The sequence below is a fragment of the Cinclus cinclus genome, chromosome 5 (assembly GCF_963662255.1).
Source record: "Cinclus cinclus chromosome 5, bCinCin1.1, whole genome shotgun sequence".
In the NCBI taxonomy this organism is placed as follows: domain Eukaryota; kingdom Metazoa; phylum Chordata; class Aves; order Passeriformes; family Cinclidae; genus Cinclus; species Cinclus cinclus.
In genome coordinates, this window is record NC_085050.1 from 27,876,552 (window position 1) to 28,164,909 (window position 288,358).

The 288,358-nt window shown below is 37.4% G+C and overlaps 2 protein-coding genes across 3 annotated transcripts in view; one reads left to right on the forward strand and one right to left on the reverse strand.

Moving 5' to 3' along the window:
* The window catches only part of TRMT9B (tRNA methyltransferase 9B (putative)), a 7,115-nt gene extending 4,890 nt beyond the window's left edge, over nucleotides 1–2,225 (forward strand). Inside the window, exon 3 of the mRNA XM_062493525.1 lies at nucleotides 1,186–2,225. Within this exon, the coding sequence (XP_062349509.1) occupies nucleotides 1,186–2,225 (1,040 nt within the window). The remainder of the gene's footprint in view (nucleotides 1–1,185) is intronic.
* A 24,885-nt stretch (nucleotides 2,226–27,110) lies between these two features.
* On the reverse strand, nucleotides 27,111–227,609 carry DLC1 (DLC1 Rho GTPase activating protein). 2 transcript variants are annotated; one of them, XM_062492811.1, is made up of 17 exons: nucleotides 226,560–227,609; nucleotides 190,445–190,594; nucleotides 187,798–187,938; nucleotides 154,304–154,337; nucleotides 50,893–50,964; nucleotides 47,753–47,834; nucleotides 40,852–40,915; nucleotides 36,666–38,092; nucleotides 35,393–35,569; nucleotides 33,323–33,482; nucleotides 32,882–33,080; nucleotides 30,753–30,966; nucleotides 30,238–30,352; nucleotides 29,127–29,348; nucleotides 28,472–28,689; nucleotides 28,121–28,294; nucleotides 27,111–27,582 (listed from the first exon to the last, which is right to left on the reverse strand). In XM_062492811.1, exons 1-17 carry the CDS (start codon nucleotides 227,607–227,609, stop codon nucleotides 27,462–27,464), a joined length of 4,620 nt encoding a protein of 1,539 aa, XP_062348795.1. In that variant the 3' UTR covers nucleotides 27,111–27,461. The 2 variants fall into 2 exon arrangements, with proteins under 2 accessions (XP_062348795.1, XP_062348796.1); XM_062492812.1 differs by lacking the exons at nucleotides 29,127–29,348; nucleotides 47,753–47,834; nucleotides 50,893–50,964; ... (2 more) ...; nucleotides 190,445–190,594; nucleotides 226,560–227,609 and having other exon boundaries at nucleotides 40,852–40,899.
* Nucleotides 227,610–288,358: the final 60,749 nt, after the last annotated feature.

The window sequence follows — 288,358 nt, forward strand, 5'->3', positions numbered from 1 at the left end:
ATAAAGACAGGACTAGTTGGATGCACTTTTCATAACTGCAGTGTTGGACTAACACTGTTTCTACAAATAAAATTGGCTACTATCAAGCAGCACATATAATCACATTTTTCTGAATTTACAAAGAAATGTCTTCAGCTAAGAGTGTACTTTGTTATCTGTTGTTTTGTAGGTAGATTGAATGTTTTTCATGTAGAAATGGCTGGCTCCAAGTCCACTTGAAACAAATTATAGAATCAGTCCTCTTTACATCACTGAATCAAATCTGGTACTAATGACACATAGAACAGCATGGTCAATGTGTCCAAGCTCAGTACAAGTTAATGCCTCTGAGAATTTAGAGAGAAAATACTTCTCTTAGCTATTCTCTGACTGTTAATATTGGCTCATTCATACTCCGGGTGATTAGAAAGATAGGAATAATGTAGAAATTTTGAAATGTAGTATCCTTGCACACTGGAAGCAAATTTGAAAACATCCTGGAGAGAAAATCCAAATATAGTGATCAAAAGTTTTATTTTAAATTTGACATTATTTTTTGATAGCCTAACATAATGTAAAAAAAAAAAAAAGAGGTTGAGACAATGCAATGTAGACATCCTTTTTTACAAAAATGAAATTTAATTTGACAATATTAAATCAATGGTGAATATTTGTCTAAATTTTCTCACTAGATCTTTTCCAAGCATGCTGATGTAAAAGGTCAGAGTATCTTTTAGCTGATATTACATCTTGCTGTATTTATTATATGGTGAAAAGATTCTATTTTCAGTGTGATAAGTCTGAAAATTGTGCCAAAAACTGAAGTCGGCTTGATACTACCTAACTTGCCTAAACGCCAGGCATTTAAGTGAAAGCTTGCCATGTTATAATGTGTTATGGGTTATGCAGAGAAACAGAAATATTCAGCTTATATGCCCGACTTTTCTTGAATCCCTCTTTTGGGATGAGATTAATTTCCTTCTTCCAGATTTTCCTATTTTTATCCATTGAGCATAATCATAAAAGAGAGCATTCTGAGGTAGACTTCCATTGTGGTACATATAAATTCAGCACTGTTGCTGACTTGCAGCAAGTGATAATTTGGAATGAGGCAACTATAATGATTGAACATGTAGAACAGGTTGAAGATGGAAATGCTTTCTCCTTACTAATATTCAATGCATAATACCTTCCTTTTTTTCACAGTGATACATCATTTCTCAACTAAACAAAGAAGAATCAAAGCAATAAAGGAAATGGCAAGGATATTGACACCTGGAGGCCAAATAATGATTTATGTTTGGGCTATGGAACAAAAGAACCGTCGCTTTGAGAAGCAAGATGTATTTGTTCCATGGAACAAGGCCTTGTGCTCACGCCATTTTTCAGAATCAAATCAATCTGGAGATAAAGGTGAATTTGTCCACACTGCAAAAGGCCAAGACATACACCCTGCACAGCTTGTCATCTCTGAGTGCAGCTACCAAAGCAATCTGCAGCCAGAAACTGATTCAAAACATTCCCGTAATAAGGACCATTGCTTGTCCAGAGCCTGCTGCATGAAAATTTCTGAGGACGAAAACAGATTTTACAGTGCTCTAGGAAGATCTTTCCGCTCATGGTTTTTCTCCAGATCCCTTGATGAATCAGCCCTGAGAAAGCAAAGTGACAAAATGAAGCAGCTGAAACATGAAGGAGCATGGGCAAACACAATGGTACCCATTCAACACTCACGGCACTGCAGTTTGGATTTAGGTCACCATGGGGCACTGTTAAACAACCAAGGTTTAGAGGATTATGATGATGTGTTTGTGGAAAGCCTGTCTCTCAAAAAACCACAGTGGTCACCAGCCACATGTGCACTGAAGGATTTAAGTTTAAATGGAGGACACCAAAGTGTAGTTCAGAGTAAGGGGGACAAACCTTCTTTTGTAAATGGCCCAGTTGAAGACAGGGACTGCATCTGTGGCTGTAATAAAGAGGGTTCTGGTAAGTCTGATGCCAGCAAGTTTTTCAAAAGAACTTCAACAACTGACTCCACTGACTCAGCTTTGGATTCAGCAGTGTCTGTTGGGGACCAAACTGATGCCACGTTGGATCCGAAGGCCTTCATGCGTTATTACCATGTTTTTCGGGAAGGGGAACTCTGTTCTCTGGTAGAAGAGAATGTGCCTGAGCTTCAGATACTTTCTTCCTGCTATGACCATGGAAACTGGTGCATTATTGCAGAGAGAAGAGGAACATAGCTATAAAGAGAACAAAGCAGAATCCAGTGACTGAGGATTTTAAGCCCTTCCTGGTGTTACTGTGGTTGTGCGGTGTGACATGGAGTTTGAATCTTGTAGTTGTCTGTCATTAATTTTTGAGTTATTATCTCTCAACTATTTAACTAGATAATGCAAGGTCTGTATATAGGACTGTAAGTGGTAGACCATATTTATGTTTTGTTAAAATTTTATGAAGTTAAAACTGTAGAGTTTTATATTGCTGTTAGCAAATCAGTGTGTTTTAAAATATAATTTTCTATTGAGAAATAAACCTTTTTATAAAACAAGGATCAGGGCATCTTTTATGAGAAATATCCTCTCAGTAGAAAGTCTAGTCTTTGTTCTTCAGATGCCAGAAGTTTGTCATATTGCTTCCTATTCTTGAAATCCTATAAATGAGACTTAAATACTATGTCTGAAACTGTACTTGACTGTACACTGGTAGAGTGCATGCTGCAGAACTGGGAGCAAGCATGGTCCCAATGCTCCTTAGTTGGCAGCAGAGTTATTAATGGGCAAAAAACTGTACCAAATGAGCTCTGCATATTCTGTCATTTGATGTTTGTATTTGGGAGCAAATGACAGCACAGAGTTTGGACAGTATTTTTTACTTTTGTTTTAAAAATAATTTAATTTGTTTCTCAGGTGCTGGTGAAGTTTTATGTGTTAGCTCTCACAAATACTTTATCTTCATTTCCTTTGCTGTAGTTTTTCATTGGCTATGTGTATATAAAAGTCAGAGGGATTTGTGAGAGTGTGAGTATCATGTGAAGTTGGAAAATATCAAATCCTTGAAATACATATATCTTTTTTATAAGCTTGGGAAGCTAAGATTAAATTAATAAAAATCCAGTGCATATCTGGTCAGCTGCCATATTTTTCTTGTTCACAGACATGAGAATATATATTAATGGTGTGTTAAATAATGTAGACAGGAAGAGGATAAGCCTAGTTTGCACATGAAATACAAGTTCTTGTCTTGTGAAGTTTAAATGAATCTTTTGAGAACTAAGTGATAATAGATTGTTTACACAACTTTCCTTTTCCCTCTAAGACATACCATCACTATCCATCTGTAGTAGGTTGTAGCAGTTTATAGTGCTGGGGATAGGAATCACCTGCTTCAGGTCAGTAGTGGAACTGCCAACAGAAGCAGGGCTAAAAGAGGTTAATTGCCTCCTTAGCACAGAGTTACTCCATTCCTAGGCTTAAGTCATAGTCAGTGGTGGCAGTGCAGGGTACATCTTCAACTGGTGTGATTCTGTGACCTTTAATGGAGCTGCACAGATTCCCCCCCACTCCCCCCAAAAAAAACCAAACAAAAACGCCCCCAAGCCCCTTTTGTTACAGCAGTTTTAAAGAGCTATGTAATTAGGATGTCTGCCCTATTACTGAGCAAGTAGCTTTGAATACCTGGCAATAGGAGTGAAATGCCAAGCTTTCCCAGTCTATGCTGCATGAATACCTGGGTTTGGGATTGTTCAGTAGAAAACCTTGATGGTGCAAAGTATTTTTTGATGTAGCTTCCCAGCTGTTAATTGCCACATGGAATTGTATTATAGATTTATTTACTGGAGCAATTTCCTCAAGCAATCATTTTTGCCTTTGTCAATAGCTCGGGATCCCTACACTTTATCCTTCCTGGGTTGGTACCACTTGCTCTTCCCCCAGGGTTTTGAAAAAACAAGCATGGCTAAAGAATCATACATTTGAGACTTCTGAAATACCATTCCACTATTATCTGAATACAGCCTGGGGCTGTGGCTTTCAGTTGCTGTGTATAAGCCATACTTCAGAAAATGGGCAATATTCCCTGCCTCTCTGGGTCCAGCTGCATATGGCTGAGGGGGCTGCACCTGCTGCATCCTCAGGCTCCAAATTTAGACACTTAGTGCCAAAGTGTCCATATTGTAGAGCCAGCATGGATTGTGCTGAGCTTCCCATCTCTTTGCAACATGGTTGTGTCAGACAGGGGAGGCCTGCCTTTTTTACTTGGAATTTCTGGATGAGCTTGAGAATTTTAGAAGAGAAGTGAATTGCTTTCAGATAAAGTATACCAGTGGATATTCAGCAATCCTGGAATTTGGGCCACATTCAAGAAGCAGGTAGATTATCATCATCCTATATCCAATCCTGAAACTTCATCCCTAAATGCCAACATGCAGAAACTTTATTAGACACATATAAAAATATTTATTAAGTATTATTAATCTTAACTGACAGCTGAATTTAGTTATTTGGGAGGAAGAACATCACAATTTTGTTATATGAACTTCTACAGTCTGGCTGTGGTGTGTTTGGTGTATAATTAAGTGGACTGATGAAATTCGGGGTAAATTGAGAAAGGAAAGGTGTCCATTCTCTTTAGAATATAGACTTATTATCCTTGGAAGAGACTGAGTCTGTGTCAGGCTCCAGTTAAAACTTCTTACTCTGTATGTTTTAATAACAGTTGTCCTCTCAAAGCTGCTGAAGTACATTGAACCACTTTTGTGTTTGTAGACTTTCCATGCATTATTTGGTTTGAGGTTCTTGCCTGGGGATGCTTTTCACAAATACTTATTTCTGCATTGAATTTTCTCATATTTTGAATTGATGCTGAAGTTGGATTGTATTCTTATAAATTGCTGGGAAAAGGAGAGGGGAGGTTTGATAAGCGGCTTTTTTTTTTTCCTTCCCTAAATATTCAGTTGTCCTCTGAGGTTGTGTCATCGTCATGTAATATAATTTTTATGGAAAGGGGTCAGTCAGCTGAGGTCGTGACTGTGAAGTCTTCACAGCAAACCTTTATTCTTGTGGGCAGTCTCCCATCTGTTAATGGAGGCTGCCTGGATCTGTAACAGCCTTATCATCTCATAAACCAGATTACCTCACTCAGAGGTATGGTGAAGGTCTCTCGAGTGGTTTTTCTTTTGAGGAGGCCCACCTTAAGCAAAAGGTAATTTCCAGCAGAATCTATGTGATCCCAGACTTTAATAGCTTACAGACAAAGTTAATGTGCTCAGAGAAGTGGGTATACCATTAAAATTAATAAATACCATAGTAAATGAATGAATAAGTAAATAAAACCCAACTGTCCTTAAATCCTTAAACTTTTGGCAATGTCAAGACTGAAAAGATCTGACTGTTACAAGGCAGAAAAGCGAATGTCTTTTTACATTTCTTGTCTGACAGTCGGGCAATAATCTCATCTCGATTCTGCTGATATAAAACCTGCTTCTGGCTTTAGTGGGCTTGGATTGTTCCTAAGGTGCTTATGTAGCACTAAGTGGCATGTGAAGTTTTGATGACACAAGAAAGATGCCCTGGTTTCTTACAAAATTAATTCAGGTGGAACTTCTGTGTTTCAGTTTCTGCTCATTCCCTCTTGTCCTATTGCTTGGCACCACAACTGCAATAAAAAATACACTGAACAGGCTTATTTTTGCAGGACCAATACAGTTGATAAATGTTTCTATTAGAAGTGAACGTGTGTCATTTTTTTGGTACTAACAGTGACTAATTTACTTTCTTCCAAGCTCATCATGTAGGAATTTTAAAATAACAGTCGAGAAATGAAAGCTAAAAACATTTTAGCTGACTTTTCTGATACTTATTTTTATTCAGGTTACTTATGAGCACAGTTCAAAATGCTGAGTGAAGAGTTGTGTATGTTCCACCAGCAAAATATTGCTAGTGAACCACTTGGGTACTGATCCTGCATCCTCTCAGCTGTGTCATGTGTCAGACTGCATTCATATCCCTGTTGGGCTGTATTAGTATTGACAGTGTGTTAAATCTGCTGCACTACCTGCTTTCTTGCTCAGCACTTTTACAGGATTTGGGACTGCTCCAGTACTCCAGGAAAATGAAGTGTTGTCAGTGCTAAATATATAAGGACTTTACATAATATATATAAGCACTTATATAAATACATAAATATATAAGTGCTTCTCTCTTTCGTGAGTTCAGCATTTCTTACTCAGTATATGAATTCTGGCAGTTAGCCATGATTTTATCTTCCAATCTGCTGGTGAAAACCATGCTTAGGTATTGCTCTGTAGTCAGTTCTGTGTCCATACATGGAATCTATTCTTCAGTATTCAACAGAAATAAATCCTCCTTGGTTAAAATATTACTTTCTCAAAAATTTGTGTGTTTTCACATTAGCTAAGAAATATATTAGCCCCTGAAAATCTGTGTCTTGGAAAGCTCTTAATGAATGTTAATTTGAGAAGACTGTGTTCGTGCTGTTTTCTCATTAAGTTAGACCACATGGACACAATGCAGAACAGGAAAGCAGAGTGATTTGCTGTGGACTGGGGAATCTCTGCCTTGGTACTGTTCAAACTACCTCTACATCTTCCAAGAGCTTGGGGTACTTGAGGACAGCAGATGCCTCTGCTACTCTTTTGGCAATTCAGTATCTGCACCTGCTTTTTCTTCCAGTGCTCAACAGAGATAAGTTGTCTTTAAAAGAATACAAATTGTCCTATTTTAAAAAAAAGCAAGCAACCAACCCCCTACCAAGCTCCCACTACCACTACCAAAAAAAAGCCTAGTAAGGATACTTCAGCAATTGTGAACATATCTAAGAAATAAAAATGTGGAAGGGGGAAAGAGAAAAGGATGATATTATGTGTGGCACTCGTAGCTTTGAAAAGATTTCTGGATATAAATTCTCCATCCCCTTTTAGCCTTGTTGACAGGGTGCTATGCTCTGCTTTGATGAGGGGGTTATGGTTAGGACAATGGACTCAGGAACAGTGAGATGGTATTAGGTTGCCCTCTTCAGTTGTGACAAAGTAGGTTGACTTTGCAAAATTTTCAGTTTGTTGTTGCTTTTTGTACAGCATCTCAGATTCTTTTTTCTTAATGAAGAAAGTATTTCTTGTCATTTTGAAACTGTCACAAGTAAAACAGACAAAATTATGTAGCTGAAGATACCTCCTCTTACATGTGATAACAAAGAAGTCTCTGTGTGTGCAAAATGAGATTGAAAGCTGATGCTCCTCTTGCACAGGATAAAAATAAGTCATTTGTGAGAGGCATTTTGGTGAAGCAGTATCACCTTCTTCTCTGTGTCTCTCTTCTGTATCTTTGCAGAAGACACTATGCTACCTGTCAGAATTACTGGAATAAATTGACCCTTCACATCTCTGCTTCCTTATCATAGAGCTGACAGGATAGTCAGGTTTAATTCTGAACAAAGTGCTTCTTGTGAAAGGAGAAATTGGCCATTTGGGCAGAACAAATGCTGTAGTGCAGAGAAAGGACGGATACTACAGACAAGGTTAAACCTCTCTACTTAAAAAGGGAAAAGCAGAATGTTTTGTGACTAACTGGCTGAAGCTGTATTCCAGTGTGTCTGAGAATGCAAGAGATGAGACAGATTAAAAAATTAATAAAGAGAAAGTTGCACACAGCATTTCCAGGCTAGTTTAAATTAATATTTTATTCCATGGTGTAGCCTGATGAAGGTCATTGCCTGTACTGAGCACTGACAACAACTATCAACATCAATAAACATCAAAAGTGCTTGCTGCTCCTTGGGATCTGACCCTCTCCTCTTTACAAGGACTGGCATTCTAACATTGACCACTGGACCATTAAAAATGTTTGTCTACCTCCTGAGTAATAGGTTTAAATATTGAGCAGATACAAATATATCTCGGTATACATATATTATATACAAAATTGTTTTTTAATGCAACCTTTAAATTCTTCCCCCTGTGCATGTTAAATGCTTTAGTTACATTACAATACAATGGTAAGTAGCCCTTGGTGCAATTTCAGAAAGGGAAGCAAACAATTTGACAGTAAGGAAGAAAGGACTAAGCCATGAGTGCAACTGAGATGCCAGCCAGAGCATGTTTGTTTGGGTGGAGGTAGTAGGAAAGAAAGGGAAGGTGCTAGGAGAATCACAGTAAAGAGAATGACAGAAAGTTGCTCAAGCTTGTGAAATCTGATCTCATTCAGGAAAAAATTACCTCCAAATCTGATTCAAAGTATTGCACTTACTTTCCTGGTCTTTGTATTGGTTGTTCTCCAACAGGAGAAATGCCTGTTTACCCTAGGATTTTCCTTTCTGTGGCTCGGAGGAGAAACAAAGATCCCTGGGAGGTTTAATTCATGTTTAAATATAAAGTAGAGGAGTCAGTTTAATAATGGAACAAATGTTGGGCCACGGTTTCATAGTAGTGTTTCCATAGTTCCTAGAAGAGTGAGCCACAGCCACACCCAGCTAATTTTCTCTCTACCTGGTATTCACAAGGAAATAAAAGTGAAAAAAGAAAACATTTTAAAAATTTGTGCATGAAGGGCAAATTGGGGCTGTGACATGTTTTCACCTGCTCCTTGAGCTGCGTATTCAACGCATCAAGACTTTGCATATTTATTTTTATTTGCTGTGAAAAATACCTAGGGCTTCTCTGGAGAGACCAAATTCTGAAGTGAAAGGAAACTTTTAAAACTTACCTGTGAAAAGCCAGTGATTCTGTAGCTGAATTTGCTCTGAGCTACAGCCACTGATTTTGCCAGTGTTTGGGTCAACCTCCTAAATCGGAATTTTGCCACGTAGAGTGCATACCTGCTGTATGCACCCCAATGTGTCCTCAGGTGCAGCTTTGCCTTTCAGTTCTCCTAAAGACCTTACAGGAGATGTGATGTAGTGCTGTGCAAAGCAGCCTTTCAACTATGAACTGAATTTTTAATTGACATACCTATGAAATATTAAACAAACCATTAGTGTCTCTGAACAGATTAACCACATGAGCTCCTCAGTCTGCACTGAATTGTGTCTCTGAGCTAACATATTAGGCTCTGGCTCACTGGCAGTAAAGAAGCCTAAAGGAGAGCTATCTAGAGAAAGAGTATCAAAAAACTAATGCTTAAGTGGGTAAATACAAAAAAACAGATTCAATACAGCAACTACATAAACAGTTTCAACATTCTTACACTGAACTTTGAAATAAACGAAAAGTCATGAGCAGTGATAGCCATTTGGTGATAATAAGTATGGAGAGTTCAGGAATGGTGACTTGAAAATGGAATGCAGGCAATGAAACTGAAGTAAGGGAAAATTATATTTTCATGTACATAGTCAGAAGGGTTGCTCCCTATATGCAACGGGCTATAAGATGCCTATGTGAAACCATGGCATAGGAGGAGAATCAATAACAGGGAAAGATGAGTGCACATTCCCAAAATTCTATACTCCCTGGACATTGCTGTGGAAATGTCACTCTTGGGTGACACTTAGAGTCCCTTCCTCACTTTCTGAGGAGGACTGTGCATGACAGGATGTCCACCCACCACTGTGGTCCATATCTGAGCTGCATCTTTGTCTGGATTTTTGGCAGGGTGACTTCTCTGAGGTGTTAGTTCACTGAAGGCCATGTTGGTTACACTGAGCTGGCAGTATGAAAATCATCACTGCAGCCTCTGAGATACAGACCTGTGCTCTTTCTTAAATACAAGGGGAGTAACATAATCAAGGAAATACCAGGGCATGATCGAGGGCTGCTTTTTTTGATCCCTACAGCTGGTGTGTGCCAAAGCTGGATTATTCCTGGGTTGGTTGGTTGTGTGCAGAGGATAATACAAAATGACTTTTCTTCTGCCAAGGCTGAAATAATTGCTATCAGTGTCATAGTGATCTCCTGCATTTGTGTGTTCCTCCTTACCCTCAGAACAGGTGCAAGTGTTTGAACAGGTAAGTCAGAGGGATTCAGAAATGGAAGAAGGAGAGAGACAATAGGTAGGAATACTCATAACAAAGCTGGATAATACCACAGTTAAGAAAAAAATGTTAAATGAAGAAGTAAAAAAAATAAAATACTAAAGAAAGGAATTAAAAATGTGAATGTGAAATATAAGGCAGTGCTTTTCTCATGTAAACCAGCCAAGAGTCTATTCAAAGGATCACAGGAAATTTTTAAACATATTTTTAATTGAGAAATAGAAACATTTAGAAGTAAGACCTGATCACCATATGGTTGGACTGCAGGAGCTTTTATGGGATCATTAGTCTGGGATCTTTGTAAGAAAATTAGCTTTTGGGTAACAGTGCCTTAAACAGACTCGGCTTATAAATAGCTTCTCAGGACCTAGACATATATTAAGGTCACTTCAAATCAAGTTGTGTAATCATTATCAAACCTAAAATTCAGTTCTGTGGGATTTGGGTGTGAATGGCACTGCTGGTAGTACCAAATTTTATTCTAAGCTACTTATTACATAATTTCTCATTAAAAAAACCCAACCTGAATATATCAGATTATCTTTCAGGACCTACATACCACTCATTTGAGATAGAAGAGCAAGGCAGAAGAATATGGAATATGGGTCTGACCATTTAGATGGCATACTTTGGAAAAGTACAGAGAGAGGCACTGGGGGAACAGAAGTGCTGTCCTAAGGAAGTGAATGTAAAAGCCTCTTGCTACCAGGAAACTATATTTGGAGATTTTTTGCCTGCAAGAGAACCCCCCCTCCCTGTTTAATTCTTCACTTCTTGTGGAGTGATTTCTCAGCAAGGCTGGCAAAGCACAGCATTGCACCAATCACATTTATCAGTCACAGCACATGTGGGATGGTACCTACCTCAGTCTGCAGGCAGCTCAGATGGGTTTGGCATTTGTCTGGCATTGCAAAATCCCTTCACAGATGCTGAACGTTCCGTGACCACTGACACAAGAGTCTAAAACATCTATGAATCTTAATGAGAAAGCAAAAGTGTCTTCGTATTTTTGTTGTTATTCAGATTAATGATACCATATTATGAACTTCTCTAAGGTCATTGGAAACAAAAATTTAGGAATAAATGTACTTTTAACTTTCTAAATTGCACAGAAATTATTATTAAGAGAATTGATGATTCTGTTGTGGTAGAAATTATAACTCCAGAAGACTGTTAGTTTTGAGGATAAATTTATGTTTATGGGCTTCTAGAACTGTGTGTTACTGATATTCTCAATGTTAGGAAGGGATGTACTTGACCTGGTTTAATAACAGGTTCCTTCATTAACCAACAAACCTGTATATATTTAAAATTAATTCCTGTTGATTGTCCTGTCTGTGCTTCTGTTGAATATTTGCATACACGAATGAAATAGAGATAAAATACAGGTGATCCAGTAATAATATTGTTTTCTACAGCAAGGGTAATATGTACAAAGTTTATTTGAATACTGTCTAAACTGTTTCACTGAACTAAATAAGATGAAGATAATCTTCAATTTTCCACTAGGTGTCAGTCAATCTATTACTTTGGTTAAATAGACTCTGCAGAAGAAATCTGAGAGCAAAAAGCTGATGCCAAGTTGCTATAAAAAGTTACATTTTTTTTTTTTTGTAAATACCAAACAGAGGTATTTTTAAAGAATGAGACCAAATGGATGACTTTTTAATTTTCATTTTGCCTCTACTTCTTTTCGTTGGCTTTGCATTTTCCATGTAACAACAGTCAAAAAAACTCCTACAAACTCCAATCCTGGTACTGCTTCAGGGAAATAGGAGAAGGAATGAAGAAAAGGAGCAGTCTGGCCTTGACTATGGAGACTCTGCTTGGTTATTTCATGTTGGTCCTGAGCCAGCAGCAGCAGGATTTGAACCTTTTAAGGGGACAGTCCCCAAGACAGCAGAGTCCAACAACTTTCAAAAAAGCTCCAAAGCACCAGGCCCTTGAACTGCCACTGCACTAAAAGGAGATGGCATCTTTCCCAGTGTAAGGCATGATAAGGCCCTTGGGAAAGGTCTTGAGTGCAGAAAAAGCTGTGCAGAAACAACTGTGCAAGAAGAGGGAAGACAAGATAGGCTCAGGGAGAGGGATGTGCCAATATAGACTTGAAAAGGGAAACCAGACATAAATTTGCTAGTAGTAGCCTTGGCCCCATGTGGCTGGTCATAATGGCAATTGAAGTTTGCCAACCCCTTCTTTTGCCAGGCCTGACTGGACTGGAGCTCCAGTGGAAAGGCAGCATCCAAAGAACATACTGGAAAGGAAAGGTCAGAAAAGTGATTCTACAGAGCAAGACATTTGTCAACCAGACAAAGCGAGCCAGATGCTGCTACTTAAAGTACATGAAGAAAGAAAGGAAGCATCTTCAACCCGGCTTCACAAAAACGAAGAGCCCATCTCTTGTGCGTCACCACCTGTGTCCCAGCTACAGCTTTCAGTGTAGTGCTTCACATACACACCTGCTCCGGACAGGCTGCACTCACATGGGCTTTAGTGGCTTAGGCTTCTACTGGGTCCTTGGTAGTCCTGTAAAGCAGGACTGTTAATCCCTGAGGCTTTGTAAAACCATCCCTCAGAGCTGCAAGGGTCCTTCTGTACCCCAGCCAGATAAAGACTGGCAGGATACCTACAGGAACAGTGATCTGACATTGGACCAAAGGGGCCATGATATAGATGTCTGAGGTATCTGTTACAAGAGAGCAGCACTTTTCTGACAACAATTCAATTTATATCCCTTGTCCACCAGGGAAAGAGTTAAAGACTAATTGTGCTTATGTAAGATGAAGCCCTCACTGGAGGGATTGGTAAGCAATGTCCATAGGGACAGAAGGGGAGCAGGGCTGTCTCTCCAGTCTGCCCAGAGAGCTGGTTGGTTTTGCTTTGGGTCTGTGTCTGCTGGGATGTGTGATCTGGGAGTTCAGAAACAACCAGTGTTGAATTTTATTGCCCAGCCTGTATTTTCTGCACTGACACCAGAATGTCCTGTCATCTGTGAGGTATTTTGCAAGTTACTGCTCTGTGTGCTGGACTGCCTCATTTCACTGCAGTGCAGCTATCCCATGCACCCGACCATTAGCCCATTAATGTCATGTTAATGTTACTGAAATAATCTGATCGAGGAATTATGATGTATTTTAACACAGTTACACCTCAAAATCTAAAAGCTAGTTTCTTGTGTTTGTTATTGCATTGCTCTTCTTTGTGGCTTAAGTATTGGTTATGGTGAAACAGAGAGAACTGAATCTTTTAGTGGGTCTGTTTGTGCAATTTTACAAGACACACAGAATGGGCAGACTCAGTGACAGCTACAAAAGTCCTTCAGGCTTCCTGGTTTGCTCTTGTTCCCTCTGAAATACCCAGAGCTGCATCCTACTTTGCATAACAAAACATTAAGTGAATCCATTGTACCTGAGGTGATTAGAAGAAAACTAACACCAGTCCGTGTTCCTCCTGTCAGCGTGGGAGCTGGCAGAGCAGCGAGGACCAGCATGGCCTGGGAGCCCTGGAGGTACTTGGGTCACCACCAGGAAGAAGCAGCAGCAAGGCATTGCAGGGTGAACTGGGAGCCAGCTGTCCACAGCTGCCTCTGTGCTGTCCTTCAGCAACCCTCCTCAGCCATCCTCCTTCAGCTCAGCTTCCCTGCTTGGAGGATGAAAACAAAATCAGCCCATATCTTCACAACGTGCTTTCAAGCTCCAACACCAGCAACCTCATAGTGTAACTGCAGGGACTTGAAAAACTTCAGGACCTGAATGTCCCCTGTGTCTTAGGGAAGGCACTTCCAGATGAACTGGAGGCTGTAGCTTAGTTCTACCTCTCCTTCCATCCCCCAGATATTTAACTAAGTTGTTTAGCTCTTGCATAGTTCTAATTTAAGTCTCATACTTTTCTTCCTTTAGTCTGATGTGTTTCAAATCTAACTCATACAAATCTTCCAGCCAAAAGGTTCTTAGAACTTATGTGTGCAGGGGTGTTGGTTTGTGACAGTGCAGGGCTGGGGAAAGGAGCCAACAGACTCAGGATGAGCCAGGAGCGCCCATGGGAGATTGCAAAACTGCCTTGCCATGTGTGCCTTGGCCTATAACAAACCTACAAGAACCAAAACCCAACAACATGAGCTGATCCTGTTAAAATTGCATGTCTACTCAAGACTGATGTCTTTGGTGCTGGAATTGGTGCTGCTATTACACCATGTTCTCTCCCTGCTATTCACAAACATCCATGATTTCTAGCTCAGCTGTGTTTCCCTCCCATTTGGCAGAAACTTTGGCTGTGAAGTGTGGGAATAAAACTTGGTATCTGCTGCAGCCAATTTTTATTTTGCTGTTGAAATTCTCACCTCTGTGAAATCACTGCAGAAAAATGTTTTTATTTATGACGCTTTATTTATTTTCTATTTCTATGACACGTACTTCAGAAATGTAAGAACCCTCCTTTGTTTTCCTGTGTGTATCCAGCTCGTTCCCAAGGAACGGGGGTGACTGCGTACTTGTTTGAGGTGGAGGCATGAGGGAAGTGTTGGCTCCCAGTGCCTGCCCTCAGTTAAACACGTGGGAGCTCTGGCTTTCCATGTGTGACTCTGTAGTGTGTACCTGTGTAAAATGGTTTCCTACAGGGGTCTTCAGGACAGTGCTTTCTCCTGCTCAGATGCTGGAATGGTAATACTTGCTGGCTGTTTTCCTTTGAGGCTGGTGCTCTGTCCTTGTACAGCACAGCTTTCTAATAGCTGACTTCCAGTGAAACTCTGAAATGCTGAGCAGCTGAAAACCCATCCTGTGCCTCTCACTGTAGGGACTATTGGCCCCTGGACAGAATTACTGATCCTTAATTACAGTGTCTGTACAGATAATGATCGGCCTGGAGCCATAATCAGATATAAAAAGGCCCTGAAACAAATCTATAGGCCAAGTTCTATATTTATGTAAAATCCTGACAATTGGGAAGGCATGCCAACACAAGTTATTAATGCCACCATATTTTTACTATGCAAATGTGGCTGTGTAGTTAGTGATGATCAGGGTTTCTGGATATGGCATTGCAGTCACACACAGAAGTTATTTCAGCCAGTTGGTTGCATTTGAGAGTGAATTTCATACTGCAAATACTGTAGTGAAAGGAACTTACTATACTTGAGGAGACCAAGAAAGAAGCAGCTTTTCTAGGATTTTTTTTTGGAACAACTGCACTGACTTGGAAACTGCAATTCCCTGAGGAAGCTATGTTCAGCTATAAATATCCCCTGAGCTAGCTCAGTGGGTTTATCTGGACTGGGGCTAATTTATAGGTATTGCATTGGACTCTTAGAGGGGGCATATTTCTTATGCTCTGTAGAGTAATGATAGGTAATAATGGCCAAGGGAAAGCCTGAGATACCTCTTAATAAAAAGTTTCCTCCACCAGTATTCTGAATGTGAACCTCCCAGGTGTCTCAGAGTGAATAGCTAGGGGACAATTGGCATCTTGAGGCAGAGTTTGTCTGCAGGGAAAGCAGAAGATGCAACAAGAGTTATGCTTCTTTGTCACAGTATTTGTCTGGTGTGAAATAATAAATCTTTTCAGATGTTAAAACTTAAGTAAAGCTGCCCACGATAACCACTCCCACTGCCTGTGCTGCTGGATAGCAGGAGGAGAGACCTGGTAGTAGTAGATGTGCTTTTAGCTGGAGCCAGGCATCTGCCCCACCTGCAGGTAAGTTTCCTACACCAGAAGGGAGCAGGGCAGAGAAGCAAATTGTGGAATTGGGATGTGCAGATATCAGTCTGAATAAAGAAAGTTGAAAATATTGCAGTGAGTGAGGTTTTGGAAGGCAACAATTTAAAAGTACTTGATGTTGGCTCTTGGAGAGTCTTTGCCCAGAGGAAAGCTGTTGGCATGGAATGTTCTTTCCTGTGTTTGTTCCCTCATTTTGAAGGCAATAGAAGAAGAATGTTGAATGGACCTGTTTAAAAAGCCTTATGAGGAGATCAGTATTGTCACTGTTCTTCTGAGGTCAATGCATGACCTTGAGGGAATTGATATGCGACTACCCAACGCACAGGATGAGGCAATTTGGAAAGAGTTGACACAAAAGAGAGTGCCATCCATGGAGAAGTAGGCTAGGCTTATTAATTTTTACCAAGAATGAAACTAGGTGCTTTTCCATCCATCAAGGCTGCACCTTGGGAAAAATGACAGCCAAAGACATGAATGAAAGCCAAATTAATTTTGACTAGGCCTAGAAATACCGTATTGAATAGTGGCTGGTCCCTCCTTGGGAAGCGTCCATGTGTGAATTTCAAGCACTTGGACAAAAGGTCTCGGTAGGCAGCAGCTCCAGAGAGAGACTCTGCTCTCACAGTTTGGTCTGTGTCCTGATGAAAAGTGACTGGGTGCAATACTTGCCACTAGAAACAATGCAGAACAAGGCAGCTGACTTCCCTGAAGACACCAGCTTTAGCCACAATTTGTAGTGGCTGCTGTTCCAGGCTGGCAGAAGAGTATGGTCAGCCAGTTCAATGCCAGAGTGGGTCTCAGTTCACCAGGAGCAGGTGGGTTGTGGTATAGGACACATGAGAAGCTAAAGATTTCTTGCTCTTGGACAAAAAATAGTCAAATATCCTAGAACAGATCGAGGTCTTATCAAGTTCTCCTCTTAGCCCATCCAGGGAAGCTTCTAGACAGCCCCTCCTCTTATGTAAACACATGCAGTTTAGGGGAAAGTCTGGTTGTTCAGAACTTGAGCTCCCCAAGAGGGTGGTGACAGGCCCCTTACCTTGGAGCATTGCTAAACACGATGCAATCTATAAGCACCTAGTCTGAGCTTTGCATACTCCTGTGAGCGGTTTTGGATCAGATCAGGGTGGGCAAAGGGAGAAGGAAATGAAATACCAGAATCTGAGCCTGACCTGACTGCAGTGCTGGAACTGGCAGGATGAAGAAAATGTCGCAGGCAGACAAAACACACAAGCAGTGTAGAACTGATTGTAAAAGAGATCTTGCAGGGTTTGAGAGGAGGTTTGCAGAACAGAAAACATCCGTGGAGAAAAGAGAAGGTCTGCAACAGCAGTGAATGATCTCAGAAGCTGTTCAGCCTCAACTTCTCCTGCAGGGTTCAACAGAGAGAAACCAGAATATTTTATCTGATTGGGAAGCATTTGGGGGTTGTTGGTGCTTTTGTGAAGTGTGCACCTTTAAATCACATACAGTACGCTTGATTAATAATCAAGGTAGAGAAAGAAATTAGTATTTTTCAGCAGCTCCCTAGGAAATGTATCCTTGTAAAAGACACCTCCTAGGCTAATCTCTGTTTTATGGCTTGAAACAATTGCAAACTATATATATATATTTTCTTATCCCAGTTTATGATCTCCTGGAGCATGATAATGTGTACACAACATTAATCGGATTTGTTTAAAAATATGAACCCCGTTTTTTGTTTAATGGTACAAATCTGGGCACAACTGATAACAAAAACTTACAGCATCTTATCTCTTTAAGGAGAGAGCTAAATGCAGTGCCATTCATCACAGTGATAAGTAGCTCCTCAGGCACAAATACTCACATATCGCAGTCTGTGCGTGATGTCGACCAGATACAGCTCTGTTTTCTGTCTGCTCTGTGTGGCGCTATCCACAAAGAGCTCTGAGCAAGGGCAAAGCAACACTCTTTGCAAATCCTTCACAAATGTTGGGGTTTGCTGTCCTATGAACTTCTCTGGCAAATTTTAAACAGAATCTAGGAGTCTGTTTTAGCAGGAGAGTAGACTGCAACTAAGACTTCAATCTTGCAATCAGCCCAGCATTTTGTTTGAAATTGGATTTGTTGTCTTTCAGTCAGGCTGAAGTCTGGGCAAAAGCAGCCTCAAGGTTTGCCGTGTTGGGAAGAGCCCTGCAGAGCAGAGATCACCTGCAGCAGCCCAGGGGGCTGTGGGGATGATGCAGTGTTTGTTCTGTGTCATGATCCTGCAGCAAGACGTTGTCTTTGTTACCCAGTGCTGGCTTCAGATTCTGTAACCACCTTAGGGATACTACTACAAAGGTGTGTTACCAGGGAAATATGGAAATACTTAAAAAGTCATACTTGTAATTTTTTAAATGACGGAATTATCTTTTTCTTCTTTTATCCTTGAGTTTATCTAAGCATTCCTTTAATGAGGTCTATCAGCTCTGATACGTCAAAACTTGTTCCTGTGTTTAGCATGCAGCATCAAGGTTCAAAAATTCTATTTGCATCTCTAGTTCTAAATCCTTTATACTCTAGCTCCCCATCACAAAAGGTAGTTGATAGCACTTAAGTTTCATCTCTTGTCTACCAAAAGTAATTTTATTTAGAAATCCTTTGGAGTCGTGTGCTCAAAGGAAAGTTTGTTCTCAGCTTGGCCTTTACATATTTTTGTTTCAGTTTCTCACAAAACTTGCACTTTCAATTTGTAATTACAGAAACAAAATACTATTTTTTTTTCTTCTTGGTGCTATCTAGTCTATCTAGGGAAGGCAAGGCACAGAGGGCGTGAAGTTTGTGTAGGAAAGCCTACTGAGGGACAGGCTTAAGCCATTCAAAGAGCCTGGGCTGAGTTCCTATTTATACCAAAGATTTTTGGGTTATTCATTCATCTCTGAGGCTGGGAAAAACCTGGCAGGGCAGTGGAACGTGGTGGGTGGGTAACCAAGTTCCTACACAACATGGAAAATGCTCATGCCCCAAATACTACTTCTGGAACCAGTTTCTGTAAAAATTAGGCAGAAGAGAGGTGCAGAGCAGAGCGAGCTTGTTTGTTTAGACACACAATGTTTGCCTTTATTTCTCTCTATCTTTTCTAAGGACTGTGACGGCACTTCCTTCCTCATTCATTTGTGTGGCTGCCTGAAAGGGATATGTCTAAATAGGGGTCAGAGCAACTGCAGGGCAGTTTGCTTGTTTGTTAAACAATATGGGAAGAAAACAGAGGCCATGAAGAATACCTCCCTCCCCTCCGTGCCCCAGGGAACATTCTTTATAAAATTTGGCAGCAACTCTGTCGTTGCAAACCAGCAAACCACTACATGGAGAGGCTGGCTCTGGAAACTGTTTTAGTCATTTAACAGGATAGGAAGAGGAGGCAAAGGAAAGAAGAAAATAAAAGGAAAAGAAAAGAAAAGAAAAGAAAAGAAAAGAAAAGAAAAGAAAAGAAAAGAAAAGAAAAGAAAAGAAAAGAAAAGAAAAGAAAAGAAAAGAAAAGAAAAGAAAAGAAAAGAAAAGAAAAGAAAAGAAAAGAAAAGAAAAGAAAAGAAAAATCACATAAAGCCTCAGAGAAAATCTCTACATCAGTAAGACAATGTTTAAACAGTAAAAGGTTTGTGGTGGTGTTCAAGAGTATGGTAAGTTTGACTTATTACATGGTGCATTATAAAAAAAGAGCATAGTGACTATCATGTCATTGTCCAGACTGTGCTGCTGATCAATTTAAACAAATGCTCTCTCTGACAGTGAACATTGCAAGGCTGTTTGCACACCAGCACAAGAAACTTCCTGCAGGCTCTTGTGAAAAATACATTGAGAAGTAAATCTAAGTGCGTAGCACAGAAATAGAAAATAATGGGAACTTCAGTGCATACATTTTTCTCAAAGCTCTGCAAAATACTAATAGTGAATTCCAATTGTAGATTTTCAAATTTAAAAATTCCCAGTTATGAAATTAATTACTTACTTTTGTTATAGAGTGGATGGTGCCAGAAAACAACTTGTTTTGCCTTCTTTTGTCAGACCACTTGGTGAGATTTTCAATCAGCATCTCTAACCTCTTTTCCAGCAGCAAACTGGGGATATGATTCTATGCAAGCCTAAAACTTTAGATACTTAGACATTCCAAGGGTCTGCTAGTTGCTTAGGTTTTTATCAAATGCATGCCTAAGGTGTGTTAGTGTGTTAACCATGACTGACCTTCTTAAACCTCTGTGCTCCTCAGCAGCAGGGCTCTGAGTTCTACCACTGTTCTTGATCTGCCATTCATTCCCTCCTCCATCTTGCTGGTAGAATGCTTGGGACATAGCTTCCCCTCCCTCCCTCCCCAGTCCCATATGTCTGTTGAATTGAACCTAGTTCAGTAACTACTCTGCCTGATCTTGTTCACAACTAATGTGACAAGGCCAGTGATTTGCCTAGAAAGTTATGTGATAATTTTACACATAATAATTTATTCTTGTCTTAGGTTGGAAGGGCGGAGACAGTGAATGTGAATGTAATTTCTTTTGGACTGTGGTTCAGACACCAGCTAGAAAATCTTGACTTTTCTATTTGCTCAAGGTCATTCTTAAAAGGCCTCAAATGCAATTTAATGTATTTTTAGAGGTCTCCAAAGCCAAGTAAGGGAGCTTGCAGACTAATCACTGTGTAGTCTGTAGTGCTGCTGTGGGTACACTTCTGGAATTACAGTTCTGGAATTCATGAGCAGTTGTGACCCCATCTAAATGTTTCTACTTTACCGAATACTTGCCTAGCATTATGAGGAGTATGTGTTTCTATGCCACACACCCCTGTATTTGGCACTGGTGAAGCTGCACCTCACATCCTGTTTTCAGTTTTGGGCCTGTCACTGCAAGAAAGTTATTGAGGTGCTGGAGCACGTCCAGAGAAGTGCAGTCCAGAGCTGGTGAAGGGTCTGGAGCGCAGACCTTCTGTGGAGTGGTGAGGGAACTGTGGTGGGTAACCTGGACAAGTGGAGGCTCAGAAGGGACCTTATTGCTTTCTGCAACTGCCTGAAAGGAGGCTGTAGTGAGGTGAGGTCAGTTTTTCTCCTAGGGAAAAAGTGAGAGGACAAGAGGAAATGCCCTCAACTTGCTCCAGGGGACGGTTGGATTGGATATTAGGAAAAATCTTTGTGTGGAAATGGTTGTCAAGCATTGAAACAGGCTGGCCAGGGAAGTGGTGGAGTCACCACCCCCAGAGTTACTTAAAAGATGTGTAGATGAGGCACTGTTTAATAGAGGGCTTGGCAGTGCTGAATTAATGGTTGGACTCAACCATCTTAGAGGTCTTTTCTGCCCAAGTGGATTCTGTGTTTCTATGCATACTTTGAATTGATGAGGTGTGTAGCACAGAGATGGGATGCCCTTAGGGGAAGAGAATTACCATCAGTTCTCACCATGGAAGACATGAATCATCCTGACCTGCTTTTCCCCTCACTGGGAGGTAGGTGCTTCACCATTGCTGAGGATTACAGGAGGCACCACCAGAGTTTTTCAGTTCCAGTAATTTGTATGTGTGTACTTCTCCTAGTCCTAGATAATGTAATAAAAGCACCTAAGTAGAGGGAGGGCAGGTGCCATTCTCCAGACATATTACCTTAATGAATCTCCCTCTGTTTTTACAAAAGTCCAGAAGGCCTTCAAAGCTATTTTGCTATGTATCCTAAAGAAGTTTTTATCAGTAGCTACTGAATGAAATTGCTTGTAGGCAGCAAAGTTTTACCATTTTCTTCCTTCTGTTTAGGTACTGACTTTAATGTTGTTCTAGCTTTGTAAGCTAGAGGTGAGGTATCAGTGAGGTGTGATATTAAAATTCAGTTTGGATTATTGCTTGTATTATTGTATGATTTATTACTAGTTTTATGCTTTGGAAGCTTTAGTTGATAAAATATGTAGGTGACAAAGGCTTCAATAAGAAGCAAAGAAGCCCATGTATATTCTTCAGACATTCTGTTGAGAGAGACAAATGACAAGAGTACAGACTGCTAGAGATTATATGATTGAGTTAAAGCAAATATTTTAGCATCTTTGCATTCCTTTCCATATGTTTAAATGGACTACTTAGAATACACTCTATTGTACAACTTTCCCCAGAGATTTGGGTAAAAAAGTAGCCTATTAAAAACTTCACTAACCATACTGTCAATGTTTCTATGGACTTGAATTATAGTCTAGCTGAAGATGACATGTTCAAGCAGCTCATTAGAGTGCCTTGACTGAAATTTATTTTCTTTTAGTTGTTTTTGAAAAAAAGGCAAATACTGACCAGATGACCTGCTTGTTTTGAGTAGACCTAAAACTAAACATATTGGAAGTGTTTGGCCAAAACTTTAGAAGAACCATTCCTCTATTACGTACATCTTGAACACCATCTTATTCTGGGCTGCTTTATGAATATAATCTACTTATGCTGCTAGCTGCCATATTTTTAAAAATGATACTCAAGTGTTTTAATTGATGCCACCCTTTCCTAAAATTTCCTTTTCATTTGCTAATGTAATCTTCCATCTTCCTATGTCTCTAATAAATGAAGGTATAAGCTCCCTCAAATCAGAGCCATCTTGGCTATTATTCACCCTATCTACCAGCTTATAACAGGCTTATATCATCATATCATGGAAAAAGCTGTTTAATTTCCTTCCCTGGAAAGCATACATAACTGCACTGGCCCTTTCAACACTCTGCCTTTTAAATATTTGATTTTTTTGAATAGTAGTATTCTTTCATTCACTGAGAATTCTGTTCCTAGGAGGCTTTTCCATTTTTAGTATTATAAAGCCTTAAGAAATGTCTGTGTGGGTTAGGAGCAACTGTGATATTCAGACCACCACACCACCCTTTTATTAATTGAGCTAATGAAGTGACTAGTAGAACACTGGTACCTGGAAAAGCATACACAACACACTTGCTGTAGGTCTTTTTCTTCCTGTAGTAAGGAAAAACCCCTGAGCCTGTGGAATAATGGATTTGATTCTCTCTATGATGGGGAAATCATGTTACTCAGTTACAGACCTTTCTGGATGTTGAATAAAACTTAGGAAAGCAAAGAGGTCTCCCAGTTGTGTGGTAACCTCCCCATGCTGATTTTCATGCTCTTGGCCCATGGTGGGAAGGCACTGCATCTTCTTACTTAAGTAATGTCCACTTAATTAAATGCAAGCAAATTGCACTCCACAGCCTGCAAAGTAATTCTTAGAGAAAGACTTATTAGTAAGTTTCAAAATAATTGAGATATTTTATTTTTGACACTAGATTTTTTTCCTGCTCAGCAAGCCAGTTCTATCTGACAGTGCTTAAAGGTCAAAACTGGTAGCCTGTAAGTCCTGTAATCATGGCAAATTATGAAGAGAGACCTTTGCTATGTCTTTGTGATGCTTTATGGAAGCTAGGAAGCAATAATTCCAGGGTTTGAGCATGCACAGTTTTAAATTACTTATGCTCTTATGGCTTCTCGGGGAGAGATTGTCCCACAGCCTCTAAGACTTCTTGCTGTGTGGAAAATGCCTTTTCCTTTCCTTCTGCCTCACATTTTCCATTAACAAATTTTTATCCCATCTTGTACACCCACTCAGCTAATTTGAACTCTTCTTCTGGGTTTTTATGACCTTCCAGTGCTAGTAGACATTTACTACATCCCTCTTGTCTAGTGGCCAGACTGTGTCTTGAATCTCTCTCTATAAATGCGCCCCTTCAGTGCCTTAATCTCTTTTGATGGAATTTTTTCTACTTAGAATTCTTTCCCATACTTCACTGCATTTTACTGTCCCTGGATTCAGCTTGCAAGTTCGTTTCTTGGAAGCAATCTGGACACCTCAGAATATACAGGAAAATACAGTAGGATGCTGCATAGGAGAGGAGAAATTTAGCAAGTCTCAAGACCTTAGGAGGGTACTCGGTGCAAAAGGCGCATGGGTGAAAGCATTGCCTGTTAGCATCAGATCTTCACCCTAATCTCTGGTGCTATGAAATAATTATTTTATAATTTGATACATTTTCTTGGGAGAGAAATAAAACATTCTGGGTTGACAGATGAGAAATAGATGAAAATAATTTTTCAGAGATGCAGTGAAGGGTTGTACTGAGAAGTTATGGTATAAGAGAGATGAAGGAATTAGTATTCTTAATGCATTGCTCTGTTAAAACAGTATCACATTCTCTTTCCTTATGATCGTAGGACACTGCTTCCAGCACCTAGCAGATTTGTGTATAACAATTAATTTTCATATGCCTGAAGTGAAAATATCCACCTTTTATAATGGAGCCCAAGTCATGGATACTGTTTTCATATTAACTTTCTCCTGGCACAACCTACTGTGGATAACAGGTTCTGCTTTTTTCAAGGTCTTGTACCAGACTGCTTTAAATCACTTCAGTCTCCCTTTCCCAGACTGTCCATGTGTGTTAGTGACATCTCTGGCCTTTATGGTGAAGACTACTGGTTATTTACAGCTTCATAAATATATAATTGTGGAGTGCATTACTTGAGGAATGACAGTGAAACATGACATCTCCTGTTTGAATCCATCAGAAAGAAGTACTGAAATTCAGCACTACTGAAGCACAGGGCAGACTGGACCTGTGTTACACCAGGGATGTGATGTACACAGTTATTCACACCTGCACCTGGACAGAACGGAACAGGGGCTCAGCCTGCACTTCCTCTGTGGCAACTACTGCTTAAAGCAGAACGTCCCAAGAGGAGCCTGAGTGACAGCTGACAGAAAACCCACAGACACGGAAGATTGAATCCTGCTGTTCTGCAACAACATGGACATCTGCAAATGAAAGTGCCAAGAACACAAGTGTTGAGGAGACTGAGGCTACTTAAAAGATTCAAAATTAACTCATATTGTAGAAAAAAATAAGAAAATGCTAATCTGAAAGTAACTTAAATGCATTTTAAACAAAATGCAATGTAAATCCTTAAGTTCTCAGAGGAGTGTCAGTGTGCTTAAAGATCCAAACAAAACCATCATTACAGAAAAAAAAAAAATAGCTCTAACTGCTTGTTCCAAGGGCCCCAAAACTGTGTATAAATGTTTATTTTTTTCTTTTTGACTTGGGGAAAAAACCGGTTCTGTAACAGCCAAAACAAATGACAGTCCCTTATCAGAAAGGTTCTCTAAAACTCTTTGGTGTGTGAGAACTAATACCATGGCAACAAGAGGTTTGCTTTTGCCAGACTCTGAAGCAGCATCCCTCAGTGCTCCCTGGGGAATGAAGTGGGAAATGATATTGATCATGACTTTGGGATACTCAGGTAGAGAAAGAATAGGATGATGTTGGTAACTGAATGGCAGCAGGCCTTCTCACGGCTGCTGTATCAGACAAGCCTCACAAATCATCCTTCAGATGCCCAAATTATATTTCTGTTGGCCAAGACTTTAAAAACTTGGAAAAGTTGCCTGAATTAACAGCTGCCTTTGGCTTGGTTTTTCACCTTAGTCAGTTGTTTGTTTATCTTCCTGGCCTCCTCTTTGGCTTCATTTAATTGCTGTGTGTGCTTTAACTTTCTCCAATTACTTTTACACTTGTGTTTTCTGAAGTAAACCTATGATTCCACAACTCATCATGCCCTCATTCTCTCTTTGGAAAGTAGGAAAGCAATGAATTATTTCCAGCATTGCACAGTGCTGCTTTCTACCCTATTAAATTCAAGCATACCTTTTTACAAGACCACAGCAAACCAGAGGTTTCTTCTCACTATTATAAAAGCATGAAGCAATTGACTGTATAATGTTTCTCTCCAGCTATCTGCCATTGCAATGTCCTGTCTTCCAAAAAACTTTGAAGTGGCTTTGCTACCTGCCTTCAACAATACTATAAATATCAGCCTAGGAGAGGGCAGGCGTGGCTCCACTGTTGCCTGTGGTATGTAAAGAACCAGAAATAAGAAATACATCTCCCCCTCTTGGCATGAGAGTGGAAGGAAGAATGCAGAATGAAATAAAACTCATTATGAATATCCAATTTTAAACATTTAATAGTGCACTTATTGAGTATATTCTGTACAGACATCTATAGCAAGTTAAACATTTCCTTTCTCTCGCGTAGATCATACTCATGTAAAGCACATTTACAATAGAAAACAAACTTGAGGTACAAAAACCAAGAAAGAATATCTGAGGTATAAATACAAGTATATTTTAAATAATTTTTATCATGCTTAATCTATGTTTGACAGTACACTGTGGGCAAGTATACATGTTTACAATAGAATGGTATGTACAACATACAATTTTACAAATTCAAAAGTGTTTGATGTAGAAGACTATACAAGATTTTCCTACTCATGAGGAATATTGTTACAGGAAGTACTACATTATTTGCCATTATAAAAAAAAATCTTCATCAAAAAGCTTATAATAATACTGACAATGGTAAAAAAAGTCTCAGTCAAGATTCCATCTTGCAACTCATTCATACCCTAGCCACAAAATACATTTATCACTTAATACTGCACCTTGAAAGCAAATCTTTACCTTTACAGTAAAACCTACAGAAAGACATCTTTCCAGAGGACCTCAGGACTTCCTACAGCTCATACAAGATGATCTCAAGAAGGGGAAAATATCCCAAAATTTTAAAACACAACAAAACTGTACCCTCCTTTCTGCCCCCAAATATAACCCTCCAAACTGCTCACATGCAGATTCTATTCATGTTAACATGCAGCTTTTAGGAAAAACAGGCAAAGAGGGGTGAGTAAGGGAAAGAGTTTGTGTGACTCTCCCTAGCCAAGTCACCCCAGCTGCTACTGCAGGAGTCCTGCCACCTCCTGGCACCACAACTCCAGTGTTGACTTTTTTCCTCTTGAGCCATTAGAATACAATAAAATATATAAAAGCTCATTAAAACACCTATAGATAACGCAGGTAGGAGTAAAAGCAATGGACATTCTTGTTTTTTAACAACTGATGTTATTGGCTCTCTTGACCATTGCAGGCATTTCATTTCTAAGCTGCTACATTGCTCAAAAGTACATTTACTTAAATTTGCTATAGAATTGCTCATCACTCCTAAAAGATCATCTGGATAAGGAGTGGACAGTGGCTGAAGCAAGCCCCTTGTAACATCTGCTTGGGGTTTTCAACAAGTTTAGAGCTGAGCAAAAGGCAGAACTAGCACATTCGAAGGATGGCTACTCCTGGTCTACAGGGGAGTCCCATTCTAGGTTGAACTGTATCCAGCATACTAAAATCCATTCTGGTTGCCTATCAGTGTACCAGACACATTTCAAATTCAACTTCTTCTATCCTTTCAACCATTAACACACTCATTCACACTTTAATCTCTGTGCAAACCTTTCTCTGCTTATCTCAGTGAGAACACATTGAAGAGTACCAACTATTCCAGTGGATACACCAGTCCCTCAATGCACTACAAATAAAACGACATGAGTATGTACATAAAGCTAAGTATTTCACATGGGAATGATGAGCCTTCACCATATATCATAATATATTTTGCATTTAAAGAAATTTGCTTCTCAGAAGCAATTCAAACCATCTAGTAGTAGTAATTTTTTTTTTAATTTTTATTTTTTGCACAGTTCTCCTATGTATTCCAGTCGAGGCCTACACTATAGACCTTACACAGACAGGAAGCAGCTTTAAAGTGTATGGTATGGCTACAGTCCTATAGTAATGCTCACAGTCAAGTTCTCACGCTGTCATCCCTTCATGACATGACTTGCAGGTGGAACAGAGGTCTGGTCTGCAGCACGCAAGTCTCAGGTTTGGGTAATGTCCATATTGCTGAGGTGGGGAGCACATGGCTGTTCCTCTTCAGTAGTCACCTGGATTTTACTTCCTTGCTCTCGGGACTCTGCTGACTGAACGAGTCTCGTATCTTAACAACCTCTGATGCACATAAGTGTCCAAAAGACTTGGTGTACCAGTCTGGCATGTGACCCCTGTTGTGTGGAGGAAAAAGGAACGGTGAGGAAGGTACCAGTGATGTTGTACATATTTTCTTAGTCACAATCAAATCTATATCTAGCTGGTTAAATGCCTGACTAGGAAATCTCTTTAGTGCTGTTTACTGTGCAGCTCAACCCTACTAATATATAGATTTGCTCAAAAACAAGTTTGCCATGGTAAGGAAAAGTTATGGAAAGTTTTGTGACAACCTGGTCCTCGTTACTAGCTTAGTATTAAAATTAACATGTCCTTGCATCCAATATGGCTGTTAAAGGAAAGGGTGAGGTTGTGCACCAATAGTGATGGTGGACCACGTACTGGAGGCTTCTAATGCAACAAACTACACCTGCTGCCAGATGTGCACTGAAGCCAACTTTCTGTGACATCTCAGAGACCAGTGTGCTTGCCTTTGGGAAGGATGTGCTACTGGCCAAGCTAAAGTCTGTTGAACTGTCTAAGTTATCCTCTGACCACACTGAAACTACACAAGAGAAATTACCACCTCCAAAGGACAAAAATGGAATTTCCTACCTTAAATCAATTCTGCACATGTAGGTAAGTTTTGATTTTCCTGACCCACAGGGCTCAATCAGATACCTCGACAGGAGCACATTGACTCTAACACCTGCCACAGGAGCCCGGTCGTGGTCCACTGAGGTTGCTAGAAGCACACAGGCTCCTTTGGGGAAGTTTGTCCTCCATGTCCTAAGAAAAAAAGAAGAAAACTGAAAACCTTTTATCTGACAAACAGTAATTCAGACATCTACAAAGAATTCAAATTAGGCACAAATAGATATTTACCAATATAGCTGATATTATAAAGAAATAAGCAAGGTTGCCATATGTGTGGGATATAAACATTATTGCACATGAATGTCTTACCTTAAGACTACGAAGTCCCTTGCTGGGTGAGGTGCCATGCTGTTCTGGACATACTGGTATATATCTGTCTGGCTGTCCAAAGGCTCAATTACTTTTGACTCTATAAGATCTTCATCCCAAAGATGCTGCTCTTTAAGTAAACGATTTAAAACATCCTCTGGTGTAGCTGAGATTTCAACGGTAGTTTTCCATAATCGGAGTGGGGGACCTTCACACACCTGGGGAAAATTAGCAGAGTCCTTAACTTCCCCTTCCTTACACTTTCTTTTTCAAGTTTACTTTTTAAGAATCTTATTGAAACATTTTTCCATCTGCTAGTTCTGAACTGTAAAATATGAGAGATGAGAAATTTCTTTCCTACTGCCTGCATAGTGACTCAGCTTGTTGAGGCTTTGCATGTGTGAGTGAAGGTGTGTAAATTCAATACATTCCCAGGCTGGGTAAACAAAAGAACACAAATCAGTGTGTGTTGGCAAACTACTGCTGAAGGACATGGTATTTTCATATGGTGTGCAACTGCATCAAAAGATCAAGATTTTTTTTCTAGTATCTATCTGCAAAGTAAAGATGTGTATTGAACCTTCTGAAATATCCTATGTCAATGTCACAAGTGAGCTAAAACCCAGAGCTGTGGTGTGAGTGACAGGGTGCATACCTTCTTGTATGCCAGCTCTGCTTGCTCTGATGTGGAGCAGCTGACCCAGCCTTTAAACTTCTCCTTCATCTCCTTGAGCAAGTCATCCACACAGTCCTGGAGGTAGCAGTGGTAGTCGGAGGGCTCTGTGTTGCTGCTGCTGCCCCGGAGCTCCTCCAGGCTAAGGGGACGCAGATCCTGCTCCGTGTATGAGTTCCGACCCCTGCTCATTTCTTCTGGTATCTGAGGGGTGACAAGGGTGAAATCGCCCTCTTGCAGCTCTCTCCCCAGATCACTGTGTTAGTCTAGCAGCTCAATACCCACAGGCACATGTGTGCGTTAGTTTTGTAAGTGATTAGGTAAAGCACTCAATATGAAGAAATGCCAGAATTAAGTTTGTGACTTTGATTTAACTCAAATTAGTCTCTCTTTCACGGGGCATCTTATTTTATTCTCTGGAGTATCCCCCTTTACTACACAACTAGATTCATTCCCACAGCACAGTTTATCCTGCAAACTGAAGGAAGAAGGCAGCATTGTCAGCTGCAGGAAAAGAGACAGGGACATCTTCAGTTGAGGGCTCTGAAAAGATTTGATGACAGTGAGGAAAACCAGAACTCGACTTGTCTGGTTCTCCATTGCAGGCCCTAGAGGGAGCATGCTTTAGTTCCTACAGATCCTTCAACCTATGTTTTGACAGTGTTATGTTCCAGGATGCTTTTGTGGCCTGTCTTGCTACCTCTCGGGAATTTAACTATAAAATGAGCACTGCAATTCCTGGAAATAGCTTCTTGCTTTGTAATTAGAGCTGAGGTTCAAAGACCCTCATGGCTGCACAATAAAAATTTAAAAATATATTCCAAATGCAGCTTGGATGCATCAAAAAATGTGCCAACCCCCACAACTGCCTCCTGTCTTCAGAGCACCAGAGCCAAAAGAACAACTCTCTCATTTGGCACCACTTCTAATTCATGCATGCACAAAGATCAGGATGCAAAGGTTTTTAGAGAGCTATTTATCATGTGTTAAATTTCATTAAAATAAAGAGACATCCCTAGCTTTTCATTATACAGCAGATCTAAGACATCTTAATCAATATTCCACCCATCAGTTTTGCAAACAGGTGTTTTACCTGAAAGAGTTTCTTGCATTCAGCAATCATATGAGCCAGCCCTTGGGTTGCAGCCAGATTTTCATTTAGGTCCTTTTGATCGGGTTTGCCCAGGCTTGGTTTCCTTTGCATCACCCTTCACAGGGGAAAAGAGCACACACATACACAAATCCAGTTACTTGTTGCAGAGCAAGAGACATGTTTGAGAAGAAAACAGGAGGATTCCCAAATCTGCTGGCGATTTAGAGCAGCGCTGCCTGGTACCGAATATTGGCATGGTGTTGCCAACTTCTCTTGCTACTCTAGCCTTTTCTTTGGAAACCTCTCCCCACACCCACATTTTTGTCCCCTTCATATGAGCTTCTTTATATTTTAACAAATCTCCAGCAGAAGGTAAGATCCCATAACTGTTCCACGGTTGGTGCTCTCTGAGGTGTGTGAGGTGATCACATAAATCCCAGACTGTGCCTGTTGCACATTGCTGCCAGCTGTGCTATGGGACCAGCAGCAGGGAGCCCTGCTCCCAAAAAACATACCTTGGGGAAGAATTCTCTCTTTTGAGAGTGTTCAAGTGAAAGAGGGAAGGTGCTAAGCAGACAGCCAGGTTTGTTGGTGTCATCTGGTTTTCCTTCACTGCAGCTGTGACGTCACTCAGGAAATAGAGAAGAATCTGGAGGACCTCCCTGTTCTCATCAGGTAAAAGCATAATGGCAGCCTTGATAGCCTGGAGACGCTGATCCTTTGGCACATCTGCATAATATTAGTAATTCTCTCATCAGCCCATTGATTTTCCACACACACAGCATGAACACATCCCAAAGCAAACTCCAGGTTCAAATATTTGACTCGAGTTTGAAGTGATTTCCTTCAGGATGCATACCATTTGTAGGAAACATGAAGGAATTTTTTTTTAACCCACTAGTTTAACTACCCTCAGCTATTTCCTGCCTCACAAGAAATGCAAGCAAGAAGCTGTGCCTAGGCCAGAGTTAATTTTAGATTTAGCTTCAACAGCTACATGCTCCTGCAGATGCACTAAAAGGACAGAAGCCTGGATTCAGGCAGGGAACAAGCAAACATAGTCCAGCCAATTTAGAAGTTCTTTGGCTTGCAAAGAAATTTAAAACATGAATGCATTTTAGAATAGGTAAACTAATTAAGTAAATTAGCTACCAAACCCTTTCAACAGGGATGTCACAAAACATCCAGAAAGTGCTTTACCAGAGAGGGTTACTTTATTGAGCAGATCATTCAAAGTCATGCAGTGGAAAAAGAAAGTCAATGCTGTGGAGCCCCATACCATTAAACAGCTCCTTGGTTACGAACAACAAACAGCCATTGGAAAAATTTGATGTGTCTTTATATAAAGCTTTCTCTTCCAAACTTGAAAGGAACAAAAAATGAAATAACCCAGACCAGATCTGTTTCTTATAAAGGGATTTCCAACAAGCCACCTCTGAAGACAACATCAGAGTCTGAGTCCTGGAGCATTTATATCATCATTAGCAGCTACCACCCTCACTGCATGTCTGATAATACACACGGTGCAACCCAGATACTTAATTAGTATTTGCTTTGGGCTTCAGCAACTTTGTAAGGGTAGCAGGTGAGTTTAGAAAGCAGTTCTAAGCAAAAATCCACTGTTTTCCATGCTCTCCTCTCAATCAGCTCAAAGCACATTTAAGCCACGTGCATTCCAGTGTGCAGCCTGGTGCATAGCACCAAAGCAAAGGGAAATTTTGCCCTTTGCAGGGAAGCAAAATTTACAGCTGTTTTAAGGCTCTTTGCTTTACACAGAGATAATACTTCCCGACCACCTCTGGGAATTCCTCAGACCTACCGCCTGCAAGAGGAAAGGAAGAGAAACTCCTGCAATGCTCTGTCAAACTTTTTTGGCTCTAAACCCTCAGAGCTGCTGTTTAATATGCATGGAAGTGGAGAGTCTGATTAGTTTTCTCCACAAACCTGCTTGAGAATCCAAACACGCACAAAAAAAATGCTTGCACTGAAAAAATGGTCTGCATGATATTTTAAAACATTATCTCCACCTATGGAGCTCTGAAGGAAATTCCCGCAACCTTTTTGTAATTATTTCTTTTCACAAGCATTGATAAACTCAATTTTTTATGTGATTTACTCTGAACACTTTATGGCACTTATCTGTAAAGTAGCTACAAGTCAGCAACAGAAAAGCTTACCACTTAGAGGTTGTTTTTAAACAGTTGAGGTGAATGATAGCAGAAAATGAATTATAAGGAAATACAAAATTTTGGCAGTCTTGCCAATCCCCTCAAAAGCCCCAAACTCTGTTCATATAGTGTTTGCTTGTCTACTTAGCCACATTAGATGTGGCTTATTTTCAAACCATAATATCAAGTATGCGCAAAGAAGAGAAGAAAATTTAGAACAAGTGATGAAGGATTTATATTTGCTCCTGAACTAGAGAGAAAGGTGAAATTAAAAGAAATTGTACCATAAATTGTTATAAAACTACAATACAAAAAAGAAAAAAGAATTCCTTAGAGGCAGCCTGAACTGTAACACTAACTGGGGAAAGGCAAAGACCGACATAAGAAACACACGTAGCACCCAGAGCAGCAATTTTACAGAGTTCCACCCTTGCTATACAAATGACCATTTGTAACCTGCTGCAGAACCTACTTACACTGGTATATCTGTAAGAAGGTCTCGGAGAGTTTGTTGGTCATGAGAGGCTCAGGGAGATCACGGAAGAATTGCTTTAGCATGTCTGCTACATCATAGGCAGACTGGCCTTCGTAGTTGACGCTCTCTGTGGAACTCTCATTCATTTGACGCAAAGCCTGAATTCTTGATTTGACTCCGGATTTCCTAAACAGTCCAACCTACATACATGTATAAAAGTAAATACATTTGTAATGAATCTAGAAAATCTCAAATGTAAGCATGCTCTTTAGCTTCTTAAGTTTGGGCTCCAATTTTGTGGAAAGCTTTCCATGCATTTATTATCTGCTTTGTCCTGTTTTGAGTCCACTTTTTTCAGTCTGACGCAGGAACAATAAAAACTAATGGAGAGGTGGTCTATGGGTGATGCATGCATGTGGAACAAGAGAATAACAAAACACACCTGATCCAGACAGTGGTTGCGGAGGTACCTCATGGCTTGCTGAATGCTCTGGGGAAGAGGCTGCCCCGTGCGCTGCACATTCACTTGCAGTGGTACTCCAAAGACATTTCGGTCTTTATAATCTGGCACCTTTATTCTTTTCATAAATTTTGGTACGGCCCTATGTAAGCAAAGAGAATGACACATTATATTAAACTTCTGTCGATAACTCATCTTCTGTATTTCCAGTAATCTGGGAAGCAAGTGAAAATAAGTGGAACACTTTTAGTAACATGAACAATAGTGACAGTATAAATTAGTTAATCCACTCAGGGCTGGAAAGGGTGACAGGAAAGAAAACAAGAGCTCCTCTAAGAGAAAGGCTTGACATTTGGGGCAGTATGCTGCCTCTAAGTATTAATGTGGTGCTATTCCATCAATATTAGGAGGACGAAAGCTACAGGGTAAAACTGCAGGGGCCAGATTGAATTGCAAAAGAGTCAAAATAAATCTTGTGGTCAGTGACCCCTTATAACACCGCTTCTTTAAGTTTCAGAAAAGATGGGCATTTGAACAATGAGCTTTTGTATGTCAACTACTTGTTCTGTAAAGTCCTCAAACTGGGTCCACCACCCACCAGTGTGCAGAACAGCAGGAAACTGATGTAATACATTTGAGTTTGTCAGCTAAAAACTTCAGCTCTATAAACAACCCCTTTGAAGGACCCCCCTCCTTGCCAGCCAGTGACTTTTTGTTACCCCCACCTCCCACTCCAGTTTCATTGAGAGGCCTTTCCATCTGCTTATGACTCCAAGGAAAAAGTTACTAAACACAAAGGAATGATTTACCCCGTGTCTCCAAGAATATTGGTTTTATAAAGGGGAAAAAAGGCACTTAAATGTGAAAATATTTAGATCATTTTCTTAAGCCAGGAGGAAAGCTAATGTCCAGTGTAAGAACTAATAGGACACAGTAACACTGAAAACAGGGAGACATTTAACATTTCAACATACAGTACAGCTATACAAACAGGGCATTGGATTTACAGCTGACTAAGCTGTTACACAGTAAAACAGAACCAATTTGTATTGCCATATAGTTAAGTTTAGGGTATTATTGATACATGTATGAATAATACTTGCTTTGTCAAAAAACATGCCAATGGAATGTGAAAAAACACATTGCGATCTCCACTGAGAATCTGAAGCATGCAGGGATAACTGGTCAATACTTATTTCTGTCTTTCAGAACAAACAACTTCTGTATTTAGAAAGACTGACATAATAACAGCCTTTGAACAGGAGGTACTTTGATGCTGAAGCTAAATACTCTCTGTGACTCCTGGGGAAGGGAGGAGGCTGGCCTGTGGTATGGACAAGGAAAATTTTATTTGCGTCCTTTGTATCCTGAAGGTTACAGGCTGTACTGCAGATACAGTAATAAAAGAGCTTTATATTTCATTCTTCTGACAAAAAATATTCAACTGGGTTACAAACACCTGGCCACAGAAGAAACTGCTGCCTACAAAAAACTCCATGGTTCTCCCAACCTTTCTTCTTCTCTCTATCTCTTCTGAAAGCTAACTGATTTATAGTGCCTTAAAAAGGGAAAACAAAACTTTGGTTAGTGAGCTACTAGAATGAAGAGAAATTTACATTATTTAACTATATAATTATGTAAAGGAAATAATGCAAATATTTAAGAATAACTGAAGAGAGTCCATTAAGATTGACTGCAATTTGTTCCACTGCTTGATAATTGCCTCAATAAACAAGTGGTCCTTCTTTTGCTATAGATACTGAACATTTTCCTCTTCAGAAAGCTGGTCTGTACTTCATTGCTTTGGTTCCCTCACATGTCCCCATAAACACATCTCTGAAGCCTAATAGGATTCCACTTATGTAAAGGGTTAGTGATTTTAGCCCCGTCTAAAATCACAAATCACTGTCAGCACAGGCTGGAGGAAGAAATGCAAATATGGAAAAAGAGGGACTGGACGGATGCATTATATCTTTCCAAACGTTGCCTGGGACAAGCAGAACTGTCACGCTCGCATAGTCAGGCTCTCTATACACAGTGCTGTGTCCTTACCAGCTGAAACCATGCTTGTTGGAAGGTGTGTACTTTTCCAGGAGAGCAGTCAGCTTCAAGAGAGAGTACTTCTGCAGCAGGTTCATCTGTGCCACAGACTGGCAGTTGATCTGCAGTGATGCTGAGCTGAGGCTGGGGCGGTGGGAACTCTGGAAGCTGTGCCACCTTAGCTTGTGCCTGTGGAGAAGATGGGAGACAGAGAAAGAGCAGGTTACTGAAATGCCTCTGCAAAACACGAACAGGAATTGCCGCAAACGTACTTCTGAGATCCCTGCCCTTGGCGTCCGCATTCCTCTGAGATTTCACGGGTATCAGCCAGCAGCATCTCTTCCTCACCTGGTGTGATGCAGTTTGGGCAGGTGCTTCACATGGGAATGTGCACTCGGAGCTGACCCACAGCTCAGTGCTAGCTACAAAACCTTGCCCTATCAGATATCCTCCAAGGGCTCCAACGCCCTTTTCCTGAAGTCCTTTTAGTATTATGGCAGTGGGAATAAAAAAAAACTCCATTAAGAAAAAATGGCATGAATTTTTAAGACATACCAAGTAGGAACTCTGCACTTCTAAAAGTACCATTACGTTTTAAAATGCAGCTGTAGATGACTAAATGATTTGCACCACTTTTAAAGGAAAACTGGCAACAAAGCTAGAAAGAATTAAAATCCTTGCTTTATTCACAATACAGAACACAGCCATGGTAAAACTCCCAGCAGAATCTGGAGGCCACCAGAACTCCCCCAGTCTCCCACTGTGCTACAGTGATCAAGAGAAAGCAATCAAGCCTCATTTTCCCCACAGATTTAGTGCCCTAGCATGCTATTAGAAACAGCTTGCTACTAAAAAATGCAATTTTTTGAAACAGTCTAAAAGTCAAGGCTTTTACTACACACTGACACAAACCAGAACATACTTATTCTTGGTTCTCCTAGCCAGCTTAAAAAGTGATTAATCCTACTTGATGGCCCTCCCCTCCCATGCACCACTTCAGTTTGAAGAATTATTGTGCTCCAAAACTGCATTAACATTGCTTTTTCAGTGACGACTGAGGCTGAACATACAAACATACAGCTATGGATTCTAGGAACCGCTAAGTCCTGCCCAAATACTTCTCTTGCCCATAATGGTTTTGGGAAGCAATAGAGCAGTACACATGTGCTTGAACAGCCACAGCTTCTACTGCACCTTAACTAAGTGTGGTGCAGCTACTATAGAGCTGCTCAGGCTGGAAGGGACATCCCCAGGACACCCCAAGTCCTAACACTCGTGATCTCACCTGCTGGAACGTGTCAGTGATGCACCAACCCCAGAGTCTCTCCTGTCCTGGATCCCTGTGGGCTCTTCCATTTCATTCAGTGAATTCCCTGTACTGTCAAGGTCACTTGGTGTTCTTCGATCATTATCTACATCAAGGTGAATCTGCTTTGGAGAGGAAGGGCATGGGGAGATGGAATCAAGTGCTGAGTCAGAGTCCCCTTCATCTGAGAACTTCTCTGACCACTGGTTCACTATTCTCTGCATCCCTTTGACATGGTATAGGATGTCGTCTAGTTCTGGGAATATGTCTTCATTTTCGAGGTCGGCCAGGTCACTTGTACTGGAATACAGGATCGAACCTGGCACATTGTCGTAAATACTCAGGCGGCTGCTCATTGAACTGGAGGAGTTGCGCCTTTTCCCCATGCCTAGCTCTTTGGAACTGTCGCCACTGTTCTCCCTCTGGAGGGTGAGGTGGCCATGTCCATGGAAACTCCCTGTCCTCCAGTTCACAGAGGTGTTGCCTTCTGTAGGGGAGAAGTTGCCATTGGAGAGTGCTTTGGGAAAAGTGCCGGGCTTATGGTCCTCGGGGATAAAAAACACAGTGTCTTCTGCAAAACTGCCCCGGTTCTTGAAGTTCTGCTCCATCACATCACTGAATGTTGACTGATTGAAGGGGTCAAAGCCTTCCAGGTACATGCCCACCCTTTTATTGTAGGCACTGAGGCTGCGTGTTCGTGTGACAGGACTGGGTGTGCTGACAGCACTGCTCGTCTCAGACTGACTGCTGCTGCTGCTGGTCTGGGTGGAATTGGAGACGCTCCTCTTTCGTACCATAGGGAAGTTGATGTGATTGCCATTGAGGGTGGAAATCTCCACGCAGTTAAGTTGTTTCAGTTTATCTTCATCCATGCCCTCCTGCAGGATTGGCCCGCTAATAATCAGGCCAAGCTTTGAAGGAGCTTTGCTCTTGCCATGGTGAGAACTCTTGATTTTAAGACTCTCCATTCTCTTGAGCAGGCTCTTTGTTTTGGACTTGGCGCTCTTCTCGTTGGCTTTTGTGTTGAAGCTGAAGCTATTCAGCTCCCTGGGCGAGGGCAGGCTGCTGAATGAGTCATCGTTGGCTACAAAATTGCTCGATGAACAAACGCTCACCACCGAGTTTGTCCTGGTGGCGGACGCCTCACTCTGCAGGGTTGGTTGGTGGCTGCTGGTGCTGCTGATGCTCAGAATAGAAGCCACCTCCTGGCGTTCGCTGAGATCTGTGAGTACACTCTCCCGGCTTGCTGCGTTCGTCAGGTGAGGGGCTTCTGGGGATGGGATAGTCGAGTCCGGTTTTGGAGGGAAGACATCAAACTCTTCAAGCCTCGACCACCTCTTGCTGTCCCTCTGAAAAGTCCATTTGCCACTTATTGCACAAGGTTCATCTTCATCTGAATCTTCACTCTGCAAAGAAGAGCCCTGAAAGTATTGCTTGCAAACTGCTCAAACAGCAAAGGAGGTTGCATTTAAATACAATGTCCACTAAACTGCTTTAAGCATGACCTTGTTCTCACTGAATTTAAAGTGAAAACAGTCTTTTACTTCAGGGAGAGGAAGATTAGGCCATAAAGCCTGTCACAGGAATAGATAACATGGTACAGGTAATATATTTTAATTGTTTTTAAATACAAAAGATATACTGTTCATAAAAAGAATCAAACAATACAATCTACTTTAAATTGTTCTATTTAAAAAACCCTAGTATCCATAGACTTTTAATTAATTGGTCACAGTGGATAGCCCTCACATCAATGGAAATTCCTGGCATGCATAACATTTTAAACTGGAGTCAGTCAGGGGTTGGGGTCCCTCTGGACTCTCTCCAAAGCTACACTTTGTTGATAGTGGCTATATGTTTATACTCCTCTCTGCAATTACGAGATGTTTCTCATACATTCTGAATTTTAGTGGCTTAATTCTTTACCCATTTGGGAACTCTGAACAGCCGCCTCACTGTGACTAATGAGACAGCAAAAGAAGCTCTTGCACTGCTAGAGTGTGATGGCTCCAGGCTCTTACCTGGTCCACTCTTCCTCCCACAGTCTAGCAGCTAACATTTTAAGAATGTTCTGTGAATTCTCTACTTCAGTCTAGCTTCAGGCAAACTTTAACACTTGTAGATAGTGAGCAGCAAGAGCTCACTGAGAGTGTAGCACGTAAGTAAATTGTAAATAACATGTTTGATGTATGAGTAATGCTTAGAGTACAATTACACATGCATCCATTATGCCTACAATCTTTTCATCTAAATACTGAAAGGGAATGACCCTGACATATTTGGTCTTCCAATATATGGAAAGTTTCACATTGGAAGAATAAAAACAATGAAGATATTTTAATATGACACCATGAAACCACAAAATAATCTTTGGTGTTTAGAGTAAGAAACACTAATTGTCAACCAGCACCATGAATTTCACTTCTTTTGTTTAATTTGCTTTAATTTAAAAACAAGTAAGTATGCCCCAAACTGTAACTATCTGTGTGCCAAGAATACAAACATTTATTATTTGAGAAACAAGTATTCATATTTCAAGTAGTTTATGTATGCATACTGATCATGTCCTAATTTTTCTTCTTTCTTTTTATAGGACATTTCATCAGCTCAACAAAATAAGTGAAATACTGTATTAATTTCTTCTGACCAAATACACACACGACACAGCACAAGCATCATTCTCTTTGTCTCCCAACCACTGCAAACTACTTTTGTCCATAACTCAGACGAAAACCCAAGAATTCTGGCTTGCTTTTTAAACTTTTCAGCAGGAAAAAGATAATCTGAAACTGCCAGTGGATAATATAGATGGTTTGGGGGTGAATGAGATTGATTAAAAAAAAAAAAAAAGGAGCATAAAGCGATTTTAATTTGCAAAGAAGTCAGTGGAAACATAAAGAAATGTGTTTCTGTCAGCAGAATTTTCCCCTAGTGCTAAAAAGGTCTAAAAGCTAAGCACTGATTTTACTGCCATCAGTAACGAAAGGGAATAGGCTCCAAGTCCATCTGCCAGAACATGGGCAGTGAATGAAATTCAGGAAGGACTGAAACCAAAGGTAACATCCAGACTCTGGAAGATCTGAGATTTGGACCTGAAGTCAGGTCTGGTCTGACTTCTAATATCAACACTGATCATTCCACTGTTAATAAGGTTCAGGAAAAAGGATGAGAAATCTTCTGGTGGTCATAAATGGCAATCCAGCTGTCTACCCCTACTTTTAAGGAGTTCCTACATATGCTGCCTCAGAGTGTTATCTTCTGGAGCTTGGATGCTCTTTCCAACATACTTCAAACAGATAGGGAAAGAGGGGATTAATTCCTGGTAAACAACCTCAGAGAATTTGTATGCATTCTTGTTAGGGGTAGGGCAGCATTGTATTGCCTTGACTCAGCCATCTTTATCTGCAGTTGTCATATCCCAGGGGACAGTATCAATTACTGATCCCTCCTAGGACACACACATAGTTTTAAGACAGCTATTGAGTGGCACCCTATTAGCAAGTCGGTACTACCTTACTGAAATTACAGTAGATGCTCTCTTATTTCTCACCCTGCTCCACAGCAATCCTGAAGATTCAGGAAACACTTTTAATTCCTGCTGAGCTCCCTGGAAACATTCTAACTTTCTGAAAAGGTAGCTGTTGTATTATGAAAATATATTGGAAAGGAAGCAATGTGCCTAATCCTTACCTTTGCAGGCCAAGCACGGTCTAACTGATCCTGTCTACATCAAAGTAAAATAAAATAAAATAAAACTCTAACATGATGGCAGAGAACCAAAACTGAAGATGACGTCAAAGCTGGTGGTCTAACATTAAGGTCATCTCACTGTGGCCATCAAGCCTACTCTATAAAATCCTGTCTGAGTGCAGGAAATAGGCTACTACACCAACAACCTCACTGGCAGAGAAGTGCCTTTCACACTGGAAGCAGCATCCTAGGGAAAAGTTTGCTAGACAACTTTTACCCACTGCCAAGCCTCGCACTTTTCAATAAGTCAGAACACAAAAAGAAATGTAAGCAGATTTTTTACTTTTTTACTGTGTCCTTGCCAGGTTCTACTCAGGTGTAATCTTAAACCGAAGCTAAACAATCTGCGAGATGGATATTTTTTTTCAGTTTTATAAACACATAATGCTGTAAAAGAAGAATTAAATTAACTTACCCTTTTCCTGTGGGGACTAATTTCTAGCTTCATCACTGCACATTTGTTTAAAGTATTTAAGCGCCTGCAAAGAGCAAAGGAAACCGTTTTAAGAGAATACTCCAGTGTTTTGACATAGGCTATTCCAGTTCAAAGCTTTTGTGAAGACTGTCCCCAAAATGCTCTGCATACAAATAGCCACAAGCAGAGTTTCAATTAGAGCCCTAATTTACTTAACTATTAACCCATTACATTTGGCTGTACTCTAACTTCAGAGGGAGCAGTGGATGACTATTTGTCACAATTACCTGAACTAAAGTAAAGAGAAGTTAATGGAAACTTCGACTAAATTGAGAACTACATCACATCCTACAAATTGTAATAATTACATTTGTTCTAAACAGCAGACATCCAAACCCTGAAACACTCAACCTTGACAGACTAAAAATAACAGAAAAGCCTTCCAATTTGACACTGTAGACATGTTACTATATTAGAAAAAGCATGCTGCTTTAAAATCGTACTTTAGAAGCTGAAACTTCCCAGAGGAAAACTCATTTTCCACTCACTAGATGCGTATTTTGATTTTGAACAATGATTATTTTCCATACAGTCCTGGGACAAGACCACTCATCAGTTTAAAAAAAAACCCAACCAGAACACACACCAAATTTCTGCTTCCTAAGCTGAAAGTTTCTTCCATATATAAAAAATATTTTTCTGAAGGACTAAAATTTAGACAAAAATAAATTGCTGCAGCAGCAATAGCTAACCAGCCTCTTCTTTTGTGAAATGTGACAGCAGTCTGGATACATATCTTGAAGTACTGTATGAATACATATGAGCATTCCTCTGTTCCTCAGTGAGCTATCTGGTCATCTGGTAGGTATCCCTAAAAGAACAAGAAAATATCTTTCTTCTCCTCTCTTCCCCAGTCACTCTGTGGGCATGGCTGAACACAAGCAACTTAAAACGCAGTGAAAAGTCAGTTATCAGTCAGTTGTGTGTGACACAGCTGCAAGGAAGGTTAGGCTCAACTAAGGGCATGCTGCCATGGTCTCCTGCCCTTCTTCATGTCCTTGCCTTCCCAGGAGCTGCTCCAAGGATATGGTTCAACTAAAATCTGTACTGGTAAAGTGTGGTTAGGGAACTGCCAGTGCAATGGCAAGGCAAAAGGAAGAAAAAGGCTGGGCATGATGCAGAAGGCAGAAAAACTGAAACAGCAACTTCATGGAAGTGACAGTTTAGTCCTGTGTCAATACTTCTGCTCATGAGACTGTACTGTAAGTTGGATGAGGCAACTAACTGAGCTGAAAACCAATCTTTCAATATTTTTTGGAGCTGAATTTCCCCTGGGTCAGTAGCCTGAGCTGTGTGAAGAGTTGTGTGCGCAGGGAGGAGGCACAGCAGTAGGGCTACCCTTTCCCTTCAACTGGACCACAGCCCAAATTCAACAGAAGCAAAGCTGGGCTTTAAAAAGCCTAATTCATTCCAAAGGAAGTTATGTAATTTTCACATAAAAATTCATTTGAGCGAAGTGAAGAGCCTGTATCTGCAGTTTTGAAAAACTAAAAAAGAAACGAAATGCTGACATGCCCTATTGCTTCATATGAATTTTCTCAGACTCATGAAAGTTGTACTTGAATGTAGAAAATGTGTGCACAGGGAGAACTACTAGTTTCTCCTCTTTTCCCTTGCCTTTTATGCACAGGATTGGCTGCAGATGGTATTTACATAGGGCTTGATCCTGAAGCCATCAAAGAAAATCAGAAAGCTGCTACTGATGCTTTTGCTGCAAGTCATGAAGTAAAAAAGAAAAGGCAGTTTGATCTATAATTAGACCCAGCCACAACACAGCAGAGAAGAAGAGAGACAGGAAGAATTGCCATGGGTCAAATAGCAGGGCAGTGGAAGTTTAGAAAAGTTATCCAGATCTCTCTTTTTTAATCCAGATTTCATCTTTGCTCTGAATTTAGAAGGTAAAAGGCTCAGTCCTGCTGGCTGCAGCTGGTGGGTACATGCACAATTCCATTTAACTCAGAGGAATTGAATTTATGGTGCGGGTGAGGGGTGAATGTCCCATCTACATGCTACACACAGAACTGTTTGGCTTTTTTCAAGAGGCCACACAAGCATCAGAAAGCTCTGCTATAAACACATTCTCCTCTCGAAGTCCTGGACCTCAAGACCAGGAAATATTAAACTGGTTTCAGTTCTATATTGTGTAATAATTTACAAATTTCACAGTGTTGCAACCTTTGACTTATGCAGAGAGAAATTACCACAATCCCTGGATCAGGCTTTATCTAGCTCCAGCCTGTCTGACCACTAATAAAGACAATCTCTGATTTCACAAAGATTACATCCCCAGACTTCTCTCCTACTCAACTAAAACCCCTGAAATAGGTGGAAAAGGACAGAGCAAAGACCTTTATTTCTACAGAGGGTATTAAAAAAAATCTCCTGACACACACCTCACACAAATTAGTACAAAGGCAAGATAAGATAACCCAATGACTGAGGTTAAATTCAATAGCAGTGAGGCAAATAAAGTCTCTGTTACATGTTTGACATGGATGCATCTCAAAAGCAGTTCCCCTCTTAAATTCTAAATGCTCTGCAGCAATTGCATCAGGTTTGCAACTTCCATTTACATACATCACACATCTTGCTTCAACTTCTGCTCAAATTCAGGAGTGCCAAGGTCCTTGAACTACACACCACTGAAAATACAGTATAATATGCAAAATTGCTTTCCAAACACATTAGTGTGTCTTCAAATCTAAACTTACAGTTTGGTTTGTCAGGATGAGATTTACCTATACAACTGTCATTAACCTTCACATATGCTTTGCAATACTTTTAAAGCCTATAAGTACATATTCATTTTCTACAGATCTTCTCATCAAATTGATGCTAGTTAACAAACTACGATTTTCTCTTCTGTGTCTGGACCTTCTCCTTTTTTAACTCCAGTCACAGGTATAAATTCACTTATCATTTCCTTACTGACAGTCAGCAGACCTGCCTCATTCTTCCCAAACCTGTCTCAGTGACACCTTCCTGAAGACAAGATGGGAGATGGAGGGATGGAGCAGGATTGCTGCAGACTCAGTCTCAATTTTGACTGTGCCTCCTACCCTGGCCACTCTCTAGATGACTGTCTGGATGACAAGATAATAATCTTTCACATCATTTAGAGAAATGTCTTTGAGTCAGCCCTCTCTATACATCTTCACATCCAGAGGTTATCTTACTCCCATGGAGCATTCTGTATCCAAGACATCACTTCTCCTCACTCTCCATGGACTTCTGCCTTGGCTCTCATTATCCTTCACCCCAGCTCTGCAAACCCCTTCCTCCTGCGAGTGACCAAGGCAGCAGGACCTCCCTCTCCATCCTAGACTTCAAGTCACCCCATATCAGCCCTATTTGGTCATTACACAGCCTGACCCTGCTGCACCCAAAACATGAGGCACTGAATCCCCTCTCAGAAATGAGCAAGTGATGCATTTTTATTAGTCTTATCAGAAATGGCCAAACTAGTTTAGCCTGAACTTTGTTTAAGAGAGACAGCCCGAACAAGACATTCACCACAAAAACTGCAGTGTGAACAGCTAACTTCTAAATTAAAATGTAGGTTTTTGACATGAAGTCTTTTTTAAACTAGGTACTAGTCAATTCTATGTTGGGTATAACACCAGGTAATTAATTTGGTTCTCATTAACAGAAGTTCTCATCCCATGCACCCAAATAAAGTAGTAGCAATGCAGAATACTAGATTTATGCATTTTAAATTACAATTTTGAATTTGAAGAGCTGCGTGTTCTAGCTATAAAGTTTAAAACATTTTCTTGATGGAATTAAATTCATAATTCTGCTTTTAGAGCAAAGTCCAGGTTCATTATACATGTAACTAACTGTCATACAAGGGCCTTCTTGTCTCAGTGGACAGCTTCTGCTTTGGCTCCTGGGGTTCATCTGCATGTTCTTCTGCAAAGGAGGTCAGCTCTCCACAGACCAAATTATACAAACAATGAGTACATTACAACCAACTTCTTGGATGAGAAGTCCTGATGATAAAAGATTTAAGAAACCTCTTGCATATACAGTGTAACAGATTCCTAGCCATGCATAAGGAGATTTAAAAGGATTTCCGTCATGGCCTGCTATGTATTTTGTACCTAGCAACAACCTCTAGGATAAGCATGTTTGAGTACTTAGTTTCAGCAGCACATGATGCATCCAGTTATCCACTGGAGATAAATTCCCGGTCATTAATCTACATAAAGTTTTATGAAACCAAGGCCAGCACTGGTTTGCACAGTCACTAAAGAAAACATGCCAGAAAATTAGAATACGGTCATCACTCTTACATTTTTAACCCTACATTTCACAGTGAGATCACTAAATAACATTTCTTAACCATCTCTTACTGACTGCTATATGCTATATCTGTAGTTCAAGTCTCAACCCACTTTTCACTTGAAAATTTTCCTTAAAAAACATCATGGGATGGGTTAAAGTTAACTTCATTTTCCTGCTTACATCAATAAGGTTATTAAATAATAAAAATACTGTTCAGATGTAAGCTATAACTTAAAATGCTTCAAACATAAAAAATAAATCCCCGTCACTGTGATTTCTACGGTCTTTTAAATACAATTCTTTCACATACAGTTATCAGAACATGGAAATTATAACTTCTGGGCAACACTGGCTGTTACACAGAAAAGCAAATTCTTAGCACAGACCCCCTTACTATTTTGTTACCATCCACTGTGTACAATGTTCACTTAGCTCTGTGCTGAAAGTACAAATAACTCCAAAAGTATTCTGATTTTCAGTCAAGAAACAGTGATAGACTTATAGCTGTGAAACTGTTGAAAGCCTTTACTAAGTAAACTCCTTTACTATTTACACACTGACCATGGCATGAGTCAAAATAAACCTGGGCTGCAGGCAGAAAGGCAGCATTCCAAACTATGTGCTTCTCCACGGTTTTTAATCAGCATTGCAAAATGCGCGGAAAAAAGAAATCTAGAGGTGGAAATGTCGTGATAATGTACTGCTGTTATCTAACACACATGGTAAAAGGCCAAATTCAGATGTCTCAGATGGTTAACTGAATTACTTCAATTTTATTTTGAGGTGGGATCTGAATGTTTCTGGAGATGCTTCAGTGTTAATTTTTAAAGTTATTTTGTAAAAGATAACTCTGATGTATAAGCCACAGGCTTCAGAATGACACAGTTCAACCTTTAAAATCTTTGTCTCCTAGAGATACAGAGCACACATGGTTATTTTAATCAGTGAGAAACAATTTGCTACCTTTTTTCTCCCTGAATAATTAATTAATCCCAGGTTTAAAAAGGTATTCTTGGAGGAGAGCACCAAAAGCAAGATATGCTGGCCTGACTGTATTTTGTTTTGCTGGCAAGGGAAAACCATGCTTCTAGGAATCAGCATTTATTTGCATTGCTGTGCTTTCTGTTCAATGACTTTACAAGTTCCAGAGCACACAAATAATTAGACCAGTGCATCATATTTAAATATCAATGGAATAGGTGTTTTACACTTGAGTAAGGCACATCTTGCATGAATTTAACATTAATGAGATTTTTGCCCTTCTAATGACTGGACAACAAATCTGTTTTCTTAGTTTGAAAATCCTGTAAATATTTCTGAAGAACTTTAAATTCCAGTCCCTCTCTTTCCCTTCCAAGTATGGCAGTGATGGCATGAGAACACTATAAACTTAAAGCTGATCTTAAAAGGGTTTTGTAATTCATTAGAATTACTGACATTTAGAGTTGCAGACACCACGCATGCAGTATCCAAAAGCATTCATTTTGCAGGCAGTTTGGAAAGCTGCCATACTGAAGGACAGAGCCATAAAACTGCACTTATTTCTAGGTAAGAGGAGATACAAGAAGTTAAAGCTTTTTTTTTTTTTTTTTTGCCATTTAAGATTGTGGACTCACACTAGAGGAAGTAACTGATAGATGGATTAAGGTTAGATGATGTCAGATGGGGCCATTGTGATTGCTTTTATGAGCAAACTAGTAATGCTGAGGCTGTAGCTCTGTAAAAAACATCCTGTCACACACCAGCAAGTCTTGCTCCCTCTTTTTCTCTACCTATCCCTTTTCCTGCTTCTGCATCTGGCTGTGGGCTTTTGTCCCATTCTTCACACTTACTGTGAACTTCAATATGGTTTTCCACCAATTTAATTTACTAACCCAGAAAAAGGACTATCAAGACCCTTTTTTGTGGGGGGAGGCAGTTGAACTGGTTTGTGGAAAGAGCCCATAAACAAGAAAGATGAGTTAATGTGAGCATGTGGCTGAGGGCAGACCCGTCTTTGGAGTAGTGATAAAATTTAGATTCCCTTACATTATCCCTTTCAGCCATATCTATGTTACACAGGGCAATGCACTGAGGCCAGCATGAGGGCTTGCACAGAGAGCACTTTGTTTATACACACAGCATATTGTTTGTATACACAGCTGTCCACTAAGGTAAGAAAGGAGAGTGATGGAGTGCACCAGCATTGCTTTGCTGATACTGCTTCCAATACCCAATTCCTGTGTGGGAATTGGTGCTGCAGTTGTACGTGCAGATTGCTATAGCCAGCACAGTTCTGCTTTCAGATGCCTAACTAATTTGGGAATTAGGAAAGAGAGCAAACAAAGAAGAAGAATAAAAAATATGCCTATGAAATCCCTTTCACAAAGATTCCTGCCACTCTCCTCCGATCTTTCTTTTAAATAACATCCCCAAACATTACTTAGCCCAGTAAAGTATTTTAATGAAAACCACATACTTTTGAGTGCTTTTCTTTGTTGCTCTTTCTCCAGGTACTTTCTATTGCATAGGAAGGGTTTTGTTTCAAAATGCAGTATGATTTTTATTCACTTACCTGCATAATGCCTCAATAGCATCTCTGTCCAGAAAGTCATGCTCTCTCTTGACTAGAGAAATGTCAATTGGAAAAAGGAGATCTGCAGGAAAAGAAACAGATGGAATCAAAGTGATGCTTATTCCCAGTGATGCATTATTTCAAACCAGCTGCCTGCAGTTGAGCTCATCAGGATGCCAGTGATTGGTACTTAGGTAAACACATGCTATCACCTCAAATGCCAGAGGTGATTCCTTTGAATCTACAGATTTTTGACATGCAGCCTTGATAACTGAAAGTTCATACACAGAACAGAGGAAAAATGATTAAAGTAGTGATGAAAAAATGGGAGACAGAAAAAGGCAAAGGCAAGCTTCCCCATCAGACATCAGAAGTGTAAACTAATTCAGGCTAGCTTTATTTAAAATAAATATGCAATCTCCATCAATGTACTAATATCTCACATTAAAGAAAAAAAGGCCAGTAAATACCAAAACTCTGAAAGAATGAAACGAGCATTGAATCTCCTTAGCTGTTAATTAAGCTTTTTAAAAGTTTGACACTTTCATTAATGAGATATGGCTTGAAACAAAAACAAGCCAAGCTGCGTGGAGACCCTACTGCCTCATTTCTTTAGGAGATTATTTAGGTAAACAACAGGGAGAGTGAGGGGGAGGAAACAATGTTGGCAGAGAGCTGAAAATTTACTACAGCTCTGAAGCAGCAAACACATATATATATTATTTACTGTACTCCACAGATTCCTGACTCTCATACAGGTCCTGATCTGGCATTCCTTGCACAGCTAAAACTCCCACCCAAAGCTGCTGGTTCTTCAGGGCACACAGCATTACAAGGTCAATCTGTGAACCGACTGCTGCAGTTGCAAACAGTTTTCCTGATCCAAGTAATGGTCTATGATTTTTAAAGTCTCTATAGACTGGGAAGAATGAGCTGAAATGAGGAAAAGAAATAAGGCTGATATTAATTTCTAGAAAGGTATTTTCTTTACTAACAGAAAATGAACTCTATGAATTCTATGAAATTAATTCAATTTCTATGCATTTTGAAATCTATGAATGAATGAATTCTATGTCCTCAGTTTCATGGCATCATAGAATGGTTTGCGTTGGAAGAACCTTAAATTCTATCTAGTTCCAAACCCCCTGCTATGGACAGGGACACCTTCTGCCAGATCAGGCTTTTCTAAGACCTATCCAACTTGGCCTTGAACACTTCCAGGGACGGAGTATTCATGGCTTATACAATTGCCTTAGGAATACAAATTATGACATATTCTGCAAAATGCTAGGAACACTGTACTTTCTAGAGAAAACTGCAGTTTAACCAAAGCAACTGGCAAAGGTTCACTGAATAATCTCCCATATTAAATGTGCACTGCATGGGAACACTCCATAGATGCATCTGCTCAGAACTCTTGTATTATACCCAATTGATTCACAGGTCTCTCCTTCACTATTTTAAGCAGAAGGTGCAAGTAAAGTGCATGGGTGAGCACATTCAACATGTATTTTTCAGCAGCGCTGATGTAATTTTTTCCACTGGGAAAGTCGTATCTTGGAATGACTACAAAAGAACGCACAAGAACTTAAGTGAGAGAGGTGATTTGAAAGAAGTTGATAGTCTGCACAAGGTAATTTTTTTATTGCTTAATCTATGCTATTGCTAGCTTTGTTGTTGCTGCTGCCAGGGGGGCTTGCAAAGGACAATGGCAGAGTGTTTTTTCAGACAGGACACCTGTCCATTCAATAGGTATGGCCTTGCTCTCCCTGCTTCTCTCTCACCTCTGTGGTCCTTTTGATGTTAGACAGGACCTGCTATTGCAACAGAAACTTCATGTAAATTTAGAATCTCTAGGTAGGGCAATGGTAACACAAGTAGGACATGTTTTCTGAATGTAAGTAATTTATTAGGAGATTTATGACTCAGCATTATAAGAAACCCACAAACCCTTTCAGCTGAGAGTTTTGTCTCAGTTGTAAAAAAGACTGGAAGTACAGTTCCAGCTCCATATCCCAAGAAAATCTTGGCATCTCCATTAGCACAGAAAAAAAAGAAGGAAAGAAAAAGAAAAAAAAAATAAAAGGAAATTTGATTTCTGAACAGGCAAAGAAAAGTTTTGCCAAGTGCAGCTTTTGAAAGTGCTATTATCATCTCATATTGCCAATGCAGCTGCAAATCAAAGCTAAACAAGATAATTTTCCAAGAAGGTCAGCTCAGCATTTGCTGTAATTTTCAGCAGTTATTCACTGTAAATAATGAACTTTCTATGGTCCTTCTTATAAGCAGCAGCTGGAGTTTTCTTCATGAAAATGAAGATACAGTTGAGAGTGTATAATAATTTCGCTACAATGAAAGTAATTTTAAGTGGTGTGGGGGCAAATTATGAACAATAATATAGATATATAAAAAGGATGTCCCACTTTAAAGCAGACTGCTATATGCCACCTTGCATCAGAGTGTAAGAGCTGTATGCCAAACCCACAGGTCTCTAGTAGGTTAGAGAGGCAATGGAGAAAACAGTTCTAATTGAGCAAAACCTTGTAAAAGCAGACACACAAAATGAATTAATCCCAGAGAAGGACAAGTGACTGCAGGAGGCATCTGCACAACAACAGGCTGTATGTTCTTTTTCCCTTCATAGTACGCCTGTGTCTAACTCCAACACAAACAATTCTGAAAAGACACGGGGACATGGGAATCAGGAGGCATACAGATGTACCCGTGAATATTCAGAATTTCCTACTACTGCTCCATTAGAAGAACATTGGCCAGTGGAGCTGTACACTGCTTTTGTACTTCTCCAAGACTGGGCTTGCAGCAGTGGCTGACTACGTTCCTTTCTGTTTTAACCAGAGGGAATGTACAACAGTACTAACCTTTACATTTGTTCTATGATGACATTTGGGAGATGCACACTAGAACAGAAACCTGAAACAAATTCAGAACCCCTGCATGCTTCAGAGTCTCATTGGGTTTGGTACATCTTTGTGTGTGGTACGTAGCATAGAGCAGCCCAGTCCCTAAAAGTCATCTTATATACTGGAACTTCAGTGGTGCAGCTGAATCTCATTTATTGGTGAATACTACATCTTATTGTCCAAAAATTTGCTGGGGGAGGATTGAGTCCGGGTGCCTACCTTCGTAAAGCTGCGCATACTGCGGGAACCCAGCAGCCCGCAGCCAGTCACAAGCTTCCTTGGCCTCGATTTCTGAAAGAGGACAGAAACAAATCACCTTCTGATTAGTGATCTGCAGAGAAGAAACTTCCTCTCCAGCACTTCTACTATCTCCACTGAAAAATAAGCACAAAGGTTTCCAGAAACTTTGAATGGAGACACATGTTTGCTCATCCCAGTTTGCTTTGTTTCTCACTATCAAACATCTTAGATTCTGGAAAGTTGCTAACACTCAGCTGCTATTTATCCACAGCTCATCATTTTAATAATAAGAGAAACAGGCACAAACCAAAACTGCAGCAGGTATGGATTATCCTGTACAGTATTTGTTAACACTAGAAAAAAAAATCTGCAATCAACATGAGCAGCGTTTGTTCAGCAAATCTTACGGTCCTCTTGGCACAACTACATTGTCTTGACAGAAATTCCTTGCAGAGCTCGCATTGCTGTGCACTTTTAACACCTTGTAGATAGTACTGACAGACTCAAGCCCAAGAACTACTGACACACTGTACTGCAGCTCACTCAAGCACATATTTACTACCCATCAAGAACCTAGTTTCATTGGAAGTCTACAAGGTATTTATGAGTTACTTGGTGTTTTACAGGAAGGTTTCCCTCACACTGCCCAAAACAGCATGCCACAGAATGAAATTATTCACACACATATGTTACACTGAAAGAAAGTAAAATTAATCTGCAAATAAGTCACATATAAATTCATTTGTTACTTAATACAAGTAGAGATAAAGAATATGTCATCTTATTAGCCCAAACTAGGAAAATATAAAAAGTACTTAGGGTATTCTCCAAGTGTTGAAGAAATGGATTGGGCTAATTATGTTCTTCAGAAAATTCAATGAAGTGCTACTGGGAATTTAACTCCCTGCTTAGAACTGATCAAACAAACAATGAGAAATCAGAAACTATTAAAGTTTCTCTGGCTTTGATTATATTCACTGCTCCTGACAGACCAGGAAACAAAAGCTTCATTATGCACAACTCAGTACACAGTTTTGCCACCTACTTGGAGAGGATACTATGGCTACCTACTGCAGAAACCATGCACAAAGGGGCCTGCTCAGAATTGATCCAAATACAGGTTACTGCATACAGGGCAGCAAAAAGCCAAACACAATGTTAAGTAAAATATCACAAGATATAAGTACTTTGTCACACTATGAAATATTCCCAGTGAGATACAGGTACACAAAATGGGATGAAATGGCAGGCACATTCTAGCGCCTCCAAAATGATGGCAACTCCCCCTCTCATTTTCCAAATTGCTACAATAGCATTAAAGTATTTGTGCTTTGCCAGACTACTTTGCTAAGACACATCCAAACCAAGGTGTTAAGCTGAGCCAAAACACAACATTCCAGATAAATAAACATCTAAAAATACACTCCTGCTGAAGTCAAGACAAGCAGGCATTTGTGCAACTTGTGTTTGCTTCACCTTTGGGTTATGGGACCACATGAGAACAAGCACGTACAGACTTATTGACTTAGCTACTGATTAAGAAAAGGCATTCTTCAATTCCAATTACAAACGACTACCAAGTTTTGCTTAAAGTAGTATTTCAGTTTTGGTATGCTAAGGAAATACATGGAAAATTTAATAAAGAAGAAAAAATCTAAAATTTATTTGAAACTTGCATGGCTAAAGCAAGAACAAACAGGCCAATAGATTAATAATTCAGAAGCAATTAAAGTAGTAAAGCAAAAAATCTCCAATTAATTTTTAAGAGTACTTAAAATAAAATACAGTATCTTATAGGTCACATTCTGCAGAAGTGTCTGGATTGAATAAGAATGTTATTTGATTTAAAATCAGGGGAAAAAATTATTCTTGATAACAAGCATTTGCCAAAAAATGCAGGGAGATGCTTGCAGTGCAATTCCTTACTACTACAGGCACTCTTCAATGTGTTTAAATATTTGTTCACAGGTCTTTTACTGAGCACTCCAGGTGTATGACCTGTAAATTATTTCAAGAGCTAGAAAATTATGAATATGCATTCACTGGACTTTTTTCACCATTCTCTATTGAGGCTTTGTGTATCTTTTCTGCAAATGTATATGCCAGTTACATGGAAGCTATATTTTATGGGCACCCAGCTGTCACGTGCCTTTGGGATTTTTAGAGCATATTTGCTTTCAAAATACCTTTGTGAATCCCCCAAGAAGTTTAGGCAATGAAACACCTGAGTTTTTCCTATTTGTCCACAAGAATTGGAGAGAACAATAAAACACAAGTGCACCTCTCCATTGATTAGGCTATGTAAATGCCTAGGGTTGGGTACAAGACAGTGCTAAGTGTTTAAAAGCCATACTTGCCCCATTTTCACACGGCAAGTTGCAAGTCCTGTTGCAAGTCCTGAAAGGGCAAAGGGCTGCAAGTGCTGTTGCAAGCCCTTGAAAGGGTGAAGGGTTTAGAGTACTATCCTGAACAAGGGGCCAGGGAGTGCCCCGAGGCCAGGCTCTCTCCATGTCATCTCCATCCACACAAAGCAGGGCTAAGAGAGGGACACGATGGGTACTGGCGACAGAGTGGACGTGGGACCTAAAAGAATAGCTCCTTCTGTCAACTCCAGTTGACCAAACTCAGGATTCCTCCTAGACTGTACTCCTATGTGGTGTGACCAGACAAAGGGAAAGGTAACTTTTTAACCCATCTTCCTTATCTCAACCTTGTTGGCTACTGATGAGCCAGAGTGTGAACAAAACTGTGTATGTGTGTGAAATTCAGGCAGATCAAAATATAGGCAGAGGGAGAATCCAGCCCAAGGTACACTGAATAAACTGCACATAAAGCTGTGTACACAGAACAGGATTCCCCACAAGAAGAGATACAAATTTTAACAGCTGAGAGCTTGTCCATGTAAAAAGTTCTGTACTGCAGCTTAACTGGAATCTGGGATTGAGAATGAAACACTGGTTATACCTGAGGTTCTGGCCAAATCATTTAAACTACCCTAGAGGTAGAAGCTCATTCCCACAATTTCCAAATTCCAGCTTCCAGCTCAGCAGCATTAGCCCTGGGACACTTGGTTTGCTAGCTGCCAGTTTGACATCCAAGTGGACACGAGAATATTTATGTGCAAATCCTTGTCATCCTGATCAATGGCCATGAGGATAATAAGAAACAAAAGAAAGAACAGGTCTTCCAAAATCAGACTTTCAGCTACTTCTAAAAACATTTAGAAGGGACAGAGCATTCAATAGCCTTTGTTCAGTATCCCAGGGGACGTATGTTACAGATAATTATCTGAGCTAGGAACTCACTGTCAAGCACAGCATTTTCTTGGTTGGGGCCAGCTGATAGCCACAGGGAGGAGAGGAAACTCGCAGAGGAACTCTACACTGCTTTCCAACCTATTTTAGGAAAGTCCTACTTCAGCCACAATTTGCAAAGCAATTTCTGATGAACCCCTGGCAGCTGAACTGATAAGCTGTTGCAGGCAAAGGACTGGTCTCACTCCCTCCTTCCCACTCCATCCCTGCCGTGCTGCTTCCTTTCTGAATCAAACATCCTTGCCAGCTGAAACCTTTACAATAAACTACCATTCAGTATACATTCCAAGCAAGAAATATATGTGCATCTTACATGCATCCTGTGCCCTCCCCCAGAAGCAGGAGGTTCTTGTATAAAAAAACAACCTCTGGCAAGAAATTGTGCTATTATTTCTAAATGTCCTGATGCAAAAACAAAAAAACCCAAAAACAACAACAAAAACCAACCAACCAAACAAACAAACAAAAAACAAAAAACAAAAAAAAAACCCCAAAACCCCCAAAAGCCTCTTAGAAAGTAAAACAAAAAAATTTAAAGGCCCCCACCCAAATCCTCAAAAAACCCAAAAAGAAGTACAATGAAGTCTTTATTCTTGGTCTCGTGTAAGCAAACAAGAGGAAAATGTGTTAAAGAGGAAACAGGAAATTTTTATTGGAAACAGCTTTATTTGTTAGTCTGCTTTACAAAGCAGTTCTCCATGCTCAAATCAAGGGTAGGAGTTTCTTTTGTGTATGGTTGGGAACCATTAGTCCTTATTTACCCTCTTCCAGAGGGATTAGGAGAAATCAGTTCTTCCCCAGAGCAGTAAATGAAAATGGGAAAGTCTAACTTCCTTTTTTGTTAAACTTTGGTTAATACTGGTTCCTGGCCTTGTAAGTTTGCAAGTTTAGACTTTCAGAGTAAAAATATCCAAATTGACACCTTGTTTGAAACTGCAGTTGCATAAGGGAGAACTGTAAGAGGTCTATAGTCTTTTGTTTAATGATACTTTCTCTCCCATAGAAAAAAAACACAGTGATGCTGCAATAACATTCTTCAGGAAAAAAAACCATCATGACAGTCCATTAAGACAGTAACAACATTTGCTTTCATTCTTCTTTTTTTGCTTCCATGAAATAGCAGGTAATTTAAACACTAGGTCTTTCAGGGTCTTCAGAACAAGGTGCAAAGCAGATGTATCTTTGTACAGTCATGCATTGACTCAATTTTCACCTAAGTGCTAAACATCTTATGAACAGTTTTTCCAAGCAGATGGTTTCCTCTTGCCTCAGCTCAGACACCTTTACAATCATATTAGCACCTCCACACCTCAGTTCTCATCTCACCTTTTGGCTCTGTTAAGAGAGCAGCTCATAAAAATCTGTAGTGAGACTGGTAAAATCAGCACTGCCAAAATCAAATTTCAGAAAAAAAAAATGGGCTTCACTTCTTAAGGTTCACTTCAATGTCATACATAACTGGGTTGGTTTTTTTTTAGCTTCTTAATTCCATCTTAGTCTTAATTTTTAAGTAAATTCTAGTTGAAATTCATCATTTTACTTTTTTTCACAAGATAAAAAAACCTGTAGAAATTGAATACAAAATCATCTTCCTGAATGAGCCTGTGGGAAGACTATCCCACACAGTGCAGAGAATGGTTTCAGATTTTCATGAAAGCTGGAGATGAACACATCTCCTTACTTTAATGCCTACAACTCCATAAATTATCTGCATGTTTGCTAAGGCACAGGGGGAGCACATGGAGCACTCAGAGCACAAAGGATTCTTCCCCATCCAGGAGTGATGGTCCATTTTAATGGCTGCAAAAGGCTGGCACACTCTTTTTCTGTCTGTATCAGAAATTAGCTCTCCCTACATGTCATGTCTCTCTGAAACTTTAGGTGCTTTTCAAAATTTTTGTTCAACTCAAAAACACTGTTCTGAACTATGAAGAAACTTGAGATCATTCAGGATCATATTTTTTTAAGACCAGCTGTGGTATATGTGAGAAATATTCTTCTTTGGATAGAATTCCACTGCCCAAGTACAAGCAATCATTTTTCCCAGTGCTTGAATTGCATCCCTGACATGTGAACTGTGGTCCCAACGTTAGACTTGATCACACTATCCAACCACTCAGTCTATAGACACATGAACACAGATGTGAAATCTGAGACAAACCCGGGAAATAATTGCACTGTGGCAGCTGTCTACAAATGAGCAGTCTAGGCATTAAAAATGATAAATCAGCTCTGTGTAATGTCATACGCCTGCAGCCCTTTAAAGTTGGGACAGTATGACTGACTTCCTAAGAGTAAGCCTGTTATGTGTCCATGGCCTCAGATAGTTTTCACTTTGAAGATATGCGACTGTTGCTTGAAAATAATTAAATTCCTTCTCATAAGTCTGTTTTTTATCAAGCTCATATTGTTAAATGTTCCTTAGGCAGTATCATTAACTTAGTACTCCACACCTTTCAAGAAAGCAGCACAGAGCAAAGACTAAAGAAAGCAAAAATATAATTAGTGAAGAACAGCATTTTCTAAGGATAATGCTCTCAAACAAAAATTTGAGAAGTTTGTCAATAAATGTTTGACCACTAAAAACTACAGCATTCTGAAAATCCCATTAAAAGCTCTTGCCAAATTTCTAACACATTTCGAATTTCTTCTACTTCTGAGAGAGCAATCTAATCTTATACAACTGTTCTAGAATAACAGTCTGACACATTCAGTCCATGAAGGATGCATTTCTAGAAGAACCACTGAGAACAAGAGAATGTAAAGAAAGCACAGCTTTTGAACTGATTATGAGCTTGCAGGTTTTGAAGTGAAAGCTGACAACCTTCCCAAGAGAGTAACTTTTCTCCTTTCACCTTCAAAGTGCAAGTTACATTTTGTAATTGCAGCTGCCTTTTTTGATGTGCTCCTGCATTTCACTGTGCTTCAATTCCCCTTCTACAGGCAAACGATGCATGCTGTGACCTCCACTTACTGCTGCCTGCCTCAGCAATCAATTTAAGCCAGTATGGATTCATGTGCAATTTTAGGAAAATACCTCTTATTAAAAACTTTCAGAGGGATTGGGAGAGGAGAACTCACAAATTCCTGAGGGAAACCATATATGATACCAAATACATATACTGCTTTCTAGTCATAAAACCCCTAGAAACAGTGATGAATGTTACTCAGGTATTCCACAGCTATATGATGACGACTGAAAAAATACTTTCTTTGTGTTGTCTCCTGCTGGCTTTGGCTTAGACATGGGGACTGGCTGGCTTTTTCAAGTTACAGAGCCTTGAAGCAAGACAGTAACTATGCAGTTGATGTTATGTATAAACCACAGGACACTGGGAGAAGAAACAGAGTATGTTTGGAATTTGTGTGGGAACAGATGAAGAAGTAAGGAAACAGATGTTTAAGATCATATATTGATGTTTTCTCTGAAAAAAAAAGCAGGAAGCTTGAACACCCTTTTTTTTTTTTTTTGGTCAGCAGAACTTTTGAAAAAAGCAAATGGCTTACTTCCACTGATAGGATTTAGGTTTATTTCCTTATTGATGAAAGCTAAATAAAAATAAAAAATTAAATTAAAAAAAATGTAAATGTGACTGGTTTCCAAAATATCTACAGAGGTGTATGTAGGCTATATGTACTTTCCCTCCTTCCCAACTTTACCAAATTACAGTACTTTTAAATGCTCACTAATACCCTTGCTAGCACAGTAAGAACAATACTGCTTTTGTGGACAAAAATCTAATTACTAGACTTCAACTTTTTCACAGTCTTCTGCATATCAAAATCGCTTCAGAACCTTTTCAGCTCAAAACATAAAAAGAGAAACAACATTTGTTGAAAATATTTCAAACATATAGAGGTTGAGCCAACATTTGTTAAAATCAATGAGAGCCTCCATAAATTTCAGAGGACTTAACTAGGACTTTCCCAGTGTGGATCTGTGGGTCTCTAAAACCCAACAAAACTTTTGCAGAATAAATGGGGTCAGTTTCACTATTTTTAGCATGGGGAGAAACCCAGGTTTTCATCAGAGCACAAGGAAGGACAGTGCCCGATGGCAGGAGGTCAGAGAGGGCAAAACCAGCACCTCTAGAACATGTCCTGGCTGGCAAGACGTCCTTCCCTCTGTCAAGAGGACCAAGCACAACTGATTAGCTCCAAAAAGCACCAAATCAACGTCATTTTAGGGCTACTGAAATGAAGCATAGTCCCCATGTATCTGTCAAGCCCTTTCCCTACACACTCTAACAGACTGCAAATACTGCTTATTTTCACACCATTAAATATGCTTCTAGCTGCCCAAAGTTAGCTGTATTACTTCTAACTTGTTGCATGTTCTAGGACACAAAAGAATCCTCACAACTCCTGGTTTACACTGCAAGTTAGTAATTTATTCCTAAATAGGTTTTTATTTTGTTTTGTTGATGTTTTGGGTTTTGGTGGGTTTTTTGTTTGTTTTTCTTCATTTTGAACATATACAGGAGAATTAGGAAAGAAATTTAAGAACTAATGTGATCTGAAGATAAAAACTAACTTTAATCAGAAAACTATGGCTTGATGTGGCAGTATTCCTGTCAAATAACAATTCTTTTTAGATTAAAGATGGTTTTCTCCCATCTTGTTTTTAAGAAGGTTCACAGATGAAGAGGAACAAGATGTCAAGAGACCTAAAAACCCTCAAGAAATAATTGGGCACGTGGGTTATTTATCTGGCCTGCTTAACACAGGGTGGTCTTGGAGGAGGATTATTTGGGGCAGAGAAAGCAGTTAGTCAAATCCTCTGATGGAGGTCATGTTGACAGATTACAGAGTGAGAAACAAACCCTCCTCCAAAGAGTGGGAAATAAAAGATGACTTTAACCTTCTCTTCTCTCAGAAATTACTTGGTTAGCATGACCTTTGAGAACATACTGAAGAGCAATCATTAACCATTGCTACTCCCAAGCCCTGCATGAACATCCTCCAGTTGTCCCCTGTCTGTCGTGGTGTTGTGGCACGCTCACACACAGTGTGCAAAGCTCAGCTCAAAGGCTCGTTCAGCTACAGAGGGAGGCAAAAGTGAGTAGGCCCAGCATGACAGATACTTCTTCTAAAAAAGGCACAAAATGTGGGCTACCTATCCAGATCTAGGAGATAACAGTGCTGTAAGAATTGATCTGAACTGGCTCTTACAAATAATGGTAATGTAATTGTAATGGTTCTCACAAAAGAAAATAGATTTTCTAGACAGTTACTTCTTTGATCTTGTTAAGTCTCAATCTCAAAACTATCCATGCATGTAGGAAGAACTGCATGGCAGGAGGACTAACTTTACATCATAACTATTTACTGCCAAGCTCATTGATGATCCAGTCCCAAACTACATCCTGCGTGGATGATACAATGCTAGATACAAAATACCAGTGGCAGTGAGCAGCCCAGCATAAAGCTAATTGCATCACAGACAAATGCCTTCTTTCACGATGCAGAATTAAAAATGCAAACATGGATTTTTCCAAAGAAAATTTTACTATGAACATCCTCATTTCAGATATTAGACAGTTACAGTATTGTCTGCGATACTGCATACTTGAAAATGCTTCTCTCAGTATGAGTTCTAATAGTCACATTGTGTATGGATGGAAGAAGAAGGAAAGTTAAAACAGATCATGAAGCTTTACACTGGAAAGTTTCTTGTATCTTATGTGCACAAGAAATCTGTTCTTAGAACTCATGGAGAACAGAGGGAAGAGCGGGCAGCAGAGCATCCAATTCTATGGGTCCACAGGGGCACAGAGAGAACATCCCCAAAATGCAAAAATGCGATGGGGGAGGAGGGTGGGGGGAGGGCATGTATTTTTGTTAATCCTGTAACATCAGTAAATTAAAAGAACAGGTCTGGGAAGTCAAACTGTGTCTACCACTGGCTTCAGCAAATGTCTTTCATGCATCTCCTCAGGAATAATTCTTAGCACAGACAACTGCATTTGAATAGAAAGATTTATACAACTGTAAAATAAATATATTTAACCCCAAATCCAGGGAACTCTACACCCTTTCAGACATTAAAAAAATGCCCTACTAGAACTAAGTAAGCTATCCTGTTGTGTCTTTATTAGGAGAGAGACCAGATAAAACTTTTTCCTGATCCTGTCTCACCTACCACAGTCCTTCCCAATGGAAACAAATACTACACAATATTTGAAAGAATATTCATCCGAAGAAATAAAAATTATTGTCATGCTCCTCTAAAAGCACCAGAGTAGTTCCAAATGGTCTGTAGTATTACCTGCAATATTCAGATAATGAAACTCAGTGAATCACAGCTAGCTGGCTAAGTCATTCTCAATTCTCTTTTGGTTCTGCCAGTTCTGCCAATGGTATATGGTACTGATAGATCTACTGATTTCAAAGATATGCTGAGTGGGATAGGGTAGTACAGTCAGCAAGAATGGCAGAGTAAGTGTAAAAAGAACCAGAAAGTTCCAATCACAGCACCATCATGTGCCTCTTTCATGACAATTGCTCATCATTTTAGACACATTTTTTTCCTTCAAGCAGGAGAAGGAGGGAAAGTAGATAGGAAAAAAAAGAAGAAAGAAAGGGGAAAAAAAGAAAACTTGGCAAAAAAATTGAAAAACGTGCAAGACAATCCCGACACCCTGTACCATGCAGAATTACTGATTGCTTAGGTACAAGCCAAAAAAATTCGACTGGAATTGCTGAAATTATCAAAATTACTGTATATATACACTCACTACATTACTGTAGAGAATACAGAATTTTGTAATTAATTCACCTTGAAACACTGAGTTTCAAACTGTAAGCAGAACAATATGATACCCAAAGAATATATATAAATTATACAGGGCATAATTTCTTTATTTAGTGGAGATCAAACCAGCAAATTTTCTGTGATCTGCATATCATTTGATTGCTGTATTGCTATAACATGCACAAGAAGGAAGGGGAAACATCTGAAGTTATTTTTATTTCCCCAAGTCTTCTGGCCATACTGTATGAATGCTAGGGTGGGTCTGGCATTGTCTGAAATGTGTCAGGGTCCTTTTGCATAGCCTCATTTCCTTCTTCCTGCCACTAGGAAGGATAGTTAAGCATGAAAAGTGCTTGTTTACAGTACAGGACCATCCTGTTAAACACATGAGTTCTCTTCCTCTGTCTCCTTTTAACCAGCCGAGGGTGCATTGTATTTATACTCAAGCCAGTAGCACAACTCCCATCAGAGGAGAACTGGAAGAGAAGTCTGAATCTCTCAAGAAGCCCAAACATAGCATACTGTGGTATCCTACCTAGAAAAAAACCCCCAACTTAATACTGCAAACTGCATCTCTAAATATTTGCAGAACTCATAAATTTGCATGCCTCAAACAAACCACTGCCTAGAATGTAATGAATCAGAAGGACCAGAAAAGTAAAACCAAGCCACCTCATCTCCTTTTTCTAGGAATCTTAATATAAGCATTCAAGATCAGTGCATGAGTAAAACTACAGCACCTTTTTTTCCAGGCCCCTTCCAGAGGCAAAATACACTGGGCACTTGTGAGTTACCATGAGTACCATCAGTCTTCCTCTCTGGCCCAGCAAGGGCAGCTGCAGAAGTGGCTGGGAAGATCCTGATTCAAGAATTAAAAATCCTAGACTGAATCTACACTACTGAGAAATAAAACCAAATAAAACCACCAGATACGTTCTTGCTGTTAACCACCAACCACTTCGAAATGACATTTTATGACATGTAGGAAGTTTAGGCCTTATTGTGTTTAAAACAATGTATCAGCACTTACTTTTGATTAAAACAGTATCAATTAAAAACCCAAGTTTTTTTAAAAGAAGATGGGATCAAGAAATCCTAGAGACCACAAAAGGTAGCTCCATATGCTCTGATTTCTATGAACTTGTAGGTGAATCTTGTCAAAACAATATCTACATCTTCTCCTGCATATACTGTATTCTATAATCAAAGAATCTCAGTCCTAATTATGATCCCATCAACAAACTGAAGTAGTAACCCAAAACCATTGATTTGAGAGACATCCATCTCACTTACTGGCCATTCCAGCCTTTTTGTTTTTGTTGCTTCTACTGGAGATGCAGAACAGGATGCCTAGAGGACAGCAGTAATAATACCTGATAGATACAGGATAGCAGGCTACAGCTTTGGAATCAACAGACACACCTAATACCAACTCCATGTGCTGTCAGCCAGCAGTGGCCTGCTTGCCAGACAGATGCTGAATCAGTCTGGCACCGAGCTGTTGACAGATTCATACTCAGAGGCTCATAAGAAATCTGCCTATTATCTTCCTTAAATTCACTCCAAAACAGCCTTAAAGCATAACCTGACTCAGAGAATTGTTACTAAACTGCTGTTAGGAATTTTTTGATCAGGGCAGGGAAATTCAAACAGATCACACTTACTCCTTTAAAAAAAAATAAAAACATCTATAATTGATGGCTAAGATAAATTTGCATTCCTCAGTCTTTCAAATCAGGTGTGTTAAGTACCGTGACACATCAGGCAAAACCTTCTGACTTAGTTAAATACATTGTTTAAATGTAGTTATTTCTTCAAATTATCCCGAAGAGAATATGAGGGGGCAAAAAGCCCGAAAGCAACTTGTTGGAGCAAAAGTAAGTGCCTTGACTGGCAACGGAGCTCATTAGGTTCGTGGCAACACATCGCTCAACAACTTCACGGTTTCGATGGACCTAAGTCATTGCAGTGGTTTGGAAAGAAAGGGAGGGTGACAAGGGACGTAAAACTGACCGACTGGAAAACGGCATCGGCTTTCTGTTCTCCTCGAGAAGGGAAAAAAGGAAGAGGGGGGTAGGGGTGAGCCCGTCTGGCAGGAGGTGCTGCTCCTCCACCGGGATCAAAGCTGCCGGGGGTGACATCAGGGCTGGCCACCGCCGCACGGGGGGAGCCACCGGGCTCCTGGAGGCCATCGGGCTAATTACGGAAAACTTCAAAAGGAACTCGACGGTTCCCGTCTCGCAAGGGCTCCCAGAAAAGAAAAGAAAAAAAAAAAATCAACAAAACAAAAACACCCAAAACAGAGGGAGACGAAAATTACGGAGGGAAAAAAGGAAACGGGAAAAACAACCAAAAAAAACCTCCAACGACAACAACGAAAAAAAACCCCCAAACAAAACCACCAAGCAAACAAACAAACAAAACGAAACAAAACAAAAAAAAAAAAGAGAAAGATGCGCCACGGTGATCTTCAGGGAGCGGCCACATCCCGCTCCGCGCCCGCGGTCCCCCCGCGCCGCAGCTCCTGCCGTGTTAACCCTTTCGGCCGCGTTTCCCAGACACAGCGGTACTCCCGGGCTCCCGCAGCGCTCCCGTCTCACCTGGCGCTGCTGCCGCCCCGACGGCGCTTCCCACCGCGCACACGGCCGGGGATCCGCGCCTGGGGACGCGCCGCACCGCGGGACGGGGCAGCCGCCCCCTGCCAGCGCCCCTTCCCGGGCGCCGCGGGATAACACGAGCGGATCCCGATCCCCTCTGCCCCCGCGGCGCTTCCCGGCAACGCCGGCCGCGATGCGCGGAGCCTGCGCCCCCCAGAACGGGCCGGGAGGGGATCCCCGAGCTTACGTGTGAGGATCATGGTCTCCGCCGGCCGCGGCGGCTCCGCGGGACTGCCTGCGGGGCCGGCTGGCTGCGTCCCTGCCCGCCTGCCTGCGCGGCGGCGGCGGCGGCTCGCAAGCGACACCGGCCGGGGAGCGGGGCAGCGCCCGCCCGGCCCCCTCAGCGCCCCCGCCCCCGGGGCCGCCCCGCCCCCGCCCCCGGCCCGCTCCGCTCCGCGCCCCCACCGCGCCCGCACGGACCCCCGAGCCCGGGCACCCTGCCTGGTCACCGCCAGACAGGGAGCGGGGACACGAGCGGGCACACCCGTGTGAGCACCTGTGCGCACACACACGTGTACACACACCCGTGCACGCACACACGTGTGCATTCACTCGCACACCCGTGGTCATGCTCACACGCACACCCGTGCTCACACTCACGCACACACACGCACGTGAACGTGCACACACACATACACACCCCTCTCTCCTGTCCCTCCACTGCACCTCTGGGGTGTCCAGGGAAATTACACAAACCAAAGGTAATGTGGTCAAAGACGATGTAAAGGCTTCTCTGACTTTCGCCTTTCGTTCCTTTGGTTTTAATGGATGTCAGCTCTTGCTGCGGCAAGGTTTATCAAAAGCAAAGCTCTCAATACTTTTTCCAGGAAACACACAGAAGAGAGTTGACTGAAAAGTCCTCGCCAAGGCTTCTTGGTGTTATAAATTGGAGAAGCAATGGAACGGCCTGAGCAGCCCAAAGCACTGGGGATGCTGAGCCTTCAGCCAGAACAAGCCATGCAGAGTGGCCAGGGCATGCCAGTCCCTCCCTCTCCAGACAGTGTACTGAAGAGTGCTGTGAAATTTTAGAATTCTTGAGCACTGTCAAACTCTCAGTCTGAACCTGGATGGAAAACAAACATTTTTCCTATGGGGACCACAGCACAGTGATAGGCAAGTCTTGGAGATTTTGAAGCAAAGTCTGGCTTCATACCTCTGTGTCTAGGAGCTGCTACCTACCAAAGCAAAGTGGAAAAAAGTATTGTGAAAATTTGAAAATATCTGGACCCTGTCAAAGATTATGATTGGCTCATTTTCTTCCAAACCAACATCATATTTTATACTCACAGATGTTATTCTAACATTCAGTTGTCATTTCTGCACTATGAATGCAGATATAAAGTATACATAATGAGATGCTTGAGCTGGCAATTTCCCGAAGAATAAACATCTCCCCCTTCTAGAGCCTGCACACTGTGGCCAGTTGGCCATTGTTGTATTGTTTCTGGAAATCCCTATGCAGCTCTAGGTCATTAATTTACTTAATAGCCCAGAAGAGGATGAAAATGCACTATATCTTAAAGCCTAACTGTACATATGTTACTTGCTTAATCAATTATTTCTTTATATCTAACCTGCCTCATGCACTTTTTTGGCATAGCCACATCTACCTCCATTTTTGAATGTTTCTTGTAAGGTCAGGATATATGTTTATTAGACAGGTCAGGCACATAAAATGTTAATTCCTAACTCTAGCATGGAGAAGACAGACATATGCTATGCTCCAGCTGTTGAACAAAGTAATCCCAATCTAATTGGCTTTCTGTATGTATTGTCTTTCATTTTATGCAGTTGGTAGACTAGTAAGTATCAGAGTAGTCCTGATGAGATGAAATATACTGTTTGCACATTGGGTGTGATTTTCGATTTTCAGTCTGAATTGCGGGGGAAGGGGGGCGAGGGGGGAAAGAAGTTTTCTCCAATATATATCCTCAAAAGGAAGGGGATGGGGGGAAGGAAAAAAACATTACCAAGGACATGTAGGGAAACATGCTGGCCCAGAGGCATTTCTGTCACAATAATAATGCTGGAACCTGGAGACCACCAAGTGTCACGTTAATACCTTCTGTAAAAATCAGGGTTTGTCCCTGTAAACACAGACTGCCTAAACTACTTCCTGGACCAAGCCTTCATTTTGTATAGGAAGCTTTTGTATAGGACCCACAGGAAGCTTTTAAAGGAGGAGAGAATGGACTTCACTGAAAAAATGGGCAAGTTTGGGAGAACTTGGCATTGTGAAAGGGAACTCAAAAAAATCTAAAAATGAGAGGGGACAATAAGGAAGTAAAATCCAAATTGAGAAGGTTGTGTGATAGCTGCAAATCAAGAATTTGAAGTCAGTGTCATTTGAGGATTCTGAGGGGTGAGTGATAAGATTGGTGTACACTTGACAAATGTGACCCAGAGACAGAAGATGGGAAAATTTCAGTAATTAAATTAAGGGTTATCATTCTTCCCTCTACCACTTTGTTAAATAGCAAATGAATGCTATTTAATGAGGATGCTGACAATGAAACACTATGCTTGGGCTTTAGTTCAGCACTCCTGTTCTACTTGCAAATCTAATTAGGTTCCACAGTAAAGGAGGAATCTCCATCCTCATTCAGTCTCTGCAGCCATGTCAGAAACAGTGACTTTTGTGATGGAGCATTCTGTCTGTTGGGATCATTGTTAAATAGATGCTGGAGGATTATCACTGACCTGGATTAGATTATTGCTTGTAGTCTAAAAGAGAAAGGCTTTGATTGTAGTTTGTTATCAACTGCTGAAGACACACAGTCACTCGGGCTTGCATTTTAACTTGGAATTCTATAGGGCTGCTTAAGCAGGCGTATTTTTGGAGCCGAAGTGAGACACCAGTCTCACATTTGCTGTAAAACGTGCTTAGAGGAGCATTCCACCTGAGGCATGGGTGTTTAACAGGCTACAACCACAGGCTACAATCACTCATCTGGCTTTAAAGAGTGTTGTGAAATCAGGAGAGCTTTGGCCTTTAATATTTTTATTTCTTTATCTCTCTGGCTATTCAAAGAGCAGCCAGCTGCCTGACAGAGACAGGATTTTGGAAGCAGCCTGCTTAAGAGGATTGTTTCTGTGGAGTACTGTTATCCTTAATGCAATCAATGAGCTCTTGCTGGATGGTAAAGTAATTGTAAAGGGTTGCCCGACAGGCACAATTACTCAGTTTAAAAGGTGAATTCTCCTTCTGTTGTAACTGCATAAGGGAGTGATTTGCAGGAAGGCATCTAATAATAAGGACTTGATTGTCCTCTGCTTTCCCTCCCAGGCCCAAATGCCTTAATGGTTAACTGTACCCCTGTCACACTTTTTCTTCTACATAGTGCAGTACACAGAGAAGTTCCAACTCACAATTAGTCAACTGACCTGCTGGTACAAACACAGGATTGTCAGACACATGACTGCAATTCTAAATGCTGTATTAATATCCTCTTAGCAACAGCATGATAGATTGTGGAGCAGTTTCAAACTGAGTTTCCAGGCCTCTGGTTCTGGGCTTGGATTCCTCCTCGACCAGGGTGTATTTGTATGTAGTATTTCCACAGCCCAAAGGACTTGCATGTTCCAACCATTGTCAGTGAAATAATTAAGTCTGAATTTTGTAGCACGTGACTTTACTGAAAGTAATTACTTAAAGAAGTCTGTAAGTGTTCAGGCCTCTTGACAAAGAGTGTTTGTACTATCACTTTGCAGAGATAAGTGATACTAACAGTGCTTTGCTTCTAGAGAAGGAAAGACATGGAAGGAAGGTTTAGAAGGTTTCACCTACTTGAGAATCACAAAATGAAAGCATTTACCCAAAATACTTTTTAACAAAATATTTGTAAATTCACTATATTGCACAAACAGAGGTGCTGTTCTGCAGAGTGCAATTTATGGTCTCTTTGCTCTAGAAATCTTCCTATAAAAATGAACACTATTAGAAATGTTACCAGCTTGTCATGTATGTTAGACTCTTGTAGCTGATCCCAGACAACATTCAGTTGGATGTCTTCCCCCTTTTTTTAAACAGTAAAAACAATAAAGAAAATTAACCTTGCCTTATTCTTTGTGGTGCATGTAAGCATCTATTTTAAAACACGAAGTAAGAGCTCTGTGCTTTTGCCTACTTTTGAATGCCATCAAACATTAAACTGTGAGTTCAACAGTTCAGGCTGGAAATGAAATAACCAAGTTCTCACTGTATTTTAAAAAGACACTATTCTATAAAGGCACAACAGAATAAGAAACAAAATTGAAATTAAATTGACAAAGATACAATTTGATAAAAAATAAATATGAAAAAATAAAATTTGAGAGCAAATCAGTGTTTTCATTCCATTTTAAACAGACAGGATAAGCTCTTTAGCTCATATGACAAGCCATTGGTCTATAGAAATTGGTGGAGATTTAGGGTATCTTTCCCATATTGTGGTTAAGATGTTGTCACAGGTGAAGGTGTATTTTTAAAGACTGCAGAATTTTCTGCTGTTAATGGATCAGCCTTCCCTTCAATTAAAAGTTGTATTTTTACCTTAAAAATGTGATTCACCTTTGCAAAAAATATCCAACTGAATCTTATGTTCAAGAAAGTAAGGAAAGCAGGTAAACTAAACCTTATATAGAAATACTTAGAGAAGCATAGTTTGAATTTCCAACCTGTGATGAGAGCTCAGAGATGATCCAGAGTAAGTGTATGGCTTGTGACACATAGAAGTCCTTCTTCCTTATATTTAGAAGAAATCAGATTAATTGTATTATTACTGATAAAGACAGCATCCATAATTGAACACTGCTTCACAAAAAGATTCCTTCCTGAATCTGAAATTATCAGGATTAAAACCTCTGCCTGTGTGTGGCAAAAATGGTTGTACAAGCAAGACCTAATGGATATGCAAGTTAAGAGGGACTGACTGTTACACTGCATTAGAGAAAGCTGTAATGGAGGTTGTCTTGGCCAAAGCACCACCCCTAAGTGTAGTGGGGGTAATTGCCTTGGTGGCCATGTGGCAGCAGAGCTCCATGGCACCAGGAGTCATCTCCAAGCCCTCTCCTTTCTTTGTGGGTCATTTAAAAGGTGGCATTGGTGCCCGAGTCTCACCCAAGTTCTCCTCCTCTGTGCTTACAAATCACAGTGTGCAAATGTGAGGAAGACAGAACAAAGGATGCCTTTACTCAAAATATATATTAAAAACTGATCAAGAGATGGACAACTTGATGATGGTGTAAAATGGTGGCAGGGAATAAAGCTCAGCTTTCTGTTGCCTGGGAAATTAACATTTTTTTTCAGAAAAGTGCTCTTGTTTTCACTCTGTGTTCTTGTGACAGCAGCTATATCATTACTGAATCAACCTGCTCTTCACTCTTCATTTTTAAAGCAAGTAGGTTTTACCTTCTACATATAAAACCACCAGTTTCCAAGACATTCCAATGTTACGATGAATTTCTTTAAACCTCATTCTCTTTTCATGTATAACCTCCAGTCTGATGAAGAAAAAAGGTCAGCTTTTATAGAGAGACAACAGCAACTTTTCATTAAACAAGATGTAAGATGTAAATTGGCCACTAGAGTAGATGAAAACTGAAAGACTGATGCCTTAAACATGTCAAAGCAGTGGTTAAAAATTGTTTTATGAAACAGCTGTGTTGTTATATTACACATGAGATACTAGACTTTCTAGCATGAGACCCTGGGACTGTAGTGTTCAGCTGGAGTTAGAGTGAGTAAAGGGAAAGGAAGTAAAGGTTTTGGGGTGATTTTTTTGTTGATTGGGGATGATTTTAATTATATTGACTAAAAAAATTATGAGCAATGAAATTATGAACAATGAAAAAATTATTTTCAAAAGCAATTTTTTCTTACTTCTATCTTCCATCTTGTAAGATCCAAGGTGTTTTTACCTAAATGAACTGCATATTCATTAAACTTATCTCCTCTGGAGGAAATAAGCACATGCACCCACCTGGACAAGTTGGCCCATTATGTGAGAGACTGTTGCTGTTTTAGCCTTGGGGAAATCTCCAGGACTCAGGAAATAATTTTGAACCCATGGCTCAGTAAAGCATGATAACTATGGCAACTGGAACACATACATTGTGATGGCTAACTTCACAACAGCATTCATCAGGGGTGGTACTAGCTTGGTACTACAGCATGGAGAGTAGCTATTGTTAACTTCATGTGAAGCTACAGACACAGGGAAGAAGGAAAACTCATGTTAATAAGCCCAGTGAGCAAAGTGAGGTCTGCTGTAAGTCATAATAGATTCATAATCTTGGTCCTGTTCTTGACAGCACAGTAGACTGAGACCCAAAATACCTATCTGCAGTCTAGTTTTAACCTATCAGGCAGCCTTGGTCTATCTATTCCCCTTTTCATGTCTCATTTTTCCTTAGATATATTAGGGAGAATAGTACATGCTTTTTTTGCAAAGTGTTTGAGAAGTATTGTGGAAAGTACTGTGCGAAATCATTATTTATGTCTGATAAAAATCCTCTTGCAGATTGCTAATTTGGCTTCTTCTTTGATTGTCCATGCCCATGGTCTTGGTTATTGTAACTGAAACCCAGCTTATAGCAGCAATTACCTTGCCTTTTACTGGGAGATGTGTACATGGAGACAGTTATTTAAGAGCACCTTAAGTAACTTGCTAGAGTGTCAACACCCATAATGATGTCTGAGGAAAGACAAGAGAAGTGGAGGGGGAAGCTTGCTGTCATGCCAGCAAGAACAAACCGAGTTGGGGAAGATTTATTAGGTGTATATTGCTCAGATAAATGTGATCCTGACTTGAATGAGAGCCAGCAATAGCAAGGGGAGCGGATCAGGCAGAAAGAAGCGGCTGTTTGGACTTTGTCAACAGATCCAAGACCTGACGAGGATTAGGAGGAGTAACAGAATTATTGGGGTGCTCATTCATCACCTTAAAATTTAAGATTATGAATTCTAAATGGATGGTCAGTTTAGCTGAAAAATGCTTCCTCCTCCTTCTTGCTGCATTTCTCTTTTTATGCCAGCGTGTTAGAAAGTATTGCATGATGTTATTTGTGAACATGATACAATGCATTGAAGTGACTGACACGGTAATAGGAACTCTGTGTTTTAAAAACAAAGTCTCATATTCTGTTACATGACCACAAGAAAAAGAAACATGGAAAGTGGTTAGTATGCTTTCATATTTCAACACTGTCACATTATGAAGGGCTACCTTTTTTACTCTCTTTGTTTCTGAGGTTTTACTTTTGTCTTCATATCATTTTACAAAGACATATGATAAATTAGTTAATTCTTGAGAGAGGTAAATCTCTTATATCTAATCTTAGCCCAGAGCAGTTTTTGAATACCTACATTCTGAATTAAAAAACCCCAAACTCCTATTTGTTATGACAGGGAATATATGAAAAAGTGTTATTTTTGTTAAAAAAAAAAAAAAAAATCAGGGTTCTGTCATATTCTGATTTTTTTTTGCATTCAACTTCAAAATGTGAATACGGATAGCAGTGATTGAAGAATGCTTTAACCTAATTCTCTTTGCTCAGTACACCTGATAAACCAAGGATACCATGCTGTTAAATTAAATTACAACAGTTAATTTAAATTAAATTTAAATTAATAAACAGTTCTGTCACTATACCAACAAAGCAATCCCTATACTTGCTTTCTATTCTCTTAAGTCAAACATGCTATGAAACAGATTAGTTCCTGTTGTAGTTGGTCTTTTTAAAAGCCTGTGGTTGCACAGTGATTTGCAAGAGCTATGCATCTACTGGAGTTACTGTTAGACCCAAGAAATTGATAACAGGCGAAGTTTATCTTATTTCATTCTACAGCAAATATTTCACATTTCTGTATGACACCTTTAGTATAGCAGCAGATGTATTCTGAAGAACCCCTTTCACTTTCCATGACCACCAAATGGCCAGCTGCACCTGTAATATGATGCCCTCTGTGGGCGTCTGAAAAGTTGCATACATGGAAGAAATACGCTGATTTTTAAAAAATGCTTTTGCCATTGGATTTTCTGTGTCTTTTGTTTTTGTGGATTTTACTGAAGATTCATTAATACATATGATGGGTGGTAGAAAATAATAAGCCTTATGCAGATATAGAACCTGATTATTTCTTCATGGAAAAGAAAGTTAAAACTATGAACAACATTATTTATAGGTTGCAGTGCTAACAAGGGTTTGGATAATTTCTGGATTTGTACTTTAAAATGATAAGGATCCATTTTGAGAAAAGTAATATGGGAAAAAAGTTCACTGAGCTAACCTGTTTTTTGTTTGATCACTTCAGAGTGATCAGAGGCTTCGGAGAGTTCAAGGCAGCCAGGGACAGACCTGTGCTGGGATCAGTGGGGCAAGTGATTAACAGCGATAGGACATCCTGAACCTTTCATGCTCAAACCAGAACTTTCCCTCCTTTGAAACAAGAGCCTTCACATCACTCAGTAGAGTTGTATTTCTCATGAGCAGCCCCAGAGTACAGAAATATTCTCAATTTTCTTTGCTGAGGAATCTTTCTTTTTTCAACTACAGATCTCAAGATCAACACTGCTCCCGGCCTTTGATTTCTAGTCAGGAAGTATAAACAATGCCTCAAAAGGTGCATAGCTAGAACTTTCCATCTGATTTACCAGTAGGTTTTTATAATCGGCCATGCATGTCATATTGACCTTACAAACTTAATAACCTAAGATCTAAGAAACTAAGATTGCCGCTTAGCTCCTTAATGTAAATCAGTGTTAGCACTAAGAAAAATCTCTAAAAAATATCCTGCAAATTTAGATGCTAATAGGTTAGAATATGGAATTTCTGAGCTGATGAAGTGAACTGAATTATTAGGGAAATATTTGGAAATAAAAGACACCTGGCCTAGGGTGCAAGAATCCCATTTGTAAAAAATTATGAGCCAGATATCCCAAAATCATATACTGTTTTGAATGTGGTTTTATATCAAAGATGAGAAGATTACATAATTACAAATATGTAAAAAATGAAACAAATCCCCAAACTGGTGTTCACCTTTATGTTAGACAGGTACCTGAAACACTCAACAGCTTATCTCCTTTGCTACTTCTGTTGCACTTAACAAAGTTAGCTGACTTCATGATGAGATTTGCGCTGTGAGGGAAACTTCCTGGCTAGCATACAGAATGAGAACAGGGGCAGGTCATCCTTAGATTTGCTTCTGAGGTAATGAGTTATTGCCCATCAAGGTAACCTTTTAGCTAACCTAGAATTCTTGGGTGCTCCATCTGTTTATAAAGGGCAAAATAACTTCCTGCACTGCCTTATGATAACACCCTTTCCCCCCCTGAGCCCTATAAAAAGCCTTGTACCTTGAATAAGATTTCTCATCTTCCTGTCTGTAGCACCTCTACTGGGTATTTAGTACACCTACTGCCAGCTTCTCCACCTCTTTTTTCCCATTTCCTTTCTCTCCATTTCTGTCTTTGTCTTCTTTTCCCTTTTATAGATAGCTTCTACTAATAGCAGCTGCAAGGGGCAGAAGTGCCTTCCTTAGACCTTTTCCTTCTCTTCTTTTGTTCCACCCAGGTAATGAGTAGGCAAAACACTAGGTCCAGAGCTGTTGGATAGTGATCTCCAATGAGGGAAAAGCATATAGACCAAAAGGAGGAACTGAGAGGTGAGTTTCTAGATGATCTAGAAGGAACTGAGAGTCTAGAATTCAAAATGTAAATATTGAGAGACTGAGAGATGAGAACACTGCCAGACTGAGCGAATTGTGACCAAGTAAACTGTATCTGCAATTGTAGTAACACAAATCTAGCAATTGGTTTAATGCTTCCATAGAACCAGTTGATATCCAGGACTCAGAACCCTTGGATATGAACATAGTAAATGAAGGAGGAAAGAAAATGGTCTTCAAGTATCCTGATGAATTTCTGCTAGAATTGCTTTATATAGCAATTTGTTATGTTAGGACAAACGTTATCAGAGTACACTGAGTATAATATAAACCAATGAGATACTACCTAACACTTAATAGCTACTCTATAATATATTGCAGAGCATTATGGAAAGTCCAGACAATTGTGATGGGTTTCTCTATTTGGCATTAAATACTATTTGTCAGCTTACAAGATCTCCTTCCTTGGTTAGAAAGGACTTTGTTTATTTCAGAAGGGAAAGGATTTTATACCTCATTTGTACAAATTCATGTATGCAATTCTGTTTGGTTTGAAGGGTATATTGAAATTGGAGTGCATAAATGCTTGCAAGATCACATGCTTAGTTCTTTTGGTGATGGATTTCCAGGATTTTTAACACACCATTTTTATGTTCTCAGCCACACTTCATCTGAAATTCTTAAACTCATTCCATTAAGCATATCTTCTCAAGAATGAAAAGCTGATGCTTTATCCTGTGGCCACTTGTGCCCACCATTTCTGATCTGACTGATAATGCCAGAAATCGAAGTACAGATTATCAGAACAGCAAGGCTTTTCATAATGGCCTCTCTGCATGAAAAGTCCATGTGTCAGCTAAGAAAATGAATTTTTAATAGTACTTGGCACTGAATGAGTGGTTTGTCTCAACAGAGTGCATCATGCACTGCTTATCTGATCTTTGTAACTCTGAAATAGGTTTCATCTATTTGAATGATCTTTTTCTTAGAAGCTTTTCAAGAAGCTTATTCAGGATATGATATCCTAAATTTCAACACAGGGATTTATTTTTTGTAATAAGGAAATAAAAACACAGTAGGGATATTTACATTGGTGTGCTCAATAGCATTTCTCTGTTGGACAGGGAACAACATTTTCTGTGCCTGTTTAAATTTTTGAAGAAATTTATGCCATTTCTTTAAGCAAGGCAAATATTATGAAGTTTATGCATGAGCTTAATATATCTTTTAAAGATGCTATTGAAGAGTGTGATGTCCTTTTCATTCTGTACTTAATTACTAAGTATCATTTTGAGTACATGGTACTATGCAAACTCTATGTAATGTCACAGAATGCAGCCCTAAAATATGCAGTTTTGGCAAATAAAGGCTCTTAGTCAGTTTTCTTTGTAGCAGTTTGACATAGACTGTTGTCTGGGGTTTGCCTTAATTGAATTTTTGGTGAGGAGGAAAGAGGGCCAGTGAGCGACCCACTACGAATGTGCATGCATATATGGTGAAGAAATAAATATGCTCTCTAAGACTAATTTAGAGACAAATGCCTCTTCTTTTCTTTAGATTTGAAATAATAATCTGAAAAAATAAATATATACATAAAAAAGCAAATTAGTTATTGGTTCATACAGCATCAGCTTTAAAAAGCAAGCATTCCTTCACAGACTAAAGATGAATCAATGTTCTCCGATTCCTGTAAAAATGTGTGTATCTACAGTCGTGGTTTGTTCTGGATCAATTCCAGTGCATTGTGACTATAGGAACTAGAAAGGAAAACTCAAAAGGGTATTTTTAATCACTTTTACCTTTATTAACAATGTGATGCTATTTCCATTGTTCCTGTTATAAAAATAAGTAGCTGACATGTTCCCCAGAATTGATTATTGTGTTGTATTCAACAGAACAGCCATCAAGATATTTCAACCTATCAGGAAAGGGAGTGGAAAGGAGCTGACAGAGAAACCTCAAAGGAAGGACAAGACACTGTGTCTTTTGTCCTTTGTTCCAAGATGGAAATAAACTGTCTCCACTTTTGATAAGCTTTTCTTTTGATCTTTGTTTGCAGTAATTAAGGTTAGACACAAAGTTATTTTACGAACCCTTTCAGGTTTAGCTCCCTCTTAGTTAATATGAATATGAATTATTTGATCTCAGCAGACAACCACATTTATTAAGTTTTTATTATTTGCTTTAATTTAGGGAGATTTTGCCTAATATGCAAGGGAATTAGATTGTGATAGATTTGGGGGAAATGAAAAGTATTGTTTTCTGCAGATTTAATTTTACTTCATATTTTATAAAAGTGAATGAGAACACAAAATACGTAAAAAGATATAAAGATCTATTTTCTGTCTGTCTGTGTCTATTATATAAATACATATATACTTATATATATATAATTTCTAACAATTTAGGAATGCTTATCACACTGTGCTTGCTTCTAGTTTAGATGTTTTGGAAAATCTGCACTCTGCATAAAGCTAGTGCTTAGATTAGTGCTCTCATTTATGAATATTGGTAAATATGTCAGGCTGCAGAGAGAAGAAGCCTTTTTCTCTAATTCATGCTGAAGACAGATTGGATCCATGCAGCAAAGGAAATACTGGGAAATAAGAATCTGGGATTCAGCTAGACTAAGTTAGAAGCATAACTGGAGTGTTACCTGCTTGTGGTGCAAACATAACAAGAAATTCAGGTGTTAGTTTAAGAACAAATATGTTTTTCTTTGTTTGCAAAGCTAGACTTTGTCCTAGGGAAAAACCCCCAACAGTCCAAACCCAAAACAACACAAACAAAACCAATGAACTCCAAAACCACCAAATCAAAAACCATCTCCACAAAAAGGTAAAACAAATTAATCTGTGCTTTTAAATACATCATAAATCTAGGCAGTTTCCACATATATATCAGAATTCAGGGTACTTGATACTACAGAGGAAAACAAATATAATAGTCAAAGAATGTGGGAAGAATAATTTCAGAAAACAGTCCAGAATTAAAGTGTGTACATATTTTTACATTACTGATCATAGATTTTAAAGACCATTGTAGCAACCTGACCCACAAGTCTTGCTTAAGTTTCCCGCTTCAAGTTGAATCTCGGGCATTTTAAAATGCCTCCCTTAGAAATGCACCTTGATTTTAAGATTTTAAATGACAACTTCAAAGTTTAAAACATGACAAATTACTTCAGATTTTAAAATGTGCGTCTTAGTATAAATTTTTATCCTCTGAGCATCAGTACCTAGTATTTCACCAGTGCTCTTTTGTATTGTCGTGGAGATCACAATCAAGCTCTGGGATTGCATTGAGAAGTAAATGATGCAAAGCTGTAATACCCCTCCTATTGTCAAGGACAAAAAATATTATGTGTGCTTTGCTGAGACACATCATTACATTAGTATACAGTTTCATGTCTGCAGATTTAAAAAATGCTATAATTTTCAGTAGCTTCCTGAAACATGCAGTATAGTCATTTACTGGAAAATACAGAATGCTCTTTAAGGGATCTAAATTGCTGAATCCCTGTCTCTGCAGTGGAATAGTCTTCTCTTATCAGCTGAATAAGTGATACAGTCTAAACAAAGGGTAATAATGTTCAACTGGAATTCCAGGAAAGGAAGCTTAATGCGAACTTCCTGATTTAATCTTACAAAAATAGAAAGGTTGATAGGATAAATGAATCACTCAGAAGAGCAGATTTTGCTTCGTTTAATTAAAACAGACCATAAAAATGTCAAAGTACTCCTTTGTAATGTTCACTGAAAAACTCACATGTAAAACTACAAAACATTTTCATGCATGAGACTGAGAAAAATCTCTTCAAATAAACGACTCCATTTTCTCAAAATTTCTACTCATTTTTCAGCCTGGAAAACATGATGACAGCTACATGGACATTTCTTATACCATTTCCTGTATCTTCTGCTTTTGGTGGGTCAGGAAAAGTCTTCTTAGAGGTAAATTTGGAACTCTGCTTCTGGGAGATAATCAGCAAGTCAGAGATGCATGAATATTGGAGAAAAACAAAAGAACTATTTTGAGCTGCAAGAAGTTTTCTTAGGTCCAGTTTGTGTTCACTTTGACTTCCTGACAATGGTAGTCACTCAAGTGCGGAATAAACTCACAAAGAAAGTGGAATGAAAAATTTTCTGAACAAGATACCAGGTAAGTTGCTGGGAAATGTGCAAGCGAGGTGGTCCTGCATTTCTGGTGAAATGGAAATGACAATGTAGTAGGCCCTCTCAATCTCTAAATTGTGCAAATTTATAACCTGTCAACAGCTTTATATACAGCCAATATAAAAATATCTAAAATGGAAGTCAGGCAAGTGACAAGCTGTGCTTGCAACTGTCTTCTTGCCCTCTAGAAAACCAGCAGGAAAATGTGCAAAAAATATTTGTGTACTGCTATAACCCTCTGAACAAAAATAAGCAGGATATCCACAGGACTGCCAGAGGCCATCCATATCAGAGGAACGTGCATCCCATTTCCTGAGTCTTGCATGTGTTCAACCCACAATCAATCCTTGCCTTAGGTGGAAAGTTTTTACTTAACATTTAGGCCTGAAAATTTAATCTTCTTAGAAATAGCTTATTCTGCCCAATAATTTTCAGTTTCTAAACGCTTCCAGGACTGTGTTCTGCTTAATGGCAAGCTGATAGATGTGAATATTTTTGTATTCTTAGGCAGAACCTTGCTGCTGCTGTTGGTTTGTTTTCTTTTTTCCTGATCAGGGTTTCATCCCAGATTAGTTTTTTGTCTGTTTGTTTGTTGTTATCAGGTTTTTATTGCCTTCCAGTTTGTTACTTTCTTCTATTTTGCTTTTGTGGTTGTATGCTTTTTTCCTTACTAACAAATAAAGTTGGCCAGGATGGGATATCAGAGAGACACTTGATGTGAGAGGGCTGCTCTGTGCATTTATTGCTGAGTGCTGCCAGAAGAAAACAAGAAGAGCGAGACCTGGTGTAACATCACGTCTGTACATGTGAAAGATCTTCAGAAACATGCTAAGGGTAGATATGGATGACTGATAACATTTGTAGTTGGAAGAGGTGCAGCTCCAAGTTAATACTGAATTCTGTTTTATTAGATGACACTGACATCTATTTTACTCATTCCTGATCCCTCAGACAATTCAAGAGCAGGATTAACCAAATGATATAACTTTCATTTTTGTTTTTTAAGCCAAGATGTGAAGAATGTGGGGAATGACTTCTACAGAAGAGGAAGAAGGAAGAGGTTAAAGAGTGACACAAAAATCCTAAATTGTGTGGACTCCCTTAGTAATTGACTCCACAGTGGAAGTTAGGGATTATCTCCCACTAGAGATTTAAAAATGGGAAAATCCCGAACAATGCTAAAAATCAGGTCAATGTTATATGAAGGTAGAAAACAGATATCAAAAAAAGCAAGTTCATACTGACCAAAAAAGCAATGCAACCTCCTCACTCCCTGTTGGGCCTGAGATATCTGGGTGTTTCAGACAGCTGTGACTGATGAGGCACCCATCTGTGATGAGCTAAGGATGGGATATGAGCCTTGGACTCAAAATGGAATTGCCTGCTTTTGACCAAAATGTACTTTATAGGCAGCTGTGCTTTGACTGCCAACTATCTGTTTTCTTTTGGCACTAGAAATAACAATCTTGGATAACCTCCCTTTGGAGGTTTAGTTCCAGTTGCAGATATTACAGAAGATTCTTCAATTTCATAGAAAAAATGATGAAAATTAGAAGGAACATGCTCATCTTTTGCCAGACTTGCAAGATATATTTTTCCTCTGCATATTTAGTAGTTTGGGTAATTATTTTCTTAATTAGAAGACTTGTCAAAACACATTATGGTGACTGATTTCACATCACCATTTTTTTTCCTAGCAATTTCTGATTACTAATTATAAAAAACCATTCATTTATAATTACTGACAGTAATTTCTCAGAGATCATTAACAGCCTAAATACTATTGCCTACCTAAGTATTTTACAGCTTCCCTAGGGAGAAGAAAATTTAAAAAAAATTAATAATTTTTTTTCAAGTTCAGAAAATGCAGTTGTTCTGTATTTGATTGCACATTAGGAACTTAAAGGCAAAAGATGATAAAAATATACATGTCTATTCCTGGATGATGGTGCCTACAATACCAAATGAAAAAACACACATTTACACGACTGTGACATATTCAACTGAGGCTTGCAAAGCACGCTGCAAAAAATGTTTTAATCTCAAAGTAATTTTAATGCATAAATTCTCACTCTACAATTAGAGAGACTGAAGAACATGAGAAGATACACACATTTTCCACAGCTACATTCTGAACTGGCTGAGAAAATTGTGAACAAAGTCTGCCAGTCTTTTCCCCTTTTCTGGACCTTGCCCTTAGGCACCACTCACAGCATCCCATACACTTCAGGACATGACTGTCTTGTGCCTAACTTTTGTACCATTGTAGCAAGAAGGAAAATGCTACTGGCTTTTTAGGCCCAAAATTGCTTGAAGTTTTTGTGCTCAGTCTCCTTCTGACAGTTCCAGGGCTACCAGAGTTCAGGAAAAGGAGCATCTTCTTTACCTCAAAGTGGAGAGCTCACATGGGTGACTGCACATTCTTTTTAATGCAAGTCAGTGTCATGAAGGTGTAATTATATAATGGTTTAATATAGGATGTAATGAAAAATTCAAGTTCTGTGTTCTTTTAGAGAAGGAGAAAATGCAGAATGAATTTGATGTATGGACAGTACCTGGTGCAAGGTGTGTATTCAAGGATGCATCTCACCTGGCTTTCTTTTACCTTATCCATAACACTTACAGTTTCCTTGTCTAGGGACAACCTTAGTGTTTATGTTATGTTATTTGGAATTCTTGATGCAAGACAGAATCTTGCCAGTGTAGCTATTCTGTACCAGTTTACCAAAGTAACTTTAAGTATCCAAGGATATCTATTTCTTGGTCATTTTAATACCACAGTATCTGCAGCTTCCATTCTCTGCTAACAAATATTTGGTTACTAGAGTTCAACATTATGCAATAAGACAGTGAGTCCCCAGAACTCCCTGTCAGGAACACAAAGTACTCTAAGATCACTTTCATATTTTCTGGCATTCAGCGATGGCTAAATCTCCAAAAGGCTTGTGCATCCATTTAGTTTAAACTTAATATCCAGAACTCAGATTCCTAGAGCTAAGTTTTCTCAAGCTCAAAACCACACTAGTTATATAATGAGCTGCATCTCTTCAGAATATCTATATGCAGACTCTGGTGCCAAGGACTGGTTGTGAAATAAAATAAGGATTGTCTGAGGCATTCAAATTTACCTTGATTGTAATATTTCTCAGGAGGACAACTGAACAGAAAGAACTTCATTTGAGGCATGGCTGAAGAAGTCTTTAAAGTGTAGGAAACCTTTCTGTTATACACTAGTCACCCATGTCATCTGGGAAGAGCACCAGCTGCAAGGATAGATTTTTTAGTAACAACTTCAGTGATATCTAGTATTAGGAAAATGTGAATTGTTCCATTTTGCAAGAGTAGGACAGCAAAACAATTTCATATGTTTTCACTGATTTTATCTCCTTTGCACACACAGTACAGTATATTATCTTGAATGATTAAGCATAGATTAATCAGTTCATCATAGGCTACGAATGTGTAATTGACATTGTGACACTTCCACAAAAAAAAAAAAAGCCTTAATGGGGCAATTACATTTGAAATGCTGTGCAGCACATATTTTATTTCTTCTAATGGAAGATAATTAAACATAATTAAATTAGAATTTCTTCATGGTTTTGCAATGATAACATTTAAAGTCTGTGTCATTTTTGCAGCTGTTATTTTGTTCAAGGAGTTAGCCTATTACTTGACTTTTCTGTAAGATTTCTAAATAGAACCCCTTTTACTTCCTTTAATGTTACAGTATTTGATTGGGTTGTTCTTATGTGAATAAGTGAGTGGAGACTCACAAAAAGTTTTGCAAAAATGTTAATGAGAGTGCAGATAATTGTTTTTTCTCAGAGCTGAACTTGTGAAAAAAAGCAATAAGCTCCCTGTGGCAAGAGATGAAATTAACTGTTTGATGCACTACCAAAACAGGGTAAAAATAATACTGCAGAAGCTCTGTAGGGTGCAAGAAGGGGTAACAAAATGATGGAAACAACAGAGAGAATTCTAAATGACAGCTTAAAGGACACGAGGAAGCACACTGAAAGCATTTCCTGTAGTACAAACAGAGGAAAAGGCTTTCACAATTCATTTCACACTTCATTGCCTATGGAGACTCTGTATGAGGGTCATCCATGGCAGCAGGCACACACACTGCATGCACAACTGTTTCTGGGGATGGACACATGCAATGGGCAGACAAAGGAAATAATAATTACTTTGAATTGTGCTGGGCACCACAGACTCTGTGCCTTTTGCCCTCGTGCTCTACCATGGACTTAGGATCTTGGCTTTTGATTTGCTCCAAACTCAAGTGGCCCTCCTCCAGGCACTGCTTCTCAGCCATGTTTGCTGTCATGCTTGCATAGTCTTCTCTCAGCCTAATTGCTGGAAAAATCTTCTCTGTTTCTGGACCTCTCTGTTGTCAGAAGGGAAGTGGCTTATTTGTACTCTGCTTTGTTTTCCAAGCAAACTTTGTTGACAGCCTGCAATTGCCCCAGAGCCCTTGCGGGAACCTGAAATTTTGCCCAGGGTCCTCTCACCCACAGAACTGGCCTAGAGCTCTGGGCACTACTTCAGCCAGAAGGCTTGCGTAGAAAGGAGGGAGGAATATTGCACTGCAGGCTGATTTACTGATCTTGGACCTTGCATTTGTACCTCCAGCCTTCGCTCTCCACCCTCCCAAAACTTGGATTGCAAGAGGAATGCCTTTCTCCCTTACTGTGTATGTGCTCAGGGTTACAGTGAAGCCGCACGATTTCCATGAAGTCATCTCATGGCACCTAACTAAATGTTTCTTAAAATACTGCCTTCTGCATGAGGAGAGAAGAAAATTAAGAGTCTGTGTTGGGGCTAACGGACAGCTGATGCATGAAAATTGATGCAAATATGCCTGTTCTCCAACTTGATGGAACAGAATAGGAAAAATGCATAAAAGAGTGGGAAAAAGCAGAGTAAATAGATTACATGAAGGTATTCTGCTGTTCAGGGCAACATGCTGGGTTCAACCCCTGAACTGTCTATTGTACACTCAAAACAATTTAGATTAAAAGTGAGATTTTTTTAGGTAAAGGACACATTCATTAAACCCTTGCCACAGGCCAAGAGATGGTCACAGGTTAGAAACTGAATGATAATAAGTCAGGGAAAGAGAAGAAATATCTTTTTTTTTTTCCCTGAATCACAGGGATGTGAGCTCTGAGGGCTACAGCAAAGTACACATGGTCTTACTAATAACTGTAATAATCCTAATAATATTCATAAATAAGGAATAATTTAAACTCCTTATTATGTCCCATTGGCTTGGGAGAGGATCTAACTTACGTTGTTTGTCTCATCTCAAACACAATAAACTGAATACACTTGCTAATATGAAATCTTGATATTAGCATTATTCTGTAGCTTGTGCTCAGTTTTTGTGTTTTTGTAAGGGAACAGAAATGTTTAACAAGAACAGAGGAATGAACAAAAAATTATTTCTCTGGAATAATGATCCCGGAAAAGCAACAAGGAAATGTTTTAAATGTAAATGTGAGATGGGAAAGGCTTCAGCATGTATCCTTTTTCCTCAGCTCTCTTCTCTTATCTTATGGAAGAGACAGCTGGAAAAAAGTGAACAGAAAATTACTTACTGAAGAGTTGTGCCAGTCCATTCCTTGATGATATATCAGTTAAATGCTTTAGAGGAAGCAGAATCTGATTCTCCTACATTTCCAGAAAGCCCAGGAACTCACTCATTTTAAACACTGGCAAAAATAAATGGGCTCTGAGTATTTTCTCTGAGAAGCTTTAGTCATGAATGCATGTAATTTAGAGAAGCTGAAAACAGTGTATTTGCAACCACGTATGCAAGATGTCAATATACCCTCTGGAAAATCTGCTGCAGCTGGCTGATAGTCTTACAATATTTTTAAATGCAGGGTTATTATTTCACCATGTTTAGGTCACTGTTGGATACAACATAAGGAGACGAAAATGTTGGCCCTGTTGTACTAGACAATGAGCTTTCCATATGTTGGAAATAGCATCCAGAAAAAAAACTACCCAGTGAAAAAAACCCTTGGTATCAATGAGAGGGAGTACTCAGCACATCACCAATGATCCCATCCGCCAGATATTCTCAGACTCTGCCTGTAACCATGCTGTCTGATCTCAAAAAAGGAAAGAGATGTTATTTGTCTTAAAAAAAAAAAAGAAAAAAAGTAAAAATAGCTAAGCCATCCGTCAACTAAAACCAAGACAAGTGCTCTGTTCTCACTGTTGAAATGGGATATTATTATTCTCATGGGGATTAATAAGTCTAGCTGGAGGAGTCTGGCCCTTCAGGAGGTCAATAGTGGAATGCTTATGATTAATGCTTTGGTCCATGGTCTATCTCTATGCTAAGTTATTAAAGCTATGTTGTCTTTTACCATCCCCTACTAACACAACGTTAACTTTCTGCTAGTGTTGATGTTGCAGACTGCCCTTGGGTCCATGGAATAAAAGAATACTTTGTGGAAAAGATTTTACTGTACAAATAAGCAGATTTAACATCCCAGTTTTTCCCAGCTCTCAGATGTCAGCATTGCCTGTAATTAGCTGTGAGCTGGAATGTGGGTTGCCATGCAGAAATGACACCAAGCATCTTCTCTCACGTCTTGATTTCCCATTTCCCTGTTAAGTTTGGACAATGAAATATGGAAGCAAAAGAGAGCAAAGGAGAGGAGACTCTGGAATCAGCCTACTAAACATCTTTGTTTTTTAATTTACTAGTCTTCACAAAGAATACAAAACATTGTAGGAAAGCATTGCTTGAGCAAGTAGATGCCTTGAATAAAATAATCACATATATTCAGCAGTTAAACATATATTTCAAAGGACAATTTCCACTACAAAATTCAAAACCCTCAAAATGAATGACAGGATAACAGTGAAGTATTCCCAGGTGCTTTTGTTTTTATAATCGGACTTAGGGTGAGAGGCAAATGCTTGCAATTTTGCACAAACTCATTTCTTCACCTGACAGATCTGTGAAGGTTGTGTAAACCTCCCTAGAAAACCTAGTCCTAATCAGTTGCTGCTAGAACAGATTCTCCTATTTGAAGTAAATTTACTTTTCTGACTGCCATCATTCTCCGGATTTTCATAGAAGTGCTCCATATTTGCACTGAAACTTAGAAGCAGATCCAGCCTCCCTTGAACGTTGTGATACTGGCAATAAAAATGTCAGCTATGGCTGTCAGTGAAGGTGAGAGAACTGTGGATTAATTTCCCAATTTCATTCTGCCACGTGCCAGCAGATTTGGCAAATGCATGCTTTTGTTGCCTATACACAAATGTAAACAACATTGTAATATAGGGTTTCGTTACTTCATTACCTGTGAGGGGTTTTTTTGTTGTTGTTTTTTTTTTTTTTCCAAATGGGTGGAAAGATACACCATGAATTTTAACTCATGTCTAGAGAATGGCTCTCCTGGATGTACTTGTTGAACTCTTGTTTGTAATAACACTGGGCATCCCAAACATTAGCACTTCAGATAGATCCAACTGCTACTTTTAGAAATACTTTTAGAAATAATTAAGGCAGTGACACTAATATCAGTGGTATTTAACCACTCGGGAGCTAGCTGTAGGGAAAGCTTCCAGTAAAGGCATCTTTTTCTTGGTTGCTCTTTGCTTTGAGGTATTTTTATGAGGCTTATGGGTTCTTCCAAACATTGCAAAGAAAGAGTGAAGGGGACAGGAGGCAGATATTGTCTCTGATTTCTTTTTTTCTGTGTACAAATCTACTCCTCAGATTACTAAAAGGCATCTTTATATTAGATAAAAATAACTTGTAAAGTAAAATCCTTACTATCTCTGCGTCCTGCAACACACATCATTTGGGTAAGAGAAGGTAAACAGGGAACTGCCAGCAAGATGACAAATATGGTGAATTTGACAATACATGGGGTAACAGAGGCCAAAGTGATCATGGACAACCTCCAATAGAAATGGCAACAATGATCAAAATGTGTTGGAAAAGGCATGTGTTTTTCAAAATCAGTTAAGAGTCACAGGCCAAGCATTCAGCAACTTTCTCAGGAAAAATGGCCATCTGAGGGGCTGCTGCTTTTGCAATCAGAATAAACTTCCCAATACACAAGAGCTGTTAGCAGTGTAGTGACTAAACTCGGGATGTAAATCGTTCTCCAGCTTTCATACAGAGCATTGCTAATCTCTCTGGAATATCATTTTAAAGCAATATTCTGCATTTCCATGAAGACTGTGCTGTCTGACAGCAATGGTTTGTCCCAAAGCAGCGATGGAGCTGGGTTAGTCCTGTGTTAAGGGATTGGAGTGAGGCCAGCATTTCTCCTGTTTCTCAGAGAATGAGTCAACACACCTGCTCTAAAAATCTGGATGCAGCCAGCAGCCAACGATGTAATCTTTGGCACAGTCACCAGAACTCCATCTGAATTATGTTCTTTAATTCAGGTTTTAACGCTTTTAATACAAGACACTATTTGAATTTTTCAGGACCTCAATATTTTTTTCCAAAAAGATCTTCAATAAGAAAGTAAAGCTGCTGCTTGCTTTAGCTAAAATTTTAATGTTTCTTGTGAAAACTATAATAAATGTTACTTTTAAAAATACAAATAAACTTTTTGTTTTTTGGCAAAAAGCAGTCTTTTAATCTTTTTAAAATTATCTTTATTTTCTCAGCGATAGGAGGCTTGCATTCTGCAAAAGAAGCATTCCTATAAGTAATTCCATAAAGCTAAGAAATTAACTCATGTGAATAATGGCTTGCAGGGCTAGACCCATGTTTTTGGATAATTCTTGAATATACATATAGCAGAAAGAGAATTTTTACTGAGGAATTAATTTTAACTCCACAACAAAGAAGAATGAAATAATTTTGGTTATTTGACCTTAAAATATTGTCTGTCAGTCTCTACAGAAGGAAAATGGTGCAAACTGTGGTACAATAACACAGGCCAAGTAACATAGAGGTAATATAAATATCACTGAAAACCCTGTTGCTAGGGTGAGGCTCTCCATGTTTCAAAGCCAGTGGAGGATCTTGAGCTCTTTGTGAATGTTACCTATAATCTAATGTTGCAAAACAGAATTAATTAAAAAGCAGAGCAGTTAATATCATGAGCACAGAGGGGAATGCCCTACTTATTCAAAATAATTCAATGTTACTGCTTTGAAAAAAAAAAAGTAGTTGTAGTTTATATTTTTTAGAAAAACAAACAAAAGTATCTACAGGGTTTCCTTAGATGCAATATTGGCCACCTTACTTCCTAAGAAATATTTCAACCAAAGTGGTAGAGATATCTAATTCTCTAAGACTACTATGCATCTGACATGTTAGTGTACAAAATGCAGAAATTCGCACTGTGAAAGACCTGAAATACCAGTTAGATTCATGGAATGGTTTGGGTTGGAAAGGACCTTCAAGATCATCTAGTTCCAAATCCTTTCCCACAGGCAGGGACGTAGTTCACTAAACTGGGCTGCTCAAAGCCCAATCCAGCCTGGCCTTAAACTCTTCTCTGGGCAACCTGTTCCAGAGCCTCATCACCCCTAATAGTGAGGAAGGCTTGAATTCAATACTCTAAGAGGAGTATGGAGTCCCTGGTACTCTAGGAGTGATTCTAGCTAGAATAATACTTAAATATATAGCATGTCAGCATAGATAGCTGTTAACGCTGTAGCAACTGTGACTCATGCTGGCAGTCTTCAGAGAGCTTTAATCCAGTCAGCTCAGGCATGAGCATTTTAGGAGCTGGAAAATATTGTAGCACCCACAGAGAGTTGTACCATCTCTGAAGAGAAGTCCTGTTCAGAAGGAGGCCAAATGTATTTTCTTTTTTGCTTGGTTGACAACACATAAGGGGAAGGGAGAATGAAGACTGGAGAAAAATCTATATAGAAGACTGAAACAAGGCCTTGTCAGACTGAAAAAAAGGAAGGAAGGAGGGAAAAAGAGAGAGAGAGAGAGAGAGAGAGAGAGAGAGAGAGAGAAAGTGTACAGAGAACTAGGAGGCTCAGTTATCTTTGAAACAGGAATGATTTCTTAATGTTTCTAAATAACCTATCAAGATGGGCTATAATTTTTACTGGGGGCCCAGTAAGGAGTTGGAGGATTATGTAAAGAGAGCAGCTGCGTCTGAGAGTATGACTCAAATACTGTACTCTTAAATACAGAAAACAATGGATATAAAAATTGCATGTAAGTTCTGAGATTAATATCCAGTTGGAGAAATGGGTACGAATGGATGGATGGATGGATGAAGGACCAATGTTCTCCCATAAACCACATCTCTTCAGAAAACTGTGTTGAAAAATATACCCTTAGTATTTCCATTGGCAACCAAAGCCTTCTGCCCAAATGAAGTTGATTAAAGCTTACTATTATTGCTATGACCTATTGGACAATTCATATTCATTTCTGTATCTGTCCAGACTAGTTACATATAAGTATATTTTGTAAAAGTAGCATGTAGAAAAAGCTTGAAAATATTTCACGATTGCTGTTTTTGGTGGAAAGATACGTCATTTGGTATTTAAATGCATGTAATTGAGACAAAACCTTAAAAAAATTTCTTCTCAGATTTTTAAGCCACATAATAAACTAATAAATAAATTGAACACAAAACTCAACCACCTGTGACTATTTAATATATATTAGCAGCTGGCTTGGGCTTTTGTCATGACTGTGGGAATGAGTTAACATGTTTAAAACAAGTATTTCTGTGGCTGACTTGCAGTTCAAGTTGTCTTCCACATAGCTCAGCCACATCAACAAAACAAATGGTAGGAAACACTACTAGAAAATGCATTCCTCTCAAGTTGTTGAAGCAGGGAGTCCTCAGGTCAAGGGTTCTATGAGAAATGTGAGCCAGCTTAATGGTGCCTCCAAGTGAATTGTTCCACCTGTGTGGAAGCCACCTGTGTGTTCATCACTGAATAGAAAATGAAGTTTTCCTGTGAAAAAGAAAGCCTCAAATGTAGTACTTGGTTCACAAAGAACTGTATCATTATGGTTCAATAGGAGTTAAAGCAGAAAGAAAAGAATGTTAAATAAAATAAGCAGAGGTGGTTTAGAAATTTCAAGCTTTCCTCCACACCTTCAAAGTTCTACCATCTACTCAGATATCAGATCTTCTATTTTCTTAATTGTTTCTCAATCACTCATTTTAGTATTTGTTGTTTTGGCTGAGACACAAGATGACTTCTGCATCTAGGAATAGCATGGAGATGTCAGGCATTGTGAGCTGTCATCAGCTCCTCATGCTAGCTAGGAGATTGATGTAATGAGTGAGGGTTATGGGAAATTATGGATGATTAGAAACATGAAAATGCACTCTTAAAATGGGGCAGATTGGAAAGCAGAAAAATTGACTATGCTGCCAAGAGGCTTACGGAAATGTCAATGGGGCTATGGAAAAGAACTGAAATAGCCAGAAGTATTCAATGTGTTATTAAATTATGGTGTGTTTATTGCCTATGAAGATGCACTGAATGTGGTGCCAAATTTCTGGGGTTTTTTTTGTCAATAGATTTTTCTTCTTTTAAAGAAAAAAATATATTTCCTCCTTTTCTCAGCCTGCATTTTCTTTTTTAGTTCTGGCAGTTTTAGATTTTACTAAGGATTGAACATACTAAATTGGAGCTGACCTTTCGCTGGAAAAATGCTCACAACAAAGAATCAGAAAGCTGCAGATATTTCTTGTATAAAGAAGCAGTCCTACAGTCCTTAATAAGTTATGCCACAGTGATGGAACTCTTACTTCTTTGTCCAGTTGCACAACGCCTGCATACTCCCTCCAGTTTATTCTTTACCAAGGTAACTGCCCTTTTCAGTCCTGAGGGTTTCATTCTTCCTGTCCTTACTTGACTTGGCAGCAAATCTAGACTGAGTATGCTGAAAAGCAGCACTGGGATCACGGAGAGTTTTGTATGGTTATGACTGCTGGGTTGGGTCCTGGCTCCTTCTCCCAGTATATGAACCCAAATATTCAACATCAATAGCTCATGGGGCTAGTCAATATATCAGCAAGAGAAGCAGATGCACAGTGTATCTAGAATTCAGACTTTAAGCAGCATGTGATCCCGGGATGTCAAAATTCTGCATTTTTCACTCATTTTGCACACTTCCCTTGTCTTTTTTTTAACACATAATTGTAATGAAGAAGTTCCTACAGAAATTAACATGATGCAGGGGTTATTGTTGAATGACTGGTCTATTAATTAGATATCTTTACATAAAAGGCTGTTCTGTGCTCAATGGATTAAACTGAGCCCTTGAGATATTTGAAGTTTGTTTTGTGACTATCAGATAAACACAACAGAACATGCCAGCCTGCAGAGGTTCATGACTAAACTGTTTGCAAGGTTAAAAAGAAAGGGAGAGGAAAAGCCTTGTTAATCTTCTCTGTTCCTAATTTTTTTTAAAAAAGCAAATATTTTTGCAAAAACATTTCAAAGGCTTCCACTTTCAGCTATGTGGCAGGTCGAGATTAGGGAAAACCCAAGCACCTCCTAAGGTTAAACACACTATTTGTCTCTGTCTTTCAAACTACATCTGAGTATATTTTGCAGATAAGTATAGATAGGTTAAAGCTCAAACTCCTTTCCTTTGACTTTTTACCTAAAATATATATAGCCAGAGATGGAGCAAGTTCAGAGCAATATTTTCCTCTCATTAAAGATACTCTACTCAGTTCCTAGAACTAATAAAAAAATGTATTACATGAGAAATGTAATGATTTGCAGCTCCTATTACTCCAGATAGAATATTTTTTGCGTAAAGTAAAATTTCAGGCAAATGGCATTTTAGACAACTGAAAAGCTTTTAAAGAGCTATTAGATATGCTCTGTTTACCACATTCAGTCATTCAGATTATTAAATTATTTATTAGTCTCACAGAAGACTCAAATAGTTTTTGGTAGATAATTTGCCCACTGTACTTTTTTTTCTGATGTAGGGAAATTACTATGATGATTTATATAACTTAATTAATTTGTATTATATTGTAGAAATTAAGCTTTAATTTTGAACATGAAATTGGATTGGATGGGGCAAATGCACTTCTAAAAATACCAAAGAAACTCTTTTCACGTCACTGTGTCTTTTGCTTGGATGGTCCCCCTGATGAGGGTGTGGCGACAATGGAATTAAATTTCATTTTCATTAATTGCGTTACAGTTATCTATTGTGCAGGAAAATTCCCTAACTCCATGTAGCAAACATAGTATTTACAAGTGTTACAGAGATATCTCTCCAGCCAAAACAAGACAAATACCCTGCAGTTCCTTTCTCAGGCTCAGGCTTGATATTATATTAATATATTCAGAATAATTTTATATTTTACTTATATTTATTTATATTTTAAAATTTTACCTTGGGAATAGACTGTGTAAACATTTCTATCTGTCTTGAATAGTCGGCACAGATCTCAGCTGCTGTGAAGTGGCAAAGTGCCAGCATCGTAAAAGAAAACACATTTATTTATAATGACTGAACTTTCTGAGCCAGGAAATCTCTTTGATTTCCTTCAGGGGCAAGAGAGTCTTAAGTCCAGGTGAGGGCAGACAGACAGGCAGATAGAAGAATATTCCTTATAGCAGTAATGAGAGATTTGTTGGGGATAAGAAGACCACAGCAAGGGATTCTTCTGCATAGAGTCACAGGGCTGATGCCCAGATGCCTCCTCTTGCTGTGGGTCCCTGACAGCCACCCAGCCAGGGACACTGCCTGTGTGGTTACCCCTAAAACCACATCAAAGTAGGGTCTACACCACAAAACGGAAAACAACAAAAGCTACAGAGACCATTTTTCCCTGTGGTGGGAAGGGTAGAATTATTTAATCCAGCCTCCCAGCTAGAGGAAGCCCAGCAGCATCAGCAGCAGCATCAGCAGCAGCAGCACTCCCTTCCTTTTGCAAGGCATATCTCATTCATGGATCTCAGGAGATGATCCGACCATATAACCTTGGAATGTGGGTAGCAGATGCTGGGGAGCCCAGTGCCCTACAGATGGTTCACACATGGTTTTCTCTTCCACACCCCAGTGCTGTATTGTGGCTGCCTCGCCACTGCATTGTCTCAGCAAATTAGATGGGTGGGGGTTTAAAAGAAGAAACAAAGAAGGAAATCTGGCACTCTACAGGTGCAAACCCTCCAGCAAGAGCAAGATTTTAGGGGATTACTACAGAAATAGTGTCAGTTAGTTCAGACAGAGCATACACTGCCACTGAGACCATTTTCTTCAAGGCTTGTTGATTGGCCCTGCAATCAATCCAAGGTTTGCGAAAGCAATTCCTTTCCTTGAACATTACTCCTGTGAAATGTTCCCACTGACAGTATCTTAGCTAGGAGTTTTCTTGTGAAGAAAACATTTGATTTTACTAGCTTGTGACTGAGACAGCCATGCCTTACTCCCAACTTTTGTGTAAATCTTCATTTTTATTCCTTTTTTGCTTTGTAATCAGAGATGGAAATGTCAGATAGGTTTGGAAGAGCAGTTAATCCCCACTACAGGAGGAAGCAGTGTCCATGGCCTAGTTTTAGGAAAGCTGACCTTAAGAATATCTCTTGTCTGAAGGTTTTGGTAAAACATTGTATTCAGTTGCCTACAGAATACTGTACGTGGTTTGTAACTCATAGGATGTAGTGAGTTTTATCCTGCCACAGTGTGGTCAGGAAAGATGCCTGTTCCTTTCATCCAAAAGTTTAAAATTAAAAGCTATTTGTCACCAACATGACAGCTGTGTTTCTTTCTGAATGGAAAATAGAAGTTGAGTCTGCATTTTTTTCAGGTTTCATATAAATCTATATGAACCCCTGGGAGGGAAAATAATCCTGTGTGTGTGTCAGCATTCCACAGCAAGGTTTTAACATAGATCACATGTTACACATTCAAAAAGCAAAGCACAGAAACACTGCAGTTGAAAACAAAACCCCTGCATATCTGAATAACCCAGCCTCAAAACCATTAATCTGAACAGCTGCCCTGTGCATGATAGGCAGTAGAGGTCTAATTCACTCAAACAAAGCACAGGGAAAAAAAAAATCCCCAACCAAAACACAAACCAAACCAAACTTCTACAAAAATATGCTTAACAACCCCAAATTTCATAATTTTTTTTTTTTGCACAGAATATTCTTTCATTATATTAACCAGATTCTTCCAAAACTTTTCCTATTTTGCTTTCTTAAGGTCTGATTGTAGAAAAAGTTTTATACAGTGCACTCTTACTGTTCAACAGAATTAATTGTTAAGGAAAATGGGAAATAAAAACCAAAATTAGCTATTGTAATTGAGCTATGGAGAGTTTTAGCCTAGCCATTATTTGATTCAGATTCATACTTTCCAGTAGGTAGAGCATATGCTCTCATATTACATGTGTAAAGAAATTGTATTGTTGATTCATGATCCTAAGAAAATTTCCTTTTCCAAAGATAGGACTATGTGTTACTGTGATGCACAGACTGAAGTGTAATTAAAACAATGGTTATCAGATTTTTATATCAGTCGTGAAATTTATTGAGAGATTTGGTATTTGAATTTCTGCATTTGTTGACAGGAGAGGAAAAACAGAGGCAGTGGCTCTACAAGTTTGTTCAAAACGCCCTCCAAATAGTCTTTTACCCTGTTCTGGTGTGCTTTGGCAGTAATTTAATCTACTGTCCATATTCTTCAGCCAGTTAGTGCCTTTCTAGCAGTTGGGTTGATGTTGCAATGTGCATACTGAAGTCTTAAGATGGGAAATGACAGCACAGATAAGAAAAGAAAAGAAAGATAAAATTCACTGTTATGATCTAAATAAAATTAATTCCATATTCCAGTTTTTGATTACCACACATTTACTTGTAAAACACAGAAAGTTGAAATGGTGAAATACTTATTCTCTGCCCTCTTCAGGATAACAAATACAAATCTGTTCATACAGTGAATGGTCTGGCAAAACAAGTGACCCACATACTAGGATCTGGCATGTTTATTCCTTGCAGCAGCAAATTTCAAGTTAGTCAAGAGCTCTTGGCTTTAATTTTATGGCTTTTAGGAAACAGTTTATAGTTTGTGAGTTTGCTGGTGCAATGCTGCATGAAAGTATCAGATAAAAAAAGCCTAATTAAAAAAAATGCAATTATATAAGGAGATGGTTAAATTCCGAAAGCTTTACTCATTGCTTAGCCTCAATTAATTAAGAGCAAGTTCTGACTGAATAAAATCTGTGTAAGGACTTTTGGATTTAGGTTCTGAGTTCTTTCCCATAAATTTCTCTGCATATTTTTATTCATGTTTGGATACTTAGTGAACATCTGTGTTTGTAGGTTTGTTTTGATTTGGTCAAAAGAAGAAGATTTTTAGAGTGTGCTTAAACATAAGTAATTTGGAGATAAATAGCTTCCTGCTCAGTTAAAATACTCTTCTATTGCTTCTGTACGTGACTTGGCCCAGGGCAGCTTATTATTCTCACTGCATCACAGAAGTGTGTAGCACATTATTTTATGGTTGCTTAGAACTGGGAAAAAAGGCAGAGGGTGGGGAAGGAAAGACAAAAACATCTTCTGGTGACTTGGCCCTCTAGAGTTTGTCCAGAGGATGAAGACAATTTGGAAGGTCTTTGAAAGGATTCACATACTTATGTTCGTATGGTTAAATCCTGTGGTGGTTAATAATTTAGCAGAATTAGAGCCACATTTAAGCCATGAATAAAAGTATGCCACTCAAAGGAACAAGGGCTTTGTTAGCAGCTCAATTTGGGATGAGACTTTCTTTAAATGGATTTTGAAAAGGGTAAGTAGATGATGAAGTTTAGCTCAGAACTAGATAGTACATTTGCCTGTTTTCAAGCTTCAAATTGAACCTAGAGTTTGTTACTTGCCACTTACCTAATACCCATTTTCAAAGGAAAACTTGTCAGTCTCAACATAAAATAGGAAACTCAAGTCAGTCCCATATGGAATTTTATTGGTTAATGAATGGTATTATTATTATTATTATCATGCCAGGTATTACGTCCATACTACAGCACACTGTTCTGAGCATTGGAGGCCAGAAGAAGTACATGCTCCTTACACATAGTCCCAAACAGCCAAATTAAATACAGCGTCTGCAGCTGCTGAAGATTTTCTGTGAACCCAAGTCATAAGTCCTAGGCCCTCTGATTTAACTGATTTAAGAAGAAGAACATCTGGCTGTGTTTCAGTCCTCCACATCTCAGGAGAGATATTTGATCAATTTTTCATGGAGGTGCATAGCAGGAGTTCAGCCCAGCAGTGCTCACCTACATCCCTCTGCATTGAAAAGAATGAGACCTGACTGTGTGTCAGTTTGCTCACTCTCTCTGTCACTTGATGGGACTGGGACCCACGGCTTTCAGACCACACCAGTGAGCTTGGGTTTTTCCACTGGGAAATCTTGGATTTTCCCACTGGGGATTGCATGGCTCACATGAGGATGAAAGTTGCACAAAACACCTAAGAGTTTGCTGGCTCTGAAAACTCAGCACCCATCTGTGCTGTTCTTGGAAGGTTAGGAGTTCAGTGAAGCGCAGTTGGGAAGTGGTGCAGAGGTGTGAGCTGTGCTGTCCTGAGCTGCTATAACCGCACAATGCAGTGCAAGAAGCCATAGATGTGTCCTAATTATCTTAGATAAATACCATAACTGCTGGGCTACTGATTAAAAGCACTTGGGATTAATGTCACCACTGCCTTCTTTACTATTTTGTTTTGTGATTAATGCTTCATATGAAACTTTTACAAGCATGGTTAGAAATGACTATGGTAGAAACAAACCATTTTCTGATTCAAAGGGAAGGAAGTCTTTCTGTTTTAGCATAAACCAGACATTTCTTCCCAAATTGCTATTTTGTTTTATTCAAATCCTTTCTCCTGCTGCTTTGCTTTGATGGTTAAAAACCATACTGGTCTGCAAGATTGTGGGAAACCCAGAAAAACATGGTGGGGGATGATTTTAGGCAAGGCACGAGAAGAGTGGTGTGGGGAGAAAGGCTTCACAATGGCCTATGCCACTGTTTAGAAAGAGTTAGCAGTTCTTTGGGGGTAGAACAAAATACTTCAATGGATACAGGATGAATTCCCCCTTGGTGTCATTCCCCTACTTGGAAGAAAATAAGTTGAGAAATTTGGACTGCAATATCTTTTCTACCCCTCTGAGTCAGAGCTTCATTTCTAGCCAGAGCATGCAGCTGACATTCTCATCTGAAATCAATTTATACTCCTGAATGTTAGCTAGTAACCAGTGAACAAAACCAAATGCTGACATTTTATTTTAGCTAATCTTTTCAGGTGCTCAGACCCCAGTGTAGCAGCACTTGTTAAAACAGAATATTTGTTCAATAAAACTTCTCCTACTAAAGGAAAAGAAAAAGGAGCTTAAAAAATTGTTATTGACTTCTCTTGGAAATACATTGGAATAAATGGGCAAAAGCTGAAGATAGTTTTCTAATAAAAAATCTCGGTTCTGTTTTTAGGCAACCAAAAGAGTCTTAAATAATAAAGGGACACTGCAAGCTAAATGCAACCAATTCTCCTTTTCCTGAAATATGCAGTGCAGCTCTGTGGCTTGGTTGTATCTTTTAGCCAAAAATATCTTGATACAGTATCTATCCATAGGGCAACAAGACTGTGGATACATATTTGACAGGCAAACAAGCCCAGAGATTGTCATTAATGAGCCTTTTATACTTCAGCTTCTGCAATAAATCCTGCTTCTTAGTTTCATTATTTGCTTCTTTGAGCTTTAAAGGTTATATTAGCTCTGAGTCATCCTCTTTATAGTAATTTTCTTATTTCATGCCTGACTATTACTTCCTAGCCATGCAGTGAAAAGTGGCTATGAAGGAATTTCTTCACAGAGAACAGAAGACATGAGGAAAAATTCTATCCCAACTTTAAAGTATTCAGCCATGGTTTTGAAGGCTACAAACCTGGCCAGATTTTTTTTTTTTTTCCTACCAAACTTGGAATTTGACTACATTTGCTGAAGATCTCTTCAAAGCAGGGAAACAAAGCAGTCATTCATGCCCAGAAGGCCTTTTGTCCAGGTCCCGGGAAAACACAGACAACCCATAGAGACAAATGATGGAGGCACAATTTGAGCTTGCATGACAGCAGTAAAAAGTTTAGCAGAAAAACAGAAGCCTGCGGAAGGAAAATGGTTTGCACCAGTCTTAACAGTAATCAGTGGAAGTCCCTTGCTACTCTCTTTGTGACAGGTCAGATGGTTTCTCCTGGTACTTCTGTGCCCACCTAGCACATCCAAGGAGCCAGCAGTTGCACAGAAATTGCATTTGGCCACAAAAATTCAAATCAGTGTTTCCAGGGGCAGGAACACGAAAACAAACACAAGCAGACAATATTGTCCTTGGGCCTTTTTTTTCTCTGGTGTTGAATACGGCTTACAGCTTTCTCCAGATAGAGCCTACTACCCCTTCCTGTGACCCAATCATTTTTTAGCTGAATCTGTCCCAGAGAAAATGCCTATAAGCACATTCAGCTGCAGGAGATGAGGAGAATAAATTGTTTCAGAGGGAACCTCTGTGGTCTCAGTGGAGGGGCTGATAAACAAATCCTGTTCCATTCAGCAGCCTGGTGTACAGACATACTTTGTGCAGGCCTCGGGCTATGGGATGCATTGTTAATAATCACTTCAAAGTACTCCATCCACATTTAAAGTTGCTCTCTGTTTGCAACAGTTTCTTTGGTCTTTTGGACACTTTTGAAGTTCTGGCCAGTGGTATGCCAGTGCTGCCAGCAATACAAACTGCGCTTTTGTTGCATGGTGCTGCCGCCTTGTCTCAAATATTCCAAGCCTCCTGTCCTGGCATATCAAGTGTGTGTGTGCATGTCCATTAAAATTGAAGAGTCTTGTGCTTTGGTGCACACTGGAGGAACTTTGGCAATACTTTATGCAAGGATAACATGCTTGTGTGGAGCAGAACTGATTAACGACCAGTTTTGGGGGTGGGGATTGCAATGATGAATATCTTATATTATATCCACTTATATTTTTGCCTGGCAAGGTATCTTAAAAATGACTTATGGATAATCTCAAAAGAAAAGGAATTATTTGGATTTTTATTTGATTTAGAACATTACAAAAAGAAGTCATGTGAAATACCCCCAACCAAGGCTCATGTGGCAGGGACTCATGGCAGGTCATATACATTGCATTACATCACAAAATCCATTTCAAAGATATTTGCAACATCTACCTCAAATATTGTAGCTGCAAGGCAGGGTAACTGTGGATCCTCTTGTAGCACAGATTTTATCCTGTGTAATGGTTGCTTTGAGTAATGCATGTATATGGATCACATGAAGAATGAAGAGGATGACATGGGGTACAGAGATCCTGACTCCTAGTAACAAATGTTGATACTGATCTTTAAGTAGTGGTGAGGCCAGAGAGGGGAAGGATTATTTAGTTTGCACTTCTGACAAATGTTGTAACATTTCATCAGTGATTCTCGTGTCCTGGCCTTTTTTTTTTTTACATCTGTAGAGGTGGTTGTAGTTTTGAAGTAATTTAAAGATAATATAAATGAAAGCTAGAATTAAAATGTTGCCTCCTTCCTTTGCTTTCCATCCCCACCTGTGCACTCCAATTCTTACCTTTGTTCTACCACAAAAGTTCACAAAACCACACAATGACATGGATCAGGAATTACCATGGGTAAAATCTAACCTGACAGCAAACAAACAAACAAACAAACAAAAAAAGCCAAAAAAACCAAACCAACCCCACATCCAATAATTCTATACTTGTTTTGAGCTAACTCAATTTCCTACTTCAGCTCAGCACCTGACAACACTAACACTTACAGCAGTGCAATGTATGATCAACCTTTGATTGACTGTATTACTGAATTTCATCCACAGCACTATCTGTTAGTGTGTCACAAGCAGATCATCAGGGCTGGGATGGTGAGAAGGCAGCTGCTGACTGACATGCAAGTGACTGCCAGGAAGGTGTGTCAGGAGTGTCAGCAAGGCCAGAGGGAAACTGAGTGATGAAACACAGAAACAAGGCAAGGTGATAGCTGATTGTTATGTAAGCCTAACAGAGAGCTTTATGTTGAGGTGGAAACATCACAGAGGAAAGTGTAGAGAGCATCTTTAAGGCTTTTTTTTTCTGTCCTGCTTGTGCAGCATTCTAACAGTAGAAGATATTTCAAAACTTCAAAAAGATATTTCAAAAGGTTAAACTTTCAGTAGCCTTATCATGGGGGACATAAAGAAGGCTCCTCAAAAAAAGATGTCTAGAAAGCCCTTTGTTCCTAGTGTAAGGGTGTATGAAAAAAATTTAAAAATTAATATCTTGTAAATGCCAAGGTGATGCAAGGAGGATTAGATGTGCTCAAGAGTGTAGTGGGGACCTGCTTCATGCAGTTACATCCAAGGACTGTACTGTCACTTATTTCAGATTAAATGAACCTTAATCTGAGATACAAACCCCAATACAATGACAGCTAAACACATGACCAGGATGACTAGATCAGGATCAGCTTCCATTCCAAAAAATCCATGAAAACTGCTGGAAAATCGAGTTTTCTAAACAGTAATTTCAGAAAAATCATGCATTAATCATCTCTTATATCTGCCATAGAACAGCGCAGTAGTCTGTGAGAAAGAAAGCCAGAACCCAGTTAATAGTCAGGGATCTTAAATGAGGCCACTTGATTGTGTAGTTAAACCTTCTAGAAAATGCAGACCAAAATCATGCCCAAAGGCATGCCCTCAGGCCTAGGTTCCACTACCTTGTTTAGAGAGAAGTTAAGCACTCTTCTTAAGACATGTGGTCCATGGCCACAGAAAGTTCAGTCACACTAGAAGCTGGTTATTCTGCAGACCTAAGATGAAAATCTCTATTGCATCCACAAGGAAGTCTTCAGATCTATTGTTTGTTTAACAACAAGGACAACTGTGATACAGGTTTAAACTTGGTTTTATTCTCCTAAACAAAACTGGGAAATGTTATACAGTCTCAATGTTTGACTCTTAGCTGAGATATTAAGAGGACAATGGAATAGGCTCTTTGCTTTTGTGCTGTCCTTTATCACTGCATCACTCTTGCTGTCCTCTGAATTATATTCTTGTTTGTATCTTGAATTTCTTTTTTATTTCTCTCATATTCTTATACACGAGAGAAGAATAAGAAGACCAGATTATAAATCCTGCATACCTGCTTTTCAATAGAGGAGTATTCTCCTTCATCTTATAGACAATATTTTATCCTTATCCTCTGTACTTAATTTCAGGATGAATATCAAATATAATTTCTCTTTACCTACCTTTAGCATGCTGTACCCTATAACTTTCAGGCTATATCTAAGTTGTTTGTTTTGTATAATTTACTTTTCATTTCAGAGATGAGCATCATTAGGATCATAAACAGTTCTGTAAGAACTTCTTGTTCTGTTTCAGCCAAAGTTGTATATATGTGCAAACTTAGAACTTAATTTTGCCACTCTCTTAAATTGTATGTCAGTGGAAATACGATCAGTGATTTCAATGACTCTTTGAGCCACATCTTACATGATATGAAATGAAAGATGGGATGCCATTACATAACTCTTGGTGGAGGGTTTCTGAAGACATCAGGTTTTTTTACCACTAAAGACCTTTTTTGCCACTCAAACCACTAAAACCCACAACCGTTTGAAGACATAAGTTGTAAGATTTTGCTGAAATCAAGAACTTGAAGACCTAATGAAACATTTACTTGCAGTAATACAGTAAACATAATACAACAAAATATACTAAATTGAAGTTTAGTTTATATGACTCAGAACTCCAGTTCTAAATACCTACACAGACTGATATCTTGAGTCTCCATTCTGTTCTTTTAGAGCTATTAGTAAGTCACCATATAGAAATAATTTTATTCTTCCCATAAAACAGAAAAATTATGTAGTACACTTGATGGTTTCAATATCAAATGATAATATTGAATATTTACTAAATTTTTGATCCTCATTATGTAGGCTATGGAAATTGTTTAACATTTCTAATAATTTCATGCTGTTTCAGACTACATCTGTTCTTTGTTATGTAGTAAAACAGAGAGAAAATGGAAAGATTTCCTATTAAATGTTGAGACTCTCGAGAGAAACCACCCCTGCTAAGTAGATACATTTCATGCAGTGTGATCCGGACACAATTTTTGATTGTCTCTTTTTTACTTTAAATTTCTATCATCTGATTAGGTACTGCTTTTGGAGAGTCTTCAGTTGGTGAGCCTCTGAATTATTTGAAACATGAAAACTACTTTATGATTGTGAAGTCATACCATCAAAAGAGACTAAAGAAAAGAAATTAAGTAAATGTAATTCTTACACAAATGCATTTTTATATAGGAGAGAGAAAGAAACTAGAAAAGTTATTTACTTAGAAGATATGAAGCTAAATAAATCAGTTTTGCCCACCGTGGTTTGTCTTTTGTGCCTTGATATCCTCCTTGTGTTCAGAGAAAAAAAAAAAAAAACCATGAATGAGTCATTACAATTCTAAGTGTATAAAATACTTTTTTCTTGTTAAGAAATGTAACATTCTTTGCAAAGCAGGAACAAATGGTGCAGATTTATCTGCTTAATAAGGGCTGGCAATCTGAAGAGTGTCTGTGAATGCCTTGAGTGCCAATGCATTTCAGAAATAAACTTTTGGTGCAGTCTGAGGAATGGTTCCCCAGTGTTTTGACGTGGAATGTTGGTAGTATGATGGCAAATAATAGCATTTGGTCTAGGTTAGCACTGTACTTGGAATTTTTTTTTGGTTTGCTTTCCGCATTCCCTTGCTTCCTTCCTCAGTGAAGTTATTTCCTTCCATACTGTTTAAATTGGTATAGACCAGCCAGAGCACAGTCTGGGCTGGTTATCAGCAGGCCTCACAACTGGAATGAGTGTCTCTAGATTTCCTTATCCACCTCCCCAGCAGTTACTGTCATCAAAGCAATTGGATGGGACACAGATGAATAGCTGCTCCTAGAATAGAAATCTGCAGCAAGGTCAATGGTGTTCAAAACAATCTGACCAGCAGCAGGAAATTCCCTCAAAGATTTCTAAATCTTGTTTACAAAAGATGTCGTTCTGCAGGATACAGCCTACCCAATGCTGTGCTGGGAATGTCATGTGATGTAGCACATTTTCTTGGGTAGTCTCAGAAAGCAGATAGGATGAAATCCTGGCAAAATTCCCACTTCCTTCAATGCAACAGAGTTTAAAATGAAATGTTTTATTAGAGAAAGAGTGGAATTTTTAGCATCTAAAATCAGTGCTGTCAGGCAAGATCTAGACTGGAACATTTGCAGAAGTAGAAGATGACACATGGAGATTCCCTTGCTAAGAACGGGTTGCAGCTAAACCACACTGATAGATACAAAATTAATCCTGAACTAGACTACTTTGGAATAATATTTCCTGGAGAAAACTGAAGACTGGGTGTCTGTTCTCTTAAGATCCTAAGAAAAAAGAAAATCTCTAACAGAGAAGTACTCAAGTTGTGTCCTAGGTACCACTACTGGAATGCAAGCTACTTTCTAGCAATACCCCAATACCAAAAATCTTCGTGTTTTCTTTCTCACATGTTACTACATTGCTATCCAGGACAGGTTGCTAATCTGTTATGGGGATTAGCCTAAAGTGGGTAAAAAATAATTACATAAAAAGCCTCATGAAAATAATGTCTTGCTATTTGTTAGTCTGCTATAAGGTTAACTATCCATTAGCACCATCACTTAGGTATAAATAAGAATGGTCAGTTCTGAAATGAAAAAGCAGATTACAGAAATGTTATGGATTTAAATTAACACTCATGATATAGCTGAAAAGAAATGCTCTTTACTGTATAATTCAGATTGTTAAATGTGAACTTTGAACACATTGATAATCAGTTTACTGACTTACACTTTTAGGTTCTGGCCTAATTCTGCTGATGAATAAAATGCACTGTTTGTGAGCAGCTTGGTATGTGCAGGGAATGCTCAAATTTTTTGTATGGTAAACTTTGTGCTTGTAAGACACTGCTTTCAGTGCTTTTAACTTTTTAAACACCTCCTAAGGAACAGGAGCAGGTAATTTCCAAATGTCTCAAATCAGGCAGACAAAGCAAAAGGCTGGCTTGGCTGAATAGGGATGTTCTCTTGGAAATAACAAAAAGAAAGTTGTGTATGCCCAATGGAAGCAAGGTCAGGTGACATGGGAAAAAAAAGAGATGCTGTTTGCCACAGTAGGGAGAAAATTCATGTGGCCAAAGCTCAACTGGAGTTGAAGCTAGGTCAGAAGTGTGGGGGACAATAAAAAGAGATTTTTTTCTAAATATATTAATGGCAAAAGCCAGGTAGAAATAACATTGGTTTGTTACAGGATGTGGACAGTCACCTCACAAACAGGGACAAGGAAAGGCAGAAGTGTTTAATGCATTTTTTTGCCTGTCTTCAACACAGATGTCGGATCAAGGGGGTGTCAATGCTCTGAGCTGGAAGACCATGGCTGCAAGAATGATCATCAAATCCCAGACGCTGAACTTTTGTGGGATCTGCTTCTCCAACTGGATCCCTAGAAATCTATGGTGTCTTATGGAGTTCCTCTGAGAATCCCCAATGAGCTAACTGATGCTGTCACAGAACCTATCTTGATGATTTTTGAGTGGTTTTGGGAGACCAAAGAGGTTCCAGCTGACTGGAAACTGGCAAACATGATCCCAGTTTTCAAGAAGGGCATGAAGAAGGACCCTGAAACTACAGACCTGTCAGTTTCACTTCAGTGCCTGGTGAAGTAATGGAAAATATTATTCTGGGAAGTATTGAAAAACACCTGGAGGACAACACGGTCACTGGTCACAGCCAGTACAACTTCATGAGATGAAAGTCCTGCTTATTAAACTCTCCTTCTACAAGTTGATAACCTACCTAAATGACCTAGGAAAGAAAGATGTAACATTTTTGGACTTTGGTAAGGCTTTTAAAAGTGTTTCTCATAGTATCCTTCTGGACAAAATGCCCAGCATTCGGGTGAATGAACACATCATGGGATGAGTGTGCAATTGGCTCAAGGATCAGGCACAAAGAGTTATAGTAAATGGGGCGATATCAGGCTGGCATCTGGTCACTAATGGACTTCTGCGAGGCTCCATCCTCAGCCCTGTGCTCTTCAACATCTTCATAAATGACTTAGACACAAAACTTGAAGGAATAAAAATATTATGTAATTTTGCTGATGACACTAAACTGGGAACAGCTGTTTACTCCCTCGAGGACAGAGAGGCCCTGCAGGGAGATCTTGACAAATCAGAGATGGGCAGTCACCAACCACATGAAGTTTAACAGAGGCAAGTGTTGGATTCTGCAACCAGGGCAAACCTGGTTGTGTATGTAGACTGAAGAATGTGATGCTGGAGAGCAGAGTTGCAGAAAGGGACCTGGGGGTCCTGTTCAATGGTAAGTTAAATATGAGTCAGCAGTGTCCTGGCAGCCAAGAGGGTGAACCTGTCCTGGAGGGTGAACCTGTCCTGGAGGGCATCAGGCACAGCATCACCAGCCAGGCAAGGGAGGGGATTGTCCTGCTCTGCTCTGAGCTGGGGTGGAGTCACCTCAAGTGCTGGGGGCAGTTTGGGGTGACACAGTATACAAAGGACATTAAGCTCTCAGAGTGTAAAAGGAGAGCCATAAGGATAGTGAAGGGCCTTGAGGGGAAGCCATATGAGGAGCAGTTGAGGGCACTTTGTCTTTTCAGCCTGGAGAAGAGGAGACTGAGGGGACACCACATTGAAGTCTGCAACTTCCTCGTGGGGGGAAGTGGAAGGGCAGACGTTGATCTCTTCACTTATGATCAGTGATTGGAATCGAGGAATCAGCATGAAACTGAGTATGGGGAGATTTAGGGTAGATATCAGAAAAAAGTTCTTCAACCAGAGGGTGGTTGGGCACTAGAACAGGCTCCCCAGAGAAGTGGTCGCAGTACCAAGCCTGGCAGCATTCAAGAAGCATTTGGACAACGCTTTCAGACATGAAATATGATTCTTGGGATGTCCTGTGCAGGGCCAGGAGTTGGACTCAATGATCTTGATAAGTCCCTTTCAACTCAACATATTCTATGATTCTGCTCTAAATTCTATATACAGATTCACACAGCCCAGACCCTGCTGGACTCACTATGAGACAACCATGCAAAATGAAATGCAGTTAGAATGACTACTTGCAAAATTTAGGATTGCATGCTCATTATCTTCCATACTTGGTTCATAGTGTGAAGAACGAATCTTGTAAGAGCTCAGTATTTCATTAGGATAATCTTTGGCTGTAATTTCCATCTTTGGGGAGGATAATTCAGCTTTATATAAACATATTTGCTCTGCTATCTAAAGTTGGGAAGAATCAAACCACGGTATAGTTTTAAATGAATGCCAAGTGATCTGTGAACAAAGGAAATCTAAATAAGCAAACAAATAAATGCTCTCCATACATCCATTTTCCTTGAACCCTATTATAAATGATTATGCTATTTTTAGTTTGTACTTAGGGCATATGAAATGCAACATTTGCTCTTGGTCTAAAACTCTGGTTAATTTGCCTTGTTGACTTTGTAAGTGCATTGGACGACCTAACCTTCATAAATAAGAATGAATAAGGATATCACTCAAAAAAGGATAGGGTGGAGAACAGTTTGGAGAGTGATATGAACAAGAGGAAACAAGCAGACCTATTTAAAGTTGCTGCTTGTCTCCTTTTGCTGAAGAAATATGTCAGGTTGCAAATAGAAACACTAGAATTAAAATTGTCTGTTTTCCTTCCTGAGTACAGAGAAGGGTTTCTTGACATATTTTACATGAGATTTGTTTTTTTTCAAATTGTTCAGATTATTCCTGCATTCTAACAAATAAGTGGTTTTTGTTTGTTTGTTTGTTTGTTTGTTTGTTTGTTTGTTTTTTAATGAGTAATGCAATCACCCTGATTATGAAGTCCTGGACTGGAGACTGGATTAACTCTGGGGTTTGAAGTATTCATCATCTCATTAATACTGTTACACCTATCTGCTAAAGCAGGAGGAAGGAGTCAACTGCACTCCAATGGGCATTGAGTCACACCAGCATCAGGCACTGAGCACTGCCTTTAATCACACATCTGCGGTACCACGCAAAAATATGTGGCATTTTTTGTTTTCTTTGATCAACTTCCTCAGCTCTGCATGCCAGATGGAAGGAAAGGGAACAATTTAAAGGACTCCTGTTACTGTCCTGTCAGAGAAAATTTTGCAAAGGACATTACTAGAATAGCCTTTCCCTCACTTTTTTTTTTGCCCCTGTTCATTATGCCTACAGTTCATCACAATCAGATTAGTGTTTTACAATTTCAATGGGCTGCTAGCCACACATATATGTACACAACCACTTTCAGTACTAAAACATTTGTTCACAAAGTAGCTTCTAGTACATTCTCCAATTACCAATCTAATAACATGGGATAGTTTGTGCTTATGGCATATAGGTGTTATCCAATAAGAATGGCCTACTGCAAAATCTTTTGTAGAAAGGTATACCAATGAGAGTAAGGACAGTGTTGTGTAGGCAGTGTTTAAATTGGATGGTGTTAAGTTTTTTCTATTTGATAAAAAGTAGAAATGAAAGCATTTCTTAGAGATTACTATTAATAAACATTATATTTTGAAGTTTAGTGTTCAGTATTTAAACAGGTTCTCTCCTATTAAAAAAAAAGGAAAACCAATTTGATTTTTGTCTACTACTCAGCTCTTCCAATTTGGTCCCAGTTAAATATGTTCTTACAAAATGATCAGTTTTTCTTAAAGTATGCAGAGGTTATACTCTTTACGATTTCTATCTCTTTTTTCAAAAACAAGAGCACACCTACTGATAGAATAGCAGACCCAGTTCTGAGCGTGTTTTTAGCTGGATATAGATACAAAAAGTACCAGCATTTGGTGTTATTTTGAAGGAAAATTAACTCCAGCAAAGTGCCATATAATCCTTTTATTTACATGAGCCAGATGAGGGGCATCACATCTCTTCTAACACTGTAGCTAAACTTAGACACAGCTTATATCAATCAGACCCATAACTTCATGCTAAAACACTGAAGTATTTATAGAAAAAGATGGGCTGAAAACTGAAGTCAGCATATATTATAAAAACAGTAATAGCAAAAAGCTTTGTTGTTGTCAACCAGAAAGCTTAACCACATATTTGATCTAACAAAAACAGATGTGCAGGCACTAGTGAAGGAAGTGGGGCGCCTTTGATCTGCTGGCTTCTGCTGCTCACTTACAAAGGACAGTTGATTCCATTAATGATGCTTTTCTAGTTTATTAGGTTCACTGATTTTATGCACCCAGAGCAGAAGGGAAATTGCACTACTCTCTAAGAAACCACTTTGATATCTTGTAAATACAGAGCTATATAAAGCACTCCTGTCACGGCCTTGAGTGCGATACCTTTGTAAACAGCTGCTATGATTTCTTGATGATATTTAAAGAGTGTGAATGGTGAGGAGAGAGGTAATGCCCTGTTACATGAGCTGATCTTCGCTTATCTTACTTGCTTATTATATTTGCTTATTTGTTAAGGAATGAACTCAGGTGAGAGAAGAAAGGAATAATTCTTCAGAATGAGTCAGAATAATTCATAATCATTTTTGCAGAAAACTAAAGCGAATGTAGTTTCTGGCATACTGGGAAATGCATACTCAAATCAAAACAGATGGCTGAGTAAACTAATGATGCCTTATTTGCATAAGTCAAGGGGGTCCCATTTACTCCTGTTAATTAGACTTATCCGTATAGTATATTGCATGTCATTAGCTCACCTAGTCACAAGATTTAATGAGACCTATAAGACCACACACAGTGTCTCAAATTCATGGCACTCCTGACATACATATAAAATACTTTTTGAAGACAGTCTGCCAATTTTAAAGTTTACAATTTTAAAGACGCTTGCAGAGCCTCAAAGGTCATTCTCTCAGGAGTGCTCTTTAATGTAGCAGCTGCTGAGAAACTGAACAGTCATGCCAAAGACAGATAAATAAGGTTCATCCATGCTGCTGTTTGTTTAGTTTACTAGCTGTTGCTGAAATAGATGGGTTATTTAGGTTCTTGGTTTTATTGCTGTTTCACAAGGTTTTACAGAAAGTAATAAGTTAGGTAGTGAGCTCCTTTCATTTTCCTCCAGTGAATGTCAATGCTGGATGATTTTTGTTTCTGTCTTGTGTTGTGCATGTAATTTTGAACTTTGCTCTTGAATTTCTCCTTTCACCTTAGTTGACAAAACTACCTAATAGGTATGTCTCAGCAGAGTTTTTTTTTTAATTTTTATTTATTTTATTTTTTGTTTGTTTTGTTTTTATTTTTACCTATAGTGACATTCCAACTTACTGTAAATTATTTAACTCTGCAGTAATATTCAAAATGTGCTTTGGGTTAAAATTAAGGTACAACTGGCAAACATACAGAAAATTACAACTCAAAAAACAGACTTTGATTCTGCTGGAAGTCTATTTTGTTGCCATATAGTGGAATTATATTTTGAATATAAAATTTGATTTTGAACCCCACTGTATTTTTTTAATGCAAGGTTATTCCCATCTTTAAGTTCTCATACTTCTCAGTGAAGTGTGGATGCATTTATTTGCATACAAGAAAATCAGTGGTAAACCCATCAGCTCACCCTGAATTTGTGCGGAAAAAGCAGAAAACCTTCATGCTTGCCTGCTTGTAGGCCAAGAGATCAGAATTTCATTAGTCTGTTCCCACAAGGGGAAGAGTAAGGTAAGACTGAGACATGGTCACTACCAGCTGAGCGTGTCTGTAACTGGCTGTAAAGATTCTGCAGTTTTACTCTCTTCTTAAAAGGAGTTACTCTGCCTAAAAAGCTGCAGTTCCAGCCACTGCTACCACTGCTCATCCTCACCTTGAGCAAAGAGCAGGATGGTCTCCAAAGCTGCACGGAGTTTCACTGCTATTTCTATCAACCTGTTGAGTTTAAAGGGACTTCAAAGGGGCAGAGTATTAAGCACTGTGAAAAGGGCTCAAGTGTGAGTGAGAATAGTTTGAATCAGTTTTACCATTATGCACACAAAATTGCTTCTGAATTAATTTGTATAACAGACAGTAACTAAAGGACAGAGCTATAGATAAGCATTACAAAATTTCCTCTACCCTAATGTGAGAATACAAGCTCTCTGGAGTCATGGCTGTACTCATATCCTGCACACCTACACTGGGAGCAGACTGAGACAGGGGAATTTTTATGGGATGATGTCACTACATATGCAGGGAAAGCATTAAAAAAGGAGGTCCTGCTGAACAGCATGGAATTTGCAAGGAGCACTCTTCTGGAAAGTGTAGGCTTACGATAGCTTTAAAAGGCCAAAACTGCTGAATGTGCAGATTTTTCTTCTTTGCCTTTCCTTGGACAATTGCATTTGAGAGTTGGAAGTGTTACTCCTGTGTACATATGTGGAGCACTGGAATGGCAGCAGAACTACACATGGGGCTTCCAATATGAAGGGACTTTCTGCATTGCTTCCATTTCTTTCCAAGAGAAAAGGAAGACTTGCTCATGTATTTTGGCTCTTTTCCAGTGTTACTATCACTTTGCTAATGAATATTTCTTGTAACTCCATTAAAATTAACAATGCTCTCTTTGACAAGAAAACCGGTTCAGCCACAGTATGGTGTATAGGATACTTCAGATTGAGACTGTGGGAAAAGAAAATATATTTTGGAGTAGGACCTCCCTGCAATATTCAACACAACATATTGGATCATAGAATGCTCCTGACCTCAGTTAAATTGTGAATTACATTAAAAATCCCTTAATGGTGAAGAAAATTAAAATGTGAGGTGAAGAATATTAAAATATGATTGAAATTGGTGTCTTGCTAATGAAAAGGCAAAGTTTATTTCTGCTTACCCCAGTTCACCAGTTCTGAGAACTAATTATTCCATAAAATAAGTACTGTTATGTAATGTATTGGGCTGTTTAGTAGAATGATTTCACCTAGTAAACAAATTAAACATCAGAGGAGGGGAGAACTCTGATTTTTTTTCTCTCATTATAAGTTAGTTCTGGTATACTAATTTATTTGTGTTAGTCATAAGTACAAGAAGTGTTTTCAGGATGATGACACATTCCTCTGAGACTAGTTTTTTGGACAGGTTGCAGATGTTTCATGAGAATTTTTTTGAAAAGTGTTAGTCAAATGGGAAAGCAAGTCTCAGGCAGATAAGATTCAGTCTCAGTACAGGAATTTTATTTCCATTTCCTCTTTTTTTTTTTTAATGAGTTATCAGTCTTCTGTTGTTTTAGCTGTCTTCTCTTTGCTAAAAGGACAATGTTTTTGCCACATTCTAGGAGGAGTCAGATGTCTGATGGCAATTAAGAATCTGAATTCAAATCCAGTTTTATGGGATTACTCATAAGAGTGATGATGACCCTACTCGCTTTTCTGCTTCAAGACCAACTGCCTGTTTTGGTCTTGCCTTTAATTTCATTATATGCCAGCATTCACACAAACAGAAAGAAACAGAGAACAAATCCATGTGGAGACTTCAATTATGTTGATAAACGTACAGGAGAAGGGGTTTCCACTGCTCTTATGATGACTTAGAAACATGCAAATAATTGAAACAAAAGATAAAAAGCCCACACTTGCTGGGTATAAAATGTAATCTCCTTTTCAAGAACAACTATAAATTAATTTTGGTTCTGTGGAACTATTCCTGTTTTTTTTATAAATTCCTCTTATACTTCTGAATAATATTTTATTATTTCTCATGCTTTCTGTTAAGCATTAATGGTAAAACATTCAGGTGTGTAATCTAACCTTATCTACTTTAAGATACAGGAAAATACCAATGGAAGTTCTGGTGTATTCCTATGTGTGGCTAAACATCTGTGCTGCTCCTTATTTCCACTCATGTCCTTTTAATTTAATGATTTATTACCAGTAAAATAAATAACAACAACAACAACAAAGTATAGATGTACAGAACAGTAGGTTTTAGTAATATTTTAAATTTGATGCCATTTTTGTAATAAAGTTGATTGCGTGTATTTCTAACGCTAAGAAACTGTAGTATAGTCATATGGGGATTTTTTTTGCTATGCCTTTTGTGGTACTGGCCTTAATATTTTATTGGAACTGTGCCTGAAATATTAAAAAAAATCATAGTTTCTAATATTTTTAATGGAATAATTTCTTTGAATATTCTTACTCATTAAAGATAAATTTTCCTGGTGGTCTAATTCCGATCTCTTTCTTGTAACACCTTATACAGTATGTAAGCTTTCTGTCATACAGAAAAAAAGTCGGGTTTCCTCATTGCTGTGAACCCTCTGTCCTAAAGCAAAATTTCATCTACAGCACTGTCACTCTGTGGAGAGATGTATAAGTTAAAGTATGCCCAGCACCTGTTCCAGGCATTGCATGAACATATGGTGTTGTATATCCTTGTCACAAACAATCTTCTACTTCATATTGTGAATTGGCCCCTGGCAGAAAACTGAAATGGTGGGAATTAAATGGTTGGATGCACTGAAGACAAAGGAAGAACCAGAGTAAAGTATTTTAAAGTGGGCAGAGAAGAGTTAAATCCCTGTGAGGATTTCCCCAGGTGGTAAATACTGAAACCTCATGTTTGAAATTACATCTTGCTGTGGTAGCTCCAAAGAAATGGAACCAGATGTGCTCATCATTATCCATCAGGCCACCATGGCAAACTAATTTTGCCAAATAGCCCAAATATACACAAAGCTGTAATGACCTTTAATTCCTAACAGCTTCAGTAGATCTTATTAAAAGCAGTGGTGGGCTCTCAGGGATCAGAAACTACTGGTTTCAGCTTTCAAATGGGCTGTGTGAGGATGCTAACCCCAATGACATTACAATATAAGATGTCTTATGAGCAAAAGAAGTATTATAAAAAGTACTAATTAAAACATGGAAGAGGAAAATGAACCCGTGAAAGAAGTAAGACAAGTTTCTTAGCAATCACTTTTGCTTTCTGTAGTCTGAGAAAAAAAATAAAGAAAGGATATTGTCATTATTTCTGTTCTTAAACACACAGATCTGATGGATGATAGAACAATATAGGAATTTAGATAGTGGTATAGTGGGAAAGGAATTAGGTTTTATGGTCACCCATAAATGTTGCAATGGCAGTAAAGTGTAAGTGTACATGTTACAAGCATTTTTACTTAGGTTTGCTAAATCATGTCTACTTCTCATAGTAATTGGAAAGATTGAGAAATGTGGACTATCTTTTTATTAGTCTTTGAAATCTCATCAAAATACCTATCTTCAATACACAGAAGTTCTGTTGGACTACATTCTTTCCTCAGTGAAGTTATTGTTGCTTTCACATCAGTAAAATTCATTACTCCTAGTAAGTCAGAAACTATTTAAATTTTCTGTAATGAGAAAACATTTCAATTTGAGATAATCTAATTTTATTGCTTCACGTCCAATAGCCTATTACAAGATACTTAAGATATTTCTCAAGTTAAATTCATTAGAGCTATCTACGATTTGACCAAGCAAACTGAGAGGCCTCATTTCTAACCTATATCTCATTTTTTCCACTTTCACTGAGTGGAAACATTGTTTTAACTGTTCTGCATATTCAGTTGAAGAAAAAAAATCTCCAGAGGATTATAACATAGATGTACAGCAGTCAGCTTCAGTAAGGTTAACATACCATGGAACATAACCATGCATATACTTCACTGTGCTATGACATTGCTAACGGCTACAGAAGGAGGCTGCTTTTGAAATTATATGAAGTGAACATATGCAATATTTTACTATGTCAGGTTGCAGGCCAGACCCTTAAAGCTTATAGATGACAACATATGCCCATAAGAAATGGAACAGATTTTATCAAGTACTTTTGAAGGACAGACTCAAACCGAAAAGTGGCTTCTTAGAAAAAAGTTATCTTAAAAGCTGCCATGGCTGGGAAATAAGCCAAGTAATCTGTTTCTACAATACTTGTGCTGATGCCAGTGATAAATATTTGTGCAGTCATTTTCCCTCTTGCTTGAAATATCTGAGTGCTTGTTTGAGGATACTAAAAAACTATGAATAATTTCATCTTCCAGTGAACAAACGACTCAAAATCAAATTATAGAGGTTACTACTAGAGTATGAATATTCAGAAAATAGATATCTGAACTCATAAATTAAAATGGAATTTAGAGAATTCTCAAATGTGCAAGTTACTGTGTGAGATTTTATGTGATTTATAATGTAGAATGTTAGAGCTACTGGTCATAGTATTCTTTTTGGCCTCAGAAAATGAACTGTGGCTATTCCATATGATCTGAGACACACAAAAAAAGATTAACTCACAGTCAACTAGTACAGAGCTCTCAGGGAATTCTGGAGGGACCCCAACATTAGATTGAGAACCAAGGAGCAGTCTTATTAGAGAACCTTAACATTCTCACTATGAGATTATTTTTGCTTAAGGATTCTTCCTATCTCATTCACTTTATTGCAGGAATCCAGTAGATTATTCAACAAAGCAAGAAGCATATATATATATGTATGTGTGTGTGTGTGTGTGTGTGTGTACGCACTGTATGTATGAATACCTACTAGATTGAAAAAAATCATATGGAAATGTCATCTTCCTTTTCTCTGTTGATACAACTGTGAAAGAAACCACTTTAATTCTGCCTAAAAGATTGAGTGTCAGGATTTACCAATACCTTATTAGGTTCTCAGGCTTCTAAAATATGTGGTGGACAGAAGAATATGGTCAGCACTTGGTCTGTATTAGTAGTTGGAGTTGTGGATATGTCCATTCAGCAAATTCTTGCAGCAGAAAAACAAATTCATCAACATAAAGATCTGATTCCTGTTTGTCTTGGTTCTGCACAAATAGAGATTTTAGGCAGCACCTTCTCATGTTAGAAAAAAGACAAGAGTTTTGTTCTTCAGATCCATTACATGAAATTCTTTCACTGTGTCATCAATTAAAAGCAGAAGGAAACAAAATCAGTGTTCTTTACTTCAGCAACTGTCTGCAAAATTATTATCCAAGGTTTCGTAGCTTTTTGAAACCACCAGACTTTCAGTTTAGTCTGAACTGTCTTATAGCAAGATCACTCAAATTTATATCTCCCCCAAATTTTTAAGTGCTCTTAACAAACTATTTGATAGTAAAATAAGCCCTCCCTTAATCAGGTTGCTCAGTAAAGTTGCTTTCATCTGCATTGAAAAAGGTTATGCTTTTTGCCTCTGTGTTGGGTTCAACAAAAAACAGGAATATTTGATGAACTACTGATCAGAGGAAACACCATGGCAGATGAATCTCACGTGCTTGAAGGTTTAATTTACCATCTTTAAATAAATGTACTTGGGATGAAGAGAAGCAGGCATCATAAAAGTTAGTGTATCAAGGTAGGCACAACCCCCAAAGAAGCTGCGTACCTCACTGATGGAAAAATAGAGATGTCTTGACAAGTGGAAGATATGGAGAGAAAATGTAAGATTGAGGTCAGGCTTCTTTTTCACCAGCCTTCAAGGAACTCTTCACAGTCATGTCTCTGTCTCTCAGCTCTGAATACTGACTGCAAGGATGGACAAATGATATTGCAAAGCACAGAGGATGTTGTACAAGAATCTTGGATGGAAGTGAACTTCTTACTTAGCCTTTGGAAATCATGCTTTCTTTTCTGAAGGCAATCAGATTAATGAACAAAGTAAAAGCAAAAAAGACCATCTTGTATATTCAGTGATATATAAAGTATATGTGAGACAACACAAATTTCTCTTTTCCTCAGTCTTATGGACCAGCATCAACTTAAAGCCTTGAGATTTTCTGCTGGCAGTGACTGGCAGTGACAAGCAGTTACCCACCAATCCCTTCCTGCCCATGGCTCATCAGGGCAGGCCAGTTGTTCCCTCAGCTCACATGGCAGATACTTCGCTAGTGCAGGATGGCTGCTAAAACACAACAGCATCATCGAGTAGCTCTTGCAGAAACTCTGAATGAATGCTGTGAAATTTGTACAGAATTCTGATAGAGACTAAGAGCCTTTTGGAGCATCAGCAAAAAGCTCATCTAAAGCTGAACAGCCTTGTATTGGTTCTGTCCTTCCTCTCTGCCAAATGAAATTGTATTGGTACACAAGAGAGACCTCTAAATGTGAAAGAAGAAGAGAAAAGCAGAATGCAGTTTTCTTTTTTCCTTATGCCTTTTCAGCAATCAGTTTCTATGAGTTCAGATCCCTCAGAAAAAAATGTGCCAAACTCTCATCCCTATTTGAAAGAAACTGCAAAACATAAGCCGCTCTAATTTCTAAACATAAGAGACTCTAATTTCTAATACAGTATTATCCAAAAGCTACAGTCATGGACGAACTCTATTCTAATTTCACATAAGAGAACACGAGAAATTAAAGGTGCATCTGAAATCAAATCACAAGGGACATGGGTGTGAAGTAGGATGGAAGTAAAAAAAATTCTTATCTTGTAACATCTTTGCACATCTGGTCACAACTTTTTAATATATTGCTTTGAAAATAGCTTTTCAGGTCTTATTACTGCCCAGCTGACTGACTGGTTAGTTGTTATCAATTTCTCTTGTTCGTTTTTTTTTTTTTTAATGTTTAATTTACCACTTGGAACTAGAATCTGCCTAAACTTTTCTCTCCTATTATTTTTATTAGCTGCGTCTGTATAAGATTAACTCAAATATGTGCACCCTCAGACAAACACATCCATAACTCCAAAAATAAACTATACTGTTAATTGATCTTGTAACAGTCTGGAAATACTGCTATCAATGAATAAACTCCAGTACAGGGAGATATTTCCTGTGCTGCAATAATTTGGTCCATTTTTGTTGTCCCATATTCCTTCAAGCTGGTGAATATGGCAGTGCAGGAGGAAGTTCAGTGGATTAAATTCTCTGCTTGTGTTGGTCTGAGTAGCTGATGCATTTTTTTTGGGTACACAATACATTCCTATATGGATTCGGATTCTACCTTCTCCTACTGAGCACTGACAGTGATTGTTTAAGAGATTATAATCTTTTCAAAACAGGTTTTTCTTGATCTCAATATCAAGACCTTGATCTCATAGTGCTGCAACATTTAGTGAATAAAAGTATCGATCAGTCAGGCAATAAAAGTACTGTGATCTTTCTCTCTCTTTCACCCCACTCAAAAATTTTAAGTGCATGGCTACATAAAATGCAAATGCAAATTTAGTCAGTTTTTGAATATTCACTCCAACCTCTTGATAGGATGTACATTACAAAGAAAGCTGTTCTGCCAGCACTAGTTCTATTTTCAGTGATAAAAAGCTGAAGGAACTAGTCTTTGGAAATGGTTTAAATTCTTATAAAAGCAATTCTATAATATGTAGAGAATAATAATTTGTATAATTATATATTATATATATAATATATAAAAATATATATATTAAATATTTGTATAATTATGGCACTTGTTGCCATAGGGATACTATACAGCTTCTTGGAAATGTTGGGGTTTTTCCCTTTTTTTTTCTTTTTTTCTGTTTGTTGCCAAAGAATTATTCAGTGAGCTCCTAATGTGTAGCCTACAATATAAGTAAGCTCTCTCCTGTGTCTGCTCCAATAGTGGCATTCCCTCAGAGCAATCAATATTCTCTATATGGCAATTAGGTTTAGGCATGATTGTAAATGCAAAGTTCACAAGGTTGTCATTAATATTATATTATTATATAATATATATTATATATTATTATATATATTATTATTATATTATATACAATATTATATTATATAATTATCTTATCCTCATTTGCTGTTGTCTTCATAGCTTAACATGTTTACTTTTAAATTAGAACATAATTAGCAAATCATATAGCTCATTTTTACTGAAAATAGCAGCTTGGCAAAATGCTTCTTATCTTCTGGGGCTGACCTTCCCACAGAGTGCATATCCTGGAACAGAGTATTGTAATAAGAGAAATCAGTTCTTTTGGACCTGGTCCAAAGACTAATTTAATTTCTCTGGCTGCCCCCCTCCTTTCCAGCTCTTCTCCCCCTTCTCCCCAGTCACACACACATATGTGAGTTGGTGTTAAGAAGTTGCAGTTGGTAAACAAAACAAAGACAAAACTGCTAAGAACTTAATGAAAACATCAGTAAGTCATAGCATCTGGATCTCATCATCCACCTCTGACGTAAGGAAGATGTCCAGATGTTAGCAGAGCTGTAGCATTTGAAATATGTTGTGAGCAAGACTCCTTCCAAGCAATCAGATGCAAAGCAGTTCAGCACTTTCAGCAGTTTTTAGGAATGTTTCAAATATATAGTGGTCTTTTAGATGAGCAAATGTGCTCAGTGCCGAAAGAATATACAGGAGCCGGGTCTGGGAATTGTGAGCCTCTGCTTTTGGTGAGTGCACATGAATGTTCAAAGAGCTGGAGATGAGGCGTCCTTGCTGTCTGTCATTAGCATAGACCTCTAGCAGAGACACAGTGCTGCTTATCTTGTGGTATCCAGTGCTTAAGACTAGCGTTTAACAACATCCACAAATGATGAATTACAAAACTGGGCCTGGAGAGGGCAGACCATAATTTTCATCTTTCTCACTCATTTTTAATCCCCATTTGACAACATGTACTGCATGCAAACCTCGCACGCTGAAAAGTATAAATGATGAGGCTGGTTTCCTAACAGGTGGTTGCCAGGTGTATTACATTTTTCCTTCCACTCCTGTCAGAGTTGCCTGATGGAACAGTGATATTTTTCTCATTTGGGTGCTCATTCTCCATGTGCAGAGTGATACTGTTGCTCAGTTCCTCTTGGACATGATTTGTGGATGGCTCTGGGTGTGATCCCTTCTTCCTTGACCCATGTTAATAAAGAATTAGTTTGCAGTCCCCAAGAAAATAGTGAAAATTATTTCTAAAAATTCCTAATTGCTGAAGTGTCCAGGAACTGCATCCTTCTTCACATCCCTAAAATCTCAGGCAGGACAGGACATGGGCTTTCTGGTTGATTGCTGCAGTCCTAGAATTGACTGAGGAAAAAAACAGAGCACTGAAAAAAGAGTGCATTTCCATAATCCTCTCCAGCTGTTGTAATTTGAAGGCATGAGGATTTTGTAGCAACCACTTTTACAATATGCTTAGTATACTGTGTTCTTCTTATTGTAAACTTGGACTAAACAGTGCCATTGTTGTTGCCTGATTACTAGAAATTATGGTGGAGGTCCATGAGATAAATGTTTAAAATTTCACTAGTGGAGGAAAATGGGAAAGTCATGTGTAAAACTTTCCAATTGTCTGGTTTCCCAGCAGGGCAGTTTAGCTCTGCTGTATGAAAAAATCTATTACAAATAGACAAGGTGACAGAGTATGTGCATTCTCTGTCCCCTTTGAGAACTCAAATCTCTGTTGGTATTAGACTTCAAATTAGAAGTGGGAGAGGGCTGGAAACAAGACATTCCAGTAGCTGAAGAGAAACACCAGTTTCACACTACAGACACTTCTCTGGCACTTCTCTACATCTTCATAGAGAGAGTAAGAAATTAAGAAACAGAATAAGAACCCAATGATGCATTTATTAATGCCATTTTGAGTATTTTGACTGACTTTGCCTTAAATGAATTACAATGATTCCATGATAAAAACACCAATGTTAAAAAAGGCATAAAATACTCTAAATATTTTATTGGAATTTAGTGTGGCAATATTTAAAAAAAATAGACAAACATGTGCTGTTTATGAAATGTGTTATTTCTGATTGCATTTCATATCTGAATTGAAAGGTGTGAAGAATAATAAACCACAGGAATGGAACTGATGTTTTCTCAAAAAAAACATGCTTATGCTGTAAGCTTGCTTAGTAATTACACAGATAACAGCAAAGCTTATGAGCACTTTCAAAGGGAGGAAACTGTATATGATAACGATATTTAACCATTCAACCAAAATTAATTATTCATATGTTTTGCACCGGATGTGCTACGGTTGCTTTATAATAGATGCAACTCGTTATCAGACAATTGTTATTTACTGTTTTACTGTTTCTTTTACATAAATTATGGTCTATTTACAAATATATATCAAATCAATAGCTCTACATCATGGTAGGTGACTATGTTTAGTATTTATAGAATACTGAGTGCCTGAGTAAAGCACCAAACCTGTTGGAGATTGTCTCCAGATTGGGGGTCAGTAATTTCCTAAAACTGCTGATAGGGACAAAGAGTGATATATCTGAAGCTATATATCAAGTGGTCTTGGGTTCTGCAACATATCCATTTTCTATGACCTTATTTCATCTACACACACTGTAAATCTTTTTCCAATCTCAGAACAAAGCAAACACTTCAAGAAGTATTGTCTCTTCTGCATGAGCATAAATTCTGGGGACAGCTGAAATGTGGTGCACAATTCTTCAGCTTAACTTGGGGCTTAAAAAGTTCCAAAGAATAAAAATTAATTTATTTTCTTCCTTTACTTGCTATATACAACTACAGACATGCTCTGAAGTATAACCAATATCTTAGAAATATTTAAGAATTATTAGATATATAAACTCACAGACTTCACAATCTGTGAAGTCATGGGTATGCTTTAAGGCATCAGGGATGAGAGGAAAATATACGAGAAAACAGCAATTATAAATCCACTGGAAATACAGGGATGTTAATATTGAGAACAAATTAAGCATCAACAAGAACAGAAAATATGTAGCAGATGCACAGAGTGTTCCTTGACATGTCCTATAAATTGATAATGGCCACTAGAAAGAAAAACTTAAGTAATGGTACAATTCTAGCTAATGATCATAAATTAAAAGAATAAACGGTCTACCCGAAGGGTCCTTCAGAAAGACTTTCATTAGGAGACTCAAAAATAACCCAGCCTGCACCATGAAAACTAGATGAATGTTGACTGATACTCTTCTAAAAGTAATCTAAATGGAAATGAATTGTTTGATGGAATTACTTTTTCACCAGCCCCAGAGTTCTCTCTCTATATCTTTATAGAAATATCTTTAGCAACAATTTACAAGGACATATAGAATCTTTCTGGATGATTCAAGTAGTAGCAAAGTAGGCATAATGAGAATTGGTCTGTAACAGATCTTGGAAATTGAGTAATTTTGCATTTTTTGGCAATGAACAGAAAGCAAAACCAAGAAAAACAATGGTGGTTAAAGCCCACTTAAGTAGGCTAAAAGGCAAAAATTAAATTTATTCCTGGAGTAAATACAATATTGAGAAATTTTAGTGAACTTTAAATTTGAGAAATGGTAAGTAGGTGAATAACTATAATATTTCAACTAGAATAGCTGAAAGTTTATTTTCAAAATACCAAATAAGAAATTTTTTACTTCAGACTTTCAATGACTAAGCTACTTCAGCAAAACTGTCAGTAATTCAGCAATATCAGACTACCTACACATTCTTTATTCTTTGTCTATAGTACTAGAATTTCAGAAGACAAGGTGACTTTTGAACTGCAAAAAAAAAAAAAACCCCTTAATTTAAAAGAGGGCCACATTAGTAGTCAGTTGTACTCAATGTCTGATCATGCATTCTAAAAAGTGCTGGTGAAAATGAAAAAGCCAGGATCTTTAGTCATGTTGAATTGTGCACATAATGGCTCTTAGTACAATGCAGATAAATGTTACAATGGGTGATGTAAATTCAGACAGCAGTGAAGGCACCAGAGAGAATGCATTTGAGAGCTGAGAATGATGCTTTCTGTTCTGTGAAAGCTCATTCTGTGCTGCTGCCCTTCTTGTGCTTGAAACCCTGGTCTCTTTGGGAGGTCTGTCCACTGAAGAAGCCAGAATGTTCTTCTCTTCCCAGCTGAGGATGTGGTCTGACATTAGCAAGGGGAATTAACTGGGAACTCCAAAGGAAATACATCTATTTCTTGTGAATGCAGTAAAAGGAAAAGTTACAATTTTCATATTAGCTATTTAGAGGCGCTGTCAACTTAAATCTTCTTCTCTCCTTAGTCCTTATCTTTTGCTGCTCACTCCATTGTCTGTTACCCCAATTTTTTCTCACCTCTAGTGGGCATTTTAGATGTCCCAGAAATTGAAAATATTTAATTATTTACCTAGTGAATAATTTCCCCACATTTTAAGATCACTAGATATGACTATATACATGTATCTATGTATTCTTTTTCTGCATAAATCAAGAAGGAGAATAAAAGACAAGAGTGGAAAACCATGACCTGTGCTGCTATAATATGACTATGATGAGCTGCTCCTCAAGATAGGTATTTTATAAATATATACCATATTTATATACTATACCAAATTTATACACTATACCAAATTTATACAACAGTAACAATATACCACAATATGGTATAATAAAAAAACCATATTTATATGAGTGTGCTCCACCCCCGCTGGCTGAACCACAGGCTGTTCTGCCATGTGATAAGGTGGGACAGGCAGTAACTCAGGCCTGGTTGTTGGAGTTTGAAAGCAACATGAGGATGCTGCTCTACAGTGCCCAGTACAGGAGAGCACACACAGGTGGCCTGAGAGGGCAGTCTGCATTCACTTGCATTCCCTTACTGCATCTACTCGAAATCAAAGTGTTTCTAGCTAGTCATTTAATTCCATACAATTTTAACAGCATCTCAATTATTTTTGATATCTTTTGTACAGGACTATTGCTCCCTTTCTTTTGTGTTGGTAAGCCTATGTGATCATAGAATCCTAGAATGACAGAGTGGTTTAGGTTGGAAAGGACCTTAAGGGTCATCTAGTTCCAACCCCCTGCCATGGGCAGGGACACCTTCCACTAGACCAGGCTGCTCAAACACCTCCAGGGATAGGGAGTCCACAGCCTCTCTGGGCAACCTGTGCCAGTGCCTCACTACCCTTATAGTACAGAATTTCTTGCTAACATCTAGTGTAAACCCATTGTCTTTCAGCTTAAGTCCATTATCCCTTGTCCTTTCCCTACATGCCCTTGTAAAAAGTTCCTCTCCAGCTTTCTTGTAAGCCCTTTTTAGATACCAGAAAGCCTTCCTAAAGTCTTCTCTTCTCCAGCCATTCTTATCTAATGGAAAAAAACGTTTTCCATGATATATTTCCTACTTTGGAAGTAGATAGTTTGATGATTATATCAAATTACATTTCATGAAGGACTATTTCTTTGTGCAGGCTAGAAGGATTTTTTGAAGGCAAAACATTTACTTTGTCTTGAATACGGCCATGAAGAATGCATATTTCAGATTTTCTTCTTTCATTTGCAAATATTGTTTTTTTAAAGGCATGTTCTGATAACACAAACTGCTGATCTAAGAGGATTTCTTCTTTCAGTGTCATGACCCTTCTTGACCATTTTCAGGTAGTCAGCAATTTAAACTGCTGATATCCCAGAGAACAAACAGAACAGCAACACAACTTGCTGTTTTGTTTGTCTTCCTGAGTCTCTGTTAATCATGAATATTTTCTGGAATACACCCTGCTGTCTACTCCAACTACATACTGTACTTCTTATTGGGGGTTAAGCCTGATGATTTTTAGATTTTCTGACTGACAGCAGCCTAAATATACTAGTGGACTGACAAGTCTGCATCACCAGCACAGCCTGGAAAATGGAACTGTCACTGTTTTTAAGGGTCCTCTAACATCTAAGCCTTGTATTGATAAAAACTGTGATGGCTCATAACCAGCTGCCAAGCAGAATGAAAACATGCCGACCCTTATCAGTGCAGTTAAAGGGGCTAAAGGGTTCACGTTCACTCCCTGTTTCTAGGAATGTGACAGAGTCTCCAGAAATATAATTAGCAGTTGTTTTGCCTCCAAATACTTGATAATCATATGCAAGGTTAAATATATACATTTATCAAGTTCTCTTTGTATCCTGATAAAATCTGCATACTTTCACATGTAGGTCACATTCTGAAGGCATAAATTACATATCATTATATGCTTTCCTATGTCAGCTGATGAGAGGGAAACAATTTTATAGAAGACAGTTGGTAGCAGTTGTTGTACGTGGACACAGGCCAGAGGTACTTGGAGTCTGTTGATGCAAATGCCATTCTGAACTTAATGATAAATTAAAAAGCTTACTTCAAAGCATTCACATAAACATCTCCAGCAGGTAGAATGGTAACCAATATGAGGGTAAACAAGTGTCCAGCTGACCAGGCAACATGCAGATTATACAAAGGCTGACTTGGCCCCAGTGGTTTCCCTTTTATAGATTTGTGTAACATCCATGCCTTTTCACTTAGAATTTCTTTCCTCTCAGTGCTTCTTCCAGTGGAGTTTCAGCAATGTCCTGAGCATCAGGACCTGTCTTGTGACTGCTGTTCCATGTCCTGCAGTAGTTAAGGCTACCAAAGAATCATAGTTTCATAGCACACTTTTGAGAGGTTAAGTGGACTGTCTGCTCAGTTCTGTTTTCTGTGAAGAGAGGTTAATGTCTAGTGCTCTTATGACACTGCCATATTTGTGATCACCTACAGAGCACTAAAGTAAATATGATGCTCCCATCTCCTGTGACCATGAGCTTTTACTGTAAAACAGTGTAAAGCTGAGGTTCTCTGCCTAGGAAACTCACTTTCCTTTGCCACCTATGGGAATAGGCACAAAATTAATCCAGTCACTTATACAAGTTTTTATGAGTAGGTCAATTCAGAGCAGATTTTTGCCCAGGTGTTCCTTTATAGGCAATGGCCACTCACCGCCTGAATACCCAGTGTAATCAGTTCTGGAACCAGTATGAACCAAATGTCTGTTCTGCACTTAGCTACTCTTATTTCTCCAAAACGTAAACGCAGGAGAGTGATGTAAAAGTTCAGTTTACATTAGTAAGTCATAAAATCTGCCTCTTGGTAATTTCCTTGATCTTATCGTTATTCACTTTTCTCCTCCCTCCTTCCCTCCCTCTGGAATAAACCACCCCCACTGTAAGTATACAAACAAACCAAAATGATCACTCTGGCAGTCACACCCATTGTGCATTTCTGCTGCCTTTTTTGAAATCTTTAAATGCTGCAAAACAGAAGTAACAACCCCAGCAGGCTGAATGAGAAGCACTCATCTAATAGACAATAATAGAGAAAAATAAAGTGACTTAAATTATCTTCTTCTCCAGCCTTCTGCTACGGTCTGCCCTGAGTTTTTGAATATTTGCAAGTCAAAATAAAAATGTGATCTGAAACTATATAGATGGCTGGTAATTTATATCTCAGAAGCCTAGCTCTGGCATACCTAACCCTCACTTGGAGCTCACTGCACTGAAATCCTTGCCAGAGGAAATACCAGTAATTGCTCAGTGCACAGCCCAGATATTCCAGCTGACAAACTCCTTGGCTACAAAACGCTCCGTAACGCTACTCACTGAAGCACATCACAGCAGTAAAGCACAAAGTCTGACCTAACAGCAAAATAAAATGCTTCAGCACACTTCAGTCTGAGGAGTTTGTGCCATTGTACCGGACCAAAAATCACTGCTGTTTTCCTTTCAACCAAAATTTGTATCATTTAGTTAGAGGAGCACACACAGGTCCACCCTAGGCACAGCACAGATGTAACATGACACACAAACAAAAGGCTGGAGAAATACTCAGAGGCTACATTGTTACCAGGCATCATAGGCAAATGATACCAGTAATTACTGTTATAGATTTTGATCCCTTATGAATTAAAAAATATATTTATGTAACGTCCTTCTCACCTGCCAGTCGTCTGTCTCTCGTGTTTTTCCAGATAACATCCAAGGCTCTAGCAGTGGAGTCCCTGATATGATCACTAAATGATCTCCTCAGAGGGGCTTTCACCGGGTGATGCATAATGCAGATCGATCACACATCCAGGTCAAACGGCTGTAGCTTAGCCCCAGGAAAAAGGGCATTCTCTGCCCGGGGATCTGTTTGGATTTCTCTTTGCCAGGCAGGCAGGTTGTTACTTTATATAATTTGTCATCAGCCTTGTGGAGCTTTTCCTTGAAGAGTCAGGCATTGCAGTTCTCACTGCGGATGCAGGAAAGCTCAGACTGCAGCCAGCCTACTGGAAAGCTGCCAAAATCTTACATCTGGAACAGTTTACAAATGAGCTAACGATACAGTCATTTAGATTTGGGGCTTTATTTGTGGATATCTATAGGATTCTAGCTTCCTGTTTAATCAAATAACTTACCAGGCACATACTTGCATGCTCATTTATTAGGATAATGTTTCCTTGCTTAGCTGATATTTCAGGTAATCTTTCATGTTTGGACATGAGGAAAGTAAGAAATAGAAGAGAGATAAAGTAATTTTAAATATCTAGAAATCAGGTATTTTATTTTGTTACTAAATTTTTTTTTGCATTTTACTTAAGGCAGAGAATAGGGCCCAATTCTGAGCTCCCTATATTTAGTACTTCATGACAATGCACTAAAGAAAGGGTGGAAATAAAATAATGAGAGGAAAGGGAAAATAGTAAAAAAGGACAGGGAACTAAGCCTCCACATCTTTGCTGAGTGGAAAGATAAGTTCCCATATGAAAAATACGAATTAACTGAGATTAATAGTCACAGCAAATGAAGCCATTTGACCTTGCTTATTTTGACCTTTTAAATTGATTACTGTGTCCTGTGGCTTCCCTGAGGGAGAAAGGGAGGAAATAAAAGAGTGCCTGAGACTCTCTTTCCCTTTTAAACATTATGTGGTAATGTGTGAAGAGATGAGAGATGCCAGTTAAAAAACCTGATCCCCCTTCATTATATGGGAAGGAAAAACTGTCAAATAAAGTTGTCTTTATGTTCATTCTACAGGTAGTCCTTATTTTTTGTTTTACAGCAACTACAGCTATTAATATTAGATACCATTATTTTCTTTAAAGTATAATCATTAAAATTGATTGATTAACAAGGTTTTCACAAGGTTGGCAAATGGAGACCAAATGACAGAATTGTGAGTTTTAACCCTTAACAAAGGGACTTTCACTCCCTTTGAATGTCCTCCTAGAACAAGATAGCTTTTATTTTCATAACATTAGATAATTTACTTCACACTTTCTTACTGGTTGTATTTTTTTTTCTGGTGTCTTCTCAGTTCCCTTCATTTTCACTAGTCCTTATTTCCTTTAAGACAAATAGTTATCTTGTTCTGACAATGAAAAGAAATTTATGGGATTCGCAACAGTGTAACTGAGGGAATAACTGGCTCACTATCTATTTAATGCAGATCATAATTTCTTCCCATCTAGGCTTTAGTTATTATCTTTATAGAGCATCTGCAAACACTAATGTCCTGTGTGTGTCTTTGAACAAAACAACAGCGAGGGATCTCTGTAGTTTGCAGTTGCTTTCCTCATTACACCCCTCCTTCTTTCTGTGGCCGGATGGAGAAAGAAGCAGCCAACTCTCTAGAGAAATTCAACATGATAACACACTCTTGAGTAGCTGTGTTTTTGTTTGTTTGGTTTTTTTTTGCGGTTTTTTTTTTGTGTGTGTGTTCTGTTTTTTTCTTAATTATTACTCTTGCAAAAAATCCTGGTAGAGCAAGAGTAATGCTTGCACAGGCAAATAGTGACATAGGCTTACCCAGGCAAATGCTGACATGATGACCAGAGCACAACATAACTGTTTTGAAACAGGTACACTCAGTTCAGACGAGATCTGCAGTTCTTGCTGTATTAGTGAACAGCTCAGAAGGGCATTATTCATTTTTAAATGAAGATGCAGTAAGCGGTAACTTAATCAAGACCTGAATTTCTCTATTTTAGAAGGCAACAAGGGTGAAGACAGTCTCAACAGGGTTTTAACTACCACTGGCCCTGTCTATATTACCGACAACATTGCCCAGAAAGAATGGATTTAAACAGCAAAATAAATGGTACTAAAGTTTTGACACATCTCAAGGTAGAGTTACTTTGAACTATGTCTACCTGCATCTTGTGAACTGAATGAATCCTTGGGGTTCCATGGGTGGGCTGGAGATTACTGGCACACTATCAGGGTGCATCTTCTGGCTTAGTTTCATTTGAAAACCATCCAACTCACGTGCTCCAAGACTGCTTGGAGATATGAACCAAAGAGTGGTTATGAGGCAACCTTTTCAAAATCCTAGTCCAGGCTACAGTGTCAATAAAAACATGCAGACCATTATTCATTTTGGAAGCTAAAACAACTTTTAAGAATTTAAAAATAAAATCAGCAACATACATATATTTCTAATTAGGGTTTGATTCTTTGAGAATTACTGTGGGTTATACTACACATGTCGACATAAATATATTTAAAATATTTAAGACAGCTCTTACAACCAGTTCAACAAAACGGTCTGGAAAATGGCAAAGGGCAAAGAACGAATAAACTGTAATGAAGCAGATAAATACTGCTGAAAGCGTTTGTTTCTGTGAAGCTATAGCACAAAAAAAAAAGGTAATCTAAGGAAGATTGCATAAAGAATTAAATATCAGAAAAGTTTTAATGGGCCATGGGCAGGTATGTAATTAGATATAGATAGGCAAGAAATATGGATAGAAAAGAAAGGACATTAATTTTAGAAAAGTGAAGGCAGAGTTATAATGGGGAGTACAGCTAAAAGGTACATACATATGATCAGCAAAGGAGATCTGAGATCCAATACAAAATGAGATAAGAATTGGCCATGCAATATGAAAGCACATGATTTTTAAGGATTTTTATAATAATGTTAAAAGATGGTATCAGGACAGAGCTGTGCTGCAATCTCCATTCTTGCATTATTTATAAAACGTCCTTTGTGTAACAATACACTCAGTTTTGCTCTGCACCTCTCAATGCCCACGTGATGCTGGAAAGGCATCCAGGAGCCCACAGGCAGCCGGTGCCAGCAGGGCTGGGGTGACAGTGACGAGGAGTTTGTGCTGGGAGACAGGAGTTCTGTGCTGGAAAACACCCTTGTGTTCTGGGGAAAACTGCTGAGCTGCCACCACCACTGTGCCATTATTCTCTTGTTGAGAGCCCTACTCTGAATCTCAGGCAATCTCCTCCCACATTCCCAATTACTACTGCCAAAATGATGTCTGCTTATGTGGAGATATTTTCCATTTCAGCTCAGGCTTTCTCCTGCTCCCCTTGAAGGTGTAGCTGTGTTCACAGAGACATCTATCTGAATCACAGGCCTGCAGTTACTTGCAGATTGTTTGTGTGGAAGAACTTCCTCCATTTCTCTGGTAAACTCATGTTTACAGTCTGAACTGGGAGAGGGAGACACTGGTACCGAGTACATATAGCACAGACCTCACCAGGTGAATCTTTCATGTTGATCAACATGGGTGCACTAGATTTATTTATTATTAAACCAAACAGCTAAACTGCAGCACCACGAATGACGTTAAGGGCAAAAGGCTTTAATGTTGAGATTTATGGGTTGGCAAAGAATATATTTTTAAAGAAATTGGCAAAATGTTTTGCTGTTCTATTTGACAATGTACTGGAAAATGTCCTGAAAACAAATACCCTTTTTGTAACTGGGAAAATGAACCCTTCCATGTCTTGCATCTACAATTCAATTAGTATACAGATGTTACAGCAAAGTGCGTGCAAAAATAAGCAAAGTCCTAAGCTACCAACCAGCCTCTAGGTGAAATTTATGATGCAGCTCTATCTTTTTGGCTTCACTCTGTCTGGAAACTTAAGAATAACCACTATCAGACACAGGTTTTTGTATTTGAATAATTTTGTATTTGAATAATTTTGGTGTTGGTCACAGTCATAGTGCACTCAATACTCCAGCTATCTTCCAGAATATTTTCATAATAACGAAAAAAAAACCAAAAATGTAAATTCTTAAAAATGGGATGGCTCAACAATGACAAGTGTTGAATCAAAAATAATATGAGGGGAATCTGAAGGAGAGGGCTCGGTTGCTGACAAAAGGGGATTTCAGCAGCTGGTGTTAGGGGAGTGAGATGATAGCACACCCTCAGGAGAGGGACAGCTGCCCACTCCATGCATGAGGAGCAGCATGCATTCCCAGGAAGAATCTTTGTGCAATTCCAGAAGCAAATATTTAGAGGGACCAGACCCTACCTTCCCTGCCCTGCCAGCCCTCCCACCAGTTCAGACCAGCTACACTCCTGACTCTCCTAGGGCAGTGTCTTTCCTCTCCCCCCAGGCTTTGCCTGCCTTGGGACTGCAACCACTGACTTCTCTCACTTCTTCTTTTGGAAATATTTTTAGAAATCTTATTAGCATAAGCAAAGCTCTGCCTCTCCAATCTTCCTTTCAAGGCTGAATCTACTTGTAAAATGCTGCTCATTGTTCTTAAACACATAATTCTCAAACCAGCCAAGGCCAGGAGGCAGAGCCCAATTCCCTGCAACATTACCCTTGCTCAGCACTTCCAGCTGAAGGACCTACACTTGCCAAACCCATCTGTTTTCTGTTCTTTAGTGTTGCATCCATATTCTGGTCTGCAAAGGTAATAACAAAGATTCTTTTTACTCTTTAAGACAAAGACCGGACAGAATGCATTGGGTACCGGGATGGACAGGAATGGTGACATAATTTTTAGTTCTGGCAACTAAGTCCAGCTCTCAGGAAATAAATCAACAGTTGTGCAAGCCTCATGTCCTTCAAGCTTGCTCTAAAACACATTGACTTCCCCTCTGACTCTTCATGAATGAGTAAATTCTTGCGTCTGTCTCTGGCTCTTCTGTGTGATTCTAGCCCCTTGGGTCTGGAAGGATGTATCTATCCAAAATATGCACAGGCAGTCAGAGATACGTAATATTAAAAACATGATGCCAGTTTGAGCTTTGCTGTGACTTCTCTACAGACTGCAACAAATGGTATGCTCTGGCAAATCCAGAGCATTTTTGCTGAGTGGCCTATGCAGTCTGCTTGACCTGATGCATGCAGACATCTTTCCCCTTGTTAGAGAAGCAAAAAAAAAAGCAATGCCGATATGAAAGTATCATAAAACAAAAGAATAATAGAGAATTGGAATTTTATATCTAATTAAAAAAGTCTGCTGGGCACATGGCATGTGTCATTGTTTCATGTCTCAGGAGATGTTGTCAAATGCTGTGTAGTAGACCAGGCTGGGGAAGAAGCACTTTGAATTTTGAATTTTACATGTGGTGCTTTCCAAAAGAAAATCTGGTTCTGCAATATCTGCAGTATCTGAGCAATCTGATATGTATCAGGTTAAGAAACAGCCACCAATCAGACCAGACTGGAAAGATTTAGAGAAATTCCTATGGAAAGATAGGGAAATAAAAGGTATTCTGTTAAAACAGAAAAGTTTCAATAGAAGCTTGACAAATCTCAACAAAATTCTTGATAAGACAAAGCCACATTTTGATTCCCTTGGATTTGTTTTTAAAAAAAGATGTCAGTTTTTCATTTAGGTAAAGGAAAAATATCAAGAAGTTTCATTAACACACAGGTGTCCTTTTGCAACTGTGCAAATATCTGAGCAATTTATCAGTCCATGAACTCAACCCTGTATCCCACCATATTTTGCACTCAGAAAGTGCCATTTGACTCGGGTGAACACCCTGGTGCTAAACTTTGAACAGCCTAGGGGCTAAATGGGTGCAGTCTGGAGAAAAGATAGCTGACCAGGAGAGAGCAGACCAACAGAGAAAGTCTCCTGAGTCTCCTCCATGATGTCAAGAGTGCTCTGCCAGGCATCTCTGCATTCTTCCCTGTGTTAGGAGAGGTGTGGAGAAGCCCCAAGGACAATCACTTTCTCTCCAGGTGACCCTAATTGCCTCTGTACACACTGCTTTTGCAAGATTTACATGCTTTTTACCCTCCTGCCATGGTCCAGACCTGTACAACAAGGGTGTATAATTTTAAGAAAGAAAATGCACAAAATACACCCACCCCTGCAGCAGTAGGTGATGCAAACTGCAGCTGTTGTTGTTTTCATGAATTTTTCAATGTCTAAACCTTGAAACCTTCTTCTGGTGGAATACTGAGAAGCTCTTGTCAGAATATCTACCTTAATTATCTTTTGTTGTGAGTTAAATACATACTAATGGGTTTATATAAACTGAGTAGTGTAGCCTTCTAATATACATCCATGAGTTTCAAATTAAACATGATCTCAAATAAATATTAACAATCTTCATGGTGTGATTATGGCCCTGCTTTGTAAACACCCCCACAGCTTAATTAGAGTTCTGTGCACTTCAAAGTGTAAGCTTATCTGGCTGTTTCTGAACTGCTGTCTCTCTATCACTGTGTGCTCCAAGAATAATAAATAAACCAGCACAAGAACACAGAGAACATCCCTAATCACAGCCATAAATACAAAATAATAATTAACTGAATAACATGAAAGAAGATGTGCTTCCAATTTCATTTCCACATCCTTCCAATTTAACCCGTTTTTAATGTAACTGGCTATAAAATATTCCTACTTTTTTTTAACTTACAAGTTCTGCTCCTGCAGCTTTCTTTTTTCCAAAAAACTGAATATTGAAGAAAAAAAAAAAAGATGCACTATTGCTGGTGCCATAGTTTAAAATACAAATGAGAAAGGAAGTGTTAAAGCTTCATTCTGTTTATCCAAATGTGAGGCACCTGCTTAGAGAAGTTTATGGGAGTATTAATCTACAAGAGTGTCCAAACACTTCCAAATATCTAAACTTTAGCAACAGAACTTTCTTGGTTACAAAACAGTTGATGGTAACAAGCTGTGAACTGAGATTAGTTTTTAGCATTAGCCATGTGTGTCATGTGCTTCACCACAGCAAAAGAGTATTAAACAGCATTGTTTCTCCTTCCTTCAGTGACCTGACAGCCAAATTGCTCTTACATAGCTTTTTGTTAGTTGAGTAATACATTACAACCTCACTGCTCCCATCACTGGAATTAGGCCAGGATGAATAAAATTTCATAGAATGAAAGGCATGTTAAAATGAGCTTCTTTCTTACCGATGGAAATGCAAATTGGGCTGTATGTGAAATTGCAGTAATAGAAAAGTGCAGAATCCACAAAAAATCCCCCAGCCTCAAAGCAAAACAGCCAAACACGTCCAAAAATACCCCCCAATTCACTATTGTTACTCTCTATTCAAAATCTTCTTTACAATCTTTCATAGTTTTCCTTCCCTCCTTCTGTTTTTTTTTTCTTTTTTCCACTCTCTCTGTCTCTCCTGGTCATACTAAGATGGTAAGTTCCTTCAGTTACAGGTCTTCCTCTTCAGACATCTCTCAAACAAAATGGCACACTAAGATCTCAAAGAAATAAAGCCTTTGAGCTTGTCTGCAGAGACCAACATGAACAGTGATTGTGAATAGAGCACATTTGATTCAATGAGTTCTATATAATCTAATGGTGGCAGGCTGATGTCTGTGTACAGAGCAAGGAGCAGAATGCGAGAGTGAGGAATGCTATGAGAGCTGGACTCTCTGAAGTCAGAGGGTGAGCAGGGAGATAATTCAGAGTACAGAGATCATTCTGAACAGAGAGATCAAAGAGCAGCAAGAAATTTTAAATCAAAGAGAAAGACCCAGTGCTTGCAGGGAAAGATGAAAAATGCTTGTTCCTGAGAAGATTTAGTGAGATTTAGGAGTCTCATGTAAGTCATCTTCAATTATCATTGCCCTGTGTAAAGTGTGTTTTATTAAGTGATGTAAAGAGGCAGAGTTGTCCTCCTGCCTTCTCATCCCTGCTGCTGCCACTGCTGCACTGTGAAACACAATCTCTACAGAAGGTTTGTTACTGTGAAGACAAGCAGGATGTAATAACCATCCCTGGATTGCTGGTTTGGGGCCTCATTGGCAGAGAAAACAGCAGGAAAAACCAGAATTTTCATAGGGAGCCATGACACAGAAAATAAGATCCAAACTTTTGAATAGGTATTGGGCCAAACCTTCAGTAGATTTCAAGATTTCACTAATTAAGGCACTGATGGAAAGTTTGTTAATGGTAACTTCTCTTTGTGGCATTTTTGTGCAAAAGTTCATTTACATAGTTAAATTGGGGTTTTATTCTTAAAGCTTCATACTTCCTCAGACTCTGGATTTCTGTTTGAGGTACATGCCGTGCTTTAACTCTTTGTCCTGGTGCTGTTTGTGACATGAATTTGAGGTGCTTTATTTGTGTACTCATATTCAGACCAGTTTTCTTGGGAAATGAATGGGAGGATAAGTTATTTTCCTGATACTGAGAAATTCTAGCAAGTTATCACTAAGTCCTTGATAGCAATTTGGTAGGGCAATTTACTCTTTTGTAGACATACTCAATTTTCACCTTTCTGGAAGTTCATTTGCTGTAGCCATTGGCAAGCCTCTGAGAAATTGTATTTCACAGCAGTTCTGCAACCTTGGATGTTAGTGACCAGCAGCTCAGGAGATATTTTCTCTCCTGGGTTATGTACAGCCTGGGAAGTATTTGCCATGACAGCTCCAGGCTGCTGCCAGCCCTGCAAGATGAATGAGAGAACTTGTCTCCCCCAGGCCTTCACTCACCTTCATTTCACGGAAGGGTGGAAAAGGGTTGGTCCCTCATGAAATGTTAATACAGAATGAGAAAATTGTGCTAGGGTCAAGAGGGAGATGGGTGCATACTGCTCTGTGGAGAGACAAGAACACAGGGAAAGAGGCAAGGGAGAGTGCCAGTGTATCTCTCATCTACTGTAGTTTTAATTGCATGCTTCGATCTGGGAAGCAAAAAGCAAACCCGTGATTTTTCCAAGTGTTGCATGCAAATTTGTAGGATGTCTTTCTTCTGGGGTTTGTTATTTGAACTGAAATCTTGCTGACTACAAGTTCTAATGCCTAACCTTTAAAAGATAAAGAATCTAATATTTTGCTTTACCTTTTTTAAGTTTAATGTATCACAGATGCAAGTTGAAGCTTTATGGGGACTGTGTAAAATATAATTATCTGGAAGATTAAAGTAATCATCATCTCAACTGAAACAAACATTCTGTTTTCCATAATAAAGTCTTTGTGAATACTGAATGTACACATCATACCATAAAAACTTACAAAAGAAATACAAAACTTTAGTTAAAGTTATTATTAGTTGTTAGTCTTTCATATTTACTCTATGAAGTTTGCAGCACCATTAAATGAGGTTTTAATAAGATATTATGGTTTGCTATTCTAGGAACTGGATTTCTCCATATCTTTACATAATTTATTTCACAGCTAATCATCCAAAATTGCTTCCCTATGAAATTTGCTGCTCCTGCGGGCATCTGTTTTCAGCCATGCCATATCTGCCCTCTGGAGTCCCACTGCGGCGTGTGGAAAATCTTCACTTAGAGTTCAGGCTATGACACTTGTATTTGAAGCATGGCTCTGGAATAATAGTGAGCTTGGACTAGATGGTCTGGGGGAAAGGAGGTTGACAGGATACAGCAGTATTAAGCCTAACTTTTATGTCCCATGTCTAGTTACTGTCTGGCAAGTTTGCCTAAATTATTTTAGTAGTAAATTTTATATTTATTAGTATATGTTTAGCAAACTGTACACTTCACAGTCTCAAAAACAAGGTGAAAATGTGAATCTTGTGTTTGTAGGGCTGGCAGCCTGATCTGTATTTTAGTATACCTGAACTAATATTTTTCTATTGTCAAGTAATTTTGGAAATAGACGTATATGGTCACATCCCCATACGATGAAAATTATCTGCTCTGCTCTTCTTCAGTCTGGACATACTTTTATAATTTATTTTTAAAAAGATATCTAGATGATGAGATGGGGTACATAGGAGAACCTAGAATTCTATTTACCTTCTGTAAACTGAAAGTTTTTAGAGACACCATTACAATAGTGAATTTATGCAGTTCTTAAATAAAAAAGAAATACGAGTCTTGTACTCGGGTTCAATGAAAGATATTAATGGCTCTGAAGGAATCCAAATTAGGCCTTGAAAAAAATGTATTTAAAATAGCACCCGCAACACATACATGGAAAAACTACTTACAAATCTTGATGTGCACTAGAATCAAGTAAGTACAAGTGTTTCTTTAAGTGCTTCATAGCAGAAGGGGGGAGGGAAGCTGTGAAAGACCTTGTGAAATATAGGAGTTGCTTCATATTTATGATTAGATGATGTAGAAATTGGAAAAATGTATTATTTGGAAGAATAGAATAAAACACTCCCAATGAAGTTTGAGGAAGAAAACAGAAAAGAAAACAAGGCTTATACCTGAGATTGACAGGTTAAACAAATATTTTGAAGGCATATTTGTTAAAAATAATGTATTGAAGTAATGGTGAAAGGATAATGTCAAATGTTTGACTGAGAAATGTGGTAACACATATGTAATTGCTTCTTTATTATTTCTAAACTTTTCATAATAATTTTTTATGCATTTATATGATAAAAAATAACTATTATTTACTTTCTTGGAATTTCCATAAAGAATAACCAGACATACTCTGGCACAAATTAATTTCTTCTCAAATGCAGCATGTAGTTTTAGTTTCTCCAGTACCACAAAGACATCAACAAGTTTTGAAGGAATTCAGATAACAGCAAAAAAAATTATTAAAGGGGCTAGACAGTTTGATTTACAAGAAAAAGATGAAAACCTCTTCTGCTCAGCCAAATGACAGCTAATAATGCAAGGGAAGAGTAATGATAAGAGCCAACAAGTATTTAAAACATGAGCACATCAAGGGAAGTGTGGACATCTTTTAAGGTAGTGCAAGGTTTCAAAATACTGATTTGGTATTGGGGAAAGTATTGTGTTTGTGTATGTTTTTTCTCCAAACTAAGGCCAATTAATCTGTGGAGCTTATGTATGGAAAAAAAAAAAAAAAGAAAATATGTGTCTAAAAGGAAAAATATCCCAAGCAAATGTATAACAAAATGATGCATCTATCAGCTGTGATGCAAGCCCTCACTGCAGTATATATTTATACATTGGAGTTAGAAAGACCAAAATTGAAAAAAAAGATTTAATATGAAAAATGAGCAGGATATAATATTAGAGGAAGCTTATATCAGTATCACGGTACATAATTTCTTTAGAAAGAACCTCTCCTGAAAGTAGGTTTGCTTTGGTCAGAAAGTTTTGTCATTCCTTGATAACCTGCTATGCCTTCCCTGTGAAAAAGAACCTGCTATTCAGACATAAAAGTTTTCATATCAAAACTTCACTCATAACTAAAGGTTTAATTAAAACATCATTGGATGGGTTTCTTTTTCATGGTGTAATTCAGCTCAGCCCTGTTTGCTAATACTGGTAACTTTCTGAAGGCAGATAGAATAAGTGTGTCTTTAAGAGATGTTGGAAAGATAACCAGGAGATTTTTTTGAATGTCATTGATGCTCTGTAACACTTCATGCATGAGGAACCAAAATAAGGAGAAATGTTGAAATTCTTCAGAAGATGAAATGAAATGATGGCACGTTCAGATGTCAAAACTTAGCTGTTACTAAATTTTTTCAATTCAAACTTACTACCCTTTAGTCAAGTACTAGAAAAATTGCACATGGAGGCTTTAAATATTTATTTACATTCAGTGAATACTTCCACAATAACTTACAGGAGAATATGTACTCTGTACAACAAGCAAGTATACCCTTCTACTCTTGATGTACTTTTCTTAAAAGACTGATTATAGACTGTTTGAAATTTGAAGTGAGCAGCTGTCAGTGTACTGATAAAATATCTGAGCTTGGATTACTGCCTATAAAAGTCAGGAATAAAACAAATATATTTTAAAGACTTAAATCTAAACTGTGCATCAAAATGCATAAGAAAAAACAAAGGGGCAACTAAAACCCAGGTTTCAATATAAGTCCTACAGTATTAAACTTTGAAAAGCTCTGTCCTTATCAACTCATGACAGTTCTGAATTTTGATTAATAGGATTAGATTCAGTTACTAATTAACCTCATTTCAACCTAATTAACCTAGTTATTTGATGCTGAAAACCTCCTCCTCTATGTAAGAACTGTAATATTCCATCATCTGGACAACCAAATTAGAAAAAAATAAGTTCTAGCATCTAGGATTAAAAATAATGTATAATTTAAAATACACTCCAAGAAAGTTCTTAAATACATCCTCAACAGATACTGAAAATTATTTTAGATGAAAGATAAATCAGATTTGAAATTTTGGCCTTCAAAGTTTAAACACCTTTTATTAGTCTTCATCTAGAGGAATGATGCCAGTTTTAAAGCTTACCATGCCTTGGGGATGAGAAGCCTGCAGAAAAAGTGTTTCCACTCTTATTTCAGCTGAAGATCTTCATACGTACATTGTCCATCTGTGTCTATGTACTTTGTTCAATGTTCTCAGTCAAGTATTACTGATCATCAACCAAAGCAAAGCCAGTATATAGGTGTCATAGCTACCTATGATGTATTAAACACGTGTAGCTCACCAAAATCCATTGCATATTCCAATCCACCGCAAAGTTTTTTTCTCCAAAAGGCAATAGGAAGTAAATGTAAATATATCCAAAAGGTATCTTTTTTGTTTGACCAAGGAAGTGATTGTATCACTTTTTAAAAACATTGTAATTTCTTCTATAAATGCCTTGCTCACTTGTTGGATCTAACTTGGCGCTAGTTGCAAAACTTCATAATCTGTGGAAGGTTAGATGTTTCCATACCCTTTTATGGAAAAATGGACTTCACCACATTTTTGCACCTGGCTTGTTAAGACATGAATGAATCCGTGGAACTCAAAAAAGGTCATAAAAACCTTTGCAGTTACTGCATTTACTTTATCAATGACAGCCCCATGAAAAGAGCTCTCAGAAAAATAAGGGGAGACCAGCTGTTAACTCCTAAAGTCTACCAGGCAAGAAAGCTCAGAAAAGGCCAGGTAACTGTGGGGTTGAATCTTGAAACAAAGAACTGAGCTATGCATTAACAGCAAGCACATGCTGACCTTAGGTCCACTCTGCTCCTCCTCGCCTGAAAACCAATGTGCTGGATTCCTGTTGGGAAAAAATGCTGACTTATTCTGAAACAGTGTCTAGTGTTACTGTAAACACACACTGCTTTTACAGTTCCCAGCAGAACACTCTCTGCACCAAGGTTACACAATCTTTCTGTGCCCGAAAGGAAATAAAAGATGTTCATGGTGGGGACCTCTGTTAGGAATGGTAGCCCTCAGCAAGAAGAGGAAGGACTAGAGCATGGTAATCTATCAACAGTAAAGACATGGTTTGATAGTGAAAGTGTGACATAGCTTTGGAAATGCTAAAGGATTGATAGAAAAATCAGGTCAGATGGAAAAGACTAGGGGACCAATGCAATGGACACTGTACAGGCTGGAGAGTGACAAAAGGCAGTGGAACAGAGGCGAGTCACATGTACCAGGAGTCCAGATGAACATGTCTGTGCAGCTCATACACGCCAGCACAGCAAACACGAGGGTAGAGGGGGAGATGTTTAGTCTGCAAAAGACAGTCTGTAACAGTCTCAAATTTCTGAAGGGACACCATAGTTTCCATTAAATAACAGAGGCTGTTATAGTATCATCTGAATGGCTGTTTAACCACATAGTCCTAATTCCTGGTAAGTTAGAATTGCATGTTTTAGTATTTAAGTACATTTTCTATACCGAATTCTCTATGTCTCTCTAAGTCTTGGGCAGCTTCTTTAAGGCACTTATTTCCCAAGACACTAGAAGCAGAAGGCTGCTACAAGAAATATTTCATTCTTCAAAATATTTTTGCCTGTGTCCCTTATTGCACCAAACTGTCCTCTCATATGGTACTGGGGCAACTGTTTGCACAGCTTGCTGAAAGCCAGCTCATTAAATCAGCATTGGGTAAAAAAAGGATGTAATATGAATCATTTCAGTGATCCAATTTACAGCAAATAGTTGAATTCCTGAACTTAGAAGGCAGTGAAATAAATTTGGGGCTGCAACACTGTGACTCTTCTTCAAAAGAAAGCTCTCTTTTAGGCAGTTTCAGCTTTCAATCTGTGCTAAGGTGAATCACAGTCTGGCCCACTGAATACATGAAGAAGGATATATGTATTTTGCAAACACAGCGGATTCATGCATAATGAAACCCAGGAATTATTGCTTGAACTCTAAGCCAGACTATAAATTCCATTTAAAATCTGGCAACACAAATCCACATTGAGATATGTAGCTAAACAATTAGTACAACTTTTAAGGATTCACATCCCTATCTCAACATTTCAGGTAGATAGACTTTGTAGAGGTGACTGACCATACTAGAGCTGATTGCTGTGACACCAGGAGGTGGAAAATGAAGTATAGATGCTGCAAGAATGTGGAGAAAAGTAGTTAACTCCCCTTGAAGATCTGCATGTTCTCCAACTGGTTAACTGTTCTGTATGAAATATGAGAAAATTAAACATGCTCACCTGGCTGCAGGTTGAATGAACACTCTAAAAGAGCCATGGAAAATGCATACAGGAAAGGTCGATAGGGGATACAAGACATACACTTATGAGAATCAGTAGACTATTGGCTGCTCTATATGCTAACAGAGGAATGTGCTTGTTAGCCTTTGTAGGTGCTACTGAATGAGGAAGTTTCATTCCAGGCTCTGATTCAGACTCAAGTATGCTTTCTGGTCAGCTCTTGCTGGATAGAGACTTTATGACAAATAGCCCCAGGGGAACTAGATTTCTTTCCTAGCTGTGAGGAAAAGGCTTGAGGGAATGGAAACTTATCAAAGAGAAACTATGAATGAAATGAATTGTTGAATAGGTGTCAAGAAAACTTGAGCAGTAGATGGTAGAGACAAACTCAGTTTGACAGTTTATCATAGACTGAGTCATTGCTTTCTGATGATTGTGCTAGTGAATTTGAAAATGAATTTGAAAAATGAACTGGAAAGATTCCCCTGTTCAAGTGACACAACATGACCTACAGTAAGATACTAAGCTATTCAAAATGACTGGAGCTAAGCCAGAAGTATATATCACAAAAGTAAGGAAAGTGATTAAAGAAAAAGAATTCTGGCTTTGTTATTTTTGTTTCTGTGTAAGCTAACTAAAAAGAATATTATTTAAATATACCTGACACCCTATGCAAAACTGGTTGGTTCACTTAAAAACTTTAGCTATCCTATAAGTCTCTTAGAATGAAGATGTGAGTTCACAGTCAGAGGTCTGGAAAGCTAGTTAGGGTCAGTTTTGGAACTGGAGGCTGGAAACAGCACAGGCCTTCCTTGGAAAAATCCATCAGGAGATATTTAGGGTAAGGCAATGAAGACAGAATAGTTTGGAGAGGAGCATAGAGTTGAGGGGCCTGTGGACTGGAGTCCAGCTCATCTGATGAAAGAGGGAACAAAGTCCCTATGTTTTATGGAATTAATTCGAACGTTAAATCCAAAACGTCCCAAAATGTCCAGAACAAATTAGAAAGGTGCACAGGAAATGTAACCAAGTCTCAGTAAAAATGAATCAGTGACCTACAAGGTTTAGCACGTTCCTTCATGAAATAATGCTGCTCTCAACATGAAGCACTGCAGCCTAAGAAACAGAGTAGTGTGTGTCCTTTCAGGGTTAGGTGTGAAAGGATTTACGGATTTTGGACTGCAAGCTTGACACTGTGTTTCTCTCAACAGATCCAGAGCAGGCAAAGTAAGAAAGAAAAAATACTGCATTGCACTTTTAAAATCAGTTAAGGATAATCAGATATTACAGAAATGATGATAAACTAATCATAATGGTATACCTATCTATTTTCTAACATCACTGAAGAGCAGGAATATTCCTCTTTGATTTTCTCACCATAATCTATTTGGATGCTCTTCAGGAATAAGCCTTAATTTAAATTTTGGCAGCTTTTTAATTTCGGTTTGGTGACAAGTGCTCCTCTGAAATTATTTTATCACTCAGTTACAGTTATACAGGGTCAGCTCATGGTCTCTGTGTTAACATAGGAATATTTCTAATGTCTGGGAATATGAATTAGCTTTTTCTTTTTTTCTATTGCTCCAAAGTATTTACTATTTACAGCATGCACCAGAGAACACAGCACACTTCTCTTGTTGCTTTAAGGACTTTTCTATGAATGGGTGAGAGTCTAATTGCTGCAGGCTCAGGAAAGTAATATACTTTTGAGTTCACTTGACAGTCACTTGACTGAATCAGTGAAATCTTCTGCTTCTTATCAGTGAGATCTGCTGCTCAAAGGTCCATTAGGAATAAAAGCAAATTCCATCCTGACTCCTGCTGTGTGGGGATATTGGTGAGGCAATGCTTACTCAGTGTTGATAGGGTCGGGATGTTAAAAGTGGGGTGGTTTATTACTGAAATAATGTGGAGCCCTGTACCTAAGCTTCTTTACTCTCTGTCACACACATGTAAGGCTTTCTCAAGTTTCATCAATTTGTTGTTAGTTTGCTGATAGAGTGTGCATTCATGCAGATAACAATTTGCATGCAGGCTATAATTATGGCTACAGTGACTTCCACTTACCCCTTCTAATATCTCAGCATGATTTGGGAGTGATAGATGAGTAGCAAGTGCTAAACGGGGCTCAGCATGACTCTGCCCATTCCACAGGTTTGTCTCAGACAAGGCAAAGTTTGGAGCAGCAATCCCTGGTACAAAAAGCTGCTCTCCAGGGAGCATAATCTCAGGCAGCTGCTAATACCTGGTGGTGCACTGTCAGCCATAGCTTGTTCTACAGTTATATTAGGGAATACCTTGCCCTGCTATTTAGGGGAGCAGCTGAAAGTCATTTGAAACCCACTTTCCAGGTACTTGGAACCGAGCAGCAGTATAGCTAATTTTCTAGCTCACTGTTTTTTCTTTTCTTTCCACTGCTGAACTAGTAACTGTTGCATGAATAATTGAAATAATTGAAAGGCAAAAATGCAGTTATCAGATCCAGTTGTCTGCAAAAAAAAAAAAAAAGTAATTTCCTAATCCTCCTTTGCAGTAAACGTTAAAAAATAAAAACCTTGAAGACAGTTTGTCAGAAAGAGGGAAAGTGGAAAGAAGAAGTAGGTGACCTTAGTGGTTCAAATTCTTATGCTAGAATCTCACTAAAGTGTATTTTCCATGCATTACAAGAGGCTAAAGATTTTTCCACTGGGAGGAGGATTTGCTCATAAATTCTTATTTGAATTCTCTAAGCAAGGACTAAACATGGAGAAGTCTATGGTAGACAAAGGATGTCAGAATGAATTAATCTCTTTGACCTTTTTGATCAAGACCACTCAATGACAGTAAGTGTGAATCTCCTACCACTGCTGGTTTCAAACACTTCCTGGATCTTCTTATCTTCCAAGCATTCATGGGTCTTTTCTGAAAAACTACCAGATGACATGGGCCAAAACTAGAGCAGGAAGCATAATAACTGAAGAACTGGGATAATTATATGTCAGTGCTTGAGTCCTTGTCTTGCTTAATTTGTTTTTCCAGATGCTTCTGTGTGATTATGGTCTTAAAACAGGCGTCCTTTAGACCTTGGTGACTGATGGATGCGTGCACTCCAAATTATTTTGTTATTTAGACTATACCTTCTTCTGATAATACAAACAAGCAAACCTTTGGGACTCAGCCCACAGTTCCTTTAAGGGAGAAAAAAAATCTCAGTTTTGGAAGTACTTTATTTGTGCTACTTCGTTTCTGTCATCATTATATTTCTAAATCTATCTCCTGGATTTCTAAATAGAGAGGCAAAGAGTATTTGTAATCAACTGTGTAGCACTAAGTAGGAAACAACCAGAAGGGAATACAGGAGGTAATTATTTTCTGGTTGTCTGCATTGTGTGCATTTTGCCAACACTTAATTCAGATTTTAAGCAGTGCTGCTTGTGAATGGTTCATGGAAAAGAGGTGATTTTGGTGCTGGAGTGTGTCTGAACGTACTTCTATTTGCTAAAAACAGCTAGAAGTCTACAATAGCAAAATACTTAATTCTGTTATCTTTGACAATTACAATTCTTGATCTCACTTCAACCTATTAAAATAATTGCCCATACTGCAGCATGCTACAAAGATACATTGTACTTTTTAAAAATTCCTTATTTTTGAGGATTTATTTTGCTTTGTTTAGGGAAACAGTTAAGGAAGCTTAAATAACGTATCTCAGGAAATTAAATGATCACTATATGTTTAGGTGAATTGGAATGGTCTTAAGAAAATAAGGGAGAGGTTTAAGTTAGAGTAATGGGAATTGGCGAATATAGCACCAAAAAGCATGAAACCCCATCACAGATGCAGCAAAGATTTTCCAGATGTGGAATTTTTCCTATGGATCTGTAGAGTTACTTTAACTTACTTAAACTATATTTTTGATTATTTTGAGGGAAAAAAACAAAACAAAACAAAACACCCCAGGGTTCATTTCTTATCGCTCAGTCTTTTAATATAAATAAATGCAATTTACTTTGCTGAAGATTTTTATATAGATTTGCTTTATGGAAAGATGTCTGTTTCTTATTCATCTTTGTTTATCTAGTATGGCATACATAGCTTCTCTGGAAATGCCTTTGAAACGTATTGCAAAAGTTAATACATGTAGCAATTTCTTAGTTTGGAAACTTTCTTGGTTAGTTTTCCAAAGTCCGTTTCCTCATTAAAGACAAAGTGATGCCAAGTTTTGGTTACAATTATTTATCTATCTATCTATCTATCTATCTATCTATCTATCAGTCAATCATCTTTACAGTTTTTAGTGTGTTCTTTGGTTATATTCATTTAGTTTGGTTGTTTGTTTTTATATTCTTAAGAGATATGCTCGTATTTTTTCTCTTTACTATTTATTATGCTGAAGAATTGCATTGACTTTATTCTGATCACTGATTGGTTTATTGCAAATTTTAAGACCCCTCTAGCTTTTGATAGAAAGTTTTCTAACTTGTCTAACACATCCTAACACATCCTAACACTTCCTAACATGTCTTTTGCTGTTGCTGCATAAGTTATATGGGATTCTTAATTTGGTGATGGATAATTGGTAATGTCTCTTGGGGGAAAACCATGCCTCTTACAAAAGAAAAGAAACACTCATGGAATAAAAGTATATTCAGTGTACACATTAGGACTGAATATTTTATATACTTTTACTACAAAATACCGGTTTTGACCCATTAAAATGAAACTCCGTATTTAGAGGATGTATTGCATTACTAATTTGGCATTCTAGGCAAGTTTTGATTTGTTATATAGAGGGTTATGATTTGGGTAAGTCCTGCAAAAGTCATTGGTAAGAACTTTTATTAATTTTATTGAAGAAAGGGTTATACTAATTAATTTCTTTGTTACTAGTTTGTCTAATCTTTTTCTAAAGCTGTGTACAACTTCAGCATCTGCAATCTACTGAGGTGAGGAGCTCCATAGCTCAGATCTAGATTGCCTCCACCTGTTTGTTTTGACTCTGCCACGTCTATTTGATGTCCTTTCATTCTTTTACAGGAAGAGACAAGCAATTGCAGAAATGTTTATCAACACGGAGTGATCAAACATGGACAGCTGTTGTACTGAGAGACAAAAAAAAGATGAGGTGCAAAAACTAACTGTTGAAAGGAATGGCAGGTATTAAATCTGTGACTGAAAAAGCCCATACCACTTCCAAGTTAGAAGAAGAAAATCCTACTCTAACTAGTTTGCCAGGAACAGTGTCTTCTACATCATCCATTGTCATTGTCTGATCCTGCAACAGCTCATTGAATGGCTGCTAAAGACATTTTTCCTACAAATGCTAGTCTGGATCCATGGTTCAAAACACAGGGCCAGACTTAACTCCTAAGGGCAGTCTATATAAAAAGCACTAGTCTGAGATCTTCTAAAAGGGGAAAGAAATTTTAGGAAAATTATGTATTTTCATTTTCTAAATTCACTGACTATGATGAATTTATAACTGATAAAATTGATTAACCTGATATACATTCTAAAATTAAACCAGACCAGGAATATGAGTTACAAATGTGGAACAGAGACTTGTTGAAGGCACGCTTGTACTGACACAAAAACCATTATCCCACTCAAAGAGTTAGTGTGAGCTATACCACCAAAACAAAACCTTGGCATTCTCTGAGCATTATGTAGTTTCATCCTTGTTTTGAGAGCCTCCCCTGGTAACTACATGACAAAAGTCTTTCTGGTGTATGAATGGGTCACTCTGTAAACAGTATTCTATGTTAACCAATCGGTAGATTAATTCTTCACTAAAGTCTCAGTCTTCCTTTTTATTCCTTGCCATATAACATCATATTCCAGGATAACACTGTAAATTAGACACCAGCCTAGAGGATGTTGTGGGTTATTTAATTATTTTCCTTGCCTTTTAACAGATATTTCAACTGCTCTTCTCTAATTTCAAGCCTGTATTTTGATATGTATTCAAATCCATGGTTACTTTCCTCTTTGCCTTTCAATTCTGCTCATAGGCAGCCACTGAGATATGATATACCTGTCTAACACTTTGAAATTGGTTGCCAAATAGTTCCTCTTCTTTTAGGGCAATGTACAGCAGCAGGTGAAACTCAAACCAGAATACACTGGGATTTAAATTAATCACCTACCAAATGAATGAAAGAGAATAGTCACAGAGAGAAACTTCCAGAGAAATCATTTTAGACTGGGATTTAGCAAATTTCTACTTCCAAGGTTAGTCCAAACTCGTGTGACTAGAATGATTATCTGCAGGAATAACTCCTTGAAGATGTATAGTTTAGAGACCATTTTGCAGTTTTGTCCATCAATAACATTTTTTTTCAGTTACACCTTTATTTGTAATACTTACAAATTAAGCAACCATTTCAAGTAATTATCTGATTCTTTCTTAAAACATCATGAAGGGGAAATTCACTAACAGTCAAGATTAACACAGAGGTAGATTGACAGAGGTGATAAAGCATGAGGCAAGTGACTGGCTTTGCATGTAAGAATTGTACAGTGGTGCATTTTAAAGACCACGGGCATCTACCACGTTAGAAAATCAGTGTTTCATTCAATTGCTGTTTCCTGATACGTGTAAAAGTAAACTAATTATACAAGTGTATTTGGAGAGAAGATTTGAGAAGATGGTTAAACTTGATGACTAGATGCCACAAACTTTTTAAAATCTTCAGGATGATGAAAAACACTTTTTGTAATTGCTATCATTCTGTTTATAGAAAATAAAAAGTCTAGTTGCTCAGGCTGAACACACTATATGCAGAAGACATAATTCTCTCAAACATGACTTGCTATAGCAGAAGACATTCAGAGCACAGGTTGACATTGCCATCAAATAAAAAAAAAACAAAAAAACAAAACCTCAGTCTGAGCCATCTGTGACACTGAAGTTACATCCAGACGTATCATTGTCCTGCCAAGGATGGTTCTGCATCAGGAAGACACTTTGCCTCCAGGTGTGCCTAATCCAAAGCATGCTTTTGGGTGCCTCTCACCTGAGTTTCAGCATCTCCTTAGAGAAATGTAAATAATCATGTCACAGAATCACAGATAAATAATTATGTTTTCTCATCAAGCATCAAAGACCTCTCTCTTTTCCCTAAGAATTTTTGAAGAGCAATTTTTTATTCTAGTAAAGTGAGCCTGTAAGTACCTCAAATGTATAAGCAACAGAAAACAAACTCATGTTGCAGTGATTTGGAACTTAAACCATTTCTTATCCTTCTGTTTTAACAGATGAAAAAGAGGTTAATTTGTCACACTTAATTCTATGTACTCTAATGTCTTCATATTAAACATACTTTAAAATTGTTCCATTTTTTTTTTTTAATTCATCTTCAACAACTCTGAAACAATTCAGGAACATAATATATTCCAGATGTTTTAAATGTTGTCTAGGAACCCAAAGAAGCAAAGAAGAGCATCTTAAGTTTTTCAGAAACGACTAGGTATCCTCATAATTTTGTGCGATGTGCAGACTTTCCTGCCCAGAAGAAACCTTGACAGGGAATTGGTACAAAATTAGCAGGTGTCACAGAGAGCTTGTTTCTCATCTTCAAGTACCTGAATAACTATTAAAACTTAGTCAAAAGTTAATTTTAAAATTTGGCTTTAGGCCCCTCAGCTTTTCAGAAGCTGCCTCTATTTCTGGACACTGAAGAAGAAAGACCATCACCTGATTTCCAAATCAACAGTCATATCACTCCTTTGGAAGCCACAGCCTAATGACTGCATGTCAGTATCAATTAGGACTAAGTGAACTAGCTTATATTTCATTTGAATCAACACGTCTTTGCCATGAACTCAGTCTGAAGAAAATTAGTCTAGAAATAACTTGATTAATTTATTATCACCATTTTTTGTTAACTTGTTACAGCCAAAAAAGGAAAGGAAGAATGACTTGATCATGTTTGATTTGATTAAAAAGCTATTTTTGGTCAGGGAATACCTCTTTTAGAATGTTTCTGATGTCCAATTCAAAAAGAGACTACAATGTAGCCTGGAAAATAAAAATATGCTACCAGGCCGCTGAGAAGCCACTTGATTAAAATTAATTCTATGAAACAAGCCAGAATATACTGAAAAATACAGAAAATATACAGTTTGCAGTCTTTTTGGTGGTGTTCTAAAACCTGAACATGTTATAATTACTTATAATGTAATAGAAATGGAATTGGCTGAAAGTAACAAATTTGTGTGTCTCCTGCTCTATTTTCTGTTTTGACAACAAAGAGCATAATTTCCACAATATTTTTGTTCATAACTTGGGATTTTACAGTGTGTAAGGGTGGAGAAATAAATGATAAAAACTGTCTGGAGAGCAGCTCTATGGAAAAGGCCCTGGGGTGTTGGCAGACAGAGAGCTGCGCATGAGCCAGCAGCGTGCCCTGGCAGTAAAACGAGCTGGCAGCAGCCTGGGATGGATCCATAAAAACATGGCCTGTAGATGGAGGGAAGGGATTATCCCTCTCTATGCAGTGCTTGCACATCTGCAACAGTGAGCCCAGCTTCAGGATACTCCCAATACAAGAGAGACATTGAAAAGAGATGGGCAGGGGTTGGCCACCAAGTGGGTCAGGGTCTGGGTCACTTGGCCTGTGAGCTGAGGCTGCAGGACTTGTTCAGCCTGCAGAGATGGCTTTTGGGGTCCTACCAGCAGCTCCCCAGGATTTCACAGTAGGGCAGAAAAGCAGATGGAGCTGGGCTCTTCATATTGTGCATGTGAGGAAGACAACAGAAGAGAGAAGAGGCGTAAGCTGAAACCAGAAAGGACCAGGTTGGACATCAGGCAAATGTCTCTTCTGTGGAGACAAGACAGCAGCGGAGCACGGAGCCTACAGAGGTTGCACAGGCTCCGTTCTTGGGAGTGTTCAAAACTGGATTCGACAAAGACTTAAGCAATCTTGTCTGAACTCAGGGCTGACCTGTTTGAACAGAAAGTTGGAGAAAGAACCTCCAAAGGTCTCCTTGAAGAGAGTTAATCTTTGCTGAACTGTATTTCACTTATGGGTGATGAAGTCTGTTATGAAGGATGTTCTTACAATTTATCAGTCTGCGATTAAATATTACTAATATCAAATGTTTTCAAAAGATTTTAACGAGGATGCCTGGTTTTTTATAATCACATAATTTCTGTGATAAAAACAACTTTCCTTAGATAGGAAAGCACATTGGACTGAAAGGTTTAGTATGATGGCTGGGAGTAGTAATCATTCTGCTGGTATTATATAAAGTTTTATTCCTATCAGGGAACAATTTTGATTTGAATAAGGTAATTTTATTACTCAAGAAAAGACATTAAACTGGAAGAGAAATCAAAATTTGATTGTTCATCACTGGAATATAAGTCACTTGGGCACAGCTAGTTTCCTCTAAAATGAAAAATGACATTTGAATAGTTATCAAAGAACTATTTAAATTCATTAATTTAAACAATTGTTAAAATGTTGAATTGTTTAAAATGCAACAATTTTGTTAATTTTTTCCACAATTATTTCCACAGTTAACAAAATCACTGAGGAGTCTAGAAAGATATTATAACTAAAAAAACCCTAAAATGTATGACAAAGTATAAATATGCATAATACAATGCAAAAACAATGGCCTATCCTTGTTACTAGCTGAAATAATTCAGTTAAGCTTCTTTATCTAAGCATTTAAAGATGTGAATAAATGAGATTATATTATTGATGTGAACAAAATTAAACTCTTTTGAAGTTAACAACAGCATATTTTAATTTAAGAAGCTCTTCCAAAAAATGTAAAAGCAGGTCCATACTTATGGCCCATACTTCCTCCAGGAAGCAGGTGGAGAACGAGGAGCTAAGGAATTTTATGCACAACAGGTTCTGCTAGTTCCCAGATACTGCAGGTGTACTTAATCATTATGAAACTTTTTAATAGGAATTGTTTTAACCTTCCATAAAACACCTGTTTTCCTGTCCAGGCTGGTACCTGAACTTTCGTATCCCTCTCCAATGGTACATCCCTCTCCCCTCAGAGCCCATTCACATTACCTGGCCGTACCTTTCACTCTTTAAAACTAACAAAAGCAATATACCAGAGGCAACCATGAGGAGTTTTAGGTGTCATCCTGCTTCTAGTGCATTTAGCATGGTTTAAAGGGGACTTTTCTATATAAGCTGCAGTCCTAGGACCTCCTGTTTCCTCCAAAACATAAAGAAAATGACAACAGCACCTTTCGTTTCACACAGTGCTTTGTGGATTTTAAAGTTTGTGTGTTTATGTCCACATGCTTACAGTGAATATGGTGTGACTTTTAAAAGTGAAGTAATTTATTCAGAAGAACAACTGCACTAGTGTGTGGTTAATAAGCCACAAAATCAAATACCAAAAATCCTGACATCAGCTATTTTACTGCACCTAGAAAAAAAATAAAGAAAACTAAGCAACCAAAAATGATTAGGAATCTTAGCATGGAAGGTCAGCTTTCAGTATCTATCGGCATCATCATCATATTTTCCAGCAATTGAATGAATAGCACTGGAATAAATATATATCCATTAACATCTATTAGTGTTTGGCAGCCACCCATGCATTTTCTGGCTGAGCTTCTATAACTGTTTTTCAGTATGACAGATTGAAGTATGAGTGCCCACCTGACATTGTTATTTAAAAAACAAGCACCAAATTTTATAACTGTTGCAACACTGACAACAAAGAAGGATTACCTAACTAGAAGCTAGTACTTCATGCTAAGGTCTCACAAAAACTTTTGTAAGACTGTTCTACTAAAACCAGATAAAGTACTTGCTAAATGGAACAATAAATAATTCATTTTGCCCAGTTTATTCTACAATACTGGCTAGAGTTATTGTAAGGCAGCCAGAAAACTAGTAACTGTGCCAATTACTTTGTATTTCTCTCTAGTTTATGTGGAAATTAATATCTTGTAGCCAAATTGAATTTTTTAATGTTTACTCTAGGTTCAAAACAACTTGACTTTATGAAAACAGAGCATCTAGTGAACACTGCTCATAGAAAGAATTGCTTTCTCTGGATGTAGAATATGTTTGTAAAATCTAGTGAAGACTGTAATTTTTTCTCTTTTGATTAGAGATGCAGCTAAATTAAATGGAATGAAAAAACCTCTACCCAATGAACCAAGCAGTTGGTATTTTCTGTGCCTTGTTATATGATAGTGAACCTGTGGTACTGGATTTTCCAGGTCCTCCTGCTGTGAGTTCCACAGACAGCCAGACCCACCTTGTCATCACTCCATCACCTCCTATTCTGCAGCTCATCTCACCAGGGGGCTGAGCACCAAGTGTCCTCTGCTGCCTGACACTGACAATTAGAGCCTGTGAGAGGAAAAACCCTGCCATTAAGTTCTCTTTAATCATCTCTGTATTTGTTTTCCTTCTGAATCAGAAACACAACCAGGAAAATTAACACCAAAGGAGAATACAACTTGTACTTTATTAAGTAGGGTCTTTTCCAGAAATCTAGATTAGATGTAGGGAAAAAAAAGGAGTTGTTCACTGCTAAGACCATCTTGTAATGCTGGCACTGGGGAGCTTTCAAACACTGTATGCTGGCCACTGATGCTGCTATTTTTACTGTGCTTCATGTTTTATTCTCTTGTTGGCTTGCTGATCATCAAAATACAGATGGGAAATGGGCTATTGCATCTCTTCTCCTACAGATCATGGTCTGACACTTTTATTTGTGCTGAAGTAGATCTCTCCAACCTACTAGTTAAAGAGAATACTGAGACTTACCCGGAGAGGCTATGCAGTTTTTCCACAGTATATTTTTAAAGCACAAGGGAATATTTTGATAGAATAACGAAAACTCCAAAGCAGGTTCAATTGCTATTCTCAGTAAAATAACTTCCTTTCATTTTAGAGCAGCAACTATTCTAAATGTATGCTCAACAAAAACTTACCAAAGGACAGCTGTTTTATGCACAGGAAAAATTTATTTAGTATAATGCTGAATATTATGGACCAATGATGTTAATATTTATTTAAAATTTGTTTATGGCTAGACTAAACTTTCTGCCCTGTTTATTGATAGCACATAGTTCCATCACCTCAAGAGAAATAAGCTGTGCTAGTCTGTGACCAGATGGGGATATTTGCTCTACCCCTCCCACAGGCTCTGTTGTAGCAAAGCTTCTAAGTCAGAGTTCACTATTCCCTACAAATATTTGAGGATAAACTGGAAAAGCATGAAGCAGGTACACAAAGCATGAAGCAGGTACACAAAGAGACTTAGGCAATAATTCTAATGTTGGCTTAAAGTAATTTCACCACTGTTTTGGAACACTGGTCCAGAAACAGAAGTTAGCCCTGAATTAGGAAGCTCACAGTGGATTCATTGTAGTGAATACTGATGTCTGTGTCAGAAGCCCTCTCAAGTCTACAGTTAGTGGAGAGTTAACCAATGCCATTCATGAAGTCCCACATGTGATTCATATCAGTAAAACAGATGCTGATATACAGCCATGTGGACCAAAGGTTCAGATGCTGATTATTTTTAGACTGTAAGTGGAGTCAACACTACAAACCCTGACACAGACACCTCCATTATTAACTAAATATACTAAATTCTCCTTCATTCAAATTTCTTCATATTTTTTGACAGAATTTGAGAGTATAAATCACAACAGTCAGCAAGGTAAGTAAAGGCATGCAAATATGTAATTTACTCACAGAAAAGCAGATGAATCTGAAAATATAGTGTGTTGAATCTGGTTTCTGGCTTGCATTCTTAATGGAGGTGCCAACATTACTAGTCCTGAGTCATCTCTTGGCTTGAGCCACCATTTTCTCTGACTGTGCATATTGCTTGATCTTAACTTCTACCTCTAAATATTATTTTGAAAGATTTGGTTTTTTTTCAACATTGCCAGAAATGTCAACAATATTGAGACTTTTGAAAAATGCATTACTCAGAAATAGCTGATGCCACAGCACATCATTTGCAATGCCCTAATTCACACAAGTGGAAGCAATCATGTGCATGTTTAGGCATGACCAATGTTCTGCTCAATATACTGGTCATTTATAGATTTTCACCAAAGGCACTTTGTAATTGCATGTTTTACTGTGCTTTCCACTATAAAAAAAATAAATTTGTTATGCAACTCTTGAGTGATTAATTGACAAAAGCATCAATGTTTTCAGATGTTTGGCTTTGCTCCAAATCTAAATATGGTATATGAGTGTTATTTTTTAAAAAAATAAGTAGTCCATCTTATGGAGTTTGTGTTTGATGTCAAAATTTACTGCATGTTGGAAAACATATAAAATTGAAAAAAATATTTAATTTCAAGGATTAAAAAATGCTCTAAACATAATCAGTAATGTGTGAACTTCTAAGCTTCTTAGGCAGCTTAATCCACTTAAGGATCTAAATATTTGGTTGCCTACAGGAAACACATTTGGAAATATCAAGGTATCTCAAGTCTACAGAATAGAAAGTCTGTTAAAACAGGGTTTTATTTCTGTATATATGAAATTTCTAAACCAGAAACATTGGAATAACAGCCTTTCTACTTTCTTGTATTTCTTATTCCAGTCCCAGATGGAATCAAATAGTAGTAAGTAGAAAAGATGGACTTACAAGAGAATATTAGTTCAAATTCTCAAAATGAGAAAAGATGTTTCACTAGAAATTTTGAGTGCATTTCAGTCCAATTGTAATACAATGCCATCCAGTCTCTTTACCAAAAATGTTACCAGCTTTGCCAGTAATAAAATAAAGAACTTCTCTTTGCTCTGTAATATTTTGTGATACATTTTGTTTTTCTTGTGATAATATAAACTAGAAAACTTTAGACTGTTGGCATTTCTAAATAAATATCAAAATGAGATAGATTTTCTTGTAGCAGACAAGCAAGTATGTTATATTATTTTGAAGGCTTTTCCACCTTAAGCATGTCTTTGACTGTAGCTAGTGTCATTCTGGTGAAGTGAAAGCAGCAATGATCAAATACTGGCAAGTTACCTTGCAAAGCATGGGTCTGACTGTCTGAGTCAAGATCCAGTTGCTCTTAATTAAAATAATACTTACTGCCCCTAGAGCCAAGTGATTAGGCCTGATCTCAATAGTCATCTCCCTCATGCATTCTTAATATTGCAAAATAACCCATCATAACCTCAGGAACTTGTGAGCCGTAGAGTTAATGAAAGCCAAAACTGATTAAAAGGCAACTACATATTAATTCCCAGTCTAGCTTGAGCTCATGTGCATGGAAATGTCAGCAAACTGACTTCATGTGGCATGAAGTTCCACTTAATATTTGTAATATTAAATATAATACTCTCCACAGAAAAAACATAGCACAGAAGTCTGATCAGAAAGAAGGAAAAGAGACAGAGGCTTATATGCATATGTAGAATTCATAAAGTGTATGTCAAAAATACATTCATTTTACATCATTATCAGCACTGACATGATAGGTAGTTTTGACACCAAAGAAGTAAGAATAAATCTTTGAGTTTTATTTGATATTAGCTGCAAATGGTACAACCACTTATAATCAGTTTGCATGTTTTGACATTATTTAGAAAATGTGGCCAAATATGAACAACCTCAGAAAAAGAAACACCAGATTATGCTGTGAAATCTATAAAGAAAAATCTTATTAAGTATGTGTCAGAATTTGGGAATTATTTCTGAACTTCAGTAGCTAAAGTAGCAACATCCTGAACAGACAGCTCCATAGCTTTCACAGTACTGTGTTTCACAGTGTTACCATGGATTTTCTCTGAAACACTTTTTTTTAACTTATTCCTCTCTTTTAATAAACAAACAAACAAACAAAAAAAAAAAGAAACAGTCATGGAATAAAACATCACCCATGTAAATCAGACATATTCAAAGTTCATTAACAAATTATTAACTATCAATTAATTATCAATTAAATGACAAGTAACCAGCAGAGATTCTCAAGAGCGATAGTGCTGAGTGGAGCGTTCCCTAGTGTTTATCACAAGAATACATCAATTTGACAGTGTCTAGCAGGCAATCAGTAATAGATTTTACATACCATCACCAAAGCACATATAGTGTTCAGAGGAAACAAATAACAGAAAAGAACTGAAAACCAAATTTTCAATATTCTAGAAGTACGTAGCCAAAAAAAAAAAGTTATTATCTCCAGTGAAATACTCCAGGTAACTGAAGCTTCTTGCTATACTTAAAGATAGACAGTAAAGTTTGCACCAAGTCAAAAGTCAAATTCCGCTGACTTGAGAAAACCCATTTGCATCCATGTTTGTTAATTGAGACATCTAATAAATCATAACACATATTCCCACCAAATAACAAGTTAGTAACTACAGGAATACTGACATGTAAGGAGTAGCTGCAATTCAACTTTGCAGGACAGTTTCAAACATCCTTATTAATATGACACAGAAGACTGGACTGTATTTTAGAAAGAGAAATTATTCAGGAAACAACAAATAGCCTTTACATAAACATCAGTCAGATCTGTAATCCTATATGCATGCTCGAAAGCCCACAGTTGAAGCCTGTCTTTTATCACTTAGTTAAGTAACAGGGTATTCCAAAGACAAATACAACAAGGAAATGAGAAAATGAGTAAATATTTACTCACCAGCCTTCTCCTTCTCTGAAATAACTGGCATAGCCTGCAAGAAAGCAAAATGCCACTATTAAAAATAGTAGGGACTAATTAGGGGATACCAGTAATATTAGGGAAACATGAAATCCTGAGGTAAATTTTGTGAGTGTCTAGATGTTATAGAAAAAACTGAGTTCTCACCATGTTAAGCACTCTGGAGAGACACATACAGTTCCCATTTGAGTGTCTTATAATCTGTTGTGAAACTAATTACCATTAGAAAGAACTAGGAGAGATGGGAGGAGATAGAGTTAATAAGGTATTCCTATGATTACATTTTGAAATAATCATCCTTGAACACATGATCACAAAATTCCACTGGGAAATTACTTAATAATTTTGAGGGAGGAAGACAACATCCCTGTGACTGAAGATTAGACTGAAATGCCCCTTCCTTCTTCTTTTGGCTCAAATATTTGCTGATCTATAATATACCAGTTTCTTAGTTTTTATATATATTTTTCAGTGACAAGTAATATAATTGTTTTCATATCGGTTGTAATTGTTTCTGGACTTGGAAAATTTTATGAATCTTCTTTTTTTTTTTATAATGGATGCAAATATATTACGCTTTTCTTTCAGATTAGTGTAGAAGAACAATCTGAGTGTATTTTTCCTGAAAAAATGAGGTTATAAAGTGAATGAACAGTAAAGTGAAAATTATATCAAACATATAAAAGGAATTTTAAAATGTGCATATAGGAGAGAGTCAAGAAAGGCTGGATATTAGGTATGCAATGTATGCAGAACTGCCATGTGAGTTAAGGTATCGATTTCAACTCCTTTTCACATAGCCTAGCCTTTGTTCAGCAGATTTTCCTGTTGGAGATTCAAAGAAAAAAAAAATGGGGGGGAGATGGTCAGAAATAAACAAATCAGCTTCAATCTTGAGATAGAATTTCTCTAAATGGACTTTGAAAATTTAATTTCATTTGATTTGTCCTGTTATATATACAATATTGCTTCATAGAATTTATTGGATAAAATTTCAATAAAAATTCAACAAGAACATGATGTTATAATAATGTTATACATGATGTTGTATGCCTTTTGTGATTCCTTTGTTTCACCTGTACTCTGTCTGGCTAAATGTGTGTTGTTTGAATTTGAGATTCAAAAATATGACGCAATCAGACTAATATTATTCAAACCTGGAAAAGCATTCTTGCTGGAAAAACATTTTCCTTGCATTTTACAAACATATATTTGTTCAGAAGAAGGACCAGTAATGTAGCGAAGTCTGAGGAAACATAGACTGTGGAAAATTAACATGCCAAAGAAGCAACAAAAATCAGAGAGTGACTCAAGATCTTAGTTTCAAAGAAAGAAAAAGTATATAATGTATGAATTTTTATAAAAATTCAATTTAATTTTGAAAATGAGTACGTATTTTTCTACTCTTTCCCAGGCTTAAGTGATTGCAGTAGCTAAGGTAAGTAAGAGAATAAGAAAGAAAAGCTCAGATTTACTATTCACATTAGTCCCAGAAAGAAATTTGTGAAGACAGAACATTGTATAGAGGAGGTGAGAAACAAACAGGATAAAAAAAAACCCCTAATGGCACAAGAAAGAAAGAGAGCATCAAATGTGAATCAAATGGGAGGGTTGGGACAAAAGAAGGAAATATGTGGACAGGTTAACATCACACTTTAACGCTGAGTTTTGTTAGCTAGAAAAGGTATGATGGCTTCCTCCAAGAAAAGCTTGGAGAACACTGAGGTGGTTGAAGATGTGGCAACCAAGAGTGTCTGCACTGAAATCAGAAGCTGTGTCATGCAAAAGAGATAACAGTTTGATGGGGGCAGCCCCTGGAAGGTTTAAAATGCAAAGGCAAGACAAACAGCTCAGGGGAAACAGGTACAGAACTCCATGGGATATGGTAATGACAAATAGAGAAGATAATGTTCTGCTGGCTTTATGACAGACTTGAATGGACTTAGGTCATATTTATAATTGCACTGCAAGTCACTGGCACTGCCTTTGGCCTGAATGAACACTTCCTAAAAAGCTGTCATCATCATACACATCAACATGTAGACTTTTGTTCATATCAGCATATAAGACTTAAATATTGTTAATAATGCCATTGGTCACATCAATTTATTTCCTGGAAATATACAGTATTTATAATTGATGATCATTCAAACATATTGATGTACAATGTAACATGCCTTTTAGTGAATTTGTTAGATGGCAGTCTTCAAGGTTGCTAGGGTTTAGTGGATTTAACACAGGTAAAAAGATGCTGTAGGAAATGCATACAATTATCAAACCTCAGGCCAGATGTGAAAGTCATTCCAAAATTTCTAATTCTGTTTAGTAGGATGAAGAAGCACTCTAAGTTTCAGAAAATTGAAGGGTAGAGTGAGGTCGAGTGCTTTCAAATATCTGTTTTCTAAAGGGTGCAGTGCTTCTGAATTAAGATGTAAAATGAACTAAAAATTGCATCAGAACATTCTTTTGCTGCTCAAATGCTGAAAGAAAGAAGCCTAAATGAACATAGCATCTCTTGAAAATTTAAAATAAAGTAAAACATAAGTAAATCTTGTTGAAAAAGATCTCAGACCTCATATTGTTTAGTTTTTTTTTGTTAATGCAGCTACACACTCTGCTTACATGCTGCCCAGTGGGAAAAGATGATTGATACTTATGAGAAATGCTCTCATCTTCAGTACAGTTTTGAATTCACTGGAGACCTTCCAATGAGTTCCATATGTTCCAAATGAATTGCATTCCCAGGAAGTGATTTAACATTTCTGGCAATGGAGCAATTAAACCGGATTTTCCTGCTTGACCAGATGGGTTCACTGTAACTTCACATTATTTCTCACTCTCCTCACAGAACTGAAGAACTGAACTTACAATTTCTGTATGATCAGATCACATGTGTTTTAGAAAAAAGCAGACACATGCCTTTCAAAGATTTCAACAAACATTTCCCAAAGTCAGGCTCCTTCCTATGTTTCTAATAGTATGTGCTCTCAGCAGCATCAAGAATGAAAAGGAAACAAAAAAAGAGAGAAAAAGAGGAAAAAACTAGACCACTGCTGAAATATATTAAGGTTTTTCTTCCAAATTAGAGGATGGGATTTTTAAATTCTGAAAATCTTATTTGAAATGTTATGTGAAAATTTTGTGTTCATTCTTGATGTATTGAAATTGTGTCACTGAAAATATATTGTGTGTGCAAATATGGCTGTGAAGTGTATGTAAAATGCTATAGAATTATAGAATCATAGAATAGTAGGGTTAGCAGGGATATTTAGAGGTCACCCCTCTGCAATGAGCAGGGGCATCTTGAACAAGATCAGGTTGCTCAGAGTACAGTCCAACCTGACCTTGAATGTTTCCAGGGATGGGGCATCCACCACCTCTCTGGGCAACCTGCTCCAGCATTCCACCATTCTCATTCTGAAACAATTCTTCCTTACATCTAATTTAAATTGACCCTCTTCTCAATATCATTTCCCTGCCAAAAAGTGTACCCTCATCTTTCTTATAAGCCCCCTTTGGGACAGAGCGAGGCCTTCTCTTCTCCATGCTGAACAATCCTGGCCTTTCCTGGCAGGAGAGGTACTCCGTCCCCTCACCATTATCCTGACCCTGGTCTGGGCTTCAGCATGTCCATGTGCTTCCTGTGCTGGAGATCATGGAGCTGGACACAGTGCTCCAGGAGGGGACTCACCAGAGCAGAGGGGAAAAATGCCCTTCTTCACCCTGCTGCCCTTGCTGCTTTGGATGCAGCCCAGGATATGCTTGGCTCATGTCCAGCCTCTCATCCACCAGCATCCTCTAAGTCCTTCTTGGCAGGACTGCTCCTGATCTGTTCATCCCCAGCCTGTGTTTATACCTGGGCTTGTCCCAAGTTCAGGACCTTGCACTTGGGCTTTTGAACCTCCCAGGGACCCAGTGAGTTATCAAGTGTGCTGAGGTCTCTGGATGGGATCCCAGCCCTCAGATTGTCAACAGCACCACTGGGCTTGTTGGTGTCTGCACCCTTGGTGTTGCCTGCTCCCTTGCTGAGGGTGCGCCTGATTCTCCTGTCTGTGCTGTTGATGAAGACATTAAATCATGCTGGTCCCCATATGAACCCCGGAGGGACACTACTTGTCACTGATGTCCACTGGGACATTGGCCACTACCCTCTGGATGCAACCATGCAACAAATTCCTTACCCACCAAACAGTACAACCATCAAATCCATCTATCTGTTAAAGGGTTTACAGAAGCCCAGATAAATGACATCTGTGGCCCTCTCCTTGTCCACTGGTGTAGTCACTGTATTGTGGAAGTCAACTAGATTGGTCAGGAAGAATTTGCCCCTGGGGAAGCCCTGCTGAACATTTTGAACACATGTGGGACATTTTTTTTTAAATTGCTGTTACCTTGAACATATAGATATTATTACCTAATAATACTGGGTTAAATAGCCACGTCCTGTGAGTTTTATTAGATGTTTTGTGGAAAATATGTCTTCCAGCAAAAAAGAAATGGTGAAAATTATGGTAAATCAACACATAAAATAAAAATTTTGCACAAATTAAAAGTTTTGTTTGACCAAAGTAAAATTTTTTTCTGAGCTTTGAAGAATATTTTAGCAGGAAAGAGTATTAAATTTGAAAACAAAGCCCACAGTTTCATAAAGAAACCATTCGTTTTTACCATGAGCAGTTCTTCACTGTGAAATCAGGCAAGAAATAATCCCTCCCCACACTCCAAATTAGACTGCTTCCATTATAGTGCCAGCATTCACATATTTAATCTCTGATCTTGGATTAAAAATTAGTCAATAAATGTGTGCAGTGTCTTGGTCGTGAAAGCAAGAAGCATCACCTGCAAAGAAGAGAGATCGTGTTTGGGGGCAATGGTGAGGGTATGCTGGGCAGCAAGATTGCCATTGTGGAAAGCTGAGACATGCCCAGGCTGACCTGAGCACAGCTTGGCTCTCCCTTAAGTGTAGGTAAAGCTAGACTATTTGTATACTGACTCCAAACCTGCAGAGAAAGCCACTAAAAATAAAATTTAACTAGTTTTGTTTTGGTTCCTTGCACTCACACAACACATACAGCTCTATCATGAATGACTGGCTTGCAAAGGGCTGCACTAGATGGCAAATATTTGTATAAAATGGCAAGTTATTGCAGAGGAGCATGTATCATACTATTTTTGAAATAACTATCCAGTTATATCTATTTATTGTTGTATTCTCTCATAAACACATTGAAATGTGTCTATATTTCAATATTACAAAAAAGATATAGCATCTCTATTCAAAAGTTAATAAATCCACTTTTTTTTTTTTATTACAGGAGATAAAGTGCATTTGGCATTGCGTGAATCACATTCATTTAGTGCCATCCAATTGAGAATGGATATTCTACTAAGTCCTTCTATTGTAAAGGCCTGTCAGCTATTCAGCTTCTATCAGGTATTTGAATAGAAATGCTGGGAAATTTCCTTGCAAATGATTCAATACATCTTCATTTGTAAACATTTCTCTATAATTTTGCATGAGGAGATAATATCTTTTGCTGTCTAGGGTGAAGGGAAAACTCCAGGGCAAAGATTAACACATGGAAACTTGACTAGAAAGACAAAATCCAGCCTTCACAGGTGACACACAATTGCTGACTTCAAGATGTTATAAATATATTACCCCATTTTTGGAATCACTTTTATGTTATTCTCTTCTTGTTCCTGCAATTAAAAGTCATGGTCTAAATTCTCATCTTAATGGATGCTTCTGTTGTAAAAAATAGAGATAGTAAACACTGTGGTTTTCACTGAAATAATTTGCTTCAAGATCAAGTTAATTTCCTAATTTATAAAACTAGAAGCTTTATATTGCAACAGAAGCAGAAAAGAACTCAAAGACTACATAGAAAATGTCATATTTATGCTTAAGAGAGGATCTTTGATTTTAAGACCAGAAACAACTATGTGGATTGAAATATATCTCTGTTGTCTTCTTTCTACTCAACTGATCAAAACAAAAATCTAAATCCTCTAAATGTGGATGCTGCACTGAGCTTCTAACATGAAAGAAAGGAGGTAACATCAACATAATGTACAATTTCAAAGGAAGGATAGTGAACCAAATGACAGAGAGCTCTATTCCAGTAAATAAGAAGTTTATACCTGAAAACTAAGGTCAAAAATGCTCAGAGAGAGAAAAAAATTTAAGTACTATTCAGTTTTACCATTAATCAGAGTATATTCTGTATAATCTGGAGTCCTTAAACAGAATTTTAATTTTCTTTTATTTAGAAGATATGCACCAATTTTCTTAATTTGGATAAATAGTAATTAAAAATTAACTGGTTTTTTTAAAAGAAAAAAATCCATGATCATTCAGATGGTTTGGAACTGGGAAATGCTGCAGTTCATAAGAAGAATTTTCCTCAGTAACATACCTCATTACACCAAAACACTGAATAAGTATCTCTACTGATAAATTCTGATCTGTTGAAATTTTCATGCTAATGAATTAGATTAAGAGAGTAAACATGTAGAAAACTCTTTCAAAAATTCTAATTAAATGGCATTTATTAATTCTAATAAAGTGACATAATATTTTAGTATTCATATTGAACAGAAATCATAGTAATAATATATAAATAACCGAAGAATGATTAGTTCATCATTCAGACTTATTTGCAAAATGTTTTATTAAACTTGCAGTTTTTAAAACTAAGTTTTCAGTTGCCCACATTTTTTTTTCCATTTGGATGAAGAAAGAGGAAATGATAAAACCATTAACTTTCAGGACAGACTAGCTTTAGAAGGGGCATTTAGCAAGTTCTTTCTTTGTGGTTTTTAATTTTGCTGAAAAGTAGAGCGGAAGGTAATTAAAATCCATCCAACAATAAAGCTGCATCAATTATCTCATTTTTAAAAAGAAACTAATGTCACATTCAGATATGTTTGGCTAAGGTTATGACAACACTATGAATTTAATTCTAGTGGAAGTACGAAGCTGTATGCTTGCCTGCGTGTGTTCTCCTCCAGTCTGTTGCATGCCTCTCTACACTTTGTTTTCTGACTAGGTATTTCTGTTTGCTTGAGCCTCTTTATGCCACTCAGGTCATGCACAGAGACCTCTTCTAGTTAGTGCTGGATGGTTGGCAGTTCTCCTTCCATGAGGCAATTGCCAAGAGCCTTCATTTGGGGTGGTCTGATAATTTCCTCTGAATGTCTTCGTCATTCAGCTGGCAGAGTGTGACTTTTGTTGGAATGGAAGCACAAAACAGAGATGCAGGATAACTGTCTTGTGCTCTGTCTGGTGTTATTATACATTTCCCATAGATCAGGGTAAGCTCCCAATGCTCTCAAATCTGCCAGGACCACACGAAGCTGGTTCATATGACAGATAAGACAAAAGCCTGTCTGCAGCTTGTCCAGACCATTAAGTAGAGTTTGGCCATAATAAAGAATTAATTCCTTTCTTTATAGGATGCTAAAGTCTTCACAGCAGCATCTGGAGGTTCCTAAATACCGCAAGAGTTACTGTCACACATTTTGCAAGAAACAATTTTGGTTTTTTCAAATTAGCAATTGCTAGACCTCAGCTTCTTTATATATAAAGACTCAACTTGAAATAAAAGCAGAAGTTTAATTTACGTTTATATTTCCCAGGAGTTCATGAAATAAGGAATTTGATTTTCACTTAAACTACCCTCTACTTTCTGGGGTGGACATAGAATACCTGAAAATGGCATCAGCTAAATTTTAATTCAACATTAAGGAACATTTCTATAGCTTTTGGCAAAAGCAAATCTGTGCTTCCTTCCATTCCCCCAAAACACATGTATCTCTTCCCTAAAAAACCCATGAATGTTAACACCAAAGATGAGATGTGACACACTATGTCTAGAACTGGAGCAGCCCCAAGAGTGCTCATGCTTTTCATCAATCACCAGTTGTTCTATTAAGATTCATTTACACAGAAAGCTTTTTCCCAAGCTCACGCATAACTTTTTGGCTAATATTTATCTTATAAAACCTTTTACAATAACAAACATATCAATAAACCATGCAACACTGGCAAAACTGAACTATTTGGGAACCAGAAGGCATGCAGCTTGATAAGGCAACAGTAAAAGATAATTAGAGTCTCATGTTTCCTATTAATTTCAACATCATGTAATGTCTACAAACGTGGTTTTGTCTTAAAGTCGTGGAGTCTGAGGGATGTTTCTATGTGGCTGACAGGAATCCCAGGTGATATTAATTTTTAATCATCCCCTTATATATAATACTTACAACCTCAGAACACATTTCATGTAAACAAAAAAATTAATTGTATCATGTGATGATAGAAACTAAAATCTGCTACATGATGAATCCAAGTTACAAATCAACTGCGAGCACCTACTTGCAGAAGAAAATGGAATTTAAACCAAGAAAAATTCTACTATTCCTGTCTTTCCTTAGCCACCTCAAAGAAAAAGGAGTCCTTTATCCTTCATCCTGAAAAAAGCAAGTCACTCTTACTAATTTTGAAGGGTGCAGATATGAAAATGAGGATGCTCTCCTAGTGGCTTCAAGTGCCAGAATACATCATAACACCAATGCTGCATCTTCATGAGCTAATTGAAAAACTCTTAGCTGTAGAAACAATCATTTTTGTAAGCAAGAAATCTGTTTCTAATGATCTTTCTGATACTCAGCCCAAGTCCAGTGGTTGATTGATTTCTACATTTTTTGTATTCCACTAATGTTTTTCTCCTGGATTCAGGTATCACTGAGGTTAGCAGCCAGAACTCTTGCAATAATTTCTGGAACATTATGTATGAAGAACCAGTATTTATGCTGGTCAAAGAGACCTCATTGTATTCAGCTTTATGTTCTGCATAAGAAAGTCGGTTGTGGAGCATTGCAGCAGCTGACACCTACTGGGAGGGCAGCAACTATTGAGATTTATGAAGATTGATCCTGTGTGGGTTTGCTCTCTTGAAACTCTGCAGATAATCCTGGCTGCAGACCCCCTTCCCATTTTTAGCTACACCAGGCTATTACAACTGTTTGGAGTTCTCAAACTAAATAAATAAAAAAGCAAGCCCCAAGAAACTAGTTTTTAAAACATGGTATGTATATTTTGGAGTGAATATTGATGCTTACAGTCTCGTGGGCATTCAGTCACCATGATATTACTTTTGTTAGACCAGCTGGGAAAGGATCTAAAGGAGATCCTCCAGGAGGCTCTTGATCTTGAGCTTTATTTCAGGCAGAAAAAATAAATTACTACAAAAGTTACATTTCCTCTATGATGATGAAACCTTTACCTTCTGCAGACCCTCACAGTTCTTTGCTCAGAAGGCTGCATAGTCACAAAAATGTCACACTAATCATGGGATGATAGAGAAAGGAGAGGAGAAGGATGACTGACAGAAACAGTGAGGGGTTTGGGAGCACCAAGGGGGTGTTTCATTAAGGAAAAAAAGTGCATCTAACTTTGCAAGGTAGCAGGGCTGAGCATAAGAAAGTGAGTGTCAAACTAATGAATTTCATTAAGTTGTCATCAACACTGAGAAATGTGATAATTATAATTTTTTTGTTTGTTTGTTCATTAAAGGATGGAAAACCATAGATTAACATAAACCACCTTATTTTCTTTTACAGTGAGAAGAAAAATGACAAGCACTAGAAGCACAAAAGATGACAGTGGCTTTATCTTGGGCAGGAGGTGGAAACATAAAGGAAGCAAATAAAAATTAAAATATGCTACCTGGACCTCATTTACTTATTTTTCCATATTCTCGGAGCCTCAGCTTGTTCATGCTTCAACATGCCCATGCAACAAACATGAGCTTAAAAAATAATCAAATACCACTACTGTCACCTTACTTACTGTCACCTTACTAGTGTATTTCTAGGTCATTCAAGAGAAAAAGAGATGAGATGAAACGAAATGAGTTCTTCTGCTCTTTGCATACCTGGTCTGTTAACCTTTAAACATTTGTCAAGGTTTTGGGTGACAGAGTCAGCAAATCAAAACCACAGTTTTTGGGTGAAAGCAGAAAATTGGCATTTTAGTCCAATTATGAATTTTTGTTTGTTTCTATATAGTTAAATTAAAAAAAAATAAGGAAAAAAGATATTGCTTGTGTAAAAACAACCCAAAGACACACACAAAAAACCCCCCAAAATAATGGAACAAACAAACATGAGTACTTCCTTTTTCTGAAAAGAAATGGGAGCTTTGACTCCAAAAAGGGCCTTTGGAAATGATGTAAAGTAGTTTGTTTAATCCATATATAAAAATGGAAGCTCTAAAAAATACCCCAAGCCCTTGAAAAACCTTTTTAGAAAACACAAGATTCACCAGCACAGCTGTTTGTTTTAAAAACCTAATTCCCTTTCCTATCTTTGAGAAAAAATATCCAATTATAGCCATTTTGATTTTAATACCTAAACTCTGGTCAAACTGAATATCAAATTTCCTCTGCTCAAAGCTCCCAATACCTGGTTCTTCTGGTAGAGTTAATAAACCAGAGAAATATATGTTTTGTCTGCCATATAATTTCCTCATCTGGAAGCACTGCTGCAAGATCACTACTCCAGGTCTGTGATATGACCAACTCCTATTACATGTCTTCAGGGTCTTTTAGCACCTTGTTTAAGTGAGTAATGCCTGAACTAACATTTCCTGGTACATACCTACATGGAAAGACACCAGCACAGGCAGCACACATGTTACTTGCCTTCCATCTCTGCAGTAATTTCATTTCACTCTCAGGTACTATCTGCCAAGGTGGGATCTCTGATGCCATGAAAACACAGAAACCAGGAGAAATACACCTGTGAAGTTTTGCTCAGGCTGCTGACATATTTTAAAAACCTAGGAAGAAGGAGGAGTTTGCAACTGACTGTAGGGGATTCTGGGCTCCATTCAACACCTTAATGATCAGCTCTACGTGCTGCAGGTTAAAGTTAGGATGAGCTTACTGCATGGGTAAGATGGCAGAGTAGTTTTTCCTTTTCTTAGCAGAGTAGTTATTCCTTTTCTTAGAACAAGACTACTGGGGATAGTCATGGTCTGCTATTAAAACATTAATAGTAGTCTGACTAATCTTTTTTGCCATTTACTAATCTTACAAACATCTAATTTTTCTCATCTTTAGAATGTAAATAGTAATGCTTTACCATTAAAAGAAGTGCTTCAGGGCTTTCAAGAGCCTAAAAAATATTCTAATTGTCATGATAGACTTTTCTATGTCTCGTGAATAAAAGTGTAGTATTTTGCAAGATTAACACACAAAAGTTAAATAATCTTATTTTTAAACATATACACCTTCTTCTTACAATTGCTAAGCTTTTCTCTTCTAAATGATCTAGCATGCTTTGTATTTCTGTAGCTTACATTCTGATATCAAAATGGTTTCCCGTGAGAAGTTCCGTATTTTTGTTCAGTTTTTTATGAGATTTTGATTATTAGAATCAATGAGAATTAGACACAGCTCCATACATCACCGTGATGTATAAAAATGATACTGCAATTTTTATCTTATTTAACATGTCTAATAATAATCTATTCAAAGAATGGCCAACTAGAGCTAGTGAAGGATATGCTTTGTCTGAAAAGTCTTATTTTATAAACTCTTTGTACGGGGCACTTAAAAGCTGGAGATGATTCATCACCGCCATTCATTTATCTAACATAAATTATGAACATTTTTGTTTTCTATACATGATGCATTTCTAATTGCATAAAAAAAAGTTGTTACTGATACAGAGCACAGTACAGAGCTGTAGTAAGTGAAGCCCCAAGGTGAGGTAACCTGGCTCATAATCTTCCTGTCTGTTTTGTGCCTATTTCCTTTTTAAAGACACAGTTCTGTGTAGGCATACATGGGCAAGCATAAAAGGTAATGAAAATCTACTCTTAAAATGCAGGATTTCTATAAACATTTTTTCTAATTGCTACATTTACTATGAAGAGAGCCTCCAAAATCCTTCCTTTTCCAGAAGTTCTGAAACTGTTTTTCTTTCAGGATTGCTTTATTTATTTTGTTCTGAATTTTATTTTTGGTTTCTGAGCAAAGAACTATCTCATCAATGTCTGTGTTCCCACGCTATTCCCATGAAAATCTTAGGCTTGCAGACAGATGCACTGCAGATCCTGAGATTACTAAAAGGGTCCAATTCTGTGAAGTGTTGAACATTTTCTGTATTTCCCCAGGATTATGCTTTACTAGTACAGTTTCTTCCTGAATTGTTCCAACTTTCCCAAACTTTGTGTGGCATATTGCAAAAATGTAGTTCACAGTTTCTAAGCTTCCAAAACTTTCCAGAGGGAAACAGCACACAGAAGTCCAAGTACACTTATGGCTTTCATACCAATACCAGTTCCCTGAGGAGAGTTTGAATTATTCTGTATTTTAGTTAAGAGGGACTATTGCGAGCATGAAGCATTTTCTGCCAATGCACTTTTGACTTAATCTTATGTTCACACTCGACTCTTCTAGAACAAATTTTTCACAAGCATTTAAAAATCCTGACCACCACAATAGTGCAAATATCTATAAAAGGCTGCAAATCCCATTTAATCACACAAAAAAAACTTTTTAAAAAGCAGTTAGTCCACTGACCAGTGGAGTAGATTTATGACAAAATAGCTCTATTTCATATAAAAAAGATTTTGTGGAAAGATTTATATGAGTAAGAGAAATATAAAATTTTGTATCCACCCATCCTAATCCCTAGTTTTGCATGTAAATTTAAATTACAGGCTGGTTGCAGGAAGGGTAGATATGTCTTTTAAGAAAAACTATTTCTTTCTTGTGTCTTGGCAGCAAAGTTAGCAGAAACATGGCTTAGTGAAAATAAACTGTCCAACCAACAAACAAAATGACAACACTGTACCACTGTACCACTGTACCATACCCTTGTATGAGTGCCTGTGTTTCGTTGGAAAGAATGGGAGAATGCAATACCCTTGACCACCCATGTACTCTAGACCTTCAAACTCCGTGTTTGTGACTTGAACAAAGTTCAGGAAGGAATGGGCTGTGTGTGCAGCAAGTTGCAAAACTTGCTGTGTCTCTCAAAATGGTAGTATAAAATGGAAGTTTTATTCATAATTCCCTGTTTTTAAAGTAATGTGGTGATAGCCGTGATAAGCTAATCCACAGATAAATTAGATCAAGATTTTTTCAGTCTGCCTTTTTAATGCCTACTTCTCCATTGTTTTGCACTTCTAGTCTAGTCAAAATTTGCACCACTCTGATCACTTTTCATAGTCAAATCCTACTCCCTGACCTCTGGGTTTAACATGATTTAGAAAAGAAAGGAACATCCAGATGTGAGGAACCAACAGGCTAGGGAATATTTAAAGAAACTGCATGTATTCTAACCTGTGAGACTAAAGGAAGTCTACCCAGGCACACTGAAAGAGGTGGCTGATATGATTGCAGGGCAACTAACATCTGTGGAAAATCATGACAGCTCTGAGGTGTTCCTGATGGCTGGGAAAGACACCTATATTCAAAGGAGGCAAAGAAGCAATGACTCTAAGCTTGTAAGCCCACCTTAGACCAGGGAAAGATCATGGAGCAGACCTTGGAATCCATAACCAAAGACATGAATCACAGGAAGGCAATTGGGAGCAATCAACGTCAATTTACTAAGAACAAAATTATCCTCGACCAACCTGATTTATCTTTCAAGATGTAATCGCTGACTACTGTGGACAAGAGAGCAGATAATGTACCTTAACTTCCATAATATTTTCTACAGCATCTGCTAAAGCAGTCTCATTTGAAAACTGGAAGTATGAGCTGGAAGAGCAGACGGTGAAATGGGCTGAAAACTCTCTGGACTAACATAATTCAAAATTGCCAAGCCATTAAAACTGACATCTTAACTAAGGCATCTAGTTCAAAACCAGCTTATCACTTAGAGTTTTTAGAATATGGCAGAACTAATTTGTCTGGGTTCCTAATGGAATCTGAATGCCCTTTTAAGATACAAGACAAAATGTCTGAGAAGAGAATGCCAAACACTGCTGAACATAGAAAACCAGTTCTGCACTCAGCCTGAGGAAAAGACAAAATTCTGGGAAAACTGGAATCAGTGATATTTCAGGGAGTTCCTTAAAATGCAAAGGATTGGGAACCTTTCAAAGCTGATATATCTCCTGCTATGTGCACTGAGTCTTACAAAGTACAAGAATTTCTTGTGAAAACATCAAAGAAATGCATAAATTCTAGTCTGAAGTCCAAGCAGGAAGAAGGTGGTGGCTCAAAGTATACCCTTACAGTTGCTGCAGATGTGACAGATTGTCTTGAAGTATTTTCCACAGACATCAAGAAAACAAATAATGGCAGCAGAAGGAGATGGTGGTGCCATAAGTAGTATAAGAAATTTCTGTGGGTTTCCAAGCGGTCTGAGGAAACTCAATTTGTATTTGTGAGAATGTGACAGTATTTATAAGTGTACATAGTTTCAAAGCTACATTTGAACAGGACTAAACAATCCAAACTTTTAGCTTAGTAAACACCACACAAAGTACCATATGTTTTAACACTGGCTCTCCTGACTGGTATGAGTGTTATGAAATTCCTATTCATATTCCTGAATATTCCTAACATAGCAGTCCTGAAATCCTAGCACTAGAAGCATCTGGTTCTGGAGAAACCGTAACTTGTTCATCTATACGTAGAAACAGCCCTGGTGTACAAACAAATACATTGCAGCAAGTTTCCTGATTTTTTTTTTCTCCTATGCTGAAAATTCCATAGTTAGGTTATTAGGAAGTTGAGACTAAGGAAAATATGTCACAAAAGATTAATTTAGTATTTCATCACTAGAGGGGCACTTCAGGATAGGCTCTATCTTCAACAACTCTGTTCTTTCATATGAAGCTCTAGAAAAGCTTCTGCAGCTGCAGATTTCTGGCTTCCATTAAAAATCAAAATGTTCTGAAAGCAGTTAGATACTGTTCAGACCATCACTGATTAAAAGTACTGAAAGTGCTGAAAATTATTACTTCCTGTTATTCCTATTTCTTTTGCAAGTCAACATACTTATATATTGTAAAATTTAAAGGAGTTCAACAATCTAGTAAGCTTTTCTCCTAGATTTTTCATTTATTTTCTTTCTTTTGAAGAGAGTAGCTAGTCTGACATCTATGTCTTATAGACAATTATCAACCATACATTTCAAAGAAGTAGTCTTCAGGAGACTAAAATATTCAGGAGAGATTCAGGTTGCAGGTAAAATTATTTGTAAGTAAATTAATTTATTAAATTAATTTAAATAATCCAGATAGAAAAAAGAGTCTTTTAGATTTGTTTATTAATTTGATTGGGTACTAAATAGGAGAGTCTTCATACCATTCCTGGGCTTCTCTGGTCTGTATCTTATTTCTGTTTGTAATGAATGCTTCAGAGAAGAATATAGCCAGCCTTTTGTCTTTTGAAAACCCCTGACTAGCCAGGGATAATCATTCTGTTCCAATGCCTAGAGGTGATGAAATAAAGTGTGAGTTTTTATTTTAGTTCTTATTTTCCTGAAAAATTAAAGCAAGGAAATTGCTGACATTCTGAGTCATGAACAAATCTCAGTCTTTTCAGAACCTAAGAAAGAAATTACTGTGGATGGGAACCGTTGAAACAAGAGAGACTTCTGAAATCACGTCACATCTTTCCAAAGACATGGAAAGATGGATCCAATCTTTCCTAGGAAGCAACCTAATTTGTTTAAAAGACTTGAGATGACTCCAATCTGCAACTTTCTCTTGTAAATGGTCTAACAATTAACTGTTCTTTTGCCATTAATGTAATGCAAGGTTAAACTTTTAATTGCATTCTGTAGCAAATGACTCAAATCTTCTTACGCCTTTGCTGGCAAGACTTAAAAGCCAGTCACTCATAGATATCTTTACCACATTCCCACATACAGTTATCAAACCACTTGCTATACTTTGGGCTGATTCCCAAGTGCTTGCCAGGAATGAAAGATATGATATACTATAAAAGCATTTACTTCTGAAGTGACAAAATTGACCTCTATTCCAACTGCTATTATTTATTTATTTTGAATTACCAGTGAATAAATGAACCTTTCCAGGAGTTGTCACTGATCATGATCCCATGTAAAACCCTGAACACAGAACTACCATAGTAATTTTGTTAATTAAAGTTATGAGAAATCAGTGGGAAGCCTTCCTTGACTTTGGCAAGCACTGAACCTTTCCTAGATCACTGAAGACTATCTTCCCATATCTTTTCTGACTTCAAAAGCTAAAGAAATTGATGTTTCTTTGGTCAATTCAATCTCACTTTCATCAGTTGCTTTATTTGCCCTGTCAGTTTTACAAGCTGCTACTGAAATAAAGTTTGAGAACCAATTTTGGTGCCTGGGAACCAATTGAATGTACCCATCAAAGAAGGGTTGTGACATGTCTGTGTCATGTTGTACCTCACGTGAGAAAGAAGCAAACTGTTGAGCCACCATGCTCAGAAAGACTTCTGTCACCTAAGACACAAATCCAACAAGACAAAGCCCATTTCCTACTGCCAGCCATTGAAAGGTGTCATAAAAATTAATTAGCCTTTATAGTGCTTAGTTAGAGGAACTAGGTTAAAAGCAATCTTGTACCTTTTTAAAAAATGCCTACTAACATAATACAGCTTCTGATACCAAAACTACCTGAAAGGTGGCTGTAGCGAGGTGGGGATCAGCCTCTTCTCCCAAATAACAAGCAATGGGGTGGGAGGAAATGGCCTCAAGTTGCACCAAGGGAGGTTTCGATGGAATATAAGGAAAAAGTTTCCACTCTGAAAGCATGGTCAAGCATTGGAACAGGATGCTCATGGAAGTGGTGGAGTTACTACTCCTGTAGGTGTTCAGAAAATATATAGATGTAGTATTTGGGGACATGCTTTAGTGGAGGAACTTCCAGTGTTAGATTAATGGTTGAATCTTAGATGATCAGCCTTAATGATTCCATTATTCTACTTGAAAGTATTTTTCCTTAAGTAATTTAAGATCTTATTACATGGAATTATTTTCTATGTGTTATACAAACTTTAGTGTGAACAACTTGCCTATTACCTATAAATGAAATTGCTCAAATATTTTAAAATTTCTTTATTTAATCCAAAATAAAATAGGCAGTGAAGCAGGAGTCCTACAACGAAATGTCTCTCTCATTTGGATGAATTCCTCCTGCAGGTAAGGAACACAGCTCTCTAGCACAATGGGATAAGTATAGTTTTAATGAACAGCTGATGGGGCCTAGACTTGGAAGAGTCCCAGTCAGAACTGGAAACATTTTCCTCAGATGCTGCCTTTTCATGGAAGGACAGCTGCACTATTTGGGAAAATCTTATTTAGCTGAGAGAGAGTAAATTCCAGAGTATCTAGAAACTGACAGAGCAGAAGTGTTTGTTGAAGAGGTGGAAATGAAATGCTCGGTAAACACCAGAGCTCCCAGTCCTGGACATCATAGCTGGCCTGCACCAATGCTTGAAATGGTGGGAGCTTTGTCCACGCACATATGCAACCCATGGGACAAAAACATACTAACAATGTAATTACTACTTTTATTCTAGCTATTAGAATTCAGTGAAAACAGTAAGGAGAGATTTAATAGCTCGTACAGCTTCTGTGGGAGCTTCAGATGACCACACAGACCTCAACAGGAATTTGAAAAGAATTTCCCATGCATTTTATGGAAGTTGCATATTCCATGTGGATTCACAGAGGAAGGTGATGTACCAGGCAGAAAAACTGAGTGAATTTCTCATTTTGAAGGGTGATATTGATAGTGATTTTGGGGTAAAATTTGCTAATATTACTTTAAGTTGACCAGGCAACAGGAAATGCAAATTTGTGCCTTTTTTTTTTCAAGTAATTCTTAGAGACTATCTGCTAGAAGATGACAGTGATGTGTGGAAGAAGATAAAGCATCATTTATTCACATGGATTAATGAAAAAATCCACTCTTTAATAATTAGGGGAGAGAATCTTTAAAAAACTCCTTCAAACTAGGAAAAATTGTGTGCATACTTCTTTTTCCTTTCTTATAAATTCCTCAATTCATCCAGTATCAATAAAAATAGTCTTGCATTTAAAATTTCTACTGAATTCTTCATATACACTTTCCTGTCATAGCTACATATCACATGTGTTTATCAAATGATGCTTATACATATATATATATGCCATTTCCATAATGTTAAATATACATTTTCATTGTATTTGGTGGCTAAAACTGTTTTGGTTTTTGTTTGTAGAGATAGTCAACACCCACCAATTTCAGATGAAAATTATTAGTCATCATCTTCATATTTCACCTAACAAAGTCTAAATCTCTACCTTCATTGCTATTGTTTTTTTCCCCTGCTTCTGATCTGAACTCTTGCAAAGACTGTGACCATGATTATTTGTTTCGTTCTCACAGTATGCCTTCTTTCCTGGATCAAAAACATGCTCATAGATGCTTTGTCCACTGGCTTATTTTGTCAAATACAGTCAGTTGTTGCATCCAGCAATTCTTCCCCAAAAGACTTACAACTGCCCCTTCCTATGTCAAATGCTGCCCCTAGCCCACTCTTATTTGAAGACAAGATAATGAGAGAGCATTTTAAAATATGTTTTACTCATTAACAATTCTGTGACTTTTTTTTTGTCTGTCTCCTAGTGTGAACAGCCTTACCTTGGTCTTTAGACTGAAATCTTCTTGGAATAGGACTGTTACTGAAATTAAACACCACAATTGCAGCAATTGAAAAACTAAGAATAATGGTGATATTGGTAGCCTGCTAGTGTTTTTACTTTAGTTCTCATCAAGATCAGACATGATTACACTTCACAAACCTATTTTAAGTAGTGACAACATTATTTGAATTACTGAAGAACTCAAAAGCCACAGACTTGGACCACAACCTCATTGTGCAAGATCCTGTACAAACAGGGCAGAAGGATTACCCATACAGCAGGAGGAATGTAACCAGCATGAAACAACAATCCTCATGCAGACCAATGTGGGAGTACAAGGCAAATGATTGTTTGTGTCATATAAATAACATTCTAATTATTCTGGGAACGCTGGGGTCTCGACTGATATCAAAGGTTTTCAGATACCCCTGCAGAAGAGTACAGTACTGAAAGCACTTGGAACAGCCAATGATACAGCTTTGCTGATGTATGTGGGCATGACCCTCATGAGGAAAAGCGTGAAGGATTTCAGCCTCCTGTGTCTTGGCTTTTCTCACAATTGTAAATCTTACCCTATAAGTACTTTTTTGAAGCACCTGGGCTCTCATAATCCTGAACATTATAAAATATAGAATATTTTTAATCTAGAATAATTTGGTGTTTTTTCTTTATTAACTGTTTAATCTTTTAATTTTTAGTGAAACAAGAACTATTGTTATTCTTCCATTTTCCCCATTTCCACTTTCTTTTTAAAGAGGATCATCCATTTCCATAATATTCAGCCCCTTCAGCCCACTGCTGCTCCAGGGGTCAATATGCCCTATATGCCTCTTTTCTTCTGCTTTCATATGTAAAAGGATTACGAGAAACACTGACAATTCTGGAGTTTTTGAAGAACTTTTTATTGCGATTTATGTTCTCCATGGGCCATACTGAAAGGCCTTTATCTTGCAGGAATGAGGCCTTTTCTACCACTGTCATAAAGATTATACTTGTAAAAATTTGTGAACTGTCCAAATATATAGTACAGCTCATACAAATATGCATTAAAGATTTTACTATATCATGAGCGGCATCATTGCTACATCAACTAATACTCATTAGTAGCTACAACAGGGTATCTAGTTACAGACCACAAGACAGAAACATGTTTTTTGTCAGGCATGCTGGCATGCTGAATTTGTTGCAAGATTAGAGTGTGAAATGCCAGTTGTTTGCAATCTTTCACAGGATTGTGCAGCAATGTGACATACTCATAAGTAATGCAGTTATTGAAGGTAACAGTAATAGCCAAAGGAGACTTAACAGGAAAAGGACATTTCTCAACAATGTTATCACTGTGATTTAACAAAAAATGATTTAAAACTTAAACTGTGTACGAATGTGCTTACATTAATATCAATAAATGACAAAACACAGTACCAAAAGCATACAAGGGATGTTAACTGGAAGGAATCTTTTGCCTGTGTTGTGATTTACCCCACCTACACCATTTACAAGAGATTAAGGAAGTTTAGAAGACACATGTGTTACGGAAGGACAGTAGCCCAAAAAAGCATTCTTACAGGCAGACACCGATGAAATGCTGCCTTGGAATTCGTGCATCCCAGCTTTCTCTCCACCCTACGGGTAGCCTGGGCAGCAGCAGCAGGAGATCTGATCAGGCTCACGTTCTGCAGGGCCCTGCAGCAGAACCACTGATGACCCCGAGTGATTAAGGGTCAACAAACTTTAGCCTGAAGCAACTGTTCTATGAACTTTGGCACATTCTGAGTTGGCTCCTGCTGGTTTGTTGCCTTTGGCCCTTATCTTGCAGTTTAGCAAGGATTGTGAAATTCTGAATAAAGTTACAAGACATATCGGTTCTGTCTCAGTGACTCAAGGTCTTGCTCTTCAAATGTTCTTGGTCTTCAAAATTCCTTTGGCAAACAATCTCATCTATCAGCTAAGCATTTTCCAATAGGTATGTCAAAAGACATATCAGAAAAAAAAGGAAAAATGTGTAGAAATATATAAAAATAGAGGTATAAATATAATGTGGGATGGGAGAACATTATCAGAAATGCTCTGTGGTAGCACTTTGGAAAAACTACCTGCAATCTATGTATGCACAAACTTCAGCCCATGACTAAAAAACCCATGTTTTGAATTCAGTACTCTGTGTTGTGTTCAGATGGATGAAGGGAACAACTACTCCAGAGAAGTGCAAATATCTTTGGGACCTGAAAAGAAGAAAAAAGCAGCATACTTTTGGAAGTACTTGTAAACTCAATCCCATTGACTCTCAAACATTTGTGTTGCTTGCAGAAGAGAAATTTTAACATAAAGTTAACTGGACTTCTGAACTTTTTGTTATGCTTTCAAGGCAGAACTTAGGCTCTTGGAAGATATTATAAATCCTTCCTTATTAAGGAAGAGAACATGTCAATCCCCAAACTCCTTTATTTCTTGGTAATATTTCATAATATTTGACAACCACACATCTTCCTGAAGTGCAGAAGGACTTCTAGGTAAACAGGCTCTCTGAATTAGGGAAAAAAAAAAAAAGGTCATTTCCTTATATAGAATCCATATGCTCTGATTTCTCCCTGTAATTTCTCTACTTCCAATGCATTATCCACAGGATGTGTTAAACTACGTGAGAAACCTGTTAAAGATTTTTTCCTTTCCTGAGAATATAGAGGTTTTAAAACACCCTGAAATCCCTAAGCATCATTCAGTGCTGGCAACAGCAAAATTAGATCTTTCTTGAATCCCTTTTTGTATTGGCAAAGCAGCAAAAGAAGAATTTGACAAATTGCATGTGACTGTGTAACAAACCTCCAAAATGAGTCAACACAGTTCTGTTTTAATGGTTTGAAAGCTGAATATGGAATAGGCTCTATCACTTTCTGTCATATTTTTGCTCTCTGCCTTAAAACTATCACTCCATGGATTCTCCAATCAGATATTGAATTGTTGAATTTAATAGCAGAAAATTCAGAATTTTAAATACTAAATATTTTAAATATTAAATATTTTAAATTTAAAATATTGCTATCTGAAAGTTCCATCAGGCTTCCAAGGACACCTATCTCAGTCAATCTCTTGTGTTTTGAAATTCATCACTTTTCAAAGGAACAGTATATTTAATCCCACATAACCTTGCATTTACTCATTGATACTTGTAAGCTGTGTTCACACTCCTAGGGCTATAACACTGCAATTAAAATATGCTGGACTAAGAGTGATGGCTTTGTAAACGAAGTGCTTTCTGAGGTATCACACACTACTGAGTGATTAATTCCATCCTCTACTCCTCTCCCTTCTCTGAAATTAAACCCTACTTCAGTTTCATGTTGCAGTCTTCAGACTCAGTGCCCTACAATTCCTTACTAGATGTCTCCCATGTGCAGTTTTTTTGTCACCTATCAAGCTACTGCGGGAGAACAAGCTTCTCAGTCCAGTGCCATTCACATACAGACAATATTGTCTTCTCAGAGTGGGAATCCAAAACTTCAGAATAACTTCAGGAGGTCAAAGGATCTTCTATCTTCCCATCTCAAGCAGTACCCTGCTTGTCTTTCTGTACTCTTCATGGCAATACTTTACTATTATTTTCTATGTAATATGTGCAGTACTTAAATACAGTAATCATATTTCACCATTGACTGGGTAGCAGGATACAGAGATTATCGAGTTCCATTACAGGTTGTTTGGATTTTACTTCTCTTTTTAAATAGGGATAGTACAAAAATGTCATAAAGACAGTTTGGTAAGAGAAGGCAAATAGAACAAACTTTCAGAGCACAAACTGTGTGTTAGGTAATAAAAACAGACAAGCTGAAAACTTTGCTAATCTCTGTGTAACATAGAAAGGTTCTTTAGTTAGTTTGAATAAAATAAAAAATGACAACACACTGGAATGTACAGTTTCTATTTATAGAAAGCCCCACTAACAAGAAACCCATGCCATTCAATTAACAATTTACAACACCTTCATTGTATAGTGCAGTGCAGAAAGTGGAAGGTTGTTTCATTTCTGTATTTCCAGACGCGTGTCATTTCCAACCCCATATTTAATAGCGTGTAACTGCCTGAAGGGGAGAGATCAGAATGTGTGGCATGTCTCACTGAGAGGAATTTTGTGCATTAAAAAACCCCAAACCACGCTCTTTCAACTATTAAACAGAGAACTAACCAAATTCCTTACTTCCACCCTAGCTTTGAAGTCCAAAGGGGAAAAAAAAGTCAAAAGAAAAAAAGAATAAAAAAAGAAAAAGAACGAAAAAATGAAAGGCAAGAAAAGGAAAAGAAAAAGAGAAAGCAAGCAAGAATTGAGACACAGAAGAGACTGAGGGAGAGCTGTGAAGAAGAGCTCAGGAGGAAGAAAATTCCTTACAAGAGAGGTATATGTAAGGGACAAAAAAACTAAAAAAAACCCCCAGATTTTCCATGATATCACTCATAGCATGTCTGTGTCTGGAAAAGTACTTGAAAAGGCAGACATGGATTTGTTCAATTTCAGTAATGCAAACTATTCATGCCACGTTTTCAAACCATGTTCCAGAAGTAAAGAATACTGTGTACAAGGCAAAAAAGAAGATAATTACTTATTTGCTGCCAACAAACTGATTTGATCAAGCTGATACTCTAGGAATTGTCATTTCCTCTTTACTTTTCAGAATCCTTTTCCCAATTTCCTCCTGCTATACAATCTGTTCCCTCCCCCCACCCTGCTTCTTGCATTTTTTCTTCTTTCGTCTCTTGCTCCCTTGAAGTTGATGCAAGGTTTTTTCCTTCTTTCTTTATGTGTATGCTTCTACTTTCCTGTGCTCTCCATCTACTGGCAGAAAGATTAAACTGTTGTCACTGTTTTTCTAACTCAAATTTTGTCTTCATTCCCTCTTTCTGTGTGCCTTTATTTGTCTTGGACTCAAGCCTGAAATTCTTTCTTAGATAAAACACAGGAAATTCTCACCAAAAGACATATTTACATATTACATTGTTTCTTTCCTCTTTAATACAGCTTTTCTTTCTTGAGGTTTAGCATATTCTCTCTTCAGCTAAATACACATTATTCCCCTCCCCCTCTCTTCCTCCCCAAATCACACTGAAAATAACCACAACTACAAGCAGAGACGTGAATTTATGGAGTCTGAATTCAATACTAGCAAGACTAACAGCATAAACAATTATTAGTGATGTACTTGTCCCCCAGGGGCACTGGTCTTCAGTCCATGGCTGGGAAAACATCAAATACCTATCTTTGCACTAAATGCCAATATTCTACCCTGTTCAATTCACAGGTTAGCTCGTTACCCAGCTGTAAATCAGAAGAGGAGAAATTCAGATGCTTATAGAAATGAGCGAGACTGTGGCTGCACAACCATTCCAGTGATCTTACTGGGAGAGATCTGGTGAAAGACAGCCATGGAATATGCAGGAGGCAAACTGTGCTTTGGAGCAGGGTGGATACAATTTGGTGTAAGTAACTATAGTGACTTTAGACAAGAGGCAGAACAAGAGTAAAAGTCAGAAAGGTGGAAAATGCAAAGAAAAATAGAAGGAACACAGAAGAAAAAGAAGGAAAAACAAGAGAGAATAAAGGAAGAAGAAAGAAGAAAGGAGAAAGGAAAAAGAAGAAAAAAAGGAGAAAGGAAAAAGAAGAAAAAAAGGAAAAAGAAAAAAGAAAGAAGAAGAAACAGGAAAAAAGGTAATTATTCAGGAGCATAAAGTTAAAGTAAATTATAATTTTAAAATAATTCTGATCTTTCCTGTTTTTATATACACAATTATTCCAAAAGGGATTTAAATTTCATAACATCTCAACATGGGCCAAAATCCCATCAAGCACCAAACTTTGGCATATGAATAACAGAGGATTACTTAAAAAGAGTTTTGCAGTAACACTATAGTTAATAGAACAATTTCTATCTTGTCAAGACAACTTTTTTTTTTAATAATAGTTTAAATGGTCACTAATAGTTGTTATCACCTTGGAGGTTAGCACAGCAGATACTCAAAGCAGTAGGTTTCTCAGTAATGTTTTGGCAGCTCAGACACCTCCTTTACATGGCAGTACTACGTGAGACACTTGGGTGTTTTGAACCCCCTCCTTGAATCACACAAAAGAGGAGACAAAGCAACTGCACCCTTAAACCAAAACATTATCTTACAAATGAACTCCTGAAATGACACATTTTTTTTTTCCATCTTCAAAACACTCTGATCTTCCCCATCTCCTGACTTGCTGAGGGATAAGGTAAAAACTCTCAGTCACAAGATGGTGTTCAATCCATGCTAGTTAGTTTGTCTGCTTCTCTCCCAGTGATCTAAGTCCTTGGAGATGTAATAAGTACTCACAGAGGCTGGTAGATATACAATGGATATCTTCATAGAGCTATCCAAATCTAAAACTAAAGGTGTCCTTGGCAAATTATGAGATAATGAACAATTCAGCTACTAACAACAGTTTGTCCCAGCTAAGACTTGTGCAACACTGTTGGGCAGTATAAAGTTGCAGCCTTTTGTCACCTATTGGCCAGCTGGCAAAAAGTTCAGGTTTATTCATAGCTTTAAAGCCCCTTATCCCCAGTTTCCCCTAAATCTAGTGGAACCTATCTTTCTGCAGCAGCAAGTTCTCTTGCTTTCCATCCCTTCATACTGTCAAGCAAGGGGACCTAGCGACCCTTTCTGTAGTCTACTCCAGGGTATTTTGAAGATATCTTGAGTTATTACTGAACAGGATGGGAAACAAACACAAATGTATGAAAACCTCATTTTCTGTGGTGTTTATTAAAAGCTTTCACACTGAACCTTTTTTCTCCTTTTGGCACAGATCTTCAACATTGTTTTAAGAAATCACATCATTAAAATCCTTATGTGAGTCAGCATGTGGTGTAATGAATTCCCCATCATATTCTCCAATTATTTCCTTTCAAAGAGGTAGTATTCTAAAAATGGTGAGATGTACAGATTTAATAATTAATGCAACATATCTCAGTACAATTTTAACAGGAAATTTCAGAGTCCTTCTTTTCAACAGTTTCCCAGATATGTTTGGCGTGCTGTGAAAAGCTCTATCAGGCATGAAACAGAGAAGGCATGTGTGACTAGGAGAGCTTACACTGAGATAAAACTCAGTGCAAGAGAAACAGCTTCCATGTGAGAGAAATACCCCAGTTAGGGCTTCCATGTGCAGCTGTCAGTGGTTCAGAGTGTGTCTGTGGCTGTGTTGGATCCATCTAGACTACTTTCCTCTCTCCAGACCTGGAGTAGACTAGAGGATGCGTATAAAAACATGGAAATCCCAATCACAAACTGTGATTCTTAAGCAAAATGCAAATCCTGCCTTAGGACTTCATTACATGACTGACATAAGCCTGTGATGATAATGTGCACCATCTGTTGTTTTGATGGGTTTTAAACTTTTTCCCAGAAAAATGCCTAAGCACGTTTTGAGATCAATTTACTTTAAAATTTCAAAATATCAGTAATTTTCACAGATTTAATCCGTAAATAAATATTGTCCCTTGTTTTTAAAAAGTAGTGATTACTGGCTGTGTACCTCACCTTTCCAATCACTATATCCGGTGGTGATAATTTTTGCAAGTGTTGGCTGATACTAAAAGCAAAGCAATTCCATACACATGTATACACCTCTGCATTGTAGCAATTTAAACAACAAAAATGTATTAATAAAACTTTTCAGTGCTTAGTGTATTTTGTTTTTCTTCAGAGAAATAAATTCTTAATGCCACTGACATTAAGAAACAATTTACGTATATTGCAGCAATTCTGCACTCACAGGCTTCTAATCTAAAATGATTTAGGAATTTTGCCCATCTTTCCACGTGCATGCAACATGAATGCCATACTCCATTGCAGAATTGAAACTATTCAATACAGAAATGCACTATATAGATTACATACTGACAGGGAAAATTTGCAAAGTATTAAAAAAAAAAACAAACCCAAACCCTAGTGATGTAAATGTCATGTAAGCTTTTCTTGGCAGGTGCTGAAAAAGAGTTAAATTTTAATACTGACATATTAAGCAACTTCAGGAAAAAAAGGGAAACTTGGTAGGGATTCAACTCAGTCCATATGGAAGAGCACAGAAGACAGACTTGAACTAAACTTATCAGGCATTAAAATTGGACAACAAATGGGAACATTTCATGTAGCCTCTGGCATTCGAAATATATTGTCATGGAAAGCAAAGCCCAGCAAACTCTCAAAATTCAGGCTTGACCAGCTCCATATCAGACTTGTTTAACAAAAAAAAAAAAAAAACAAAAAAAAGTGCTGATAGCCTAACATTGTATCAAACCTACCATGTCAAGAGAAACTGAGCCTTCTACTGTTGGCTTCACAAGAGGTGATGAAGAATAATATTTAATTTTTTTTAACGTGCAAATACACCTAAGTTTTACACAGCATAGTTTTGCTTTCTTCCTTCCCACATTTTTATCTAATGTAGCAGGCTGAATCCTAGTTAGCTAGACTGCAAAATCAAGCTGTGCATGATAAAACACAGTATTCAACATAGTGTTAATGCAGGCCCACATAAAATTTGCTGTGTGCTGTGCTTTGAAAGTTATTTAGGCTCTTTGTCTTAAACCAAGGAACATCAATGTCCACCCACTGTTAACATCATGCCAATATTTAAGTTAACCCTCTAACTTAATGGCTGGAAATAGCTTTTAGAAAAAGTAACTTGCTCATATTTTTCACCTGGAAGATTCCATAAACGAGACAGTTTAGGCATATCCACAAACCACTGGAAGGAGACAAGGCTGCCAGGAGACTGATCTGGAAATATATGTGTCATCATGAGAAGCATCTATTTGCTTGAAAGATGTGCAGATAACTAAACAGGTTATTTTATCCATGTGTAGCAGGTAAAAAACCTTTTTCCCCATTTGCAAAGTGATGTCTGCATATTTCTTTACTTTTCTAATATAAACATTTCCTTGGGAACAACTTCTAATTCAGTGACTTAGAAATTTTCACTTACAGATTTTTTCTTCAGTCAAAGCATTTTGTTATCAAAGTTACAAGATGTCATTTCAAAATATAAAATAAAAATAGACTATGGTAATTAATTTTGAACATTAAACATTTTAGCTGCTGCATAATGCCTTAAATCTGCAAAACCATATCTGCCTGTGTCCAAGTGCTTGATGTTCCCTGTGCAGTGCCCCTCATCTAAAAGAGCAAGACACCAGGTGGCAGCATACAGTGAAAAAATATGCTTGACATTTCCAACAGCACAATCAATTAGTGATGTTACCGCTGAAGAAGTCATAAACTTTTTCTTCAGTTTATAAAAAAATGTTATCAAACATAGCCAGATGGAGAAAGTGTTGAAGACAGTGTCAAGAACTCTACAAAAAACCAGAAAATATAAGAAAAAAACCCCAGTATATAAGCACGGCTGAAATAAACAAGTTGCAAGAAGAAACAGCAATGTAAATGCACAACTTGACATTTTGGCAAGTCTCAGAAGTCTTCATGCTTTACACTTCAGAAGCTGTGTGTTTACTTAGATTACCAATATTTTGTTGGGATAGAACTTGGAACCGGGAGCAGACAGCCCAATGCATGTATTTCCTGGGTCATGTTGTACCTCTATAAAATTGCAAACCTTTCTTTGCATTGTGAATTTACATTGGTCAGTCACGATTCAATACTGAGGGAGAAAAAAGTGGGGGAGAGAGAGAGACAGTGTCCCTGACCAAAGGAAAAGTGACACCTGTCAAAGATGCCATAACTGGATTCAGTGATTTTGCTTCAAATTGTAGGAGTAGCTTGCTCATTGAAAAAAAAAAAAAAGGAAAAAAAAGAAAAAAGAACACAGAACAAAAAGCTCTCTCATTTCATTTGAGATTAAGTAAGTACATAAGTATATTTAGGATTGACATAGGAAGAGATGCTTAAAACAGAATAGAGATTCCTTTGGAGAACAAGAAACAAGACAGGGTCCAAGAAAATTTTTGAGAAGTTCATATAACAAATGTGGCATAATCCTTCTGTTTTCTTATACATTATTGGCAAATGTCACTTCACGGTATTTTTCTTTTTGTGGGGTAAAATAACAGGCTGCTAGAATTCAAATGAAATTATGATTGTGTGAAAAGTTAATTTCACAATTAATTCCCTTACCTTGTTTTCTAAAACACTTTCTTTTAAACATAGATATGAAAGACAATACTAAATCAATCAATTTGATTAGGTTCTGAGAAGACTTGGCTCATCCTGTATTCATAAAAATCATCAAGTTTTAAAGAAACAGGATTTGAATTAATGTTGTACAGTAAGCGTTTTTCTCCTTGATGCTTACCAGATTAGCTTTCAGTTTTGCCTGAATGAGTAAAGCAAGAATTCAAGGAATACTAAAATGGCAGCAAAATTTAGAAAAGTTACATGAGGACTTTGATAAATAAGCAATTATAGCATAAGAGGATTATTCAGAGACCAAAATCTCTCACCTTTCAATTGCATGACTACTAAAGATTTGTCAGCACAAAGACACTGACATATTCTGTATGTGTTTTTATACCTCATAGTTTGCTGAATTTACTGTACAACCTAATGTGGTACGATGTGTAAACATTTCAAACCCTTCAAATAATTTGATAATTCTCCATCATTAATATTTGATTTGAAATAAAGGTTTCCTTGCACTTACAATAACTTCTATCTACTTTCATAATTAAAAACAATTTAGTTAAGAAGCAAGAAACTTGAACTCTTTCTTAATCTACAAATCTCAAAACTATTTTTCACAAAATGATTTGGCTTTCTTTAAAAAGCCCAAATTTTAAACTAGCTATGATTCTGAAACAAAAGCATATTTGGTTAAATTATTTTAGTGTATATAAATTAAAAGTTTGCAACTCTGTAATCAAGACAATACAAGTTTTTGTCCCAGTCCAGGAACAAGTTTTGTGAAAGTGGACTCCTGAGCTCATCCAAGGCTTCAGTGTTACCAGCAGCTATGCCTGAAGCCCATTCCAGTGCTCAGCTAGACCAGGTAATTTTATACTTGCAGGCACAAATGATGTCTTAAATCACTTTGAGAATTGGATGCATCTTAAATGAGTCATTATAGCTAATCTGAAAAACAATCTGCTCCTAGGTACCAGCTATTCTGGTGGTAATAGATGCCTGATTACCTTTGTACAGTGTGATTAAGGTAACTTGGACTCTGTTGAAGGAGGAGGGATAAGACTGGCAAGACAAGGAGTAGAAAATGATAACAGCTGGGTTTTTTCACCTGTACAGAAAATAAACAGGCTTTGCAGAGCAGATGTTCAAGGAACAAATTTTGGCCACAACTTTTAGGCCAAAGTTGCTGCTGTCCTGTAACCAATTTTTGTATGGAGGAAATAAAAGAAAAAAAGGAAAATGATAATTGATTTAAGTTCTCTGTAACTGGTTAGCTTTTAACTGGGCACTGGAGAAGGATATGCTAACTTGCGTTTAGTTACTAATAAGTACTGTAGTCCCATATTGTTTTTAGAATAATAAAACCACATTTAAAAAAATGATTTCTGGTCTTTATTGTTAAGAATATTTTAATAGAACAGATATACAGAATTGTTTTGTAGAAGGCAATGACATGTAGAATATTTTCATTCCTTTCTCTCCAAATCCAGACAAGCCACTCCCCTTTTCCAGTGTTTCTCATGGCTGCTGGGCAAAAGACTGTGGATTTCTTATTTTTTTAACCTGATTCCAACTCTCATGTGATTAATGCTAGCCAAGTGTATATCCTCAAATGTTAATATACAAAAAAAATCTTTGTTTCGGAGACTGATTAATAAACCCCAGAATATAAAGATGTGCTAATTATAGAAGCATGATTTTTTTTTTTTACTCCGTAAACATAAGTAACATAAGGATGCCAAAACCATTTCTGACTATCCCATCCTAAATTATGTAGGACATACATCTTTTCAGTCACAAGAATCCTTATTTTTGCAAGGATATAAGCACCTTTCCAAACATGTATAATTTATGGCTCAAACATCCTATTGGTCACATGATGCTGTTTTACCTTGACCATGAGATAGTTGCATCCTAAATTTAGGCTGGAGGTTGTACAGCTGTATGTTTCTCACAAGCCTGAAATATCAAGTATATCTGCATATCAAAGGCCTTCATGCTGCACCCTGCAGAATCAGAGAGGTCTTTCCATAATGCTCTGTGGAGAATCCTGTTCTTCCTTGTCATGCCTGCATTCAGTAAGGAGTTCTCTGTGTGTGTCAGTATGCAGGTGTGTGCTTGTGGATATGCACTGTACATAGGCATTCACACTGACTGGAATGGGTTTGACTATCCAGAAGTGAACCTTCGTGAAATGTTAAATTACTTGTGCATGAAAATATGCACACATAACCTTAATTTTATTTAAAATAATGTCTATTATTAATTTGCAGAGAAAATTCTAATTGAAGCTGAATTTTAAATACAATCCTTGTTTAACATTTTATAAAATATTCTCATGAATATTTAAAATATTCTGCTTTTCATAAACCAAGGAATGAATAATTTTCACTAGGACTATCAAACCAAATTGTGCTTATGGATATCCCAACACATTGTGACACTGTTTGAAATTGTTTTAAATCTGTATAAAGCTGAATGAACATGAATGGGCATGGTTTGTCTGTACACATACTTTCTATTTATGAGCTATATCATAATATATAATAATGAGAAATTAACTGTGCAGTTAATAACTTTCACAAGTTCTTTATCAGGAACTGGATCCAAAGGCATGCCTCCCTGCCCTGCCTTGGTATTCCCACTACCCAGGTCTGCATATGAGGTGGGGTTTAACTTTACAGTCTGACTTTGATGCAGTCAACTGTTTGCTATAGTTTATTTAAAAATACTACAAATCATTCCATAGTATAACTAATCACTCTTGCACTCCTGTTTACATACTATTAATAAACACAACAAAAGAAGTTGTCCTTGGAGACTAAGTATCTGGAATCCTTGGAGATCTGCAGTTACAAACTTCAGAAAGGGAGTAAAATCTTTGAAATGGTCCATTACCATTAAAAAGTAGCTCACTGAGTTTCAAGTGCAGAATAATTTTATTCCTATAGGTAGTCTGACAGAAAAATCCCCAAACAAAATCCAAATCAAAACTAAAGAAGCAAAAACAAAAGAAAAATTCCCCAAACCCCAAAAACTACAGTTTCCTTTATAGAAGAACACCACATTGTGGATTTTCAGAGGAGATCACTACATGGATTGCTAGAGGGTCTGAGGAGTAGCTGACTGCAAAACTTTCAAAAAGATTTGTATTTGGAGAAAATGTAGCTTAACTTACAAAGAATTATAAAATTATATCATAAATAACATTTGCATATATGTTCAGCATGGTCATCACAGCAAAAGTAAAAAAAACAAAACAAAACAAAACATAACAACAAAACTTGCTGAAGCTTTATTAACACATCTCTAAGTCCCAGGAAGTGACCCACGTTTCTGCAAAGCCAGGTGTTAAAAGTTCCCCAAATACTATCAGAGAACCCAAGATTTAATAGGGACATTTGATACCTTAAAAAGGGAAAAAATTTCTTTGTGCTTGTCAGGATCTGGTGAAATGGACTATTACCTTCCAGCATAACATATGTACTTATTTGAGAATTTGTGCTGCTATGTATTCAGTGACAGAGTGCAGAGCTCTCTATTTGCTATAGTTATGCACTGATGATAAATTACAAGTGAATTTATTTTTGTACAAGTGAACAATCCCAAATGTAAATGTTTATTAGAACTTCTGTTAGTCACAATCAAAGGCATTAGTTAACTTGCTATTATTGCAGTCCAGTAAATGACAGGTGGCCTCTATTTTACTTTTTATAGAGTTGCTCTAAACCTATATTTATGCCAGTTACACTTTTTATTTTAATATTTTATCCCAGATTTTCTGCTAGACTGGTAACCAGAGGCATTTCAAAAAGTGAACAGATGGAGTAGGAGTTATGCTAAGACTATTCAGCATAGGCAAAACTTAGAGGTCTAGATTTCTGTGCTTCTTGAGGCAGTGGAAACAGCAAGTTCAAGAGGGAACAGATAGTATGCCAGGAGTTTCTAGGACATCTGAGCATTTCTGCACAGGCTGAAGACTGCAGCATTATGAAGAAGAGTTCTTCAAAAGATGGGAAACACCAAAAGAGAGAGCCATGCTTCTCATAGTTCTGTGTATCTATGAATGAATATAGAAGGAGGTTCCTTGCCATATCTGAGCTCTCAGGCCAGCCCTTCCTCACCACCTAGCATGCACTGGGACTGGCAGAAAAGTGTCTGCTTCCTCAGAGGTTCCCCTCTGATCCTAAGCATCTGGAACCCCTTGCCAAATTTTGCCTTAGAATGACATTCTCAGATCAGTAGGGTAGCAGGGACCTTCAAGAGGACTAGGAGGACTGGGTTTGGACATCATAAATCAGCAACAATTTTTCTCTGGCAGCATCCTTAACGAGATTTGGAAAATGTTCTGAGTGATATCACTTCAGAAAAACTTATCTTCATAAACAGCATAGCTCCTTTAAATTATTTTTTCATATAAAAACTCAGCTTATTTCAATTATCAGCTGTTAATAGTGTGTTTTTAAATGTGAAACTTCTAATATTATTTGTCACTATAATGACCCGTTAGGACCACTTGCACTTTTTTTCCTCAGTGTCACACACATTCTGTTGTACAATCCAAGTCATGAATAGCATTTTTTTTTCTTTCCCTTCCAATCTTGAATCATGAAAGAAGTTTTAAAAAATATAACCTTTGTACTCACCCCGGCCTTTGGTTTTGCTCCAGAGCTGGCTACTGAAGAGGGAGATGTTAGGTCAGGAGCATGGATATTAGAAGACAAATTTGTTTGTGAGTGATTTACTGAAGCAACATCCACTCCGCTTTCAGAACCAGATTCAACATCCTGCAGAAAAATATTGCAAGTCTCTTTAGTAAACATGAATGTGAAATAAAATCATATTTCTGCTAAATAATGGAAATATTTAGGCAAGCTTGTTTAAATACATTTTCTTGCTGTCTTTTTCAATGTGTTGTTTTGCATTAGCTGCTGTTCTGAAATTATAAATCACTGCTAGCATCAGAGCCATAATTCCCCTAAAATGTAGAATACAAGGTAAGAAAAATCAGTTAAGGGCTGTAGAAGTTTGACATTTTCCTCCGATATTCAGTATTTCCTGTGTGCTCCCACCTTGTGTCTCTGCAGCACGGCAAGCTAGTGAACATCTGTAAGCCATTACACAGATGAAATGACTTCACCATCCAGCAGTTTATACAATTCAGAGGTACAGCTCCTTAGTTTTTTTTGAATCACCAGACACTTATCAGCCAAATACCATTTCTGGTTAAAATACCCTTACTTTTAACGACACTGATTACATTCCTCTTTCTGAGAATAAAAAGAAGATATACAGTATGTTTTATTGTTGAGGAAGTAAAAATTTAGCATATGCTTGATTTACTGCATAGGGTGAGGGCAAGGGATTATGCTGTTTGCAGATAAATTGTGACATGTCTGGCACAGACCTGGCTATGTGTAGAAGCAGCCATATACTGTCCGGGTTATTAGCTGAGGTGCAGCCTGCATGAATAAAGTTACACAGCACGCAAAAAAATCTCCTGAACTCTTAATCCCAGAAAACTTTATGCAGACAAAGCCTCAGTTTCGTAATGCCAGGTTCCTAGAATGGGTGAAATATAGGCAGAGTCATCTCAGGGGCTTTGCTCCTAAACTGAAAAGATACAGCATCCTTTGATTCATTATTTCCAATAAAGTCTCTGGTCTGCCAAGCCAAAGCTGCCATTTAGACAGGTGCCTCTATGTCATGTACATGAATGTGTGGTGTTCTGAAAGGGTCAGAAGTTAGGGAGAAAGCTGGACTCTAGGTAGGACCTTGCATTTGAGTCAGGTATTTCCTGTCAGTGAGTTATCTGCAGTGTGAAGCACTGGGAAATGCAGCAGAGCCATGGAGCAGCCTCTGTAGCAGTCGTTTTGGCTACAGCTTCTCTCAGAAGTTTCTGGTTAGCAGAGCTATGCTGCCACAGGGCAGAACCATGATCCCTGCTGCCTTACTCAGGTTTTTACATCATATTCAAATGATTTCTTACTATAAAATAAATATGAGCCCGAACTCGATACCTATATGTCTTGAAAACCAGATCGTTTGGCCTTCTGTCTCCGCAACAATCAATGGTTCAAAAATTCCTAGGAAATCATTATCCATGGATAGCATATATTCCACGTTTGAGGCAAGCTGTCTTTCTGCAGGGCTGCTTTGCAGCAGGGGGACAGGTACCACATCTGATTATCAGGCAGGGTTACTTACACACCTTGCCTCCACTCCCTTTATTGCTGTAAGAAATTAGCTGAAGTGCTGGCATGGATAGGTGAGATACAGAGAACAGGTGTCAACCTTGTATTTTAGGTTTCCTATGTCATCAATGTTTAAGGAGATACTTTGAGAACATTGATATTCTCTGGGAAAATGTTTAATGATGAAAAGTGAAATAATGTGATTTCCTCTAAAAATGACATATTATGTAATTTTCAGCTGACCAAACCCAGTGAAATACAGCTTTTCTCACCTACAGACCACTCACTTAGCAATAATGAAGCCTGGCTTTCAAAGGAAAAACTCCTTGCTATTTAAAAGAAAACATCACTAACCATAACAAATTATATGAATACTAGTCTAGAGATCTTGGGGCAGTGTTTCTCATGTTTCTTGCATTGAAAAACAGCTGGAGCACATGTGGGTGAAATTAACAGGAAGCCTGCACAAGAGTACCTTGGATCAGACATTTCATGTTCTTCAGAGTTACATGTGTAAACACTACAGAAAAAAAAGAATGCATTGGTCATGTCTGTGAGCTGTCCCATCTTCTTTTGGATTACTCTCGGCAAAGAATGATCCTTTTAAGTGAATAAAAACCCCCTACTTTAAATAATTCAAGTTCTGCCCAGAATCTTACTTGGAATGACTAAGGACTTTTTGCCTTCCCCTAGCAGAAAAACAAGACCTGTAGCTCAGACTTACTTTCGGTTCTACATAATGTCAAATGACACATACTCATGCTCTGAGACTGGTGTGACCCTGAGGGTGTGCTGACTCTGCATTTACAGTAGGTGATAATTAGAGATCCAGTCATTTTCTGAATCTTGTCGATCTCCCTTTGTTGTAACTGGGAGTTCTGAAGCTCTCATTTATGAAAGGATGCCAAAAAGAAATAATGGATGCCAATATTATTTCCTTCAAAAAAAATATATATATAACAAACAAGTCAATTTCATTACAAAAAGAGTCTCAATTCTAAACCAAGGAGCTGAAAAAATGTGGGGACTGAAAGAAAAAGATGAAGCGAAAGAAGATTCTATTTAGAATAATAATAAAAAATTGACCTAACTGGCTTACAGGTATGTGCCTCCGTTTGTATGTCGGGGTGCTGGATGGGGAAGAGCCTGCACTGAGAGCATTTTCAATGTCCTGGTCAAGTTGGTCCAGTTTCATGATTAACAGCACCATTGAATCCAGTCGTGAACGATCCCGATCTTCTGTGATTTCCTATGGAACAGAAAATACAACTGATAAATCTGAAATTGTATTAGTTGGAAAGAATAACCTTAGATTATGAAGGCTCTGTTTCTTAATTTGCTAGGAAAGCACACTAAATAATAAGCAGAAATATTTAAAAAAAATACTGCTTTGTGTAACCAGCTTACTGAGTATTGATGTACTGCTGGGAAAATATTTTATATCAATACTTAATATACATCCATTATAGAAATTAGATTTTTTTAAAAGTATAATCATTTGGAATAACTGCATCATTACTTGGATACACATACTTTTAAAAAAACTATGGGTTCTAAACACCCCTCAAAATATTAATCCCAAATAAACTAACTTGATTGTACAAGTACAAATGAGGAAGGTTAATCTGTGATGGAAACAGAAGACAAGTTCAGAGTGGCCATTTTCCAGCTGAGGAGAACCCCAACTTCTTTTCTTTGTGGAACTCATTAGTGTAACTGTTTTGTTAATTTGTAGTAGAGATTTCTCTCTTGGTTGGAAATTCTTGATATACATGAGGTACATCTGGGTAATACGGAACACAGCATCTCTGACTGGAGAGTAGGATGAGAGGGTATTCACATCACAGCCTCAAACACCTAGTTTTTGCAGCTAATTTCTCTATACTCCACAGACAAAGAAGGCAGAGCAGATCCTTAAAAGTGCAACTCAAGGCAAGACCTTCAATTAGACGGACTAAATAATGCTGTCAAGGAATTCCTCCTTTTCTCTTTTATATAGACTTAACATAAATGTTAGATAACTAGTCTGCCTCAAAATTCAGGACTATGAAAACCACTACTAGTTACCGTATGGATTTTTGTAATTTAAACTTAGAAAGTACGAAGTTCCATTAAATCACTTGAAATAATATTTTTATAAATCTTTCTCAAGAAATGGATGCAAAGATGTTAAAATTGCATCGTTGTTCCCAAGTAGGCAATATAAGTGTCCAAACTGGCCTTTTATTTTATAGTCACTCAACTGTTTTTCAGGCTACTGAAAAGAGACCACTCTTGAGACTCAAGAGACTACTTTTGCTGGGATTCCCTTAGCAAGATTTTCATAGACTGCTTCAAAGGCATTGCAAAACATGAATTAGATGATTCCTGATAGAATTAAATGATATGTACAGATAAAATAGTCATATAAACCATAGTCTACATGATCTTTAGGTGAAGACAGATGTGATGGTTACTTAACCAAACCTTAGAAAAGTAGAAATACAAATCTGTCAGTCCATAGCACGGTTATCAACAATGTACTGTGTAAAGGTCAAACTCAAAGAAACTGTGTATTTAATTTTGTATTATAACTTGATATTTTGCATTGGGTTTCTAAAAAAGCTGTTGAATTTGCAGGATCCCCTGATGAATATGAACAGAGTTTAGAGTGATGGTGAGAGACTATCACCTCAAAATACCTTAGAAATCACCAAAATGGGTTAAGTTACACTTTCTTTCAAATTGAAAACACAAATGATTCACTGCCACTGCACAGATCTTCATTTTAACTGATGTTAAATTGACACCTGAGGCTTACAAATGTCAGAACAGTTACTTCATCTAATCTGTATGGGTACAGAAAGCCCAGGGGGACAGCTGAGTGTCTGCTAACGGAGTAGACATGAACTCCTTTGTGGCATGGGCCATGTTTGCCATGGTGAGCAAGACTGCTGCCAGTTTACACATCCAGAGAATTCCAGTGCTGGTACTAAACTAGCTTCCTACACAGTCTCCTCACTGTGTTTTTATTTCTATTGGTTTTGCTTGGAAACAATCCACTGTAAAGGCTAATCAACCTAAAATTTACACTTGACTTAAAAACCAGAAACTCACTGCCACACCACAACAGAAGAAGTGGTGAAGGCTGGGTGGAGATTTTTGTTTGCTTGTTTTATGGTCTTTTTTTTAAATTTTCTTTTTCCTTCCCAGGCTAGAAAGATATGGGCATTCACCCAAGATTTGAGGCATTTCACTAAAAGAAAAAAAAAAAAGAAAAAAAAAGAAATCTGGACTTTCCCCTTAGAAATTTTTTTGATTCATCCTGACAAAATAATACAAACTTGCTTTGTATGTAGCAGATTGAGATGCTGGAAAAGAACCTGCTGAAATGAAGAGGCTGCAAAATATTACTCAAAGTGAAACTCAGGCTTGACACAACATGCTGGCTTTGCAGAGAAATACTACTTTCAGAAAACAATAATATTATCATTATGGAATTTAGCTATTCTGTTTAGATGTCCTAGCTTTGTGGTTCTGGCTGCTGTTCACATCAACATGAGAAATATAACATTTTAACTAGAGTTTCTGCTTGTACAACTTACTAAAAACTTGTTTTGCTGGGGCAATATCAATTTGTATACATGCGAGTCCAAGCATTATGCAAAAAAATTAAGACATAAAAAAAGGCTAATCTTCAGTTGTAAATTCATCACAACAAATAAAATAAATATTACTATAAGATTCATTTGTGTATAGACTGTTTTAGCCTTGATAGTCTCCAATAAATTTCCAAGAGTTTTAGAACATTTCTATCTTTTTTGTATCTCCCCTTTGTGTATATTCTGAGATTTTTTGACTGAAGTATGACACGATCTGCAGCCAGCAACGTATTAGCAATTAATTTGGTTTCTTTTGGAAACACAGTACAGCCTTTGCTTCCAGTCTTTCACTTTGTTTCCCAATGATAGCTATTTGCTTTCCAAATTAGAATGCAAAAAATATAAGTTACACTTATAGAATGATACAGAAATACTACCTTTACCATTATGAAGTCAAAACTTGGGCATTAGAAGGTGTCTGGTCAAAGAAAGCCCTTACAGCTTTAATTTCTGCCTTAAGGCATTTGCATAGGGCAATCCAGGCATGCATCACATATATAAACAGTAGGTCAAATTCTAGATGTTATTTATCTGGAGATTTTGTTTTAACATATCTCCACTCAAGGAGGAAATAGTTTAGGTCATGAACTGAAAAAAACAATATTTCTTGTAATTTGTATCCTCACTGGTGTGATAAAGAAGCTAGTTAAATTTGAATATATCCATGTGTTTAGAACAGAAAACGTTGTAACTCTTCCTAGAATGAAGGATGCCTGAATTATGCCTAAATTATCAAGCTCCAAATGTTTTTACAACGAAAAAGGTCTACAAGTCCTGTTGCTATCATCAGCAAACAATGTTAATAGAATGAAAACATTTTTGAGAACATGCCTGTAAATGGGATTTAGCCAGGTTTTTTAGTCACTTTTGTGAATTTGGAGCTCATATCATTATTGACAAGAATAACACAACATTTTTCCCTTATGTACTCCCATGTTTTCAAGTGCTTGTTTGTCTTTTTACTACCAAGTTGCCTTGTGCAACATGTGAGAAGACCTGGCAATTTCTGAATATAATGTTCTCTGCACATAATGTTATAATTTTTATTTTGAACACTCGATGAGTAAAAACTCTTTATGAAAGCAGCATTAATCAGAGTATGTCTAGAAAGAACTCACCCCTACCTTTTTATTTATGGTTTGAAGAATTTCCTACCCATATTAGCAATACATTAAAATTACTTTAACCGACTCAAACAGAAGAAACTAATTAAAGGGTACAACCCTAAATTTGGATTTGATACATCCATTCTGTTTTATCCAGGTATGGCAAAATGGAACTGGATGCATTTCACTTCCTTGCTGTTTTAAACCCTATATTTCTCCAAGTGTCTTTTTGCCTTTCACCTCTAGTCACTGCTTTACATCATACACACAGTCCCTACTGCAGTCCCTTCTCCCACATAGCTCTTTTGGCTGAGTAGAGCTGAAGCAAAGGGTACCTTCTGAAAAGACTGTTAAGTTAAAACCTATTTAATTTTCATAGCAAAAATTTTGTACAGAAAAAAATGGTACTCAAAACTAAGTTTGTTCTCTCTCTTGATAGCCTCGGGGGCATTGAGTAATTTCTCCCTCCCCTGTAGGTTCTCCCTTTGAAAGCATCTGCTGATTCCCAGACTGAGCAGACCCTCTCAGAGTCAGTGCAGTCCTCTGGGGTTAAGGAGGGGAGAGAATCCCACTCTAAACATCCCCCTGCTAGGGCCATCAGGGCAGCACCTCCTTCCCGACACTCTTTTGTCAAGATGCTCATTATTGCTTTGAAAAGGAAAACTTGGATTTTAGAGGCAAAATTTTTACACAATTGACAATGTGAGCTGGAGTACCCACAAAAGAAAAGGATCATTTATAGGAAAAGCTGTCTGAGATTTGCCTGGTGGATCATTTATAGGAAAAGCTGGACTGAGTTAAAATCTTATATTAGTGCTATATATTTCAGATGGTATTAAATTACTTACTCTTGTCTTTACTTGCTAAAAATACCTTGTTTTTGAAAAAAAGGAGATAATTTTATTATGTATTACTGATTTAATACTATAAAGGTTTTCATGGGAAGAAACAAATGAAGAATGAAAAATATGCAGTTTTGAAATTAGTCTGATGATTTTTTAGTAGCAGATATGCAAATAAATTGTAATTTTAATTCTTTGACATTGGACTGCAGAGTTCAAAAACTTTGAAGAATACCTAAGAATTTTATCTTTAAATTTTATGCTATACTCTATCATATATGTGCCCATGACAGGAGTTTTGGAACTAGAGGATCTTAAAGGTCCCTTCCAACACAAACCACTCCATGATTCTATTATTAGAGTCCTATTCATTATAGGAGGGATTGCAGACAGAGAACATTAAAACACAAGGTAAGGCATTCTACTCCTTTTTGACATAGACACAAGGCCTAGACACCAGAAAAAAACCAGTAAGGTTACTATTATAAATCACGTTTAAACACGTATGTAGAACAGACTGAAAATGGAACAAATAGCATAGGCAGACACTGGGGTACACACCACAGGTGAGGACACAGGCTCATATATTCCTGCAGCTATTCACCACCACATTCACACTTGCTGTTGAGAGAATAGCTTTTCTTCTCATTTTCCTTACAAGAACCTTAGATCACTGATCTGTTTTTCCAAATATAAAGTGTTCAATAGCACTAGTATACATGTGCTTTTTAACTTCTGTTAAACACACAAATAAGTTATGTTTGTAAAACTGAAATCTTCAGAGGACCTTGATTTCTGTGATTTTTAATGTCCTAATTGTGACTTTCACTACTGTGTCCTGAGAGAAATGTAAAAAAGCCAACTATATGAGAAAATTAATCTCTGAATAACATATTGTCTTAACAAAACCAATGCCTTTTCTACTTCTAGGCAAAAAAAACCAAAAATCAAATGTGTCTTATTCGGTAGAGCAGAGTGCTTGCAGGGATACTGCTACGCTCTTGGGAAAAGAATAAAACATGATGAAAATGAAGAACACAAAATCCAAATATACCCAACTGGTGAGTTACAGGAACAAGGAGATTTCAGCACTAGAAGTGACTTGCAGCATCTCAATTTGCCTAACTGTTCCTAACGTCTTTCAAACTCTTGATCTTCACAGACAGTCTCCTGGACTTAACCTGATTTCCATTGCAAAAACTTGACATCTTTCACATTCAAAGCTAATTTAATCCAAACTAAAGCTTTCCTTTTTGGTAATTTCCTTTTCCTTTCTACAGCTGTTTTTTTTTTTTTTTTTTTTTTTTTTTTGCCTAAACACGTACTCAACCCATAGACTATTTAGTATTTTTAGGGTTATTTTTCAGCATCCTAGTTTTCCATGTTTGATGTCAGCTGAGTAAACTGTCTAGCAGAGATGTTGTTTTAATAATGAAATTTAGCAATTCACTATTGATGAAATGGAAAATCACTCAAAAAACCTCAGGCCAAAACAACCCCAGGAATAATTGTTGCACAGCTGTTTTAAATGAGCAGGGATGGCAAGTAGTAGTCACTCCTGTTCTTGAAACAGAGCAGCTCTGTATTAAACAAACTCAACCAGGATCACTTTCTAGCTAATGCTCTATTACCATGGGTAGCTATTGGAAAACACAGACTTCTCAGACTGCCATTACTACACTAGAATTATTCCAATTTTTCTGTAATATTATTACAAATAAGTCGTGGCACTAGTTCTAAGAACTAAGAGAGGCAATAACACACACAAAATTAACCAACACAAAATGGTACATCTTGTCCAGTGTAGAAGATAATTATCTTATAGTTTCACTACAGTCTCATCAAGTATAAATGATATATGAAATCCTGCTCTCTGTCTTTGGAGTTACACTTGATTACAGTAGGCAGTCTGATGACACCCAGCTCCCAGTAGGCATTCCTGACTTAGCATCATATCAGGATTATGACTACAGAAATTTGCCAAAATCAAATTCCATAGAGACACAGAGCACAATATGAATGTAATTTCTGTTCACTGGGTGGTAAAAAGTATCATCAAACATAATGTACTTAGTCATGCTCTTTCCAGCATAAACAAATTCAGTTACTTTTGAGCTTTGTTCTTCTTGATATTTTTAAAATTAGCATTGTAATTGTTCTAAAATCAGCTTTTATGACTATAATTTAATGATTATGACTTACAAAGTAAGCAAAAATGTATGTCTTTATCTTTGTGTTTTTATGAATGGAAAGGCTTCTGCTTTGTGGAAAATATTATGACAGTAAACTGAACATAAATTATCAGACTGACCAAATACTGTAGTTAATTACAAATGTGATATGAATGTGAATGATAGATAATTGATGTTACATTTTTTCTATTATTGAAAAAGTACCTCAGATCTAGATGTTTTGAGTAAAAATCAACACAAAAATACTTCAGGGATTTTGGCTTTTTTTCTCTTATACTATAAATCAAAGACTGAAATTAGGAAAAATAGAGATCATTCTATTAATCAGCAATTAAATCAGCATTAGTGACATGAAACTTAGCTTTGATATGTGTTTGTTGGCATGTGTTTTACAAATACACCAGTAAATGAATGTCTTTTTGTACTTACACTTTATATGTCTTTATCATTTGGTGAGTTTCAAACATGGAAACGAGGAATTGTTTACAAATAGAAAGCAAACCAGTTTCTGTTTTGCACTGCACTGGATACAGTGCAGAGGGAATAGCAGAAGTAGAATAGATATAAAACCTAGCTTGTCCTCCAGTTTACCAGTGGAAACCTAGAATCTAGGAAATGCTTGGTATCTATGTAAAGTCTATTACTGACACTTATCCTGCAATACCTGAAGACAGAGCAATAGATAATGAGCAGCCTCCTGAAATTATTGCAACTCTTCCCACAGTTTCAGTGGACTTTGAGCCAGGCCTAATACAGACATAAGAATTAAAACAAACAAACCTCTGCACATTCTGAATAGCTGAGAAATAGGGGGTGTCCTAAATGGTTTTCATGCTACCCTAGTAAATGAAAGAGTTTTGAGGATACAGGTTGCACTGTCAATTTCAGTCTTTTTAGATAAGATATCTTTTCATATGTATGATTGTGACATCAATAAATGAAAACACAGCCTATTAAAAATATAGAACACAATGTCCCTGCTAATCATACCTATAACAATTTGCATATTCATGTGTGGGAGTGTGGGGGTTGAGGTGGTGGGGAAAATTCACCACTGAGTGTTTCAAGTCCAGTTAATACATTACAGAAAATTTCTTTTATTCAATTTTCTTCATCCTATAAAAATCTTTTTAAAAAACCTCATACAAGAGGAATGGGTTTAGCTGGTTACCTAACCAGAGAGATTGTTTGTCCCAGTATCAGGACTTGACTGACAATTTTTGTATCTTGAATAACAAAATGTAGGAAGACTTTGCCATGGCCTGCAACTTATTGGAATCAGCCTAGTGCACATAGCTTCTGAGATACTGGTAAGTTACTTGGTTATCTAGGTAGGAACAAAAAAAGTCTGCCTTTATCCTTCTGGTTTTAGTGATCTTGCTCAGGTTAGCAGTTTACATGAGAGATTCACTAGGCTTCTGTGCCAGACACAAACATTTTCCAATATATCTCATATCTGGAGGAGGCCATTAGAAGACAAAAGGAATCGTAAAAAGCTATGGTGCATATGGAGATATGGTGCATTCAATAAGGAATTTTTTCTTCCCTGTACCCTGAAGCATGACTAGATGATTAGCACCTTGGCAAAGAGGCAAGAAACAAAAAATGGAATTTCAGAGTTAGTGGTAAAAAGAATGAGGAAAGGGTAAGTTCTTGTTTGGAAAGATAAAGGATATAGACAGGTATATCCCAACCATATTGAATCTCATGGAGCTGAAGCAATTTAGTGTCTGAAATGACAGAGAGGATCAAAGCACAAGGAATATCAAACCAAGTGCATAAAACCTACTTTAAATGTGTCCCCAGACAATCTGCTCTACTGCAGAAGAGACCTACTTTGTTCAGTGGTAAAAGTATCGGAGCACCACATAAAAATCAAAACCCATAAATCACTCTTCCCCATCTTCTAGGTGAGAAGTGGAAATTATTGTCATAGATGGTTAAAATGCCTAAATGTATGAAATTAAGAGTTAAATTAAGAATGGAGGCTAAAGGAGGTGAGTCCATGTGATGACATGTGGGGTGTTCTACATATAACATGACAAGATGTGATTATGATCCCATTGTCAAGATGGGCAAAATGAAAGCCATAAGTTGGGGTGGTTAGTTTGTTTAGGTCTTTGTTGTGCTGCAAAACTTTCTTGCACTCCTGCATAGACAGACAGTTGTTTCCATGCAGAGCTGTTTGGAAATCTTAAATATTTTGGGGCTACAACTGGTTAATTTCATCAGAAAACAATGCATTAGCTGAAGATTTTTATGAAGTCATGCAAGAGACCTGAATTGTTTAAAGAATTTCTTAGTGTGGCAAATGTAGTAATTGATGATAAAGGCTGCTGCAAACTTGCAGAAGTTATAGTACAGTCATGTTTTTCTTGTGCAAACATTTCATGACAAAGAGAGAAGCTGAGAATTTAAACTTTTCTCTAATAAGACTGAATTTATTTAAAAACAGTGAAATTCAAAATAGCACTATTTCTTTCACAGACAGAATGTTTTCTGCAACAAAACCACTGTAACAGATTTCCAGGATGCTACTTACCCTTGCATATGACTCGCATAATACGATCGGTTCAGTTAGAGTCAGAGAATCATTTTGTTTGGAAAAGATCTTTAAGATGATTAAGTCTAAATATAAACCCAAGCCTTTCAAGTCCACAACTAAACCATGTCCCTTAGTGTCACATCTTCCTGTCCTTTAAATTTAAATATCTCCAGGGATGGTGACTCAAACCTGAGTAAGCATACAGCATTTTAAGGGGAAAGACAAGAATCTGAATAAAAATACATCTTTTCTCCATAAAGTAGATCTGTCACTAGAACTAAGATGGATGAGAAAACAGCGGGGTAAATAAACCCCAAACACAGAGAAGTAAGTGAGGTCTCTTGAATCCTACAAGCTACTTCAGGCTACTCAGCTGATTCTCTGAGATACCAAATATTAGGCAAAGACAATGTTCATGTAAGCAAGATATAATTCTGCATTCTTATCAGAATATTCAGAATTCCATACTCTTAGGTTACAAGCACCCTGGGTGTATGAGATTACAGAGCTATAAATCATTACTATGAAGGCACTCCAAATCAACCCACTCTCTTGTTGCCAGACAAACTCTAATGGATATTTGCTACAGTGTAGTAAATCCTCTACAAAACCTTACAGTAGACAATGACTAAAAATATACTTTCACCTTACATGATATTAACAATTGTTGAGTATTTCAAAAATCAGAGGTGATAGGAAGACAATTACTTAGTAACTTTGTACTTCTGTTTATGGCTGTATTCCAATTTTAATTATAAAAAATAGATATCTAAATCATTGTGGATACAGGTCATGGTTATATGGTAACTTTTATTTTCCCCAAATTCCTGGTTCTAACCAGTTCCTGTTCACTCATCTATTTGCCCAGGCTATCCCTCAGGTCTGCTTGTACCAGCACTATTTTTAGAAAGTTCCAGAAAGCCACTGGGGGTCCAGCTGAACACAGTCTCTGGGAAAGGTGTAGTGCCTATCAGGGTCTTCTGTGCAGCCCTAAAAATGTTAGTGCTGGCCAAAGAAGACTAAGAAAGGCTGGACAAAGAGTTTTATTGAATTTAATTTTTTTTTTCTTGCAAAAGCTTGAAATTTAATTGCAAAGTGATCACTTAACTATAACCTTGTTTTTTGCTGTTTTTTTTTTTAAGCTGAGGGTTTTGACATCTCAAATGTTTTTCTTCAGTATACCAATACAAAGAATTTAGGGGGTGGGTACATTAGTAACTTGCTGAGGGTCTGAAAGAGAGTTGTATTGTCAAAAAACATCAGCAAACTGCTCTCCTCTGTCTCTTAATTCACCCATTATTCTTTAGCTTTGCCAACCTATCCAGCTGAAGAAATGCCAGATATATCTTTTTATGCCAGAAGTTTTTAAGAGAACATGATAGCATGAGAAAAACCCTTGCAAATTTTTTATGTTCAGAGGAAAAAGTTTAAGTTCTTTGTTTTCTTGGGAAAGAGCTCACTCTTTCACATGTGAAAATTGAATTGTCCCAGTGACAATTACCTTCCTACTAAATTACTTCTGCACGGTGAGATTTAAACTAAGGTTACCTTTGTATCACAATTCACTGCACACTGATATTTATGAGCTGTAATTGGCTACTGAAGAAGTGGTAGCAAAACTCTTGATCTTAAATAGGGATAAAATTTTTGCTTGTGAATAAGATGTTCAGGTTTAGGTTAATGCCCAATAAATGTGAGTGTTCAGAACTTGCTTCAATGAAAGGATTTCAACAAAAAGGCTACAAAATTAGACGCTAATGTTCGCCTTCTCAGTTTAACTACATGGAAGCTTAGACACAAACAAAATAAGCCCCCCAAACTGGATTGGGATCAAACATGTTGGGAGTGGAAATGCTGATTGAGGAAATTATTATTCCTTTCAAATCACAGTTAGAAAGATGCTAGATAGCTCAAATAAAAAAAAAAAAGAAAAAAAGAGAAAGAATCTTTGAAAAGCACGCTTGCCCTTTCATTTTGAATTCTTAGCAAATAGTAATGAATGGCAATTAGAGGTTTTGAGAAAATACAGAATCAAAGTTCAAAGGAATCTGGGTCATCCTTTATATGTCACATACCATATTTTACAACTACAATGTTTCCTGAAATAAATAACCAAGATGTTACAGTCATGCAAGCTCTTCTAAAACTGTGCAACAATTACTGCGCCATCTCTGCAGAGATAATTCCGAAGAGCTGATAATGGTCCAAATTTGGTAAAAAAATACCAAAACTCCTTGTTTACCTCAGACATCCCTTAATAGCATCTGTCTTCTGTATATTGTTGTCTGAAATTCAACAAAGCTAAGTGTCTGACCATGTGGTAAGTGGCTGACTGGAATTTTGGAGAAGCCTGTGGTTCAGACAAGGAATTCCACTTTTCTTTATAATATATTCAGCTATTTCATGTATGCCTTTGAAATATGTTTATGCACTCTGGAATTATTCTAGCTTTTAAATGTTTCTTAAGGGGACTGATCTGTGCACAGTGCCCAGCACTGAGGGCTTGCTCAGACACACACACTGGCCTGTAGAATAGCGTTTAGGGTTCACTCTCCATTCACATCAAAGGATAGAACCCATGCAACACAGAACCAAAAGACAAAACTAGTCTGAAAGCCTCATTTTTCTGTAACTACCTTTTTGAATCCTTGAATTCATTTTCCCCTAAAACTGTGTAGCTTATATATTTCTTTCATTTGCTTTGAATACTTATTTTCCTTTTCAATTTCTATCCTAATCCTTAGGAGGCCCAAAGTTGCAGCACATAATTGCAAAAAAAGCAATTTTCCATAGACATTTAAATGAATACATTTTGTATGATCGTTTTTAACACTCACTGTTTTCTTTTCAGCAGTAAATTCAGCTTCTCAAGACTAGTGACTATTTTAATCTGAAATCATCAATACTAACTGCTTGAAATATTAAATATTAATAAATATGACACATTTAGATACTCTGTTCATGAGGTAACAACAGAAAGTCATAGAATCATAAAATATACAACTGGAAGTGAATCTTGAAATGTCATACAATCTGTCTCTCAATGACAAGGCTGTCAAACTTAATGTGTAGCTCTCCAGCCCTACTTACAAACCACCAAAACTGCCCCAAGCAAAAAAGGTCATATTCCAGTGTTACCTTCCTTAGCAATAAAACCTTAATTCTAACATGGAACCACAATCTTTCTTTAGATTGAACCTATTAATTCTTATTTTTACCAGTTTTTGTTCTTCATGGCAGACTTTACTTCTCCTTGGAAATCATACTCTGTTCCCTCCATCTCCATATTCAGGTGCATTCCTTTCCCTCCACAATGCAAGTCCAGGGATGTTCTTCCATCTCTGGCCATTCTCACATCAATTCTTTAGTCTCTCTTGGACTCTACTCCTGAAGAGCAACTTGCAAAACCCTCTGCCTTCACTGCAGGTGAAGCTGATGTGAAAAGCACATCTCTAGGAATGGAAAAACACGCTATTCTCAGGGCATTTTTCTGTTGTTACAGTAAATAAATGTCATTTGAAGCCTTTTCACCTCCCAGCATTTGTGAGGTCAAAACTGATGGCAGCTGACTGAGACATGCAGCTAGCAACAAGCAGGTGAGATGAATGAATGATTGCTAGGAACGACTCTGGTATGGCCAAACTTGGAGAGATGTTCTATGGGATCCGTCCTTGGAGGCTTTCAAGACACAACTAGATAAAGTTCTTAGAAACCTGGTCTGATCTCAAGTCTCTTCCTGCTTCAGTAGACTCCTCCTGAGGTCGCTTCCAACCAGTCACTACAGTTGTCTTTAATTTTTCCATTGCTAGATGGAGAAAAATTATTATTTACAAAAATTACTGGTGAAATCAGGTTGGGTAGAAAGCATTATAGCTGAATGCAGCCAAGCATTTTGCTCAGTGATTTTCATCTTTACAGTGTTCCACTTATTGTTCGTATTGCTGTTGGATAAGTATTGCTGCTTTTGCATATGGCCTTCACATAGGGTATTCTTGCCAGTCATACCCTGGAGCCATACCTTCCAACAAATGAAGTATACTAGATTATGCAATAAATAATCTTTTTTTGGGATGAGAAAAATTTTTGAAACTGAATAATATGGTATAATCTTTTAAAAAACACACACAATTTATTGCAACTAAAGTGAAAATTCAGTACCAATAGCATTCCATGGGGTTACCACCTTGTTATTTTCCTTCACAGTATAGCTCAGACATGATCAGTATTGTGTCATATGTACAGGGACTGTTTGATGATTTTCACTTTCTCTATCAGCAGTAACCAAACTATATGACTCCAAATTGTATGCATCAGTATTAGAAGGAAAACTCAGATTTTCTTACTATAAAATCTGAAAATATCTCACATGGATGTACTGCGGTGAGGAAAAAATATCAAAGGAAAAAAACCCAACATATAAGTAATGCTGATGTGACAGATTATTGTGTATCATACCTAAGTTCTTAACCTAAAAACATAGGCTGTGTTTACACTGTCAGTCAAGAGAGTAATAAGGAGTAACTGCAGTAAATGTCAGCCTGAGCTGCAATCTGAGCCCCTACCCCCAGGGAGAAGTTCACTAGTGATGCCCTAGCTGGACTTGAGTCCAGCTGAGGCTTGGTTGTGGACACATAGTTTTCCTTTTTCTACTTATCCTTGAAAGTTTCAGCCAGGCTGAAGCAAGTAATGACATTAATGTTCAGCTCTGACCAGGTGGAAGGAAAAATATTTTGCTCTGCTCTGGACCCAGCTGGGAGATGAGTTCTTGCCTCCCAGCTCAGCCTACAGCACCTCTACATGCCTGCACATCTCTTCTCTGTTTTGGTGAGCTGATGGCTGACAGCTTCCTTTCACAGCTGCTGCCTCCCAGGAATAGAGCAGCAAAAGTGCCTGCAGCTCAGGAAGGACATGCTGCACAAATTGGGTTCAGTCGGTCAGTCCGTGTCAGTGTGTCTGTCCACAGAGGATGCAGCAGACTGTGATTAGGAGCTGGGCAAATTGAATGGGAGGTGAGGATGATGCAAGTTCTAGTTTTGACTAACAGCCACAATATTTATATTGTAAATATGCCTGAAGCTCTTCAGGAGATACACCACATACACACACACACACATACATTACTTACATGGGCATATAAAAGATGGGAAAATAGATTCAGAAGTCAATGTTATTTGCAAGTATGACTTTACCAAGTCAAATAGGAGGTTTGAGGTCAAGAGTTACAACAAAGAGGTGATAGAACAAAAAAAGAAAAACATATCTGAGCCAGGACTAAATTACATATTTTAACTAATGTTCAACAACCTTGTATTTAATTCCAAACTCTTATCTCTTTTCTCTCAAAACGGTTATTGGGATAAACACAATTTTATAAGGCCTAATAGAAAGTAGCATTCAAGACAGGAAGATTAAAAGAATATAGAATTCATAATTTTGGAGTTTCTGTTATTCTTCACAAGTTGCCTGATGTTTCCTGTGATCAATTAAATGTTAAAATAGTGAGGGATATTTTAAAAATAGTGAACATTACCATTTTGAGTGAGTATCCAATAAGACTGTTAGCTTTTATGTTGCAGGGGAATTTTATTCTTCTGGATTTAGTTGTATCTGTTTGGGAAACTCAAGATGGTGTGATTGCCATGTCTTAATGGCATGAAAGCCATATCAACAGTTCAACTAAGAAGTAAATAAATAAAAGTACATATGTTCAAGCATTTTCAGAAATTCTAGCTAGCCATTGTATAATTCACTCATACTTCAGGCCAGTAGAAAAAATTTTAACCATCCTCTACTGAAATGGGCCCACCTGACTAAACAAATCCTGAATGATCCACATGGTCTCACTGAAGGGCCAGTTGGGCTGGGAGTAACATAGATTGTGAAAGCTCTAAGACTAATAGACAATGATCACAAATCGTGGCTAATTCAGCCTTCCTACCCTCAAGTGAATTCAGCAAGTGTCCTCTTTTTTAAGGAAGAGATCCCAAATGTAAGGAGAATTGTACAACGAACCTTCCTTTCAGTTCTTCAGTTTGAGTTTCTGCAAAATAAATGTTTCTCATGAAGAATATTACTATCAAAATCTTAAAATGTTGAGAGCATGGTTTTTCAAGAGTGTTGGAGGAAAATCTGTTTTTCCAAGTCTATTTTGACTTTGCCTCCTTGATTCTTTGAATTATATGTTCTAGAAGAAGTCTGTATTATGTCATTGAGAGTATTACTGACATTCATGGTTTATCAATCATTTCATGATTTAGTGGCAGAACGATTTAAGCAAAAAACTTGGGTTGTTCTGAGAAGAGCTTCCAGTTTTCAAAGGCAACCACAGGACTCAGGGAAACATGGAGACTAAAAAGGACATGTTGGTCAGCATTGTCCACAGATGAGTCAGCTGGATATGGGCATGGTGGGCAAAGCAGGAAAACTCTTGGCAGCCCAATGTGCCAGATGGATCCACTGAGTCAGTCATATCTCTTGTGTTCTGAAGATAGTGTCTGATTTAAACCCCAGCTGATTAAAAACGGAGTGGAAAGTCAGTGAGTAAAGCAGTAGAAAGGCATATATCAGTTAGTTCAGTGACCAGCATATGCAATGAAAAATTTAGGCCTCTACAATATTACTTACATTTCAAACAGTGCAAAACAGAACTGCAATCTGCAACTACAAAATGATGGGACAGATTATAGCAGATGTTAGAACTGATGGAAGTAAAGGATGTAAATATATTTTCTCTACTGTTTATGAGCATCATGGGAAGGCCCCTACTAGCTCTTTGAAATCCAAATATATAGCTTCCAAGGATTCATAATGTTATAGTTTTGGATCTTTAGTGGGCCTATATGGTCTTACCATTGAATAAAAATGATGGTACTATAAAAATTCAATGCATTTAAAGACTTGTGCTAAGTAAAAGTGTTGAAACTATTGCAATTCTGGGCTTAGCAGTAATACTAAGGACAATGTCTCCTGGCCCTGAATTATTTAAGTTAAGAGTATGATACCCTAATTGATCTTGTAAGATTAAAGTGTAAGAAACTGCAGAAGAATGACCAAATTTTTTGCTTCAACTATGAAGTGAGATTTAAAAGTCCAGCAGCTAACCTAGTCAGATTTTCATAAATGCTCAGCTTTAGTTTTAGCTGCATTTTCAGTAGTTCAACCCTTCAAGTAACAGAATAAATAATTTGCATGCCATTTCCACCCAGTTAGTGCTACTGAAACCAGTGAGACTAGTCTCTGAATATGATCTGGTGAATTAAATTCAGGTTGGTGAAATCTAGGTACTGACAATGGAGACACTATCATGATCAGATGCATTAAACAGCTCTTTGTAGAACTGATACAGTGAGTGTTGGTAAACTGAATTACTAAAGAATAATGAATTACCAAGGGGTAGGAAGCAGCTTGTATGCATTAGAATTTTCTATCTGCATATTTGAATATTCCATCTTAGATGGATTGCAGTAAAGTACATGTCAATTATTAAATATTTTAAGAAACATTTTATGCTCATATATCCATAAATGTCAAAGTCAAGATACTATTTTGCATTTATAATTATATTTGCATGGAAATGTCTGATCATTCTGGTTTTCATTATCTTAATATGCACAAGCACATGCCATTTTAATTATTAAGTTTTTTTTTTTTAAGCAAAACAAAAATGAGGTTTGCACATTTTTTTGCAGCTGGATTTTTCCAGGTGACTCATTCACTTTTGAAGCTATGCAATATGCAGCCTAGGGTATATCACTGTCTGCTTCCATGTACAGAAATGAAGACATGATGCAGCGACAATAACATGTTAGTTATACATGTTATAAAGTTATAAAGCCACCACAGAATGGAGTATGCACGCGTGTTTAAAAATATTCCCTAAATGAAAGCAGTTATACAATTTTTGAGCTTTATTGTCCTTTATCACAAAGTAATGTTTTGTTGATAGCAAGCTGAAATGCCCGTCTTAATTTTAGATTCAATCCCTTACTTTTCTGGGTTAAAATCTGACTGATCTTACTATGATTTACACCCCAGAAAAATGAATATTAGAAGACTCCCAGTGCAATCTTGTGACCCTTGTTAATGGGATATTTCTTGAACAGATTTTTTTTCAAACATATATGTACGTATATCTCATACTCTACTTAAAAGTGCAAATGTAGCACTGTACATTGTTGTGAAAATAATATCTACTGGTTGGATCTTTGAAAATTGCTTGAGTTAGCAGAGCAATACTGTTTCTATACCTGTTATTTCTAGGTGTATCCATAAGGTAAACCATAGCCATCATCTCCAGTAAATGTGGTGATGAATTAAAGAAATGGATACATTCTTGATTGTAACTTTACTAAATTCTTTAAAAATAATGATTCTTTTCTGTATGATGAAACACTAACATTACGATCTTAATACTTCCCTTATATTCCCCTGTATAAAATAATCATAGAACTGTTATGGTTACCTACCCTTCATAAAGCTAGAAATGACTAAACATTTGCTACACTTTCAGAAAAACCTTTTTAGACACTAAGTTTCCTAATATTAAAAGAAATAAGCACTGCCACCAGATTTTGTGACAATAACATAAAACATCTTTAAAGGTCAGCATAGCTTTTGCATGAAATATGTCTATAGAGGAAAAAAAATTGCTTGAGAAGGAAGAATGAGACTTTCAGAACAGTTAACTACAGAACAGCTGGCACAGATTACCCCATGTCCTCATACAATCAAAATGTTTCTATTAGAGAACTTGAGATAACCAGCTTGAGAGTGTTTAAGTATACTCCAGTATTTTTTTTCTCGAATTTAATCAAGTACTATCTCAGGAGGTATGACTGCATTAGCCCAGTGGAATTAAGGAATTACCAGCCCTACACCGTTACATATATATATTTAATTTCAGGTTATTTGGCTTGATATTTATCTGTGGTATATGCCAACTTTTAGCGCCTTAACACACCATGACAAAATCAGCTCAGGGGAAGAAGCAAACGAATGAAAACTCTGGCTACTGATCTGCTAGTGAGGCCAGAAGAGTGAAACTACAGTCTCAGAAGCACACAGCAGAAATACATATCTGGAGAGAGGAGCTGACTCAGGCCACAGCCAGTGCTGAGACCGGCTCTAGCGAATTTCTGGTCACCACCAGCTGGTCTCCCCAAGGAAGAACTGCACTGAGAGCACTCTGGACTTCAAGTGCATTCAAAGCATCTGATGATGAGTGGTGCTGGGCTGGTGTTGCACAATTTGAAGAATAGGACATTTGTAATTTAAAAGTATTTCTTCCTGTAGAGAAACTTAATGGTAAAATGAATGTCATTATTAAAAAAACACATCCTTCTGCACTGGGGAGTAAGAAAAAAAACCAGAACTGTTATAAAATTTCCAATAAGATATAAACTGGAGTTCCATCACTGCTTTAGTTAAATCCTGCTTCCTCTGACTCATAACAATGTGAGACATAAATGACAATATGGCTGTTTCACTAAGTCAGTGAGTTTATTAACAAGAGCAAAATACCATTTGGCTCTTCTCTGTTTAAAATATGAGATAATAGATTTTATTATCAGGCTTAAGCAACTTGATGACTGTTGGTAAAATCTGAGGCCTTATGACATAACCCAGGTTTTGTTGCAATCTGATTTGCATCCTTCTGCTATGTTTGTCACCCAGGGCAAACAGGAGAAGCCTTTTTCATTCTACGACTTTATTTTTCTCATATCCAGGGCACAGTTTCTCTGCAGATGTTTTTGCTTAAGAAGATAAATATCTCTAAATGTGCAATTAGGTTGAATTTTTATATTGATTCAACCTCAAAGGAGGCTGACTGTTTACATTGCTGAAAAGAAGAGAGATAAATAGAGACTTTAAAGGAGCTGCTTATACAGAGAAAGAGAGAAAATGGCACTGGAAAATGTGGTTTCCTCAAGTTACTGTATGAAGACCTCAGAGAGACAGAAAGCACATGCAAATGATTAAGGGTACACCTATAAGATATTTCACATTGAACTGCTTAACTTCATCAAAATCTGGTTTTAAAGCACAGGCACGGTAACAACAGGAGATTTGTCCTCACTGGGGAACAAATAATGAGGTTTAATACAGAATAGAAGGAAGTGCAACAAGAAGAAATTATTTTAGTATTTTTAAGGCTCTCGGGGATCTTTCACCAATGTATCTCAGGTAACTGTAAATTTCTTATTACAGCATCTTCTTTCTGTGCATCTTTAATACAGCTAAACTCACATTACACATGACAAGGGAAAATATTAACTCTGTTTTAAGGATGTGAAAATGTCAGGCAAGATAAGTATTTTCCCAAGGCTAAAGAAGAACTTGACCTAAGTAACAAGGCTGAGTATCCCTCTGTTTTGAACCCTGTTTCTCTGATCCACCCATGGAGTGGTAACATTTAAAAGTGTATTTAATGTTCTGGTCAGTGGGGTAATGACTGTGTTTGCTATGATTTTGGAGGATGTTTCGTTACTGCTTTTCATGCTTCAGGCTCAGTTCTGACAGTGTAATCAAATTGGAAAAAATATAAAGCAGAAGGGTGATTTTTTTTTGTATTTACTGAATGCATGTATTGTCTTGCTACATTTAACAAGAGATTATTTTTTTCAGTGTTTTCCCCTGCTCACTTTATCTCTAGAGATTTCCAGAGCAACTCTGTTTAGCTTTATGTTTATCAGATATTTTTTTTTTCTCCTTTTTCTCTCTGAGACAGGAAGTTGAGGGTTTTGACCTCATCTGCATCTTTCCCAGCGTCAGGAGGTGGTCTGCTCAAAAAGATTCCATGGCACTGATCTCCTTCTGATTTATCAGATAGCTAGGTCAATAAATAGGTCTCTACTGTTTTTTTCCACAGCTGTAAAATAACCAGTGGAGTCCTCTGAGAGCTAATTATCAAATCTTTTGAGTTTTTCTTTCAAGGAACAAGCGTTATTTTTCTGGTTAGTAAATTCCATTGCAGTGTACTTTAGCAAAGACTACCTAATTGTAAGAACTCTGGCTTCCATGAGGCAGCTCATTTAAATAAAATGCTAAGATAATTTCTTAATAAATTTTTCAGTGTCCTTTTATCAATATATATTGTCATAATCATGAAACTTTTACTTGTAATCGCTGGAGACCTTTTACTTCTTAACACATTTCTCTCTGTCCTTCTATCAGCATATATTGTCATAGTCATGAAACCCTTTTACTGTTTATAAACAAATTGTAGAGCAATTGTCATACCCAGTGAATCCAGCAAGGGACAAAGAATAGGATTCTTCCATATGACTTCAGTTGATGTGAATGGTCAAGGTATGGTAATAGACAATGAATGGGCACCATTCCAGATTTGTATTTTTTCGTCCATATGCTCCTCACCAATACACCCAGTTTTGTGCTGCTATGGTGAGTAGCCATATTCTGTCCCAGGTGAGGTGGTTCATTTGACATTAGATACACCCTCTCTGAAATATCTCCATCACTACCTAGAAAGTATATTTTCTGACTCTCAGTGAAAGGAAATGTGGAAGGCTCCAGCAATTGCCAGGACAAGTCTCTTTAAAGATCTGGCAAAAGGGGAAGCAATCAAAGCACTCCTAAAAGATCATAGCATAGAATCACAGATTGGTTTGGGTTGGAAGGGACCTTAAGGATCATCTAGTTCCAAATCCCTTGCCATGGGCAGGGACATCTTCCACTAGAACAGGCTGCTCAAAGCCACATCCAACCTGACCTCGAACACCTCCAGGTGTCCACAGACTCTCTGGGCAACCTGCTCCAGTACCTCATCACGCTTATATTAAAGAAGTTATTCCTAATGTCCAATCTAAACCTACACTTTTTCAATTTAAATCCACTCCCTTGTACTATAACTACATGTTCTTGTAAAACAACTCACTCCATCTTCTCTGTACATCCCCTTCAAGTACTGGAAGGGTGCTACAGGGTCTCCACTTTGCCTTCTCATGCCCAGGCTGAACAACCCCAGCTCTCTCAGCCTGTCTTCACAGCAGGTGTTTCAGCCCTCTGAGAATTTTCTTTGCTTCCTTTGGACATGCTCCAGTGGGTCCATGTCCTTCTTATGTTGGGGAGTACTTTTGTTGCATCCAGAACTGGATGAAGTACTCCAGGTGGGTATCTCATGGGAGTGGAGTGGAGGGGGACAATCTCTTCCCTTGACCTGCTGTTCACACTCCTTTTGATGCAGCCCAGGACACCATTGGCTTTCTGGTCTGCAAGTGCTCATTGCTGGCACATGTTGAACTTCTTATCCACCAGCACTCCCAAGTCCTTCTCCTCAGGGCTGGTCTTGATCCTTCTCTCCCCAGCCTGTATCTGTGCTTGTGATTGCTCTGACCCAGGTTCAGGATCTAAGTTTCTGGCCACAAAAGGCCAATAAATAGGCTGAAGTTTGCAAAAAAATCTCCAGAACACATCCAAATGATCTACTGTCTTTCTGTGAGTTTCTGTACATTATTTCCACTGAGATATTCCTTTTATAAGTTACATAATACGATGTTACATAAGTTACATTAATATGATTCTACTGACTATTTAAAATATGCATAATAGTAAAATAATTATTTTGCCCAAATCCTATGTTCTCAAAGCCTATTGCATATTGAAATTCAAGTACTGCCAACTCCTAACACCAGCTCTGCCTTTGAGAATATGTAATTCTTCTGGTTTTATTTATTCATGCTTGCACTGATATTGTTATCAGGAACTCTTCTCCCAGACTGATAATTTTTGGTTATATTCCCTAAACAACAAATCAAAAATTCAGGGTGTTTACTGGAGATTATGTGGAAAATATTATATACTGTATTTTTTTTTAAAAAAAAAGCTTCTGGTAAAAGATTATTTCTTGCAATTCTTATGCTGCCTTTTAAAACACAAACAATACACAGATGAAGATCATTTATACAGGACAGAAAAAAGTAGAACAAATGAGTACTTATCTTATTCCCCTACAGAACATGTGAAGCAATAAAATCACAAAACAACTGTTCCACATACTGCCAAAAATGATCAAAAAACCACTGCCACATAATACGTGTGCATACGACATGGGGACTCACAGAGAAAGGCCAAATTTTATGCTTTGGTCATGGTAGCAAAGACAAATCTTACTATTTGTCATGGAGTAATGGGAATCACTCAACCAGAGAATGAACAACAATGTTATCAAATAGATGCCATAGATTCCTCTTGACACAGAGACTCCTCATGCATTACTGAGTTAAGTCACACTCCACATTTCCTCTGCCTGCTGAAACTGTGGCCTGGGTGTTGTGTTAACACCACAGTGTCTTGGGTGTTCACATCAATCCCCCTTGATGTTAAATAAGAAAGAGCAATTCAAATTAGACAAATGGCCCAAATTCAAAACACCCACTATAAACTACTTTACACTATTTCAGAGTCCTACTATGCACAACAGTTTTTTCCCTGTATGTACAGAATTAAACTTCGAATTGAATACAAGAGCCGTATACCAACAAATTAAATGTTAGGCTTCACCACAATAAACAAATAAAGATGCCTAAAATACATTGAACACAAACATTTCCTTTGCATTTTTGATTAGCACAGCCCTACTCAACCCACACCCAACTGCCTTGGGATGACAGAGAGTATAATGATTTCTAGCGGCTAAATTTCTCTTTTGTCTTGAAGAATCAGTGACAGTACCAGGGAGAAAACCATCCCTATTTTCAGCTCTTTTAACACTTGATCTTTAATAATCCCACAATCCATTTTTTGTGAAGAACATGTTCCAAGAGGGAAGAAATCAGTTGATTCTGTTTTAGTTTACTTGTACACTTTCTATTTCCCATGTACATACAAACTTTACTTTTGATGCTCACAACCCTGTCCTTACCAAAGACTGAAGTTAATATCAATGGCAATGGTGGGGGATATTATTTGCTTTACTATTGGGTCCTACTACCAAGGACCTAGAGAAAGGAACCAAAGAGCTCTTCTCTACTGTAGGCACTAAGAGCAAAATAAAGGTAATTGTGTCAGAGATGAAAAAACCCCACGAAAACCAAAAAACAAACACAGAAACCCCTAAAAATCCCAACAAAAACCAAACAACCCAAAACACTAGTACAAAACAGTCTTCTCACTACTTCAAACGCACATTAAAAGCGTTTTAGTACTCAGTAATACCTATCTCTTCACTTCTCACTGAGTCTGATTAGGTTTACATTAGATTCCCTGTCTAGATTCCCAATGGTACACAGTTTTGTTTCCAAAAAAATTTGTATATTGAAGTGGAAAAGGACATTGACTTGTAAAATGCTGGGAAGTGCACACCAGGAGGATGCATTCATGGAGAGCTGAACAGCTGGCCAAGAGAATGAACACATTATCACAAGACCACTGGGAATTAGTGAGAGAACTAGAAAGCACAAGTACAGGAGGAAAATATTCTTGACTAGTTTTACATTGCATCTCATATATTTCAGACCAATAAAGCAAAACCTATAAAAATCTCAAGAGATTCCCTAGTTTGTTTAGGGGCTAAATCTATATTCTATAGACAGAAACCCATACTCTTCTAGCAGGGAATGTTTATCAAATTCACCTAAAAGGACACTGTGATGTACCGATCTATTTTAAAAATCTGTCTTCAGAAGATTATTTTTTTGGTAGTCATTATTCTCAAAGTCATGACAATTGTGTATCTTGCAACCACTTTGTTTGGAGTGGAGGACAGAGGTTGACAATTTCATATTGCAAGTCATGGGAATGTAAAATCATACCACTATGTCTTCCAGTTCATACTTCCTGTGCTGTACAGAATCTGCTACCCTCCAAGGTACAACTTTTTTTCCTAATATCTGAAAAATTTTTCCAGACTATTGATAATTCTAAAATACATTTTTTTCTTGGTGAATCAATGCATTAGATCTATCAAATCTGCCCTGCAGCACACTAAATCTCACCATCTCATTCACCTCTCATGCTTTATATCATATCATATCATTCAGCAAAGTCCCTTCAATAGAATGCTCCTGGTCCAAACTAAAACATGACAGTGCATAGGTACTTCAACCCACTACCACAAACCTAACTAAAACCTTCTCTTTCCCTGGGAACTGCAACTCACATTTTAAAGTTCAGTTGAATGCCGATAACATAAATTGTAATTTCCTCATTTTGGGATTGTAGGTGATTCAGCAGCAGCAGCAAGAAAATATAGAATGGCTTAAAACTTAGACCCGTTTGTTTTCTCAATTATATGCTTTTGCTGAAACAACAGTATCTTACCACATGCAGTCAAATAGAAAAGTTATATCTAAAAGATATCCAAAATGAATAGAATAAATTTAAAATAGAGATTTGAATTGCCAGATTAAAGGATTCAGTAAGACTTTTAGTTTTTAAAAAGTAATATCTCATACAATTTTGCTAGTTCAGAGACTCAGAATTATAAAAGCAAAAGCATCTTTTATAGGATGCCTGTTTAGGATTAAACACCTTCAGTCAAACACCCTGAACAGAATGGCAGGAAAACTAGATAAAGAAAAAAAGCCCTTCAATTATAATAAGAATAGTGGATTTTTTCAGCAAATCAGACCACTGAATTGAGAGGGAACTTTTGATAACTGCCTTGAACATCAAGCTTGCTAATCACACAAATATTATTTTGGTAAATGGGATCAAAAAATCCATCTAAGCATCAACTAAGTATCAGCCCCCATAGTTCTTGAGGATTCCTGATGTGCATTAAAAGCAAAAATAAAATGTATCCACTAAATACATGAGAGAAAGAAATCAATGCAGATGCAACAAACAAAAGTTAAGCTTGTGTACTCTGACATCTGTTCTTGAACTCTTTTCTCTTTTTCTGTCTCCCAGGAATTGTTTGCATTGGTTTCCAGCCTGTGTATTTATATGAATACTCAGAAATGATATTCAGATTTATAAACAGCTTACTTCATATTTTAAAGGACTAGAGTTACTTCAAGGATCAGTGGGGATTTTTTTGATGGTGGCACTTTTTTTTTCTGACCTTTTTCCCTCCTCTGCAGTTGCAGAAGAAAGGAAATACATCTGTACTCAAAGTCAATAAATTTCTCAAGTGACTACCTATTTTTTTAAAGTCAGTACTGTAATATTAATTAAAAGTGGAACTGTGCTTTAAAAACCTAATAAATTTTTCAGCTGCTAGGCCTTAAACTCCCCCAAGGATCATGTTTTAGCAACAGTGAGGTGACATTATTAGAGGTCACAATCAGAACTTAGAGTTTGATAGATGGTTTATTAATGGATGTGCCCCTCTTTAGAGAGCACAAACATTTCATAAGTTTTTACAACACTCCCTTAAAATGGAGGTCGGTGGAAACCATTGGGATGGAAAATCTGTTGCTATTTCAGTTGTGTATCTGGTAAGATGGAAAATTTTTCAAGTCTACACAGATGGTAAATAAATTTCTGCTACATGAGGCAGTTCCTGGAATAAAGAAATTTTCTCAAATAACAAGTGCCAATTTTTTTCAGCAAGACTTATTTTTAACTTTCCCAAGGACTTGTTGAGAGAACTGGAGAAGTGTCCTTTCACCTTCAGAATCCTGGTCTAACTCCAGAAATAGCTTCTGATGTTGTTCTCAGCGCAGATGAGTTTTCTTTACACTCAAAAAGACATTTCAAAGCAAAGATCAAAGTTCCACAATTATATGTTGCTGCTGGTAAACATTCCCTCTGAACAGAGTGGCTAAAAAGTAAGAAATTTCTATTTAAACCCCAATCACCGGTGACTAACAGGGCTGACATTTAAACTGTCATTATTATGCTTCATGAGACAATGCTGTTGACACAGGAAAGTTTATCCTCCATGAATTAAGCATAATAGAAAGGACTGAGAGAGAGGGAGAGAGCACAAGAGAGAGTGAGCAGAATCAGGGACAAAGTCACTGCAAAAATCTGCCACTAAGGAAGCAGCAATAACAGAACACAATTTAGGCAACTGAATGAATGCTGGACAAGAGGGCTAGGAACCACAACTAGTTCTCCAGAACTAGTGCTTGAGAGTGTTTGGGACCACTCTCCCCTCATACCAAAGTGGAGCAGAGTTGTGGAAGTCATTCACCCCATATTCCCTTCCTAATCTTTGTGTGTGACTACAGAGCTCAGCTTGGCTGCTGCCTTGAAATCAAACCCTGTGAAATGATGACACTTGCAAGGTATAAAATACACATTATTTTCATGTCACCAAGTAATCTTTCCCTTATATGCACATAAGCTCTAAATGGCTAAAATTCTCAATATTGCACTCAGCTTTGTACATTAAGCGTGGGAAAAGAAAACCAAAACAAACCGAATAACAAAGCATTTGTGAAAATTCAAGAGTAGAGGGCAGAATCAATGTTCTTAACACCCTGACTAGAACACTCTGGGATGAAAAAGGATTTTTTTGTGTCTGAGAGATAGTATGGATTGCCTAGTGGGAAAAAAAAAATGGACATTCTAAACTAAGGCTACTTTTACTATTCCCAAGAGAGCAAAATTCAGGAATATATCTGTATTTCTTCTGAATCTGATTAAAGCTGGTTTCCCCACTGTCACAACTATTCATGGGCTTCAGTTTGCAAAAGCACAATCCATTGATTTAAAACATATCTTGCAAAAGAAGTTACAGTAAAATTAAAACACTTTTCTAAAAGCTTAATAAAATGTTTGTGAAATGTGAGAAATTATGAGTCCTGCAGAAGATTCACCCACAAGAATATTAACAAAGATACTAATATAGAAGAACTTCTCACCAAATTATCTTTGATACTAGTAATATTGAAAAAGACCTGGGAATAAAGTGAGAGCAGTCCACTGGGAGCTGTTTTCAGGAGCTGAGAAAGCTTTGTGCAGTTAAGGGTTGAATTATCACTTTACATAGAAAGTCAATTGTTTCTCACATCTTTATTTTCTAGTCTTATCCCACCTCTAAGATAGTGGGAAAAAAACCAGATCTTGAGAGACTATCTGCTCTTATTTACTCTCTGGCTATTTTGCTTCCTATAAAAAGCCTAAACAGTACAGTGCTCATTTACCACTTGATCATCTTGTCATCACCTACCAAGCAGTAGAATATTTGTAAAGAGGTGAGTTGAACATGCTGGAACAAATTCCGTAGATGCATTGAGGTGTAATATGCACATACAATCACTACTAAATCTGTGTGAGATAAATAAAATTTAGCATTTATCAGAAGAAAAGTGTTTTCAGGGAAACTGGATGTAGGAAAGTAGTTTGATTTAGATTACCAAAGTTTGGCGTCTGGCTGCGTTTTTTCATTTTCAGTGTACGGAAGGTGTCAGCTTTTAAAATATTTTGAAGCTAAAATTACATGCAACATGTGCTTTAACACTGCTGAATTTTTTCATGCCTTCATATTAAACAGCCATGAATCACATATCAGAGATTAGTACTGCGTGCAAACCATCTAGCAATTTTTTTTAAGAAGGTTAAGGATACCATCCAAGAGATTAAAACACCTAGTGCAAGAATATAATCAGCTCCTTAAAGTTTTTTGGTTTTTTTGGGGTAGATGAGATAATACATTATCAAAATATTCAGGATATTCAAATAGAAACCTTTGTTTAATTGCATGTGTTGTGCGAGAAAAGGGTTTAGGAAGGACACAACTTACAGAAAAGGATAAATAGACTTATATTTACGATAAATACTTATTGCATTTGATATTCTAAGTCTTATATAATGTGAGGCTGCAATGGGAGTGCAAAACTTCATAGATGAAAATTGTTGTAATATTGAAGGACATCTTCATATTACAGTGAGCTAATTTCTCATTAGCGTTGTGTGCATTAACCAAGTTCTTATGTTCCACTGTTGTAAAAGCTTTAGACATCAGCTGTGACAGGGTCATGAAAAGCACAGAGGATCTGGTATACATTTGCCATACATTTACCTCAGCACACACAGATGCTCACACATGTATTGCTGCCTAGATTTTTTTCAAAGGAGGAAGAATATCCCTCTAGATTTGAATCCATAACCATTTTTGGCCATATCCTCTGGAGCATGGAATAGCTTTTGGCAGCAGAAGCAGTATTGTTTCATTTTGTAAAGACATACTCAATATACCATGTGTATTTTCTGTGGCATAAACCTCCTTGCCTTTGCAAACCTCTTTTGTCACCTTTAAAAGAGAGCAGTAAAAGGAGATAAGCACGAGCAACACATTTTAGGCATTTCAAACATTATGATGAGAAGCGAAAAAAAAAAAAAAACAAAACCAAAACCAAAACCAAAAAAAACCAAAAAACCCAAAACCAAAACAACAAAACCGAAAAAACTCTAACCAAAATAAAACACCAAGAAAAAAATCCCACAATAAACTTTGCAGATGGCTCCCACCTTCCTGCAGTTGAGCTCACAAGAGTGGTTCTCTGTTTGAGACTTTGCTGTAAAGCCTCATCTCCCAGAGCTGCCCAGGGTAGGCTGTTCTCTGTCTCCTTTGACACAGCAAATTAAAACCTCTTACTTTTAGCACAGGTCATGTCTGTAGTAGACAGTTGTGCTTAAAAAAGCTGTTCTGTCATAGCTATGGCATCAAAAGATCTAACAATATAGGCAGCAGTGCTCTAATACTGTCCTTTCTGATTACTACTGTAAGTACTGTTTTAGGATGGAAGGTGTGCCTCTTGGATCTCTCTGTTTTCACTTGAAGGTTAATTCAAAGTGAACACTATGCTTGTGAAAGTGCCAGAGGAGCAGCTCTAGGAAGAAAATTACTGTTTAATTATTTTTTATTTAACCAACAGAAATTGTGTTGTGGACAGTGATGTCATGTAATCCAGCATGTTTTGTCCAAGTGTCTTAACTCCACTTCCTGTTTGCTAAAGATTTTACGTACTATTCATTCCTTCCAAAACTGCTTCCCACAAAAGTTTGATGTTAATTAAAAATCTGGTGTCATTTTAGCAAGTGGTCATTGGCCCATTTTACATGACTTACCACTAACAATTTATAGAGTGCACAGAATAAATAATTGGCCAGTAAGGTGTTTTTAAAGATTCATTTTAAAAGCAAAACAAAAAATGTTTTAGAAGTTTTCTTCCAGTCAGTATTGCAGAACTGGACAAAATTAGAAAACTCTGAGCGGACACTGCATGAAACTGAAAGACCAGTCCCAAGAAGCATGTAGATGATTTTGGTAGATGATTTTTGAAGCAGCAGTGTGCGACTACAAACTGCTTATAAATACAAATACTTTCATGACCATTTTAGGTAGCTCAGCTCCAAGCATATTTCGATGTGCAACAGTCTCTTGGTTTGCAGTCTAGACAACACTGTCAACCTTGAAAATTTATTGCTGAACACTGTCACAAAAATGTGCCAAAGTAAAATTTGCATAAAGGTTATACTGTAATGGCCTGGCAATCATCCCATCCTGTTCTGAACTTGTTTTAAATACTTTTCACATTGTTTGAAATACATCATACTTCAGTCCAAACATAAAGGAAGTCTGTGGGAAAGCATTCTTTAGCTTCCCAGATGGAGATAATATTTATGATACATACTTTTGTGAAAGTAATAGAGAAAATTCGTGGTCATGTAACCACAATAATAGGAGTGCTTTATGACCACCACTTTCTACTAATTACCATGGAAAATACATATAATTTAAAAAAATGTAAATCAAACTGTTTCAGTGCATTTATATTTTTGAACCACATTTCCATTATTAAATGGTAAATTTAGAAAGCAAGATTTCCGTGCAGAAAAGAGAAACAAATACTCATGACAGCCAAGAAGATTTCTTTTTTTTTTTTCAAAGAAATCATACTATTTTTTTTTTGCTTCACTTGCATCTCTTGCCAGATTCTTCTCAATGCCTTCAAAACCATGACTGTTTAATAGCAATGTGCAAATGCAGCAAATTCCTTGTGGTGAAGTAACTGGATTTCAGTAATAATTGCCCACTGTACTAATACTAGAGACTGGTGCTCTGAGTTGTGGGCAGGAGTTAACCTTTCAAAAAGCTGTTATGGCTTAAGGTGCTCATATTCACATTATGAATTTGGATAAACAGATCTATGTTCTTCTCTAAAACCTTTAGGAAGTTTGAGAATCTTTTAAAAAACCTGTATAAAATTTTAAGAGATGGAGAAATGGAACAAAACCAAATCCAAATCTCACAGCTGATAAAATAGATTTCCACTGTTTGAAAGACTATCTTTAAAAAGAGATTATCATATTTCCAATATTTGTATTTGCCATTATCCTTTATAAAAGAAAAGAAAATTATGTCCTAGATGCCCAGATTATATTATTTATCTCTGTATATGAAAATGAAGCTACTGTGGCATAAGTGCAGGTTTGAATTGTATAGGAAATATAGTTAAAGTATTATATGCTTTGAAAGTAATTTTACTATGATAATACCTCTGTAGTAACTAGCTTCTGTTGTCTCTAAAGCTAATAAGTATTAGAACACCCAAGTTCAGCATGGCATTTAAGCACAATCTAAGAACACAATAGTTCCACTGACATCCATTAATTCAATGTACAGATCTAAGCAGCTAAGAGTTGGTCTTCCATAACCACAAAGAAGCACAGAAACCTTGGTCTTCTATCAGCCATCCAAACAACATTCATGACTGACCACACTTGCAGAATTTCCAATGATCATTATAATTTTAGAGGACAGATTTCTTCCCTGGTTATTGGATTTCTCCACTAACATATTTGCAAGATGACCATCTTTTGAAATACTCAAAGGGAAAAACTGTGAGAAATGACTGCATTTAGCATATTTTGCAAAGCAATAATTAATGATAATTGACTCAGAAAATCACCAACTTTTAAAGCTGTCATCTTCCTCTGACTGACACGTTTGCAGACTGTGTCTCAGACAAAGGTAAATTTAATTCCCTGTTATAAAATCAGAATACAACAAAATGCATGTTTCCATTTTTAATTAAGATTTCCTGCATATTCCTATTGTTTTTATCTTCGATGTTTTTTTCTGTGTTGATCTGTTGATCTGTTGCTGTGCAACCCTAACAAGCCTACATCCTAATACTTATGTAGCAATAGTTTAGGCTGGATCCTTATGAAACCAGCTTCTATAAAATAGAAATACCAAAACCACTGTAAGAATCTTTAAACTACATTTTTTAAAAAGTGAAAAAAAGAATGAAAATTGAATTATCATAACTTTAAAGGGAGAGAATAGAGGCAAAGGAAGATTAAGACTTCAGAAAGACATAGTGGTGGTGGGGATGGAAACTCTGGTATACAAAAATCAATGAAATAAGAAAATCACCTACAATGTTTGATATTATTGTTCACAATAAGATATATTACTTTTAAGTGCTCAGCTGAGAAGGATCATGCAATAAAAATAGAAGAGATGGCACAGAAAGAGTTGCAAAGGAACAATTTTAGTAAAACAAGTACCTCATATGTTTTTATTTTTTTGTGAATCTTTCCTACTATCTGTCCCACATATCTTAGTTTGAGCCAGCAAGCAAAACTATGTAAGTTTTCTGTGAAATTAATTTATGGTGGTACAAATATAAGGTCCTGGAATAGCCTATGTCCCAAAAATAACAGTCTTAGTGTTGTGAAACAAAATGCAATTCTTATCATCATGGGAGAGTCAACCTTTACATCTCATTCACAATACTCAGAAGCAAATATGGATGGAAAAGGCTGAATTCAGGTAAGTAATTTTTGTGCTTTTTTTACATTAGTATAATTATAATTGTTGAAATAAATAAATAAATAAATTTTTTTACAACAGTACAGGAAATGTAATACCCTGATTTAAAAACTCATGGTTTTCTTGTGGGGAAAAAGCCCTGTTCCAAAGACATGCGTAATTCCAGGTAACCTTCTACCCAGGTTTCTTTTGACATTTACTGCCAGTCTTCTGTTAATCTCACTCTTAAATTAAGTTCATCTTACTGACACTGGCAGTTGCCATTATGCTGACATTAGCTGTGTCCTTAAGCATCCTTTGCAAACCACACAGTATTTGATCTAGAAATCTGGATTAAAGTAGTAGCAATAATAACAAGCATTAGGAATAACTCTGACTCTTACATTCTTTGGCCTTGCAGGAATGACTTCGAGATTTCATCACCTATTTGAAACTGGAAATCTTCTAAGTAGACCGCCATGAGGAACTACATTGTCCTACTGGAGAGACAAGAACAGTCACAGTTGCTTCTGTGGCTGTTCTCTTCCCATTGAATGACTTCTAGGGATAAAATCTAAGAGGAGGGGGTGGTGGAAGAACAGTGAAATTTATGGAACAAGGCAAAATTTATTTTGTAAGAGAAGTTTAGTAATGTTTCACTTTTTTTAAAACTTCATGGATTTTTATTCAAATTATTTAGAGCCACACTTTACAATGCTGATTTTCTACTCCTTTACTGATTCACCATTTAAAAGAGTTGTCTGAGTCTTGTTTTAAAAATTGCATTTACAAAATGCTGATTATCACTGGCTGCAACTGTACAGCTGTAATTGTGTTTGAAAAGTGAGTGGGGAGAACTTACTGAGAAACTATGCCTCAACTCACCTTTTTATGCTGGTGCTGAATAAAGTAGTTCCTTTTTGTGTTGAAAAAGAACTGAAATTAATTTGTTAGAGTTCTGCTGCATTTGTGAACCTTCTCTATATGCCCCAGCAGGAATTTTCCTCTCTTTGGCTAAGCTTGATGACATGAGCAACTTGGAGAAAACATAAAATGGAGCACATGTAAAAATTTGATACATTCTGTATGAGATAAGGGCCATATTCTTCCATTTACAAATCAGGGCATAATAATTAAATAGTCTCCTTTTGTTGGCATTCCCTCAATAGCTGGTGCTCTTCTAATTTTGTATAACACTGCTCACTAAAAGATCTGTTGCTTTTTACACATGAACATACATATAAGCTGTTTTGATACCCCATGCACTAGAGTTTTCTCTTTAGTTCCAAAGATTATTCCACATACAATTCTGTGAAGTGACTATTTTAAAATCTAAATTTATTTAACCCAGGAACACATACAGAAGGGTCTAGCTGGTTTATCCACATATATTTCATCCATTTATGTTTCTGCTACTCTGAACCATTAATAACCATAAACTTCATGTTGTGGATGAACAGAATTGATTATCAAAGCAGGAAAAACAGGAAAGCTTGGTTATTTTGTAACTTTCAATTAGACCTAATATCATTAACTTCTCACAATTAGATTCAGGTCCTCTCTGTTTCCGAGCCTTAGGAAGTCTTTCTGAGGAAGCGAAGGAAAAGAGGGTGCTGTGCTTCGTCCATTTGAACCCTGGTGACTTGAGGGAGCAAAGAATGCTGCAACAGCTGGACATGTTTGTAAAAAGCATCTTCAGTGTCAGTACATCCATCATGACCAAAGCAATTTACTGCAATGGAGTTAGTGCTGGTCAAAGATGCTAAACTTTAAGCCCTTAAGCCCTCAAACCTGCATCTGTCTGCAGAGCAAGCATATCAGATCCACACTGTCTCTCACCTCAGCTCTGGTTTGAAGACAGCCGATCTAAAGATAAGAGGGAAGGTCATGCTCTATTGCCACAATTAAAAACAGTTTAAAATATGTTAACAAGGAACAGATTTGCAAAAGAATTTAGTACCAGCAAGAGCAGAAGTCTACTCAAAGGTCCTAAGTTTTAACTGTCATGAAAATGCCTGAAGACCAGCACTTTTCTATGATCACCCAAGGTGCTACCTCAAGATTTGGATGCCCAGTGCCTTTACCAATTAATTTTCATGTGCATTTTCCCATATTCTGACCTTTATGGGCATATGATTATGTACAGCTATAATTGACACTGAGCATTAATCAGACAGTGGTGTGCTTTAGGCCTGAACTGCACTGTTTGAACTGCTGACCTTGAGAGAAAAGGCTTTATATACCATTCCCAATCCCTTAAGTCTTCCTGTCACTGCAAAGCAAATACTTGGCTTTTATGGATGGATTCAGTTTCAAGTCTGCAGTTTTTCTAATGTTTTCTAAAAATTACAGAAGTGGCTTTCAGGGGACGTTTGTAAACATAGGCACATTTATCATTGCACACTATTACCAACACAGACAGGCTTTTGGAAAATAGTGTACTGTTAGATATGAGTGAGAAAAACCCTTATGCATGAATGTTGTTTGTAGAAGTGTCCTGTGAACTTAGGGATAAATAATACCACAAACAATAGCAGATCATATCTTTTCCCTTTTGCCATTCATGTTACAGTGCTTGGCAAAGATTTCTTCAACCAAAGTAGAATGAAGTCTCCTTAAGATTAACAGATTCCATCGCCTTTTAAATTACACACAATTTTGCAGTTTTTGCAACCATTTTGCTCCTTTTTATGCTCATCTCCTTCCTTAGCTTTTCTCACTATTAGTCTCAGTGGAATTTTTATAATCTGTCCTTTAAAGGCACAAACACAAATTATACATTACATTCTCAAATATTTTTCTCATGAGAGTACATTTAAAAGATGAGTATGTGACCTCAAACAAGATCCAAGGAGAGACATGAAAATCAAAGCTATTAAAAACTATAGCATGCTGCATCTCACTAATGATATGAAATGTACACATCAATATCAATAACTACTTTAAAAGAAAATTTTATCCAAAGTAAAACAGATGAGAAATGGTTATAATAGTCAATTAATTCTCAACTACAATCTCAATTTGGTTAATTTTCTTTTTTATAAACTTGAACCATTTTCATTAGCATTTCTGGTACTGCAGTCATATTTTTGCTTCTTATTTGTAACTCTGAGATATTCTTACTGTGAGATATTTAAATGGTTTCCACATTATCTGTGATTGCATGAAAGAAGACTAGCTTTGACAGCTTCTGAAACCTTTGGCAAAACTTTCTTACATCTTCTCACCATGTTAATCTAGTGTTACTATTAACAAAGGGTCTACACAAAGAAGCAATGGCCAGAAGCTCAGGATGCTGAGTGGGCATAGAGTACTTTAGATATGTGAATTTATGCTTTAGTGAAACAGCTACTGAGGCACTGTAGCTGACAGACAAAACCCGTACAATTAAAAGAAACCAGATGTACAAAAAAACCCAGGCAAAAGAAGCTGGATGATGTCAAATAAAAAAAGGCTGAGAGAAGTAAACAATTACAAATTGGTTATTAGCTAGAATAAGCAGCACAACTGGGAAAGCCAGACTTTTAAGATGAATTCCATAGTGCCACAATCAACACATCTCCTCCCAATAAAACCAATGGGAGTTTTATTGCCAAGGAATCTCTCCATTAAAATTTGTAATGATACCCTTCCTTACTCGGTGAAGACAGTGAAACTCTCTGGTTGCTTTACAATTAAAAATATTGTTTCAGACTCAGCAATACGTGTTATTGCAAGAACACATGCTCATGGGGCTGAGCTAAAGACCAAAGAACTACTGCAGAATATTTCCAATATTTTCCTCTTTTTTCCCCTCTTTTAAAATTTGTAGGACTTTTTCTTTGTACTCTCTTTTTCAATAAGGCTTCCAAACCCCTGGACACAATCTGTTTTCCTAAGAGGAATCAGATAATGACAGCAGCAGAAAACCAAAAATAAAACCAATGAAGAAGACGTACTCATTTATCCTTGATCAGCACATATGAAATATATAAAATACCATATATAAAGTGAATATCAAGTACAATCCAAATTCATAGCTCAGCCATTTCCAGAGCTTAAAAAAGCCTCCTAAAATTTAGTTGTTGTATAGACATATTTGTCTTGAAATTGTTTGAACCTGATAAAGTAATGAAACTATCGCTTTTTCTCTCCAGTGAATTAGGCACAGTATCACCATCATCAGAAATTGGGGGGAAAATATTTGAAAAAACTCTGCAGTCTACCAGCATCCTACCTTTCTTTTGCGCAGTTTCACTTGATTGTCTGAATATTCGTGTGTGGTCAAATGATTCCTTGCATGTAAACACCGAATGTCTTCTGCTGAACTGACATTTGAAAGGCATTTGTTTTCAGGGGCCACTTGAGGTTCTATGAAACCACTTTCATCCAGACCATTTTCCACTGCTGGGATACAAGAGCAAGGAGGAGATTGCATAAGGCTGTTGCTGGGTTGCACTGCTGAACAGAGCTGTCCATCACTACTGGTGTATGATTCAGAAGAAATCCCACTCTCTACCACATTGCACTCCGACTTTCCAAGCCCATCTTTGAAAGCATCAGATTTCCGGCGTTGTTGTGCAATTACAGCAGTATGAAGCAGCTGCTTCCCAGACATAATAGCTTCTTTCACATTTGGAGAATTGATACAATTTTCCTTGTCTACATCTAGTACTTCATTTAAGACTTCATAATTGCAAAGCTCCAGGCTTTGGCCAATACTGCCACAAACATCTTTCCTCTCCTCATTAGGACCTGTGTCACAGCCAGGTTCCTCTCTTACATCTCCACTGAGTCCAGATGTTTCAGCTGCCTTGTTACCCTCTGTTATTGGTACCATCTGTGCTAAGGAGCCCGCTCCATTTATGTTGTGCCCTTCATCTTTGGGTTCACTTCCTACAGCAGTGATGTGGTAATTAACACTATCCAGGTTGAGTGCAGAATAGTCATCATCATCATCAGACACATGGACTAGAGTTTCTGTGCTGGCCTCCAGAAAATGTTCCTTGTCCTCATGGTTATCATTTTCATCCACCTCCTTTGAAATATTTCCCAGCTGTTTTTCAGGGAAGCCAGTCACCTCTCCACTATAGCAGCACTCTGAAAATGAAGCACATTTTTCTTTCCGGTCCACACTCGAAACCTCATCTTTTTCCATACTTGTCTGCAGGTTATCAGCTACAAGTCCGTGACGACATGCTGTATTATACTCCACGGGCTCCAAAGCCAATCCCATCCACTGGGTCACATGCTCTTCCCAGCTTTTCTTTCTGATTGCTAGAGACATGTCATAACAGTTCAGCAGCAGACTGCAACGTACCTTCTGCAGAGGACCAGAGGAGATGTCATGGCTGCTGTGCACTGCTCCAGAGGGAGAGAAGGTTTCATCATTTTAACATCTGCAAGAAATAAAAAAAGACTGCGTTATTGAATCAACTCCAAATAAAAAAAAAAGGGAAGGAACAGTTTAAACAAAAGTGCAAAACAAGATAAGACTGTGGGACCAGAAGGACAGGAATTTAAAAGACTGTTGTTTAAAGTTTTAATACTTTTCATACAAAACTTGATGGCATTCATAATTCAGTATAACATTTTTTTCTGATTACTTTCCAATATCAAGTAAACAAAAATGGTATAAACAGGCACATGGACAAGCAAGAAGCACCAGAGCCAAAATTTTACAAGCTCCTCTTAACTGTGTCTCTCATAAGATAATAATTTCAATGGGTATAAATGACATTATATCTTACAGTTGCTTTGCGTACAGAGTAACTTTATTTCTTCCGCATCCAGAGATACCTGTGGAGTGCAGAATTCTGGCTGCTTCACAAAGAGGTAGAGAACAACTGAGGGTTTTTCAAAATTTATCAAATGTATAAACTATTTATTTTCTGAGTATCTTTGGCCCATTCAGTGGCTCTTATTTTTATTGTTACTATTCATTCTCTTCAGGCCAAGCTGTAATTACAAGGGTTACATGAAACTGCAGAGTAAATAATTTATTGGGTAGTAATAAAAAGAAAATAAATCATATAATCATAGATAAGCTTGGGTTTGAATGGGCCTTTAAAGGGCATGTAGTCTTACCCTTTAAATTGCTACTAATAACACTTGGAAAACTACTTTAAGTTTTTGAAGTATTTTCTGATTCAAATACATTATAAAGCCTGAAGCCTGTCACACTCCCCCCCCTGCCTTGCTGAATATATTTATGATCTTCTAGTGTAAGGTATGGAGAAAACTGTTGTTTAGGACAAGGCTCCCCAGAAGGGTAGATTGTGAGCCAACATGGTTGGCTGTAGCTTTTCTGCTTACCTGGACTGCCTGGCCCTGCCAGAGGTCACTGTTGCTGCTTGGGTTTCTATGTGGGGAATTTTTACTAACAGCTGCATTAAACATTTTGTATGATGGTATTTGAGATACATTAATCTTGTGTCATTGCATGTGCATATTTGCACAAAGAAAATATCTCATATTAATTTATGAATTATAAAATAAAATTAACATGTTTGTTAACATGTTTGTTGTCAAAGAAGAAAACAAAACTTCTGGCTCATGAAATGTTAGAAGTTCAAGGAGCAGACACTTCTACTTTTCACTCCCTACACAAGAACTGTCAGCACTTAGCATGGATCTGGTTATTGATTTCAGCAATAAAGAAGATTAAGTAGTGAGTTTGTTCTGGGTCATTTCAGACCACTAAGACAAATTCTGATTGCCCACCAGGCCACAAAGCTGTATTGACAAATCACATGCCTGTAAGTATAAAAGTATTTATCTTGAAAAAAATGTAGAATTTTGCCTGAGCAACTGAACCTCCATAAATTATTTCTTGACAAACTGACTTTCAGGATAGACTTGTACAGAGTCCTAGATCTTTAACCTTCTTTTAGGAATGGCAAGCTTCATTTCACATTCACATTTTCCACCTCTGTGGAGACTCTGCTTTAAAAGAACATATATTCATAGAGTATATGAAATTACATGCACAAGTCATTAGCATGTGGGAGGCTGAGCAAAATGGAAAATAACACACAGAGCCAGGCCAAAAAATTATCTGCTTTCAGAGGCAAATTTTAGTAGTAAAAAGTTAATATATTTTTATAATTATCTTTTCTTTCTTGGTCAAATATGAGATGAACCCTAAATATTAAAATCTAAAGTCAAATTATTGTGGAAATTTACAGCACATTCTTATTCTGATTTCATCTTTATTTTTAACTGTGCATGGTCCAAAATTACCAGAGTGAGAAATCAATAGTGATAATACTTCTAACTGCAGTTGCACCTTTTCCTGATGGACATTAAAGCACTTTGATTAAGTTAATTTTATAGCTACCACTGTGTTTTGTTTTGATCTTTGAAAAGAGGCAGGTTTACTAGAAAGGGCTCAATGATTTCTACTGTTCTCCATGAGCAATGTTTGGAGTTGCACATGGGTGTAACTCATTTCAATTTCCCTTCCTTTCCATACTAGAACACTACCCTCATCTACTGTAAAGAAAAATTAAACAGGGCGGTTACAGCCATATAAAGAAATTTCTGACAATAATCAATAAAGATACTAGAAATATTGAGGGTAAAAATCTAAAAAATGCAACTTTCTAATGACATACATGCATCCACCTACCCAATATTAGGCCACCCCTAATGTGCAGAAGGCAGGCTCTCAGAGTTAGTGGGTATGTGTTAATCTTGCTGCTGCTACATGGTGTTACAGAAATGGGAGAACAGATCTGTTACTGTTTTTCATTTTTTGGATGTGGGGAGTTATATTTCATGGGGGATGAAAAGAAAATTACTTTAGGAACCTTTGTGTTTTACTTGCATTATCACTAGTTCTGGCTGCCTCATAGACTGCAGAAAAATTATTAAACAGAGAAATACAATATAATTTGCTTGAAATGTGAGACAAATAAATATATGACATGGACGTGTTTATTGTTCTCTAACAAATGAGCACACGTTAGCAATTAATGTGAAAATCTACAGTACATATGCCAAGTCTCCAGGCAGCTGCACCTGCAGTCCCTGAAATCCCCTCATTCCCATGGCATATGAAGGAGCTCAGAGTTTGGGGACAGCTTACTTTTCTTCAGCTCTCTCTCCCCTCCTCAAAGACTGCATTAAACAATTCAGCTTAGAAATTATTTTCCTGCTCTAATTGCTTGACCCTTAAGGGCCGACAAGAAACTTTCTTTCTTTACCACCTATTTATTCAGGACAATTATTTCCTTTCACTCATATGCAAGCACTTGGAGGTGCCTTGGAGGGTTCACTGCTCCTGACATGTGAAAGAGGTTCTCCGTTAGAGAACAAAGTGCACTGCCACTTTGCAGAAGAAAGTGTTCCTGCCTTGATCACTGCTTTTCTGCTCTTGCTGCTCTTTTTTTTTTCTTGACATGCAACATCTTTTACGCTCTGAGAAATGCCCCTCTCAAGTCCATTTGTACTTTTGGCCAAGGGAAGAAGCATCCCCGTTTATCACTTTCTATTCTTGCCATGTCACAACTAGGAACCTTTATATCTGATTTCTGCAGAACTTAAGACTGTCAGATGAACATTAGCAGTCTGCTGAAATGTTTGGCAGAGCGAAGAGACCTTTTCTTCTGAGCAAAACATCTATCAATATAATACTGTCCATTCAGCTGTTGCTATAATTCAGATTTATATTTTGCTTTACTTTTCAATAACACAGTTTCTTATTGCTTAGTCCTACTAGTTTTCTGAAGAATAAAAGTTTGAAACAAAAATACAAAGGATTAAACATCTTCTGGGCAAAATTTCTTGTTCCTGGGTTTGGATCAAGGAATATTGGCAACATTGAGCCAATAGGTAATTCTTGACCTAAAGAAGGTGAAACTGAGCAGTGGATCATCATTCTGCAGCAGAAACCTATTCAAGAACCCTCTATGATGCTTCACATTGTTTACTAGATGTTAATTTAGATGAATTTTGTAACAATTTAGTGCCTATCTCCTTTCACTGTAAAATATAATGTTAATGAACAATAGGGCAAAACTTTAAGTTAGTTTATTTTTGGAAATTTTGCATCTAGTTTCACAGAACTAAGTGACTTTACAACTGATAAAGCACAAAATTATGATGAACTGCTAATTATAATTAGACTGTCTAACATTTTCCTTCAATCAGGATTCCTGTGATTTTTTTCAGAAATGCTCACATTAAACTGCTTGCAGCAGGTTTTCAAAATTCAGATGGAGAATTGTCTTTTATCTCACGAAATTCCATTCAGATTTGGTTGTGCTACACATTTTTCAAGATGCATTTTACCTTCTGTTTCTTCCCTCCTCAAGGAAAAATGACACTTTACAAGAACACAAACCCAGTGCTAGGACTGATGCCTGCGAAAGCTGCAGCAGGAAGAACTAATCCTTGGAGCTAGAGGGAGAACAGAAAGGGAAGGAAGGACATTTATTTGAATATCTGGAACCGTGGCTGCCCAGACAAGTCAGAGCAGCTTTCCTTCTGGGGCTTAGGACAGGACACGTAAACATCCAAGTTACAGGAATACGAGGGCAGAAGCACACAGCCAGGGCTCTCTGGTCCCACATCTTGGCCCTCAGACTTCCAGGACATGGGAGTGGATCCCTGTTTTTCCCAGAGTGGGAGAAAGACATAAGGACAGAAACATGGGGCTATGCAGCAATAGCTGCTGCACACAAGCTGAGGCTTGATCCCTAAGCCCTTAGGAGGGAAGGACTATGGCAAAAGCAGGCCTAAGTAAGACACTGCTGTGCAGGACATTTGGTGGCATCCCTGTATGGCCAAAGGAAACACTGCCACTGACCCAGGTGTGACATCCCTGCTGCCTCCACCAATTCCTCCACTCTGACAATTCATTGCACCATATGAGACCTCCACCTTGCAATAAACAGAAAAGCTTTGGAAGGAAGAAAGTTGCAGGGAACGCATGAAAGCTTACAAAGTCTGTGGCAGGAAAGTTTATGAGAGGGCAACCCAGGCAGTACAGCCCCACCATTATGTCAGTGGAATTAAATTTTTGCTAATGTTTTACATGGGATGCAAATATTTTCTTAAAAAAAAAAAAAAGCCAAAGCATTAGCTTATGAACGTAAACAAAGATGAAAGACTGTTTCATCACATTTTTTACATAGCAGGAGTATGTAAGCAATGGAGATCAAGCTGAAATATTTATTTTGTTACCATTATTTTATCTTCATTGGTCTGTGACCCCAGTCAGCAAACTTTGTTTAAGGAAGTCTAAGTGAGCAGGGTCTGTTTCCTATAAACCCATTTCACATCTCCTAGTCTGGCTTGCATACAGTTCTTTCAGTAACTCCATACCAATCTCTGACACAGAATGTTGTTTACAAATAATTTGAGATAAAACATAAGCCTCTAGGTTTTCACTCAGCTATTTATTTTAAAGGATCTCCTGCTTTTAAAATGCAATCCTTCATTTTCCTGGACATAGAACACCTTTTGACTTTTTAGTGAAGTGGAGGGTCACCTTGTCTGCAGTTTCTATGTCAGCAGCATTTGTAGTGCAGGGTTTTAGACCATGCTAAACCCTGCTGTCGTAGAGTAGAAATATGAGTATTGTTTGTTGTGGGGGTATTAACCTAATGATAAGATGCATTTTTTTCTGATCTCTTTAATATATAAAATCAAATGCTAAAACCAGTTTGAACTTACAATTGCTTAAAAATATTTACAACTTTACTCTAAAAATCAGAAAAAGCATAGTACTCTTAATACAAGTATGTCTTCAGAATGAAAAAATAAAACAATTTAGATCTTTTATATAACTTTTAATGCTCAGGTTTACATGTGATGTACTTATAAATGTGAACAGAGACTATTAAACATAGATGTTGCTGATTTTTGTACAGATAAACGTGTCCCAGTAGTGTCCTTTAACGGGATACCTGTCCTTTTCTTTGATGAGATCTTACAGTTGGTTTCCAGCCATGAATCAATGGACAGAAGTAGAGTCAAACAGCACTAAGTCCAACATACAAACATTCCCTCCAGCATATCCTACCATACAGGATTTTAAAATTGCTGCCCAGCTATAGATCAAACAGCATACAGCTGCTGACACTTCCCTGATAAGTTTGAGGAACTGACTCTGTTTCAAGCGTCTGTTAGGAGAGATTCCAAGAAAATAAAGTGATCAGGAAGCAAAAATTAGAATTGCATAACAATACTCAAATATCATTGAACCTGTAAGTCTGAGATGTATCCAAGTAACCCTCTTTTCACTAAGGAACAGAAGGGGAGACACATGCAGAGAGAGAAAATCTGGGGAACTGCAAGAGGGACATTCTTCCAAGCTAATGGCAAGTCAGAGAGGAGTTTTGCTTGAGAGAGAGCCACAGAGGCAGAAAGGATCCCGAGCAGGGACTGGGAAGTACAGCCTTTCTAGGATAAGAGACTTTTACCAGTCTTCCTGACTCTGATCTTTAAAAGGGAGACAAAGCAGAGGGATTTCTGACCCTCAAATCTCCATCTCCCTATTAGGCCTCATGAGTGGTATCTCCACAGAGTGAGAAGGTGGGAAAAATGGGGAATTTCCCTGCATACTCAGCCTTGGGGTGTTGTGAGCAATGATTGGATGCAACAAAAGCTGGTTTAAAATCAATTTAAAAAAAGACCACTTGGTTGTGAAGTACATCCTTGAGAATCTGATTTCCATATGCAGTTAATTGGCTAAAAATATAATTAATAATGAAAATGAAAATTTACAAAAAACCAGAAACTAAACAGAAAATCAGACATGAGAATATGTGATTGTTTTATTATTTTTTATATAAAGAAGGAGATTACTATTAGTTTTGTGAAGGCAGGTGTTAAAACCTGCTTTTTAGATTATTCAGAACAAGAAAAGAAGAAAAATGATGAAATTTGCTAGTTTCACCAAGTTGAAATGGGGAACTAGGAGATAAAACTGCATATAAAACTCTCTGTACTGAATAAAATGGCAGGCAGTGATTAAAAAAATACTTCTAATTATAAATGAATATCTATTACATTCTCTACCTACCGATCAAGAAAACAAACTCAAAATTAAGTGACTGTGGCTGTTAATCTGCAACTGAATTTCAAGCTCAGTGAAAATTAGAAAATATGTAACATGATAGGTAAAAGAGAGGCTGAGCATATAACATAATAATAAAAAATATTTTCAAAATTCTTATTATGCAATGAACTGAAAACTGCATGTAATGATGGTAATTCCATCAGAGAAAGAAAAACGGGGTAGAATAATATACAGCAAGAAACAACAGAAAGTATTAAAAGTATGGTATAGCTTCTGTCTGAATAGCCATAATATACATGAATGTTTCCTGTCTGGGAAAGAAAGAATTTAGAATGAAAGCAAGAATTTAGAGTGATATAAAAGTCAGAAGTATCATGAAAAAAGAGAACATTTATTCATTGTGCCTCATAAAGCATGAATTTGCAGAAGTCCAAAGTAAAACTAGAAACCAGAAATATTAAAATATAACAAAGTTTGTTTTTTTTTCTTGTCCATGTAAGTAAACAGAAGCTATAATATATAATAAACATAAATCATACTGCAAAAAGTTTGTTATTTCTGATATAAGAAATGCCACACAAGAAATTAATCAAGCCATGTAGCTGAAATCATTCTTCTGACTTGATAAGGATTTCCTCTTTCCTTCAGGGATTGGTTTCATTATTCTTTAGCAAACTATTTTCTCTTCTTTACAGATCCTGACATATGTCATATGTACTTATTACAGTTTGCTGTCACTAGAAATGCCTATCACACTTAAGGTTGTAAACATCCTTCCCTTGGAAGATATTTAACATGTTACATAAACTGATACTGTCCAGCAGCCTCAGAAGATATCAGTACATTAGATACCTCAAGTGTAAAGTCAACTTGGCAAGTTATTGATTCAGATACTTGAAAAGTCTTACTTGTTTGTGAAAATATTATTGGCCCCTCAAGATATGAGCCCAGACTCTGTCAATATCCCTTAATGTATAGCTAGAAAACATAAACCATCACGGAATGATTTTATTTTCTCTTCCTCAAAAAGCAGCTGCATTACCAGTGCTCATCCTCATACAAAGACGAGCTTTTACTTGTAACCAACATGTGATTACAGTGGGTTTTAGCTTGGTTGTATTTGTATTTGGTTCATTTCCAGTCCTGAGCCTCAGATTAGCTGAGGCTCTTCCACAAGGATGAGAAAGGGGAAATGACTGGATCCAAACTGATCCACAGTCATCCAGGCTTACTAAAGATCTATATGCTTTACACCCAATTTAATTATCAAATCAAAACCAATTAAACACAACATTTAAAATGTCCAACTTTACGTTTCTCTCCTATTTTGAATAGTGAATAAAACGGCGAAATATTATTTTCTCAAGTCTTGATAGCACGATACCACTTTACTGTAATTTTGTTAATGGCAGTTTAATACATTAATAATCAGCATTAAAGTATTTTTAGCAGTTATGAACATCTATCCCCATCACCACAGTGTCATTCAAAAGTGAAAACAGTCATGAAATTTATAACTGTCCACTAAAAAGTAAAAAGGTTTTAAGGCAAAAAATAGTTTTCAGCATAGACTTTTTAAAAAGAAAATTGCATCCATCTAGCAATTCAGATATGTGAGTCTGCTGGTCTTCACAATGTAGTAGTGTGAAAGTTATAGATACTGTCCTGATTCCATAATAAATAATTATTGTTTCTTCATAATAAAAGTAATCTAAAGTATAAAGGTTTAAAATCTTTGTTCATAGGAGTTTTATGTAGAAAATCCCTCTGCCAATCCTCCCCTCAAATAATTTTGTCTCTTTATTCCCAGAAAATTGAAAAGATAACATAATTTATAGATTCCTTACACCTCCTTTCACTCCCTGGTTGAACTGGAAGCATCTTGAAAAGACAGAAGATGAGAAAAGGTCATCCCATGGGACATGGCAACCCAGAAAACTGTGGCTATTATTTTTGGTCCTGAATTAGGGAAATGTTTTTCTACAAACATTCCTCCCCTTCCTCAAATGTAAGACATTTCATTTTTCCAGCTAACTTTAGTGAAAAATTAATCTTTTAGCTACAGGAACTACAGGAGGTCCTTTTGAAAAAAATATAAATTAACCAGATTGTATTCCTGTTGCCTTTTAGATTTAAGGTTCTAATACGGTGTTTCTATATAAATAAAGTTTCTTTATAGCCACGAGCTATGAAACCTCTGTAGTAGGAGGCACTATGGACAATGTCTTTTGGCAACCAGCAACCTTACTGAATAGTAAGGCACCTGTTTTCATTCCTTGTGTAGACATGATTGCAAAAATACTTTTGACATTATTTTGCCTACATTTTGCACATAAAGAGCTAAAAAATAATTTCTTCCATTGAGAAAGACAAATATTTTATCACTGAGAGTCTACAGAGAGTGACTAGTGAGGTGATTGTGCTTTTAGGTGGGAATGAATCATTAGAAGAATTTGGAATATTATTTTTTTCACCTGTAAAAAAAGTACTGAGAGCAAACTGAGCAAGTATTTCTGGAATATAGCTGAAGATGTGAAAAGCAAAAATTATTCAAAATGGCACCTGTACCACTATTTCTTTGAAACTAGAGAGAGAAATAACATCTAATGTACACAGAATGCTTTGTAAATGCACTGGAGGACCTAATTAAATCCACTTCCTCCAAGGAAGGGAATGTAAAATTTTAATTTATCCTCCAGGTTGGTGAAATTGGGAGGATAAAAGTCTGCATGTAAAGCTAACGCTGAAATTGATTATTTTTCCTTATATTATTCTTATTTTGCAATTCAGGAAACCTGTCTGTCAAAGTACTTTTGCAGAGCATGTGTATCTCACCTCTGTATCCTCTTTGCCTCTCATAGGCATAATGTGAATATATCTGCTACAATCAACAGCCATTCTCCACACTGTTTTCCACTGCACCTCAGTTCCAAACACATCAGCTGATCTCCTGATTTTACAGTGATATTCTTCTACTCAGCATGTGTACCCTGCCTGGAAAGATATGCTCAGCCCTTGAAGTTGCTGTTTCTGAGTACATAACTACAGGAAAAATAAAACAGATGACTTCTGAGCTCACATGGAGATTTTTCCCTTGATTTTAAAACTAATTCAGATCTATTTCCTTTACTGACTACCAGTTCTCTCACAACATGCAAAAGCTTTAAGAAAATCTTTATATCCAGTATGGTATACCCAACTAAGCTGACAGTGACTCAATGTTTGGAAGCTGTCAGTGACATCTGCACATAGGTATTTGATGGTACTACAGTGTAAAATTGTTTCTGTATATGGAATCCTCAAAGCCCAGGTTTTGCTGTGGAGGATACAACTCTGAGAGACTGTGCTTTCAGAAAAAAAAACTTCTCAATTTAGTTGTTATTATTGAAAGCAATCAACTCCCTCTGATAAAATAGTGTTAACTGAAGATAAAAAATTCAAGCAAAATGAAAAGGGATATCTCCATTTAGCTGCAGACAACAAAATGAGTAATGAATTTAACAGTACAACTTCTCATGTGTTGAGCCTCTCAGGACTGCTAAGAAGTGGATTGTTAAGTGCTCCAGACTGAAAAAGTGAATCCAAAGTAAGTTCTCCTTGCCCATGTTTGTGTCACGTATGAGAAATTTCATGAGGTGGTCAAAAAAAGTTCATATTTTGTGATAGTCTTAACAAAGATGCTAGTAATACAATATTAGGGTTATGAATGCTCCTTAATAAGGTGCAGTTATAGAGCTTTAATAATGTAACCCCAAATTGCTTTGGCCTGGCAAATTTGTCACTGGTTCCTCTTGCCCTTTCCATCTTCTCTTAGCTCCTTGAGCAGAACAACACATTACAATAATGATCCGTTCTACTTCAGATTTTCCTCACTTCTTGGTCTAATGATGTTTATTTCAAACTCACCACTGACTCCCTCTTATCCCAAATTTTTTTTATCATAAGGCAAACCTTCCACAAGTATCATGATGTTTAACGTGGAGCATTTATTTGTTCTAGCATTAAAGAGTAATTTAGTGCTTTAATCCTGTTTTGAAACTCTCACTAATAACACCTGTCTACCCAGAAGCTCTACAACTGATAAAGTGAGCAAGAGGGTGGGAGAACCAGTAGAGATTCAGAGGAAAGAAATTGATTATAAAATTTCCTAAAGTTCAAGGGCACTTCATCTAAAGCTAATAGATTTTGACACAGGGTACAATGGAATAACCAACAGGAAGTATCACAAAGCACTGTAACAAAAAAATAAGAGCCTACATGAAAATGAAGGCTAGAAGTAAAGAGGACACAGTATAAGTGAAATTGGTTTTAATGACACACACAGCCTAAGGCAAACTATGCATTTGGGATGTGACTGATGTAAAATACACCAGAGATAAAACTCTGGACATTACTAATCTCAATATAAGTGATTTTTCTCTTTAAAGGGAAACAAGCAACTATGGTAATAGTGGATTTGAAATCATCTAGCAACAGACTGTTCTTAAATAAGTAGCACCTGAAAGCATCAACAAATACCGATGGCGAAATATAATATAAAGCATATTTAACTTCAATATCAGTAGTTAAAACAACAAAATAATGTTTACATATGATATACATAGGATTTACATGTAAAAATTCTAGATAATTTTGGTTTGAGGTGTAATTTATGCATTTATACACACATGCATATCTATATATGTATATATACATATGCATACACATATATTAAAAAAATACACCTTTGTATCCTGCCATTCTTAAAGTCCTTACTAAGAATTCACAGTGATCATCATCTTTGGATATTTAAAGCCCTAGTGGACAAGGACCTGAGCAACTGGCTCTAGTTGACCCCACTTTGAATGACATGTTGGATCAGAGACCTCCAGAGCCTCTCTCCTAACAGGAAGGAAATCAAGATCTAACACTTCTGGATATACTGTCTCAATTACTCTGGACCTTATGTTACTCTGTGTTTGTCTTTTTGCTTTTTCTTTTGTAAAAAGAACAGAATACCAACAGCCCCCCCCGTACTTTTTTTTTCCAGACAAACAAATAATAGAAAATGGAACCAGATGAATAAAAGACAAATAGGATTATGCTCTAAAATATAGCTTCTTTTTGAGAAAAAACATTAGTAAATTCTTTTCCTCCTTCTTCTACTATTGTCCTCAGGGAAGCTTTATAACAAAGAAGATATATTCCAGCAACAAAATTCATGTTAAGAACAAGAGAAAACTCTTATATAAAATGTGGCTTAATACTTCTGACAATCAAGAAAAATAAAGGTTAAGTAACTTTTGAGACTTAAGGAAATGTCAAAAGGGAGACCTTTAGATTGTTCCATCACCTAAAGAACAATTTAAAATTGATTTTAAGCCCAGCACTTAAAAAAATTACTATAAGCCTTGCCTATTTAAAAATTGTACACCCAGGCTGCTGTCTTTACTTTTAATTTTTATTTTAGGTAGGATTGCTTTGTGTTACAGAAGCCTTTGTGAATTAGGCCTAAATATACAAACATTTTTTTCCTAGTGCTCTGAGAATGGAATTTGACGTGAAGGTCAACAGGTACAAGTTCAAAATAAAATTTATTTTCAGACACCTACATTTATGGCGAAGGAAAGTTATTTGAATAACTTCAACACATAGATGTAACCATTTGCATTATTTTTTCTCAAGGCTGCACTGCAGACATAAATTCAGTACTTCATTGGGGAATCATTTGTTCCAAATACTTGTGCTATTTTCTTGTTTCAAAAAAGAACTTTAACACTTCTGAAGGAACACAACAAGGTCAAAAAACTCTAGATGCTCATTTTCCATGTTCATTATTGCTATATATTTATAAAATAATTTTCAGAGGCCTTTGAAACTGCAACTTTTCTGTGAATCCTGTTTTTTGATCAGCCATATCTTAAAAGAACCAAAACAAGGTAGCATAACAGATAAATTAGACTAAATAGAACCAGAAGTTGAATAGTGATTTGTCTCCAGGACTTTCATTTAAACCTTCTAAATCAAAAATGCAGGCAACTATCAGTGCTATATTTTCCTATAACCTACAAGAAGCTTCAGAGTTTAATGAGAAAATACTTTCTGGGTTCTCTTCTGTTGTCCACCCTGTAGTTCAACCACCCCAAGTGCCAAGTATTTTCATCTGCAAGTGAGGTCAGATGAGGTCATAATATGCTTTGAACCTCAGAAGTGGTGCTGCAGAAGATGACTGCTTAGTAGGGAAAATTTTCCTCTGTTTAACTGGAGTACTCACTAATACTAAATACGTGCACATATACTTGCAGCAGCAAGCATGGGAACACAGTGCAGCAAAAGCCACTAAACTAAATCCTTTGAGACATCAGCGTTCCAGCACAAATTTCACAAGAATGACAAAAAAAGACTCAGTCAAATTCCTCTCAACTTCTCAGTCCCACCACTTATGTATCATAGCTCTCCCAGACCAGAACATCTCACTGGAGAAGACTTGTCCATAAACAAATAAATGATTGTAATGTTAAAATTAATCCCAGAATAAACTCAGGAACAATTTACTGCCTATTGGTTGTTCCCTGTCCAGTTCAGATGCATTCTCTTCACACCCCAGAGCCAATTCTGCCCACCCTGAACAACATGTTTCTCCCAAATGGCAGTGAAGTGTACAATTCTCAGTCTACTGCAGAGAAGATATTTGATCCCATTATGGAATATCCTTCATGTCCTTTCACACCACAAAGTCATTTCTTTACAGAACAATCATTTTGAGAAATAGCAAAAGCAAAGTTAAAAGATTCTTGAAATACATGAACAGATGACTTCTCTTTAGTTACCAATCTGGCCAATAACTATATGGAGCCTTAACGATGCAAGAAAGGAAAGAAAAGAAAGGAAAGAAAAGAAAAGAAAGGAAAGAAAAGAAAGGAAAGAAAGAAAGAAAAGAAAGAAAGAAAGAAAGAAAGAAAGAAAGAAAGAAAGAAAGAAAGAAAGAAAGAAAGAAAGAAAGAAAGAAAGAAAGAAAGAAAGAAAAAAAAAGAAAGAAAAAGAGAAATTTTCAGATTACAGGAGAATTTTCAGGAAGACAAAGAATACTATATAGATTCACATTAAAAATGTTTGTCATATCCAGAACAAATTAATAATTAAATCACAACTTTACATAAAATATAAAGGCATTTATATATCTGTGAAAGTTACTATCCTGATTTTCTCCCTAAACTCCTTAACAGCAGATTCTTGCTATTTTTATTAGTTACATATTTACTAGTTTAAGAAGAAAAAATAGTAAATCTATACATTCTCCCAAAAATTTTAGTCAGCTGACGTTTACTAAATCTTACTTTACCTCTTCTAATTGCCAGCACAGCACACAGCAATCTCTGTATCTAATCATACATTACTAAAAATAACCTAATTTAGCTAAAGCCAACAAATAAACCATGGAATTTCAGATTTAGAGTGTACACCTTTAAGACTGCATTATCACTTCTACTACAAACTTAATCTAGGACTGAGAAAAGGATAAAGACCCTGCCCAGCAGAGGTATAACTGATATATCTACCTAAAACACTCCTCATCATCATTACACTGGAGTGGAGGGAAGGGAAGGTGGGGAGACAGAAAAAAAACCATAGCCCTAAATGCCCTCCCTGTTGTTAAATGAGGTGAAAAAACCAAGTCATTCACACATCTAACTTTCCTATTTAATGTACATTAAAAAATATGCTAGCAAGACCATACAGCTCTATTTATGTAAGAATGCAAATAAAGTTCAGCATTTCAAGCATATTTTTAAAAGACGAAGAAAATGCACATTAATTTTTTTATAGGTCTGGCATATTTTGATAGAGTTGTCACAGTTTGCAACTAAATGTATATTTTTAAAGATTATAATTTTTTTTACCTCTATTTCTAGTGCTGAGATCCTGAACGCAGAACACTCCAGTGCTGGATACTGCTCGTTTCTTTTCTGAGGTTTTTCTTACCTTCTTTTATTTTTTTCCCTTTTTTCCTTTTTTTGTCCCAAAAAAAAATAAAAAATGATAGCTTAAAGTACGGAAAGATTCCAAGAGAGCCTTACCTAGATGAAGAGAATCAGGAATTCAGACGTGACCTCCCTAAAATCTTTGGTCAATAAGAAGAAAAAAAAGCCCAAACAACAGAACGAAGAAGCAAACAAACAAACAAAAGAGCCCAGTTCCAGCTAGCTCCTGCTAGCATAAAAGTTCAGATTTCGCTACTGAGATCATTGCTCTATTCTAAGCAGTTCTGCTCAATGTGTGATTCTAACAAAAACACCCTCTGCAGCTGGAGGGAGCCTTAGCTGAGCACGAGCCTGTCAAGCCTTTCCCAGTGACTTCTGTCTACTAAATTCAGACTGATGTTTTGTGAAAGGGGGCCTCAACAACCAGGCCCAGATTGCCTGAAAAGTATTTCCTGCCTTTGAGAGAGAGAGGGAGAGAGAGACAGCGAGCCTGCCTGCCTGCCTGCACCAGGGAGGGAGCGCAGAAATGGAGGGAAAAGAAAACGTCAAGAGCGACTGTTTCAGGGCACTCAGCTTTATACCACTGCTGGGTTATTTCTGCCAAAGAAAAATATCTGTACTGCAGCTACATAATGTAAAAACAATTTTAAATCTCTCCCTCCTGGATTTTTTCCTTAAAAAAAAATACTTTATGCATCTCTAATGCTCGTACAAAGGTAGCAGTTACCCAGGAAAACACAAGAACATTTCTGAAACACCTGGTCTTTGACATTAGGTAGTAAGAAACGCGGTCTAAACACATCACAGTGACAAAAGGTCGAGTACTATTCTGTTGAGCAAATATACCCAGTAAGATAGATTCCATTTAAAGACATATGCTAAAAATGCTTTCCTACTCAAGAGAATAAGCTGGATCTGAGCAAACAAATGTTACAGTTTAAACACAGTCATGTTGCAGGCAGTGGAATATGTTGCTTTACCTCTTTTAAGAATCCTCCAGAGTCACACAAATCCAGCTATGCAAAAGCAAAAGGCCAGACTCCATCTTGATCATATTAGTATTTTGCTGACATAAAACACTTGTAGCTACTTCGTTCCAGTTTGACAGGGTGCCTGAATCATGTCTCCAGAGTAACCCACAGCATCTACATCCTTTGCTCTCTACAAATTTAGTGAATATTGTCTGTTTATCTTTTCTGCTTTCTTCTGCCTTCTCTGAACGACTTCCTCTTAGCTGTTCCAGCCTGAGAACTTGGATTACCATTTGGTTTTGATTAAAACCAGACGGACAGCTCCGTGGAAGTTTGAGGGTAAGCTAATGGAAATTACTAGTATGGCTTTAATTAGTGTATTTATTAGTAACAAATATTAGATATTCACGTAACAAATTCTACTAATAAACACATGCAAACCCCCATCTTTGGCCACTGGTTTCATATTTAGGAGGAATAACTTATTTTATATTTATATTATTTAAATCAGTCTGACTTATAATAGTAATCAACATGTATAATTTTTATTTTTTTACACTTTCTTTCAAGACAGAAATTGGCACTGTTGTTAAGTTTATTCATCTTACCAGGTGGGGCAGTCGTACATCACTTACTCTCTTATGACCCCTTTGGCTCATGTAAACACTCTTTATTAATTATTGGTCTGAGCAAATGATTTTTAGTGTAATTGATCAGGTTATTAATTGGAAACTTTGGACTTTGTCTGGCTTTCAGAGAGAGCTACAGAGGTAAGACATTGCAGACGTTTTCATACACAAAATGATGTCTGGATATTTACTGACCAGAAAGTCTGCATTCAGCAGGCCTGCCACAACTGGGACAGGATATTTATTCTGAAAGGAGATAGAAGATCTTCTTAATTACTGACTGCTGACACATGAGTTTCTACCAGCCTCCAACAACTGCTTTTAACTGTTTGTATAATGCCTTCATTAGCTCAATTGAATCTTTTCAAGGGCATTTCTTAAGTCAAAGAAAAGTCAGCCCTGTAGGGCTGTCTCCAGCTCCCACTAATATGGTCATATCTGGAGCTAATTTGTCAAGCTTTAGTTCCTGAGCTTGTGGAACTTTATGCTAAAATCTGCTAAATTTGCCAAATGCGGTCTTCGTTGTCACACATGTAATTTTACATATGCAGTTTTCAGCCTTAAAATTACAATATTAGCTTTAAAAGTTAGTTGCAAAATTATGCAGGCTCAAATGGAAGTGGGTTTGAAATTTTTCCCAGTAGCTTTCATGTACATGGATAGTGGAGGTAGACAACCTTAAGTGGAATGACTTCCCAGCCTAACCTCTGCATCTTCAAAGACAGAGGTCTTTGAAGCCCTTAAAAGGAAGCAGCACATGTGCTGGTAAACTCAGAACAGCCAGAAGCACAGCTCCAGAGGTAAATAACTTTTCAGGATTATTTTTAACTACATTTGGCTACCCTCAGTTCTGAATCCATAACATTTACTCCACTGTGAAGGGTGATTTATACTATTTCCCTGAAAGATTTCAGTTTGGAATTTAGTGAATAAGTTACAAGCTGTGAAGGGGCACATTTTATTTGCAATTATGCAATTGCACAATTTGCACAATTTTAAAATTTATGTTTGTGGGAATAAAAATACAACAAAAAGCCTTTAGTTGCCTTGCTGCTAAAACATACTAAAACTGTTTGGTTTTATAATACCAAAAAAAAGTGATGAAAATTTGAAACACATTGTTCCAAAATACATTTAATAACAATGTTTTAATTATTTTTAAAGAATTATTTTTCTTTAGTTAAAATTCACTTAATATTCCATCATAAACCCTTGGCTTCAATTAAATAAGGTGTTCTCTCTCTCTCTCTCTCTCTCTCTTTTTTTTTTTTTTTCAGAAATCAGTCACAAGCAGCAAGACAGATTGAAAAATTTGGAAGTGGGGACATATTTAAAAGGTAAAAGATTATTAGAACATGATCTGCTATGTGAAACAGTTTTAAAAAGAAAACTTATTTCAAATATTCTAGTGGTTGATGAATCGCCGAAAAAGTAAAAAGACCATCATAGACAATGCCCGTGTATTTCCTGTCTAGGAAAACTGAGGGCAGACTGTCTCCTAAATATCTTTTCCTGTTATCACATCTGCAGAAAGGAGGGGATGTCAGAGTTTGGATACTTGTTCAAAAGCTGCTTTAATAAAACTTTAGAATGGTAGAATAGAAAAAACATGTGAAATCAGAACATTTAGGTCTGAAATCTTAATAATGCTGTTTGATCTTGAACAATAAATAGAACAGAAAAAATAAGTAGAGGAATGGAATACTAATGAGAAACAAGGTAAATCACTAATAAGACCAGCACTTTCATTGTGGTCAGAATGACTGTACTAAAATGATAGAATTTATTTTCTTGTTATTTCTAAGCTTAAATCAAACACAAAGGTGGTCTTTTTTCTTGGCACATCTGTAACTCAGAAAACCATATGTCTCAAAGTTAGGCTATATAAATCAGGTATTCAAACAACTCCAATTTTCATTTAGGTAAAGTTAGTTGACGTGTTATAATATTCTATTTTTATTATTATATTTTATTTCTAAAACAATTATAAAATAAGATCAATGTAGAAAAAATCACACATATATAATATTATTTATTCACAAACAAAATATTTTTGTGATACTAGTGTAAGTTGAGTACACTCCATGATATATTCTGGAAAGAGAAACTAATAATAAGTTATTTCCATGATCCTATATAAAATGAACTACCAAAACAATTAAGAAACTAAGAAGAATTCAGAGTAGTCAAGCAATTTCTGTTGTAGCAGTACATAGACATTAATATAATGCAGATGTGGGTATTTTCAGACTCTTTATTTGTCTGAAGATCTGATGGTCTTTTCTAGACCTCAAACTACACATGGTGGTACGCTCTTCCATAATTTAGTTCTTGCTCAGTCAAATCCCTACATAAAACAATGAGAATTCATCCAAATCTTGCAGTTAGTTTATAGGAAATTATTAACTTAATATAGCTATGGTTTACTGAATCCACAATTCAAGTAACTTCTGTGAAACATTATCATAAGGGTTTGTGGACATACCTAAACTATTTTAATGCTTAGAAAACAATCCTGTTGAGAAAGTAATGTGCTGGGAAAAAAAAAAGAAGAGCACCTGAGGTCTTACTCTTATTTGTCTTAAGAAATAGAAGTTGCCGTATGCCTTACAGAAAAGCATGAAAGCTTTCACTAATATCTTCCTTTTTTTTTCCTAGAGACCATATTTAAACCTGATATATTTTCCCTAGAAACTGAAGAACATGGAAAAAAACCCACCCTATTTTGTTTAAATACACCTGGAACTACTAAAAGTACTGCAAGACAAAGATGAACAGCTCTATTTTAAGAAATATTTTCAAACTTGCAATATTTGCTTTTGTTTCACAGTGCAATTAGCTGATTTCATGAGGTATTCCTTACTTTCACATTTCATAGGTAACAAGTACACTATTTTGTTCTTGCCGAGACATTTTATGAAGATGTTTTGGATTTGATGAAATCACTATAAAACACAAGAGGGAGCAAGTGGAGGGAAAGAGGAGCATCCATCAGGCACACACAGACTGGCATAATAGAATGGCTGGGATTCAGGCACGGGAGAAACATGGATTTCATTGTACTAGCCTTGTTCAGGGACATGACCATGTGTCCTATATCCTTGACAGGACCAAGTGCATTGAATTGCTGTATAAATGTGTTGCACGAGGAAGTCTGAAAAAGGCTCTTTACGATTTCCCAGCTGAAATAAATTTACAAGTGATCATTTCAGCAAAATGAAATTAATCTGAATATATTAAAACTATGTCTATATGCACAATTCTTCACTGCCAAGAATTTATGAACAGGGTATAATTGGAACTGCTTTAAAACATCCTCATCAAAATCACTAGGAGAAGCAACAATATCTATGTGTATCACTAGGAGAAATAATGTCAGGTTTTTTAATCAAAAACATACAAAATAAAATAATAAATAATAAAATGATAAATAATAAAATATCCCCTTCTAAATACACCATTCATTTGGAATTTGCTAATTAAATTTCTGCAGATTAGAATATTGAATTCTAATTGTCAAGGACTTTACGTAATAGTTTAGACAGAAATATTAAAATAATTTTTTAAAGAAGCCCTTATTCTTGTGTGTATTTATATACTTTCTTGTTCTCAGTGATGTATTAATGAAGATTATCATTAAGTCATTAAATGCAAAAAAGAAAGGTAAGCCCTTTTAAAAAAGTTTTTATTCAAAGATTCTAACTTTTCCACAGAAGATAAACTCTCAAATCTGAGGTTGCTGATGAAGATGGACCAAGCACCAAAATAACATGCCAAATGAAGATGAATATGGATTAAAATAATGCAGTGACTTCCCAAATGAGTATGTGATAACACTCAGGCAGATTAACTATTTTTAGAACTGCTTGTTCTATTTCCTGTTTTGGGATTTTTGATCAATTAGCATTCAGGTTCGAATGATCAAAAGAAGGATTTTGTTTGTAAAGTAGTAGGGTATTTTAAGTGTGTCTGTCAGAGTTGGTTATATTTTCCCTAACATGGATTGTTAGCCATTGCTCCAAACAAATGTCACTCGTTTTGAAGTTTCAAATATTGATAGAAATTTATGTGTCAGTGTTTGAAAACCCCTTTTCTTCACTAATATTCATGCAAAGTCCTTTCAGGCTACTCTGTTTTAATAGAACAAAACATTTTAGAAAAACCAAAGACCAAAGCAATTAAATGTTCAAACTCCCCTCAAACTAGGTCTCAAATATATCTGTTAGTGGATGTGCTGGTTGATGCACTCACCTTTTCTTGTGTTGGCAATTGATGACAAAACCTGTAAAATTACAATTACTGCAGCCCCTATGGAAATAAAACGTCTACAGCTTCATGTTTCTAGACAACTAACACTGAAGTTCAACAAGACATTGTAAAGCTATTTGGTTGACAGTATTACACAATGATATAAACTGAAGTTAAAGCACAGTTTCAAGAGCTCGTCAAAGACTAAATATTTCTAGTCTCTCTGGAATATGCTGTCCAGATTTTGCTCTTGCTTCTACCTTTCAGTAATAGATCAGTATATCTGTCATAACTTGGCAAGGAGCTCAGAAAGCTGTTTATCTGTATTTTACATTTCCTGTTGTGAAGGCTATATCTTCTATTTTGGGGATATCTTTCAAGCAATTATTAGTTTTTAAATCAGCCCCTGTGAAGAAAATTTCTCTTTTAAAGAGCACACTTTTCAAACAAGAGAATGAAGATACATTAACAGTTCTCGGTTTTCAAATACTGTACAAAAGTATTGTGGTTAGAAGATGAATTAAAAATGATCTCATGGGTACAGGTGGTTTGTTTTAATTCCATAGAATTGACAAACATAAGCAGAATACATGCTTACATATGGTAAATAGTAAGGATGGTGCCACTAAATATTGAGTACTAGTAACAATGTGCAGACAGGTTCTTCAACATTCTTCATCTCTCAGTGAAGACAAGTCTTTCCTTAACTCTCATATATATGAATACTGCAAGGATGTTGAAGTACATTTTCTTGAAAAGTCACATTTTATTGCTGTTAATGTTCTTGTGGTAGGATCAAAATAGTTGCACAAAACTCAGGGAAGATGCTTCAATTTAAATTAGTTGAGGGTCCAGTTCCGTTGTTCCAGACTTGTGTTAGCTGTTTGGATTCATCATTCCTAATTGTTTTCAGACCTGTGGAAAGTCACTCTCTCTATGTGAGAGAGTGTCTGCACAGCATAACTTACATGAGAATTTTCAGACCTAGAACCTTAAAGTCATTAAGGCTGGAAAAGTCTTATAATATCATCAATTTCTACCATTAACCCTGTGTGTTTCCCCACTAAACAATATCCCCAGGTGCCTCATCCATGTACTTTTGAAATATTCCAGGAATGGTGACTCCAGCACTTCCCTGAGTAGCCAGTTCCAATGGTTGACAAACCTTTCAGATAAGAAATTTTTCCTAATATTCAATCAAAACCTCCCCTGGAGGAACTTGAGGCTATTTCCTCTCTCCCTCTACTGATACTGGTATTGTGGTATCTCTGCATTTATATTTACTACTAATTATTTTATATTTGTCCATCGATCTAAAATAAAAGAATATAAAGAATATAGAAGAATATAAGAGCTGTTGATCCACCTTCTAACCTTCTTTGGGTGGCTGGATGCGTTAGAGCATTCAATAACCCCCAGGAGCTTATCATTCTTTCTCACTGTAATAACATGCAAATTCACTGTTGGTGAAATATAGTGCTGGAGAGACACAGGGGTCTGTTTTGTCTATTTGGATATGCACACTGTGTTTGACATTTCAACAGAATCTATAAAGTTTATGCAAGCTCTGCCTTTATTTTCTCTTTTGCAAAACACCCTAAAATTTACCCTTTCTGTATCACTTTTTGTTCCATTACTAACCTGTTTCATCCTCAGTCAGTAAGAAAATACTTATAGTGGTAATGTGTTTGTTCTTAAAACAGACTAAGAAAGGCTGTTTGTCTTGTTTACTGAGAAAATACTTGAGAGACAAACATAATTATCACTGTTTTCTTGTAGAAACCACCAGTTTCTCAAAATAAATTCAGACTTGCCAAACAATAGGGAATATTGTCTTACTTCAGACAGATTCCTTCCTTGTATCATTTTATTTAATATCATTAAGCTTAGCTATGCTGACTTAAAACAGTTTGCATGATCACCAGGTGGAAGATGTTTGTCTTTAGACACTCTAATGGTGCAGAGAGTAACCATAAAAATAAATCAGACTCTACTAATATTACAGATGTAAAATGAGTAAAAAATTAATAACCTTAACATGTTAAGTACTTAATATGTAACTAACATGTTACTAGTATATTTTACTGACATACTAAAATATTATCAATACTTTAATAATATCACAGATGTTAAAAGCCTCCAGGGTGCAAAGACATGCACTCAAACATAATTTAAATGTCTGTACTGAAAGTATTTGTGAGATGTTGGTCTTTAATCTTACTATATTTTATTCAGAATTCTGATGAGTTAAGGAAGGTCCAAATTTGATATTTGTATTAACTAAGGCAGCACAGTGAGAATGACCTTTCCTCCATCTGTACATAGACACATCAAGGGCTATTAAACAAAGATACAAGCACTGGCTTGAGTTTCTTATTCTAAACATTTAAGGAAGCTGGGAGACTGAAGACAAGAACTAGCAGTGAAATCCTCCTGGTGAGGTGGTCATGCTTTCATAATCTTTCATGACTCGCCACCACTGGGAGTCTCTTCCTGGCCACTATAAGACACAGAATATTGGGTCTGACCTTGCTGTACAGTACCATCATTCTTATGTCATCTTTTCTTATGACTCTCCTTGTAGAGAATTCAATTCAAATTGAAAAAAAACACAACATTTCTCACAACCTTATGCCTGTTTCTATTTCTCCCTTAGAAAGACAGAAGTAAAAGCTGAAATTTATGACATTTGTTAACATTTTAGTTGAGTGTCTATGTTGTCTGCTTCCTAACTTACCAAAAATCAAGAACACTTAACTCTTTTATGAACAATTTTTTTTCCTAATTGATCTTTCTGGAAGTAGAATACAGTAAAGCTTGGGTGTGCTGAAACTCAGAGAAGAGACGAACTTCCTTATTTTATTAGGCAAACACAATGCAATAAGCTGTGGATGAGGTTGCAGTGGCAGGAATGTGTTTGGTCACTCCATATGGGCTGGAGGTGGCAAGTCTGCCTGTTTCTCTCTCCCAAGTGGGATGGCTTGACTCTGCAGATGTATGGTGAAGGTAATTCCTCATGCCTCTTTCTGCACGGGAAGTAAAATTGTTCATCCTTCCCAGGGAATTCATTACACTTTCCGGGGAAGACTTCCTCCAGTCTCTTCTGTATGAAGGGAGAGACCTGATTCACAGAGCAGAGAGACAGATAATGCTGGGAGAAAACCACCTGGCTTTTCTTCCTTCTCCCTCTCTTTTCCTTTTTTCCAGCAAGTATGAAATTGCAATGGTAATTAGAAGGATGTAGTGATGAGAATAAGGAGGGCATCAATAGCAGCAGCAAGTTTTTCAAAGGTGTTTTCCATCCAGGAATGAGATAGGACTATATTGGGAGAGTGCAGTATCTTAATTTTGTTAGGGGATAAGGGTGTGTACACATTTCTTTGATAAATATGAACAAAACCATATCTGCAACACAAGCACCAGTTGGGTTGGGAGGCTACAACCATATGTTATATACCAATGCAACCACATTGTATACATCTCAGCTTATGCTGAGATATATATTTCTTACTTTGTCTTTTTTAACTTAACAAAACCCAACAAAACTCAAAACCCTTTAACATTTAAATTAAAACCAGAGGATTTGGTGGTTTCTACATTAATATGACCACAGAATATATAAGGAAAATAAAATGCAAGTAATGTTTCCATGAGATGAAACGAAACATCTGATGTGCAACTGCTGATGACTAAGAGTTAAATTTAACATCTCTGCACACCCTTCAGCTAGTTCAGCATTTCACTCTCCAGGAACAGCAGTGATAATTAAGGGAGATTTCTTATGGTATTGTCTCTTGCACTTAGTTTCTCAGTGCCTAAAAAACATTTAGCTCTCACAGAATACTCTAAGTAGATTTCATTCTCCTTCTACGTTCCAAGGTAAGTTCCTAAACTGGCAGCAACCAGCCAAACTTTAAAGACAAGACAGATGTATGCAACTCTGAATTCATCTCATTAATCTGAGAAATTGACCTCAAAGAGAAAGGAGTTTGAAGAAAAAATTGGGCCTAAACAACTTGGTCTTGAAAAACAAAGAAGACTAAGCAACCAAAATGCATTGAGACTATTAGGTGAAAACAAAAAAAAAAAAAAATAAAAAAGGAAAAAAGAACTCACAGACCACAATTTTCATTCACACTTTTCTAGAATGGAAATTTGTTTCACCCCAATTTTACTTTTTAAAAGCTTTCTCATTAGTTGTTTTTAACATCCAATACCATGAAAAACTAGAGAGAGACATGCTTTCATTCTGTTCCTATAAAATTTTATGTTCTGGAAAGTCTTCTTCCATTTCTTCAAAAATGCCTGTAAGCCAAGACTATCAGCTATTTATGGAGCCTTTCATGCAGCACTTGCTGTATCCCTGTCTACATGGTCTTGTGGTCTATTTAGTCTGGTCTTGGGCCACAGTTCTTATATCTGCATTGGTGAGTAGTGTCCAATGAAAGTAAACCTGTAGAGGTAAACAGCTGAGGAAGTGAGATCTACATTATATGCACTTCAGAGGTTGTGCTTCTTTAATTAGCGGGGTGCCCTGGGCTTGATGTATTACGTGTGCTCCATGTGATACAGTTCACTTTCATCTACATGCTCCCAGAGCCTGCCATTAGAATATACTAAATAGGAATGACTAGGACACTTGCCTCAAAAAATGCTTTGGATTTGAACTAACCTGTAGATATATTAGGAATCTGGAAAAAGAGGAAAACTCAGTAAGGGAGTTCTGCAACAACCCTTCTCAAGGGAAGTTTTGGTTGGTTTTATTGATTTTGTCAAGGCCAGGTGGGATCTTAGCCTTTATTGATCTTGATTAGATATTAGAGTGGTTTGCTCATCTTTCTTTAAAGATTAGCATTAAAGATTTTATTGAATTCATTATAATTACCACTATTATATTTTTTCACTAAAGCTGCATTGCTGATTCTGAGTAGAAAACAAGATCACATACAGCTTTCATCTTGAAGGGTTTCCACTTCCCTTTTTGCAGAATAAATATTCTATTCATCCCTTGCTGATGCTTTCTTCCTCTTTCCATTCTTGATATTTTCATTGGCAGTATTTAGTTCTTGCATAGTATTCTAAAATAAAGAACATTTCTCCAAATTTAGCTTAGTAAGACATTTTTTCCTTCTCTCTCACATTCCCTACTTTTCTTAGTCTGACTACCATGATTGTTCAGAGCTTCCCAGCTGTTAGACCCTCCAGAAGTGGCAAAACTGACAATTAAAAAGACTGTTTTCACATCTTTTTTCAAGACCACATGTTTAACTTGAGCAAAACCCTTATAAGCACAACAATAGGCTTTAAGTGTGTGTAATATTTGAGAAACGATGATTTTTTTCCTCAGAGAGAAACAATCTCAAATTACAAGGGACAAACAAAACAAAACCTACCAGGGTAAATAATAGCATTATGTGTAGTTTTTTTCTCATTGTAAGAGTAAAGGAAATTTAAGATAAATACTCCATAATTTATAAAAGCAACTCCAATTAGAGTTTCTGTATAAACAAATTTTAAAGTTACAAGGAATCTCCCCACTGGACTGATTAGATAACTGTGGAATTTTGACTTTGGAACAAAAGTTAATGCGGATAAAACAATCCAAAGTGAACATCAACATACAGTACAACTCAGAATTGTTTGTAAAACAATTTAAAAAAAATCATTACCTGATTTACTAATTAGATTTTTACAAATTTCAAAGGAACAGGGAAACTATACAAGTGGGTAAAAAAGGAAAAAAGTATATTTTTAAGTCAATTGAAAGATGGTAATGAAAAGATACCTGACAAAGAGTGACAAACTATGCATAGCAAATATTTGTGAGGAAGATCAAAGCAGTAATATATAAGGGAAAAAGATACCAGCTATGTGTCTCAAAAAGAAGTGAGGGAAAAATAAAAGGAAGTAAAAAAAGGAGTACATGCTCTGTTAGATCTGAGGACTCCAGCGGTTTTGCTCACCTAAAACTGGTTGGTATCAGACCTGATAATTCAGTAGATGACATATTCAAAGTAAAAAACAGGAGCTGTTTTATTCTGCTTCCTATGACAAACTGATATTTAAGGGTAACATAAGATAAAAGAGATATACATAACCAAGTGAAGAATTTTGGATAACCTTATTTTGTCATCTGATGAGTCAAAGAAGAAAAAAACTCCACATCCTTTACTCCATACTAGATTTGCAAGATTAGTTTACATACTGAGGAAAGGAGAGAATAAAACCAGCTTTTCTGAGAGACTGGCATCTGTAATGCTTCCAAGACATCGCAGAAATTTTTCAAATAAAACTTCTAGGTGTTCAAAGTGATAAATATATCAAGGACATGTATTGCACTCTTTTATATGGACTTTTCATTTCAAATTGTTTCCTCTTTTCATATGTTTAGTAACACAGACATAGAAATATATATCAAGATAAGGTACATCAAACAGTGCCATATCCACTGATTTCCACAATGCTTTTTGTTGTAGTTTCTCTTGTCATTAATATATCAAATTTTGAATTGGAAATGGATAGGATTTTTATAGTAGACATGAACTCTTGTCTTTCTAACCAGGATCAATGTTTTAATTGTCTTGGCTAGGCTCCCAGGTATCCTATTTTCAGTGAACTCACCCTTTCAATTATGTGCCAGCTTAGTTTTAAAGAAGATATTATGATAAATTCTCAGTTACTTGGTTTTCTCTATTTGTTTAGGAGACATGGTATTTCTTTCCCTTCCTTACAACTCAAGATGGTAAGTATTGATTCCATGCTCACTGTCATAATTACCTAGAAGACACCTAAAAGTAAAAGTTAAGAATTTAATAGGGCTAGTGCAAAGTTATTATGCTAATCTAAGGGGGATTCAAAGTAGAGCACAAATGCAAACACTGAAATATGCAATTCTGCATGTCTGGGTAAACCACAAAGCACATTAGGTAAAATTTCTAAAGATCAAAGTGATTTTTAGAATCTTTTTTCATACCTTGCAGTTAGAAAGAACTAGCCTTGTCACAAAAACATCTCCTTTTCGAGAGAAGGTATTCCTAGTACATAGCGACCCTTGTGATTAAAACAGTTTGAGTAAACTGCATTTTATCAACCTGATAAGATGAAGACCTGTTGACTTTAGTCAGTACTACCCTCTTGGGTATACTTCCCATATTCACTTGCTTCCTAGATGAATTTCAAGGAACAAGGGAAGAAAATCCTAGTACCAAAGGACTAAAATGAAGATCTGCAAATTATTATGACCAAGTCTGACACAGAGTTCTGTTACTGACGACGGGTTCCTAATGGAGATCAGCTAGAAAAAATTACTTAAGAATGCATAGGAAGACAAGCTTCTTCTGAAAAAGAACTGTAGTGATGCAAAACAAGTTCTTCTTCTACCAAAGTACAACTGTACCACTTGAAACATTTCATCACCTCATTAAGAGCCTTATAGCTAAAAACTGCCTGTATATAATGGTTTACATTTATATTAGTAATAAATGATTGGCGGGGGGGGGGAGGAGGAGGAGGGCTGGGGGTTGTATTTTTAGGTTAGGTCATTCAGAGAAAATTGCCAAATAGGTAACACTAATATTTTTGAGAAGTAAGCATCCCAGGTAACACAAATCTTAAGACCTGTGAATCTGAGGAGTTTAAACTACATTCCTCAGTAAGAGAGAAACCCTCATGAGTCAGAGCAGATGTCATAATGGACTGTAATGCTTAGATAACGATGCTGAGAAAGATGCAATTCCAATGACATTTCTGAGGATGTGACAGATATTCTTAAAACATAGAAAGAGGGATGTCGCTTTGTACTGTAATTTATTTATTTATTTCACAGTTAGAAATTTGCAGTGAATACGACACAAGCAAATAAAAGTTTTACCAAAAATTGTTCCTCTTTATAAGCAGACCTATTCAGCTAGAAGCATACATAACTGAATTTCTCTTTCCACACTTGCAGTTCAGAAATTTAACCTCATAAGCAGATGGAAGCAATCATATATCGCATGGGGTTTGGGAGAAAGAGAAAAATGAGCTGGTCTGCAAGATGAAAAATCTTGAGAACAACTGAGTTATAAGCTCAGTGTTCAGGTCCAGTTCTCAGTTCATTAGATTTTGCTCACATTGCAATACAGTTCTCCCATTCCAGCATAGTTCAAATTGGAATCAGCACGTTTAAAACCTATTCATAATAGGAAACTTCAGGAAGATTTGGAGATTAATCCTGATGTACATAACTAAATGATTTCTTAATATCATCCTTTGAAAGATGATAATTTTTGGGGGCAGACCTTCAACCCTTAAAGGTTTCTTTCCCACTTTGAGCTTTCTTCCCCCCCCCCCCAGTAGTTTTTTTAAATGTTTTTTGTCTTTTAATTTTTTTAAATTTATTTTTCCCCAGGTACCAGTACTTATAATTCAGGTTTAGTCTTTACTTTGTCATGGAATAAATTTGTTAATTAAATGTGTCACAACTTGCTTCATTTATCTAGTTCAAATAAACCCTTAAGGTCTCCTACCTATCTGAAAGGTTGTTAAAGGATCCTGTGTGGGTTACCTGCCTGCTGTCCAACGTGCATACCCAGGCTATGCGAATCCAGAATAGATGGAGATCTTCACTGTCCATCAGTGACTTGACTTTTGCTGCCTGACTAAAAGCCAGAAGTTGAGTCAGTGGAAAGTTTTAACAGAACAAGGGAACACGATGGGAACAGTAAGGAAGCTTCTCAAATCTTAGGATTAATTAATTATGAGAGAATTGGGAGAAAATATTTGCTTTTTGTAGGCTATCCAAAAATTTATGAAGTGCATTGTAGAGCATAGGGCACAGGGTCAATCCTCTATCAGATGAATCTGAGATTATAGTTTCTTCTAACCACTATTTTCTACCAGTTACTTTATTCTTCAAATTTAGATGGGACAAAGAGAGGACAAGCAAAGTCTAAACATGACAGATCATAATCAGCAGCAGCAGATACCAGACATACTTCAACTCACCATAACTTTTCATCTATCCAGTCCAGCCATGCTTTTCAATTATGGATTTATTTTAAGCTCCAAAATGCATATGGGTACACAGTGTGCAACGCTCACACATCCTGAAGACTGGGTCCCGTAAGTACCCAACAAACTCCACGGATGCCATAGAGCATGTTGAGCTATGTTGGATTATACCCAAAAAGAGATTTAGATTCCCATGCTATGAATCATGCTATGAATCAAGGCCTAGTTTGGTGTAGCACAGCTAGCTTTTTTTTACTGAAGAAATTACTGTTAATGCAGAAGAAAGTACATAAATAGGGACTGTACAAAGGAACACGAGGTTTCCAAACAGCATAAATACCACACACTAACACAGCACATACTACCTGCTATTACTGGAAGAAAAAGTCATTCCTAACTCCTAAGTATCTTATAAGATCTCTTGTGCATGGCAAAATAAGGTCTAATGAAGAATGATTCTGTGACATAAATCATAGATTGGCAATGAGGTTATGAGTTGCCAATGGCAATTCTGATAATCATATGCCAATTTGTCACATGATGCAGTAGATGTGGCTGTGTAAAATTCAGTAGAATGAAGCTATAGATTTTTTAAAAGGTGTTTAGTCAAAGAAATAGAAATAAACAATGGAAGTGTAATACACACTATGCTCTTTAACACATAGCTTGCCTGTGTCATCTCTTAAAAGGTACTTTCAAGACGTTTGCACAAAACCTTTGGTATTGCTCAAAGTAAAAGGATAGGAATGCAGTTCAGTTTAGGGAGTAAGGTACTATTAGCAGTTTGGAAGATAAGATGTAGAGAGCTCTGTGATAGCACAGTATTCAGTGTCATGTCCAGCTTCATAGTTTGTTGTATTACTGGAGCTTTTAGAGAGGCAAGAACAATAAGCCTTTAGTCTCCTATACTGTTAGCAATGTTTCAGTCCTTCTAAAATAATTTCAAAGGAAAATTTTCCCTATTAAGTTTTACAACCCTGTAGCTATTTTAGAGAATTTTTGCATATTTTAATTATTTCACTGAAATTTTCAGAAGGCACTATATTCCTGAAACACTCTGGGTTTTAGAAGAGTTATTAGTGGAAATATAAAACTACTGCACAGTCAAATTAATTCCAGATTTAAGGTAAGTCCAGGTAAGTAGAAATTTACCTCCATGACCTAGGTTTTTTATTACACAAAAACAATATATGTAGCAAATCAGCATAATGTAGACAATAAATTCCCCTAACTCTGCCTCCTGAATTTGAGTTCATTGATTGATGAATTTCCTGGCAAAGAAAATAAGTTTTGATGAGATCAGGAGTCTGTGACTCTGATTCTAAGAGAAGACTTGGCTGGTATAAATAGACAATGCCATATTTTAAGGGTCATGAGAGTCTGACAATGAAATTATTTGATGAGAGTAAGAGTGTTGGAAGACAGCAGCAGAAATGACATAAGAAGGTGTCACAAGTATGGAAGTCGTAAATGATGAAGTAAAACTAAGTGAGCTGTTGTTAGCAGTGTTTGTTCCTGGGGTGAATGCAAGAGTTTTACAGAAAACATTGCAGGGTAATAAGTTCTCTTCTACCAAATATAAACATTTCCTCTCTCTTGGATTTCCCTGTTAGGCAATGACACTTAACTCAAGAAACAGAAGCCAAAGACACAAAGTTTAAGGCAACAACAACCTAATGAGGAAATACTTTGTTACATGCTTGTTTCTTCAATGAAGCAACCTCTGAGGCAACTGCGAATACTTATTAAGATTGGTACCAACTAGTACTAACTATTTAGTAGTAGCAGCAATGTAGGTTACTGGTATTGAATTTGATTTTTTTCAAAGTCTTCATAAACATTCAACATGAACAATATTCACATCAAATCTTTTTGCAAATAAACACAGAATAGCATGATTTAATATTTTTTTTGCATTAATTTCCTATGTTGAATGAGAAAATGTCTTGATGCATTCCCATCTTCAGAGCAACCATAAAATTAGGATGACATTGTGTAATTTTGTCCACTGTAATTGAAACTCCTGAGTTGCATTGTCACCAATGATAAAATTTTAATGTTGAAACAAAGTTTCTACGAGGCATGCACAGTTACAGAGAAATTACCCAAAACATACAAGCCAAAAAAACACACACAAAACCATCCCCCCATCCCTCCTCAAACACATCTATTCCAAGAAGAGCATAATGTTAAATATCCATCCTTTAACTATGCCAGTGTGGTTTTGTGGTTTAATATACTATAGTATGTGAAAGGTGAAATAGAGCTATAGCAAATATTTGTCTGCATGCCCACAAAAAGTTAAATATACCTAAATATAACTGCCTCACTAAATCATTCCAAAGCCCATCATTAAAAAATACTGGAGGATGAGCTCACTCACAAGTGAACTTTTATATATAAATGTGTATTGGTTTGTCTTCTCCCCCTCCTCTTTTGGACTATAGAAGTCCAAAAACTCATTGTACACACAACATCTGGGCAATGCCCACACTCAACATGAAGTAGCACAGACATCTGTGACTAATATCCAGATCATTCCATTTGTTGGACTCAAGACAATAAAAACGGTGGATAAGGTTTAAAGAATTTTTGGGGGGATTTGTGGGTGGCCAGCCAGTATGACTAAGATACAGGCACTTTCTAACTTCTTCAAACAGACTTCAGCCTGACTGGTCAGAGTCTCACATGGTCAGTATGGAAAAAGTGGAAACCAGTAAAAAAACCCCTCCCATCCCACTGGATTTTAAGCATGTCCCTGCATAGCTTATTCTTGATAACCCTTCCCCTCAAAGTCATACAGCCAAAGTAGTGGAGTCAGGAACTACTTTTGTACATTGTGGTCGCAAGATTGTTAGCAAATTGAAGGGAATTCAGAGGAAAAAAGTCAAGAGTTGCAAAGGAGTCTGGAAATGTCAAGAGAAGGATTGAGATAAGTATGTATTTTTGCCATCTGAGAAATATATGATGAATGTAGAGTTCTAAAAATATTATCTACAAAAACTAAGAAAGAATAACATGAGGGAACAATTGCAAAATTATTTAACTATAATGCAGCCTCAATAAAAGGCTATTTAGGGAAAACTAATAAATTTTTCTTTCCATCAAATTGTAGGATAAAATAACCTTCTGTTCCAATATCTTGCAAACTGATTTGTAAAACTGTGTTGCATGTGTGAATCTGTTCTTTCTGCTGAGTGCAAAAAAAACAGAGATGTAGTAAAGTCAAATAGCAAAATGAAGGAAGGTGTTACCTGTAAGGGTGGTGAGGCAGTGGAACAGGTTGTCCAGATGTGTTGTGGATGTCCCATCCCTGACAGAGTTCAATGCCAGGCTGGATGGGGCATTAAGCAACCTGGTCTAGTGGAAGGCGTCCCTACCCATGGCAAGAACTTTAAGGTTGCTTCCAACCCAAAGCATTCCATGATTAATAAGGCATTATTCATTTATTAAGGAGGATGAGGATCTCAAGAAAGCCAGAATCCAGGAACAGACACCTAAAATACATAGTAAAAACCTCATAACAACAAAATACTAAAGTATCATGCTGAACCTGGTACTGTCCACCTGTATGATGAGTCTCACTCAACAGTGTTGTAATGATGCAGTTGGCATTTGAAGTTAAGCTATCTTGAGACCAATGGTAAGTTTAAACTGATTCTCCATGTGTACTGTGCTGCTCTGCCACTACAGCCCATAGGAAAACCAGTGCGAATATCTTTCAGTTATTTGAAATCTACATGAGGACATAACAAGTCAGGTATGTGCAACCCAGATTACTCTCAGTCCAGATATCTCGCATACTATTATCAATTTACAGGTCCATTCTGTGTTTGAAAGTGCAGGAAGACCACAGCATATGAAATTGGTAGGTTCTTATGCCTGTGCATCCTCCAGCTGTCATCCAATAGTCCTTTAATCCCTGTAGAGAGGATTGATCTGTGTACAAGGGTAGTCTCTCCTCTTTGGAAGGCATAATTGGATTTCATCTGCCTCTTTACATGTTAGTTTACAGTCAAGACTAAACTATGAGGGGTACTTGCTCTAAAATCAAATATTAGACTTTAGATTATGCTGACACTGGAGTTTGTAACTTCAACTGCAGATAAACTTCCACAGAGACTAAGAACATTCAGATTCAGTAAGCTCCTGAAATGAAACAGAACCAAAATAGACTTGAGAGAGATGCTAAAAGGATGGGGTCATAACCAGGATATAATTTATTGCCAAATCAAAGCATTGATTTCAACAAGAATGAGAATCCAGACATAAAATATTCCCACAATCCACCTACATTAAGAAGATTTTGCTGTGTGACACACTGCAGGTTGAGGTTTGGGCAGAAATGACCAATTTAGGCAAAGGAAGAAAAGATGAAGACGGCTTCTGCTGACTCTGAAAAAGAAATATTGACTATGAGCCAAGACTTCCCTGCTTCTGAAGCTGTACCATAGAGCTCAAAATGGACATGACTACCCACTTCCCCAGATGTGTCAGCTGGTAGTTATTTATATTTGGATAGAATAGATTTTATTATAAGTAAGTGGTATTTTTTATTATAAGTAAGTGGTATTTTTTATTATACATAAGTGGTCTTATGCTAAGTTAATACCTTTCATTTATACTCTGAAAAGTACCACAGCAGCTTCCACATGGCGTTAGTGGTAAAAAGATCAGCTAGATTGTAGGATTTATCCAGAATCACCATGTCCTTCTGTGCTCTAAGAAGATCTCTGCCTGAACCTAAACAACAGTCATTAAATGCTCTTATCTGTCCCTACCTGCTTTCCTGTTTTTCCTTCTACAGCAACTCTTTGCTGCTCTTCTAATTTCTCAAATTGACCCGCCTCATAGTAATAATTTCCTACCACATGGTACATCCTAATCATCTTTTTGTCTTTATCACCAAGCGGATAACTTCCTTGGTACTATCTTTTTGTTTCCTCTATGCAAACTTGAAACAATATCCTCTTAGGATAGAATGCAAACCAATTTTATGAAGTGGGGTTATGGATTAAATCTTATAATACATGAAAGTTGTGTCATAGAATCTCTCTAAATACTATTTTTTTCTTTGTGTTTTAATTGCAACATTTCAGTGGCAAGATATCCACAAGAACAGAACTACAAGTCAGTCAGTCTCATATCTATGCCTGGCAAGATCATGGATCAGATATTCCTGCAAACTATTGTAAAGCACATGGAAAATAAAGATGTGATGGGTGATAGCAAACATGGCTTCTCTAAAAGCAAATTGTGCCTTAAAAATTTGGTGGCCTTCTATGACAGATACAGAGGTAGTAGATGGGGGAAGAGAGACTGACATCTACCCGTACTCGTGCAAAGGATTTTACACTGTCCCACATGACATCCTTGTCTCTAAACTGGAAAGTTACAGTTTTGATGGATAGACCACGCTGTGGACAAGAACTTTCTGGATGGCTGCACTCAGAGTTGTGGTTGGCAGCAGGATGTCCAAGTGGAGAGCAGTGACAAGTGCTGCTCCTCAGGGGTAGGCGTTGGAACCGGCACTGTTTAACATCTTTGTCAGAGACATGGACAGCAGAATTGAGCGCACCCTCAGCCAGCCCGAGCATGACACCAAGCTGTATCAACATTATTACTTCATGTTGCCACAACTTCTTGTATTCCTAACATGGGAAAAACCCCCACAACCATGTAGGTAACACACCAATACACCAAAGTTTTGGCAGTGGCTGGGCAGTGCTTACACAGCACTGAGGTTTTCTTTTTCTCCCCCCCGACTCTGTCTCCCTCAGCAAGCAGAGCCGAGGCTTACAAGAAGTTGGATGGAGACATCTGACTCATACTCAAAGGGATATTCCATACTGCATGACATCATGCTCGAAAGCAAAAACTCAGGGAAAGAAGGAGAAAGGGGGGAGGGACATGGTTATTGTATGTGTCTTCCAAAGTAGCTGTTGTATTTTCTGAAGCTCTGCTTTACAGGAAGTGGCTAAACCTCTGCTTGCAGATGGGAAATAATGAATAAATTCCTTATCTTTCTTTAGTGTGTTGTCCTGGAAGACTTCCTGCTGCTATCCTAAACAAGGACCACTCACAGTACTATTTAGTTGCAGTAGTTTTAATGTCTTCTTTTTTCCCCTGTTAAAAGTAGCCCAGGTTGCTAAAACTGGAGTGTGGATTGCTAAGTACTGTGATGGCACTACTATCTTGAAATTAAGCCACATATCTAGTGCACTGCCTGCACCAAATGTTTTGGCATTTTGCCATCAGATTGACTGGTCTTTCATACACCAAGAGAGGTGTGCTTCTGAACTGCTTGGGAAGATTCACGTTGCTCTGCAGTTCTGAGGTGAGCTCTGTGCAGACCTTGACCCGAGAACATTTTGTTATCCTGACTTTTTGCTGCTGGTCACCTCAGCAGTGTGTCACAGCAGCTGTCTACCCATATGTTAATCCCATGGGCTCAGAAAAAAGGACTCTAAAGAAAGAAATAAAAGCTGTCCCAAAGCAAGTGGTCTATATCACCAGTCTTTTGTCCAATGGTAGATAAATGGCCCAAAATACTGACAAAACTGATGTGAAATTCCCCAGCATGGCTTTAGTTCAGAGGGCTGATGCCAGAGTGTTGTAAGCTGTCAAATACATCTTCTCAAGCAGTGTATTTACAGTCACTAAATTCAAACTGTTTCTTTGCCCCATTGAAAATGATGTGAGGGCTTTCATGGAAAAAATTACTAATGGGATGGTGAGAGAGAAACCTTGGGGTTTTCAGAGTGACTACAGAGGCTGCAGTCATGTCCTCTTATGATGTATCCCAAAGTTCAGCAGAGACCTAGTACTGCAATAGCAAAAAGAAACACCTGATTGCTCAGAAGATGCTGAACATTCATATGGAGGCCACGTCATGAGGACACGATTATAAAATCATAACAAAAAGACATACCTGTGTAGACAGTGCCCAATAAAAAGCCTTTAGCTTATTGCTAATGAAATCACCCCCAATTTCCTGCTGTACCTGTCCAGTCCTGCCCTATTGGATGGTTTTTAGCACAGCAGAAGCATATGGCAGGAATACCTTCCAGCACACCTAAAGTAGAAGATAGAGATCCTCAAAACCAAGGGCAGAGGGAAGAAGGCCCTCAACCAGTAGTCATTGTAAGCTATAGGAAACACATATAAAATCACTCTGGTATAATTTGTTTCATGTTCTTTTAGGGGAATTTAAAAGGAGATAAATTAAAAATACAAGATGCAAAATATCTTTAAAAAATATTTCCTTGAATTTGCAAGTTGGCCTCCAAGTTCCATCCAAATAGAAAAGCACTAATAGGGTAATACATCATATGCTAATGATTAAGTGTCTCAGTTCAGCCACAGTGTCTCTCCCAGGATGGGTGCAGGTACATTCAGAACTGCGGCATGTCAGATGTTCCACAGAATGATGAAGCCCACGCAAAAAAAAAAACAAAACAAAAAAAACCCCCAAAAAAAACAAACAAAAAAAAAAAAACCAAAAAAAAAACCCACAGAGAAATTATGCATAGAACATTGTTTAAAATGCTCCGCTGTCTCTCGCATTATTTCCTGAAGCTTATTATACCAATCACCTGGAGCATAAATCTGTTTTCAGCATCTGTTCTTCTCTTCTAAAGCAGATCCCCATTGCCCTTGACTGTTGCTTTTGTAAACAATTCTTTATCAAACCTAATTGGAAACAGCATTGAAAGCAACACTTACCATCTCCCTATACTGCTTAACCCCTCTGCATCCAGAATGTTGCTGAACATTGCACATGAGGATGTACTTTTGAGAAGCAAAGGATTCTCTCCAGTGCTGACCCAGATAAATTCTCCTCATTGCTGGCACTGCAGGGTGGTCTAGATGTCCCATGAAAACAAGCTTAGAATTTCAGGGTTTCAAGGCTGCCAGTTACGAACAGAGACAAGCATCCTGCTTTATGAGTCTTATGGAGCTGACAAGAAAAAGTAAAGTTTGATCCCTTTTAATATTACACATGGATCACAGTCACCTACTAGTACAGGCTTGGGGGTTATGGTAAGAGTTATACATATACCTCAAAAGTAAAAAAATATATTCATTCCAGGCACAGATAATCTTCTCCCATTTTACTTTCAATATTAGCACTAGTTATGGCCATGTTCAAGAGAAAACAAAGTGGGTTTTTGTTGTTTTAGTTTAAAACAAATAAAAAGAAACTAAAAGGATATATTTTATAAAAAAATATTTTTAGGTTAATACTTGGAAAATGAATGATTCACAGGGTGCTCTGCAGGTCACAGGGGAAGCATAAAGGCTTTCATTCCCAGGCATCACTGATTTGCTTTCATTTGTGCTCCATGATTATATACTTAAATCTTTAAAAGCTTTGGATTTTGATCAACTGAAGCATAATTTTATGACATTAAGGCAGATGTTTCATGGGAGAATTAGAATAAAGAATAAGGAATCTTTCTGCACAAAACATACCTGCATCTTCATAAATAAAGTAACACAAACCTTTTAATCCCTTAACTGGTTTAATGGTGTGCCTGTATAACAACCTTATGTTTTGCTTAATTTGGAAAGTACTTGACTACCGCATATATGTATATTCAATGTTTCTAATTTTATAATTTTAAACTGATGTTTTGGGACAACATATTATATAATCTGTAATAAATAACTTATTTGCTGAAGAAAAGAGAGGAATCAGTAAAAATCAAATTCACTGTCATATGAATACAGAGTGTCTTAAAAGTGACTCATAGAAACCAACTGGCTTTACAAAGTCAACATTAGATGTATTCCTAAACCACAAATGTGGATAAGTCTATGACAATATCCTCCAGCAATTTATAATTTCCCTCAACTCATGCATTACATCAGCTCCAAGATATTCTTACATGAGTTTAACTAATGACCAGAAATCTTTATTCACTTTCTCCAAATCACATATTTTTCTCAAATGTCAGATATTCTGAATTAGAATTTTTTTCCAGTCAAAGCAAATACAGTAAAAGGAGTGCTACTGTGGGTCCAGCTTCCCACAGTATCTTCAGCTTAGACCCCTTAAATTTTGATGGAAATGTGAACTTTTAGATTATATGTGTTGAGGTTAAACCTTCAGTAGTGGCCCTGATCAATAGAATCACCAGCCATGTAACTTATGAAAAAATATAGATACTGACAGGTACTACAGCTATAACTGCTGAAAATATTTTATATTCTTCTGCTTGAAATAAGACAAAGAACAGCAAAAATATCCAATTACTTTGCTTCTCTGATGATTACATTATTCTTTGAGAAAGAAAATTATACAATTCCTTTCTCCCTCTCTCCATCCTGTGTGTGTGTATATATATATAAATATATATATATATAAAATACATGCAATCTACATTTTTTTTCTCTACTTATTCATACATAGAACCATATAACTCATTTAAATATGAATAAGTATTTAGTCAAGTTATTCTTCTACATAATAGTTTTGACACATTTATAAAGCTAGCTTGCTCTTCACTTGATGTATACTGGATACCTGATGAAACAGCTGCAGTGGTAATCATGCTTACTTTTAGTTGAATACTCAAATAGGTAACTTTTAAAATTTAATAATTCATGAAGGAACTAATGAAAAATTTTAAATTCCTGAAAACAGCAGTGTATTTACCTTAAACTCTCACTTAACTTGACTGGCCCAGATTTCTACCCTGCTCTCAGAAGGCAGCTGTCCCCTTTCCACAGGAGAGTTGCATCTTACGCATACGAGTGTAAGTCCCATGCTTGTTTCCTTGCCGCTTGATGATTATTAATATCCGAGGTCTCAGATTAAATATAAACCAAAACATTCTCCACACATTTTTCAGGAATTGTCTCCCTAATCCAATGTCCTTGTAAAAGCTTGTAATCCCCCTTGGAAATTTGCATACTCCATTCTTTTACACAATCCATATATCTGTCTTAAAAGTCAAACTTCTAAAATTTCTTTTTATTATGAAAATAATTTATCAAAACTATGTATGCTATTTAGCAAATAACATAGAGTAACTAATAGATTTATAAAAGTTTCTTAAGATCATAGAGTTCAACCATCAACCCTGCCAAATCAACCCACCAAATCATGTCCACATGGCTTTTAAATATGTCCTGGGCTGCTGACTCCGCCACTTCCTTGGGCAGCCTGTTGCAATACTTGACAGCCTTTTCTGTGAAGAATTTTTTTCCCAGTCATCAATTGAAATCTCCCCTGTACAATATGAGGCAATTTCCTCTTGTCATGTTGCTTGTTAACTGGGAGAAGACTGACCCACACCTTGCTACAACTTACATTCAAGTAATTGTAGAGAGAGATAAAATCACCACTGAGCCTCCTTTTCTCCAGTGTAAATTACTTCCTCAGCCTCCCCTCAGAGGACTTCTGTTTCAGACCCTTCACCAGCTTCTCTGGACATGTTCCAGCACCTCAATGTTTTTCTTGTAGTGAGGGGTCTAGAACTGGACACAGAATTTGAGGTGCAGCCTCCCCAGTGCTGAGCACAGGGGGACAATCACTGCCCTGCTCCTGCTGGCCACACCATTGCTGATCCAGGCCAGGGTGCCATTGCCCTTCCTGGACACCTGGGCACACACTGGCTCATGTTCATCTTCTGCTGACCAGCACCCCAAGGTCCTTTTCTGCTGGGCAGCTTTCCAGCCACTCTTCTCCAGACTTGTACCACTGCAGGGGGTTGTTGTGACCCAAGGGCAGGATCCACCACTTGGCTTTGTTGACCCTCATAAAATTATCCTTGTCCCATCAATCCAGCCTGCAGAGCCTTCCTGCCCTCCAGCAGATCAACACTCTTACCCAGCTTGGTGTTAATCTGCAAAGTGACTGAGTGTGCACTTGACCATCCCATCCAGAATCCTGTCAAAGCTATTAAATAGGGCTGGGCTCCACATCAAACCTTCTGGAACCCCACTGGTAACTGGTTTTCCAGCTGGACCTAGCATCCTTCACCACTCCCCTCTGGCCACTGCCATACAGCCAGTTTTCTACCCTGCAAACAATAGTTCTTAAAGAAGCATCTACAAGAGCACTTCTCCCCAAAAGACTATGGAAGTATCTGTAGGAGCCCCTTTTATAGCTTGTAACTTGAATCATCTTCTGGTAAGAAAAATTCCGTTTGGTATACTTACAGGATTTTTTTTCAAATTTCCAAATTTTAAATTTGTTAAAAATTAAATTGCATAGAAATTTGTTTTCATTCATAGCATTTAAAGAAACAGATGATCATACAGGCAGAAAAAAATAAAAACAAAGAACATATCCCAGTATCTGTAAAGTCGTCTCATTTTGAATAACATTTTTCACATCTTCTTCAGTGTGTGAACTTTTCAGGTAAGAAACACTTTTTGGACAACAGTTTTTGCCTGTTACCTAGTTAAACTTGCTATAACACTTTTTAAACTTGATAAATAATGCATAGTGAAGAAAAATTATAGTGGGTGAATATTAATGGCAGGAATTAGAGCACAGAAACTAATCTATAGTCAGAGAACACTAAAGCACAGAGTACTAAGTGACATAAGTAGGCTAATTGGATGCTTCTTACAGGAACTGCTTTTCTGCAAACATTAGATTCACCTGACAGAGATTTATTTGACAGCTCTTGGATAAGAAAGTAAGAAAATGCTTCTCTTTTGTGTCAAAGTAACAGATCTGTGCCTTGACATCAAGGAAAAAAACAACCAAACAAAAAAAGGAAGAGATGCACTTTGTATTTTAGCGGTTTATTATTTTCTTCCTCATTTATTTCAAGAATCAAAATAATTCTTCTTACTCTTCTCACAATCCTTCTCCCACTCTTGACAAACACTCAGAGTATTAGAATGAGATAGCATTTAAGAAAATAATTATTTAGCAGTACAGCATCTTGATCAATGTTTGCACATGGTCTAGGTGACCTAGTTTAAAATAATATAGCTGCCCTTTTTCTCACAAAGTCTGGAATCAACTTATGACTTGTGGATTTTTTTGATTTTATGACATAATTTTTTTAAAAAATTGATAGCCATATGCTTTCCTCATCCCAATGACCTGCAGAGGCATAGATCAGTGCTAGTCAGTAGCCCAGTTTACAGATACCTATCACAGTTTGTGTGTCTCTGGCCTGTGAGTGGCAGCCTGGATAGAGTGATCACATCCCACATGGCAAGTGAGAGGTTGAGGGGGAAAATAGGAGCAGCAAGAGCTGACAGTCTACTCAGAGCATTTCCTAGGTAATAAAGGTGGGAAATGCCTTCATTATTTTTTTCAGCAACCTGTCCAAAGGCTCTCCTTCTCAGCTTGACCAAAATCCAGAACTGTTGAGCTAGAAGAATAATTTTGAGGGAAAACTTGAAAAATTACATGTCAATGCAAGGAACTGATAGGACTAAGCCCATACTGCACTATAGCTCTATCAAACTGAATCCATTAACTGCATGTTTGATAGAACTCAACATGACTGGCAGCTCTACGAAGTCCAACATGATATCCAGAAAATTACAGCGTCAAACAACCAAATCTTAATCTTATATATAGCTATATCCTCTATAACATTCAAGGCTGCTCTCTTGTGAACTGCTGTTACAGAGAGAATGGAGAGTGGGTATGCCATGTTTGCATTAGTCATATTTGTGCAGGCTTCCCTTTTAAAAGCTCAAATAGGAAAGTGGGGTTCGGGCATACTCACCTCAAATTTATGAACAAAGATGTTCTCGCAAGTGTGTTAATTTATGGGAAAACTCTGGATAAAGAATTCCTAGACTCTTAGCTAGCCTATACTTAGCCTTCTATTAATCTATTAGGAGCCAAGCGCTACCTCAAACTCTCCAGAAAATTACCTTTTTTCTTCTGATCAGAAATGAAACCCTTGGCACTTTATTGATATAAAGCCAAGGCACAAACTTTGGGTATCAGAGAGCTGGCTAAAAAAAAATAATACCCTACATTACGACAGTTTCCAGAAATATACACATAATTACACATGTGATTTTTGCTGTGTCAGTATCATTTCCAATTAAGTGAATATAAGGTAAAATAAAGCTGGATAGCTTTCAGTAGCATTAGTGGAATCTAAATAGAATTAACACTGCAGAAGAATTATTCAGACCACTTGTAAAACTAATTGCTAAAACAGTTAGAAGTGTTTTGACAGGGCTCTATTACAGAAAAGTCAAGTAAATAAAACCATGGCAAAACTACAAATACATTAAAAGAATTATTACCTACACAAATTAATAGCTACCTCGTTGCACCTTAGGAATCAATGCAGATTATACACTCTCTAGCTATCTTTTCAGAAGTACACATTTCTTAAGAGGCTTATGAACAGTATTGCATTTCAAAGGTATTTTTAGATTTCAAAAGATTCAAGAATACCTTTGTGTAAATTCACATCAGAATTTTCACATATATATATATATATATATATATATATATATATCTAAAATGGAAGTTAATTCCAGAACTTTCAGTGGCAAATTATATATAAATACTTATTTGATGCATATATATATATATGTTATATATATGTATCCATATCTGAATTTACAGCTTCATACTTTTCTGTGCTCATGTTTATATTGTAAAAACAAAGTAGAAATCTAAAGATGAAAGTAGAATCTAAAGAAATCTTTATATATGCTTTAAATAACACACATTTTTTCTACATTTGACACTTGATTTATACATCTATATAATATATAACCATATGTAAAATTTGGGTTGCAAGTACCTCATTACCTTACAGATTTTTGTTAAGAAAGCAAGATTGAAATCTTGTAAGCTTGCCCATTAATTTGACTTTTTTGTGATATAAATCCACACACAATAGAAAATGAAATATTTCCATATCAAGCCAAGAACAACTATTTGTTGTTGTTGTTGTAATTACACAACCTCAAGTAACACATACAGACTCTTAATTCATATTTCAGTATTTGTATGGCATCGACGATTTTCTCACAAAAGAAATTTACTTAAAAGATAAATGCTTCATTGTGGTGAGTTCTAAATAATCACTATGAAGTCAGAACAAAGATTAATAGAGGGGAGAGAGGTGCCTGCCATATAGGCAGTAGTTACTGAAGGAGGAAATTTGGTCAAGTGCCAATTGTTTTCTTTCTACTGCTGCCTCCCTCCTTGTTATGACTCTATGTGCAGTGTTCAGTTACAGGAACATCTCACTTCTATTTTATTGTTAATTTCTTATTCAAAAGAGGATTCCCCAAAATATTCTTTAGCTATATGTTATGCTACTCTTCCATGCTCTTCTACACAGCTACTAGCTTTTGGGGTTATAGGGTGGTTTTCATTGTGAGAATAACCATGGTCTTTCAAAGACTGCCTCTCAAATGTTTAGGAGGCAACTAAGCATGGGATTTTTTTCCAGACTGAGACAAATAACACTAGGTGTTATATGCGTACATCCACTTGCCATGAACTACTGAATGGCTAGAGATTTCCAGACCAATTGCTACATTAACAAACAATTTTTTTTCTGGCATTTCCAATTGCATTATTTTCTCCCTAAAGGTAAATTGAGAGAAGAGAAATAATAATATGGGAAAAACAAGGTGGAGCAAAGAGATATTACAAAAAGGTTTCTCTGTACTCTGTATCTTAATTTTTGTATGATTCACTCCTAGGAATTCACTCCGAGGAAAGTGAAAGGGAAAGGATTATATTGTAATTTTGTAAATATATAATCAAATCAGAATATTCAGTACAACAAATGGATTTTTTTTTCCCAGTAGTCTGCAATAAGCATTTGTGAAGCTGACTATTAGCATAAGAAGTCCCCCTGTCATTCAGAGATGCATTTATCAGACAGAGAAAATTAGCAGCCTTATTAGCTACCAGCTACTAGCCAGGTCAGTATGAGCAGATATAGGGGAGTTATTAAGAGATGCTATCAATATATTCTATGATGACTGTTTGTCCTCAAGGCTCTGCACCACATTATCAGTAAAATCTCTAGTCCTGTAAATATTTTTTCTCTCTTCTCACCAGCTCTCCATAGAGAAAGAAGGGGAGAAAAAAATATCACTCCATCATGCTCCAAGCCTTGCCTCTGTGGCAATGTTATCACAATCAGCATGGACCTATTTCAGAAACCCAGAAAGAAGAAATTTTAAGACCTCAAACCTGCTTCTCTAAAGAAAAATTGGTTGAGGTGCTTAGGAACATAATATTAGCAACAGTATGTTAAAATTTCTGCTATTAATTTTCCTCTTACCTTCTGACCACATGACTGAAGTACCTTTTTCCTGGACAGTGGATTTAAACAAAAAATAAAATGCCAAAACCAAAAAAAACTCTTACACATTAGAAATCAATAACCTGAACAAAACCCCAAACCAAAAAAACCACCTGTCCTAAAAAACCCTCCCTGTTCTCCCTTCCAAACTGCACTTCATAGTGCCCTCTCTTTTTTTAATTTTTATTACATAGCGTTACAAATGTAATAAAAAGGATTGCAGAAGGTGATTCCATCATGACATCACTTTTGGCCAAGTTACTTTATCCTACTGTAAGACTTGTGTAGCAGGGACAGGATAGCAGTTCATTCTGAAGTAAACAAAAGTAGAAACTCAGGTTCTTTCTTTGCCAGACAATGAAGGATTTCTCCTTCCCTCTCTCCCCACACAATATGTTTGTGTTCTGCATCCCTCCTAAGTTTCTAAGATACGGAATTTATATTCTCACCATACAGTCAGATTACATTTTGGTCAGAATGAGTTACTTTTCTTTATACTTTTCTAACTACAAAAATGTGAATTATATGTAATAACTATTTGTGGATGCAAGTTTTAGACACTTTCTTCCCCTACTCCATCTTCTTTCTCTTATTGTTCATTACTCTGAAAACCCACCTGAGGTTCAAATCATGCACCTCTATGCTTTATTTCAGAGTGAAACTTTGTGACAATGGGTAACAAAACCAGAAAAGATAAAGCAGGCAGTGTAGAAACTTTTCACATATTAAATATAGATGACATTCAAGTGTGAGAAGAAAAGGATGGATTATTGTTCATTGTCAAGTTTCAAAGGATGCAGATTTTATTTCACTGCCCAGTTCTGAGATATTCTCAAAGCTGTTTTGCTCCCAAGTTAAAGGAATGGAGGGAACCTGCTCAGTTCATATGTGTTAAGCACTGGAGGACAAGTGAGATTAGTGGGGGAAAACAGAGGTCCAAAGGCTGTAGTCAAAATAAAATTGTTTCAGAAATAGTCCAAGTATGATTAAAGCCCACTAAGGACAGCAGGCAGTCCTATTCATGTTGAATATGTCCAAACTCTATATAAATCAAGAAAGAAAAGAACTATTTGCTCAGGACAGCTTTGTTAGTAGGTTAGTATCAGTGGGGATCACTGTTCATATTGCTGCATTGTGCAGTACCTCCCTGAAACCAAAGAGTAGAAAGTTAATAAGCCCCTGCTCAAGAGCCCTGGAGGTAAGAGCTGCAGTAGGAGAATCAAGTTGTCTACAATACATACACTCCCAAAACATGTTAAAAATTCACACGCCACAGCAAGGTCCTAAAAAGAACTTGGTATTTGAGAAACAGTTTCTAGCTCCTTATCAATGCATTATTGCCTATTTAAAGCTTCAAGTGACAAAGAAAATTGTTTATCACATACCTATAGTATAACAAACTTTCAATACATGCTGAATTAACTACTGTTTTCTGGACTTAGCATAACTGACTTCCCAAAACCACAGGCAGCAAAAACAATCTGCCTGGCAGGCTATTTGACATGTGTCTGGTGCCCCTGCATACAGTGAATCACAGCATGTTTAGGTCAGTGCGGAGGTCCCAGGTCAGAGAGCTGAAACTAGGGGTGCCAAGCTCATCAGTGGCAGCAATTTTTGTGGTACATGGTTATCACTGAGACATCCTCTCCTTCTACAACTTGGATATCTTCAGATATTTCCATATTAAAATTATATCTACAGGTTCAGGCATCCCTTCACACCTATTTTTGATTGTGACATCACCTATGCTGTCAGGTCATCCACCACCCCTGTGGTAAAGCACAGGGTGATGCTGTTACCTCATGCCAAACTCCTATTGAGCTTGTATGAGTTTTCTATTTCACTTTATTTAGACATGAGTTAATGACTCCGTTTATGTTTCTGCAGCCGAACCGCATTTTTTCTGAATCTTTGTTTCCCTCCTTTTCCCAGTACTAGGTGGTGTTAAAATTGAGACATTCAGGATAGCTGCTGCTGGATGAGCAAAGAAAGGACAAAAATCATAGAATAGTTTGGTTTGGAATGGATGTACAAAAGCCATCCAGTACAACCCCCTGCAAATATTCTTCAAATACATTAAGTTCCCAGAACCAATTGGCAGATATGGGCTTTCACTGAGTACAAGCAGGTGTGCAGAGTTTGTGGTCAGGAAAAAAGAATTGTGATTGTTGGGTACTCCAAAGATGGAGCAGTTGTAGGAAGTGCAGGAAAAGCAGCTGGCTTTCCTATTTCAATTTTTTTTTTTTTTCTGAGACTAGACAATCATTTAAATATTACTTGTGACATTTCTGATGTTGGAAACCTAGTAAGAAGACTTACTAGGATTTGGACTTGGACTCTATAAGGCTCTAGATGTCATTAAACAGTATTCTTAATCTAGCTGTCAATAAAATAATTTATTTTTTATGTAGCTGTAGCTGAGTACGTAAACTAATGAAAACTGACTTCAACAAAATGAAAATGTGTTATATTTCTTCATACAGTAATGTGGAGAGCAAACAGTATCTAAAACATGATATATATTACATAAATTGAGGTATTTCCCAGTACTGCCACAAGTTTTTAAAATCTGAGGGTAGAAGAAAATTTTCAGTGCAGGTTAAAATTATTTTTAGCCAGTTATAGTTACAAGTAGGTGCTCTATATACCACATCGACAACTTAAATCTCCAAAGTATAAATGTCAAAGACCCTTGCTAAGCCTAAAATCAATTTACTAGATAAAATCCGGGAATTTCAATTAAGGATGAATGTGCAATTACTTTAAGGAAGAATAAAACCAAGCTTTCCATTAAGAATATATGAGCAGCTGTTAAAAAAAATAAAATACCGTCAATACTGTCACTTCATTCAATTAACTCCTAACCTTGCAGACCACAGATCATTTCATTTGTCACCACATCGATTAGAGAGCTCTGCATTTTGAGAGCACTTTTATGCCATTAGATTATTAGATCCAGCTAATTTGTTTCCTGAGAATTACATGAATACATTTGACACATTCATTAGCTAATGAAATCAGAAGATTCATATCAAATCCTTTCTGTAAGTATTGAGAACTACCATTATCAAAACTACAATTCAGAGACAAAATATATATCCTTTTTCAAGATATAATATACAACAGCTAGTATTTTGAAACAAAAATTTTAATTTCCTTGCTGCTATGAAACTACAAGAAACAGGGAAATTATGTTAAGCAACAACCCCCCCACCAAGTATTAGCTGTCAAAATCATTAATGATCTATTAAGTACAGAAGCTCTCCCTTTACTATTTTAAAATATATTTGAACTGTATATCACTGCCAAACATTAAAGCAATCTTCACATCTACTGTTGACTGACTGTGGATGCACTAACCTTAACAAGTTAATTTTATAGAGCCAGATTCAGACAAATTTTAAAAATCACATTTTTTTTAATATAAAGTGAACCAATAATGTAACATGCAAAGTAATTTTATGTACAGAAAATAAATAAAAATGCTTCCTTATGTTTTCATGAGGTGTATAAAAGAAAGCATTCTCCTACCTTAGCCAAAGATGTTTTCTGCTGACTGACTGGAACAATTTTACTTGCATCCTACTAAACTCTTGAACAGTAATCCTGTTATATGTCTACAGCAGTTTCATGGGGGTGGGACTTCTGTGTAATCATGAATTCACCAGGGAATCTTCCCTTTGAAAGAATGCTGCTGCAGACAAGGAAACCTCTCTACACTTACTGTCACAAGCTTTTGGATGATTAGGTTAAGGCACGGGGAGTAAGTACATGTACACACATGGAGTGATGCAGGTTTGAACATTTCCTATATGCTAAAGCTTTGACAGGAAAAAAACTGCAGTGTGCTTTAACAAGGAAAGTGGGTATATATATGTGTGTGTGTGTATGTGTGTGTATGCTTTATACATGCAAAAAGGAGAGTCATAAAAGGTCATTATGGAGAAATTATTTATTTAGTCTATGGGGTGTGGCTTAGTCTATAGGGGTGTGGCAAAACGGCATGTCTGGGTTTATTAGCAATTCTAACTATTTAATCTGAGAAAGAGAAACTCCAAGTCAAGCACGTCAATCATTACCTAAAAAAATAAATTTAAAATTATAAAAATCCAAAATAATAAGCTGCATAAAAAGCAGATACACACCCACCCTTCTGGCTATCACTAAATTCCAGTGTAGAGTGGCAGCTCAGAGATAATGAAGAAGCTCTGTAATATGTTAAGCCACTAACATAGAAAATAGCTTCCTGCAAGCTCTCCAACAAAGAACAGTGATGTTTATAGTGATTATTATTAAGATGTACGAGCAAAAACCTAGGAGAGTGTGTGTGGTCACTTGAAATAGTAAGAGAACAAATATAAGCACAAATTGATGCTTCGGATGAACGAGAGATATATCTGGCAAGTTTATGGCAGGGAATATGACAAAGGGTGAAGGGTCCCAGTACTCATCCAATCACCTCAGTGGAGCTGTAAGAATAATGGTCATATGACCCAATTTATTGGACTAAGTGAGCCTATCAGCCTTTATTAAATCATCCAGAACTTCCCTTATCTCCCTTACAGATAAAAAGCAAAACAGAGCTGACTCATGGACTTCCAGCTCTGCAGAGCTGCTTTCCAGCAGGTCAGTCCCAGCCTATGCTGGTGTCCGGGGTTATGCCCCAGATGCAGAACCCTGTGTTTGCCTTTATTGAGTTTCGGAAGGTTCCTCTCTGTCCAACTGTCCCACCTGTCAAGGTCTTTCTGAAGGGTAAGCATAGCACCTGGGGGTATCAGCCACTCCTCCCAGTTTTGATGCATCGGTGAATTTGGGTGAAGGAGTGGAGTACCTTCTGAACAAGTCACTGATGAATAAGTTAAACAATACTAGGTCCAGTATTGAGCCTTTGGGGACACTGCTCGTGACAGGCTTCCAACTAGATCCCATGTCACTGATAATGACTCTCTGGGATCTGCTATTCAGCCAGTTATCAGTCCACTTCACTGTCCATTCATCCAGCCCACACTTCCTGACTTTGCTTATGATGGTGTTGTGAGAGAGTGTCAAGGTAGACAGTACTCACTGCTCTCCACTCATCCATCCAGGTAGCTGTTTCATCGTAAACATCGTAAGCTGTTTCAGTCCGGTCGGCCAATCCTTCCAGGGACTCCACCTGCCTATCACTTTTATAGCTTTCTTGTTAGCTAGCTCACAAGAGGTACAAAAAATCATAGCTTTCTTCTGTATAAATTCTACCTTTCATTCAGGGTGTGAAAGACAAATTCAACTCCCTTCCCTTCAAAAGCAACCTTCATTTCTCAACTCCATGCAACTGCTCTTACCAATAAGTCATGAAGTGTGCTCGCCACACATTTTTTTGAAACTGTCCCAATAGGGATGCCACACTTAAGAATCTGAGTTACTTAAAAGACAAACCAAAAGAATAAACATCATCCTAGAATGTTCAAATGTGAGCATTACCTGAATAGCAGATAACAACCTTATCTAAAGTATAATTCTGAGGATTTCATTTCCAGAGAAATGAAAAGAATTTACAGTTGCTCAACCCAAAGGGCAGAAGGTGAAGGAAGAACAGCAAGGGAAAAGAATGATAATATTTAGCTGTGTCGAAAGCAAGAGCAGAGATGTTTCCCATCTTTTTAGAAGACAGAATAACAAGGAAGAATTTTAAATTGCAGTGAGAAAAGCTTTCCAATGCTTAATCCTTGGATCTACCAGTAAACGGGGAGACTCCTCAGCCTTCCTATTTGCCTGGATGCCTTTGAGAACAGGAAAAAAAAAGTATCATAAACAATCTGGAAAGAGTTGATTTTACATTGGCTGAGCGAGGTGATCTGAACGTGTCTACACAAGTTTTCTGTACAAGTTGTGAATATTCAGAAGTCAGAAATGAGGCAAGTTGCTGTCAGAAAAGAGGCATGTTTCTGTCAGAAATAGTTTTATACAAGCACAAGTGTACTTCTTTTAATTTGTAAAAGTATTCCAAATAATTATTTTGATAGGAATTATTTATGTCTCTTTATAGGAAATAATTGTACCCTGGTAGACCTTAGAACTTAATTGTTCTGACCTAAAAAACTGATTTTACCTAAGACCTTCCTTTATTGATCTAATATGCAATTGAAAGGCTGCTTCAACTTCCAGCCTGTGCATTGCTAGTATTAAATTACTTGTTTTCTCCTACTTTACAGATTACTCCATGAAAAAATGACACTAGACACCCAAGATATTGTCTTTTAAGCAAATAAATTACATGCTACCCCTTTGCTACTGTTAGACCCCCAGACTTGCAGTTAGACTTCTATTTTATATTTAGAGTCAGTATTTGATAAAATTCATCTATACAGTTGTTCTTTAACCACTTAAACTGAAACTTTTTGTAAGCAGAAAGTGTCCTTTGATAAATGAATATAAATTCCATAAAATGCCATCTTTCTGCAGTGATTGGATTAACTGATATTGTGTTGTAGAATTGTAACCAGTGTTTAGCAACACCTGCACATTGTCAAACCAATTCAATTTTTTGAGGAAAGACACAAAGCATTTCAGATATTGGAAACTGCATTTCATCTGCAATCTGTAAACAGAGACTCCAATTATCAGAAACAAATTGGAGCCGAATAATGGCTCAATGGCATTTAATACAAATAAGTTATTTTCTCACACAAGTGTTTTCTATCCTTTACCCCTTCTAGTCAGAGAAGCTCAATCTGCATCTCTAGTACACAAAATCTCAGACAATTTTCCTTGCTTTTCCATGCTAAAGTACAGGTCATGTGGACAACTAGCACTGAACTCACATGGATTCTGTGTCTCAGTAAGATACTGATAATGTGTAGTGTCTATAACTATCTGGTAATATAAAGACTTCTGTGTGTAGTCAGTTCTTTTGATCATTAGGAAAACAGCAGAGCTCTTGCTGCCTCTCCAGAGCAAAAAGCACTACTGCTATTTTTCATCAGGAGCATACTTCACATTTCCTTGCAACAAGGGCTGTCAAGAGAAACCGGGGCAGCCCTCTGCAGAGTCACCTGGTGTATCTAACCTTAGAGTTGTCTAACTCTTTAGAGAATGCAGAAGTGTACCTAAAGGTGTTTTTGAGACAGTCTATTAAAAAATTCCGTCCAGTACCATAACATAAATACCTTGTAAAAATATTTGTTGTTTTAGAAGTTTGGCAATACAGCCTTAGTAATAACATTTTGGGAAACTAAGCCAACAAATTTACCATAAACATACTTTCCATAGTGACAATAATTTTAGAAATTCATATAACTGTGGTGAAGAAGATAATGAAAAAAATACAAGATGGACCAAAATGCTGCAAATAGACTGGGATACATCAGTGTTGCTCTGAGAAACAGTCGATATACCTGTATGCATATTTGCTCCATTAAGGGGTTGCAGTCTTTTGAATTATATTTTTCAACCATACTTCTCTGCTGCTGTATATGAAATAAAAGACTGCAATGAGGAAAAGTCTCATAAAGTACTGCAGAGAAGACTAGCAAAAACTTCTGCAATTTTCAGTTGACTTCATGACTGACTTGAGTGTGGTGTTTAGTTAATGGCACCATATGTTTCTTAGAAAGTTCAACAAAAAGACTTGATTTTCCTTCAACAATTTTTCTGGAAATGCATCACTGCACTAATGTACTACTTGCCACACTGAACAAACTGCTTTCCAAACTCTTACTAGGAACACAGCTCCTAAGCCCAAGTATTACGGTGGTTATGTCAATACAATTCTTAATGCATTCCTGTTGCTAGGATAAGCTTGTGGATGAAGTAATTTTCATACACTTTTTGTGAGGATCCCCTGTTTTTTTCAGTGACTGAATAGCTACATCTAACCTCTCCTGCCCTCCATGCGTGGGCAGCGCTTCCTCTCTTTGGATCACATCTAATATTTCAACAGCAACATCAGCTCTTACCAGCACCAAGGACATTGTGCTAACATCTTAGTTACACTGTAAGCAAAAATAATCTCATCTCTTCTGAAAACCAGGCACTGAAATAGGAGCAACCCAATACACTTTAATACACACTTCCTTTCTACAAGAGTATAGCCCCCTGTCTTAGGACATTAAAACCATTTTTTCTTACATTTAATTAAAAAGTACAATATGGTTCAACAGTTATTAAAATGAAAAGGATAGCTTTTGTTCTTTTAAGCATAATTTGTCTTGGAAATTTTCCTTTTTTTTATCAAGCCAGAGACTGGTTGTTAGGTTTCAGACTGGTAGAGAAACGAGGAAAACACTGCTATATCTAAACTACCAAAGGGCAATAATGAATTAGAAAGAATACTGAGGAGTAAAAATATCTTTATTTATTCAGAACACTCAGTTTGTCTGATTATCTATACTATTTTCACAAAGCCCACATTTAGTTAAACCAGATGTGTTTCACCAGATGTGTTTCCTTTGATTCTATAACCTAACTTTTCAAGATGAGAACTGCTTCACTTCTCATGGCACTGTGGAGGACAATCACCATTCTCAAAATGCTGCCACAGTAACTTCCAGGAAAGCATCCTCACTATCCTATTCTGCAGAACATGTGCTGACAAATAAGGTAAGAAAGGAAAAAAATGGGGAAATTCCTAATCTCATATCAGCATTTTTTTTGTTTGTTTTAAAGTTATTTTTTCATTAGGACATGAATCAGAACTCAGCTGAAAACTGACAGGTTCAGATAAGAAGAAAAAGTTTCTACAAATTAAATTATTATGTAATCAGTTTTTCACAAAGTGGAATATTATTAGAAAGAAAAAATATTTCAGAATGTTTATAGGTATAGATATTAAAATGTTTAGTAGTGGAGACTCCAGTTCACAAAAAGCTAGTTTGTACAGGTATCCAAATCTAAGCTTCTTGTTTTTCCCTCATCAGTGCTGACCAGCATAGGTATTAAGAATTATTTACAGGCAAGAGAAATTGAGAGCAATAAGAATGGTCTGCCAGAGCCAAAAATTGATTTCTGGGAGGTTCAAGCTGAAATTTGAAAACATTGTGCTCCTTCAGGAAGCACTGGAGCAAATTACCCAAGGACACAGAAGCTTTAAGACTCTGCTGGACAAAAAGCTCAAATTCAAGCAGTGTATCCAACCACTGTACTGATTGTTGACCATCACTGGACATCTGTGGAGAGTGGCAAAGCTCTCAAACACACATCATGTTGCAGAATACAGACTGTAGTCCAAATCATCTGCTGACGTGAAAGCTCAGACAGAACGAGGAGAAGAGTTCTGAAATTTCATGTAAAGATGGAGAGAATGAGATTAAACTCAAGAGGGGCCATTTTCCTGAAATCAACTTCCAGCTTTCCTATACTTATAGGCAGTTTAAGTAAGGATGAAGAATTCTAATTACTGGATAAAATCATGACCCTGTGAGGTCATGAGGGCTCTATTACTGATTTGAACAGGTACAGATTTCCAGCCATTATGCTCTGTTTCAGAGTATTTGTTCTTAAAGAAACCCATCCACCTGCAGCCACAGAAGAACCACACCCTCCCCACCCTCCAAAAAAAAAAATCAACCAAAAAAACTCTAACAAACAAAACAACCCTGAGGCACAAGTAAATTCAATAATTATCTCATGGAAAAAATCTAAACTCATGGCCATGTGGCAGAAGTAAGAATGGACTACCGCTTTGCTGTCTAGCTTCAAGCACTGGAAAGTATTCAGAACTCTTGATACTGTAGAAGTGTCTGCATTTCTCATGAATAGCTAAACAGATTATAAATACTTTCACTTTGATATTCATAGACTGATATCAAAATATTGAAACATTCCTTGAGTTTCCTGCTTCCCATGACTTCCATCTCAAATCTTTCTTAGTGACCTCTGAGAAGGGGAATTTTTTTACTCTCCTGGTTTCTGTGAAAATTAATGCAGCCAAAACCAGAACTAAGACCAATATTTAGAGACCTTTTCTCCTCTCCTCTCCTCTCCTCTCCTCTCCTCTCCTCTCCTCTCCTCTCCTCTCCTCTCCTCTCCTCTCCTCTCCTCTCCTCTCCTCTCCTCTCCTCTCCTCTCCTCTCCTCTCCTCTCCTCTCCTCTCCTCTCCTCTCCTCTCCTCTCCTCTCCTCTCCTCTCCTCTCCTCTCCTCTCCTCTCCTCTCCTCTCCTCTCCTCTCCTCTCCTCTCCTCTCCTCTCCTCTCCTCTCCTCTCCTCTCCTCTCCTCTCCTCTCCTCTCCTCTCCTCTCCTCTCCTCTCCTCTCCTCTCCTCTCCTCTCCTCTCCTCTCCTCTCCTCTCCTCTCCTCCCCTCTCCTCCCCTCTCCTCCCCTCTCCTCCCCTCCCCTCCCCTCCCCTCCCCTCCCCTCCCCTCCCCTCCCCTCCCCTCCCCTCCCCTCCCCTCCCCTCCCCTCCCCTCCCCTCCCCTCCCCTCCCCTCCCCTCCCCTCCCCTCCCCTCCCCTCCCCTCCCCTCCCCTCCCCTCCCCTCCCCTCCCCTTCCCTTCCCTTCCCTTCCCTTCCCTTCCCTTCCCTTCCCTTCCCTTCCCTTCCCTTCCCTTCCCTTCCCTTCCCTTCCCTTCCCTTCCCTTCCCTTCCCTTCCCTTCCCTTCCCTTCCCTTCCCTTCCCTTCCCTTCCCTTCCCTTCCCTTCCCTTCCCTTCCCTTCCCTTCCCTTCCCTTCCCTTCCCTTCCCTTCCCTTCCCTTCCCTTCCCTTCCCTTCCCTTCCCTTCCCTTCCCTTCCCTTCCCTTCCCTTCCCTTCATCATCCCTTCATCATCCCTTCATCATCCCTTCATCATCCCTTCCCTTCCCTTCCCTTCATCATCCCTTCCCTTCCCTTCCCTTCATCATCCCTTCCCTTCCCTTCATCATCCCTTCCCTTCCCTTCATCATCCCTCCAGCTTTTATTGTGATAAGTTTTGGGTTGAATGCATTTTAAAAATATATATAATCTTAAGCACATTTATTTCCCAGTCATTCTAGGGGCTGAGGAAAGAAACTGAATTAAGCTGTAGAAGACTAACTGATTTTAAGATTTTACATTCTGTGTAATTAATGCATTAAAACTAATTTTAAATAGTGAAGAAATAATCTTCTAGCATACTCTAACAGTATTCCAAATAGAAGCTGTCTTTTGCTGGGGGTCCTTTTAGATTCATTTTGGGGGTTTTAATGCTTTGGCTTTTTTACCTTTTTATTTTTTTTTTAATACACAGAGTGGACGTTCTTTAAGAAGTGACGTGTAAACAGGCAGTCAAAAAACCCCTCAAAAACCCCAGACACCACAGAGCAAGTGAGCTGGGTTCAGCAGTCTAATGACTGTGCTCACTGGGCTGCAATGAGAGAAGTGGACTAAGGGAATTGCTCTCCACCTGGCACTGGTCAGGAGTGGCTGCGGGAATGGAGCTGGTTGAGGCTAGAAAAGAGGTGGCTAAGCAGAAACTGGTTGCACTCTATGAGGAAAGATATAGAAGAAATTGAACACTGCTCAGAAAAGTAGAGCAAATGGTCATGGTGACAGTGCTGAATAACAAGAGCAATTGTATTGGATATAGAGAAAGTCATCTAAATAATTAAAGTAGCTAAGCATCAAAGTAAACATCCAGAACAGTTTGGATTTTCCATATCTGAAGACTTGCAAGACAAGTGAAAAAACCTGATGTACCTTTAAAATTAGCCTTTCTTTCAAAAAGTGCTTTAGCTTATAGCTCCAGAGGTGACTTCCACCCTAACTTTTCCTAAGATTCCAAGACCATACTTCAGAAGTGCTTCATAACCATACCATATAGGTTTAACCCAATTAGGGTTTCATTGAAGTAGATATGTTCTACATATTGCCCTCCCCCCACCATCAGGTTGCTGATATAACCGTAGAAGATTAAAATAAAATAAAATAAAATAAAGAGTCAGATTTACCACTTGATTTATTAGCAAATATTATTTGTTTGTCAGCTGCAAAGTGCAACTTAAATACAGTTCTGTACTACTGAACATTGCTCCTACATACATATCTTATATGAAGGAGGCTTTATCCATAACTTCCATATTTTCAAAAGCTGTCTTTGTGTTTTTTGCCAAATCGTTTTTCACTAAGCTAGCCTTAGTGAAAGAAAAAGGAACCCAGAGAAACAAAACCAAAAGAAAGCTTAGATTGCTTTCATAATCTAAGAATTCAGGCTGGGGTTTAGGAGTAGCAGGCGTGGCACTTCCTCCATCTCCCCCTTCCCCTCTCTTTCCCTCCTTTATTTCTTATTGACCTGAGAATTCAATGAGTCACGAGGGCACAGTGCAGTATTATCTATTTATCTTTTAAAAGCTACAGCTTTAGGAGCTCTGTGGTGGACTCCATGGTAACGTGACATCTTCAACTTCATAGGTTGCAAGACCAAGAAAATAGATGAAACAAACAAGATAAAGAACATACATAGATGTTTAGAAAGGAAGTATTTTTAATTTAGTGACAAGGACTGTTATAAGTTTTATTCATCATGTATTTGGCCTTCATATTCTAATTATAACTTACTCAGAGAGTTGTGCTCCAAATGAGCATCTGGACTTTATCCATTCAGTGGTATTGTTACTTGCTCTGCTTTTTATTCCAAATTTATTTTCACATAACTCTGTACAGCACTTCACATTCCCAAGGGAGTTGTTCCTACCAGATATTGTTTACATATCCACCTCCTGCCTAGATTTTCAGTAGTTTTTCCATAACTGTTTTCAACTGTCAGAAACAAAGTGGAAACATATCATCACACACAATTAGGCTCACGTGACAGGATTCTGGGGTAGAGGATAAATGTGAAGTTACTACACAGTTTTCAAATACAAAAAACCCACTTTTATTATGTGCTTTATCTCAGGACACTATGTTCTATCCGCTCTTGCTCAAGACGATCTTGGAGTTTAATCAGGATATAACTTCTGTGATCCCACAAAGATCACCAAACATATGACATTTCCTTTGTGATTTAACACCTTACTACCTATTCTAAAAGACCCTATATTTTCAAATCTTTAAAAAGTCAACACAGATTAGAAGAATGGTAATTAATTATGTTATTCTTAGAATTCAGCTTCCTTGCCAGCAAGATTTAAGGCAAATCAATTTTAAGATAGCTATTCTGAGTTCTTATACCTACAGCAAAAATAAAACTCTGGAGTTGGAAAGGAACTTATTCAGAAGAGAAATGTAAAAGGCCTGTTCAGCAATAAATTTTGAGAATAATCAGTTGTTGATATTTGCCTGTTTTTTATTAGTTTTAAACCTTATTACACACATCTTGCTAAATATCTATCGTACATAAATTTAATTAGCAATTCAAGGATATAAATTAATAGTTATATTGGATATGCCAAACATACATATCAGAGTGCAATTTAATAGGGGTCAGATCTTCAGGTTTTACAAAACAGAATATTCCAACACAAAATATTTTTATACTTCATCTTTATGTCAATATGTCTTTCATTCAACCATCTTCCTTCTCGAGTGTCAATCATGCAAGATATAAGAAATAGATGGTTATTTTACTCACAGTTGTTACATTCCAGTTGGGTAACACTTTTTTCCAACTTTAAATACATTGACCAGTAAATTATGAGACGACAGTAGGAATATTGACCACCTTAATCTAAAGTGACTAAACACCTTGGAAAATGACTTAAGAGAATTGGATGAAAAAATCATTGATACGAGCACTAACAAAAAGCATCAAACCTAGTGGGACAGGCTATAGATATGCTGAGGTATTGAAATGCCCTCTTAAAATGTTACATCATGGTTTAAGAACTAAAACAAGATTACTTTATCCTTATGCCCAGTGCTACTGTGGCTCCTTATCTCTATCTCCATAAAACAGCTTAAATCCTCCAGTCCTGTGTGTAATGGAAAGGAAAAATGCCACCCAGAACCCTGCAATCACTGCTTGTTGAAGACACCTACTGACACCTGACAGATAACAATAACTGGAGCAAGTATGAGGCAGTACCTGACATTCCAGCTCTCAGAAACACATCCTGGCTGGTGTAAGTCTTTTATGAGTAGTATTACTTTTAATCATTCAGTGGTCATTTTTACAACTTCCCTTTTTAAAGCATTTACCTACAGCTATTGCAAAAAAAATTGCCATTGAAAAAGGTATGACAGTTAAGCATTCCTCATATGCTAACATTGACAATACTGATTCTGGTCTCCTTTATATATTGAGTAGGCAGATTTGTTTTTTGAACAGCAACCTAACCATATTTTGGCAGTCAACTACCTAACCCTTTACATTTAACCAAAATCAGAATTTCTGCAAGTGATAAATAACAAGTAAGCAAGCAATTGATATGGTTCAGGCAAATTCTTTAGAAAAATATATCTTCCATAAATTCTGAACCAAATTCCCCTTTGCTTCTGCCTCACTGCTGCAATCTTCTTGGTTTTGGCCAAAACTGTAGAGCACCTAGTAGAAAGCAAAGCAGTAATGTGATTCTTCCTTTCCAGTACCACAACTACTAGGTAAGAATCTCCTCTTTCATACAATCAATTGATTATTTCATTGCATTAGTAGTTCTTTCGAGCTGCTAGTCATTCAGATGCAATCACAGTCCACCTCCCTTCCCTTATGAACTGCTTTACCTGCAGACATCACTAACTGAAAACAAGTTAAATTAGGAATAGTTATAACTAAAGTAATAAAAGGTAGTGTTTACTTGCTGTCTTCATAAGAAACAAGAGAAGTATCTCTTACCAAGAACATTTTCATAGTCTTTAGAGAGAGATGATAAAAGACAGAAGCATGAATTATTTATAAATTTATTTTTTCCTTCTAACAATGCAATAGTTGTTTCTTGCTTTTCAGTTGACATCCCTTCATACTGTTGTGTTCTGCAGAACAATAGAGGCAGTTGTAGAAATGAAATGAGTCACAAACACCATGTGACTTGGGGCAAGCAAGGCAGAGCTGACGATATCACTTTGTTTCAGCTGCCAAAGAGTGTAACAGAATCATGTTTGTTTTCTGCTTGAGTCCATAATTTTGCTGTTAATCTGAACACATTTTTTCTTTTAGAAAGCAAGGCATTATGTAACATGCAGTGTAGCTCATAACTTACCAGTACTAACTTGCATTTTGGTTAGCCCCATTGTTGTCATGATACAAGACTCTGATCATGTATTGAATCATCTCATAATAGGGAGGTGACAAATATCTCTGCTGGATCAGCAGGTAAAGATTAGTTCCTCCATGTAAAAGGAAGTTGTCTGTTATGGCAACACACCTTCATAATTCAAGATATATTAATTTTAAATTGAAGCTGCATTTCTCTTCTCCTAGAGCAGCGGGCAAGATGGAAACATAGTTTTTATTGCTTTTCCCCCCTAGTCTTTCAGTAGGACAAGTTGGAAATAAAATTTATAACTAAACTGAAGTATTTTTTTTCTCATCTGTTGTAGTTAAATGGCTAAGTATCAGCTCCCAAATCTTTACAGGCTTACTCCCTTTAAGTGTCAGAGCACATGGCTATTATACACCATATACACGGTGACTGAGGCATTCCCACTCATGTCAGGTGCTGGATTAGAAAACAAAAACAACAAAAAACCCAACCACACTTAAAACAAAATTATTTTTGCCTAACCAGTATACTATAAATAGAGTGCTCTAGATCAAGGAAAAAAAAGAAAGAAAGAAAGTGGTCTAAACAGAAATTAAATGTCCAAAGTGAAATTAGTGCTTTCATGCCTACATGAAACTTCCATTGCTCTCAGTGCAATGATTAGTTTCCTGACTTTAATAGTAAGACAGCAACAGCGCTCATGACTGTTTCTCCCAGTATTGTCTGATTATTAAAATCCTAGATTTTGAGATTGGCTTTAAAAAGTTAAAGGTGAGTGCTGTTAAATGATCTACCAAATGCAGATATTGTTTTTTCTAGAACTACATTTCTCTGGCAAAGCATGGATGGTGCCTCACCAAAGT

Coding starts and splice junctions, on each gene's coding strand:
- DLC1 (XM_062492811.1), bottom strand. CDS start 227,609: ATGTCTCTAGCAATCAGAAAGAAAAGCTGGGAAGAGCATGTGACCCAG. Junction 190,595..226,559: donor TGAAACTGCGCAAAAGAAAG/GTAGGATGCTGG, acceptor TCTGTTCCATAG/GAAATCACAGAAGATCGGGA. Junction 30,353..30,752: donor AGAGAGAATTCTTCCCCAAG/GTATGTTTTTTG, acceptor TCCCCTGTGAAG/GGTGATGCAAAGGAAACCAA.